Genomic DNA, 268624 nt, shown 5'->3' on the forward strand with positions numbered 1-268624 from the left:
GCAAACCCTGAGAATTATTTGCACCATAGGATTGTGGTGGTAGAGGCGAGGATTACAGCAATAAAACCCTGGAGAACTTTTTCTTCAAAAAGCAAAAATGTTCATGTTTTCTTTATTCCATGATAAAGCTAAGATTTTACAGTTTGTTCTCTTCTGCATGATAGTTAGAAAGCAGATTTTTCCAATATAACTTTCCTTATAAAATGGCAGCTACTTTTATTGATTATCCCAAGCATACCTGCTTGCTTTCTTCTCTACTTTACCTTTGAATGGTAAAAGAAATGTATTATGATATTCATGCCTCATAGGTTCCTCCTTGAGCATTCATCTGGGTGAAGATAAAGGGACAAGGTAGACATAACAAATTCCATATTTGTTGACTATTTACATTGTTTTGATGTCTTTGTAGTACTACACATTCTTTCTGTGAATCACATTTAAAACTTACAGCTCATGAGTCGTTATAAAAATATCACATATGTTTGTCATAGAAACTTTATCAAAGAGAAATTCTTAATGAAGTAGCACAGATGCTATCCATGTGTATCATGTAAGACATTTGTATATGGGGAGATTAGTTAGAAGCACTCTGACATGTGCTTGACCCATAACAGTGCTTCTATTGATTTTGGGGAGCTCTGGTTGATATTCTATATACAACTGAGTCTTATAAAGCCAAATCTTAGCATTTCAGTGTACTTTGTCCTATGCGTAGAGAGCTGTATTGTGTTTTCCTTAGAGCAAAATGTCTTCTCACAATGGTAATACAAAGCACCCACACAGGTATGTATATATTGAGAAATGTCCAATAAAAGGCATAATGTAGAACTGGAATTTTAACTCAGAAGTAAAATACAGAGAAATAAAAGCACTGAAGGTTTTGTTCTGAAGTCAAATCTAGAACAGGTGTGTCTCATCTGTAAGAGTGCTGAGGAGGAGAACATCATAAATTGGAATCAAAACATGAATTTGTGATAAAACAATATTGGAAAAACATCACATAACTGTAACACTAAAATTAAAGACAAGATGTCTATCATCTCTCTGTTCTCCCTTACTTAATATTTTTCTTTACAATGACTGTTAGAGTCCTCTCATCTTTGGACTATGTGACACATCATTTTTAAGTCAGTACTTAGAAACGTTACAGAGAACAATTAGCTACCAAGACCAGTATGTAATTTAAGGTGGCCAGTCAAGCATGTAGGAGGAGGAATACTACCAGATATTTTACATAGGTTCCATAGTGTACAATGAAAAGTTGCACCAGACCAAGTTGCTTTGGTGTGCTCTGACCTGTGCAAAAACATTGATGGAGGAATATTACCTTGCAAACTTATGCTCTCCTTCCAGTTATTTTTATCTTCTATTTTACAGATATGGTTCATTATAAGGTATTTCCACCACAGTGCAAAGCATAGTAGAGGAAGAACAAAATCAATACTTAGTTTATATCTCCAGGTTCATGATCTGCCAGGACACTTTTTAGTCTGCTTTAACAGCAATGGATGGGATATGAATGTGGGGAAAAGTTTACTGTCAAAGTATTTAAATATTCATCTTTTAGCAAAGTTGTCTGGCAGTTTGTTACTTGAATTGATCTCCTGAAAATAGAAGTCCAAAAGATGAAACAACCCATAGCTGGCTTACCATAATACCGGTGGTGACTTGAATTTCCTGTGTTGTTACTGGTCTAAGAGTACACACAAAGAATCTGTGTGTGTGTTTATGTATGTGTTTATCAATGGAAAAAATAGTGAAATTAGGCTGTTTCTCCCAGATAAATCAAATTCTTTCAACCTTCTTTATCTACTATGAGGTAGAGTTATAGGACAAAAGCCTACGTCTTTAAAAACACTTTGCATGCTTTCTTCAGGCAGGATAGCTGGCTGCTATGAATAAGATTAATGACATGAAGTTTTTGCATTAGCGGTGATACATCTTGAATACTCTATTAATGTGCTGTTCCATATTCATGGTTTTTGCAGTAATGTCTGTTGTGTTGGTTAAAAACAACAGCAAAACAATTTTTTCATCAGCATTGGGATTAATGAAGCCTAGTTTGTAATGACATTGTGTCCCAACTCACTCTAATGCAACAACCCACATCTCTCCACAATGCTTCCAGTTCTGTCCCACATTTCCCTGCTTCTCACCACATACCCAGTGTTCCTTCCCATTTCCTTGTTGTCTGTACCATAAGAGGCAGAGTGTGCTGTAAATGATGCTAAATGATATGTGCTGGTATACACATGGTGACTGGGTAACCACAAACCAAAATAAGGGGCCTAAAGTAGAGCGAAATGAGCAGAGATGGTCTTACCCCTTAGTTTCAGTTTCTCTCCTTTAGTGAGATCTTTAATTTCATGAAGGTTGTAGGAACTTACTTATTCTTGAGGCATCTTTCTGAGTGTCAAATATCATTGAAATTAGTGAAAATTGGATTAAATTGGATTGAACCAGGCTAAAATACTATGAGATCTCAAGTCTGGTAGATCTGCAGAAAGCATGGCCTCTCATTCCCAGGTTCACAGTGTATTCAAACGGTTTTTCATGGAGTGTGTGCTTGTGTTGTTATAAAGTCATGTTAAAGGCAGGTTGGTCTGATGGTGAGTTTAGTGCTCACATTTTAATTTTTGTTCTGATCTGGTGTCAAAATAGGTTCTGAGGAAAGTTTTTATTCGTTGTGGTGGGGGAAGAGGGAGAGTTAGAATTTGCCATTTCCTATGACCCAGGGTGGGACTCTGCTCAACTCTGTCATAAAGAAACAGAATGAAGGGTTGTAAACAGGGTGAAATCAAAACTATTTTCAAAGTATAATTGACTCGTGGAAATGCTATTTCACTTTCATCTTAGTTCCTTCACACATTCTTCTGAGAATCTCAGTGTGGGTTAAATATTTACAAGTAAGACCACAACAGCAAAAGAATGAATTGGAAAATAACATATTCTATGCCAAGGACTCATTGCATTGCACCACCATAACATTTAGATAGAAAAACAAGTTGAAATTCACTATTCCAGAGCAAGAAGGAAACCTAACTAAACGTGAGGCCGGTTCTGAGATCAAAGCTGCTTGAGAAGCATGGACCAAAAGCAACAAGGTCATAAATTTAAAATGGGTTGAAAAGTCTTCCACTATGCCAAGCCTGATGATACTGTGGCAGTGACCTGACTCCTTAATTTACACATTTGCTAATTAATCCTCCAAACCTTTGGCTTCCAAAGGTTCCAAAGAGAAAATCAGTATATGTTGCCCATTTTTTCTAATTTAGATGAAGATCCACTATTGCTGTTCAGACACATTTTTCTTCTTTGCAGTTTAAATTAACAGCTTCCAGGCTATTGTAAATTATTCTTCTTCTGTAATTTTTTCTTGCCTGTGAATATTTGACTTGATAAAGCCAGACACACTCCCTATTTGTGTGTTGTTCTATTGCCTGGGATATGTTACGTGCTTTATATTCTGCCCAATGGGAATATGCTCATATGCATTTACTGGAAAACATGTAAACTATTTTTTTTCTCATTTTGCCATTTAACTTAAAACCCTCTTCCTACTCCAAAGCAAAATCATCCATCGAAAAGTGTATTTTCTATGTTCATTTCCATGTGATGATTGGAGGTGATATCCCTGGGAAAACATTTTTCCCTGATGTTTCCATATGTGTGAGAATCTCAGTACCTGTGTTGTGCATACTCTAAAATCTTTTGATCATTCATCACACTGTTCCCTTTACCACTTTCATAAATATTTCTCTTCCGTTGCATTTGTAGGCAACCCTACTTAGATCAGTAATACTTATCTTTTGGTAGGATGGGATTTGTAGGTGAAAAAGTTGATTTTCATTACTTTGCTAACATGAATGGTGACAGTCAGTTTAAATACTCATTAGCTGAAGAAACAAAGTGGATTTCTGTAAGTATTTTAAAAGTACCAGCTGTGGAAAAAAAGTGGAAATAGTGTCTCGTAAGTAAAAATTTGCACATGCAATGTAATTGTTTGACTTTTGCTTTAGTTTTCCTTTGTGGTTTTGGGAGTAACAGGTGGAGGAAAGGATTCTGTGCGGATTTTTTCTACTCCTACCCTAATCCTTGGTGTCGGGGTGTCTGTGTAGTACGATTGCAAAACCAAATCTTAAATCCTGTTATCTGAACCCCCTGAAGTAAGGAGGGAGCGAGACATCATGAGGGAAATAGAGAAATTAGATCAAGTACATTGTTTTGTTTTTGACATCTCTTTTCTGTTTTGTTTTGGTTTTTAATTAAAATTTCCTTTAAATTATCAGCTCTCTGAAAGCTTGGAGACTTGGTGAGTAATCTTATGTGATGCTGGTTGTAGTTACTAGTATGGGCTTTTTATCTTAGGGTATGATTCTGTTCCTTGTCTAGGCAAGGTAAATCCTACTGATTTACAAGGGAGATAAAACTGACTTTTCACTACACAGCAGATTCTAGCACTTCCAGCTCCACTCCAGGTATCTGTGGCACTGTTCAGGGATATTTTCTCACCTTTTTTCCTTTTTAAAATCTAATCTCTGATTATCACGGTCTTTTAGTAATATCAAACCTACAAATGTGTCAAATGTTTGTTTACATGGGTCCACCTATTTTCTCTGTTGCATTACTACTCCTGCTGTAACCATTTCTTCTGGAACCCAAGCTGAAAAAAACATTTGTATTAATACATCTTTAAAGCTCCCTATAGCTCCTGCTATACGACAAGCTCTCTACCAGCCTTAGTGAGTGCAATCATCATGGGGAGCAGCGGCCTCTTGTCAAGATTTGGTTGGCTCCACTGAGGTACTGCAGGGTCTCATGTCTCTATAGCCAGAGTATGTTTAGCCCATAGAAAGATCATCCCATTTTTAAGAACGTTTGTTATGGAGAAACACTTGTGATTTTTTGGGGAGGGGCTTGGTTGGAAATCTTCAAAGACTTATATATCCTTACATTCTCCTGAAGTTTTGTTCTGCATGGCAACAGTATGGCAAGTCCACAAGGCCCTTTTGGCCATTCAGGTGATTGATAATGCTGGGAATTGAGGCACAGGGCTATGTGGCACAGCTCTCCATGTCTAATTCCACTGCCCTTCCCAGTGCAGCTCCTGCTTTAGAAGATGGGATGAAGCTGAAGACATGGGATGGAGGATTCCTTTGATAAGTACTTGGTTTACAAGGACTTATTGCATAAAAGAATGTATAGTCTGTTTTGAGTGGAGATTTTAATAATTTACCAAGATTTTGTTCACTTTGCGATATTTATTCCTTCAGTATTGCTGCATTGGTCGTCTTTTTTAGAAAGAATCATGCTTTCCAACCATGCCATGCAGGTTTATTTAACTTTCTGTAAAGCATATTTTATTTATGTTAACACATTTGTTTGTGCGAGTCAATTTTCATCCATATTTTTGTGTTAACATTTCTTCATAGCATAATCTTACTCTTATGTTGATACATACAATTTTTTTAACCATCTGAATGTGGGCTGATCATAATTTTCATCACCTGTACAAAAGTGCTAGAATCTGATGGCAAACCTTCAGAATAGGCAGCCATATATTATTACCATTTGTGCAGGCAGGGAAGCTAAGTATCATGCTTTTATAGTCACATCTTGATGGAGCAACAACCGCCATCACTAGATCCCTCTGGATCCCTCCTTTGTAATGGGCCGATCAATCAGCACACTGTTGTCATCCATTCCACCTTGAATCAGTTTATTTTCTGGTTTAAATCCAATTATTTTGGAATTATTTTGAACAGAGATCTCTAAAAAGGAAAACAGTTTACATCAATTAGTAGAAGCAAACATATGTTCTGTAGCTTTGCAAAGATCCTATTTAGAATTCTCAAGCAAAGTCAGAGCATGTACATATTTTAAAATAAAATGTAATATGTCACATATGATTGTGACAGAAGGAGAGCTGAAATGTAATAATGTTACGAATGCCACAGATGAGGCTGTGTAAAAAACCTAGAAATATTGATAAGTCACCTAGTTATTGAGAGAGAATCTGCGACAGACTTGCATGTGCTTTGCAGGACAATTTCTTTGGCATATTAACACTTAAGATGCACCCTGCATTATTTGTTTCACCTGAGGACTGACAGGCAAAACCACAACCAAATATCTGACTGACCAGGACATACACTCCTGCTGGTTGGCTGGGTGGCCAAACAGCCAAGGTGTACATCCACTCTAAAAGAACAGCTACCTAATGGGAATGATGAACTCTGAATCAGCCAGACAGACTGTACTATCTTTTGAGGTGCACTGTGTGTGCCAAAGCACATGGAGTCATCTAGTATATGATAGGTCTTTTGCTGCATTTTGGGACACTGAGCAGCAAAAGGTAATTGAAAAGAAGAGGCAGGCGAAAAGGGATTAACAGGGAGGTACTGCAAAAGAGGGAAAAGACTGAAAAGCTCAGTCTTTGCCATTGTAAAAGGGAGAGGGTAGGAGTATGAGTGAGTGGTAGGACATTTCAGGATTGGTTGGGAGTGTCTGAGGACAAGAGAAGGGGGAGACGTTGTGGGGGAGGAGGGAAGGGAGCATGGGAGAGAGTTGAAAGATGGCAGGGGTGGGAAGTTTTCTCAAAACACAGGGGAAGTAGGCAACATGAGATGCTTGACAGCAACTGCGGTATGAGTATGGAGCCAGGGTCTGTGATAGAAATTCATGGATGGAATATCACTGCTCTAAACCTTACATTGGATTAATGAAGAAAAACACCAGGGAGGTAAAAATGGCTTGCTAGATACAGCAGTCATGTACGTGTGTGTTTTTTGAGGCCTTTTGCCAGGAAGCAAGAGATTCTAAGCATGTAAAATAATTGGTATTCTTAAGAAGAAAAACAATTGTCAAACATTAGGAGGTGTCATGGGCACCACTTGCAGGGTACAATGCTTCATGGAAGATTGAGGAAGTTTCTGTAGGAATCAGTTATCCCGGTATGTTGGTACTGGTAAGCGTAAGAGGAAAGCTAGGTGTGTCTAGCATTTTTCGCTATTTGTAAGACGTGTTTGCTTTCTACTAATTAATAATTTGTTGCTTGAAGGAAGATCTCTTTCTTTTATTATCAAAATTGTTGTTGTGGAGGAAAGTACAGGTGCATATCAGACTAACTGATATAACACGGTTGATACACTGTGACCCTCAGCCTAGTGTGAGACAAGGGAAATTTCATGATTAACATATCTTCTCCTAAATGAGAGGACGTGAACCAAAGCCTAACATATGGCTGAAGAAACTTGGAGTTAGAGTTTCCTGAGTAATTATGATGGTCTTTAGCTGAGATCTGAATTAGATCATTCAGTTGTCATGAAAGCACTGTTTTCAACATCCCATAGTTCTCAACAGATGGAGGTGTATTTCAAACTGTGTATACATTTGAATGAGACAAGGCAAACATACAGATAAGTAAAAGTAGACTAGGACCCAAAGTGCATTTGCTATTTCTCTTTAAAATTGAAATACTACTTGACAACTACTGAACCTCTTGTCCTCTTTGAAGCATTTGTTTTCTCTTCCATGAAGCTAATTTGGTCATGTTTCAAAAATGTTACTATACCGTGATAGCAGTTCTTGTTTAATGCATAAATCTCACCCACAGGGTCTCTGAGTAGAGAAATTAGAGTTATGAACTATAAAGGCGTTGAAATTTTGCAACAGTGCATCCATTAAAGAGGTTTAATTATTATTTCTGTACTGTAGGCAAGAGAGGCTCATGTTGCTTTCTTACCTGGCACCAAGGAATGACAATCTGGGGATGGACATCTGAATGTTAACTGACTTTCATAAGCCTCCAGGAATATGAACACATCATGTGTTACACTTGACAGTCCTGAAACACTCAAACATTTTTCACAATTTCTTCCACTCTTCAGATAAACAAATTCTAAGGAGTGTAATAATGTAGAGTAGGTATATTTTTAAACTGACTTATCTCTAAGATAATCATAACATATATGGCTAGTGCACCACTGTTACATGCAAAATATGGATACACATAGACATGATTTTCACTTGCTGCAGCTAAAGACTATAAAGAGACTTAGTTCCTTTGTAAAGCACTTTAAAGTCTACTAGTGAATGAAAACACTGTATAAGAGCTAGGTATTATTATCTTTTATTACTTTCTTCAAAAGTCTGCCAAGGGCACCCAGGGTGTTGAATAGTGTTCTTGTATTAGAGACTAGTAAAAATGCAAATAAATAACTAAAGCACTTTTTATGAGTTTAATTACTTTTAGACATTTGAACAATATAATTCCTAATGGAAATGTTGATGAACCTCTATTTTATCACCAATTGTTACTCTATAGAGAGTCTTAAATAGTGGGGGATTTATAAATTTTTTATTAGATTTTGATAATTCATCTTGGGGTATGTGTGTATTCAGGAAATCTGAAACTTGAAAGAGCATAGCTAATCAGATAGATAATGCTCATCACTCCTCTAGCTTCAGTTGCATGTGCAGCATGCAGTTTCATGAATGTTTGATTGCAGTAATTGGTATTCAGAAGTGTTCGTGCAGTTTTTAAGTATGGCTCTTTGTATGGTTGGCCAAGTTTTTAGCTTACACTAAATAGCGTGATGTTCGCTATGTTTTTTAAAACTTGGCAAATACATGCAGAAAAGCATGATTTTAAGTTGTATGTACATGCCTCATGACTGTGGGTACAACTAAATATGGGAATGCAAATGTACCTGATTAGTTGATTGCAGTTGAATGTACAAGGTATCTGTGCACTGTTATTGAAAGTATTTGCATAACAGACATGTATATCTAGTAGTAAAATATAGTTACTAAAATTGAAACTCATCAGCTCATCGACACATACAGGTTAGGAATAAAAGAGAGAACAGTTTTGGAATTGTAGTCTTCTAAACTACATTTCTTGAATGTGCAATTTATCATTTAGAAGGGCCTTTCATCAGGAGGTTGTTTTGGCACAGAGGTAATGATGTTGTGTATTCTGAAAGGATACAAATGAATTGTTCCATAGTTGTTGTGGAAAGAGCTCTTTACTTAGCTTGAAAGCAGGGACAATACAGGCTAGAATGGTGTAAAATTGTAATGAATCCTGTCTAATATCAATCTATCTTCATGACAACAGATACAAACTTCGCAATACTTCAGCTGGCATATAATGAATATGTTATATTGCTATGCTAACAAGATGCTTCAATGTTTTTGTGGATTTCAAAACACTATTGAGGGCATGGAAGCTGTTTGTTCCTTTATATCTAACTAGGAATGAGAATAAAACTGGATATGACTGAAATCCTGTGCATTAATAAGTTCAGTTTAGATTTATATGGAGCTAGATTGCTTTTTTGAAAACTATTTCACTCTGAAACGAATGATAATTAATGACATAACTGAAAACATTAGCCAAATCAAGATTTTAATTTTAACATGAATGGCACAGTATTAACTATTTTAGAATTGAACCAACTAGGGACCACGTGTTCTTCACTCCAAATTATGATAGTTGTTTTAAAATGAGCAATGTACTTACTGTTAATGTAACAGGCCAATTTTATGCTTCATGTAACACCCAACAGAAGAAGCCTGTTGGATTTACGTCAGACCCTGATTTTAAATTGTGGGCTTTTTGTTTTGAAAAACAGTTTCATATTGCATTCTCTTTCTTGGAGACAGCTGTGTAGTTTTCAAGTGTTATACAACTTCACTAAAGCCTTGACAGCCAATGTCTGATCCCATTCCAGAGATTCATGCTTGCCAGCCTAATAAGAACATGGTCAATTATTTCCCTTTTAATCCCACTGGATTTCCCCAAGGAGCAAGGAAAAGAGTTACTTCATTGCCTGGCATGTCAGGATTTTGTAAATCCACTGCTGCTATTTCAGTTCTGGTGTTCAAATGGAGTGGGAGAGCAAGTCTTAAAGTCTTGTCTCCAGAGCTGCAGAGGGTGTATATGTCAGTGCTTAAAAAACATATTCTAACATTCAACCAAGCCTAGTAAATTAATTATATTAAAGTACAAAGAAAAGTCTAGCCAAAAATATGCTTTTTCATTAAGTTTCATTAATTTATTACATACTTTTCCTGGACTCTAATCTCTAGGTTTGAAATATGTCATCACAAGGGGAAATCTGTATATGGTACACACAACATATATCGTATATCTATATGAACTCAGCTGCTCACAAAAAAAAATATATAACTCTACAGTGTATTCATTATCTAAGACTGGCCATGATTCAGTTATATAAGAGAAGTTTTAAAAGCTTTCTGGAAAAAATAAATTCTGTGTCAGTGAAATGTTGCTCAATGGTCTTTTTATATTGAGCTTTTGAGCAAAACCATCACCACCGTTTTTTTGCACCATTATAAGTATTTTTCATGAAATTTGACTTCCAAGGTGCAGCCTACAACATCAGGTCTGGTGAAGGCTGGTGAAAATCCTCTTAGTTTGATAGCTAAATAAATAAGATTGCTGTATGTGTGGGAACAGTGTATTGTGGTTACAAACACAGGACACCCCCAGCTCTCTTAGAGTAGATTCAGATGATCCATTCCCTCTTTGGACATTCTGATAAAATAGAAATTCAAGAAAAAATGTAGAAAGAAAAAGTAACCACAGTTATCTCTCAAGAAAAACCCTCTAACCACTTCATGGTAGAGCTGTGTCAGCTTCAATACACAGTTATAACTAAGAGAAGGACCTGATATTCAACACTAATTCTAGCAACTTCTTTCATGTGTATTTTGTGTAAAGCTAGTCCCCTCTTGCTTTAGTAGGCAATGAAGACTTTGCACTAAAACTCAGAAGAGCTTGTGAAATAGTAGTGGTTTTGTCTCTAATCCTCCTGCCTCATTTTCACTAACATGAAGATCTATCTTTTGTAAGACTCAGAAAAGATGTTCTTTATTTTCGAGATGAACAGGTTGAGACCTGCAGCCACCAATACAAGGCAACTCAGATGAATACACTGTTACATTGCATTGCAGTCTTTGAACTGCATTAATATATTTCAATTTGGAATTTTGGCTGATTGCTGACACTTCGCAAGTTCTGGGTGAGGTAGGTAAGCATTATCATTATGTTACAGGTGGAGAACTGAAGCATAGAGGAAAGAAACATGTGCCCATGACAGAGGTTAAGTCTAGATCTTAGAAATACTAACTCCAGCCTCTTACTGAATTCAAAGTAAAAGAGTGTGTTGGTGAAAGTCACAGGCAGGAGTCTTTACAGTATTTTAGTACTTATACCTATGCTTCTAACAACAAAGGAAAGGATGCTCTGAGAATAAGCCCCTGTAACTATACTGCTTATGGGTGTGCGTGCTGCGTAAATCTTGCTGCTGCTGCCTCAGTTCCTGGAGAGTAGTGACTCACTGAAACTGATGGTTGTAGTTTTGAGTTTAGGGAACAACAGCTCTGTTTTCTTTTAAAAAGTGCTGAAAAGAAAGCCTTAGATCCCAAATTCTGGCATGTCTTGCCCCTATGAATTGAAATAAACATAAGATATGAGTGCTACCACACCATTTTCCTTTTTCTGCCATGCTAAAACCCTCTTTGAGCTGTTAAAAATCCAAATCCAAATATGATTATTAGAACTCAAGAAAAAAGGATGGTAGAACATAATTTACCTATGGATTAGGGAAGATTTACTGCTGACACAAATTAAACTTCAGGACCTTCAAGGGTCATAGAAACTTTTTCACTGTTGGGAGATGAGATTTGATCAGAAGATCCAAAGTCCATTTGGTCACCCATAGTAATGATGACAGGCTATGCCTGGTACTCTAGTTTGCTTAGCTGCCATGAGGAAGAATTTTTTACTTGAGGTTTTTTTCACACTACACTATAGAAAAGAAAGCTACTAATCTGTTCAACAAATAATAACAGAAACACTGGCCTGCATCTATTGTTATAGCCCCATTAAATTAAATGAAGCTATTCCCATTTACACATGCTAAATATCTTGCCCAATAATAATAAAGCAGTAAGACAGTAAAGAAATGTAAGAGCCTTAGCATATTATATATAACTAGTTGTGGATCTGTTAATGACAGACAGCAGGGAGAATGTACCTCCACTGTATCCACTCTACCAAATATTATATATAGCTTCGCTGTGTATTTCTCAGCCTAATTTTTCACTATGAAGTCTTAACAAAGCTTTTTGACTAGGTCTTGTTTCTCAGTCTCTTCTAAAATTGATTATGGTTGCAGCATGGCCAAATGTCAGCTAAGAAACAGCAGTTACAGGTAGTTGTAAACCCGTACGTATCTCATAGATTTTGCATAGAAAATGTTGGAGTCAGGAGGCCTTTTTTCATTTAGATTTATTTCAGAAATCCAAGGTTTTCTGTCCAAAACACTCCATTCTTCTACGAAGCCAGTGTTGTTTAATTAAATGAAGCCATACCTTTTAATATTCAAGAAACTTTGGAATGTGAAATAATGAGTAGACCCCAAACTAGGCTTTAAACTATTGATGATCTGCCATCTGGTGGCCTGACTTGTTTGAGCTGTTGCACTTCTAATTTACACTGATGTAATTCCACTGAAGTCAATGGCTTTAATATACTCCTTGTGGTTAATGAGCTTGGTGTGGGAATAGCATCTGGTCCACTTCTGTCCCAGACCTTATCACTGTGATTCAGGCTGGACCTATGTGATCTGCAGGTAGTCAGGCCACTTGAAAAATCAATAGGGAACTTCCTTTTGCTGAAGGAGCAAAAACTGCCCTAACCTTGTTGTGGATGAAATTTCCTTTCAGCCACCCTCATTTTTAATAAATGATGGTCAGAGATTGTGTTGCCTCTTGGGTATTACTGAGAAGGCTGATAATCCACTTCTTCCCAAAGTTGTCATGTATTATTCCTATTTATAGCTAAAAAGCATTGCAGTAAGTGCTGAATAATTGAGATTTGTTTATATTGCTCTCCTGTCCTTTTCAATTCTTCCTTATAGCCCAAAGGCATGGTGGATTTACAGACTGGTTCAGTTCTTAATTTCTGTAAGGGTTTAAGATACATTGCACAGCACCTGATCTAAAGCTATGATCATGTATTATTCCAGGTTTACATCTTATCTAAGACTGGGATCATTTAAACTGGAAGGAAGGAGATCAATATGATAGAATAGCTGTACTTTTAATTAAATATTTAGGGGGCATGGCTTGTATACCAGTGGCATAAGTGAAAGTGTGGGTCAGGTGTAAGAACCATAGCAGAACTCAAATACCATCCTTGAATATACCTTCCTTGAATATATGTATTTTAGGCAATCAACAGAAGGCAATTCATGATTTAACACTACTCACATTTAAAAGATTTTTAAAAATTCCTCTGCAGTGATTTTTGTTTGTTTGTTTCATAAGATTAAAATACAGCAAGAACAACAGAACTCAGCATCCATGCTGGATACTGTGTTCTCTCTTCAAAATTGCCTTACAAATGTAGACAAACTAATCCTCGTAACACCCTTTAAGGTAAATAAGTATTGCCATGAATAGGGTTAGATAAAAGTGGGTGGAAAATTATGTCAGCATTTCTACCTATACAACTTACTTGGCTATATGACAATCTTACACCAAAATGGGAAGATATTTTGTGATATGGAAGTGATTATTTCATTACACCTGGAATGCCATTCAGCCTTGGAAATTTGCATTGGTTTTGCTGGATGGCTCTAGAAATGGGTATGCAACCAGTATGCTATCAGCAAAGATGTATTTTTATTTCTCCACACTGGTGTTTTCTCTCCCTCAAAGAAAGAAGATTAATATGTGAACAGTTGAAAATCAATACTTCCTGCCCCTGCAACCTCCTTTAGAATTAGGACTTAGACACACAATTTTAATAATTTCACAAACTGGAACTAGAGTCTGATGAAGCTGCCTGAACTTTCTTCTCCTGGCCAGGTGGGAATTCCACTGGCAAGCAGAAATAGTAAATGAGATGAGAAGGAATGATATGGAATCAATTGCATTAATTTTATCTGTCAAAGAAGTAGAAAGAGGGAAGACATACAAATAGAACATGCTGCACTCTCACACTCTGTTGTCATAATGACTTCTTAACTTCTCCTGGAGGCTGTTATAAATATTGTTGTCCAGTCGCCATACTATTTTACATGGAGGGGGCTATAATCTGTTCCCAGCAGCAAAGGACAAAGTACACCACTCCTTGGCACATGAAGATTTTTTTGCTATATGCATTACAACCAAATGTGAGTATTGGGATCTGTCTTTCTTGATAATCTCCTTTATAATTCAGTTTTGTTTCTTTGGGAGAGATACCTATTTGGCAGTTTTCAACAAATTATTTTTTGCAAGCGTAGATAAAAATGATTAAGTAATTATTTTAGCAGAATCATCCTGTGCTCTCAATAAATGACTCAGACTGTCTCTCAAGAGTCAGTTTTTTCTTTTACTGACATCTCATTCTTTATATGCCAGGAAAATATCCTAGTAGATTTCTAAACAGCGTGTAATTATCCTTTAATTTCTACCTTAGCCTTTCCTATTATGAGTATGTCTTCATCTTCATTTTGTTGTCCTTTCAGACTTCTTGCTGTTGAATATTTTATTCCTCCCCAAAGCCTCTCTCATAAGCTTGGTTAGTCTTTGCAAATGATTGTTCATAAACGTTGACCCTTTTTTAATGTTAGTGTATTTATTGTTGGTTGTGGAATATATGAGCCTAGGGCTTATTATATAAGCCTACGGATCTCACTCAATTCCCCCCCACACCCCCCCAACTTTTCCTGCTTTGTTTAATTTAGTTATTTCCCACATAGTTGTAAAATTGACTTTTTTGGGGAAAATTGCTTTGTGACACTTGCAGTGCTTTTCCTATGGTCCTGACTTTTCTCTAGCTGAGTGTTAATTTTCAAAATGGAGTCTCCAATTAATGTGCTTAGATACATTCACTGAGATATGTCTGAAGTTATTTTGCTTAGTCCGCTGTTCCTTTGATTCAAAATGTATGATTCTCATTTACGCTAACTCCCTTTTACAAGGGGCTGGCAATATAAAGGAGATTTATTTTAACCTTCAATCTGTTCTCATCATAGACCACTGCTAAATATAAAAATTTGACCCTGGAAGTTTTGGATGGTGTCCAGACAGTCAAATATTCCTGTTTGTAGCAGTTTGTTGTTCAACTTTATGAGATTTTCAGTTAATCATCTGAGCATGGAGATTCCTCTTCTTCTGCAGTGTGTATGAAATAAATGTTATCATTCATTTGTACTCTTTGCATCCCTTCTTGGATTTTAAACTATTCACACCACTTGTATTGGTCTTTAAGGACCTTTAATGTCAGCAGTATTCTGAAATTCTGTTGTGCTTTTATTCTTTGATTATAATTCGTTATTACTACCTCTCAATCCAGCCATTGTTTCCTCCAAACTTTTGCTTGGTTTCTTTATGAACTCAATGTTCATTTTTTTTAACCTCAGAGCTATTAATCTCCAAGAGTGATCTTTGGTTGCATCTCCCTAGCACATTTATTTCTAGATGTCAGCTGTGATATAAAAGTGAGAATTCCAGAGAAAAGTCTGGTTTCCATCACTGGGTATGCGATAGTCTCTCTCTTGTGATCATAGGTGATCACTTATTTTGCCTAACTTCCTCATAATTTTTGACATAGAAGATGATTGTCACTAGCCAATCAAAATTCTGTCAATGTGACTATATATACATATCTGGCTTCTGCTTTTAGTTGATCCAGTCACATATTTCAGATTCTCTTGCTCTTATAATCACTTCTCAAAATCTCAGCTAACAAGTCTCTGTTCAATTGAATAATAGTGACAGCTTAGAGTGTCCTTCTCAGATTGTTAAATGAACAGAGATCTTATCTAGTTGCTTCACAGACCTCATAGCTAAACCTAAGAATTCACTTGACAAATGAGTATTTTCCTCTGTTTCTTATCTTTAATACTCAGCCTATTCAACAAACTTGATCCAATCACATCTACAGATGTTGTGCTCACAAAGCCATTGCCATTCATAATCTGGTTACATCCAGAGTCTTCTGCTTTGACATTGCTACAAATCAAGATTTCTTTTGAGAATTCTTTCCATCTTGCCATTTATCTTTAATTTTTGAGCCTGCTTTATTAAAGTCAAGCACCAAAGATGGGATAAAGCCCTGAGCAATCTGTTCTGACCTTATAGCTGGCTCAGGTAGGAGAAAGAGTTTGAACTAAATGAAGTCTTTCCCAACCTAAATTATCCTATGATCCTATGACCATCCAGTGGCTTTAGTAAAAGAGGTATCATGCCTTAACGCTTCTACAATAACAGCACAAGTACCTTACCATGAGGAAAGTATTCAGAATAAGCAAAAGCTATAGGCAAGTTGTTAGCAGAAGAACATGCTTTTCCATTCATGAGACACACAGCAGTTCTGGTTGAGATCAGCTTTAATAGGCAGATTTTTTTGGTATACAAAATTGTGCATTCCAGTTTTAAATTCCCAAACAATTGTGTAGACTTGGGGAACCTTATTTTGAGCTTTGTGCTTTCCTTGCCTTTCTGTGTGCCTTGATATGTTAAATGGTTAAGGATTTACAGTGCAGCACACAAGTAGCAACCTAGGGAGGCTAAAGTAGCTCTTGTTTCATTAGAGTTTTGGACTGCCACATGGTAGGAACATACAAAAATTACAGCAGGTCACCAGTGATCATTCCTAAATTATATTTGTACATAGAATTTTTCAGTGATATGCACTCTGCCTTCAAGATGTTCAAGCTCAAGCATATTTTGGTCTTACAGATTCATCCTCCACAGATACAGGTGTGGCGTCTTAGGTTCCTGCACCAGGAAGATTCTTCCTAACTTATATCTAATACTTTTAGAGCTTTTTCTTTAGTTCTAAGGAAGCGTGTACCTCACTGCACTCTCAGTCAAACACACGGCTGCCAGTTTTGAAGCTAGCTATGAAAATATGATCTTGTTACTCTTTCGTACAGATTTAAAAATATTCTTCTAAATAGCTGCTATACTTACTTGGTGCTGCATCATTTTTCCCTCTAAAGTGATTGGATTTTTTAAAAAAAGCATAACTTTAGAGTAAGTTTTTGTAAGAAATTAGTTTTAAGCCTGGTAGTCCATGTCTCTAAGGTCTGTATTTGTATTAGCATACTTCCGCCCTGAGCTCACTTCTTTTGAAATCAAGCTAAAACTACTTCTTTGTATAATGGCCACATTTTGAATTGTGGTATGTATCTATTTATAAAGACTAAATTAAAAAAATATATGCATGACAATAACTATGAACCCATGAAAGATCATTCTTTTATGCACATATTTTGAAGTTCCCAATATGTTATCTTGAGATGTTTTCCACAGTAAGTTTTAGACTGAAATAAAATCTCCTTTGCATTTGAAATGCATCTAGAGGAACAATCAATAAAACTAAAGTTCCAGCTGTGCAGCAACTTACATTATTTCCCCAGTGAAGTTAATACTTTATAGTGGTAGTAACATACAGCAATATTTTGTGATGGCCAGAGATTGTGGTTTGTGGCTTTTTTTTCTTTAGGCCACAGTGAAAATCCTTTGTTAGCACTGAAAATCTCTACTGAGATTCAGGAGATATTTCTGGAAGGCTTGTATTGCTATTTTTCAGGATTCAGCAACTTCAAATAAAAAAAAATATCATATATTTGTGAATGGAAAAACAATAATTTACTGGATTACCAACATACTGTACATTCCTATGGAACCATGAAAAAGCCTTTCCCCTTTCCTTTATTAGGAACCCATTAGGGTGTTAAGTACAATAGCCCCTTTTAGGAGAGCAGAATTTAATACTGCATTGTCCTTGATAGCCATTAGTTGCTGGCATTTGAACTTGTGGGTTGTGTGTGATAATTTAGTATTTTTTCATTTCTTTTCTACCAGATCCATGAAAGTTAGAAAACCAGTCACAAGAAGCTTAGCAGAAGTTATATTTTATTTCCTCCACTTAAAAGAACACTTGTGATCATATCCTGAGGGATGTGCCATTTGATTAAAATCTATCCTCAGAAATTCTGGAAAATTTACCCTGCCTTTGAGATGTATACATTTCATATCTAGTAAAATAGGCTGGGACTAGTCCTTTTAAAATAAGGTATAAAGACTGCAAGATGGCTTCTGAATCAAGAGGAGATGGGGAGGAGATCATGATCTAAGTTGGCTTCCTTTGCAAAATTGCATATTGTATAAAACCTGTACATTTTGTTTAGCTGCTGGGTAACAATGAAGAATAAACCTCGGAAAGCATGGATTAATATGCCTTTATTTCCTTTGAAATGCCTTTCAAATTGCAAGTCATGAAACAAATTTGCAGACATAATTGCTCTTTCAAAAAAAAAACAAACCATCTTATTCTAATTTTTGAGCAAATACCTGTAAATTCCATAGTTAGTGCAAGCCTAATTTCATTCAGTAAAATTCCATAAACTCAGTGAAACCTATACTCTTCATACCAGGTTAATTTTTTTCCACTGTTTCAGCAAAGAGAGTTAATGGGATCCAGTACTATCTCATTTGTACATCAAGTGCTAGAATCACTGAGTTTCTCTGTCCAGTGATACCCTTACCTGACATTTGTAAACGTGTCTTTCTTTAGGGTTAGCAATGCAGTTATTTATGTCACCCTTGGTTGAAGAAGAAAATATCACTGAAACAGACATGCATAGTGTGGCCATTTGCAAAGATGTTTAACATGTTGTCTATGGGCATGTTGTGGCATTTGAAAGAAAACAAATGTGAAATGAAAATTTCCCATGCCATTTTGTGGCATCAGAAACTCTGACTGTCTTTTGTTCCCTCTTTTCAAAATTAAGAACATTCCATCTATAGCAACACAAGCTGGAGTCAGTAGCTCAACTTACAAGCAAGCTGAGAGGATTTATTTAGCTGTGATGCTATCATTGTCCTCAATTAATACAAATATAAGACTGTCAGGGACCCACAGGATTCAATGTCCTGTTGTTTTTTGCAATCCTGTCATATAATCTTGTTCATTTAGCAAGATACTTCAGCACATGCTTAACTTTAAGTGTCTAATAAAACTGTATTCAAGGGTATGTATAAGAATGGGATTTTAAAAAAGAGCCAAAACCAACTTAATTTTGGAAACCAATGGAATTTTCACCAACAGTTTTAAAGCAAACTTTAAGCATTCGGTACTAGTTGTAGAGGGTCTCAGTAAATAGCAATTTGACCATACAGTTATGTTGTTTGCTGAAGTGGATTTATTCTGTTACGGTTATTGCTACTATTTATAAAAAAAGCTGTAGCAGCTCAACTGAGAGAAGGCCCCAGTGCAGATGATTCATCCAGTCTATATCTTAGTAACCAGTTGTTTGAATGTTATGAATCTTTTACTCTTTCAGAATCATTCTGCTGAAACTATATAAATGTAAATGAGAGTCATAAAGAAAGTAACCCTAATTTTTGTGCCAATAATAATAAATGCCAGTGTATTTGGATGGCTGAGGGGAAAATTTGCTAACCCTATTTTTAACCATGCACATTACGACATCTCCTGATGACAACTACATGTTCTTTTACTGGGTGTGCTGGTTTTGGCTGGGATAGAGTTAATTTTCACAGCAGCTAGTGTGGGCCTATGTTTTGGATTTGTGCTGAAAACAGTGTTGATAACACAGGGACATTTTCATTACTGTTGAGCAGGGCTTACACAGAGTCAAGGCCTTTTCTGCTTCTCTCACCACCCCACCAGTGAGGAAGCTGGGGGCGCACAAGGAGTTGGGCGGGGACCCAGCTGGGACAGCTGACCCCAACTGACCCAAGGGATATTCCAGACCATATGATGCCATGCTCAGCGTATAAAGCTGGGGAAAAAAAGAAGGAGGGGAGCGGATGTTCAGAATTATGGTCTTTGTCTTCCCAAGTAAACATTATGTATGATGGAGCCCTGCTTTCCTGGAGATGGCTGAACACTTGCCTGCTGATGGGAAGTAGTGAATAAATTCCTTGTTTTGCTTTGCTTGCATGCATGGCTTTTGCTTTACCTATTAAACTGTCTTTACTTCAATCTACGCGTTTTCTCACCTCTACCCGTCCCATTATCTCCCCCATCCCACCGGGGGGAGGAGGGGGTGGGTGTGAGCGAGCAGCCGTGTGGTGCTTAGTTGCCAGCTGGGGTTAAACCATGACAGTGGGTCAAGCAGCTTGTTCCAATTTTAGTTTTCTTCAGGTGTTGAGTGTCATATATTGGAGTACTGGAGAATGTGTCTCTGTATGATTCTTGTGTTCTTTATATCCATATGTAGCAACAATATGATAAACAATCCTGTAAGAATAGTATAAGAAATAATGATGATAAACTATATCATAATTTAAACAAAGTTGAAAATTCTTTAGCTAAATCATCTGTGCAATGAAGTAAAAAGTAAGATGTTAAGGGCTGTTACATTGTGATCTTTGGGATGCTTTTGCAATGTAAATAACATGAGGAAATAGGGAGGAAGAGCTTCTGTGATCTAGGAATCTGAAAATTCAATGTTGTTGACATAAACATTGTTGGGTTTTTGCATACCTCAGGCTGTACTCAGAATAGCATGAGGAAGGTGGGTAACTTGACATGCCAGGGAGCATGACAGATCATTGAAATTTAGGGACAGCCTATTAAAGGTAAATAACCTTGTGGAGTTCATTTACCCAGGGCGATTAACAAGAGGGTACTAACTCCTCTTATCTCAAGGAGAAAGGAGAAAATATGGAAAGTTTATAATGGGAGTGTGTGGGGGGAACAACAAGGAAAGTTTCTTTGAAATGAAAACATCAAATGCAATGTTCCAATGTTAAATGATTCTGAACGAGAAGCCTGTGGAAATTGGCATGTTCCCCTGAGACTCAGCTTTGACCAGTGCTATAATGACACTGACCTCTATTGTAAAGCAATTTGAGGTCTACTGATGAAAAGTTCTGTACAACTGGTAGGTATTGTTGAGAAATCCGAGAAAGAAATCCTAAGACTGAGATTATACGAAGAATTTCTTTACGTGAAAGAAAGGTGTATCCCCCTGCTTTTTAGCTTCCTATAGGCATAATAATTCTGTGTGTTTCATTTTGAGTCTGTCACTTCATGTGTCTCCTTTGAGCCTTGGCAAGAAAATGAGGCATTGATGAGTAATAGCACGGACTATTAGTAGGTTACTAAATGAGTCTGTTGAAGGAGATACAGTTCTTTACAAGATACTGTACCTGGGCTAGTCTGACAACACAGGAAATAAAAGGTTTACCTGTGAAGAGATGGCTGGCAACTGTAAACTCCTTATGTACTGTCCACAAAACTGCCTCAAGTCCCCCAGCATATCTGGGGAAGGCAGAAAAACAGAAAGGCTTTATAGTCTTCTGCCACCTACCAGTATAAAGTAGGGAGTTTATCTTCATTCGGATGAGTAAGATTTGGGATAGCTCTGTAGTTTGTATGAAACAGTCTAACTACTGACTTCAGCGTTATACTCCTGACAATCAAGTCCTGAATAATTCTGATTTCCAGTTTTGTGATAGCGTAACTGTGCTGCCAACTTCATTGGAGTTTCCTCTGGTTTGCTCTGGCATTCAGTGGATCATAGGTTTCATGTTTGGGAAGTAGACTTCAGTTCTGTCAATTTTGTTTCATAAGTCTAGGGCAAAATAATGTTCAGTCACTACTCGTTTTTATTATATCAGTTAAAATTCAACCCAACATAGTAGTACTGTGTGGGTTTACTGTCCCATTGCAATTTGCTATGGTCACTCTTGTGACTATGCCTGATTTTAATTCCAGATGTCAGGAATATGTACAGTCAGTATACTCTTTTTGAACTTAAAAGTAAAATAAAAACTGGGGGTTTTTTTCAAAGCAATTTCTATTAATTGTTTTGAAGGATTATAATGATAGAAAAATCATGCTTTCCTTTCTAAACATAAGCACCTTTTCTATCCCAGCAGTGGAAATATAACTGGTGTGAATAAATTCCAACATTTTTAGAATACCAATATTCAACCTGATCATCTCCCAACCACCAGATTTATCTGCCACACATATATTCTTTCTCCCCTTTTCAAGCACCAAGCTTTCTTACCCATGCATCTCTTCTACATTAACACAGAGCCAAGAGTAAGAGCATGATATATATTTAATAGATTATGTTCTCTGAGCCAAATTATTGCTGGACCTGGGTATACAGCTGAAGCAGATGCTTTGAGGAATTCTTCCAATGCTCCTAATTTAGTGAGACTTGATTGATAATTAGTATGAATGTCCAGGCTTTCCAGAATACTCTGATTTTTCCACCTGTATAAATTCATTTACTATTATGCAATTACACCAATCATATGCATAAGAGGGTATATTTTTTAGGAATCAATTATTCTGGCTAAAGGCTCAGAACCATCCATGTGTTTCCGCTTGTGAAAAGTACATATGCTCATATGTATGCATACTGCTTGGAGATTCCACGAGTACATGTACCATTGCGCTAATTTCACATATTGACATGCATTTTAATAAATGCACAATTCTGAGAATGTGAAACAAGAATATTTTTCCTAGTTCTGTGACTGAGTTTGGTCAGTCTATATCCTGCGGTTTTAGTGCGTTTTACACTTGCAGCTATTTAATTGATGATTTTTGTCATTCCATTCCAGTGTGACTATTGGGAGGAAGTGGAATCTCACAGCTTCATTATTTTGATTTTATTTACCTTTCTATCTGTTCAGGGATCTACCTCAACTACATAATTATCACCAGCTGTTTTTGCATCTCTCTATACATCAAAATTGAGCATTAAGTTCTTTCTCCTTAATAACTCTATACTACCTGACAGTCCAATTCAGGGTTTGTTTACACCATAATTCATCAAAGCTGAGAGATTCTTAAAGCTCTTGAAGAATTGCTTGGGATTTATGTAGTTTCATGGTACACACTGTGAAACACATCTTCCATTTTGTAGTGATTAGACATGTTGCTAATGTGCAGAGAAAGTTGAGAGGATGTCCAGGAGCTGGCTCACTCATGCTGTGTCACATATTAAATTATATGTTCTTTCTGAAAGAAATTTCAGTTATTTCAGTTGGTTTCTCCATCTTGTAATCTAGCTTAGCCATTATGAGAAGAAATGAAAAGTGACAAATTTATTGGCAGCTTTGCTGCTTTCTAGGAACTGGACTGAGGCCACCAACTCATTTATAGTAGGCCTCCAAAGAGCTATAAAATGAAAATGAGTTTTGGTCATTGTTGACCTGAGTCTAAATTCTACTAGTGCTCTATAGCTGAACTGAAAATTCCCTATCCTTGTCCCAACCATATGAGCAAACCATCCTGTATAAATAATTGTTGATACAGGATATTTTTTCCCTGCTACAGAAAGTTGAAAAAGCAGTTGTATATCTGGGTAATGTCACAGAAAGGCTGTAGCTTACCTTTATTATTTCTTTTTTAAGTCAAATACTCCAAAAGTAATCAGATAAATGAGACTTTCTAATGGCTGATGATTGGATGAAAGCTTCACTGATTAAAGACCAAAACTGACAGAGTATCAATCACTGCTGGTTTTGATTAAGTACCTCACTAATCTCTGTCACCGTATAATGACTATCCTGGCAAACAGAGTCTGATTGCTGCAGGCAAATCATTTACATTAATCAAACAAAGTAAGAAAGATACTGATGTACTTTGCTGTTCAAGAAAAGATTCGGCATGTCTCTTGCTGAAAGAACTGGGTGGACAACATACCTTTAGAAGGAAAACCCTAAGTGAACTAGATTTAATGCTCTGTATTCTAAAAGCTGCTATTAGGAGCAGCAACTTCTGCTCTCACTGACCCAGATCTAGGTTTCTAAGCTTGCCATAAGCAGTTCATCAACAAGTCAAAATTAGTAGGGAAGAAATTCCAAATGTAAGTACCAATTAACCTAAAATCGCTACAAATTAACAGGTATTAGACTTAATAAAAGGAAGGGACCTTTGCTCTTCTGACCAAACCAAAGAAACAGCAGATCTTGTCTCCTAGATATCTTTGTTATTTAATGATCTCTGGAGATTGCTTGTTATTTGAGGATGGGAAACGAAGAGACATTGTAGTAAGTTGTTAAAATAAAGCCATGACTCCAAACTACAAATACTGTTGCTCTTATACTTCAGTGAAGTCTCTGGATTTCCATGAAAGCATCTAGAGATCACTGTCAGGTCTGGGGAAAACACTAAAGCACTGCTGGGATCCCAAAACACATGCTTCTCTGCAGCAAAAACCTCTTGGAGCTTAGATGCAAAGTAAAGAAGCAGGGTCCTTTAAGTGCTGTCCTGGTTTCAGCTGGGATAGAGTTAACTGTCTTCCCAGTAGCTGGTACAGTGCTATGTTTTGAGTTCAGTATGAGAAGAATGTTGATAACACACTGATGTTTTCAGTTGGTGCTAAGTAGTGTTTAGTCTAAAGTCAAGGATTTTTCAGCTTCTCATGCCCAGCCAGTGAGAAAGCTGGAGGGGCACAAGAAGTTGGCACAGGACACAGCCAGGGCAGCTGACCCAAACTGGCCAACAGGGTATTCCATACCATGTGTTGTCCCATCTAGTATAGAAACTGGGGGGAGTGGGGGCGGGGGGATCGCCGCCTGGGGACTAACTGGGTGTGGATCGGCGGGTGGTGAGCAATTGCACTGTGCATCACTTGTACGTTCCAATCCTTTCATTATTACTGTTGTCATTTTATTAGTGTTATCATTATTAGTAGTAGTTTCTTCTTTTCTGTTCTATTAAACCCTTCTTATCTCAACCCACGAGTTTTGCTTCTTTTCCCTATTTTCTCCCCCATCCCATTGAGTGGCAGGGGAGTGAGTGAGCGGCTGCATGGTGCTTAGTTGCTGGCTGGGGTTAAACCACGGCACTGCTGAAACTGCCAACCTTCCTAAAGAAATAATTCACAAATAATCCCCATGCGATTTTCAAATCAGTGTTTCTTTTCCATCTGTTAGTCAATCTGATTGCTGTTTTCAGGGCTTTGTCTTGGAGCTTTGCAGAGAAAGCAGCAGAGTATAGTATTTGGTGAATGTATACCTCATCAAACTCGGGAGCCTACTATAAAGCCTACTCTTCTATGATGTGAGACACTCAACCTGATTTGTAACAGGACCTTGAATCCAAATCTCCCATATGGCAGGAGAATGCCCTGCTAGCAGGCTTTTGGGTACATTGGGAGTAAGGACATCCTTTTGAGGCTGTTTCATCTAATGGAAATAACTTAAATATAAGCAGTGGTTGCAGAGTAGAAGAGGTGCTTTTTAGCCTATTGATATTGAGGCTGAGGTCTGAAAGGGTTGACTGAGGTAATTCAGTACAAAGTGACATGAACTGAGGTCTTCCATTCCTTAAATAAGGCACCCTAAAAATTGGACTGTCCATCTTCAGGACATAGAAGAGATAAGCTGTGGTGGCTAACTGTGAAAGATAAATAAATGGGATGTGAGCACGTAATTCATTGCTGTTGTAGTGCCATTGGAATCAATGATGTTACCTAGGAATGAATTTAGCCCGATGCTAATAAAGCTATCAGCAGAGGTGGGAAAATTATGTTTTTCTTCTTGGCCGTGATTGACTGAAATCTTTCTCCTGTCATAGAATCAGTAATTGTAAGAAGCTATGTACACCAGTGGTGCAATAGAAATAATAAATAACCTCTCTACAAAGGATATATGGTCAAAGACTCAGAGAACACAGCAACTTATTTGAAATAGCAATACATTACTAGCCTTTAAATTAACAACATGGGAAAAATGAACTCCATTTATCATGTAACTTACCCATCTCACATATAATATGTATCAGGCCTTTGTATTACTCAATGAACATTATAAACAAAGCAAGGATGGTTTGTTAATGCTAACAAAAAGCAAGGCAAAAAAAGATTTTGGAGAAACTTAAATTTACAGTTCAAAGCCTTGGTTTCCATCACTTCAGAAGCCTGTCTGAATGGAATTGAGTGCCCAATATTCAAGCATAGTTGCTGTAATTTTATGTGCCTTATAGACATTTATTCATGTAAATGGATGGGCAGTGTCCAATTAGGCTGTGCAAATCAATATTCTATTTCTGTGTTCAATTACAATAAATTAATGTAACCCTACGCTTTCAAAAATATCAAAATCATTTTTAAAGGCAGAGAAAGTTTGGAAGAATGAGAAGCCAGAAATGGAGCTGTCTAGTAAGCATTCATATTTTAAGAAGCTTATCTTGACGTTTGAGTTTTGGCCTTGAGTAATCATAACAGCTTTTGCCCAGATCTCCTTGGTAGCTTAGGTAAGCCAAGGGGATAGAGTATACCAAATCTTACATGTATACAGAATAATCATTAGAAAGTCACCTACCAGGTTACATCTCTGCTGTATACAAATAGTATGAAGACATCTGCAGGGAGGACAAGATTTTGATTTCTTTCTGTGAAGAGCTTTGTGTTTTAATGATAAGGTGATGTTAAAATGAAACTAGTTGAACGTAAAAATTTGAACTAGAGGGTGAATTAAGAGATCTAATTTTGGGTAAATCTTGCATGTGCATACAAGAGAGAGACCATTCTTTAAATGACAGCTTTTTAATTATATCAACTGTAATAATCTTTGAATGAGTTACTTTGTGGCAGGCATATTCAGGTGTGAGCAAGGCACAAATTTGCTTTTCTTGAAGAATAAGGACACATCTTCACCCTCCTCCCCGCCAAGTGCTCCTTCATAATATAAACAAGCTTCAAAACAATTTGATTTCTTGAAAACTGGTTTTCCAAGGAATGTGGAAGAGACCTAATAGTGAAAGTAAACATTCAGGAAGTAGTCATGAAATGTTAAAAAATGTTATTTTGGAGTATTTTTGTAAATCTTTCTTACCTTATCTTGCCTTTCTTGAAATATATTGTTCCTGTGAAGGAATATGATAGGAAGACCTGGAAAATAATAAATGCAGCCTAAAGACTGTGCAACACACAGTAAATTTCTGTTCTGCTTTGAAAAATGTTTATCCAGCTAGCCATAGCAGGTAGAACATATGGCAAGAAATAAGTCTATATAGTCACTAAAGGATGATGACAACTCAGTGATATGATAGCCAAGCTTTAGTAGTGTATGTTCATTTTGTTCCATTTCAGTATGCCAAGGAAATCGAATGTTGTTGATGCTATTTTTCTGCACTTGTCATAATAATATGCCACAGGAGCAGGGAAATATCAGTGATTATACAGTCATGAGATAACACACTGTTATACAACTGATTCTAGCAGGAACAGAAAATGCAGCAGACATCCATTGTTCTGACAATTTCTCCATTTTAATGAAAAAGATTCAGTAAAAATAGGAAAATATATTAAAAGAATGTTGATGAGATTTTAATGTAATTTGTGTTACTGGAGGTTGCTGAAAGACTGAAGGAAAAACAGTTGGATATGTTGATATTAAAAAGAAAATCAGAAACAACAATCCAGTCCTTTAGAGACAAAATGGGCCAGAACTAGTAATTTAAGATTGTGCCTTCCTTGTGCAGTGTACAGCAAAGATATACTTTTTTAGAAGTAATAAAATATGAATGTGAAATTATGAACCTTGCAAAGCCAACAATTGTGTAACTCCACCTCTTCCAGTAATTTCCTTAACATTTTATGTGTCCCAAGTTTCTCTTTGTTGTTTTCTCTTTGACCTGTTGAATTCCTCCTAATCTCTTAAGGCTATATGAGCATGGAACACAGGAATTTCCAGGCTGGATGAAACTGGAGATATATCGAATCTAAAATATAATCTGCAGCAGTATCCAAATCCTATTAGCAAGACAAGGTTTGTGATACAAACTTTCCAAATTTCTCAAGGAGGTTTTATGACCTTACATGATTACATACAGCAGAACTGCTGTTCACCATGTACAGGTTTTTTTCTCTTTTTTTTTTTTTAGTTTTGCATTCTCCACCTGCTTTGGAAGAATATAAAGCCAATAGCAAATGTCTAGAAATGCTGGTCTTGAAAATACAGTAGATATAGCTACACCAGTAGGTCATAGCTACTCTAGAAAGGTCCACTACTTGGAAATTAATCTTGAGATGATTCTGCAACATTTTGCCAGTATATTGCCAACATTTTCCTACCTTAGTAGCAGATGAATAGCACACACTGCTAATGAAAAGCATTCTTACCACGTATGTTCCAAATTGTCTTGATTACCTGTACAGGAATATACCAAAAGTGTGATTCAAATGAGCAACAGCTCTCACTTGCTTTCGGAATAAAGCAACAACCAACAACCTATGATATCCAAGTTGGGTGCCAAAAGGTATATTTATTGTAGGTCAGAAAGACATACCTGTGATGAGGCTACTCATCGTGCAATTTAGAAATATAACGAACTTTTTTAATAAGCAAAGCTAAACAAAAGTAAGACTGCAGTGATTGAATGACTGGGGTCTACTGTCCTTACATCACTTTGCATGCAGAGATCATTCTAGTGTGGTACATGCTTTTCATCTGTCTTGAGCTTTCCAAGACCCTTTGGTAGCTCTTACTCATTTTATCATATCATCATATATGGTCCTTTCTCACTGCCTTTTTTTTTTTACATCTTCTGAGAAGTCAGAGACAACCTCTTAAATTATTCAAGAGCTCATTTATGGAAAATAAACTGAGAAAATTTTATCCAAAAAAGAATGTTCTTCTGTAGTCTCTCCATTTGTTTCAGATGCCTGTAATTTGACTTTGCAGGGGAAACAAGGCCCCTTAAATCTCATCACTAGGCATAAGAGGAAGTGGTTTGCAAAGGTTCTGTGGGAAAATGAATTTAAATCAAAACTGTAGAGAAAGGTTCTGTTATAAAAAGGACTTAAATGAATGGGACAGACTGATGGGGTGAGAAATCCTATTTCTGACTGAAATCCTGGACCTAAATTAGAAAAGCCTTCTTAAAACTATAAAGGGTTTATATTTTTTCCTGTGCCCTTAGATCCACTACAAATTCATAATGTAGCATTTAAACATTGTTACACAGAATGAAATTCATTTTATTCTGGAAGTCCTTTAAATTAATACTTTGATAGTCTTATTTTACATCCCTAACATTACTTTCTGAACACACACTAGCTACATTACCAAGGCTTTTCAACCTGCCAGCTCTGACTTGTTAAGCAAATATCCAACAGGTTATAAATAGGAATGGTATTCAGTAATGGGGACATCCAAGTTCTTCACACACTCAAGACACATTCTAGCTTTTTGCTTTTGTAAAAAGACAAAAGTCTATGAAACAGTGTCTTATATGCATATCCTTCTATACCACAGGTGTTTCTCACTGCTCATAAAAGTTCAAAAAAACCCAGAAACCCTATGAAGCTACCCATTGCTATGAACTTTTTGCCACCTACTGTCTCCAGTTATATCCCTATGCTGCTTGATAAATTAAAAGAGTTGTCAGAAGATGTCCTGTGTTACCGATGAATATTCATGCCCACCTAAAATCTAATCCTCAATTATAAAGAGGAAAGAACTAGTGCAGATTTTGTCCAAACCCTCCAACCATGAGATATGTTTCAGGGGATCTTCATTTAAGAGAGCAGGGCCAATGTAATCCAAGGAAATAATTATCTCTGGCCATGATAGCTGATTCATTCTATCCAACTTCAAGAGTCCCAAAGCAGCACTCTGCAGAGGCACTGGCAAGTGGTATATTAGACTGATTCATCTGCTTGGTGCAAAACAACACAGTACCTATATTTGTACAAAATGATGTTTGTTGTTGTGTTGTGGTTTGGTGGGGTTTTTTCCTGAATGAGAGACAGGGCTACTGAAAATAAAAAGGATAAAAATCTCCCATTCTTGAAGGTTTTCATGCCGCACAGTCCTTACATGCAATGATGGTAACTACTGTACTTTTAAAAAGCTCCAATTAGGAGAAACCCCAGAGGCAACAGGTTACAATTACTGACAAATGCACCTTTCTCCTGAGAACAAAACAGAAAAACCCCATTCATTACAGAGTTAGGAGAGCACAGATCTCCCTGGTGTTCAGCCCTTCCATGGTGTCCAGAATAGCAGCATAGCTCTCATAGATTTCCTGCTATGCATTATCTTGCTGCTGGAAGAAGGTGAAGAGCCACCTGCTAGTTACTGTAGTCCTTATGGGAAATAAATTAATTAGAAAAATTAGGTTAGCTGCAGGCTACAATACATAGATACATAAGTAAAGTTTATTTTTGGAGCTATGCAAAAGGTCATCACTGCAATAAAATTTCACTTCTTTTTTTGGATACAGGTGAATACTAATTCTAATACCTTTTTTCTTTTTTTATGAAGTACTTCAAGGAGACAGAACTTGAAAGATTCTTTATAGGAGATGCCCATAGAAGATGATGACATCAACACAGATTTATGTAGAGCTTTTGAAGCTCCAGAAGGACTTTAGAGAAAATTTTCCAGAAAACTGTGATGTTGATTTGTATGCTAATAAGCATGAAATTATTTACCCATCTTCTGCATAAGGTTAATCAGTCAGTACCTCACCCCTCTATTTCTGGATTAGTGGTAGATAAGAAAAAGGGAAGACAAATAAACACCTGCAGGGCATTAGCAAACCTCCAGTAGTTTTCCATGTGTGTGCTTATCTATCACTATTCCATACTGAATTTAGTGCAGTTTATTCTTCAAAGTACTTTGCAACTAACAAACTGAAAACTTCCGCATGGGCAATTCTTACAGAGTAATTAAAATGCTGTCAGTTTATGCCATTGATAATCTTGTGATAATGTCACTGTTCTCTTGCATCTTGTGTGTTTCCTCCCTGTCTCCCTGCTCAGGACTGTCATTTTATACAGACCCAGGGTTTTTTGCAATCTTGAATTGGGTCAAAACAAGCTGAATTTCTTATCTAGAAGAGAGTTATGGCAAGAGATTTCTCAGATGCATCATTTCAGCTTTGGACATGCATCATTTCAGCTTTGGGGATTTGTACTGTTGAATCTGAAGTAATTGTTTCTCTCACCCATTGAGATGTAATTACAATCAGCAGTAACCCATTAAAGGTGTATATATTTATGACATTAATACAATAGGTTTGAAATATTATGTAAGTTGCTTATCTCTGCAGCTTCCCCTTTCCAAGCCAAAATAACATTTACACATGTTTTGGAAGTGCATTTTTTAGCTGGATGGAACATATATTATTTCCTTTTTTAATTTCAAATTTCATTTAGTCAAATAACTGTTTTGAAATTCCCCTCAATCTATATTACTTATAATGCTGCACAGAACTCTTTGGCAGCAGACTTATTATTTCTTTTATCAGTCACACCTGTCCATAGGCATCCACAAATTATTGGCTCTTTTATCTTCACCTGTTTAACAGATTATAATCAGCAACCGTATCCTTCTTGCTCACTTAAGAGGATATTTAAGGTTTATGGCACTAATGGGAAAAGGGGGATAAACTTTTTTCTCTGTATTGGTGGGGTTTTATCATTCAGGTACATAACTCCTGAGGGATCCTAATGCTGTGACAAGAGCATACGTTGATATATTGTCAATTTAGGTTTGTGGATACTTTTGGAGTTGCAGGAGGTTCTGATGGGAGACAGAGGGAAACCAGAACTCTGCTCTGTTGCACTCACCCTGAGTGTGGTGCTTGTGGAATCTTGTGCCTTTGTTCCTCATGCACCAGGAGAAGGAAAGCAGTATTTGGGGTGAGTTTGGTTTGTTGGGTTTTGGAGTTTGGTTTGGTTTTTTTTTTTTCATTTTACTCAGTGTCACTCCTGTTTTTACAGACCTTGAGATTTGTAGTGAAATTTTTTGCAATTACATAAGTAGTCAAGAATTTTTAAATGTGTATTAGTGCTTAGGGAAATGACAATTTGCAGATTGCTGAATGGACACAAAATTCCATTCTAATACAAAATCCTAAAAAAAAATCAGGGTCTTGGGTCTAGTAATGCATAAAATTCTGTGCTTGGCTCTGGGAGTGTCTAAGTTAAGTGCTCTCAAGTTTCAGTGTGGTGGCCATAGTGAAGATAGAAAAAATGGATCTAGATGTTAAAGTTCTCAGAATTCAGTGATTTTTGGCATTGTCACTTGAACTTTCAGGACCTGATAATTAACTTCATAGGCAGATCCTGTTTTGAGGACCTGGAATCTCACTACATGTGTAGGGCTTATTCAGTTTGGCATGGGACCATTTTTAGTTCCTAGGTTGGGATTGATAGAAGTTACTGTAATACATTCTCATTGCAGTGTGAAGTTTCTTGAGGAGTCACCCAGTTCTGGAAATTCATCTCTTAATTTGTTTGCATAGGATAAACTAAGGTGTACGTTAAGTGCCTGGGGTGATTATCTGACTTCTGATATTTTTGTGAATTTCAAAGATATAAACTTCAATGACTTGGCTAAATCTCTACTAATTAGTTGAAGTTCAGTTATTATATGTATTCCTCTAGCAATTAGTAGATGTACATTGGTGCCAGTGTCAAAAACTGGATAGAAGCCAGTCCAGGGCTCATTATCTCACCAGAAATCCTTGGTCACTAATCAGCATTCGATGAAGATTAGACGGTTCCCTGCTGGCACTTGGCTATTAAATTCCATTTATACTGTTGCCCCATAAATACAATAAATTCTCTTTCATTAGTAGACTGTTCACAAAATTCTTTGAAAATAGAAGTTTCATTTGAGGATGACTGAACAAAATGGAATCTAATTAGGCTAGAAGACCCCAAACCACCATAATTTCTCACAGTGTAATAATGCCAAAGTAATGCTTTTGAAGCGGTTCTGCTACAGTATTTCCAAATAAATGTGTGTCATTAAATTAGGAGGGCTTAGCAAGCTGGGATGCATGATAGTTCTGGTCTAAAGGGCAAAGATTTATAGATGTCTATGAAAAGAGCTGGGATGTAGTAAGTTAAATTGCACCCATGGTGCATTGCTGCATTTGAAACAACCATTTTGCTTTACAGCAGTTTTAGAAGAAAATCTGTTTTCCAGCAGCAGAAGCTACTAGTAAGCTCTCACACAGAGAAACTGGAGGGACACAGTCCCTTTATATAGGATCCATAGTGTTCATTATTGTGAATTTATTGTGTATGGACTGATAAGAACACCTGATACTTCTTCTGTCCTAGTCATAGTATAAGCTTGGGAAGGATGAAAATTTTAACTCGTCCCTGGTTTTTGTACATGTAAGAATAAGCTTGCAGAAAGAGCTGCTAATGTTTCTGAAGTGGTTAGACTCTGGGATTAAATCAAACACCAAAGACTGTGTTAGCCTTTCTGAGCGTTCATCTGTAACAATATTTTGCTATAGTATTTGAAAGAATTTTTGGAGATCATACATAACTGAGCATATTTCCTTGGTATTTACAGCAGTGGCAATGCTGAATCTCATTGACACATATTTGTCATTGATAATCAGACAAGTGGTGCTGGTATCTTAAAAGCTTCTGCAGAACAAATAGATTTCTGCTAATGCCATTAATCTTTCATTTATTTTCTTCTTTTGCTTTTCTATTCTCTTCTCTGTGAAATTGCCAATCCATCCTTGGGTCCCCTTTCCACAGTTTGGCCCTCAGGAGATTTAGAATTGTTGAAAAATTATCTGATCCTTGATCTCAGTACAAACCAGTTTGAGTGCAGATGAACATTTGGCAGCCATGCCACTGATATTTAAATTTAATTTCACTGAGGGAAATATTTGTTTGTTCTTCATAAAGACATTTGTTAATGTGCTGATAAATCTTTCTGTTTGCACTCACTGGGTAATGTGTGTAATGGCAGATCTGTCTTGGGAAATTATAGATATACACTGCAGGCCATAGAGAATGAATAGCCTGGTAAGCATAAATATTGCTAACTACACCCTGCATCCAGGTGCTGCATTCCTCCACTAGTTCCTGTGCTGACCTACAGGATTGATCTTGTTCCCTCTTAATAGCAACCTTGAAACAAACAATCACTGTGCTTGCATCCATCTTCGGGAAGGCTGTGCGGTACTGCTGAAAGAAGAAAGTAATTTGGGTACAGAAACACAAGGGTATTTAGGGACAGGTTTTCTTTACTTGGATGCAGAATTCTCATTTAAATTATTTGTATTTGTACAGGAAAAATATGAGAAAAATTAAGATACAACCTAGACTCTCACATAAATATGCTATAATTTTCTATCACTTGGATATTTAGAAAGATAAAAGGACTGTTAATTTAAAAGTTAAGGGTGCAGTTGCAATGTGCAAGAAGTGATAATTATGCATTTAAACATGTTTACATAATTAGATGAGCCACTAAAGATCTGATTCACAATTGAGTTACTGTGGCTTAATGAGTTACCACATGACAATTGAATAATAGTGAAACTACATGTATTCTTTTAGCCTGTTCTAAATATGGACTCAAAAGAATTAATTTACGTCTCTTTCACCAAGGTCTACTCTAACTGATTTATCTCACATTTGTTATTGGTTAAGAGTATGCATTTGGTAATTGTAGTGTAGATGTGTATATTGTAGTATGTATTTGACACATAGTGAATACTTAAATCACAGAAAATTGATTCTGTATCTGAGTTCTGAGGAGTGTTTCATCTCCAACATTTCTAGAGTGGATCGATTCAATCAGAATGACTTTGTCTTTATGACAAGGTCTGTAAAATCCATGGGGATGCCATTCAATTTCTTCAGTAACTAAAACTGTCCCTGAAACTTTCTGAATATTTGGCTTTGTTCTGCTGTATTTAATTTTGTTCTTTAGGAAATACTGTTTTCCAATCCCTACCTGCCTGCCTTGCTCCCTTGTTTTTATATTCATTTCTACACTAGAGACCAAATGAGAATTTTTGGATTCAGAAGGCCAGCAACTATAGGAACAAGACTGAGAAAATTAAATGTTTCCATTACTCCCCATTTCACTAAGTCACATCCTTATGAGGAACCTCCTTTGTTGTGATCTCTGCATCAGCAGATGCTGCCATCTTCATTTGTAAGGAACAGGGAAGCCAAGAGAAAAGGAATTGTCCTGGTGCTTGTTTTTTTTTGTACATAATGTCTTACCACCCTTCTGAAATGAGTTCTGGGCAAGCAGTTCAACTGAAGGAGCTGTTTTGCTGGTGGCATCTTAAATGTTTTTCACACCACAAACTTTTAGCAAACCTGTTACAGGAAGAAACTGCTCATTCCCAACAACTCAAACAAATCAGAGCTGTTTAAATCTAAGCAGCCTCTTAGAACTGAGCAATGTCAGATTCCCAGCAATGCAGCTGAATCATTCAGGAGGTTCTACAAATATTGAAGGATGCTAGTCCTATATAGTTTATATAATTTAGAGATTTCCTGTAAGGCTTAGAAGTACAAAATATTGCCATAAGAATGATAAAGGCAATCCTAAGCAGCTCCTGACGACTTCATATGCATTTTCCCTTTTGGGCTGGGTTACCTGATGAGCTGATGGCTGTGCTGTTGGAATAAGGTCTGATGGGTATCCTGAATCCTTGCTGTTAAAGTGAAGTAGCAGAGGCTGCTGAGACTGTTGTTGCTTGGTCACTCTGGGACCCAACTGCAGGTATCCCAAATCCCTTCTGCCATTTCATTTCCTGCCTGTGAACTCTTATTGAAGGTCCCTCTCCTCCTTGGCCCTCTGAGCCAGTGTCTTGTGACTTTTGACAGTGAAGATCATTATATGCAGCTTATTGCATATAGAAGACTGATCACTCTGTTCTTTTGGATTGTCTTTTCTCGTTGCCCATAGATAATTCAGGCTTGATCTCAGCAGCATATTTCTAGGGTATGGTGTACTCTAGGGCACATATAAGCAGGAAACCACACTGGAATATTTCAGCAATACTTTTATAATAAATCGGTAATCATCAGAAATTATGCTGTCTCTGCCAGCAGACTAAACTTCAGTGATCAAAGGGACAAAAAAAGCTCCATTAGCAGTGGAAGATCTTAGACATCCCCTTGAACAGTGATGGACACACTTATTACTTCAGTTCTTTGTTAAAGTTGTCATGAGAGTGGCCACAAATTCTGCAAAGTGCTAGTAGGAAAGTACTGTCCCTGCTTGTTTAGAGTATGGAAACAAGGTCTTCATTTTTTAGCTATGCAGCGGTTCTTCCCACTGAAATGAAGGAGTTAATATTATTTTGTAATCTTGACATCAGCAATAAAAGACTGCGGAACCAGTCAGGCTAGGGAAAGGAACAGCAGAAGTGAAGCTGAGGGTGATCCAGATCTTGGGTAAAGGAAAATAAAGGGGTATCTGCACAGCGCAAAGCAGATACCTGAATTACCACCAGGGAGCTGTCAAGCTTGACTTGAGAAGCCCTGCTTAGCAGAGTCCTTCTTAACAAGGCTATTTAGCCCCTGTGGAGAGCTGCACTAATACGATTATGGGATGTCTGTTGTGCAGGATTTCTTGCTCAAAGGTACCTAAAATCTTTACACAGGATTAGGTCATACAGCATAGAAATACTGTTATGGAATTGCTTGACTGTATCTGAAGATATGAAGAGCAGGTCAGTGTCCCTGAGTGCTTGGTAGAGCTCAGAGGAAAGCAATGAAGCAGCAGCAAAGGAGTGTATGCAGTATAGGTATTCTGCTTTGGTTTGGATTCATCCAGTGAAATAAATATGAATTTTGACCTTTGAATTTGCTAGCGAGCACCACCAAAAAGAGAGTCTTTTGCTCTATATGTTATGGTATATACTATAAAAATAAAGCCTGTTTTCAGGTACTGGCCATAGTAACACCTTAACTACTTTCAGAACCTTCAATGCTATTCTATTTTGTAGGCTTGTGCCCACCTGGACTTGGGTTTTTTTATACCGAAGTACCTTCTACCCTTCCTTTATCAGCTTGTGTGGTTTCACAAAAAATGATTAATCATTCTGTGCTGTACAAAAACCATAATTTGTAATGATAGTGTCAGAAACAAGTGGCAGTTTGTGAATGGTAGAACACACTGAAGGAATGCCTATTCCTTGTTTACAGTGAAAGAGATGGTGGGCAGTAAAAGTGGATCATCATGTTCCTGTGCATAGTAAGTGATAATTGACATGTATAACAATCAACAGTCAGGCCTAGAAATAAGCCCATGTCTTTTCCATAATTGGACAAAGCCTGTGATACCACTCTTTTCAAATTCTGTTGTAAGTCTCTCTCTTTCATTCTGTAGGGACAGAGCCACTCTGTTTCAGTGGAATCCTTGAAAATCCAAAGTGAATTCTTTCATTAGGAACACCACAATTTTGTTGCACAGCTGAATTCCCTGCCTCTCAATGTAGAGATGTTGTTCTATATTAAGTAATGACCAGTATTCTGGTAATGACAAATAATGACTTGGAATCTGTGCAAGGGCATTAATTGTATCTCTGCTTGAGATTTCCACTACATATATGTCCAACTGACAGATTAACACAAGATAGAGTGTTAAGAATTTTCCTTTTCAATGGAATATGGATCACTTGTATTGCTGTGTATATAGCTTATAACATCAATGTAGCATATCACATGGATCTATCCAAATTTAATATAGAACTGTAACAGTATTCATCCAAGGAAAAAAAATTTGTAAAATCTGGAATAGGTCCACACACTGACAAAAATATAGACTATGTTAAATGGGCGTAAGTGTATGGATATTGACTTTGTGTGGGTATGTAAGCATCCAGACTATTCAGTATATGCAGTTTCTACAAGTGCTCAGATGTGCTGAGGTATTGTGCTTATGGTCAGGACTGAGCATCTGAAGACAATAGAATGGCAAATGAATGCTTTATTGGTCTTTTACAGCAGGTGGACTTTGTTTCTACCTATAAGAGATCTACACACAGATATTTTACGTATAATCACACGATGATCATTTTAAGTATGATCATATTTCAAAACTATGATTGATACTGTTGGTTTTCCAAAGGTTCTTGTGAGTGATTTGACAAGGAAGACATGGTACAGCCCTGTACGATCTCTGAGCTTTTTGTCTTGCCTCGTGGTAATGTCCTTCTTCTAGTTCTGCTCAGACTCATATGCTAACTTTACTTCCATTCACATCAGCAGGAGTGCTAATGGTAATAATGCGAAGAGCATAAGTAGGTCTTGACAGGATATTAGTCTATGTATGCATGGGATGAAGTGAACATAAGTCCAGGCTTTCAGCATGTTAATTTTACTTGGTGTTTGTGCAGGCTAACAAATTCTGACTTCTGTTTCCACTTCTCAGACTTGCAAGCAATTAAAATAGTGGCAGACATCACTTCACTACATGGGTAATGAGACCAAATCAGGTCATAAGTCATTTGAGACTGCACTGATATATATGATCGGTCACGTGTGAACTAATGCTTCACAAATTTATGAAGCAGTTTTGCAATAGCTAGAGGGCGGCCACATCCAGCTCATTGACTCTTGTAGAGGATCTCTGATCAGTTACAAAGTCACAGCGCTTTTATCTTATTGCTCTTTTATCCAGCAATTAAAATGAGAATACTCCAGAATTAGATTGGTACAAGGATTTAAAATCTGTACTCAACTTACAAATATAACTGGTGTCCTTAGCTGGTTTGTTGACCACATCATAAACTATTTTTTTTCTAATTTAGCAGTTGTATTTTTTAATTTTTGGAGTTATCTGGAAACAGGCAGGGGTTTTTCCTGCATGTTTTATATACGAACTTCGAATCTTGGAGGATTTTGCCAATTCTGTACGAGTAATGTGGTCCCTTCCTCCCTTCCCAAATATTCCTAAAAATAGCGTTAGTGAAAATAATTTATTGTTTTTCAAGAAAAATGTCCTTGCCTGGTTTAAATCATAATCTGTTCAGACACTGACTTTCTCACAGCCTGGGAGATGTTGATCACTTTTGCGTTGCACCATTACGATGTCATCCAAAGAGACAGCAAATATTGCAAATGAATGCTGCCAAAATTGAAGTAATTACTCTCTGAAAGTGACGGGCATGTTATTAAGGCCATATGGCATTATACATAGTTGGTGTAATAACTAATCAGAAACAGCAGTATTTCTAGCACACAAATGTTTGGCAACATATACTTGACTAAGAGTCTTAGTATTGTAAATATATGCATTTCTTGCCAGGAAACCAAGGAAACCATCTATCCTAAAGAGGGAAATCGCATCTCCTTTCTAGCAACAGAAAATATTTGTGAGCTTGAGGTAAAAGTGACATTTGCCACCTCTTTTTCTGGTCAGTTAGGACTACGAATGGTCATTATAATCCATAATGGCAGGCTAGCTAAATCTTTCTATAAGAATTTTTGGTTTGGTTGCAGTCTGAGAGTACACAGTGTATGTAAGTGATACAAAATTACCTCTTAATGACCTTCAGGAGAGACTTCCACTGACCTGGGCAACTTGGTGAGCTAGGAGGATAGGACAAGTTTCTTGTGGAATTAGGGCAGCTTTGGATGCAGTACAGTTGTCTTTCTGATCTGGCTCTTAGCACCTGGGGAATAAATGAAAGGTAACAGTAGCGAGCTTTACTTATTTCAGATGGGTCTTGTACTGCTCTAAATAGAGCGCTGGCTCTGAGAGAATTTTGTTAACACTGTAATGATATAAATGCAGTGGGACTGCAATTTCCCCGGTCTCTGCAGCCAGTCTGACCTTATAATGGTAGACAAACTGAACATAGAAAAGTAAAGCTGCGTTAACTGCTAGTGGACAGACCAGCCTCACACATGGGGGCAGACCACATATTGCTCCACGAGATGTTTCTCAAAATTAGATTTCCTCCTCTTTTGCAGATAAGACAGCAGAAAGATGGAAATTTCAGGCCTGGGGTTTTTTTCCATCCCTTGTATCTGACTGCCATGAAGGCAAGGTATCTTCTGCTTCAATCTAGATAGCTGAGAGAAAAAGAATGCCTGTGCCCATGTCAGATTGCGAACCTGAGCTGGTACTTTTCCACTTATAAAATTGGACTAATTATTTAGCCTGAGAGCTATGAGGATCATTTAATTACCATTTATAGAGTACAGAAGAGCTAGTATGAGTTAGATGCTTTATATTCACAGTATCCATGACCTTGCTAACTTATGCTCATCTTCAGCCCTAGAAATTGGTTAGACCTGTGAAAAGCAGAGGAAAAAAATATTGCTAATATTCTTTTTCACTTGTACTTGAATTCAAGTTACTAAGTGGTCACATACCTGACTATGCTTTCTCAGGGCTTCAAGATGTTTTATTGTTCCCTCAGAGATGCCACAATGAAAACCCTCTGATGCTTTTTTGTAAGTACCTCGTGCCACTGATACTTTGTGTCTTTCAATTACAGAATGTTTAATCAACACTTCTAACATGTATTCTTTTTGGCATCTTTTCAACTCATTTGTAGGCACTTAAAATGCCAAATGTTCTAATTTTTTTTAAATGCAAGAAAATGGAGACAAAATGTACTTTTCATATGAAAGAAATTACAGAAGGACAAACTTATACATGCTGTTGCTTTATAATTTGAATTTAGTTAGATCAGAAATTTAAACTTAACCCATGGTAGCTCATAAAGTAATACTAGTGAGAGCAAATATATACAGACAGCTTGGTTTGTTTTTATTGAACTAGCAGACAACGGATTATAATTTTACTCCTATTTGCATATTCTGAGAAACAAAATTGTGCTTTATCTGGGTTGTCGTATCCTGATTACATCCACTTTGAATCCAACATGGTGAGGAGTTGCTCAGAACTGAGGCAGAGAATAGCAGTTCCTCTGTTCCTGGGAGGTCAGAGAGGGGAAGGAAAGCTTCCATTGGAAGTCTCTGCTCTGGTAGGACTTTCAGTCCAATACATAATGAGTAACACTGCTGTTCCACTTGAGCAGGCTGTCGAGTTAAATATGTTTCTGGAATGATGCTTCTGGCATAGCCTGCTTAATGCATATGCAATACATGTATTCAAGTAAAATAAAAATGAAATAAAATGTGCAGCGAGTGTGAGAGCTGGAAAAACTTATGCCATTTTTATGACTAACGTTGATGAGCTTGGGTGTAAAGCTGTATTTCCCTAGAGCAGGAGGAGAGGCCTCTGGTGTTTAGAGTTCTAGCACTAGTACAGCCAGGGTTTCTGGAGATGTAAAACAGAAAAAACAAGACTACATGCCTATCCCCTTGGGAATAAAAGGCAGAGTGACAGATGGACTATAATTGTTCCACCCTAATGACAAAGGAAGGGCTTATTATGGTCTTCTTGCTAATGCAGACATATCTGTGGAAATAAATGGCAAAACTTACATTGTAAGCTGTATGACAAAAAGCCTGACTTTGAGATCCAGAAACAACTCAAGTGAAGTGAAAAAATCTCCACAGACATCTATGAGGTTTGGACCTGTCTTTTCACAGGTGTGTTGATGTTTGTTCTAGCTCTTAGCAACTGGTGACCAGAAACGGATACAGATGGTCTTTTACAACTGATATATGGGCCTCCCTCTAGTCAGGGAAATGTTACAGTTGACTTTTTAGGAGCTTACATGAGCTACAAATATGGGAAAGCTCTTCCTATGTAATGCTGTTTTGCCTTGTCTATGTTAGACGGTTTTACTGAGCACCTCCTATTGTTGAAACTGGGGCTAGTCCCTATCTGATATAAGATCCTAGATTTCTGTTTCATAGAGATAACTGCACAACCCCCTCTTCTAGTTAGACAGGTATGAAAAGTGCTTGAATGAGGCAGACCAGCTTCTGTTTACTGTTTAGCAGGTGAATGCTTTGTGTGCTGCAGGGCATGATGAGGCGGGGGGCGGGGGGGGGGGGGGGGGAACAGAAAACAAGATTGGAAGAGCAAGGACATCTGCTGCTTAAAGACAAATCTGGTGTAATTGGAGTAACTGAAATGTGGCCAGTTCAGGAAATAGGCTGTGATATTACATTACCCAGATGCAGAGTTTAAGGACAGGCAGTTCTCACTGAGAAAGGAGAAGGAGATATGACAGTATAAATGAGGAAGGACATTATGCTGAAAACAGAGTAACATTTACATGGATGGCAACTCAGAGACACCTTGAACTTGAGGCTAAAGACTGAAATGGTAAAACAATTATAATGGAAAACAATTACTGATCTCCCAGGGCTAGGTGAAAAGACAGATCAGGAAATATTTATTCAGATGGAGGACTGTACTTGGACTAGGACATTGATCATATGAAACTGCAATTACTCTGACATTGACTGGAATGAGAATTACAGAGGGACTTAGGAAGCTGAAGCTATGTTTATTGACAGATCATTTTTTTTATCCTGCAGCTTGACAACCAACAAGATTAGAGGCCACTTGGAAAAGGTTGCAATGGTTAAGTGAGGGGACACATCTGCTGATGCCAGTGCTCAGTCTGGAATGATATTAGCTGAAAGTTAGGATGGAAGGAAATTGATGTGGAGTGTGAGCATGATTCTGATTTCCAGATGTGGTGAGCTCCATGTTCTATAGTATGCTTGGAGCCATAACTTTGGGGTGAATTGAAGTGGATATCATTTTATTGGATGACATACCAAGTAGTTTTCAAGGCTGTCTGTCCTGACCTAGGTTTGAAACAGAATCACTGATCTTAATGTGGTTTTGTTTTCTTTGTCTTAAAGTTTAAAGAATATATAGTTGCTGTAAATATGATTTCTGACTAGGATCAAGGAAGTAGACAGCGAGTATCTGGCCAAAATTGCAAAGGCTTAGCTTTTGTAAAGGACAAATGAAAAAGGAGAATTATGCTTGTTAATTGGGTAATAGATTACAAAATGTTGGAAAATGACAGGCCTGGAGCACAATTTAAATCACAGTTTGTTTTGATTAGACAAAAGGAAAGAACTTGGTGTTTTTAAAAGAAAATGTGACGGCGTAGTCTAGATAAGATATTGTGAAGAAGTAGTTCCTTCAAATGATCAAATATTAGATTGAGGATAAATAAACAGGATTTACTGTCACTGTGACACATGTTACTCCAGTTACAGTAATCACATCCAACAAAAATACAACTTCTCAAGCTTACCATCAGTAATATATACCGTATATATGCAATTAGTTTGCAGTAAAACAGCAGTGGACAATGGTTTTTTAGACCCTTTTATTTTGCCTGCTATTCATATTATTTCTGACATCCTTGAGTTGTGCTGTGGCACCTGTCTTTGGAATTAACTGATTCTCTCCCTAAAAACAGTTAACTCATAATTTGTTTGGTGTATTCAAGGAAATAGCCTTGTATTTGTTTTGATTTTGTGACTATATGGGGGCAAACCCAACAAGCTGATACTGAAGAAATGAATCTTTAAGACTTCATCAGATGGTTACAATGTAAATCTAAATCAATATATAATCAATAATATAATACTATTATATAATCAATATATAATACTGATAGTGAAGCTATAAGAGGGAAGTATGCAAATAATGTAAAAAGTATTTAAAGAAACTTTCCAAAGCAAATTGTGTGAGTAAATACTGGTTGATAGGGGAAATGTCTTCGCTCTATCTTGATCAAATAGTGCGGTAATTTTTAACAGTAATTTACATATGATAATACATTATAAAGCAAATAATTACAATACAATACAAAGTCTGACATTTCTGTCTTTGTATTTTTATAAGACAGGATGATAAAAGTCTAACGGAGAGATAATGCTAACCTCCTCCATGTCGTTTTCATTCATGCCATGGCAGTGTGCTTCCATCCAGGTGATACCCACTAAGGCACCCAGTGCCAACATATATTTCAATTCATTAAGAGACTAAAGGCTGCATTTAATTTACATGTTATGGCTGAAATAGAAATTGCCACTCTCCTTAGTGACAGTTTGGAATAGCTACACAAATGCAAGTGCAATCTTTTCGAAGCCAATGGAATCATCCAAAAGTTGGTTCCTCAAAAGCCCTTTCAGTACTATTATTGTCTAACTCATTTGAAGGCATTGACGGTCTCTGCAGACAGGGCTGAACTGTGACCATCACAAAGAACTTCATTGCCCCTTAAGATAAAATCAGATCCTAAGTGGAGACTGGTTGCATCCACAACCAGGTAAAACTGGACTGGCTTTTGTAGATGCACAAGAATTATTGCTAGAAAGGCAACACCTGTCCTCCACCCTCTGGGTGATGTGAATTTACTCCACAATGCTCCAGGCTGTGTTCATGTGACTTTTCAGCTTCTTGGCTTGAAATAAAGTTTAGCCAGCTTGCTTGGAGAACACACAGAGTGTACTCACATTTACTTGCAAAATACCTTCTTGACATAGTGTGATCCAGCATAAAGCTATTGAACTTAGGGTGTACTAAATGCAGTGCTTCAGTGTAAGCCTGGAGGACACTATAACCTTGAAGGGACTGGAATTTATATGTCTTGGGGGTGGAGAATAGGGGGGTATGGAAGCAGCTAATGTCAGCCTGCAAAAAGACAACATGAGGAGTTGTTCTGTCTGGTTAGTAGAAGGAGTTTAGACTGACAAGGCAGGAATAAATACTTTTTCTATGAGATACAGATGACAGCAGAGTTACATGGCTCAGACAGACCACTGAAATCATCACACATATCTGTAGAAAGTGAAGTGACAAAGATGCAGAGAAGGTGCTATTCCGACAGTCCTTAATTACATAATCTGTCCTGCAGAAGTCTTTTAAAATCCCCAAGACATAATGTACAGAAAGACCTTTGCCTTTTCTTACATTGACATACCCTTGTTGACTAACTCGTGGTGTATGTTTGATGTAATGAATGTTTCCATGTAAAAAAATATCTCTCATGGGAGCTTCAGTGAGCTGTATGCCAGGAATGTTCATCATTACTTTTTCAAATGTTAACTCTTTTGAATGGACAAAGGGGGACTGTTATACTCCTCCACTCATTCTGCCAGATTCTCAGTTGGTAAAAATCAGCATATATCTTTTGGATTGAGATTAATGGAGCAGCATCAATTATACCACACATGGATCTGTCATGGCAATTTAATAAATTTATAACTCTTATATTTCCAGAATAAATATGATTTTGAAATGTGATTATCATTAGTACCTGCTAATAGCCACACCAAACTCACTGCGTCTTTCAGCAGTCCTGCCTGGATACTCCCTCTGTAGAATAGTTATGGAACTTGAGCAAAATGAGGGAAATAAACAGTTTCAGAAGAATTTTTTGTGCATATGCATTTTGCAGGCCAGAGAGTAAGACTTTCACACATAGGCACACAATTCCTAGTGTTTCTTTCAGAAGACAAGTTTAGGAGCAATAAGTGTAGAGTGAAAGGGTTGGCAAGACTGGGGCAGAAGAGGATTTACAGAACACAACCAGGATATGCTCTAAGGGTAGCATAATAATTACTGTGATCTATCTATGAAGTTGCAAGGGGGCAAGAGGGGTACAACATGAAGGGGCAATAGTATGGAGGAGTGCTGCTAAGCTGCATGTTTAGAGTCACAGCACTGGTACAAGAATATTGTGCATTTCACTGTGGAGGTGTCTGGGGGGAAGGTAGTGTCTTCTGCTTATTCAAGTTCTTTCCAGTGTACAAGCTTTTGAGCATATTTTCACAAATAACATTAACATACAGCTGCTGAATGCCAGCTAGGAATGTGTTGTTCTTTCTGCAATATGCAGATGTGATTAGTGCTAAAAATAATACCTAACTGAAAGCTCTGGGAGCTGTATGTCTTTCCAATAATTTGTCTTTCTTTTAGACACCAAAGAAATACTAAAAATAGTCACAGAAACAAGAAAAAGAGCTTAGCTATATTCCTTCTGTTACCTGCAATGTAATTTTATTCACTTAGGTCTAGCAGGCTGTTTTCTGAATTTCTTCTCCTCTGCCCTAAATGCCTTGTCTGCATTTCTGAGTATCCTTTTTTGAGCTTTCTTATTTAGTCAAAGGGAATTATCGCCATCTCCTGGTCAAACGACAGAGACTAATAAAATATCTCCACCCACTCGTGAGCTGTATAATCACCCCACTCCCCGGAAGCAGGGATTTTTAATGGGGATTCACATGGATTTGGTGCAGGTCATTCCAGTACGGTTATTATACCAGTTATTTATCTGACCATGCAGAGAAAAAGGGAACACTCAACTCATCATAGGTTGGCAGCCTGGTCCAATGGGTCCTGACTAGTCTGAGGTTTGTACAAGGTTCCATCATTGGTGTAACATGAGTGGAGACAAGTCAATGATCTGTTCTATAAAAGGAGGACAATTTAAACATTCTTTCATTAGACAATGCCTTAGACTTCTTCAACAATACCCCTTGCAGATCGACAATAACCCTTTGTGTTACAGATTGACATAAATTGTGTCTGTACATTTATTTTTGCTTCCTGAAGTGACCATTTCAGCACAAACCATTCAAGAGCTTAAAAATCAGTTGAGATGAATGGCTAAAGGCACAGCTGAATGTTCCCCTCAACTGGTCAATGTATTGCCAGTAAATGCCTTTTTTTTTTTTTTTTTTTTTACTGTTTAAATAATATTCCTGTGACTGCATGTGAAAGGGGACAAAACCATTGCCTTTCATATCTTGGGAATGATCATTTCTATAAGGAATTTATGTTTCCCCTAAGAATCTAATCTTTGGTATGTTTGCATCTTCTGTGATCTTTCTTCATCAGAAAATTCTGGCTTATATGTAAGTCAACTTAAATATTTATTTATCCAAATACCAGTTTGGAATGACAATCTCCTAATTTTTATCTTCCGATACCTTGCCTTCATTGTGACCTCTGAGTTCATAGGCAGAAGTAAATAAAAAAGCCACTTACATACAGCCACCTTTGGAGTGAATCTGCCAGCTAGTAAAATAAAAAGGTTGATCTTCTAAATGCTAGTATGCATTGAATATTGTGGTGCCTGGAAAAGACTAATAAGTAAGGAGGCAAATCTGGAAAGTACGATTACAGCATTTTGAGAGTTTGGCTTTTGTTTTACAAGAAAAGAATCCTTAAAGAATGAGACCAGAGGCCTGCAGCCACGCACAGCATTTGACTTAACATTTAGATTCATTGTGCTTGTTCACATCCTCCCTGTGCTCTAATTCCACAGCTCTCAATGGACTCTGCATACAAGAAAAATTTTGCCCAGAAGTTGACACTTCTTCTCAACAACAAGACTAGGAGCAACATTTAATCTTATTTTTCATTTTTTATAGTTGCCATTCATATTTACAATGAAGTGCAATAGTCTTTTATTCCCCACCTTGTAGTCTGTGGGAATTTCAGGATAAAGGACTTTGTGTTTAATGGTTTTCATGTTCTTACTTCTTAAAGAGCAGAGAGTAATTTATGGCATTCCTTCTCATACTCAGTAGGCCTCTGCTCATCCCATTAACTGTTTCTAGTAAACAAATGATCTCAGAGCATTTTGTTATGCCCTGAAGATGCACGTGTTTGTATCATATGCATTAGCCAAATGTTCCATAGTGCAGGAAAAAACAAATGCAGCAGAACAGATAATTGTAAAAAGCCTCACCAGGAAATAATTTAGAAGAAATCAAACCTGACCCCAGTAAGTTTTGGGGTTTTTTAAATTATCTTCAATAGACATACAAGATGAATGCAGATTAAGATTTTGAGTTGTCTTTGATATAAAGCCTGACAACAGCAGACAGCAAAGCAGGAATGGTAGCAGATTTAATCACGGATTTTGCCCACATTCAGCAGACCAGCAGGGCACTCATTCAGAGACTCATAAGATTATTCTTTCCCCCCTGTGAAATCCTCTTGCTGCTTTCTGGTTCACTGACAGCATCTGAAGATGTGTTCTGATCTGATGTGCTGCTGCTAACAAAGGAATTCTCTCTGGACCTCATCAGTGATAGAAATTGCAAAAGATTTCACTTCTAAACTGGTAATTGAGCTTTAAACTCACTTAAAAAAAAAACGCTTGCCAACCTTGCTGAGCTGGGAGTTGGTGAAAGATTGCACTTGTTTTCCTGTTCTCTTCTACAGCACCCTGCATTTCTGTTGGTCCAAGGGTGAAACCAGTGAAGACAGCAACGGTTTTCCTCCTTTGGGTTTACTGTCAAGACTATACTTTTCTAAATCTCTAAACAGTACAGGGCCATCCTGTATAGTAGGCTCCACAGTGTTCCTTTCTACCATAAAAGAAATCATTATTGTTACCATCTTTTCATAGGGTCCTTCACCTAGTTGAACCTCCTCATCTCCCGTTATCTCCTTTCAGCTTTCCCTCCCCTCCCCTGAGGTTTAAAACTGAAGGCCATGATCACTATGCAAAAGATGATGGATGTTACCAGACAGTTTTCACTACACCTTTGGTGAAGGCACAAGCAGAGTTGACAGGGTAGGTTAGCCATCTGCTCATTGTGCATTTTATCGCAAAGTCAGCCCAGGTTTACAAAACGGCATTCAATGGTGGGATAAAGTGAGCCCTCCAACTTTGCACTGAAGCAGATGAGTTCTGGCATGAGCTGTTTGTTCAGATGTAGGGCCCTGAGCTGCAGCAGGGAGGCAACGGTAAGCCCCTGGCAATGGTAACGTCCTTAGCTGCCAGCAGCCTTCTTCATAGTAATGATAGCGCCTATGGCTGCACCCCTCAGCGGGCCACCTGGAAAATCTTTCCTTAGGTATGCCTGTGTCCAGAGTTCCAGAAAGGTGAATACCTGATTTTACTAAAGTACCTCAGAGTGAAGTGACACAACACAGGGAATGCAGTACAACGGCTCATTTCTACTGAAAGGAGGACAGCCGGCTTCCCTCACTCCGTGCTTTCCTCCGTCACCTTGTACTGATTCATTGAACCTTGCTGTGAGCTGATTCAGCTTGCTAACTGAGCAGGAAACACACTAGTGAAAGAATGAATAGATTTCTGCTGAGTTAGCGAGTTGAATCAGCTCACAGAGAGGTCGGATGAGTGCCAAAACCGGCACGGGACGGGGCTAGACCCATGCAGCTGGACCTCTTCTTTTTGGCTGCAGCAGTGGCTCTCCATGTACGCTGTGTACCCTTGCCCTTAGGCAACCAAGCCATTTGACCTTACATTTAAGCATACGTTAACTGCTTTGCCAAGCAGCATCTAGAATCAAAGGAAGGGATTTGGGGGGAACTAAGTTAAATGAACAGAAATCTGTTGGTTTCTGTAGAAGTTTTGCCTAAGGAAAGACTAAACAAGAGCTAAGGATTTCAGTGTTGCAGGACATGTCAATTGCATGGGTGGATGCCAACCTGTCTCTTCTCACTGTTGCATGTATAAAGTGATGATGTTTAATGGTTTCCAAAGACAGTTATTTATTAAAAATCTCTTCCATATAAGATATAAGATTGTGAAGAAACTATAAATAGAAAAAGAAGAATTTATTATTTTACGATCTGGCATATTTTCATCTTTGTTCAACAGCATCCCATATTAAATCATACTGTAGCACTTACTGCAGGACTGAAACAGCTGTATACAGGGTGATCTGAATGCAGGGAACCAAATTCTTTTTCCCCTTATACTGACTATACTTTCACTACTTTCAGTGGAGACACATTTTAAAAAGAATTAGTCAAAAGCTTTTTAGATATGTTGATGGGATTCATCTGTAGGATTAGCTATTGATCCTTTAGCGGTGATTTTAATTTTAATATCAAATGATCATTCTTCCTCTGAGGAAGCTGGCTGAAATGGGGAAGAAATGCATCCTGACATGGTTTTGTGAAGCAATCATCTCTTATGGTATTTTCAATGAGGAAATGAAAGAATGTCTCAGTCTTCCCTTTGGCAGTCCCATGCTCTTCACCATTTTGTGGAAAAGGGGAAAAAATCAGGTGGCTAAAACATAGCATCCTCTTTTAACCCTGCTCTTTCTGAGACTTCTACCTTTCTGATTTTTTTTTTATTGCAAGAGCTGATGAACTATAAGTGATCAGTAAGAGAGAGCATAGATTGTGCACTTAGCCTTACCATCTGACTTAGTTAATCTTCCAAAATGCAATTTATTCTGAGTGCTAACTGTAGTGACTTTAATGGAACACAGGGTTAAACTGAGAAACTGGAAACAAATGCTCTCTATCTAAAGGCCAATCAATAACTGAATAGTTTGACAATTCCAAACCTCTGCCACTTTAATGTAATTGGAGTGTATGGAAAAGACATTACGTTTCAGCACCTACTAGCATCAACTTCCATTATTGGTGATACTACTCTGAATACACTCAAGTCATACTGTTGCAATAATATGAAAGCAGTGGGAGTAGAGGGCTGTGCTGTCTTTTAAATCTATTTTGAGGGATTTTGCAGTTTTACACAGATTGCAGTTTGCTGTTTATATTGGTTTTGGGACACATGGAACCTCTCAGCATGTTTGAAGATTTTTATGGGCTGGTCTGTCTAAAACTAGTGAGGCTGAACATGTTTGAAGCTGGTTATGGGGAGTCTCTATAGCAGTCTATCATCTGTGGTTTCTCCAGATGAGCAATGGGGAAAAAAAGTAATATTACTGGAGTGATATTATGCAACAAATCACATGAATGACATAATGTGCAAAAAGATACGAACAGTGAAATTCATTTTTAATAATCACCCTTAATAGTGATCATTCAGTTGTATCGATCAAAAATTGCTTTCCGAAAACAATTTCCTGTGACTGCTGGCATGTTTGCTTCTTAGTCATATTAAGTGGGAAAATTCATTTGGAGAGAGAGAGAATGGGGGAGATTCCTTTCATTTCCTCTGGCTTTCAGAGGTAAGAAACAATTTCACATCTGTTTGAGTGTCATTCAACTGCAGTAAAGAATATCACTGGGAGAACCAGTTTAAGGCAGTTACAACTAACTTACCTGCTTTGTCATTACAGGGTCTGTTGAATCTTTCTACATAGAAAAGCTGAATTCTATATGCACCTGTTTTGGAAAGTTCATTAGTTTACATGTGTGTGTATAGCTATATTGATTATTCTTTTGAAATATCCTACTGACAAAACCAGCCAATTTATCCCAGTGGAGCTAACTGAATATTTACTCCTTTTCTCTCTTTAGGGGATCCAACTACTCCAGGCAGCATTGCAAAATTAGCCTAGTTTTCTTAATGTATTCTTTCAGCTTTAGACAGAGACAGCATAATTGTAAAGAGATATTGGAAATTTCTTTGCTTAGCAGGTTTTTTTAGTTTTAATTCCACACCCCCTGCCACTTTTCAAAACCTGACAATGCAAATTTCAGATACACATCTAATACAGGATTAATTTGGAAGAATGCATGTGTGCTTTTATGACTTTCCTTGAACGTGAATCCAGAAGTATATTTTCAACTGTGATAAAAACTTACACAACTTTAACTGTTAGCTAGTAATTGGCTATTTTGGGAGGAGAAAAAGCCTGCACAGACTGTGTGCTGATCACCAGCAACTTTCTGGAAGCCATAAGCAAGGTGGCTTGGCCCAGCATAAAAAGTTTCAGACTGAGAAAGAGATGAATCTTATTCTCTCCTTTGCTATCTTGACGTGGTAATTTACCTTCTCTATATTTAATTTTAATTTCTCCACATGCAAAGAGGGATAAAGCTATCTATCGGCCAGTAAATGCACAGCCTCTATAGTTGCTGTGGATTGTTAATGCAGAGGCATGCTGAAACTGTAGCTTTAATTCCACTACTATTGGAAATTGGGATGTTTCCTGGAACCTTTATCAAAAAGAGACATACTAAGTGGGACTGTGGTTTGGTAAGTTGTGGCTACTTGTCATAAAGTCTTTCCCCCTGCCTGCTTTTATGTCTGAAAAAGGCTGTTGAAACCAGCAGGGTTTTTACTTACTGCTGCTAAATACAGATATTTCCATGAGATTTAATGTATTTTACAATTTTATGAGTATCCATGAATAAAACTTATCTAGTAATGAGGAAAGAAGTTAAAAATATGTGGTTTCCTATGGCTTTTTTTCATCACTTTGAGACCAGACTCGAGTCTGGTCTTAACTATCAAGTAAAGGTAGATTCTAAACAGTATTTCTGACATTTTTTTAATGGGGAAAACCCCCCAAACTAAAGGAAACAGAGGATGGAGGGAGAGGCCCAGAGCTTCTCAACAAGAAGCTTTCTGGGGTACGTACAGAGAGGAAGGGCAGGAGGAACAGTTGCTGAATTTAAAGTAAGGATGGTTCAGTGGTCAGAGAAAGCCTAGGCTTCTATGGAACACAGTTATTTCTATGTTGCAAAAGAAACTTCTTGTATGACACTGGGTGTATTGCTTGCATGCAGATTCTCAAGGTTCTTCAAAAGTGTTTGGAGGCCTAAACCATAAGAATAATTCTTGTAGTGTTTAACACTCAGAGGCACTATGGAATTAATAATGTTTCCTGCTATGGTTTCTTTTCCTTTCCTAATAATTCTATTGTTCAAGTTCTTTATGATTGTCATGGAACTCTGAACTAATGTTTCCAGGGAATGGTCCACAAAAACTCTGAAAGATTTTCCAAAGCTTAGGTATCAAAATTAAAACCTGACTTTGTACATCCAATGCCTAATTGTTTATTTCATGTGACTGATATCAGTATCTGCAGTTACTGATACTGAATTTTAGTTGCCATTTAATCACTTCAGCCACTCATTACTGCAACATTCTTCTGCAGCTGTTTTCAATTGCCTTTGGATTTTTTTATTCTAAATAACATTTTATAATTTGAAATTTTTTCACAAGACTACCCCTTTTTTCACATCATTGGTGAACAAGTCCTGGCAGATCCTAAGACAGATCTGAGGAGTGTAGTGTTGATCACACCCATCCTGTGTGAAAACTGCTGTTTGCTTCTTGTCTTTCAACAGTTTTAATGCAGTCATTTCAGTTAGAATTAAATCTCTGAGATCTTGTTCTCATTTCCCATCTGTACAGTGGGGAAATAGTGCTTCCTGCTTTATAGGGATGCTATGGACATAAATACATTTCAATATTATTGCAAGCTAGTCAGAAACTGCAGTCAGAGAAGAAGCAGATACAGCAAGTGCTTGATCTCAACCCAGAGCTGGCAATCACTCAGACTGGGAGTTGGGAGGCCGTCCTAGGTCTGGTAATACAGATAATCTCCTTAGTGAGCAAGAAAGGAAACTGTTTATTCCACTGCAGCAAAATGCCCAAGGTAGGCATAACAGCAGCATCTTTGGTAAGAGTTGTGTGGTCAAGAGGACACGTAACAGATGAAATATGAGATCACCAGTAAATATCGCTCTGTGTTGAGTAGCTGGTGGCAAAAGATTCAGCTGAGGCATTCACTAACCGCTAAAGCTAGAGGAATATGTTAGTAAATGAGGATTGTTTGTTACAAGAAGTAGGTGTGGAAACCCCAAAGATCCTGAACAGTTGGCAAACTTGTATTCTGAACTTTGTAATTATCTCCTCTTTAAAAAATAAGCGAACCACAGCCATGGTCTAGACTACATCTCAAAACCCTGGTGTGATTCTCTAATGAGAAATATTAATAAATGTGGTCCATAAAGCACTTCTGGCTAATGACATTATACTGGCTTCTCCTTTTTATCACCATCTGTTAAACTGCTTTAAAAGGCAATTAGATTGCCTTTTAAAGTTAGATTGCTTTAAAAGGTAAAAATACTTCAACTATTTTCCTAATCTTGTCTTCCTATTTAAGCAAAGTCTTTTAGATAGTTGAACTGATGATATGCTATCAGTAAGAGAATGAATAATAATTTGTAAAATAGTATATAGATAGACAAGAATTAGGGGAATGTTTGGTCCACATTTTAAAAAGCTGAAAACTTTTGTTGGGTTTGAGTATATACTCAAACCCCTTGGGTTTTGCTGGGTTTGGGTTATATACACTTTATAGCATTGTGATTCCACTGAATTTATGGAATCTACATTTGCTTTATGCCAGAGTAGGCAAAAGAAATAAGGCCCAAGATTTGTTATTTCTTGCAGCAAGACACACTATGTGTTGTACTAGCTATAAATTGCTTATTATTTCAGAAAACTTTACTAAACCCCCCTGAAAAATAAAATAGAGCTGAATTCACATGGGATCAGAGATAAATGATGCATCCTTTCCAAATCACTCTTTCCAAGCAATGCATTCATGTGATAGCTTCATTAACTTTCGTGCAATAATTTGCAGATAAATTCCATCAAAAAAGCAAGCATTCAAGCACCACTAATAATATGAATTTGATTTTTGCACATTAAAACTGTGATAAAACCATACTAATTATTTTTAATTATCTCAAGATGAAAATACGTCACTCATGTAAGTAATTATGTAAGTAATTTAAAGCTGATTAAATAATAATGATCCCTTGCTCATTGCCTTCAAAGTGCTTATAACCAAATTTAATTTTAAGCAGGATCAAGAAAATATTCACTTGATTCAAACATTAATTACTAATTTTAATCCTAATTCATTAAAAACAGACCTTTTTTTTTGCAGACTCTGCAGGGCATTAATTGACATTTTACAAAATGAGTCATTATTTTGGCATGGAGAAGTATTTTTCAAATGGTGAATCATGACTACCAGAAGGGGCTGTTAAAGAGCTCTGAGGGAGCTTTGACTTCTTAGAAAAAGCAGCCCTATTTAGTGGCAGTTCAGCTTCTCCAGTTTGACAGGAAAAGTAGCTGTAACTCTTTGCAATTCACACTAACCAGAGAGCTGCTAACTACTTTTAATTATTGGCAATAGGAGAGACAGCTGAAGGAAAAAGTATCCTAAAACAAACAGCTGTATTGAGACAAACTGGAACAGGCTAGGGAACAGTTTAGGTCAGTTTAGAAGTGTAAGAATCAGGAGGTTTATTGCTTGCTTTCCAATCAAGTTGGAAATGGCTAGAGAATCTGAGCAATTTGTTCAGGATTTGGTCCTGGAATATATAGCCTTACAGCTATAGGACTGGTTTTTTCGTTTTTTTGTCTACCTTGTCTACACTAGCTAGCCTCCTTTGTTAGGAACTGGGGAGAATACCAACACCCTCCAAAAAACTTGCCAAACTTTTGGACAGTAAATGCCTTTGGAAAAGGACTACCTTTTTGATACGTAACTATAAAGAGTTTAACCCAATGGCTAAGTGGTCCTATATGATATATTAAGAAAAATGACATTAATAGATTGGGAATTTTTCTTATAGTAGATTTTAAGCCCCAATGGGATTATTATAACTATCATGTAACTTACTGACTAGTATAACCCATGGGTTTTACCCCTTGTTCCTGCAGCTAATTCAATAGCTCGATTTTGCTCACTCAGAGTGTGTGCTTTGTAAATCCCAGGTGATCAGGACTCCACCTAAGGGATTCTACTGTCATTTTATTGACGATACTTTTAGGAACATTTCCTGTTCAGCCTACATTTTTACACTTAATCAGTTTTACCCTTCTCATCTTTTTGCTCCTCAGAGAATCCATCTTAATCACAGGCAGAACTGGACACAGCTTCCTTGATTGAAAAATCAACAGAACTACAGTTTCAACAAGGAATCATTTAAATTGTGAAGGAAAGCCAGCAAAAAGGTAATCTTTGTTCTTTTTGCTCCATAGAGAAGGTAGTATTTTGTATTGGCTCAAAATACTGTCAGCCATTCGCTAGAGCTTGGGATAAAGAGAACACAACTGAAAATAGAAACTGAGATGTTCAATATAGCAAACACATTGTCCAAACATCACCTTTCTCTGCATAAATGGAATGACCTGAAATAGGGGGGGGAGATATTTTATTGAAGCTGTGTAGATATGAATGGATAAGCCTGGAGTAACTGTTGTTTGCTGCTTAATGGCGGGAAATCATAATGTATTCCTTAAATTGTCAGTGTAAAACAGAACAACCCGTACAAGACAGACGGACATTTATCTTAATAGAAAGCTATCTATAAGACGAAAACAGTTAATCTCTGAAGAGTACTCTCAGTCTTTTAATGAGAACAGAACAATTAAAAAAAAAAAAAGAAAAAAAATTGGAAATAACACTGAAGACTAAAGCCATATGTCAGCTGTAGCAAAAAACTGCCTAGCATAATGTAGTGCCCAGGTGGAGACTGGGCAAAGAGGACAAGTACTGTGTCTTCCTCCCAAAATTTCCTCCTGTATACTTGTGCCTGCAGGAGGTGGGCAGCCCCTGTCTTGGCAGATTTAAAGTCTAGGTCTCCCTATAGGGCAAGTTTGGATGCAGGTGGTCTCTGGGGTACCCTGGTCCAGGTCTGGTTGGGCTGCAGCTGTCTCCCTGCAGATGATCGCAGCAGCTGGTGAGCTGAGAGCAGACAGCAAGCGCAGCATGCAGAATTTGTCAGCAGGTCTTAAGCATTGCCCCTTGGCACTCGCAGCAGCAGCAGCATGCCCCTGGGTGAGCCACTGTTACTGGTAGCTGTACAAGGAAAAAGAGTTGTCAAAGACCTTCTAAAAATAGTTCCTATTGCTCTGAACAGGGATTGCTTACTCTTTTGCCCTATTGTTCTAAGGCGGCAGAATTTTACTTCACATCACTTCTATGTAAGCCGTGGATGGGGTTTGTACTGGGAGTACAAGTTCTCATTTTGAAGATTCCCTGGTGCTATTTGTTCTTCGCTCAAGACAGCTTATGAGTCCAGGCTATTGAACATGCTGTGAAGACTCTAAGGCAAAGAACTGGCACCGTTACAGTCCCTGCCCCTCATCCTGCCTGAACAGCAAAATGAAAAAAAAAGCAGACATCATCTCAATTGATTTACAATAAGCAAGCAGTTAATTCCTTTTCTAGTGACTAGCTGATTGTGCAGGTGATTAGGATCAAAGGAGAAAGCAGGCTGGAAAGAAAGCCAGTCAAATTCACCAGGGAAAAGGACAGGAACTTTATAAAAAACAATGCTGATTAAGTAGGAAATGTTGGGTTGAGAAACCTTGGGCTAGGGATCTTAATGCACTCTGTAAGACTACTTCAATGGCCCCTTCGTGATCTGCATTACCCTCAGAAGGAAAGCTTACTAGTTGAGGTCTCTGTTCCTTAATTTGAATTCCTTATGCCCGTTTACCTTAATTTTCTGATTTCTTCTTCCTCTTATGTAGGAGAATTAGCCTCTGAAACAGAATAATATCTCCTAAAACTTAAGGTGTGACCACACAGCTCTGCATAACTTGTTAGTGAGAGAGGGGAGACATGCACCAACTGCCTTATTCTCTGATTTCTGTTGTTTTCTCCAGCATAACTTATTGTTTGGAGAGTAGCCTGTTATTGCTACTATCTATGAGATGTTGGCTTAGTTTGTTTCTCTTTTGGTTTCTGTCCCGGTGTCATATATTCACCTCTTTTAAGGCTGAAACAGGTCTCTTTTATTCAGGAGCTGCTGAACCAGTAGCACCTCCTTAAGTTCTTGCAAGTGAAGTGGAAATTAAACCACTGTTAAAAACTAGAGGCTTCTCCTTGCCTTATAATACTGTTCAGGCTACTAGACTTAGGGTATCTGACAGGGTGATTTTTGGCTGAGAACCAAAACCTAACATCTCAACATGCAATAATGGGACAAAAGAGAAGTTCAGTTTTCACCACATGGGAAGCCACAAACAAAACTGTTCTTGAATGTCTCCTTTGAGAGGTATCTCTCTGTTGCTATAAAGAAAAGGAAGCTCAAATCATATTATCTTGATCAGAGGCATGGATGAAGGGATTTAACTCTTATCCTGTTCTCTTCCTTCTTGGAAACCTATTGAACCCCTTCAGGTGTGCAGCTTTAATCTCTTCAGTTGATTCTTTCAGTGAATGGAAAGTCTCCCCACATATAAGCCCCTGGATAGACAGGAAAATGGAGCGTTCCCATTTCAAAGACAGCTGACAGCACTGACAAGCTGAGTGTATCATCAAAGGCAAGAGGCATTTATGAGCAGAGTAAGGTGATTAGGTAAGTCTGGCTGGCTGTCCAGAACTTCCTCATTCTTCCTGCTGGATTGTCGTGCACTTGATGCAACACATACACCATGGACATTATAAAAGTTGTAACCAGTTCTGGTATTCTGAAGAAGTGTCAGAACATACAAAGCTGAGTTTAATACTCTGAGGGAAAACTCAGGACCTGTCTCAGTTTCAGGGTCAAGGGAAATTTTAGATGCACAGTTGGGGAAATCAAAGGCAGCAACACACTTTCCTGGCTCCAGGTTTTGTCCGTCTTTCTGCAGAGGAAGGGAAAGAGAACTAATTCTTTAATTCATGCCCTATAAAGACAGAATGCAGTTTGCACACAGCAGGAAAGAGCTCTTTTGATTGTCCCTTGTCCCACAAAACAAAAAAGGATTTGACCATCGAATAGTTTTCTTTTTACTTCTCTCAATCTTCTTGAAGTTCAAAAGGTTCTTCTTAAAGAAACAGCCCAAGTATTTTTAATAACCCAACAGAAATATTTCCTGTTCAGATACCTTTCGACCTTCCAAATCCAAGAGGAGTACTCTGAATCCTGTCTGATAGAAGACACATTGTTATGACCATCTGGGCACCGTTTTCTGAATGGCTTGATGTCAGCTCTGATGGACACTGAGCATACAGCATACCAAACACACACAGATCAGTAATGCTAGAATGACAACATGGATTAGACGATACAATACAAAAAGCTGAACAAATTATATTAAGACTTTTATCGTAATGCAGGATACATGTGCTTACTTAAAAATACAGAAACATGAAGAAGAAATGTAACACTATTAGTACACTAGAATCCCTCAAACCTAACTGGAAAAACCCTCTCAAATATTCTGTACATTTTTGCTTTTTACAAAATATTTGAAAATGCCAATCCTATGAACTGATATAAAAATATCATCTCTGGAGCATTTTCCTAAAACCATGAAAAGTTCTGTTTCATGCAAAAACATACTATACAACTTGTGTCATTTCAGAATTTCCCCCCCTGCCCAGACGAGGTAGTTGATTTTAGGTGCAAAATGAGCTGTAAATGGAGTAATGCAATAGCAATCTTACTTAAGTGCCTATAGCTGATCATCAATTAACTTTTAAATCATCAATTAACTTTTAAAAGCCTCTTAAATTTGGTCTATGCTCAGATTACTGTGGCCATTCCTACCCTTTGTAAAAAGGGCAAAAATAAAGGCCTTTCAGAAGTCCTCTGTACTCTTCAATGAGTGAGTTATTTGTTCTATGGCATTGTACTAGTGCAGTGATTTTCATCTTGTGGTCTTAGCTCATCTAGAAACATCTGTGAAAGGTTAAATACAAAAAAGCAAACTTGCTTATTGTTCTAAGATAAGCAGGTCCTTTGTCTTTAATTCAGCACTGAAGCCAGTGTAGGCTTCAGGATACAAAAGCATAACCCATTCAACTGATTAGGGTCCAGGTACCAACAAATCTTTCTTCTGGTATGCTTGATTGCAACAGTGCATCAGAGCCTGATTCTCAGGGTATATATGCTGACAATTGGAAGGACCTTAAATAAACAGTATTATCCTCATGCCAAACTGAGTGATAAAAGAATTATCAATTCTTTTACTAAAAGGTGCTACTCTGAAATCCAAATTGCATATCCTCTTGCCAAGACCATATTTTTAAAATATTTAACCTAACGTTTACTTATGTTCTGAATTCTATTCTTCAAATCAAAGTAGGAACTGCTGAAGAGAAGGGAGTCTGAAGAAACTTCACACAAAAATATGAGTTTGTTCTTTTTCCCTAACAAAAAGAGTAATGTTAAATTGGATTCCTTGATGGTATTAAGGGATAGCACTTCTGAATCCTGGTATGGAGCAGAGCAAGTACATCAAAAATATACTCGGTCGTCTTTCCTTATACCGAGTGATCTCAGTTAATATATTTATGGGACTTAAAAGCAGAGATTTTTACATATGTCTTTGTGATGTTTATCCTTTTTTCTGTCTAGTTTCCTGTTTTTCAAGTCATTAGAACTATATTATTATATATGTAAAGCACTGTCAGTTTTCAAAGAAGTTTACAGTTTCTCTCCTTTGAATCTTCACAATACCAGTGATAAAAAAGTAGTTCCCTCCTCAAACTGTAGCAGGGAGGAAAACTTAATTGCTCAGTAAAGCAAAGGAAGTTGGGCATGGTGAGACTGAGTGCTCGGACTTGAGGACACTAGAATTTTTTCAGTTTATATTAAACAAAGTCTCCTTTAGCGATGCAGTGTGGTGATGCTGCAACAGTACCATGAAAACTGCTATTGCACAAAGTTAGTTAACATGAAACAGAAAGGATTTTTGCATAGGAAGGAACAGAAGGATCAGAACCCGATGGCAGCACAATGGTTTCTTGTTGCTAATCAAAGCCAGGACTCTCATTCTAAAAAGTGGGAAAAATACCTTTTGCTGTTTGAAGGCTTTTCTTCCCTGTTAAGATAAATAGCTACAGCAGACTTCTCTGAATGGCAAATTTGAACTTCATACTTGAACACTCTAGTGCTACACAAATACTAGTTTTAGATACAAATTGTACTGGGTAATTTGATTAATCAATGATACCTTATCAGTAAGTCTATGTGCTATGTGCTTTTCCGACTGAGTTGGTTTCATGAGCCGTTTGTTGTGTTAGGGGTGGGGTTTTTTCCCCTTTTACCAATGAACAATGACCAGGTGCTTAGAAGCTGTGTCAGACACTTATAATGCCAAGTGTTATGACAGATGAAATACTATATGTGCTGTTACAGAAGCAGGAGTGTTTCAAATTATTTTTACATTGAAATTCTGATTGTTAGGCCTTAGTGTTTTTTATCTTCAAATCAATTCAGAACCATGAAATAACTTGTGCTCAAAATATTCCCAAATTAGCACCATTTGCTGATAAGAAAATATGACAGAGGAAAAAGGATTTGCCAGAGTCCAGGTGGATTTTTCTTTTCAATGTTTTTTATTCTAAATGGACACAAGATGTGTATTTGTCTAAATCTGTGGTTTCTCATCTAAAAATCTCAGTATTTCAGTCTGCAAATGTCTACTGGAATACGAAAATTTCTAATGCTAACAGATAGCCAAGGCCTGGATTTGAAAAGCAGTCTACACCTTTGCAAATGCCATGGACAAGATCAGACAATGCAGGAACTGTTCACACTATCTCCTGTCAAATACAGCTTCTGCAGCCAAATGGGGCTGGACTGGGAAGGGCTGCCTTGTCCCCCTCAGAGGGAGGCTCTCCTGTAACTCTAGGCACCACTGCTTCATCTTTTACAAGTCCCTTTGTAAAAGATATTTCTTTTTTTGTCAGAGCTTGATTGGGAAAAAAAGTTTCTAGGGTCCAGAACAATTTTCAGCCAGTATTTATCCCTGACTCCTTGTACTCCTTTTTCTCCTTGTGGCTATATTTATTTTTAGGTTGAACTGTCTTTACCATTCTCTTTATTATCTTCTTATAAAGACATCAGTTGTACTTGTGTCTTAGGCTAAATAAATCAAGCTCTCCTGGCCTTATCTTACAGAATTGTATCCACTTTATTGATACCATTTTAGTATCTTTCCTCAACATCTAGCTACTGAAATTTCACTTAATTATTTGGCCTCTGCACAGTGGCTTGACTACTTCTCCATCCCAACTGGAAATTTTTCTCCTAGTGCAGGCTGAGCTTTCACAATTCTATCAAATTGCATCTGACTCATCTTGTGACAAACTCTATGACCAAGGGCCTTTTATTATCAATTAACAAGAAATATAGCAAAATACTTTGTTTAATCTTCAAGTGCATGAGCTAATATTTGTACTGTAAAACTTCATCCCATTCATTTCATCCCATTCAGTGTTCCAAGTCTTCTAGGGGTTTTTTTGTGCGTGCACCCTGCTCCTCCTCTAGATTAGTGCCTCCCAACTTAACATCAACACCAGCCTTATAGTATCTGTTTCAGTGATTAATGAAAATGCTAAGCAAATTCAGTTACAAGACTAATATATAAGAAAGTGCACTTGCATCTGCTGCCCAACCCCCAATTTCTTTTCAGTGTTGCCTTCTTTCCTTTAGCCAGGTGCTTACACACCTCATCATCATGCTGCTAGTTTCCATTTTCTCCATCTCGACTGTGTCTTCCATATTTTCCACATTTCCAGTCTATCAGATGCTCAGGATCTATGAAACCTGCACTTGCTCGGTTGCGGGAAGCCCAATTCTTACTTTGCTTTTTAGCCATGGAAATTCTGCAGACCTGATCTATTTTCTTTACTTGCAGGCTGGCTTGTGCATTGCCCTCTTATTTTCCACTTGAACCTGTTTTTTCCAGCACTGAATTTAAACCCTGCAATTTTACAGCACCAAAGCAGTTTTTCTTTTCTACTTTAATAGGAAGTCTTCAGTGAATCTACATCTGTAGCCAACACTGCACAAACAGGAAGACTTTAGCACTACACTGCCAGTTTGAGCTGATATCAAAAACAACTTTTCCCTTACAGTTTAAACTTCCAACACCTCATAGCTCCATACAAATATCAGAACTTAAACTGTTCAACAGAACTTAGAGAGCTAAGGAACTAAAGGGTATAACAGAAAAAGATCATACCTTCTTTCCTTATAATATAAACCAACTTTTAATAATAAAAACTTCTATCATGTTTTCAATGAGAATAACATATACAGTTCAATGTAAAACAGTGCACAGTGTAAATGCCCTTAGATACTCTTCTATGCATCTTTATGCAGTGACTGCGTAAGTGTGGGCCAGGATCCTCTCCAGGCTGTAAATTGCTGCAGTTCCGCTGAACACAGCTGATGTAGACAAAGCGATGATCTTGGCCTATGGGTTTTTTTTTTTATTTTTGGGTGCTCCTACAGTTCTTACAATACTAAGTACATTTTAAGTAAGTTGAGGATTCAGTAAAGAAACATCCATTTCTTCTTCAAACAGCAAATGGCAAGAATCTTCCAAAATTAACAAAAAGTGCATTGAAATAATGATCTGCTCATCTGGCTGCAGTACAAAATGGATACTCAGTAACAAACCCCTGTATCCAACAGCTGGCAAGTGATGGGTTGTCCAGGTTCCCTGCAACAGGTTGCTGTAGGTCAGAGGAAACAGTTAAAAGTAAGACAGTAAAAAACCCATGTTCCTTCCCCAAAATTACTTCAGTTTGTGAGTGAAGAAAAAAGAAATTTAAAAATTGAGACAAAATTCAGAACAATCTGCATCCCCAAACTTTGTCATAAGCCATTTTGTGTTGAAGTGTAGATTAAAAAAATTACGAGACCTTCATATCCAAATGGAAAAAGTCTTAATTTTAGTTTTTGAGTCGGTTTGGATGTTAATGAAAAAAAATTAAGCCAGCTAAAGAACAAACAACATCAGAAATAAAAACCCCAAATCTTTATTTTCTAGAATATACATCACTGCAAAGCGCTTCTGGATCTCCTAACTATGAATTGTTTTAAATGAGGCTGTGGAGAAACAGAGGAATGGTAAGTTTCCTATACACCCTTCTAGTGACACCTGCCATGACTGAAATTTGTGAGGGATGGGTGGTCATATTAAGGCACTCACTCCAAAAGAACATTATTTCTGTCCTGAGACTGCTGACATGTTTCAATTAGTTTCAGCCAGTAATGTGGAAAAAATTACTGTGCTTAGGATAATACTGACAGAATGGAGAACAATTTTTCAAACAAGAAAAAATAAAGTACATTATATACACGATTCCTTTTTTCTTTTAACTTAAAAGCATCCCTAATACATCTTAATAACTGTATTAAAGACTACTTAAATATTGAATGATTTTAAATAATGTAGATTTTTTTCAGTAAACTGGGAGTAGCTGTGTAATTGCCAGCATATTGGTCCCATTTTAAACAATATAATTTTTATTTAAATCTTGTATATATAATAACATGATCGAAAACACATATTCCACTCCACATAAATAAGTATAGTTCTTCTGACCTGTTTTAAAAACTACATCTGTTCAAATAATCAGATTATAAGACTGTATTTTTCCTTTGTAAAGTTTCCTTTAAAATCCTTCACTCCCAATCTCTCCTCTTAAATAGTACTGTATTTCCAGAGTACATAATAGGGCATTAGCAAAAAGAGTTAATCAAAAACCTGAAAGCTACAGTAAGTAAAATGAAGTAATGTTAAGAAGTATTATGGAATGTACACTCTGCAGCATAGAGAGATTGGTTCTCACTGGGCTGAAGTGGAAAATTACTCCAGAAGAAATTCTTTGTGTTCATATTTGAATAAACCATAGATTGTGCTATTCGTTGTTCAAAAGTGCAGGTCAGTTAATGAAAAAGTGGTGTTTATGAAGGTACTGCTCAAGGATGCTGACCAAAATTATGCTGGCAATTAAACGGATGCCAGATGCAGTACAGGGAGAGAGATATGTGTCATTCTGGATTTTCTTAACCAATCCATATCTTGAAGTCCACAACTTTTAGGAGGCAGCACAAACAAGTCATCAGGAAAACTGCGCTCTCTTGAAATACGGTTGTCACTTTTCCAGGCATCTAGCAAATGGCAGTAACATCCATCTTAACTCTGTGGTGGTTGTTTCAAGAATTTCTTCAAGAAGTCAAAGCAATACAGGAATCCCTGCACGTGCTGCAGGAGTTCAAAGGCAGATTCTTGGTGCCTGGGTCCAGCAGGTTCATATCCTACTAAACCAGAGCAATATCTCGTCCTCTCTTGATTCAGCACCATCAGTGTCAGTTAGAGTGGGTCCTCAGACAGGGCTGCTCATAGCTGAATGCTTTAACAATGCTGCAATGTTGGTGCCTCTCTCACTTTTATAAATCCCCATCTGTAGGTGGCTGGCACAACCTATAGAGTCTTTAAGGCAGATGAAGAGTAAGGTATTAAATATCATAAGGTTGATACATAAAGTTACCGGCACAGTATATGAGAGTCAACTTCTCCTTTATCATTCTGCAAGCTTTAGAGGTAATCCAGTATCAAGAATACCACTATTTTTAATTTTAATAATTGAAAATTTATAAGTGCCACTAGTGATTTATTAACTAAAGTATTTACATTCATCATTTAAATACTATTTGAGACTTTCCATCACTGCCTTTTAACTTTGGCCCAATTTGGGTCTTCAACAGCCCCTTCTCTCTTTCTCTTTTTCTTTTGTTCTAAATCCAGTTCAGCATTTTTCCTGAACAAGAGGGTTCACCCCTCATACAGATTGGGATACCAAACAGATAAAAGAACTTATTTGGTTGTTAGCATGGTTTAACAAACTTTAAAATTAGTAATCATGTTTTCAGAGAAATTTTTTTAATCACAAGATCAGCAAATTGAGGCCAGTGGTTAAACCTAAGCGCATCTTGACTGTCATTCATATATATGACCGTTTGTGGTAGCTTTGTTTTGGCTTTTTCTACTTTACATTTGCATAAACTCAAGTCTTTTACAACTTCTCTTTCAAGACTGCTACTACAGAGTTTGACAAACATCAATGCTAGGAAATAAAATCCTGAGATTTAACATTAATTCACCAGCTCTCTTTTTAACTTTGCTCAGTTTTATTTCACATTATGATGATGGAACCCAGTAGGAACACATGTATCTGAACTTTATTGCCCTGAAATAATCCAAGTAAACAGTCCTGGAGTTTGTCACTGTGATTTAGAGTGTACACGAAAGAAGAAAAATGCCTTAGCTTACGATTTGTTTGTAAAGCTGTTCCTTTTTGAACATAGCATGCTGTTATGGTCATAAAAACGGAACCAAAGTAACGTACAGCCATTAATAAGGCAAAACAACCATGCTGCTCAAACACTGGTGTATGACACTGGGGACATGGTACAAGGGCCAACACTGATTATTGTTTTATTCCTTTTTGAAATAGCAATTACAATCCAACAGAAGGATAAGGTTCTAAATGCAAAATATTCTTTTTAAGGTCTTTGAGAAAATAAACCAAGGCCAGACTGTTAGAGTAAGCATCGTCACAGTCTCTAAAGTTTAAAATAATTTCCCATAAAAATTTTGAGGAGCAGATAGGAAGAAAAAAAAAAAAAAGAAAAGAGTCAGGGCTTGTTTAGACTAACTCAGAAGTCTTAATAGGTGAATAAGATACCAGTGTTTTAAGGAAGTCTTCTTGACACTGAACTGATATGTTCTTTGGAGGACCCTAGCACTAGCAAATACACTCACTCTGTCTGAAAGGATGGCATAGACTTTACTGGATCTTTTCTGGTGCTGATTCCTGCATGCCAGAACTGTTTTGCCTTCATGTAAACAATGACATTAACAAGAGCAGAATCAGAAGTTTCTCTGATGTTTGTACAGACTGATTCTGTATATATTGCCATCTAAACCATGAGCATTTGTTACTACCATTGTGGGAAAATGCTGTGTGACAGTTTATTAAAGAATATTCTCTTCTCTCTGATACATGAAATTGGAGGCAATTGGCCAGAAAGAGATACTTTTCTTAAAATTAAAGGTATTCTTATCCTGCAGAGAGAGATGATGAACATCTCTAGCTCCCATTAGGTGGAGTAGGATTCACAAATGTACAGTGCTTTTCAAAGTTGTCTTCTAGACAAAAACATATATAACCCTGGGCAACTCATCTTCCTTAGCGCTGCATTACTGTATGGTTACTCTGACTTGAAGTGCTTGCTCTTAAATGTGCTCTGCCATAACTAAACAGTCAAGCTCTTCTAAGCACACAATAATATTAGCCTTTGAATTATCTTTGCATATCTGCAGTCAGATTTGCTATTCAGGAATTTTTCTTTCTAAGCATTCCACAGATGGCTGTCAATCACTAGCTTTGCCAAGTCACAGCAACTGTCCACAAAAGACCCTTCTCTCTGAGCAGTTATGTTTTATTCGGAAAGTGCAGAAACCTTTGAAGTTAATGATCTGCAAATCGTAAGCAGCAAAGCTGATTACAGTGCACTTAGTTTAGTACAGTGAGAAAGAAGAACAGGAATTTTTTCTTTTTTTCCACTACTGCTACTAAGGAGATCTTTGGTTCTAACAGGAACTCCACAACTGTTACAGAAACATAAAACCAGCACTCAGATAAAAAACATAACACATAATAACCTACCGAGGTGCACACTGTGGCATTTGGTCCATCACTTTCAGATTCTTGGCAGAGATTTCAACCCTTGGTCCCTAAGGAAACAGAGAATTTATGGTACTGACAGTATTGATAAAGCACCTGATCCTTAGGGGAAAATATTATAATGGGAGGATGGTTTCTATTTGAGAATCCATTAACTACTTTTAGAAGATTTGGAATCCATTGGATGGATACATTAGTCATCTGTGTTTACTTAAAAGATGGAATTAGTCCCAAAGCACTTTACAAGCACTGCTGTCTAGCACTAGGGAATTTCTACTATTTAACACTGTGATTGAGACTTCATTTTTTTATTTACAGAAATTGTCTTAAATATACTAGATAGTCTCTACTTTCTAACCATCAAGGCACACACTTTAAATAATGTACACTGAGGCATTTATTTTAATTGCTGTAATGGCTGTACGTGCAAAAGTTAATTTGTTCCTGTCAAATGTATGTGTAGCTATTCAGACATTGATAGAAGTTTGGCAATATGGGTTTGTAGCACACAAAATACAGTGCCACATCAAAATAAACTGGTGTTTGTACAATGATGTTGCTGGAATGAAAGTGGTGGCATGCAGCAGACATACATCCAAATACCTACTTGCTTTCGCATGATGTCTGTAGCTTGCATGATACACTTGGGCAAAAGTCCATGACTTCGAGCCAGTATGGCTGCTTGCTCTAGGGACACACTCAATGTACTTCTGAACATGGGAACAAGAGATATTAAAATCACAGATCACATCTAAAAATGTATAAATAGGTATGTACAGGATATTTACCTGTTAAATATGACTTCCGTTAGCTAGTGTTCTTATATTTACTTTTTTAGTTCTTTCACTTACGAAACTATAAAATGACCTCAGTCCTGCATTTCCAGTCTCATTACACCTAGGTACTGCAATTATTTGAGTCTCCAGCATCATTACTACAAGGCTATGTTTCACTGCTCTCCTGCAGTCTCTCCATTCATATAAAGTTCTTCTGCATTCATATAAAGTTATTCACAAATGAATCTTATCTTTACTCAATGGTTTTGAGACACTGGAAGAACAGTGCTGTGTTTGGAATCGATGCTTGCACACACCAAGATTCTAAAGCTATTTTTGAGCAACGTCCTACATTTTCAGTGTGCGTTTGAAGACAATGTTGGCTGAAAGTAACATGCAATAAGATTGCTCAGTTGCATTGGTTGATGCACTAAAACATAAAAAAGTTTGTGTGTCAATACTAATTATTAACAAAAGTATTAAAAGTCACAACCTATCCTAAAATAAAGATGGCAGTAGATTTAGGTCCTTAATACATTCCCTTACAATCTACCTTTCCATTGCTTTGAACAGAATCAAATATATTGCTCAAATCTCTAGAAAGGACAAAAATTCTCATCGCAGCAGTAAAACACAGGTTTTAAAAATCTCACCTCTGCATCCCAGTGCCACACATTGTAATCTGACAGGCTCCAAGTCGATAACAGAGCTCAGAGGATATAGGTAGCAGGCCAGCTCCTGAGGTGTTACTGCTAGAATAGCCTGACTGGGTTGGTTTTGTATTAATGAAAGACTTCATCAGCCTGCAAAGCTCATCCATTGCATTAATGGGGCGAATAAGCTAAACAAAGCAATAAAAAAATGCATCAGTGGTATACTTACACCTTCAGTTATAAAGACATTTACAGTTCTTTATCCTATGTCTAAGCACAATAATCTAAACAAGGGTGACTGCCACACAGTAACAACTATTTAGAATATATATGAACTTTAGAGTGGGAAAATACAATTACTTAGGCTTGGGGCAATTTTTTCCAATTATTACAAAACACATAAGCTGTTTACAATGTATATTACAATTGCAAAGATAGTCTCTGATTTTGTCTTCCCTGCAGTAGTATTTAATGCCTTACATGCATATATTCACGTCTGTCACCTGTCACAGTTAGACAGACTGCCTTTACATGAGATGCTGGGAAGTACTATTTTTGTGTTGTTTTCTTCTGTAACTGTGAACAAAGCGTAACTTGTAAATTGAACGATTGTTCATTTTCATGCATCTGTGGGAAAAGAAAATTAATTCATTCTGTCTAACATCAGATACCGTATTTAGCAGGGGCAGTCAGGGTGATATGGAGTCTTATTAGTGCCTAAGTTAGGGGTTTTGTGTCTACCTGGGTTCTACACATTTTCTTTGAAACAAAGGAACTGTAGCCAAGCTTCAGAGAAATTCAGATAACTTCTTTAGGGTAGGGAACATTTTTTAAATGACATTTGGGTTTGTACAGGTCTGCCATATGGGTATCCCATGACTGGGATTTTAGAGATGTAGAAATAATATTTCTATGAGATAGTTTATTGCAGAAATAAACATAATAACAATACCTGGTCAATCTTCACTGCAGTAGTATTGGAATCAGTGGGCAAGTTTGATCTCTCTAGGTAAAATGTCCTGCAAAAAGGCCAGCAAGGACTACATTAGTTGGTGTGTCACATTTCAAGCACATATATGTATACTATCTTGTCTAAAACATTTGAGAAAGCTATGCTAAAAAGCTTCAAGATCTGCTTTTTTATTGAACCATTTTGATTGCAGTAATTTACAGAGGCTGTACTAAAATATTCCAACCCTCCCTTTTTTATGTAATTTTAGCTCTGCACAAAGTTCTGAAGTCAAATTAGATGGGAATTTCATACGGTACAGTGCACTACTTCAGAACGAGCTTAACTGTGGGAAGAAAATTAACAGGTTTCCCACACAATGAGAATCTCCAAAAATCATATTTGTACAAGAAACCATCAGGAATGGAATCTCTTTTTCATTAAATTTTAAGGTCCTTAGCAAGGAACGCTCTTTTCAATGTGTTTTAAGGCAAGGAAGAAGCATGAAATACCTGAGTTTACGGTAATATTGCTGCACTTTTTCAAGTGAAATACCATTAATTTGCTGTGGAAGTTCTTCTAGAGATGAGCCAGCTGGTTGTGATTGCCCCTCCATACTCTCCAGAGCTGAAGAAGAAAACATTTTACTAAACCTATGTTATTAGTTTTCTTTTCATTCATTTATTTATCTCTATATCATCTCACTGCTCAGCAAATGACTGTTGGATCATGTCAAGGCTGATTCTGTTACTGCATAAATTTAATGCATTTCCCAGCATGGGAATATAGTGGTAGTATCATAAAGGTGAGCTTCACACAAAGCAGTTCTATCTAACAGCAATTACTCCCCACTAACACCCCCTTGAAGGAAATTTCCTGTATTGTATTTTGGTGTGAATATTTGGTTATCAAGTCAATTTCCAGCCCAGATGATTCTGTCATGGTGTATGCTTTTAAAAACACTTCTCTGTAGCCTGGGAACATCTCCTGATACCATACTAAATCAGATTGTGCATGTAGTCTAATATAATGTCTCTATGGCCTTTACAGGAAGGCATAAAAAAAGCCCCAAACAGGCATGTCTTGGCACATGACTGTGCCTTATTCTAAAATCTAGCACTTCCCAGGTCTTTCTAGAATAGAAACATCTGCTTCTTAAATATGCCTGTAGTTCTCAGCTGCACTATGTTAAGACCTTCATGGTCATTCTTTATTTTGAATCTTTCAGCATCACCAGTTAGCTTATTTTTCTCAAGAAAGCTTTTTATAGACACCTTTTGTAAAGAGCACCGTGTGCAGTTTCAAGCTTCCCCCATTCTGAAACCGAGAAGGCAGTTTGGAGAAGTAGTAGCTGTCAAGATAAAAGATAACCTTCAAGGCCTGACGACTTCCTTCGATGTGGTAGAAAACATGAGCATCTGGAGAAATAAAGATAAAACACTTGCTGCTTTACCACAGCAGGAGCAATGCGAAACCATTGCTATCTGAGTTTATTAGATAATGACATTTCACATCACCATTAGATGAATAACGGAGAGCCTTTATTGAGAGAATGCAGGCTCTGAAATATTACACTTAAGAAGATACACAGTTAGCATGACCTAGCATAATGTTTGATGATAATACAATAAATGTGGTTAATAATTAAAATCCATCTTGTTTCATGGCATCTCATAGTCCGTAAACATGGAGAGAGATCTGGCAGGGTGGGACATAGGACACAGAAGAGCTGAGGAGGGCTAGTCCTTCTACCTTAGGTAATGTGGTGAATTACAAACATCTGTCAGGAACTGCTCATCATCTGTCATATCTCCCTGTGTGCAAAATCACACAGGTAAGGTACACTGGCACAGACCATAGTTACAAATCACAGAACATGCCACCAGCATCCCATGATGTCAGTCCTGCTTTTTATGCTGCGTTTTTGCAGTGGAACCTCAGGGAATGCAACAGTGCTTCAGAAAAGCTGCTCAGCGCTCTCCAGGTCTGACATGGTCTGCTAGATTTATAATCAGGGAGGATATTAATCTGTAAAACAAACAATAAAAAAAGAGCTTCAGAGAAACAGAGAATACTCACTTGCTACAAGACTTCCATCCAGCTGCTTGAAGTAGAAGGCAACTTTGTCCAGTTCAGTCAGAGTGACCTGGATGTCTTCCAGCATGGTACGCTCCTCCTTCTGTAAAGCAAAGAAACAGATATAAATAGGTTATAATCTGCCAGAAAGAGATCAATGGCAGGAAAGTATAGCTGTTATGTGCACGCTTTGATTCAGGAGACCTAGAGCAGAATGTGGAGCTTTCCATTAACTCCAACCCAGCCAGGTAATTACTAATGGCTCTGGAACTTTGTGATACAAGATAGGTACCCTTTGCTTAGATGTTACTTGATGTGATTCATAGAGAGTAGAGAAGTTTAAGGACTGAATAAGTTTGAAGGGATTTCTTTCTCCAACCTTTACTCTATACCTACAAATGTGAAGAACAGCCATGCATTCCATGCAATGTGAATAAATAGCAGTTACATATGCATATAATTTGGATTATATTGAAAAAAAAACCCCACACAATCTACAACATTTACAAAGTCCAAAAAAATGTCGCTTCTCTATAGTGTCAGAGCTACTTGTCTTTTTTATGCTCCTTTTTTCTTAACATTTTTACAGTTATGGCAGCTGTGGCTTATCTGTTCGTTGGGTGCAGAGGAACTATGTAAGACCAACTCCTCTCCTCCTTAGACATGGTGCCTCAAATACCAGCAGCACAATAGTGAGAGAGAGAGTGCAGTCTATCTATTCCATAAAAGTGTCCATGGTATGAACAAAAGCCTACATTTTCCTGTTGTCCCAACTCTTGAAATACTCAGAACTTCTTCACCTATTGGTTGAAATGTGTGTTTTAACCAGAAGATGGCAGGCCACACACGTGTCACCAACTGAGTAGTAAAACCTCCCTAAATGCAGCAGCATTGCTCCAAATACGAAGGCAGAGAGATTCCTATGGTGTTCTAGTGTGATACTGGGTCCAATATTTGTGACGAGATTAAAATGATGGGATATGGAATATTGGCACATGGTTGTCAGCAGCAGGAATCTCCAGAGGTTGCTGTAGTAGTGAGAGTCTAACATGCTGCTAGAAAGAAGGGGTCTGGCTGTGCTGTGAGTGGCAGAGAAGCATACAGGCAAGTGTGAGCAGACCCAAGGGTGCCACAATTCTTCATCTTACCACAGCAGGGGAGAGAAGAGACTGGTAGTTTAGTAAAACACCAGTGGCTGCTATCTGTTCCAGCCATTTTCTGCTGGCATCTCTGCTGCTCTCTTCGTATTCCCCATTGTTGTTGTATCGATAGTTGAGAGCAGCCAGTAACTGCTCTGAAAAGGTGCAAATAGCAGCCACAAGAGACTGACAGAAGATGGAATCACGTCTCAGCTGTAGCTCAGTATCTGCCAAAGAAGGGGAGAGAAACACAAAGAAGTCATGAGTATATGTCCTGGTTTCAGCTGGGATAGAGTTAACTGTCTTCCTAGTAGCTGGTACAGTGCTATGTTTTGAGTTCAGTATGTGAAGAATGTTGATAACACTGATGTTTTCAGTTGTTGCTCAGTAGTGTTTAGACTATGGTCAAGGATTTTTCAGCTTCTCATGCCCAGCCAGGGCACCTGACCCAAACTGGCCAACAGTGTATTCCATACCATGGGACGTCCCATCTAGTTTAGGAACCGGGAAGGATGGGGGAGGGATTCGCCGCTCGGGGACTGGCTGGGTGTCAGTCGGCGGGTGGTGAGCAATTGCCCTGCGCATCATTTGTACATTTCAATCCTTTTATTACTACTGCTGTCATTTTATTAGTGTTATCATTATCATTATTAGTTTCTTCTTTTCTGTTCTATTAAACCGTTCTTATCTCAACCCAGGAATTTTACTTCTTTTCCTGATTTTCTCCCCCATCCCTCTGGATGGGGGGGAGTGAGTGAGCGGCTGCATGGTGCTTAGTTGCTGGCTGGGGTTAAACCACGACAGTATACTTGTCTTTAATCTCACTGCCAAAGAAGCAGTTTGCGTGTGCGTGTGTGTGCATGACATTTGGCTTCTGCTGTAGCTTTCACAGACTTAACAGATAACCTCTTCTTGCTGTGTGACCTGGGTGTATAAATAAAGACAGCATAGCTGGAGTACATGCAAGTTGGAAAATTTTCTAGTACACTTGACTGTTTATTACTTCCTCTGCCATCTGCATGCTCATTCTTCTGACTGGGAAGAGCTATAACTCCTTAGTGCCATATCTGGATTGATTCCCTTCTTTTTTATGCTTACAGAAGCAAAAGAATTCTTGAAAGAAGGTCTCTGCCATTACTTCTCTCCTGGGCTATTAAGAGATTCATCTTCCCCCATCCATCTGCATTTTGTGGGCTTCCCATATGCTTAATGCATTAACTGGGCCTGCCCATACGGTACCAATTGGTTTATGTTTCCTGGGAGAATTTCCCCTGTGTTAACTTTCCTTCCAGTCCGCCTGCCAGGCAGCCACATGCTGGTCAAATCAACCTCGTCACACTTAAGGGGATTGCAGGCCAAAGAGGCACATGAATAAGTGACAAGCTACTTCCCAGGCACCCTGGGCTCCTCCAGCAGGCACTGCAGTACAGCAGTCTCTCATTGTCAAGGCAGCGTTCCCCAGAGAAAGAAGCTGAAAACATCACCCAGAGGCTTTGAAGATCTGGATTATTTTTATAAAGCACTGAACACAATAGACCGACTAATACACTCCAGGCCCTGGGCCATATTCTCAACTTAAAGGCAACCAGTCCTTCTAGAAGCACACCTCTGTACTGCTAGACGTAAGGCAAAGAGAGCTTAGGACTGCCCTCAAGGCAAGGGAATCCCTGGTGCCATAACCAGTTCAGTGCCATCTGCTCCTTCGTTCTGTCCAGACGATGTTCATGGAAATGCTGCAGGAGATGGGGCACAGGTAGAGACTTAGGGAGTCATTATATCTACTATCATTAAAACCAGCTTTTATGGACACTAGACTGACACCACAGGCTGGTTGGCACAGACTCATGGACCAGCCCTGGCAGGAGTTGACAAGTGACTTAGAGCCATACAAATCTCTCATCTTCATTCTATGAAGACTTGAGAATCAAGCCTGGCACAGTGAAATAACAACAGCCTATTCCAATTATTTATTACCTCATTTTCAAACAAAAGTACACCAAGTAGGTGTTTCAATTACAAAATGACTGCACATTCACTCCTGGGAAAGGCCTGTCCCTTGATCCGCGAGCACAATTTTGTGCATGGTTACAAATTAATGATGTCCACAGTGTATTTAGCTGCTGCCTGCACATTTAGGTTCTTAGTCTGCTCCTGGCTGTAATTTCAGTATATTTCAATCCTAACTCCTAACATGCCTGCTCTATTTGGAAAGATGACAGAGTCCACAGTCTCACAGAAAGTTATGCAATAGGTCTCATTTTTGCTGCATGTTCTCACCACAGCAGGAAACAGTAAAGGTCATCTGGGAAGGGGGATTGTACAAAGGAAAAAATGAACACAGTAAAAAAAAAACAACAAAAAACAGAGTGCTTGTGAAACACCAGTGACTAGCCAGGTAACACAAGCAGCCTCCAGTGAATTGAAATAATGTAAACTGAAGAAGAGATGTCAGATGCATGGAAAGGTTGCCCTAGATGCAGAGCATGAGAAATGTTAGCATAAAATGCCAGGGAAAAACCTAAATGCTAAGGAAAAACATAACATCCTGGTGTATGCACAAGCATGCACATAAAACTGTGCTAGGGACTTGTGTATATATGATGTTGTTTTGCAACAAATCAAAACCCCTTACCTGTGCATTTTAACAAGGCCAAAAGCAGCTGGTTCTTCCCATCTAAAACAGTGAAGAAAAGGAATGCTGTAGTCAACATGGTATCAAGGTAGACTTGATTGCATTTGGTTAACAGTCTCCTCATTCCCTACAATCCCTGGCCCCTGTGTGGCCATTTCTATTTACTCTAGTATTCCTTACTCGTACAGACTTTTTAATGACTGAGAAAGAAACAAGGTGTAAATCAAAGAATTTTACAGACTAAATGTTCTGTTAACTACCATGAATTACTGGAAACAAATTGCACACGTAGATGAATTCCTAAGCAGGTGATTTCTGCCCAGTGCTTTGCACTGGACTGTAAACATCAGATTCAGCCCCTGTTCCAGTTCAACCAGACTGTAACCATTGAGGATGTTGTAGTATCTGATTAGCGTTCGTTTCATTTTGGAATATACCAAGCATCTCTCTCTCCATTTTCTAAAAGGGTTAAAAAAACCACAGGGAAATAGATCACTCTCATATCATTCTGTCTGAATGGGCTGATGAAATAAAATAAGGGAGAGAAAGTTCTTTGGAATTGCTGCACAGGTGAGGTTTTACCGTACAGCACTGGGACTCTACAAACAATAACTTGTTTTACCTGTTCTGTAGAGCCCAGTACAGCCGCATGACAAATTAAGATAAAATGATAAAATTAACTGCTGGACTTGATTAGATCAAGATTTTTTCTCCCTGAAGCCCATAACAAACTTTGCCTTATTTACAGACCTTCAACGTGTTTTTGTATGATTTCAACAAGGTTCTTGATGCGCAATGGAAGGTTCCATGGATCTTCTTGAATGCTGGCTTGAATATTATTCCGGCACCTAACTGTGCTTTCTTCCTTCTGTTTAAATTCTAGAAAAAATGGAGTTTGTTAGCCATTAAGGAAATGCTACATAGCTGAGTGTGGCTTATGAGTTATAATGTGTATACAGATGAAAGCAGAGATACAGTATCAATAGCAACAACCGTGAATGAAAAAGGTACTTAAATAGAACTAATACAGGAGGAAAAAAAAGACTATTCCTATAATCTCTTTATCAGCAGTCTCCCAGCATTGTTGTCAGGATTGTGGACTAAAAGTTATGCACTTGGGTGACATGCACAGTGAAGGGAGCTCTGCACTACTCACAAAGCACAGAATTCCCTTCTGTCTTCTCTGCCTTTAATAACGTGCAGGCAGCTATATCGGGTAGATCTAGACTCTCTGGCTGTGCAGAATCAGATCAACTTTTTGGCTGCAGCTGTCACATCCCATAATACTAATGAGACGTCTTTCACCTGATGGAAGCTAATTATTTAATTACGGACTAGAAGATTTATTCTCCATGACTTAGCTATGTAGCTGAGCCAAATACCCCATTGTTGGTGATAAAATGCATAAGCAGACAGAGAAACACAGAAAAACCGTGCCAAATAACTGCTCATGAACAGAAATGGGAAAGCATTCAAATTTACATCCATCACTGAAAGGTGCCTATGGTAGCGATTAAATAAGACACTCTGGTCCAGGATTCCAGCTGAATGTAAGCAGGGTTTGTCTGTCCCTTAGTGTGACAAATGTGGGATCTTCAGTTAACTTCAGTTAATTAAAAGACACTCTCAGTGTAATTAATCTAGTTTTAATAAATGAGACTCCGTTTAAGCAAAATAAAATAAAGGAAATGAACACAAGATGTCTGTTATTTCTTCAATTCATTCAAACAGCGCATGGAAAGACTAACAGATATTCTACATAAATGTGAATGTGTTTGTCGAAATGAGTTCATTTAACAGAACTCCACAGGAGTTACTTCTGGAGTCAGGAAAAAAAAGAAAAGGCAGAAAAAGCCCCCTTATAGAGTTTGCCACTGTAACTTAAAAATAGAGCTTGTCAAAGGTTACGGAGGAGGCCATGACTACAGCACCTGAAATACAGTAGGAATAGTAGGAAACATTTCAGATTTCAAGTGGGAAAGGAAATGCAGCAAATATTCAGAAAATAAAGTTCTGTGTATTTCAGTGAGAGAAGAAACCACATCCTGGGCCCCAAAACCATTAAGACCAAAGTCTCATCATGCTCCCTGAGGAAAAACAAAACACAGTATCATATGTTTGCTCTCTATGGGAATCAGTTTTCAAAATAAGTGTCATGTGAGGATGAGTTTACTCTGGCAATTTTTCTGCTTTTCTTCAGATGGGTAAGTCATTAAGCAAACTCAGGCAGAACCTTTTGGTGCCTCAGATCTACAGTAGTCAGCCCTTCATCAGCTTATCAGAGTGCTCATTTAGCTTGTATCTGGCCTATCTCTACCTCGTACCTTTTGAGCTATGTATCTGTGTTCACATCAAAGGATAGATCTGGGGACTTGTGCAAGAGCTGTGAGGATTCAGCGCATATAACAGAAAAGCGTTCTGTGCTGTTCAGAAGGAATTCATGTGAAAATGACATTTTAAGGATGCAAAATTTCAATGGTCAGACATGTACCTGCCATTAATGTATGACTGGGTAGACTGCATAGTTAAGTAACTCTTTGTGGCCATATAGCACATGTGCATTCGTGTTAAGCTCTCAATAACTAGCAAATCACTTTATTAAATACAATCAATCTTTTTCTTTACCTTGCAAACTGTGTTCCATTGGGAAGTGCTTGGTTTCTTCAAAGGCCTTAGTTATTACTGGTCCTTTTAGAAGTGCATTGATTGCATCAACCTACAATTGGAATGTTTTCAGTCAGTGTTAGTAAGATTTGCAGATGAAAATCTGAACAGAACTCTTGTGGGGAAGTGCAAAAGCCATTACACTATTTGTATTTTGGAATGATTTCTCACTGACAAATGGCATTAAGACTTTCTAACCGTGAACTGGCCTCAAGAGCCTCACACTGAATACAGCATTTTGCACAATGATGATCTACATGCTGATGAGATAAAAGATAATACAAAACAATTCTCTGGTGCTATGCATCTATAAAGACATCTGTTGGCTAAACTTGTGAGGACTCTCCTGAGATCTGTAAATGTGATCCATTTAGATCATACAAGGTATTAGAATTTTGTTCATCTTTTCCTTTTTTTTTCTCATGAAAGCTTTTTTCCCCTTAGTCTAATGCCTGAGATAAGGCAGGTCAACCTTGCCTAAATCACACAAGACAACTTAAATGTTGACAAAATTGATACCTCAAACTGTCCTATAATATACTTGCTTACACTGTACCCCAAGATAGTTTGCCAGCCCTCAAACTATGATTTCATTAAACAATTTTATACTTCCAATTTCTTAAACTGACATTGATAAGAAGAAAGCAATTCTGTGTAAGAGTAATGCTTTACATACCTGGTTAAAAAGATGTTCCAGACAGCCATGAAGTTTGTCTTGTTTGTCTAAAGGAATCCTCATATCATTGGGAAGCTCATCTCCTAAAAAAGGAAAGATGAAAAGCCTTTAACTGTCTTACAAACGTAATCTGTGATGAAGCCAGAGATGACACAAGCACACCTTCACACCGGAGTCGTGGAAAAATGATTGCTGCTTTTTCTCTAATTCATAGATCAAAATACTAATGATTTTTCATATAATGCAAATATCTGATAACTATAGAAGCTTATCCCTGCCTAATACCTCTTCCATATTCCAAATTTACTGTGGTTCATTAGAAAAAGAACAAATCTCTATCTTTATGTTCTTGTGACTAGTTTTGAAGAAACTACATTTGCAACTTAAACATGCAAGTGCTTATAATCAGCATAGTCTTATCAGCTCTACTAAGGTGTCCGGTATGAGAAATATGCATATAACCTATGCATATACTCACCTGATCCCATCTCATCACTGCCCAAGTAAGAGCTGTTACTCCGTACACTGGTGTATGACAACACTGAGTCCCGGTTACTGTTACATTCACTAGAAAGAAAAGCAAAGAAGGTGATTGAAAAAAAGCTGTCCTTACACCCAGTCTCTGATATACTATCATTCTGTTGTTATTAACACTGCAATCCCCCAAACTAATTCTGTTACACATATACAAAAGAAAAACTAATTACAGGCAGAACAACCATTAAGCAAGGCCTCTGGGGCTGGCACTGTAAGAGGATGTCTTTTTCCATTTCTAGTGACCACTCAATGCTTAATATATTGCCTGGATCCTATAAATAATGAAAATGGACTTCCCACCAGGGACCTCATCTGGGTTGCATCATTAAGCATGCTCTACGAGCGTCGAGTAGGGGAGAAATAATTAAAATCTATGAGACTGAATCTCCACTAAACTCAACATTTGTTACAAATTCTCAGGACATTACAGCATCCAACTCCAGCATATGTTGAAGCTGCAGTAGCACAGCCATTGGAGATGGGAGAGGAAATTTAAGGAATCTATACCATCAGAGAATCAGGCACTGCAGATCCTAAAAGTATCCCGGGAAGCAGAGGAGTGACTACAGTTCGCTTCACACCAATGCTGGCTCATGCACACCCGGAAAATTCTAGTTCTCCTCTGTTTAAAGTTCACTTTACACTAATCATAACTTAATAAAAGTAACCAAAAAGCATATGGATCTTAGTCTGTCCCCCTCCAATTAAGTGACACAGTGTTTTTAATAGCACAAACTCAAAACAAAGCCTACAAAATTCTCCATGTTGTCTCTTCCTTTGTTTTTATTTTAGAGTGACATGAGAGAAAAATATAAGAGCAACTGAAAGAACCCTAACTGGGGTTCTTGCCTGTCCTTTGTTAAACCTATTATCAAAGAAATCTATTTTTTCTTAAGAAGATTAATACTTGTGGCAACTACTCCACAGTCTGAAATGATGAAATTTGAATTACACCTCCAAATGATCTTGGAGAAAGAAGCATGGCTAATGCAAACAAGATATTTTCTTATCTGTAATTTACTTATTTTTGTAGTTCCTCAGTAGTTTTTCAGATCAAAAACCATCAAAACCCATTTTATTCCCCCTTGAGTAACTATTATCTGTAATATATGCTTAATTCTCTGCCTCTGTCTAATAAAGATAAGACAGAATAATCTTTCTCATCTTACATTTACGTGCAGAATTTTGGAAGCAGTGACAGACCCACAGAGACTGTTTGTGATGTCACTTTGTTATGCAGAATAGATTAGTCTCAATTACAGGAACCATTTAAACTAAACAGCGTTCATTATTGGGATTTCTCTTAACAGCGAAAGAAATACAGCACATTTCAATAAAACAGCTTCAGAGCACATGTGCAGATTTAAATCTAACACAATAAATAGATGCCATAGATCTCAACATTGTAAGTGCTGGTTCTGTTTCTTTACTGACTTCTTATCTACTGTCCTTGGAGACATTCAATACTCAACTGGAGAAGGCCCTGAGCAACCGATCTTGTTGGACCTGTTCAGAGCAAGAGATGGGACCATGTAGGCTCCAGAGACCCCTTCCAATGTGAACTGCTCTGATGCTGTCATTTCTGCAGTCCTGCATGAATGTAACATATTCCTACTTATACTAGTACAAAACCAACAGCAAGTAAAGAATCAGGCCTGTAGCTTGGAAGTTTCAAAGACACATCATTCACTCAGGTTACTGTAATCCTCCAGCCCACTGTAAAGCGTCTTTATTCCTTCTTATAGGCAAAGTCCTATGGCCTTTCTGTAAATGTAAAAAATGGCCTATTAAGGATGTAAAGTTGCAATGGTCAGACATGACTGCAATTTGTTATTCCACTTCTTCTGAAGTTGAGTTTCCAAATGTTTCCTCCCAAGAAAGACAGGCTTGGAGTGTGTGTGATTTCCTTTGGTAGCAAATATTCCCAGAGAAGCAGCAGTCAATGACATCCCAAAAACAAGATTTTGAGACACCTGAATAAACATTTGCATTTGTGGTTTCAAAGGCCCATTAAAAATAAAAAACTTGATGTCCATTTCTGTTTCTCAATGTCTTAGACTTTTGGGAAAATTGTTTGCAGAACTGAATGGAAACATCCCCTTACAATAGCAGTGATTACAAGACCAAGCAGTCTGCAAACTCTGCTGAGCTTCTGTAGTTTCCAGCTATACAATATAGAAAGGGAAAGTCACACTAGGCCTATTTATTTCATTTTATTCAATTTTCTAGAAGTGTTAGTATTTTGGCATTGTTACGAGGAAAGGTTTTTTGCTGCATATATCTCCATGGCAATAAATGTAATGAAATAACTATAGCTAGTGAATACTTTACTATGTGAATATAAATAACTGACTGACTGGAAAATAACCTGCTTGTTGAAACCATACCTCCATTAGAACTTCGAAACATTATATTAGTAAGGTAAGAGTGGCACAATCTTCAGACTGACCTGTAGGAGTCTCTGAAACTCATTGTGTCATGTCCAGAGTCTTCTTGGTCCTCCTCAGAAACTTTGAAACAGACCTTCTTGATTCCACCATGCTCAGCTTTGTCAGGATCACTCTCTTCTGTTCCCAAGGAAGGTGGAGATGTCTCCTCAGTAGACGGTGGCTCACAGGCACCACCTTCTGTAGGTTCTGTTATGGTGGACAAAAGTCTGCAAAAGTAGAACATACAGCTCTCAGGGACTGGTGGGTAGTCTCATAAATGAGGTATAACCACTAAGGCTGGAATACAGCTATGTGAAATCAAAAGCAACCTTGCCAGCATTTTACATAGATTACAGCTATGTAAAATTGCAAGCTCTGAAAGGGGTTCATTGAAATCTATGAACCTAAGTTCACAAAAGGTCCTGCTTCCATAGGTACCCTACCTCCATAAGGAATAGCTTAATCACTGTAACCATGGTGGCCTGAAAGCGCCCTGTTTTTAATTTGCCAAAGTCCTCACTTTCTCCATCCAAGGCGCTGGGTTTCCCCTCTGGGGCAGTGCCTCAGCTCGCCAGCTCTACCCAGCAGCTACCACCCTTTCTTAACTATGTTTGAGCCAAGGATGCACATGCTTTCTGGTCAGTTGAAGTTTTGGTGCACAACGGGCTGTTCTTTTTTGTTACTGGGATTCCTGGAAGTGGCTGTGAGCAGCTTAGGCCATCTTCTGGCCACACAGATCACCCCTCCAGTCCCTGCTATAAAAACCTTGCCAGTTGTGCACAATACACAGACGCACTACTCAAATCCTTCATTACTACTCCTAGGAGACCCGTGATGAGAAAGAGAAAAAGACAAAAAGAGGAAAGGAAAACATAAGTGCCATAAAGAAAGCTGCCTGAAATCACAAGTTTTGCTTAGTTTGCCTTATGACAGACAAAATTTCAAGGGTAGGGACTATGTCTATATGGAATTCCAAAACCACTGTTGGCACCAAATAGATTCTTATACTGGAATATACAGTAAGCAAAACAGAGGCTGTTGAAATCAGGTGGACTTTTAGGAGCAAAGGACAATAATATATACGTTGGTGGATCTTGCACAGGAGTACATTCGACCCAACCAGCAAGGAGCTGTAATGCAAGTGCGTGTGTGAATAGGTGAGTCTAAGAGTATGACAGTTAGGGCCAATAGGCACAATGTGTTTTGTGAGGTTAATGCCTCCATTTTATCAGGATTGCTCTCTGCCATGCATACAGGATTCTCTACTCACTTATTTATCTGAATGACATATTGCTTCATTTCCTTCACTGCAATGTCAAGTTTGTTAAAAAGGTGCAAGTATGAGTCCTGTATCTCCCGATCTTCCTGTTTCAGCAGAAAACTGAGTCCCCTTTCTTCCTGAATTGTTCCTCCATTCTGCTGGCCAAAGCTACCATCAAGATCTCCATCTTCTGGGGTCAGACATCTCCAGGATGGTGCAGCCATAGTGGTGATGCAATGTTGAGTATAGGAGACTGGATTTAAGGTACCTACTAAACATTGAAGGGTCTAGTTAGTATGGCTCTCGTGACTTTCCCCACTCCATCCCAATAATGATAGTTTACAATAGGTGGAATTTGAACAGGAAAAAAAATTTTCAAAGAATTATTTAATATAATTACATTCTATGATAAAAATGTTCTTTAAAAAAAAAAAAAAAAAAGGTTTTTCTTTCCTGGCATACCAACTAGATGTTTTGAATTTACTGCAGTCCAGAAACAAGTTAAATTATGGAATTAAAGACAGCAACTATCCACACATATACTCGTACAGACAACATTAAAAGTATCTAAAAGCATTTGCTGAAATGTTAATGAATTCAGGTTCTCAGGAGTTGGTCTGTGTTACTATTCCAGCTTTACAAACATTTACACACACACACATATATAAAAAAAACCAGGATTATGTCCTTACAGAAGATAAATAGAATTCCTTTTCATTTAAAAATGCTGACAGTTTTGGTATGGTACTTTGCTAACCACCTTAGCTCGCATTAAGAATACAATAGAATTTTAATATCTTCAAGCGAGCAGGGCTTCTTTATCTACCTCATTTTGAATAGTCAATGCCATTTTTCAGAAGATTGGTTAGTCTACACTTCCCTGTGTCTCTTCCAAACATTCCTGCACTCTGACCTTCACAAGACAATGAATCAGAAGCATATTAGGTGAGATCATGATGAAGAAATGTTGGAATTCAAATAATCTAGTTGTAGGACAAATGCTATGTAGCAGCTATTTATCAGAAAACAGATCCCCTTGAGAGAGTAGAGACTTCAAGCTCCAATGCATGGAATTTATTTAGTAATGACAAAAGAAAACAGCACTACAATCTGATTCACTCATGTTTTCCCCCTGAATGTAGGCTCTCTTCACAGCACTAGCACTACTATCAGCCTCCATTCACTTGTCTTTCAGTCAGTAAGTCACCTCTACTAGCTTTAAACAATACTCCAGGAAACTTAATTATTATGAGATGACCACACTGCTTAGCTAGTAAAAACATATTACCTGAAGCCTCTCTATGCTTAAAGGCATTACTATTTTACAACACAAGGAGGCTGTCATTTTACTCTAAAATTTTAAGGAGGAAAAATGGTACCAGCAAGACTGTGTTTCTTTGAAACTTATTTTGATCTTGCTGAGCAGTGGAAAGACACAACTTTTTATGCAGATAAAATCAGTATGATTTGAAAGTTAATTATCACCTTGTTCTGGATCAAGACCAATAATAGAGGGTTTCCGTCCAATGCGAATGCTGAACGACCTCCCCGCTGAGGTAGTGTTTTTGGGGTATGATACCTCCATGAGGTTAATATGGCAGTTGGTGGGGCAGAAATCCATGCTGTTAAGGGAATGTGGTTCCATGATGGCTTGTTTGAAGGCTGGGCTCACCTTTGTTTTCAATTCATCTGCAAACTGGGAGAAATAAAGCAAGCGTGTGCTACTTCACTTGCAAAAAAATATGATGCAATACCGACAATCCTTTTCTCTTCCTGCCTCCTATTCCAGAATCATACAATTTCTGCTGCAGCTGGAATAACATGTTAAAAAAAAAGCTCATAAAACAACATATGAAAACAATTAGCTACACCTTCTAGAACTCTCTTCAAACAGCTGAGGTAACTGCACAAAAAAAGCACACATAGTTTGTTTACACTACGATGCACTTATGCTCATCTTAAATCAGACACTGATCATTCTGTTGTCATATTTATTCAATGATATGGTGGAAAGGAACCTGCAGTAATATGTTATAACCCACAGCTCTGGCAAGCTGAATGGAGTGATTTACAGATAAGGTCTTTTTTCCTCAAAACTTGCAATTTCAGTAACTTGCAGAGCTGTTTTCATGCCTCTAGAACACCTACCTCTACAGCAGTTCAGATTCATTAATAAAGAATACTAAGACCCAGTTATCACAATGAAGTATTGTCTTGAGACTTCACCAATAACTAGTAGTGTTGTACCTCTTGGTAGTTTGTGAGCCTTCTGCTAATGCTTTCCAGCTTAGTGTCACAGATTTGCCGGAATTCATACTGGGGCATGGTGGCCACAGCACTGCTTAGGGATATAAGTCTTTTGCAATTCCTTACGAAGTGATTGTCCTCTGCAGCAAAGGCCTCTAAAATCTAAACAAAAAGACAGGATGTCAATGATAAGAGACTTGACAGTGAGGGAAAATACAGTTTTCCTCCACTGAGTAAGTGTCAAAGCCCCCATGCTGTCATGGTTGAATAAAGCAGCCTTCAGAAAAAGTTGCCTTTATTACTGCCTGAGAACGACTATCGTGTCTAATCCCCAGAGTCGTAAAACATTCCTCAAAAAATTTTAGAATAACTGAGGTGGATCACATGGGACATAACAATAATGTTACTGGGATGTGACAGAAACATTTACTGTTCACTCATTATTGTCACAGATGACCAAAATACTAAGTGCACTGCTGCTTTCCAATAGCAGCAGTTCTACTTGATTCCTTTAGTGACCCTTCCAGCCTATCAGCTGGGAAAAAGCTGCTTGATTTTCTTCCAAGGTAAAGCAAATTCTTGCCTGAAAAGATTAATCTTGAGTATCAGCAAAGAGTATGTTACCAGACAGATAAAAGCGAGAATTCCACTGCTGAGGGCTCCCCTCCCTCTACCTCAACAGCTGAAATCCTAGAAGCATTTGCTGACTTGCTCATACCAACCGAGCTATTATAACTTGGTGCACTCTAATGAAGAAAACTCCAAGCAAGGTTGAGAAGACCACGTGCAACCTAATCTGAAGAGCCAAGCCAAGCCACCAGAGAAATGCCTATATTATCGGCTTCCCTGTTCTCCTTCGGAATGAAGCTGGCCATGTATGTTTTCTGGTACCTTTGCAGTGAGATTGAAGCAACCTTTTGGTTCTACAATTTTCTCCAGGACAAAGGATTTGATTCCTGCGCTGCTGACATATTCGTACACCACCCCATGCTCCAGGTGGGTGTTATCCACAGTCAGGCTAATGAGAGGTGTTTCTTCACCAATGACCAGTGGAGAGCTGATGGTCTGTGGTGTCTGGGCTGGAACCAAAGTAAGTCATTAGAGGTGTTTGGCAGCACACATGAATACAGGCATGTATTATTAAACACAAAGACACAACCTTTGGCTCAAGGAGTCTCTGAACTACATACTGCTAGAGGCTGGGAGCATATTCTGAGGAAGACATTTGCTGCTGGCCACTACTGGAGACAGTGATAGAGGTTTAGACAATCCATGTGCTCCAATCCACATTCTGATTTTCTTCCATGTGTACATACACACATCCATGGACAGGACACTACTTCCAGTTCTGTTCAGCATTCAGACACACAGACCCCAGCGGAAGCTTTCAAAGGGAAGTGAAGTATGTTAATCTCAGAGTCTTGTTTGTAATGACCCTCTGGAAGACTGCCACTTTTCTGTCCAATTTTGGGAAATGCTCCAGATGCATTTTCTGTGCAGCTATAAGACTGAGATGGCAGGGCAGGGGTGGGGTGACAAGATAACATTTTTTACACACAGCAATGCTATTGCCACCAGACAAGAGATTTAAGTTACAGTCAGACTGAGATTTGCCAGAGAACTGCTCACATGCCTCTACCAGGGCACTGCTTCAGCTGTTCCACTGTGGAGCTGCACTGTTTGACCATTAGATTACCAGGCTCACCAGACCTTAGATGGGATCCACACAGATGTGCCTCTGTTCCTGGAGAAGTTGCCAATGGTATTCAGAGTCCATGCTCAGTCCTTTAGATTGAATCTGGCTTCAGTATTCTCCCCTAACATCCACTTTTCTGAATAAGCTCTCAACATGAAGGTAAAGCAGTGGGTTTTTTGAGTTACACTTTTCTGAGTTGGAGGAAATACACCCACACCTGTTGCTGACACAGTGGTAACATGCTCTGAAAACTTGCTCCAGATCAAAGTAATTTAAAATCTTAACCTTTAATCTTAAATCACAGAAAACATAGATTATTCTAGGTGAAGTTACTTGCAGACCTTCCCTCTCCAGCTGCTACTGCCCATAAATTCCTGGTTTGCAGGGGTTACCAAAAGATTCTGAAAATGCTGAGCCTTTTCATTCCAGAAATTGGCTGTCTTGTAAAGATCAGAGAGTCACAGGGGTATGATTTCTATGTGTATTTCAATTTTTTCTTCTCCTGAAGAAATTGCAGCATAAGACTACTTCTTCTGGCAGACCTCATTCTATTACAAAGCTTTACTAAGACAAGAGATATTCTACAATAGTAATGACACTTTACCCTAGGTTTCCTTCCCCCATGAGAATCTTTACCTGATTCCTGTTGGCTATTTTGAAGTGGATCCAATTCTGCACCTCCTTCCAGTGAAGAGTCTTCTTTGCTGGAGTCAGGATGACTGCCATTCAGATATGCAGTGGATGCTGCTTGCTGAACCCTGTCCTCTTCAGCATCTTCATGTGTTCTGTACACCCACTGGTATAATCCCTTTCAAGAGATACAGGCTTCAGCTATGACCTCAGTAACAATGCCCAATCTCTATATGTTTGGACTACAAAGGTGAATTCCCCCAGCTTAGCTCTGAAGTTCAGAGACTATAAAATCTAGATCAATATCTGGGTGAACTTCTAGTTTTAGCAATAGCTAATAGTATTTAGTACTGTATGCAGTGTATGAATTGGCATACATATTATTTGTAGATGATTTGCAACTATAGGCAACCGTAATCAGGTCCCTCAGTTATATTAGGACCTTGGCATGGGAGTAAATAAGTCAAAAGAGATACGTATATGCTGTTTTTCTGAATTTTTAGTAAGCATAAAAGCACAGAAGGGGAGGACAGAAGGAGGGCAGTAATTAATGTGCTTCCTTCGAGGTTTTGTATTCATACCAGTGCTTCCTGTTGTCTGGTCCTGTAGGCTGTAAAGTGCTCCATAACTTCCATATAATTTCCATGTGTTGCATTATTCCCATTAACTTTCAAAATACACTGCCCTGGATGAAGGCCTACAGCTGCAGCCTCAGAACCTGAAAATTCAACAGGAAAGGAGTTAGACAGTAAAGCCATCTGATTACAGAAGAGAAAATTGGAAAGTTTGCAAAGGGTTTCTGGTTAAGAAGAGTAAGAAGAGCTAGTTGAATGCTGTCATGCTTTTGCTACCAAGTATATTCTGAGAGCTTTGTTGTATATGGAAAACATCATGCACCTATCCTTCATATTTCCAGTAGTGCTGGGAAAAACAGAGATCTCCTAGATGTAAACGCATTGATGCTAGAAATTGAAATTCCTGTGGGAAATCATTCGGCTCTTCTAGCCTTATGATTACATCAGCTGAAGTCTTGCTTAAATGTAAGCAGTTACATTCGTTTCACCTTGTTGCCCTTGAAAGATACAGAACACTTGCATTTTATGCAATTTGCCATGGTCTAAGAAAAAGACTATGATGTACTTTAAAACTAGAGTTAAGTCTAGAGTGCAATAACCAGCTTCAATGGCTTTATTCCAGATTCACATGAACAAGACTCCGACCCAAATTCAGCTCGTAGAAATTTACAGTCAAGGTGATTAACTTTTTTAAGTCACCATCATTTAAAATTCATACAGTTTTATTCCAAATGCACTTTGTCTTTTGCTAGGAAAATCCTAAAAAAAGAGAATCTTTCCAGCTGGCACTTCCAATTTGCACTCTTCAGACTGTTAAAAAGTGGCTATAGGTGCTGTTATGAAAGGGTGTAATAAATGTGTCTCCCTGAGAACATTGTTGCATTTGGGTGCTGCCTGCTGTCTGTATACTAACTGCACATATCTGGATATATGTATTTGTTCTGAAGGAAGGAAGTGGTACATGTCTGAAAGGTTGTATTTTCTCCATCTCCTGAAAATAAAGGTTAGAGCTGTGCTTTATTTGTAGCTCCATTCACGTTTCAGTTATGAAAGTCATAAATATCTCTGTCAAACTGTGTTTTCCCCTTTTAAAAAGACCAAAAAAAAGCAGTTCGCCTCTATCTTATGTTGGTAATTTATAGCAGTATAAGCCACTGTAAAGGGAGAAGTAGTCTTCTAGTCTTATATCATGCTTTGTAATGTCCATTAAGAAACATGATCTGTCTACCAACCTGCTGATCCCACAGCACATTTGGAACTACAGTGATCCAAACTGTGGCTGGCCACAGGCAAAAATATTGAGGAAGCAACAGACAGCATTATACCTCAACTTTTTCTCAGCCACCTCAGTTTTAAATTTTTATTGTCTGTGGCTGTAAAGCTGTATCTTAGTAGTCTTAGAAGAAACAAGGTTAGGTTCACTAAGCATGCGCATTTCTAGCTTGCAAGAGCTGAAGTGATAATGCTTTCTCAAGAGTCTTTCCACAGTACTGTGGATTGCAGTACCACCAAATTTCTTCTACTGTAGAATTAAGTTATTCCTTGTTTTGTGTTGATGGGATTAGTGACCCAACACTCAGTTCATAATAACGATACCGTTTTCTTAGACTGTATTTAGATTATAAGCACTTTGAGGCAGGAACTATCTCGTTGTTCTATGGTTTTATATATGAGTGCAATCCTTCTCTGTGACAGGGGTTCCTAGTCATTGTGGTCATTAAAGTAAGTTGTCAGAACTTGTTTAGAACAAGTTTGACAATGAAACCTGCATCTGTCTTGATTGATTGAGAGATATACACACACACACACTTTATATACACGTATATATATTTAGCTGTATTCCAAGCTTAACTGTACCACAACCTTTCTACTTACCTCTTCCTACTGCATGAACATACGGTGGTGCTGCTCCCCGTATCTGAAAGCAAAGTGCTTCAGGACAATCTGGGATTTTAATAATCCTGCAGGTAAATCAAGGAGAAGAGAAAGCAGCTTTTAAGTAGGCTGCCAGAGCTCTGGGCAGTTCTAACAGCATCTTTCCCTGGCATTCATAACCGTGTTTTGGATTAAAGAACGCACCCACATAGTTTACAAATAAATAACAAATAAACAGATCTGAAGAAATCACCCACTCCATCTTCATTCTCCAAGGCAGATGGGAGATTCTCTTTGTTAATTAAAATTTGGCACTTCCAAATTTATTACACCTTTAAGTGAACAACACAGGACAGAAACTTTCTATGGTCTTTGTATTCACTTCCATTTCTAGGCAAACTTCAGTGCATCTGTGCTGACTTAAACTAGCTGAGGATCTTTTCCATTAAAAAAAAAAAAGACCGGACAAGACATCCTGGACTAGAATTCAGCATCAAGTGCTCATTGAGATGTTCAATTCTATGGCAAATTCTGGGATTACAGAATCTAATAATGCACAAGATATTAACAGGGCCAAGCCTCATTATAAGATACAGTAATGGACTGAAAAACTCTAAGGGCTGATATCGTTAGAGTCATCCAAAAATGAGCCAAGCTTTAATGGGGAAGAAATTGCTTTCCCTTGCACATATATTAGAGTCTGAGAAGCTTCACCTGAAGCAGAGTGACAGTCCTTGTGATTCAGTTCTGTTTGTGCACAAGGAAGCCAGAAGTTAACTGCAGTATAAAGAGAATAGATCCTAACCTGTTCTAGAAGCAAAAAGTTCATCACTAAAAATTACCTGTGACTCTTGTATCTTTCATTTATGTCATTTGTATTCCTACTGAACAGCTTCTGCATAGCAAAGTGTTTACACAGTTTTCACTACAAACTGTAGAAGAAATATTTAGTAAGTGATGTTTCTTGATAATCTCTGTTTACCCATCTTGGCACTTACTCTTTTGATTTGGTGGCTACCAGAAGCCTAAGTGGCCTTCGTGAGCAGAAGGACTGGTTTAAGATGGTTTCCACTTCTGAAAACGGGCGTAGGAATATTAAGTCCTCATTGATGGAATATATTTTTCTTCCTGTCTGCAGGCCAGCAATCTGCAAATTAAACAAACACCACAGAAAACTTTGGGTCATTGGCAGCATCTCTAAAAGTTCAGGCTCCAAGGTTCAACTGTTCTCTACTTATGGATGTTCCTAAGATTACTGTCATATGGAACACTATTTATACAGTGTTGGTTCATCAAATAATTTGTCAGTCACCCTTAAAGTTGTCTGCATTTACAGAAAACAAAGAGATATCACCAGTATCTCTATGAATATGCCACTCCACAGATATATCTTACTTTGCAAGGGATGTATCTTTGTACTCTTCTGCTACAATTTTTTTAATAGGGGACTATTAAAAACAAGACTATTAAAAAAAAAAAAAGGCAGGGGACACACACTAAAAAATAGGGGACTGTAATAGACTGGCTGCAATACCCAGTGAGATACAGAAGCGTGACTTGAAAAAAACAAAAAGTATACCTAGTCACGTAAGTAAATGTAACCTGTTTTTAAGTGGTGGTAAAAACCTGTCTCTGCTTTAATTGAAGTACTGGCTCTTCATCAGCCTAAAAAGCCACAAGATTTTCATTTTAATTCCTAGCTTTTGTGCCTAACTTTAGTTATTTGGCAGTGGTCACACAGGAAGTCAGAGACAGATCCAATGACAGAATCGAGATCCCTTATTCTGCCCACCAGACAATAACACTAAACGTAGCTCTTGATCATCTATACCAGTTAAAATGTGACATAGCAGCACTTAGACTAGGTGTTAGGATATCAAGGAAATATAAAATTCCCTTTAACACAGTACAAAGAAAAAAAAAATTACTAACCCTTCCCAGATTAGAATTATGTCCTGTCACTTCAAGGTCCAGCAGTTGGGCTTTCTTCTGAATGTGACAAACCTTTTCCTGTTCTACCTGGAATCCATTGACAAATTTCTTGACTTGGAAGAAGGAGGTCTAAACAGTACTACTGCCACATATGAAATTTGACCTGTTGCAAAAATGCATCTAGAAATGTAGGACTGGAAAACCCTGCTGACTATGTCTGTACAAGGCTTGGCTTTTCTTAAATATATTTTGTGTTCTGAAAGTCAGAGATCAGTTTACCTACAAAAAACTTTTTTTTTTTTTCTCAAATCAAAGCTATTAAAAGGAAAAACTACAAAGTGCTCTCCTTGATTTAATTATCAAGCTCTCTGTGGTTGAAAACATCCTCTTGTGTACCTGGAAATAACATTTTTCATCTTTCTTTTTTTGTAAATAATCTCTAAAATGGATAATGGGGATAAACAGCAATAGAGATTTTAACTTAAGATAGAATTTGACAAACTTTTATTTATAATTCAATGGGAATTTTTCTGCCACTTGCATTTACTTCTACTGATGAGTTTATTATAAAGTAATAATTATTAGATAAATTTCTAAAGTCATTATGTTTTAGGCCTGACTTTCCAAAAGCAGTAGCTCATGCACTTAACGTAGGTGCAATTAGCTAAACCCTTTGCATACCTGCTGTCATTCTACACGTGGATGACCTCTTTATATTCCTAACTTATTGCTTGTGCATACAGGACACCTATCTGCACACACAATCATAGCAAATCCATGAATGTATGAGGTACAAAGTTGCACATTAAACCCTACAAACTAGCAACTTTCAAATAAAAATCTGCTACTCTACTGGGATATAACTAACCAGGCTAAGGAAGATTAGACAGCATGTCTCTAAGAGTAAAGACCCTACCGAGTCATAGAGCTTCTGAATAACGGATGCTCCTTATGACAGCTCAATGCAGTTGCCTGGGTCTGGGCCACTGTTTTTTCCCAAACGCCAGCAGCTTGCTATTTGCCATTAATCTACATGGCCATTGGCCAACTGGCTGCTTGTTGAACACACTCTGTTCAAACACTGGACATCTGCTTGTCAGTTGGCTGTTCAGAGTAAGACAGCAACCACACCTCCAAAAGTATAATTTTTTTCACTGTTGCTTCCTTCTGATAGAGTATCATTCATAAACCAGCTCTGTTATTAAAATCTGTGGGAATAGGCCCAGCTCCAATTAACCTGCAAGTGAGCTGGCTTAGAAAGAACGGTAAGGTACCAACTGAGGAGGTATTGACTTCCTGAAGCCCCATGAACTTGGGATAGGTATGGAATGTGCTACAGTCCACATCAACCAACCACTACTATGGGATTTTTTGTGACCCTCCACCTAGGTGAGCTGAGCAAGTGTTAATAGTCACAGGCAGCTGCTGCCAGGAGCACGGCGGGGACAGTTCCCACAGGTGAGAGGCCCAGCCTGAGAGCTGCTCATCATTCAGGATCAGGAGAGACAGTGCAAGAGTAGTGCCCGCTACGGCACTATTTTATCTATGGGCCAAAACTGAGAAGCTGAACACTCACGTCAGGCAAAGAGTTCCCAAACAGCAGTTCAAGTACAGGAATTTGATGTTCCAGCAAATCTTTTCTTAACTTTTAAACACAGTTTGGGAACTGCTTCTGGCATAGGCAAATCTAACAGCTCACAAAACAGTTTCTAAAAAATCGAGAAGATAAAAGACACTAATAATAGAAAGAACAATGCTTGGCAACTCTGATTTTGAATAAAAACCCCAAAGACCCTTGTTGCACATGCAAGAAGTTCAACGTTGTGTGCTGCCACAACCTGTGCGTGACAATTTTGTTCCAGGTATATTAGGAAAAAGAGCATCACAATCCCAAACTCAAAAAGAATGCGTTAATCTTGAATAAATCCGTGCAAGTAATGGATATGTTCCCACTTAATTGGTGAACCCGGGATCTTATACTGGCCTGAAGTCTGACAGGCCTAATGAATACAATGCACTGTGAAGGGCACTGTGAAGCAAAGCTGCATGTCTTAATTTTTGTCCCTAAAGAGTGTGACAGCAGGCATAGGGTCTCAAATGGCCTACAGCTGCTGAGCCATGCAGAACTACATGCTGGATATCTTTCTAGTATCACAAAGCAATTAAAAAAGCCCAAGTAAGTAATGCAGTGCATTACTGTTGGACCTCAGGTCTTTCCAGAATAAGCTGACAGCTCTCTAGTTCAGAGAGATGCAGATTTAGTTCTTTTCTGGAGCAGTATTTTAAGATCAAGTTGAAAAGACGGGCTCATGGTCACAGATAGTTTGTCTTGGAAGACCAAGAAAAAGATTCCTTAGAAAATTGTGTGCTCCTGTTGTCTTAAAACACAGCAGATTTGCAGGATATTCCACAGGCATCCAGCCAAAGAAAGGGCAGAAGGATTATCTGTCAGGCAATGGTTTACAGCAGAGGTTTAGATTAATAAAATTTTTGGCCATCCTATGTTGATTTTGAGCATGAGGTAGAGCATAGGATTGGTTTCTTTGGTGACCATAAAACAAATGAGAATCGGGAATACTGAAATCATTTAGTTCTAATATTAAACTGCAGTTCAAAATTCCTTCCCTTTTGACATTCTCAACTTGCTAAAATCAGTCTGTCCACTTCAGCTGTTTGCACTGGGTGAGTCATCCAGGAGTCATCTGTAGCCTAAAGCAGTGACCAACAAATGAAAGTGGACATTAAAAAATTCTGTAATGGTTGTCCTGGACTTTTAATTAGAAGCACTGTCTGTGTTCTGCCATAATTTACTGTGAAACCCTGGACAAGTCATTTAGTCCTCTCTTATCTTCATAGGTGCTAAAAGGCACCTAAATATCTTTTAAAAAATAGACTTTTGGTCTGTCTGTGCCTTATTTCTGTAAATGGAGGATCACATTGTGTTATCAACTTAGGTGTTTTATATGGATAAACAAATGATTATGAAATACTCAGATCCTATGACATTTGGATCATCTATGTGCCTCAAAGAAACAAAGCAAATATATTCTGTAGAGCTCTTAAAAAATAACAGGAAAAGAAATGAGTGCATGCTTTTTAAGGAAAAAGTACAAATCTATAAATATAGCTTTCACTCAAATAAACCCATTTGTCATTTAACATCTTTGCTATCCCAAAACAATGTTACTTTCCCTCCCTCCTCAAATTTAAGTTGCTAATGAACCTGAGGTACGGTATCATCACACAGAGATACTGCTGTTGTCCTATCACTTAAAAAAATATTCAGGAAGTCACCTAAAGAACCCGAATCACTTAGCAATTTACAGAAACAGTTTATTATACCATAGGAATTGTAGAAGATACCTGATTTTCTATTAGCTGCCTTTAAAATGAAACAGACTTTAAAAGGATGGTTTTGTACCTTTTCAAAGCATAGAAATATTCTTAGCTACCAAAACTAAAATATTTATGAATGTCAGGTCTTACCTCTGCAGAAGACCCTCGTCGAACTGACTTCACCACAATTGCTTTGTTTTTTTCTTCTATGTCAAATCCATAGTCATCCTCTTCTGGTAAAATCTTAAAAAGAGCACAAAGTAATGCTTCATGCATTTGGAGTTAGCTGAAAAGCTGGAGGATGGAGATGAGAAATTGAACTTTTCATTGCAAGCCATGATTGATATAGACTTGTATGTCTTCAGGCTGAAAGGGACTACTACTTGGTCATTTGGTCTGATCTCCTACATAACATAAGCCATAAAATCTAATCTAGTTATTTCTGCACTAAGCCCTTACTATACTAAAGCTGACTTTCCAGAGAGTTATCCAGTTATGATCTGCAGTCTTTAAGAAGTGAAGAATCTATTCCCGCCTTTGAGAGTTTTTTGCAATGGTTAATCAACTATTCTATTAGAAACCGCATTTGATTTTAACTTCTAGCCCTTCGTTCTTCATTAGATCTTTCACTTTTAGATTATGGAATTCATCAATATTCAGTATTTTCCATTGGTGAATGTACTTACAGATCAAAGTGTAATTATTTATTTATTCTTTAAAATACATCCCACATATGCAATAATGAACAACCTATGAGTCCTCCATAGCTATCAGTTTCAGATAAATTGGGGATCTCAGGCCTATTTGTTAAAGACAGCACTACACACTACATAAATCTACATCATAACAGTCAGTCTGCTGGCTAAAATTCTGGATGACCAGTGAGAGAACAATTCTGACATCTATAGGTCCTTCCTCTAGAAAGCAGGCACACAGGCTTTGTGTTAGGGAAAAAATACAAGACTCATGTCATGCTCAGTTTCCACCTTTTATGGATGGCTGAAGACGTGGTACTTCTCGCTGCTGAGAATCTGCTCCCTCTTACTTGCACTGAGGTCACACAGACCTGCCTTATAAATATTTTTTAAAATCATATCAATCATGGCAAATATATGTTTCACCCATCCTTTTCTAGTGGTTTATTAACAATGAAAAAAAAAAAAGCTTAACAACTCACTTCCCATTAAAAAAAAATACAGCAAGCCTACCCACTGGTAAATGGACAAGTGGAAATTCTACCAGATAAAAATCTTGCATTTGAGCAAACACTACACATTTGAGAACCATCTGATAAATTAGAACTGAGTTAAAAGGAAAAATAAAGCTATCTATAATCTAGCATGCCACTGGGGAAAAAACATTACTGAGAATTATTTCCTTGATTCTGATGATTCCTGGACTGTTTTAAAATACTGTCCTTTTACTATTGAAGTCAATGCCGTCAGCTTATAAGCTTTGTCCTTTTACAGGAAATCACCTTAGAAAAAAAATTAAAGAAATAGAATCATCCTTTCCTGCAGGGGCCATAGAGCCATGTTAAAATAATGCATGACATAATCTATCTGCAGGGAAAAAATCCTCATCAGATAATGTTCAGATTAAATGATGGACAGGAAAGTAAAAAGACTGAAAGGTAAGTTTGCCATTCTTGGATATTTCTAACAAAATATTTTCAGAAGCAATGCTATTTATATTTATGCATGTTTAATAAAAGGACAGCTTAGAAAATCAGGTATATCACTGGTTAGACTTTTAGTGTTGCAAGCATAATGAGTTTCAGCCCAACACAATATGTACGTTTATCACTTCATGTTTGGGATTAAATAGAAAATTTCTAGGATAGCTCTCCCTTCCAATTCTCATTTTACATTTGAAGGGACTGTTCAGTTTCTTTTGTTGAATTTTGAAAGTGTATGTGAAAAAGATATTTAAAAATTTGGAGGCTTTGATTTGCTAAACTTAGAAGTCAGCAGCTACACAAACTGACATATCTCTTGGGTGCAGCTACCATTACTATGCATGAAGATCTTTTACATGCTATCATTTTTAATAACCTACCTTTCTCTGTTTGTTAGTACCGCAAAAATGTATTGTTTGAAAGCAAAGAACCAAAATACTTTTAAGAAACCCCAAGTGCATCAACATCAGGAACTTTATCACCAGGTTGTAAAGAAGAAATCTTACATTCTGTATACTGATGCTCCTGTACTGGGAACACTCTTTTATGAAAAGGTAGACTATGGATAATATTCAATATGCAATACTTGGAGAAGGCTATGATTCATTCTTTATTATAAAGTAGTAATACCTTGCAATTCCATAGCTGAACACCATTCATCCCCAAGGAGTCCAAAGCAATTAACTAACTTGCCATCTACAAGAATTATTTCTGTGCCTCTGAAATCCAATCAGTTTTTTGAACATAAGGCAGCAGCTGCTTAATTTTGAAAGACAACCACATTAAAAAATGAGACCATATGAGAAATAAGCATGTTTAATCAAAACCAGAGGGCAAATGTAGTCGGAACATGTTCAAACAGAATTCTGGCAGGAGGAGGTGGAGTGGGGAGATGAAAAGCTATGCAGAGAATGGTCTGTTACACCTGTACCATGCAGAAGCAGGTACTCTCAGCCTGAACTCCTGGGGACATCAGCAGCAGAAGAGGCAGCGTAGGCAGATCAACCACCATTTCCTAAACTAGGGTCCAGGATGCGCATCCTTCTCTCACAGCCTTCCCTACAGCTCTCCAGCATAAACTCTTCTCTGTTGGACACACTTGAACAGTCTGACTTGTTAAAACCTCTTAAGGAGCAGTGACTTATCAGATAATGTCAAGTCTGAATGCTTCACAAAACCGACGAGGTTGCTGTGGCCCTCAGCAGCATTCATTTGAAGAGAGCTATTTTCCTGCCACCTCATCTCCCAGGCTGTTCCAGTCTTCCCAGTCTTTCAAAATACCACAGCTCTGGGGCATTAAAACAAAATTTGACAAGACAAAATTTCTTTCCAGTGAGGAGCTCCAGAATCTAAGTCACCCCTACTGCTATTATCTTTAAAGGTATGTTTTGCCACATTAGCAAAAGCAAAATAGGCTTAATACATACAAAATGACTCAAAGTTTCTTCTAGTTTGTGAGCTTTGAAATTGAGCACTGAAATTGAACTGTTCATTCTGAACAGTGAAAGATTTACAGCCTAAAGGATGTTTTTCACTTCAGAGTTCACTGTAATTTTTAGTATCCGAATCCACTCAAAGCCCTTATCTGGCCACATACACCTGGATGATGGATGCTTCTTGTTACTGACTTACCAGCCTGTCTCCTTGGGAGACCAGAAACCCCTAGAGGATGGGCTCTATTAGTGGCTTTCTTCCCAGGGGTGTTTTAAATCAATGATTTGAATTCTCAAGCTACAATAGACTGTGGTACACTAGTGTAACCAAGAACAAAGGGAAATCTCTCTTTTGCTCTCTCTCTGCTGAAATTTTGCAGAGTTAGGTCATTTTATATTAGCACAACACACAAAAATAATTCTCCTGAAATGACTGAAGATGAAAGATTTTTATTAAGGACCAAGTATGGCTTTATTTGAGTAATACAAATTACTATTATTTATTCATGATTAGAGTAGGGGAAATGCATTCTGTACTTTTATAAGAATTTTAAGGCAAATGCTATGTTTATTGGATTAGCTGGTTTAAAATGGAAAAGGCAAACTCGAACAATAATACTATCTATTATCTAAAAACTTGATATCTGAAGTGCTGAATTATAAGGACACTTTCATTTTCAAAGCTGATTCTAGATGTAACAGCAGTAGCAAAGCCCTATAGATGCATGAGATTTAGCATCCTAACTTTCAGATGGTAAACTGAGGCATGGAGTGACTTAAGGTCTTGATCAGGCCACACAGTGAGTTCATGTGAGAAGATAAAACCCAGGTAGCCCTGACTTCTGTGCTCAAACCATTGGCTTTCATTGAATACACTACAGTACTCAGGCCCCTGCATGAGTTAAATTCCAGGACATGCCACGGCCCTGGCTGTGAACTGCCATGGGACGTGGCAACTACTCTCTCCTGCAACTACTGCAACACAATACTGAGAATAAGGAATATGGGATACCCTGGAGGAATGTAGGAGATATCACATGTCTGGAAAGTTGATGAGGTTTAGACTTACAGTCCAGATCTCCAATCCAGCATGACAGTTTTGAGAATGCTCCATCAAACGTACACAGGTATCATCTTTAGAAATCACTGGAAATGCTCTTCTGAGATCAGATAAGTGTTACACTAGAGTCTTCTGGGGACTCAAGCATTGTGTGTGCATTACACCTCTTAGGCAACTTTGATGGAGGCCCATCTCTACAGGCAAGCTCCAAGCTACTGGCTTTAATTTGTGTTGTGGTTGGCTTGGGCTAACAAGTAGAGGTTCTGATCACAAGTTAACAGCACACTGTAGTAACCAAGTCACAATGCTTGGACTCAATCCAAAATCCAAATTCTCTTCAACTATGCAAACAATGTTGTATATTTTTTCAGTTTGTCAAGATTTACGTCCTTCAACGAGAAATAATTGCACAAATAAATGAGTATTAAATTTTGTTTGAAGTGCATTTTTTCAGACTGAAAGCATTTTTTCCTTGGCATTTCTAATGATATATTTGCCAAAGTTTCTGTTTTCTGTTTTCAAGGTCAAGCTCTCCTGTGACAGAGCAAACTTAGATGAAGGGGGTAGGGGAAGCTGTCCATTAAACAGCCAGGATTTCATGGCAGTATAAAAGCATGTTTCAAAAGCCAGTGCTGAGGAAATTTCATTAAACTTCCTGTGGTGGGATTGGGGGATGGGAAGAATCAATGTCCTATCATGAGTGTGAAGAGACAAGTAGTGATGTTCCACAAACAGCAAAGCCTCAGGATTCCAGCTGCTCATAATTGCTAAACATAAAATACAATAGAAGTCAGGCACAAATTTTTTTGTGGATAAGTGTAATAATGCATTTACTGTACAGCTATTTGTGGGCTCTTCTTCATTAACAATCAGGGGACTGCTAATTTATTTGAGAAAATGAGGGCAACTCATAACTTCAGCATGACTACTACTCATTTGACAAAAACCTGTGCCCTCTAAGTAGCAGATTTCTTACTCAGTATGTGCTGTTCATTTCAGATAGTTTACTTTTTGAGATGGGACTGTATTTTGACAGAGGCTGACTGATGCACTTCAGAACTACAATAATAGTAATATTAAAATTATTCCTGTTGCAAATATTTCAGTGACTGAATTATGGAGTGACTGGAAGGACCAATTAGGGATTACCATTAATCACTAGTAAATAGTCCATGTGCAAGGTTTGCTTGTTTTTTCTGTCTTTTAGTGAATACTAATAAATGATTATTACATTAACAGAAAACAGAATCAAAGAACTTGAAATCCCTCATTTCACAGCTAACATTATCGTTGAGTATTGGCATTTTAACACGAGTACCTTGAACTGAGAGAAAAAAGTGTAAGAGACATACTAGTCCATCTGTTTCCTCAAACTGTCTTGTCTTGATAAGGTGGAAAATTAAAAATACCTGAACAATGGCAGTTCCCACCAACTTATGAGTGCTTTGCAAATCACAATTAAAAAAAAAAAAACCAAAACAAAAAACAAACCACAAAGTGTATCACCTTTTAACTGCTTCCTTTTATCCAACAACTCTCCATGAGGATAATCATATCAACCTGACACTCCAGTCTCTGGCACTGGATGCATAGAGGAATAATTTTGAGGGACCATGGTGCTTTAAATATTACTTTTGGCCATTGAGACAAACACAGACTGGTCTCCTGGGAGACAAGACAACAGTGAGACAGTGAAGTCTGTGTGAACCATAGGACAAAATTTCCCATATAATAGACCTCTGGATCTTTTCCAGCAATTCTGCTTTTGTAATTTCTGTCCCAAGTTTTTATCCTGCTCCTGCATTCTGCCAGTGTTCAAAGGGAGAAAAAGATGGGCCTGGAGCCACTGGCAGTAAACAAGGATCTCAGAACAAAGAGTTTGCACCAATCTGACTACCAAATCCAAACAGCGTTAGAGTAATCCCAGTGCAGTAAGGACTGTGATGGCATTTAGTGAGGTGGGAATGTGGAGATAAGAGTAATGTTGCAAAAGCATGAACATAAAGAACAGTATATTTTGGAAAATGGTTTCCATAAACAAAGTAAAGCTGATACTTGATCCAGTAATGCAGGGCATATTCATATCACTTAGACAATGATGTCCTGAAATATCTGTGTTTTTATCAGCCTTTTAACTTGCATCTGAATCTACCTCGCATATAAGGGTGTTTAAACTGTGTTTAAACTTGATGGCACACCTCTCCCAAGATAGTAGTGCCCATTACTTTCTCCTCCACCACACCAAAACTGTGGTGCCTGCTCAGTGAACTCGAGAAACATATGGTGCCTGCTAAGACAACATCTCCAGCTCCCAGCTCACTTCCAGACTCTCTCAAGGGCTTCATGGGAATAGAAAGGGGTTGGACTGTGAACTGCATGAAATGGTCATCTCTCTGAGTCTCCTCTTTTCTTGAGACCTATCAGAAATAGGCAGGAATTTACGTGCATTTGCACATATGTGTGTGTGTGTGTGTGAGCTGTAAATCCAAAGCTCCCATGTAGTGCAGTAGGATAGTCACATGCTAGGGAAGGGAGCGTGCAATTTACAGATTTCCCAGCTACAAAAGTGAGAGCTACAGAAGTTGGAGCTCCACAGCAAAGTAGCTCAAGAATTAGTATTTATGCAGTGAAGAAAAATCTAGCTACAGGTACAATTCCCCATTTTAATCCTACTCGATCATAATTTTCCTTCTCATACTCCTCTAGAACAAAACAATACCAGTTTCACAGAAACATCAAGGTTTACATTAACATATTTCTTACCAGAAGACTCTTTCCCAGGATGTTTTCCACGAGCTTGAAGTCATTACGTAATTGTTTGCTCTTGGAACTGGTGCCTTCCATCTCCTCATCAGCATAAAAGCGGAAATATAAGGATTCATCCTTAAATTCACTTTTCTCCAGGACTGGAAACAACATGTATGAAATACATGCATGCATTTACACAGAGAAAGAGAAACAAAAAAAGAAAGTTAAAGGAAATCCTAAATATTTCCCCAGTCTTTACAGAACAAAGACCAGATGCATCCCTATCAGTCAGCTATTCAGCTCTATATTTTTAAGCTACTACTGTATTTTAGGGGTGTACTTTTCTTCACAGTGCACAGTAGCTCATGATATGATGTTTGACCTCCCCGGCATGAAGAATGCACATAAAAAGTGAAAGATCCTCTTGGAAGAAAGAGGCTACTCAAAACCTTATGCTCCTTTCCCATGTCAAAATGAATATAGTAAAACTATAAATGAAGCAAAGAGGGGTAAAATGGCTGTTTAAAGCTAAGTGAGATGGCTAAAGAGACTAAGGCATTTCAACCTAAAAAGGAACTGAGGGGGAAATGAGATCTATAAAATTCTGGAAGGCATGACAAAGTTCTTTACCGCGTTTTCAAATACAAGACCTGAGGGCTTCAAATAAAAGCAGCAAGTGACAATTTTAAAATCTGAGGAACAACTTCTTCATTCAACTTGTACTTACGCAAAGGAACTCCTTGCCAAAGGATGCTATGAATGCCAAAAGTTTACATGGGCTCAAAACAGATCAAATTCTTTAAAGAAAAACAATTATTCTTACATTCTTATCAAGTACTATGCAAATTCTCTATTAGTTATTTACAATAATCTGCTCTCAAAAACACTACTCAAAACATGGAGAGCAAATGTTATTTATGACTAAAACTGGATGCTTCATTAGACAAATTACATTTTACTCTTAGGACTTTGTATGTGCTATTTGATACTGATACAGATGTGGTTTGTTTATTTTCCCAGTTTAGTAGCAGCATCACTGAGGATGGATGATTTCTAACTTGGCAATGTGGCACTTCAGATTTGGAAGCTTCAGAGATTCAGCACTGAAGACTGTGCTTGTTGTCCAAGTGGCAAGAACTAGACAATTTTACTTTGTACCTGACATTTCTTGGTGGTATTTCAGGACAGTACTTGGCTAGTGCATTGGTCTGATGGCTCTGAGAGAGATGCAGTGATAAAACATGCCGCTTCCAGCTTGTCTAATCACTTCAGGGCTCATCATAACTACTAGCAAGGGGACTCATTTGGGAAGGTACTAGGCTTAGACATTTTGTGTAGGCTCAAAGACTGCTTTTTAGAAGGACCTGCTGGGATGCCTGCACTTGTAAACACATCAGCATGTATGGCACAGCCCACAGAAAGGGGATTTTCAGACAGTCAGCTAATCTGACTGAAGTAAGAGCTTGTTTAATTGGCTGTGGGAAGTAATATTGATGCATTACCATGATGCATGAAGCCATTATTGCAGAGTCCAACACCCAGTGCAACAGCTTCCTCCCGAGTCTGACAGTCTCCCTAGAAACAAGAGGATAAATATTACATCTCAGACAACCTCCTAAGCTAAATTATTCCCCTTCCCCACTGCATAGCTTGTGGCTCTGAAATTAGCGCAATGCTCTTTGTAGGGAACAATAGCAAGAAATTAAAATAGCTACCCTGTTGCCCAAATCCCATTCATTCCTATATATAGCATCTCTTGTCTCCTACAGGAACTAGGAGGACAAAGACCAGGATTCTGGAAAGTAGTTGTTTAACCCACAAAGGGACATAATATCACCTCAATGCAAAGACTTTTTATTTGCAATCATAGTGTCAGACTTTAGGACCCATTAGCCACAGACAATAAAACTCATTCTTAGAGAAAGAAGTTGAGAGATCTTATCTATATTCAATCAAAGGGAGTAAACCTAGCATATGTGAACTCCAAAGGTCAGACTGGTTAAAACTGCAGTGGTATTCTTTTCTTACACAGCAGACCTACAAACAAAGGCTTCAGTTTCTTACCACCTGAAGCCTTGTGCGTAGTATTTCAACAGAGATACCAAAGGTGACTTGCAAATTCACAAATTTACCTGAAATGGCAGCATTAAGTTCTGCATCTATAATTCAGTTAAATACAAGAAATGCCTAGTTTTCTTTACGTATCTGCTAATTTGCAGTCACAAGTGAAGACTTTACAAACATGCTGGTTGTAATTTTTGGGCAGACATATAAGTTCTAAATAGTGCTGGTAAAAATCAGCAGGCACAATTGGTCTTACCCAGATGAAAAACATTGTTTAACACTGGTCACTTGATGCAAGATTACCTGCTTCCTGGTCCCCAAACAGGCACAAGAGAACCTGGGATCTGCTATCTCACTAAGAGCAGTTGGTCAGCTCATTCCAGCAGGTAGTGGACCTGCTGCTTTGGCAGAGGAGCAATTTCAGCGTATTACTTTCAGTCCTACTAAATTAGAAACTGTACCCCATACAAGTATTACACCTTCTTCTTTCCCCTCCATCTGGAGAACTAGATATCCTGAAGCTCTAGCAGCCACTGCAGAGTAGCATACTGACTTTGTTTTAAGCAAGCCAGCTTGCAGACCAAGAGCCTTCTGATCTTGTCAGCAGAACATCAGTCCTACTTCAAGTCCTACTAAGGAGAGCAGTAGCTATTTGCCAGGCAAATACTGGCAAAGAACATTGCTATGGTGTAAAGATACTATTTAAATACAGGATAAAACAGAATCAGCTCTTGCCAATCAGCAGCACTTACTGGCTCTTGTTGAAAAGACTTTCTGAGAGCAAAAAAAAGGCATGACATTTACAAATTAAGAACTAAACACTGTTGACTTGGTAGGAAAAAGACCAAGGCAATTCTGGAGGAACTGCATCATTATGCAATCACACAAGGAAAGCCAAGAAGAGGGCTTTAATAAACCTGAAGTTTAACTTTTACTATAAACTAATTCCAAGTCTTCGTAAGTCTTTCCTCATTTTCAACATCCTGTCATGCAACAATTCTCAACACTCGCTTTGTGTTACTTTATGGGATAAATGAGTAGTTTATTTTACAGAGGCTGGGACTTAAAAATCTAATTTATTCTTTCAACTGTAAATAAACTAGAGGAGAAATGCCTTCTAATATTACTCTCTTAACCCTTAGGGATCTACTTTTGTTTTAGGCAACAAAATCTTTGTGTAGGAAGGCTCTAAACCAGACTTGGCTACTTCTGATGATGATAATTGGCCTCAAAACATTCTCCTAGCAAAACAGCATTCTCTAATTATAAAATATAACTTAAAATAGATCATTTCAGCTCACCTGTAAGTACTTCTAAATGTTATGTAGCAATTTGTCCAAAGACAGTGAAAGCAGTAACAAAAGTCTTAAGAAAAAAAAAAACTGCTTACAATCAACAATCATGACAGAACGCGTCTCATAACTTTTTCATACAGAAATTGGATGTGAAACTAGGTACACTGGTTTTGACAAGATAATTTATGTTTACTCAGATACAATCACTGAATTTGAGTCAGCAGAGTAAAAGAAATAGTTTATAGTCAGTACCATAGTGAAGAAACATGTCCAGAGCACACTACTATTATTACTATTACTACTGCTACCATTACTATTATTATTGTTGTCTAGTTCTGGTAAGGATATGATGTCTAAAGCCCTAATCATGGTCCATGGCTGATTGTTTTGAGATGCATAAGCCCAGAAGTTAAGATGGTCTCTGACCTAGGTTGTTTACAACCCACATGTAGGAGAAAAGAAAGCAGATGAACACAGGTAAGTTAAGAACAGCAACCAAACTGCTTTTAAATATTTTGTTGATATCATGGAAAAGAACCGTTTAAGATTATGCAGGTCTCCTTCCAAGTGGGAAGGAAGCCTAAGTCAATGCAATGCACAGAGGTGCCATATATGTACTGCAATAAAAGGAAGGAATGGATGGATGGATGGATAGAAGGAAAGAGATAAGAGACATGCTGGAGCAAAAGACCTAAAGAATCTTACCAGCAGGTTTCTACTTTGCATTTATCCCTTTATTTCCATTCTACTTTTCATATTTCATTTAAGTTTTAGATTTAGACTGGGGATTCAACTGGTAGTATTTTATCACAGATCATTTCTGGAGGTCTGGATATAAATCTTCAGCCAGATGACCAAAGTACTGTTTTTGTGGCAGTGCAGTCTTTTAGCGCACCCTCAGTAGCACCCAAGACTCTGTGAAATACAAGACTTCTGACATTTGTGAGGTCTGTGTTTCTCTTTGTTCTCAGCCTACTGGCAGTGGGAGAAAGATTAGTTTGTAAAATGAAGTTGAGAGGGTCCAGAATCAATGAAAGAATGAACCCCTTCCCTTCAAGGATCACCTCTAAATATACGTAGAGACTATAATATAATTCACAGACACTTTCAGTCTAAATCCATTGATATGGATCAGATATTTCTCCTTTCAGGCTCTGACTGCTGAAACCATTTCTGTTACATTCAAAAGGTCACTAAAGTAATAACTACAGAGAACTCTAATACAGCATTATGTTTTCCAGGATTTTACTTTTTGCCTCTAGAAGAGGCATAAACACCTCCATCTCCAATGAGCACTTATGCTCATCTGTGATTCTCTCCACTATCATACTTAATGCTTTATTTTAGTGTTTTATGCACAGTTCGGCTAAGACATACTATGGGGATAACTGCAATAGGATCCAGCTATTGTGAAGAGCTATAAACAATAAAAAGACATCAAGCAAATTCAGCATCAAATCTCCAAGTGACTAGGAAATCCCTTGACCATCCTCCCTCTCATGCAAAAACTCCCTCATAGTGAATAATCTGTGCTAGCATATCACAGGGCACTTTATTAATAAACCTGATAGTCAGAGATGCTCAGCTCCTACAGATCCCTGGTATCTACAGAGCCACAAATGCACTGCACATCTAATAATACAGCTCTTAATGCCTATCCAGTCCCAGACTCTGAGTGCATACAATACATAGGGGATAACAACATACATCACATTTAAATACAACTGTTCAAATATACACAAGATCCTCGCTGAGGACCCAAATTATCTCTTGTTGGAAGTATAATAGCCAACAAATTCCATGTAGGAGGACCAGAGTATGAAATACAATTGACACCATTTCTTTGATTATAAAAAAAGTTCTTACTCTTTTGCTCTGTTCAGTCTTATGAATATTTGTAAAGGTCAAGGAAATGAAAAGCAGTTTTCTTATTAGGGAGGGCTCCTACTGGCATTTATAGTCTAAATTGCAAACAGAAATGAGAGAGACTGTCCTTCAAGACAGTCATCCCTATATCAATAAATCTAACAGAAACAATAGTCCTCACTTTCTTTGTGTACCACTGCTAAGCTAAAATCATCATGCAAATTGATTGTCAGAAACATAAATAAATATATCCCAGCATTTTTGTGTAACAGGTAGTTATCAGATCAGACACCATCACCAAGATTTTCAAGAAGAGATGCCTAAAGTTAAACTGAAAGATAGATATTTGAGCAGTTAATAAATGCACTACTCTGCAAAAGGTTGAGTATTCATTAGCTCCCACTAAAATATGTTGTTAGCTAATATGGCCAAAGTATGAATGGTTGCTAGAAAATAGTTCAATCTAGTATGAAAACTCCAAGCAAACCCCCATGAAAATTACTATTTGTAAGGATCTACGAGCAAAGATTAATTTAGCCACATAGAGAGAAATTAATCTAAGTCATAGACAGTGATTTAAATGTTTAACAATGTTCCCCTTTAACTGAGCACAGAAGAAATTTCCCTCATCTTTGCATCTGTATACATATACGTATGCACATATATACAAAATAAAAATTACAGAGTATTCTGTATCTCCATATCTGGCTTTAGTACATTCTACTTCAATCTTAATGTAAAGTTCAGTAAACAGGAGAACTAACAGCCACATTAACCTACCAGAATGAAGAAAAACTGGGAGAGAAATGAGCTACCTTTTCCAGACCAAGAGCTGATGCTTTACTTTGCTGAGTCTTTTTACTGCCCACAGCTCTATGATTAACTATTATATTGGCCAGATTAGCCTGATTACATCTCTCTTCTTTGGCCAAAGCAGGCTTCCCCCCGCCCCCAGCTCTCCATAAAGACGACACAGTTAAATCACATGTAACTGATATGGCAACCAGTACTAATATCCTTGCTCTCTTCTATGCACATAACAGGAAAACAATTGATTACTCCATTCTCATTCAGTTATTTGGCACAGAACAACCCTAAATCATATCAATCTTATTAATGTAGGAGGATGTCAAATGCAATTGCAGGAAACATTTCTGAAGGACAACATCCCTGGTTGTCAGAGGTCTGATTCTCATTCAAACTAGCCTCCCTTTATGTCATTTTGGCAGTACACGAGTTAGGGTGACTGTGAATCCGACCATCATTTAAGACAAAACCAGAATGTGCAGTTGACTCTATAATGATGAGCAACATGGCACACTCTCCCTCTAGATTGCTTTAGAATATCATAGCTAAATTTTTAATTTCCCAAGCCACAAGCTCTTCTCTGTAATTACAAGGCAAATGTGGGGCAACTACAATTTCTAAGGACAACCGTGCAGTTGTTGGTGTAAAACTCTAGATTCATTTTTCAATAAAACTGTACCACACCTATACTAAATGAGATCAAAATTGCTTTAAATGTCTTCCAAATATCACAAGAAATAGAAAAGATCCCCAAGAACAGCCAGTTCACCATTCTAGGGCTAACAAAGAACTTTCCTCCTCTTTATGCTGCCAAATAACAAGTTTTCACCAAATGAACAATAACAGAGAGCATAAGATTATAAATTCAAAGAATCAGAATATATTTAATTATGTTGTAATATTCTCTAGATAAATGTGGTTTATTTACTTTTAAATGGAACTGAAAAATTAAGCTCCTTGTCAATGACAGTAGTATCTTAAAATTTTCTTACCTGTGCAATAAGCCAATCCACTAGTTTACTTGCAGGGATTACTGATTTGTAGGTCTTTAGGTGGTAGTCACGGTCTCTAATTAAGAGAGAGAGTTCAGGGAAAATCAGAAAAAAAAGGTAAATGTTTCTTTTACACTGTAAACCTACATATACTATTGTGACCTATTATTTTTAAGTTGAGGAAGGAAGAATTATAAATGGGGTAAAAAATGAGACTTCCAGCCACAAATGAATAAGACAAAGAGTAAGAAACAGATATCCTTTTTTCTCTAGAAGAACTAGTTTTTAAACTTTTCTAACAACTTGAATTAGGGAGATATTTCAGATCAATACAGAGCAGTGTTATTTCAAATTTCTCTCCATGTTGTTTCAAGCCATCTTCAGTGAGCTCATATTCCTGCCAGAGGCAACCAGGACATTCTTTTCACAGATATACTGAGCTGCTGCTTTAACTCAGGTTAGAATATTGCCACCATCAGTTCTGTTGCAAATCACATCCTTCTGACTGGAAGTCATCTTCTAATTTCCATCCTAAATCCATTCATGTCCAGTTTACATTTATTGGCTCACTGCCAGCCCCATCTATAAGCTTAAATATTTCTTCTCTAGTGTTTACCCATCAATGTATTCATAGACAGTGACCCTACATATTCCCTCTGTGCCCCCCTTTCGTTAGGCTCACTGAATTAAGCACCTTTTAGCCTAGTCTGTCAAGAGAGATGTTCCCAGTACTCCACACCTGTTCAGATTTTACTTCCTTTAACAAAGTATCACAGAGTAGCCAGATACAAATAGAGTACACAGTGTTCTTTTATGGCATTAGATAATTTCAGCCATTGTAAATAAATAAAAAAAAAAAAGTAGTGTATTTAGGTCTTGTAACACAACTTGCACCATCTCACACACAGCCCTTGTAGAGAGCAGCACTGTTCCTGAAATAAGGAAAAGAAACCCTATTGTAACTTGCTGCTTTTTTTGCAGTTTTCTTCCATTCCTCTTCTCAGAGCCATGGAGATAATTGATGTTTTTAGTCTTTCATAAAATACTTCTAAAGAATTTTGATACAAATATAAGAGGACTATGTGACTCGGGACATTGGGCTCTAACACCTTTCACCTCCAGGTCACTGGATTTAATCCAGTTCATGAAAGAATGAAAAGCTCTTTCCATTTTAAGGCTGTTTACTGGCCCCTGTGAAACAAGTTCTGTGGTCTTGATCCAGTTCCTAGTTCCACATCACAAAAGCCATTACCACAATTAATTTGCATTAATTGGCTCCCTCTTGTTGAGAGTCTCAGTAGAGAGGCCAAATGCTGAAAGGGCTATAAAGAATTAATTCCTCTCACCCTTGGAGGTGGTCCTTCTATTTCAAGCTTGAGGTCCACTGGCATGACTGTGGAAGGAAACTTTCACAGCCACTGTGACTGTTTTACAGTCCGGATGTATCTACACAGCAGCTCAAGAGAAGACTTTATTCTTCAGTTCTGTCAAATCAGCCTCTTTCATTAGCACCACCCTATTTGATATTTCCTTTTTTCTAAAAATCTAACATGAAACCAGCATCTAAAATTCATCCTACTCATGTTCCTTTTACTAATCATCTACAGATACAAATATGTTGTGACTGGCTTTTGTAAATAAATGCAGCAGAAATGCCTGCGTGTTTGCAGAATGCAGGGTGTGAGAAATTAGAAAGGGAAGCAGGACTTTCAGAACTTGGAAAAAAAACCCCAGCCAAACAACAACAACAACAAAATGACAGCATTTCCAGAAATATGTGTCCTCAGAACAAAAGCTTTCCTCATAGTGCTTACACACATTTTTCGACTTGTCTTCCAGTAATGTGCTAAACCCAGCACAAAGCTGTGGGAGTTTTCTGGGTAGTTCCTGCCCCCCCCCCTTTATCTTGAGAAAATGTGCTTTTGAAATGTCAGAATAATAAAGGAAAACATAAAAATATTGAGTACTAATGAGTAGGAGTTTCCAGACTGTGAGAAGCAACTCCCAACATTTTCATATAGATGCTGACATACATAGAGCTAGAGTTTTGAATAAGCTGGCATCAGGATCTTGGTCCAAAGCCCAGTCTTTCACTGCTTGTAGTTAAATGCTTGTCAGGGTGAATATTTCAACACTAGTTCACTGACTTTTCCTCCCATTTAAATCTTGCCTGAACAGGAGTAGAGCATGAATTGTAGAATATTATCCAGAACCATGAGCTGCAGGTGAATAGTCAAATACAGATGTGGAAACCATTGAAATTTTGGCAGAAACTTGCTGCCCTAGAGAAACTACAGGAATGTAATGTTCTTCACAGGGTCTAGCCCATCTACTCACTGAAGTATTGTCCATCACATGTGCAAGTGGGAGCAAGTTCTCCCACCCTCACAACTTCCCTGAAGTAGATGAGAGACATATTCAGAACCTTCTCTACATCTAAGATTTTTCAAAATGTTTTACTTTTTACATATCAACCCCCAAAGAAGCATTCTTTGTTTCCAGTGGGGTATATCAGCTTGTCCTCCAAAGTACATCAGTGTCAGAGTTTACTTAAAGAAAATTATAAAGGCAACTCCCAGGTTTCCAGGGAAGACAACTAAGCAAAATTAGGTCCCAAGGTTTTCAATGTAATAATTGAATTTTGAGATTTATGATTCCTCCAGATCCTCTTGGCACATGCACCTGCTACTCCAAGCAGCTTTGCCAATTTTCTAGAAGGAAGGTTGCACCAGAAAAGTAGGCCTCACCAATCTTGCTAGCAAGATTGCAGGGATCAGCAATCTGAAGATGGCAGATAAAGCAGTGGTCCAAAGGCACAGCAGAAAGTAATAGGCTTTGCACAACTAACTTGGCTAAAAGCTAGCTCCTTTAGGCTAACATGAGGCTTGTCAGAGGCAAAAAGACATGATAAGAAGACATGAAAGGATGACAGCCTAGGAGATTCAGTTTTCTAACAGGGAGATAGAAGGAAGAATGAGTAGGAAAGAGAATGGCAGGAAGAAGAGCCTAAATATACTGAGAACATTAAGTCTATCCAGAAGGATCTTAAGATTTCTGAGAGTCTGCTATTTTTCACTAGTCATATACAATTTAGATTCATGCTGTCACTAACACAGATTAACCCTGATATTAGAAGATTCTCCAGCTGGGATTCTATTACAAAAATAGAACATTGATAAAACACCACAAGACAGGCCTATGGTAGTTATTTTCTCCTTGTTGATTCCCTCAAGCATAAGACCACATCCCTTTCAGTTTGTGGGTACCCTGAGGTCAGTGAAGTTTTTTGAGCTTCACTTACCATTACTCCTACTCTGCATGTGAATTGCCATCTTAAGAGGTAAAATGTGTATGTGCAAATACACACATGCATATACATAACCATTTTGCCTACCAAGGGCTGCATCATGCTTTCCTGCTCTCTCCATACCCTTTAGGCTGACTGAAATCTATACTATTGTAGAACAGCTATTCTGGGGAAAAAAACCCCCAGAGATCTAACTAAGCAAATTTATGACTGATGAACTGTAACTATCTTTGCAGCTCCTTTTAACATGCCAATAGCATCTCTCACTGAAACATCAGTTGTACAACTCAGGGACAGTTGTACAACAGATTTTAACAAGAGGTTAGTTTTGTTGAGTTTGGGACTCCAGCCATGCCCACCTGAGGTTTTTTTCTTCCTCATCAGTTTTTTTTATGTAAAAATGAAGTTCTCCTAAGTGAAAATGCCTGATTTTCAATCATAAACACCTTAACACAACACCTACATGCTTCACGGTGGTTTCCATTATAGGCCAGAAATGTTCATCTGATGTCACAGTAAGCGAACAACATCTGAAAATCATCTCCTGGGATCTGGGAAGAGAGTTAACTAGCGCCTGCAGATTATCTCTATTCTTTAGCATTTATTATTACAGAGCCAAGTTCTGAACATTCCACCCAAAATTTTCAGGGTTTTTTCAAATTACAGCTTCAGGTGTTGTTCCACTTCAGATTGGTTTTTGTTTGTTTAGGGTGCTTTGAATGAAAGAATCCTAGCATCACATTGGAATCTGTTTATATCACTTTAGTATCTGTTTACATTTTCTATAACCCAAATAATACAGCAGCTACAATCACACCACACAGTCTGCCCTGAATCAGCACTCACTTGTTAATCACACCCACTTTAACTCACAGAAAATGCCAGAGTAAACAAATAAACTTGTGTCACACTAACAGCTCACTGAACTGATAAACGAAGCAAATGTCAGGAAGACTGTAACATTAGCCTTTCAGTCTCCCAGAACCCAGTTCCAACATCCTCCAGCAGAAGTACAACTACAGATCTAAACTGTGGAGATCGAAGGGTAGTAAAAGAGCTGAGAAAATGCAGAAAATTACTGTTTTATAACAAAGCCAGATAATATATAGAAGAGGATCATGAAGGTGAACTTACTTTACCACTGGAGTATATAGGCAGTGTAGTCGGCAGTAGAGCCTTACACCCTGAAGAAGGAAAAATAAATGGTATTATCAGTTTTTTTCCTTTTCAGAGAAACACTGACTAGCTAAAGCTAGCAAAACCTGGACATTGACGTCTCTACTCAGCTGGAATTATCTATTGATTAACTGTTTTTCAGAACAGTTCCCTTATCTTCTCTGTCAAACATTTTTTCTTCTTTTCCTGCCTTCAGAAGCCAAAAAACTCCATTCTTTTATCTCTAATCACCTCCATTCCAACAATTTCTCCATTAATTCCTCCTCACAATTAACCCACTAACTGATGTCCATAAGAAGAAATCCAATTTATTAAAAGGTATACAGGCAGATATGGGATCAACAGAACTCATTTGACATACAATTACCAGGAACAGCAGTTAAATATTGATCTCTTCTATCTCCCTGAACCATAACGTCCAGATTTTCAACAGACATGCTGTATTATGGCCTACTGTTTTCTTTTAAGACCTTTCATTACTATATTAGGATTGTAATCAGCAGTCTTGGGTGCAGCCACAACTGTATTGTTATTTATTGCTAAGCTCTGCTTCCTCCTCCCTAGAGTAAATGTCTCCTATGGCATTAGGATGGATAGCTTAATACAACAAAGATAAACAGCATTACAGATCTCCTATACAACAGGTCAACGACATTCAGAGGCAGAGCAAACTCTTTTGCTGCAAATCACAAGGTTCCAACTAAGAATGATAATACAAACCTTGGACATGATGTCTTCCAACTCACTTCTTGGCTTGTACGTTCCATCATCATAGCGAAATCTGTACATCACCTGCTCATTCTTAAACTGATGCTTATCTGAAACTAAAACAACAATATGATAATTAAAATTAGTCTTTTCTCCCCTGCCATGTTCTTCATAGGCCAGTTGGTATGTCTACACCTAAGTATTTGCTGGTATCATTTTCTGAAGAGAGGACTCAGCTCTTCAAATTTCCCCTTATTGTGTATACACACGCTTATGTGCACTTCTGAATAGCTCCACCAACAAAAGCAGTTTTCTAAAATACTGCAGCTCAAATAAAATTTAAAGTTCTTCTTTTTACACCAGGTTCAATTTATGTAAGGCTTTGGAAACAGTCCTTGTGAAGGCAAATGGGACCATTTGACATTTTTCGGTAAGTTTTGAACAAGGTGCCTGCAAATTCCCACAACAGTTACCACAGCGCTAAAGTCATTCTTGCAGTTGCCCAAAGTTCCACAACTCCAAAAGCAGAAGCATGCTGGTGGAAGAAACTACAGCTGTTAGAGGTATTCTTCTACCATGGTTCTTGTATTTACTAGTGAGTTTCTTCTAAAAATTAGTATTTTTGAGAGACTGCTTTTTCACCCAGAGTAGCTATTCCACAGTAGGGCAGTTAAAATCTTATTGGGTAATACTATATACCGTTAGGCTTTAAAGGCAAGGACACAAAAGATGTTTCAGTGTCATAAGGACCCATTTCAAAAGAAGCATAGGCCAAAATCAGAAAAGAGTTGAAAACCATACCCAGTTTCAAACAGATTTATCCAATGCACCAGACTGGAAGAGGGTTGAAGTCTATATCCAATTATATGTAGGTTTATCCTGTCTCTATTCCAAGGTAACCTATTTCAATAGAACATGGAGGTAGGAAACCCTCATACTGAGGATAGTAATCTAGTAACTAGTAGAAATTATTTGTGTCACTGATTAGTAAATAAGTGGTAATTATAAATAAAAAGTGCCAATGACTATTCAAATTCAAAATAAGTAATAAAGTGTCTTCCACATTTTACAGTATGTAGTATAGAAATGCCATTGTTCACAGCTTGATTTAATGGAGACCGGTTACAACTATGTAGAGAAGGAGGAGGAAATCCAGAGAAGAGCAACCAAAGCAAACAGCAGATAAGGTGGGGTAGCTTAGTCACTGTAGTCTTTCCTGCCTTTGCCAATGTAACAAAACCAAGGCCAGACCTTTGTGCTGGAGCACCCTTGAATATTTTGGATGCAGTATTTGATAGCATAGGCACAGCATTTGATGAACTGACAGAAAACATGGATTTACACTATTTAAGATGCATCTTAGCCTGAGTTTGATTAACCTGAGAAAACTGATTGCACTGGATGACTAAAGACAATTAAACTGGGTTAGGCAGACTCAGAAGTACCAGGACTCAGTTTGAGATTTAGTCTGCCCCTTGAAGAATGGGCGGCATAATTGTTCAGAAGACAGAGACCAGAAATTCTTAAGACCTTACCTCATTACATAGGACATCCTGGTCTTTAATTACGATTCCTGCTTTTGGTGATATTTTTCCTTAATTTCACAGAATAAAACAGAATTTGCAGGATCTGGTGTATATCCTTTTATATACAGTGGAATTTCTAAGCTGCATAAGCTATTGACTTCTTTGAGTGTCTGTGTGCTCTGGATTTTGTATTTCTAAATCCAATCGAGAATCAAAACTCCAGAAAGTGTCTTTTGTGTCTGGCACACAGCAGATCAGGTTCTGATCACTTCTGCTCTCTGTGACAGGTACCAGCACTTCCACATCAGCAGTCCCAGACAAAATAGCCAGAATTAAAGTAGATACAGAAGAAAATGAGTGATAAAACACACAGAGCTCAGCATTTAGCAATCTTCTATGGCTCTGCTTCTCAGGCAGGCTGAGAGAGAGATCAGCAGTCTTCACCTGACAGTAATGTTATGCCAAGTGAAAACAAAAGATTAAAGATATTGCCTAATGTAGAATAGGGGTAAGGGTGTCATTATGGTGCTTAAGTTCTTGCTACGTCAGGAGACACATAATGGGATACTTTCATGTTTAATGATTTATAAAAATCTCAAGGGATATTTCCTTCAGTAAATGCAGCATTGCAAATACCTTCCAATGTCTAGTGATAACTGTCACTGGAGACACTAACATCAGGAACTCTAACTACAGGCAACATTAAAACCAAACTGGATGCCTCTTACTCACAGGGCATTAGAATAAGTGGAACAGTAGATGTAACAGCACAACTTTCTTTGAGCTGTAAATGTGTTTAGAGAAAAAGGACACTGCTGAAAGTGTCAAAGCATGAAGTTATGGCGAGGTAAACAGTCATCATGAAATAAAAAGTCTCAGTAGAGCTTTTTGCACCAACAGTGCAAGTGTACACATTCAGAATGTAGGCAAGTAAGGGTGTGAGCACAAAAGAGCACTCTTCATCCAAAGGGGATCCCTACACGTTGGAGCCAGAGTGTTTCAGTTCTCCAAAGCCACAGTTAGGGCCAAATACTCTAAAGCATTCAGAGCTTTTGAGCTCATGCTCGAAGCCCTTCAAAGTCTGAATGTGCCTGAAAGTACGTCTTGGTACCTGGAGGTAGAAGTTTATGTACATGAAGAATTATGGTACTGCTCATATTAGATTTCTCTATGTGTTAATTAAAGGAAGATAACAGACATCGTTTCTTAACAGTGGTGTTGTCACCTGAAAGACAAGTTTGTGGAGCTGAGTTACCAAGAGATTAAAGCAAGACTAGTCTAATTAAATGGCTCCCCTATTTAAATTGTTTTCCAATTTTGTATGGAAATGCAGACCACTGGTGACTTAAGACCTATATACCGTATTCCTGTGATGTGCATTTTGCAGCTAAACTCACCTGAATGTTGAAATTGGGGCATTTGCTGTTTAACTAGAATAGGACTACATTGCTCTGTTTGCATAACGCCATACGAAAACAATAGCAGCAGGACAAATCTGGATTTAAAGGACATCATCTGGAGAAAGACCTTATTTTAGTAGAAATGCAGATAGCAGAGAGAATTTTCAAACAAGCATCTTGTGCTACTTTGGTCATGCAGTGCTTCTGTATGCACTATCCTACTCTTCTAAAATACCCCTCATCACAACACTTCAAGGTCACCTGCTGGGTGTGATGAAGAAATATGGTGCATCACTATTTTAAAGAGAGACATTCCTGCCAAATGAGCTAGAAAGAACAAATCCCACAACAAACCCTCCATCATCTCTTTTCTTTACAACAAGCAGTCTCATTAGAAAGAATGACCCATTGTCTGGAGCCCTTCACTCTGTACCTGTGCTCCATTCTAAAAGAGCACTGCTCAACTATCCTCTGTACTGCTGATGTCTCATATGGAAAGCTGTATTTATTGATCACTACAGATTCTCAAACACACACAGTACAAAGGAATATACACCTGACATAGTCTGCAACAAAGATGTTGCAGAGAAATCAAGCAACTGCAAGCACTAACACTTTCAGGATACCCAACAAGCCCTGTTTTCATGACATAAATTTGCCCACTCATTAATCCCAAAAGTCATTAAACATTTTGAGGATTTGATGGTATGGTACAGGGAAGTATTTGAACATCATGTTAACAGCTGCAGTCAGTTTTCCACCCTTATTTCCAGGGCTTCACTGAAATCTGACATCTCTTTATGACATGGAGCACTCACCATGATGAATGATTCCATTCTCCAATAGCGCCTGTCCCAGGTTGACCCCTTCCTCTGGTTTGCTTATCTCTCCAATCTCTGTGAGCCATGACACAAACTCACTGCAAAGGGAAGCAGAATAGAAACAATTAGCTCTTTAGCTCTGAATATAAGCAGATACATGCCTCTGCAAGTCATCAGCCAACTACAGGAGACTTTCTCCTTAAAGAAAGTGTGAAAATTGTTTGATGAGACAATGCCTCTATTAGGTGGCTCAATTTCCTTCATTTCTGGAGGAAATGCTCTGCAGAAGATCCAGATCTCCTATCCACGACTTTTCCCACCATTCCTCTAGCTCATCATAATTAGCATACACAAAAAAGGAAAGAATTGGCTGGATCTTCAAAGATGCTGCAAATCCTTATTTTATTGAGCAATCCAGAAATCCAAGGGGGAAAAGCAAAGCAAGATTAACCGGCTGCCTTAAAACCAAGTTGGACAGTAGAGAAAACAGCTACATCTATCCCTCCAAGCATTGTGGTCTGACTTAGTTACATATGCTTACCTTTCTTCACTGGGTCTGGTTTCTGTGTCATCATCGTGTGTCCCGTATCCCCCCCTCACCCCCCCCCCCCCCCCCCGGCCAGTGATGTAATTGCATAGGCTTTAATGGAATCACAGTAAGACTTAAGACAGAAGATTCAGCCTAATGAATTCAAGCACACAGCAGTAAGAGAGAGCACAAGTCCCACTGACAGGTTAATTTAAGGTCATTTACTGGAGCTGGTGCCTGGCAGATACATAAGTGATGCTTCTAATTTATAGACAAAAGGTGCTAAGTCTGCCTGCTCATGCAGCACAAAACAAAATCTCTCTCTGGTGAAGGGGAGAGCTGCACATATGGGCAGAATAAAAGCCAAAAATGGATAGATATGTAGGATGTTACTCAATTAGAAACAGTAAGTACAGAAAAGCGGACATTGCAAACCTGATGAATAGAGCACTGCCAAAGCCCTAGGGAGCTGAGCTGTTTGCCAGGTTAATAAGTGATTATACTAGAAATGTGTTAAATTCATAGGGAAGAACAAAAGGAATATATGAAAGCAGAGTGACATATGGGAAACCTGAGTTCAGTAAACCACTTGGGTGCTTGCCAACATGCAGAGGTTTGCTGCTTATCAACACCAGTATCCATGCCTCCACTTGTGGGTTCAAAATGAAGTATTTTTAGTCTCTTCATGTTTATCAGAGCTGACTCATCTAAGCTGTAGGTAGTATTTGATTTTGCCTTTAGAATAACAACAATGTCAGTACTGAAAACTTCGGTTTGCTGAGGGGCTACTCTGTAACTGTCATAATGTAGAAAAAGCAGGAGAATCTATTCAAGTATGCCAGGGGAATCCCATGGAAACCAGCAGAGTTTTGTAAAACTCCTAAAGCCAGAGTACTGTAGTGATGAGTCAGACTCTCTATCTCCTAAGGAGAGCTCATTCTCAATTTCCCAGTGATTCTCAACTGTTTCTGAAAGTATTTAAAAGCTGAAACACAATATAAACTGCAGAGGGAGGAAAAGTAAGAATGATCCTCCACACTCATTACTGAGAATACAAGACACACTCTGTGGAGCGCCCCATCACAGACATGCAGGCCAATGGCTCTAATCATGTTAAGTACCCAGGGTAGATGCCCAGCTGCTATATATTTTTCCATCAAGCGCAATGGGTCTATGGCAGTTTACAGCACTTAAACAGTTGCCCAAAACTTCAGCGGAACACCGCTACCCTGTTAGCTTTCCTGCTGCTTTTATTTGGAACTGTGTCCCTGGAGTTTATTTGGATTGTAAAGGTAAGGCAGTCTTCTGAAAGTTTGAAATTGCAAGCTGAAAAAGGAAAATAACTGAACACTATTTTACAGCCCTGAAGCTTCAGAACCATGGGATGGTTTTCTTAAGAGCTACTTTAAGACTTCTGTGGCATTTGATTCATAAGCAAAATCAGTTATTGTTTGCTCTGAAGGCTTTATAAGCACTGAAAGTGCATGATCCAGAAACATTCCAAGAAGTTTTTTAGGTATATGCTGGACTGTTGTTAAAAAAGCATCAACCCAAAAAGTGGATGACAAAGCTTGATTTGTTTCCTCATCTTGTCCTAAGCAGTTCTCCAGTACAACTGTGCTGCCATGCTCAGTTCTCATCTGGCATGCAAGTCAGGACACCATTTCCCAACTATACCTCTGAAATTAAGGGACTTAGAACAGCTGGGTTTCTACTCAAGAAATACACAGGAAAATCCAACCCATCTAGGTTTGTGCAATCTGATCAGATATGTTTGGAGTCTACTGAGGTTAATAGATCCTCTCTATTACAAGTTCAATACAGTTCAAAGTTTTGCAATCAGTTCAGTGCAGCGCTGAAAAGAAGCATAGCAAGCATAACAGTTACACATACTGGCACCAACACACATCTTTCCCACTGTATCACTAGTCACATGCCTAAATGCCAGTACACCTGAGGAGTGGTTAGCAAAATGGATTTGCACTCAAGCAAGTCAGTTGCTGAAGTTAAGTTCAATAAACAGTCTTATAAATAAATGCATGTGATTTCTGAAGTTATTAGGATTAATTCATGCTCTTTTTTACCTGCAAACACATTTTAGCTCTTGAATTATTAGATGTCATCTGATATCCAAAGACCAAGAGAAAAATTATTTTTTGTGGCCTTAGTGTTACTCTTAGCTGCATGTAGCAGAAAACCACTAAGTACATGTCAGCACAGCTATTAGTGACTCCCTTAGGCCGGAATATCTGAAAAAATGAATACGTCACAGCTAATATGCATTATTCAGGGGAAGCCCCAGGAATGATACCAAAAGTCTGCAAGCCATGACCGGATTGTACTGATTGAATTGCACTCAACTGAGTTGCCCAGGACTGGACCAAAAAGTGACTGTTGAAAACTTATTTTCTATGGGGAAGGCTGGAACATTAGCAGAAATAATGCTTTTGTTAGAGATCAGGATACCTGTAGGTATCTCAGTCTGGGCTCAGTTACCCATTCGCAAAGTTAGGTCAAGTCCTCACTACTGGAGCGTCAGGTGGCTGTCAAGCAAACTAAGGGCAATGAGCAGGAAAGATTGTGGAGCATGTAAGAAAACAGACATTTTAGAAGAAAAAGGAGTAGCAGGAAATCCCAGGAAACACTTGAGACTAAGCAAAATATCAGGGAATCCACAACAGACTCATGTATATCAGCACTGGAAGAACATAAGTTTCTCATCTGGTACTTCTTGTTGCATGGAAAACAGGAAATGCCATATCATGCCTCCAAAATCAGAGCTTAAAGGTTTCAATTTGAATCCAGCAAGATAACTGGGGGGGGGGGGGTGAAGAAGAAAAAAGTAACCAAATCTTGCCAGCCTATGCTACCAGTTTGCCTTCTGTCAGGCAGAAAGACAATGCATCATTTCCACACCCTGTACGCAAGGAATGCTGCCTGCAAACTGCCGTTACAGAGACCAGGGGGAGGGAAGGGAAATGAATGGATAATCTGCCTTTCAGAACTTTTTTTCCTCCCACAGCTGATCATTTGAATCATAAACAGCTGAGGTGGAAAAGTCTTCTCAGGTCAACTAATATGTCTCCCTATATGCCATGCAGGACATTTCCCTACAACAGCCCCACTGCTACCATACCTCATCTCTGATCTGATTTGTCCAAGGGGTCTCTCTTCTACTGCTTCATACATGTCATTCTTAAGAATTATTTTGTAATATCTAGCCTGAGTGAAAGAGTTTTCTTCCAGCCAATAAAGCCCTGTACTTCTAACAAATGCATCAGGTCTCCTGATGCACAAAATTTCATTTGTGTCTGTTGACAAACAGGAAAATTCTAAATTCAATCCTGAGACCTGGACAGTTCTGCTGGATTTAAACATCACCTGGTAAGCATTTGCTTGTATACAAAAGAGGATACAGGTTAGGCCACCAACAGCCCTGAGCTTGTGGGAGTTAAGGTATTTTTTCTTATTCCTTTTGCTGATTTGAAACAGCTGTTATGAGTTACTGTACAACAGAATGAGCTGTCACTGTACAGCCTGCACATGGCATAAAATAGAAATCAATGATTAATTTTAATAAATCACAACTATAATAGGGGTTATGGCCTTTTCAATTAAGCAGCATCAAAGCACATCTGATCTGACCTTAGAATACCATCCACAGAAAATCCAGAGTCCATTCTTTTAGTTGGTATGAAAGGGCCTTTTCAATTCAAATGCCACTTACTTGCCAAGAAAGCACTTGGGAACAGTACTTAATTTTCTCCTCCTGTCTTTGATAAGGTTCACTTTCTTGCTCATCATCATTTGGTACAGCTTCTCTCCTTTCTCTGCAATCATGACATATGCATCCCTCTCCATTCCCAGTTTCAAACCTGGAATACAAAGCAGAAATTCTCTCAGATCCTTAACATCAGATAAAGTGTTTGCTGAAAGTCAAAAGCTGAGGCCAAACAGAAAAAAAATGGTAGAAACACAAAAATTAACTGACTTCTTTTCCAAAAAAGAGGGAAATTGGGTCATTTATTTATCTGAATAAAAAGCTGTCATTGGTGAGTTTAGCACCACCGAGACGCTTGCAGCTTTTCTTCTCCATTTTAAAAAGTAGCTTTAAAATTATGGTTACATCACATCCATCACACAAAGTAGAATGATTTACAGAACACAGAGAAGTTCCAAAGCAAGATAAAACATATACCTTCTGAAACTGATTTCCTGTTGTAATTTCACTTTTGACCCTGAAATAACTGCTGGCATAAGACTTGTTTGAGGCAGCTGAATGCCTGACAGAGCAGATGACTTTTTGAGTGTTCTATTACTTGAAGCCAAAAATACAAAACTGCTGAAATCAAATTCACATCCTTAACTAAATCAAAACTAGACAGGAACATTATTTTCTCACCCTTTCTTAATTAGCCTATTTACTAATACTCCGAGGCTAAAAATACAGTTTGACAATCACATTATCCAGTCAATGAAAGAAATACTGAATGATTTAAGGAATGATAGATAATTGGATATAGAGAAAAATTCACATCCACTTTGTATGAGTTTCCACATCTCTCATGTTTACTTGAAAATTGCTACAGTCAGGAGGATGATCTCTGAAAACAATATGTGTCTATGTTACAACTATCGTCATAACTGGCATTTTCTGGCACTCTTCCCTTTAGATTTGCAAATTGCTTGAGGAGGGCAGCATATGAGAAAAGCTGGTTTTGTTGCTGTAGATGTTTTGTCTCTTCTAGCCTGAACAAATCATTTTGTTTTCTGGCTATGTTATTTTCTAGAACTTGCAAATCTAGACAACTCTGCAGTTCAAAACAAAGGCACAGATTTGAGACATCTCTAGGCTTAGCTTTAAAACAGGGAGCCTGAATTGGTCCTGTACTTACATGCCTAATTTTTACAGAGATTGACATTAGGCAGAATTTAAGTGATCAGTGTTAAGGCTACAAGATGAAACCTGTATGTTCTTTGGGAAGAGCAGTTCACCCTCACTGGACATAAATCCTGTTGCTCTATGGTAAGATACTGAAATGAATTAATTGTCTTCTGTGTCATCAGAGCTGCTTTCTAGCTTTTTGTAAATGTTTAATGCATTTGTTTTAGAGGCTTGAAATGCACGTTCCAGAAATTAGTCTTGCACAACATTTTGTCTTTCAAATACAGTATTTCTTTCATGTGTCCAATATCTGGCTAAAGCTTTTGGCTCCACAAATCCCCTGGCTTATTGCCGTTATTCTTCCACCTTCTTATTTCTCCAATACTGTGATCCAATCCAATGCAAACGCTGACACGTGTAGCTGAGGCTAATTTGCAACGTGAACTTGTGATAGAAAACAGCCTGTGTAATAGTATACATGTTTCCTGCTGGTCTTACATCACTGAATTCCCCAGGCTCTGATGTAAATGGCAGGCTGGAATGCACATTCTACCCAACTCATCCTACAGAATTGGGAATCTCACCAGGCTTTCTAATCCAAACACTGATATCTCTGTGACTTTGTAAGTACTCTGATCCAAAGGAGATTTTCCAGTAAGGCCTGGAATGTCTGCCAGAATATCCATGCTTATCCCGAGTGCCTGTCATCAGCTGCCACATCATAAAACTATATGACAAAAAGATTCAGAAAAAAACCCACTCTTACTAGACAATGCTGCATGGAAAACTTTGAGAAACTTTCTATTAAGCAATAGTTCTTCTCCCTTCCTAATATTTATTTCTGTCACCTCCCCATATTCTCAAGCTCCCTGTTTATATATGGCCTGTTTTTTTAGTCCTGTCTTTTTACTTCTTATTGAACCTTCTCTCTCCTCACACATTTTACCCGATGCACAGGAAATTCCGCAAAGCACTAGCGACCTCACAAAGGGAAAACACTATGAAATCGAAACTCACTGGATCTTTGAGAGATATGATTTAGAACTCTGAGGGTAAAAGTAAGAGCCAAGAAATGTATTTTATTAAAAAAAAAAAAATCATGTGGAAGATCAGGACCCTTACAGTAAAGTGGGATGCAGAACTGACCAATGAGCAAAAATCAAAACTGATTCTCCCTCATGCCTTCAGGTAGTTCTTTTGAATTTACACCATGCCTGATCTACATTTTGAAGGCTGTATCCTTGCTGTTATCAAAAGTATTGGAGTTTATATATGATACAGTATGTTATATTCTATGGTAACAAATAACACTGCAATGTGCATTGTGTTTAGCAGATTAGATGCAAAGTATTGTAACATAAAAACTAAGGTTTGGATTTCAAAGGACATTAAAGGATTTAGATACTCTGCTTTCATTAAACTTCAGTGACAGATCTGTAACTTTCTTAAAATACTTTACAAATCTAAAGCATTATTGCATAGCAAGTACAAGTTCTGAAAACCCACTACTAAAAAAGGGTTTCGGACTGCCCTCTTTCAATATTAGCATAAATGAGCAATTACATCTTTAATGGAGTTGCATGTGCAGAGAGGGAAATGACTTCTAAAAGGCACAGAATGTTTTAAAATAAGTGTCATTTTCTCTGGCAATGATCTATTATTGTTCCCATTGAGCAAACAGGGAAGCAAGTTAACTTGTGAAAGATAGTTCCAACTTTTAAAGGAACTCAGAACTTTTATCACCTACCCTGATCCATGGCTTCGTGAGCTTGCTTCTATTGTACAATACTATTTCAAGATAAGCTTAGCTTTTATTTCATTCCACAAGAAAAGATAAAAGTGACAAGCATCTGCATACATCTGACACTGTTCTGTCTAAGTGTAATATTTCTAAAGTTCTTCTCCATGAGCTGTTCTGTTTATTTCAAGATCATGGAGGCAGAGTTTGTGAGAACGAGTTTGTGTCACTGCCTCTGGAAAAAGGTTGCAAGCTGGATTTTTTTCTTTGCTTTTACCAATAAATAAAATAAAATTTTATCTTATTTACAAATAAAAGACCAACAAATGAAATTGATTAAATGTAATTTTTTTTCCCACAGTAATTCAATGCATCAAAGAAACTGACTCTGGTCAGTTATTTATTTAATAAATATACTGACACAGGTCCATAAAAACCCCAAGGCACACATTCAGAAATATTTGTCTTCAACCACTTGATTTTCCTTGTCATTAAGGATAGATTTTAATTCTGCCCATGGAGAAAAAACTGCAACCTTTTCTTTTCTCTCGGATACTTATACATGCCTGTACATTTCTCCTTTGTACACAAGTTCATTCAGTGCATTGGAAAATACATTATCCACTTACTCTCTCTCTGCTCCCTTTCCTTGATTATAGCATCCAGCCATTTCTGTTTGTCCTCTGCAGTCTTGGCCATGCAAACAAACCATTTGTTTTTGGCTGTGTTGTGTATCTTCCAGCCATTTGTCACAGTGTAGCCGTTGCTGTGGTAATCTGCTGTAAAAACCCAAAGCACAATACACACAGTGAACAGAAGGCCTGCTACTTTAATCAAATCAGTGTGGGACACCTTAATTAAAATTTTCTCCTTTGAAGAGCTTGATTTCTGGAGATGTTCCTCATGCATCAGTCTTACTGACTGTCTGTGTGACTGTTTTCTTACTTACCACTCTGGAAGTACAAATATTAATAGAAGTATCCATGGCTAGGCTGTTCAAACTGACTGAATGTTTCAGTCCTAAGAGTGACACTTTGTAATTTTACCTCAGAAGAAGAACTAAAATATTTTAAATACAATGACATCAGTGAAAAAGTCTATGATGTTTGTTTAGGTTATTTGTTCTGAACTTTTGGAGACATGCTAACTTCTTGCACTGTAAGGATTTTTGTCCACAGGACATGGGAACTCTAAGTGTCAACTGTTTAAAGGATATAATATTAATTCCCGACTTATTACAATAGGAGCAGGGGCTGGTGTGGCCTTTGTAGATGAAATTAGAAACCCATCCTTCTTCCTGCCTGTGTCAGAACACAAAAATCGTAACACAACTGCCATTCCCATATTGCATTCACAGCCACATTCCATGCTACTGATTTGATGCTAAGACTAATATTTGGTGGTATTCTAAATGAGAAGAAGATCCAGAAGTTCTGTTATTATAGCTGTAATGGCTTAAGATGTAAGAAAATAAAGGATGGAAAGAAGATAAAATATCTTTTACTAAATTAACTTGGATTAAGAGAAAAAATAGACAAGCTTCGGGGTACACAAACTCTTCATAAGGTCATTTCAGAATGAAGGACAAGTGCCTAAAAGCCTGTCCAGTCTTTCAATTATATAAGTTCATCTAATAACAAATGCATCAGAAGTTACATAGCTTACTTAATATTTCATTAAAGGAGATGGATGAGTACTTTTGTACCAACTTCCAACATAAGACCTGGACTTGCTGTGTTGTTAAAAGACAGTATTTGGTCTCCTACCTGTTCCATCTTCTACATTCTCCACCTCCATGACTTCTGTATTTATTCGGCCCCTGAAGATATAAAGGGACCCATTGATTGACTTTGTCCGTTTAGATGGCTTTTTTCCAGTAACTCTGCAATTAGGATTTAGACTGTTAGCAACACATAAGCAAATAGTGTAACACATATATGCATAAATGAATCTGATATGACCATTAAAAAAGGATTCCAATGTAGTGTTTTGTGGTATTTGACCATGTCTCTGATTTTAAATAATTGGAATAATCAATCAGCTCACAAAGATAATCGTACAACAGTGTCAGTACGGCGATAAAGAGTTTATTTTGCAAGATTATGTGAAGATTGGGATGCCTTCAAGATTTACATTCTTGATGAGTAACTGATTGAAATGCCAGTACAACTGAACTGTGTGTGGCTTTGGGATGAAAGCTGCAGTATCACCTGACACAATGTTAGATTTGCTTCCTTTGTTTACCTAAAACTTTGATAAATTTGTTGTATGTGTACCAAGTTTCAAATATGAAATGAAACATGTAAATAGGCTAGTGTCACATGGTCTGTCATATGTGTGTTAAATGTCATTATATGTGGCACTTGTGAAAGTGCTGCTGTGGTGATTTTGCACCAAAGTTTACCTCCTTATCCGTAAGCTTTATAGTGTCTCTGTTGAAATGTCTTGTAAAACATTTCAGGAAAGCACTTTTTATTGCTAATTATGTTCTGATTTTTATGTCTAGAATAGGTTTAAAACTATCCAACTGACACCTGCTGAGCTTTAATATCTAAGAACAACCCTGCTATGTGAATGAAAACACAACCGGTCAAATGATCATCATTTCAGATGGCAGGTGTCCAAACTCTGTACAGTGAAGAGATTGCTGTGGCAACTTGCCAGGAGCTCATAAGATTCAAAGAATATTGCAATAAAAACAGCTGGGGAAAAAATTTCTGTCAAAGTAAAATAGCTATGATAAACTGAGGTGAGAGGAGAATCACCAAGTTTTTCTGAACAATGTTTTCTTTTACAGCTAGCTTTAGTGACAAATAGACATTTAGTGATGACCCTATATTTACATCCAATCAGACTGACAGGGACTGAGATCTTGGAGCTATTAGATCATTTCCTAAAGACAACTGTTGGAGTCAAAAGAAAAACTGTCCTGGCAGCCTTACTGAAACCCTTTAAATACTCAGCCCATTTCCCCACATGAAACATATTGTTCCTGACATCAGGATTTAATTTAAACAGCAGTCTATGATCCTGCTAAAAACACAAAACAATACTCAGCCCTGAAAATCTATGTCATCAGTTTGTCAGACTTCCCTAAGCTTCTGCAAAAGATGAGATTGCAGTCTTAGCTCTAAAATCACAGAACTAATTCTGATTCTAAACACATCTTAAATTGGTCTCAACAACACTACTCCTCATTTACACTATTGTGAAAAGATATGATGCCCAAATTCAAATGGCTGCATTGTTGACTACTTATCAAAGACTGAGGCCTGAATTTTGGTTGCACTTTTTGATCAAGAAAAACTCCAGTGATTTCTACAAAATAAGCATAGTGTAAGTAAGATGAGAACCAAGTCATTCAATTTCAAATTAGGAACAGACACAGGCAGGTTTTGGTGTGTTTTTTTTTTTTTTTCAAAATTTGTGTTCCACTAACATGTCAGTTGTTTGTCAAGCAGCTGGCCAAATGATCACACCAGCACAACTGGATAGACATTAATTTCCACCCTGGACTAATTATAAATAGCAGCAAGACAGAAGAAATATCCAAAATTAAAGTTGCTTAGCGATCTCTAAATATATCTTTTACATTAGGCAATTCCCAGCAGACTTAATAAAATATTCTATTTTTTAATGGAAATCAGATTCTTGACATTTCATCAGTTCAAGCTACATTATTAGACAAATACAAACTATATCGATCCTTTGGGAAAATCAAAGTGTTACAGCAGCCTTCTCCAAAATCAAGCCAAACTACAGAGTAGCTCTGTAATTATCTCCTGTACAAAAACCAGAGAGTTGCTTAAAAGGCAGTAGAACATTTTGTTTTCTAAATCTTGGTATTCCAGGAAAAATGCCTGGACAGTGTGGGAGGGGCTAGGCTAACCTGAACTACAAAAACAGGATTAGAAAACCAGTTTCCAATAGCTCTGAAGAAGTAAAAGATTAGATATCAAATTGATTTTTTTTTAAAAAAGGAATAGTTTTCTGTTAGAAGACACATAATTTCTGAACTCTGTTTTATATGGAAGTTTGGATTTTGACAAATCTGGTAAAGTGTCAAAATGAAATGTTTCATCTTTCTTGCTTAATTTCAGCACAGTCAGAATGCTTCAGTTAGATAATATTAAAAGCCATATAAGATTGAATTCTGAAAATTTTTTTAAAATTTAATTTAAAAGTTTATATCACATTCCAATAATTTCTAATGTAGACTTCACCTAATAATTTGTATTTATGTTGTATAGTTTCAGCATTATCCACACAAAAAGTCTGAACATTCCCAGCTTAATGGTTCCAAAATTCCCACTGAACAAAAATCTGGGAAATAAACCCAAATTCTGAGATACAAGAATTTTCTTCGGAGAGAACACTCTGGTTCTTGAGAATTTCTAATTGGGTTGGCCACTCTACTTGGCCATCACCAGTAAAGAAGTATAACTTGAAGATGGGGGAGGATATTACAGGAAAGAAAGGACGAGGAGAATCTGGACTGTAGAGAATGCATTTTTGTCGTGGTTTAACCCCAGCCAGCAACTAAGCACCACGCAGCCACTCACTCACTCCCCCCCCACCCAGTGGGATGGGGGAGAAAATCAGGAAAAGAAGTAAAACTCCTGGGTTGAGATAAGAACGGTTTAATAGAACAGAAAAGAAGAAACTAATAATGATAATGATAACACTAATAAAATGACAGCAGTAGTAATAAAAGGATTGAAATGTACAAATGATGCGCAGGGCAATTGCTCACCACCCGCCGACCGACACCTAGCCAGTCCCCGAGCGGCGAAAAACCCTGCCCCCCCTCCCAGTTCCTAAACCAGATGGGACGTCCCATGGTATGGAATACACCGTTGGCCAGTTTGGGTCAGGTGCCCTGGCTGGGCATGAGAAGCTGAAAAATCCTTGACTGTAGTCTAAACACTACTGAGCAACAACTGAAAACACCAGTGTTATCAGCATTCTTCACATACTGAACTCAAAACATAGCACTGTACCAGCTACTAGGAAGACAGTTCATTCTATCCCAGCTGAAACCAGGACAATTTTAAATTTAGAAGAGACCAAGACATGAGAATGAGACTGGAGCTGTGAAGTTGAAAAGCTTAAGAATTGAAATACAGTATAATTGCTGCAGAAGGAAATTGTCTTCCACACTGCCAATGCTATTTCAACAATAAGCAGCAGGTGTTAATAATGCTTAAGTTTTAAAAGGTGGAATGATGCAAAAATTGTTACCAGGATAAGGAAGACAAGGCACAGAACACAGGGGCTGCAAATGCTGAACAGCAACTTGCTAATCTTCATCTCTTCCTTACTCCTCTGTGCCCTGCATCTATTTAATGTTTTCTTAGTCTTCTACCTTCCCCTTTCTTGGCTTTATATCATTTTTCATGTCACCCTCTTCTGCTTGGAAAAACCTCACAATGAAAGTTGGCAAGGCCACCTTCTTCGCATCACTCCTGGAGACCCATCTGCTCTGGGAAGCCTTCCATCTGTAAGAACTCACTCTGTGTTTTTTCTGCACTGTATCGACTTCTGTCTTGGGACTGTGCACTTCACAGGGTGGGGACCCCATTACTGTCTGGCATATTTATCCTAACATATAGTCACTTCTTTCTCATACAGTCTAAGTAACAGCAATAGTCAAGAACAGAGGAAAGTCACATCTGTGACTCAGCTCTACAGAGAGCAACAGGGAATACAGTGAGTGATCAGTAATTGATCATACTTTCAACTTAAAAAAATTCTGAATGGTCCCATTATAAAACTGTAAAGACAGAGGGACTCACCTGGATTTCCTCTTGCAATAAACCAGTAGATTATCAAACAGAAAGAACATTCTCTCCTGGATGTTTCCTGCTGAGATTTTTAACAAAGTCCCTTGGAGCAAGAGCTGTGTGCAGATATCTGTCAGATTTGACCCCTGAAACATTGAAAAGAGATATTGTTTACTTTTAACTTCTTTTGTGTGTGAGCAATGAAGGATTTTTACTAGAACACTGCATGTTATTAAACTGTGAAATAACTGATACACTCATAAGGAGGAAGTCCTCAATTTCTTAATGTGGCTAAACACAACATGTTTTCTCTGGATTACAAATTTTTTTTTTGGAGTCCTCATACACTACAATAAATCTGCCCTTTTAAACTCCAGGAGACTTTTTCCCAAAGATATCTTTCACTCTCAAAGCAGCTGTATTGTGAGTCTCTCAAGACCATTAGTCTTCTCTTCATACTCTGAGCTATCATTGCAAGTATCACAAGTGATAGCTTTAGGAATGCTTTATAAAAGAATAATGGTATTTCCATAACATTGTAGCTCTGATACCAACATATGACGCTATTAACCATCTCTCTGCAAAATCATCTCAGTGGTGATATGTCTCTCCAACTCTTTTTGTTAGAAGTATATGCAGGTGCTCTCCTTTCCGGAGTTCTAATAAACACATGCAAGTTAGAAACATAGCCATGAAAATCAGAGGTTGGGTGCTGGACACTGTGCTAGCTACTATGTACAAGCCATTATATGCACTAGACAGCCATAGAGATAACTGAGTTTCGTGTTCAAGACACTTTAGCCTATGAGGATGCCCAGAAGCTGCAAACCACAGAAGATCACTCTAAAACATTCACTCCCCAAACCGCTACTCAGATTATGCCTAGGAAAAGTGATCATACAGTCCTTTAAATGGGGCCCTCTACGACAAAAGCAGTTGGGCTCAAGTGAAAAACAACTATAGGGCTGTCCCAGGTTGCTCTCAGGACAGGCAAACTCCAAGTGACCTCACACCCTGAATGCATACAGCTGCGAATCTGCTCCTCAACTGCTCCATTGACTAAACAAGATAGTTTGGCTAAACCTTAGGCACTAGCCTTAAATTCCTTGATCTGGTATTACTTCAAAGGTACAAGAGCATCCTATCAATAAAGGTTCCTTTTCAGAAAAACTCTCTGAGGCCTTAGAAACATTTACCACCCAGTTCTGGATCACTCATTAGTTTTTAGATTTCTCTTTGAGTTGGGAGGAAGCACATCCAAGGGTAACAGTAACTTCCTTCCACAGTCAGCATGCAGATAAGGAAGTAAATTAGATGGTATGACCCACTGCCTTGAGTCTTACTGGAAAAGAGAACTGACTTTGGATTTCAAGACATTTATTATCAACAAAACTGCTTGATTTCCAAAGGTCCCTTAACCCTATATTCACAAATAATAGAAAAATTTTGTAAAACACAATTTATCCCACTTAAACTGAAGACATCTCTGTACATAGGCATGAAATCCAGCTCCATCTATAAAGTTACCCCAGAAAGATCTGTTTGATTGTGTTTAGACATTGCACGAGTAATTTATTTTTTTTTGGGGGGGGGGGGGGGGGAGTTGAGGAAGGCACAGTCTGGTCCCATCAAGCTATTCAGGGAAAGTCACTGAATTGAAATCAGCCTTTCTAAATGCAATGCAGTCACTCTAAAGGTGTGAATGAAGCTCTGATTACATGATTTTCTAAACCGAATCTTGCCAGCTGTACTGTCCATGTCTTGCTTTTAGTTAACAAGGAAGCAGCTATTCTTTAAAGGCTGCCAAGTATGCAATACCAATTTGTGTGTTTCACATATGTGTTTCTACACATTCTGGACAGAATGATGCAGGAACTAGCTAGATGCAATAGTTTCATCTACTGTGCCAATATGTTTTTATTTTCTTAATCATTCCACAGAAAGAGTTAATACATGTCCAGAAATGAGCACTTGTTATTTTGAAAATGACCTGTTGACCATTACTATCTCCAGAAGAAATCACTGTATCTCAGAATTACGACCCCAGAGGCATACTAACAAATACACAAATAGGAATAGATACTAACTGACTGTACAACATAAAAGCATGCTCCTCATGTGGTTTGCCCATGCAAAAACCTGGGCTTCAGAGCACCTCAACATCAAGTACTTAGTTTTCTCAAAGATACCGAAAGATAGCAAAAGTAATGAACACAGTGACACCAGTAATTGGAGTCAATCTTTTACTGACACAGGAATTGCTGGGTAAAATTATCTGGCCTATTTTGTGCAGGAAGTGAAAGCAAATGATTGCAACTGTTGCTTCTCACCTTAAGAATCTAAGAATCTTTATTTTTCCATCAGACCCATCACGATGGTATCTAAACACTGTTGATGCATTTCCTGTTTGCTGTTGACCTAGCTACTTCTATACTATTTATACCCATTTGAGAGGTTTTTCAATAGTAAGAAACAGAGTAAGTAAGAATATTTATTTGATATTTTCAGAGTCAACACAGTATTTCTCACCTTTCCAAGTGGGACCAAGCTGCAGGGAAAAAAAACCCAACAAACTCAAAGAAAAAGAAAGCGTCATGGCTAGTAGAATTGCAAATTACAGCCAATTATAAAATGATTGATCTGCCTAAGCACTAACATATATCTTACAAGTCATGCTGTTTTGTGATGGGGGTTTTGCTTTTCTATGCATTTCAGACTGGGAGAATTTGAGGATATGTAGCAATTGTTCACTAAAAATAATTCACAAGGACTCGTGAGAAGGAGCTCTCCCCACAGAAAAATCAATATATAATTAACAGAAACAGCATATTAACTTGTTCTTCACTAAGCAAACAAAAAGATTGTATACAAAAGTTGGTCTTCTCATGCATCCTCTACTTTTCTTTCCCCTTTTTTAAACTAATCTTTGTTTCCCAGAAGGGTTAACCAGAATCAAATCGACTTGCCTGAGACTAATCCACAACATACATCTACAAGGATTCTGTGCATTCCAAAAGAATGAATCTGAGCAGAGTTCATTTTGATGAACAGATCTCTGATTAAGCTGCAGGCCTTCAGCAGCTTCCCAGATTTGGCCTACTTTAACACATGTCCTCATTATAATCTGTCTCAGAAAGACACTGACAGGACGATGCCAATATATGCTCAGTATATGACAGTGACAGTTGTATTAGGGAGATGCGGATTGGTGGGTGGAGATGTTGAAGAAAAAATGTTGAACTGATGAAATATCTCTAAAAAACAACTATTGCTCTTAGTGAAGTTACAGATGACTCGCAAGCACAAGCAGAAAAGACTCTGCAAAAGCAAAATGATGTTACGTTGTTCTTCACGTTGGAAATATTGAGGGTGGCACTGATGGTGATAGGATGAAGATCAGACCAGGGATGGTCCATTGGGACACCTGGAAGGAAGTGCAAAGTCATAGAAACCAGTGAAACTGCTGGTCTGGTTAAACAGAAACATTAGACAAGGTGGAGCCTGTTCCAAATTATGTGAACAAACTGATGCCAAACTTCATGCTGGGCTGCTTTTATACTCCCCCGATTCAGGCTACTTCCCTTATAATCGTAAAATACTTGGTCATAAGTAAGCTGATCTTCACTTCTTTCTGACAGTTTAGATGCCTTGGATTAAAACAGTTGGAAGCTGTAGGCCTTGTTGAATTAATATGTATGGTATATAACCATACATACAGGGCACCAGTGTTTCAGAATCCATATCCATGCTAACAGAAAAGGGAAATTTTCTATTTCATAGGAGAGACTGCCATCAGGTAAACTAAAAATAGGCATCAATTTGCCTTATAGACTTCCTCCTCCTACAGCCAGCTCTGTGGCTTATAGCACTGCATTGTTAAGCTAAAAATTTCTTTAATTCAGCAATTTCGGCTTTCCATAGAGAGAAGTTAGGAGCCCTTCTCATTAGGAATAAACTGTGAAATGCATCTGAAGGAACTAAAAACAGTTAAATAGCACGTTGCTCTAGGGTCATAATTTGTAAGACCCCTAGCACTGTGAAGATATTAAACTGTCAGTTTCAAGTTTCTTTACGTGTACAGAAGAAAAAAAAAATGCAATCATGTTGAGCATTGGCCTGTATCTGTGATGTATAAAGCTAGTTTTCCTTCTTTTAATGTGCCACTAGAATAATTTAGAGATGTTTTACAGCTTTCTGGGATGGAAAAACACTTCTTCCTTTTTGAAATTTTGAGCTGAGTGACCTATGAGACTTTGTTACAAAACAGTGTATATAAAACAATCTGAAAGGGTTTTCAGTCCCAGAATGTTGTTGTAGATAAGTTAAACCCTAATAAAAAAGGAATAAGTCTGAATACCACTTCATTTATGGCATCACGGACACTTCAATCGTCATGCTTCAGGCTCCAGAGTTCAAATCATACCTCTTGCCTAGATGACCCATGAGTTGCATTGATCTGAAATAGATTTAACTACTTCTAGAAGTCTTGCTCTATAGAACATTGTATGACTTTGTTTGCTGAGCTTGCTATCCAAAAATTACACAGCTGGATATCTGGGTTGTTCTCACGTCTTTAGCTGGATGCCAAGAACATCCTTCAGGGAAAAAATGAGCAAGGTTTAAAAGATACACGAACGATAAAAACAACCCAGAAGGGAGTCGTGGAGAGCACCCAAGAGTCCGAACATGAGCAAGTTTACATGACCTCTAACAAAATGTCTTCAGCTAAGAAATCCTCAGCTGGCAATGATCAGCCTTGACATTTCAAATGTCAGTCTCACTAAACGCCGACGCCAATCTCTCCATGAGACCATTTAACACCACTGACTTCCTATAGTGCACCTCCCAGAGGCTTCCAACTCCACTGATTCAAGGGCCTCAACTAAATTCATCACAAGATAACCTGCCAACCCTTTGCACACCATCCTGACTTCCCAGTATTTCTACTGAGTGGCTCTTTTTCCAGACTTCCTCCTCCTCCAAACTTTACGTCCTAGTTTTCTCCCTCTCTTATTTTTCTCCCTTCCGTAGTAAATGCTTCTACCTACACAGATCCACCTACTGACAAACACATCACTAGAAACAGATCCATGAGTAACTTAACTGGAGCAAACACAAATATACCACTTGCTTTCTAATCTAATCCTTGCTAATCTAACATTTATCTTTTATACAGGAAATACGTATGAAGTTAAGTGAGCTAACTTTCAAAGCTCCTGGAAAAACTAAAGGCTTGTAGGAATGTAAAGAGAAACTTTTGTCATTTAGACCAGTCCTGATTTCATCTTCTAGACCTATTGGTCTTTCAGATGAGATCTGTCCATTTGAAAATTCAGTCCATTCTAGCTGTAACACCTTCCTTCCTTTCATAATCCGTTTGTTCTGCTACAATTTAGCAGCAGCCTGCACACCCAAAATAAACACTAAATTCTAAACTTGTCAGAGTGATGCCACCCACACCTTCAAGAGCATTTACACATCACATAAGAAACGGAAATCCCTGTACACAGTATGGGTCACTAAACTTCAGCCCATTAAACTTCATAGCAAACTGCCTCCAGGGAGCTTGCTAGTCCTACATCATACCTCCCATCCTTCAATGTGGGACTGCAACTGTTCAAGGGCTTCCAGTTTCTCCATCTGTCTCTTGGTCTCGTTGATATTTGTGCAGACTGTCTTCATTGCCTGCAATGCATTCTGGACAGCTGGGTGATCAGGATGCTTAGAGGGAGTCCTCTTAGCTAATTCCTTTGAAAAAAAAAAAGAAAAGAAAACATGCAATGTGAACTTAGAAGTGGCTCATGGAAAGGCACAAGCATTAGTGCAATCCCACAGGAAAATGCCAGAACCACTGCAAAATTAAAGAGAAGTTGTGGGCATGTTACTGTAGATGCTGTTCTCTGTTCTTCATCTGTGCAAGGCTGCTGTTTTATATGAATGCTGCTATATAAATGAAGCTATCGCTCACATTAAATATGCCGAATTAAAAGAGCTCAAGCGAAGTATGTTTTGCTGTGTCACGTGTTTGCTTCTAGTGTGAACCAAGGCCAAATAAATTAAAAGATTACATAAAAAAACACACAGTCTTCTTCAAAGACATGAGATGGACTGTTGACCTAGCCATGGTCTAGATGCTATACCAGCCCCAGTGATGTGCATTCAGTATTTCAGTGATGTTGGATCAGGCCCCTTTGATCAAAGAAAAATTCTGCCTATAGCAGGTCTTATCAGGAACCACTAGAGCTATGGATATGGGGTTCTCCATGAACTATGGCCTTACAGGAATACTGCTATGCTGTATACCCCACCCACAGTACTTAAGGAAACGATCAGGTGTGGATTAATCACAAGCCACATGAAGCTTTAGGACCGAGGTTGTTTAGATCTATAACCAGCAGAGAAATGTAACCAAAGTGCAAATCAGATTTACCAAAGAGTGGAACTGCCCTCACGAGAAGCCTGTCTCTTTCCACTGACCAAAGAGGGATTCCAGTGAAATACCTCTCCTAATTCAGATACCTCAGTGTACCAGGTGTCTGTACCCTGGCACTGGCAGGGGGAGGTGCAGGGGCCCCCGTGAGGAGAGGTGAGGGGCTGCCCTGCGCCGCTTCCAGCCGGCTCCACAACAGGCCCGCAGCAGGACCCGGCTGAGCCCATCGGAGAAGCCAGCGGCACCTCTGTGAAAACGTGTTTAAGAAAGGGCAAAATGCAGCAGGGCAGAGAGGAAAAATGTGTGAGAAACAGCCCCATGAACACCAAAGCCTGAGAGGGCAGGGAAGAGGTGCTCCAGGTGCCAGAGCAGAGATTTCCCTGCAGCACCTGGAGAGACCAGGCTGGAGCAGGTATCTCCCTGTAACCCATGGAGAGGGCCATGACAGAGCAGATATCCACGCTGCAGCCCATGGAGGACCACATGCCGCAGCAGGTGTTTATTCCCTGAAGGAACTGTGGCAGGTGGATAGTCCATGCCTGAGCAGGTTCTCCCGACAAGAACTGCAGCCCATATAGGACCCATGCAGGACAAGGCTTATCCTAAAGAACAGCAGCCCATGGAGAGCTAATGCTGGAGCAGAGAAAAGCATGAGGATGAAGAAGCAACAGAGAGGAAATGTTACATACTAACTGCAATCCCCCATTCCCTGTATCTCCTGCACTGCTCAGGGCTGGGGGGAAAGTAGAGGAGTTGGGAATGCAGGAGTGAAGTTGAGTCTGGGGAAAAAAGTGGGGGCTGTGAGGAAGGCGGTTTTGTTTCTCACTACCTAAATATACTTTAAATGGCAATAAATCGAGTCAAGTCTGTTTTGCCTGTGATGGTAAATTACTCAGTCATCTCCCTGTCTTTATCTCAATTCACAAGCATTTTTTCAGCTTATTTTCTCCTTCACCCTGTCAAATAGTGAGACTGAGAGAGCAGCTGGGTGGGCAGCCAGCAGCTAGCCAAGGTCAACCCATCACAGGTGGATAAGCACCTACAGCTCTGGGCATGATGAATCTGTGTATCCAGAAATTGCTGGGAAATTCACTAACCAGAGCTCTCCCATGCTTCTATGTGTCAGGAAATATAATAATCATTTTATGAAGGAAGAAATTAATTTATAGAAGAGTAACTTGTCCAATGGCAAGTCACTTGCAGAACAAAGACTTTCTGGCACTCAGTTCAGTGTTTTAACCTCCAAGACAGGCCCATGGCAAGTGGAGAGGGCTCCCCAAGAGGCAAAGTGGGAAAAAGTGCTGAACTGGGAAAGAGAGAGGGCAAGAGAGCAGAAGGAGTTTAGCAGGGACTCTTCTGCGTATTATGGGGCACATGTTTTGACCTCAGAGATTAACACAGAGACGAACAACATCTCTGCTCTGAAGGGGTTCCTAAGAGACTCTGCTTCACTTGATTCAATGCACAACAGCCCAGTTTAACACTGCTCACTGAAAAACAGCAGTGGGAAAACTTGGGACCTGACAATATTAACCAGTTTGGCAGAAGGGGTAACCACTGTCAACTCACAATTAATCATTTTTTAGACCAATACTATTTTATAGTCAGCCACAATTGGATAAAAATACATTAAAGAAACCTTAACTAAGTCCGGTAATTTCATCTTGATACATAATATGGTGTTTGAGACCCACATTTTTAGACTGTCTGGAATATTTAACTTTCCCGCTATGTTCTGTTTTGCCTCAACATGTTATTTGGTTGTTTAAAAGTCCTGTGTCTAAATGGCAAACTGCTGCTGAATTGCATCATTTTGCATGAAACACAAGTATAGAGTTTGAATATAGTCTGAGAGCCTGCACAGCACTGTGGCTGAACACAGCTAAATTGCTTCAATCCATAGTTCCCACAGCTAAGGGCAAAGACAGCCTGTTACAGTTGTTGTTCATCCAAGATAAGTGATTACAATCCCCAAATGCCTGTCATGGGCTCCAACTAGGCTTAATCTGTGGTCTGATTTGTCTTTTGCTTTTCCACATCAACATGTTAACCTCAGCAAGTGTCTCTTCACCACACAAAATTTTGCCATATTGGCATTAATTTTAAGATTTTTGTGCCATGCTGTCTTGCTTGGCGCTGACATACTCTGATTTCAGGTATGACCCTGAGTATTACTGGGCCTTGCCTTGCCTGAGTTACTTGCACAACCTGTAATACAAGCACTGCTCCTAAACTGAATTATGTCCATACACAACCTCTAGATCAAATTAACTGGTACTTTTAGGCTCTAGTTACATGGCCTGTCAGAGAGTGGAGGGATGTGGGCTGAAGTTCAAGTTCTGCTGAAGCTTGCATTAACTTACAGGGACTATAATAGCTGCTAATCCAGCCATTTTGCTAATCCAGACACTCTGAGCTACTAAATCAAGGATCTTTCTCTGTCCTAGTGTTGATTCATAGATCTGCTCTACAAAATTCTTTAGACAGAAGTCACCTTTAGCATGTGACAGGTTTGTGCATACCTAACTGTACTTTTCTACTAGCAGGAGTAACTGTAGCATAAATAATTAGACTGTGAGGTGCTCAGATACCAGCAAAATTGGAAGGCATATTTGAAAGGAGGAAGCTAGAGTTAAAAGTAGTACAGATTCGTTTCTGCCTTTGCACAGACCCTCTCAGTGCTTCCTCTCTGCTTCCTCACGCTGGTTGGAGTGAGACTTAATTCACTAGGACTAGCAACTATCTTGAGACCCAGCATTACAGAAGTGCAAAATCTGCATCTTGAGATTAAATTAGGTGGCCACTGAGACTCCTTTAAGTAATGCAAGAGACAGGTCTCATGAGAATCAAAATATGGCAATGGGAGGTGCTCTCATTCCCACATAGACAGATCCTAGAGACAGAAAGGCCCAAATGAAGGGACGGGAATGTCAGTGTTTGTCCAATGAATTGTAACTATTCAGTTCTTTGCACAGATTTGGTATTTTGAGAATTTACTCATAGCTACAATTTCTTTTTTCAGAAAATTATAAATGGAGATTGACAATGACTCTTGTCAGATGGATGACAGAGGACAGGTAATGTGCTGACAGCTGAGAATCCCATTAAGAGAGAGGAGTTAATGATCTTAAACTCTTGGTTGATTTACAGAGTGAGTAACACATCCACAGGAAAAAGAGGTTGGCTGCTACAAATGTCAGTTGATATCACAAATGAAATTCCCTATGGAAGTTTTTACTCTACTTCTGCTGAAGATAAGGCCAGGGAAAGTAAGTGTTCAAAAAGAAAAGGCAGGAGGGAGGTGTTGCACTTTGGTGACACTAGCCTCTACTCCATGCTTCCAAAACAGAGTGCAGAATTTTTGCTACATGACTCTCATTAAAAATCAATGAAGTTCTGCAGCTCAAGTGTCACCCACACTGCTTTGGAAACAGATACATATACACTAGAGCTGTCTAAACATCCCTTTCTGAAATATCACCAAGACACAGAAAAAGAACTCTTCATTCACAGCAGACCTCTGCTGCAACAAACACAGCACCTTCCCCACTCCCGCTAGCTGTCTGCGGTTCTGCCCAAGGAGCAGGAGAGGAGGCTGGAAAAGGCAGGGAGGGTGCTGGCTGGGGCAGTCAGTTGCCTCAACAGCATAAGCAGCATAGGCAGCCAGAGAACTTGTCCTACCACTGCCTAGTCTTAAGCCACCTGAGGAAGAGCCATGCTGCTCTGACACTGCCATTCCCCAAAAGAGCATAGCCTAGCACTTCTGAAATACAGTCAGGGAGCTCTGGGCACTTATTTATTTTAGTGACAGACTTATGATGTGTAAACTCTGAGTGCATTCAATGACATTTTGAAAGGCAGCTGAGAGACAGAGCAGATGGCAAACCTTGCATATGACTGTCTTGTCCTTCATAAAGCTCATATATATTGTTGTCTGCAATTACTATCTTATGTATTGCAATTTGTGCACTAATAGGGCCAGGAAATGAGGTTGCTGCCACCTGCAGAAAACTATTCCTTGCAAAGTGTTTCTTAAAATCTACTTTCTAGCTACAGACTTGTTAATTCTTCAGACTAACCAGCAGTGGAGAACAGAAAAGCCGGTATTTTTCACAGCCTCTATCATCTTCACCATTATCCTTTGACTTTCCTCTCTCTTTTTTTTTTTTTTTTTTTTTTGGGGGGGGGGGGAGTGGGAAGGTATTCTTTATCATAAACTGGGGGGGGAGGGAGGGAATTATCTCTGTTCTTTAAAGAACTAAGACAGAAATGGGAACTGTGTCATGTCCTCTGGGCACAGAATTTTCCTTTTACTTCATGCCTCTTTCATAGCTGCAAAGATTGAGGTTGTGACACTCGTAACACCTACACACAGAACACAACTCATTTTACAAAGAGAGTAACAGAGCGCTTGAAGACATCTACATCCAGCTGTAATGTCCTCCTGAACAGCATACAGAAGGGAAGGACATCTACATCTGATCTACTCAGAAATACCAGTTTTTGATCATGCAATGTAGTAAAAGGATTTCCAACTTAAGTATTTCAATCTCAGATGCAGCTTTAAATAGCTTAAGGCTAAAAGAGTTCTAAACATGATAGAATATAAATATAAGAACAAAATCACATAAGAAGTAAGACATATCAGCTGCTTATATATGGGGTTTGTGCTTAATCCCCCAAAAACCAACCAAACAACCAAAAAACCCTACGAAGAGAGAACTTAGCAAAAGAACATTACACAGGAAGATGCAAAGAGGTGGCAGGAGGGGTGATGAGTGAACAACACAGGCAGGCAGAGGAAACTAGAGGTTTTTTAAATGTAAACACAATTTTAATATTTCCTAGAAAAAAGGATGTTATTCTGCTTAACTGATCTTTTTTAAAAAAGAAGTCTTTGTCATCTTTCCCTATGTCCTCCCTTGCCATACAAAAATGACTGTTCGTGTACTTAAAACCGACAACTGAAAACATATTTTGCAGCTGAAATTTACAAGTCTCTATATTTTAAATATTCCTTCTTCCTATCTTTACACTCCTGAGGACACTCAGGCACAGCTTAACACGGATTTTGTGCAATAAATGTTAACGCTGTGCATTGACTGGTGCAAATCATTGCTTGCCAGGTTGTCTTGCTTTGCACTACAAACCAGTGCATACATAAAATACAGTTTCAGTGATACATCCGTTGGTTACCTACTGAACATCTCAGGGTTACAGAGATAACAAAGACAGCATATTTCTTTGCTTATCAGTTCAAAAAGTTGTGTTCAGCTCCAAAATGTGCTTTTTTAAAAAATAAAAAGGACTCAAAACCCTGCCAAAACCCCACCTTTTTGTGAATATAAATGTTTCCAGGAGTTTTAGATTTGTATTTTACAGTTTTTAATATTTGCTTGTATTAAAATTTATTTTCCACTTAAACTAACCAGAAAATAAATGTTACACCAGGCTCTATCTGTGCACCTGCCAATCATAGCAGGTTTTTTTATTCTGCATATTCTTAAAATTTGTAATTTATGTTAATGTTTCTGCAGAGTAAAGACTAGACAAGCAACAGTAAATCAGTAAAACAGATTATATTCAATGTGCCATCAAATCTACAACATATGCTAAATTAAAATGCAAAAAAAAAGTTTCCAATTTTATAAATATTACCAGTTATTTGTGATTATCTATAAAAAGTGTGGAAGACAGAAGTATGATTTATAAATTGGCAGTGTTCCCAGAGTTGGATTTCAACCAGGCAATGTCATGAATCTAAGAGCAACACCACTTTTCTTGGGGGGAAAAAGGAAGGGGAAAAGAAACCCCAAAATAAAACAACAAAAAAACAAACCCCCAAAGATTAAATATATTCAATCACAGCCAATTGGAAGGTTCTATTCCTTAACCAGCTCTGACAAGAATGGAGAGGGAAAAGAGGGAAACAGTGAGTTAACCTTTCTTCATCTTGCTCTGTATCCGCATCACTGGCTTCCTATCTTTCCCTTTCAAAGTCCAGGCCCTGCATTTACTAAGGTCTGTGTGTGCCTCACTGTCAGGCTTTCCCTTTCAAGAGGATACTGAACCTGGTCACTCAGACTTTTGCATCCAGGTTTTTCTTTCCCTCCTAGGGACAATGAGTCTTCCATCACATGAAGCAATACATAATTACTGCCCTAAATCGTTCCCAGAGTTGTGTGCATTATGAGATATTTTTAAAGGATCAGAGGTGGAATGTGCATTTCTGGCTGAGTCTGAGCAATTCCTTAAGAGAATAGACATCAAACAAGAAACAACCTCTGTGACACGCACTGGGCTATCAGGAACCCGTAGGGGTGCGGCTATCATGTGCTGTACATTCCTCATGCGCTGGGAGGAAGGAGACAGAAAGGACTGCTCCTAATCCACACCCCCAATGGTGTGATTAACTCATGATCACCACTCCCCTAGGGTTTTCTTCTTGCTGACATAAGTGCTCTTTATTAAGGGAAAAAGGCTATTTTTGTTCAGAGACTGGTTTACACAACAGCTGCTTCTACTCTTAAGTAGTATGGTTCACACTAATTAATACAGAGTCATACAATTATTATCAGTGAGACACAAGCTGCAGAGCTGCCTTAATCCAAAACGTTCTGCTAGAAATATTTACTTGGCAAGCTTTCCAGTGTACCTACACACACTGGAGTTTTAAGTCACACACACAGTATATGCTCTCAAGGTCTGCACATCTGTTTGCCTTTGCTTCTTCTTACCAAATCATAATGCCCATCACAGCAAGCACAGTTTTGTTTTGTTTGAGCCTAGTCCAAGCCCCTTTCTCACTTTTAGGGAAATTTTATAATGAACCTCATTGCTAACAGATATTCAAGAACTCTTACATCCTTCCCCAAAGAGTTTTCAAATCATTTGCTTAAGTTTCACAGCAAGAAAAAGAAGTGAAAGTCACATTAGAGAGGTTTTGGACTGGGGATAAAACTAATTTACTGACCAACAAATTCCGTACTAATTTTCTTGCGTGCTGTCTGAAGCAGACAAAAACAGTATTAGGGACAAAAATATTAATATTATTACTTCTCTATTTGCATAGAGATTATGAACACCATGGCTAGGTTTGAGTCCCACCCTTCAAACCATATGTAAGGCTAGTAAATTAGACAGAAAGAAAGCAATCAAAATTTTACAACTAAAAAAAAACCAAACCAACTGATCAAACAAAACAAAACAAACAAACAAAAAAACCCCAAACCCCACCAAACCTGTTTAGAGTCAGCCACTCCAAAGCTGCAGTTTGGTTCACAAAAAATGGAAAATATAAATAAAATTGAAATCAATCAATTGTATCAATCACCACAATTTGATTCATTGTTTTGTCTCCGTCATTTGTTAGTTAAAAAAACCAAACAGCTTCATCAAAGGATAAGAAAACATAAGATCACCAATTGCAGGATGCCATACTTTATTTTGTATATTAGAAATTATTGGTACTATATGCTTAAAGTGTATCTCACTTGGAGATACTCCAGTATATTATTCATTAAGTAACCCAAATTAACCCCATGTTAGATGCTATGATTCTGAAGAATACTCACAGTATTAATAAAAAATATTTATAGTATCTTAAATATGTGCCTTACCCTAATATTTAGGTTGACTTTCAAACACAGACAAGTCTGAGTAACTTTGTTCATACTATCTTTATCAAACCTAACCACTTAGCTATACTAAGTACTTACACTATAACAAGGTCATATCAAAGTTATGAGAAAATCTGGATGTTCACTAACTCTTGCTAAAAACAAAGCAAAAGAGGAAAGTAGGATAGCTCTGGTCTACGACTTCTCTAATCAGTTGGAATACAGTAGTATCTGTTTGCCCTGGGAATTAGATAAAATAAGATCCAATCCCCATGAATACAAAACAGCTATTTCAGGAGCAATAACTGCAGTTCAGTAGCAAAGGGAGAGCAAACACTTAATTTGAGAGTTGTGTTATTTTTAAATCTACTTTTTTTTTTTTTTTTTTCCTTGCTTGGAGAGTTGCATTTTCCTGGTCAGCAGCAACAGAATCAGCCTGTATTTTCCCTTAGCTGTTCTCATGTCTGAAACATTTGTGTCCACTCTGGTAAATTTCATGCTAGCAAGTATCAAACAAGTCTTGAACGGGATACAATTTATTCACTATTGTATCCTATTGAATCCACTGCCTTTGAGAATTGGCATCTACACTTTCTAATGGTCACAGGTATTTCCTCAGCTGGACAACCCCTAGTAATGGTATTACCTCACTGACTGAGGCAGGTTAGTTGCCTAACCAAAACAAAATTCCCCTCACCTTTTTCTTAAAACTTTTTTTTCCTGTCCAGGAAATTTCAAGTACTGAACAGTGTGCAATTTATATCAGTCTGTATACAAAAAGAAATCCGTAAAAAATGGAATGCAACATCACAAGATGCCTCATCACAGCTCCTCCCATTCACTCCCTTCATGGCTATTTGTTCGACAAGTATGCATGGGTCTGGGTCAACCGCACCAGAGCCAAACACCAGAGTCCCCACCCAGAAGGTAGGCACAGTGTTGGCATCAGAGAACAAATTTATCTTTATTCTACCCCACTGTGGCTTGAAGGCAAGCAACAGTTTCAGTCTTAGCTTTGCTAGTCTTTCAAAGAAGGCAGGTTTGTGCCACCAGGCCTTTTGACATAAACAACTGCACATGCGTGAGAAAGTGGAAACCACCAGTTTATTTCCACAGGCCACTATTTGATCCCCAGACCCCAATGACTTCAGTTGCCATTGAACTTGGAAAGATTTGAATTATTGTTTAGAAACATTTATTTTGTTCTAGTCTTTTGTTTACTAGACCCTTGCAAAACAAATTCTTAAGAAAAGCAAGACAAACTGGTCCATTTGTAGCTCTTCAGATACCTGGTACAGAAGCCCATACTTTCTGAAAGACCTGCCCTAGAATGATACAGAGGAATGGGAAAATTTAAGATGAGGAGTACCAAAATGTCATTGCACTGATGATACCACTACCTTGTAAACAAAGGTGTGTGTTTCTTTTAGGTGTGTTTCCGTAGCCAGCATCCTCGTGGCATTTGAGTAAAAGCCCCAAGATTTCAGGAAAATTTGTAGTATTGGCAGGTTCTGCCATTCTAATATTTTGAAAAGCTTTTAAAACAGAATAGAGATTATAAATTGCAAGTCAAGCTTCTGTCAGTAGATAAAAAGTCTACAGATTATCCAAACTCATAGAATTCTACCACTCATAATCACCTTTTCCAAAAAGTTTAGAAATTAAGCAGGTCTAATTAGCAATGGGCGATTCAGCAACAAAGTCATACTAAAAAGAGAAAAAGAAGAGGCACTGAAGTACAGAAGAAATGTAGGGAGTTCTCTAAGACAGCCATGTGCATGGCTTAGAGCTGAGATTGCCAAACTGTGCTTGAGAGATGACTGGAGGTCCACATATTGAGTGGTCAGATCTGATACATGAAACCGCACTGACTTCACAGTTACTTCAATGACACAGAGCAAAATATAAGAAATACGGAGTACTAACAGTGATCTTTGGTCCAAAAAGTTTGGAAAATGTTGGGATAAAACTGGTTAAAGATCACTTTTAGATAAGCATAGCAAGGGTACACCAGATATTGACCACTCTGGCTGGATTAAGATGTCTCCAGCATGGAATAAACAGATGAAGGAACCTGATCTTCAGGTTCTATACTCGTTAATGACTTGATACACCTTTTAGTAACAACACAAATGCAGAGATCAGTTCAAATTTAAGAACACAGCTACTATTTCCTCTGGTTGAAGTTTCTTGGAAAATAGAAAAGGGATCTCTGTAAGGAATCAAAACAATCTCTGATTTTCAGTCTTGAACACACAGGTAGATAACAGTCACAGAACACACCACAGAGTGAAACCAAGAAAACAAACACTGTCGAAATACTTGGTCAGGAATGCACATTTTAAGGTCCCCACATCCCCTGGTCTGTTTACCACACTGGATGCCATAGAACTCCCTTTCTGTGCACACGCATGTTGCTCACATTCATCATGCAGATCCACAGACTGAACAGGCACCAAATTGTCTCCACACAAACTCCAAATAAATACAGTGGACTTAAACTGAGGCATCATTAGGTTTCCAATTACCTCTACATAACCAGTCCTCTCTGAAGATAAATCCAAGCTGGAGCCACTTACATGCTTTCCTGATCTAGGCATCCTTGCCCTGTCTTGACTGTTACTAATACTGTGGAAGAAATGTTTGTAGCAGTCTCACACATTAGCTTCTCCTGCTATGTGCCTAAATTGCATGTGCTTTTGTTTGTTCAAACTCTAAGTGGAGTTGTGGATAGATTGACTGGATTGAAAATCTGGCCATATACACATAAATCCCAGTTGCTAGGTGCATAAGGGACAGTGCATGAGTGTCTGCTGTAAGATGGGTTTGTGCACAGCTGCATAGACAACAGAATGATTCCACCTTTAGGAAAGACATATTTTGAAAATTTGGCTCTGAAAACTCCAAGTGGATGGAAAGAAAGAATTTAACCATTTATCAGATGAAACAAACAATTTTAAATGGAACAAAAGATCAGTATTGAGCTAACCAGCTTGTACCTGTGAAAACCCTTAATCATATTTGAATGCACGGACACAGCACTGCAATAGCTTTACATGACATACAGTTGATTCATGCGGTCAGCCTGTGACCAAAAGCACCAGCTCATCACAGAATTCTTACTTTCTTCCACAACTCAGGAAGGGACCTTTCTTTCGAAATATGAGGCAATTTCTTCTTACATTTTTTATTAATTAATCTTCTTTTAGTAAATGTAATGTTACTCTGATTGAGAAAGAGACTGACATCACTGAAGACTGATGACTATTAGCCACAGAGTAGCTACAAGGCCACCAGTGATGCAAGCTCTCCCAGAAACTGCTTTTTCCTTTTCCCTCTTCTTGTCCCCACTGGGTGTGTGACTCAGCCCTGACCCAGAGAAACGGCAGTCAAGTTAGCTCTTTTCAGGTCTTTAGCTCCTACAGTAAAGAATACTAGCAAGGGAGCCAATTAGTGCCAATTGCAGTAGTCATTTCTGGAATGACACTCATCCGTTGGGAACTCATCTGAGACAATCAAACAGTTTTCAAACAGGCCGCCAAAACAGCTGTCAGATGATACAGGGTTTTGATCATTACTGACCTGAACACACTCAAACTAGAGACCTTGTGATGAAAGATGTATCCCATTTAGAGTCCCCAGAGCCATCCAGTCCCTCAGAACACTGATACAATTCTATCTGAACACAGCTTTTCAGGAAGTGGCTAAAATAACACTCAAGCCTTAGGAAATATCTGACGAGAACTGAAGTCAAAAGCCATTAGTTAGTCGGTAAGTTACCCTGTCTGGTCTACCCACACCATTACAAATTTTAGCAGCCTGTCAGCATCAGCCGGCTTTTTGACTGTACCCATAAAAAGCCATTTTCTTCAGAGAGGATCCAACTTTTAAAAGTGCAAACCAGGAAGGTAGTACTGACAACAAAAGTCAGGGCTAAAGAAAATGCAGAGTCACTCCAAGAATAAAACAACCGTCTGGAGAAATACTTTCTTTGGTTTACCTTAAGCAGAAGTGGATATTTGCAAATTCTCTGAATTGGAGTCAGCAGATAACCCTCTAGTGGAATGTCTGTCGTCTTTCTGCCTCCCAAAAGCATGCAGCCCTATAATCAAAAAAGGAAACGAATGTTACCTCAAACACAAAGCTTTCAGATGCTCTTTGACATGATTTTGTATTCCTATAACACATATTACAGTCAGAAAGCTCTTTGCCACACCTAAGATACAGGAAATGGGACTTCATTCACCACTGAAATACAGCCATCAAGCCTGCAAAGTTCTTCGTGCATCAGCAAAAGAAAACAGTGCTGTGGATAACAGTGGCTATATAGAAAGGTATCTTCCCAGAGAAATATTATACAGCTGGTGACTCAAAAAAATGTTGTAACAATACGATGACACTCAGCTAACCTAGATGTACCATTATTTAAAACAATCCAGCCTACCCCCACAATTGATACAGCCATTTGTCTTCGTTCACTATGCAAAATTTGCGCTGTTGGTCCAGAAAACTCTTGAAGGCTAAAATAAAGCCTACTGACTGGTAATCATGTAACTAACTCTAGTCCAATCCTTATGTCTGAAGGAAATCAAAGTGGAATTGAAATAAATGAGTCATCTGCATCACATCCACCAATTCTCTGGCAAAACATTCTGTCTAAGCACAGCTGGACAAACAGCATGGGCGCACTGGCTGGCTAACCAGTAGACACGTAGCTCTCAACCAATCACAGCACATGTTGCTGCTTGCCCAGCAAAAAAAAGCTATGGGACATGCAGGCAAGGCTACCTTGTAGGCAGGAGGTACAAGAGGCAATGAAATTTAAGGAAATCAGGTTTCATTAATTCAGATGCTCTCTAAAAAAAAAAAAAAAAAAAAAAAAAAAAAAAAAGGTGGGGGGGCCCTCAGCATTAATTTTGTGAAGCTCTGTGACTTCCAAATAGAAAGAAGGTGAAGGGTATTTCTCTACCTAGAAAAACTACTACTCTCCCAGTATTGTTTAAACACAGTAAGGAAGGGAACAAGTATTGGACCAATACACCAAAGAAATCCAGGTCCAAATTCCAAATAGATTTTAGGTTGAGGAACAGAAGCAACAACTTATCAACACTTGCAACACTCACACAATGACTTCACACAAATTGGGGGGGGGAGGGGGGCGCATTTCAGAAGAATAATTTCACAGATAAATTTGCACACACTAGCTCAAAACAAGTGATGCTCAACTTCTCAGTAGATCATGGAAATTAATTTCTCAGGATTGACATGGAAGGGGAGTATAAGAATTGGGTATGTCATCAAAAAAAAAAAAAAATCTACAGTTCTTGACCTGTCCTTATTTTGTCACAATAATCTGTAATCTCTGTGATAAACAAATACTGACCTACTGTAAGCTTTTTATACATTTCCCTGAAGACACTGTTATTGGCTGCTGCCAGACACAGGCAGTGGACTCAGAAGGACTTCAAATCTATTTCAGATAAACTAGTCTACATTCCTATGTTTGACCATGAATCTGGACAACTTTGCTTCAAAATCGCTCCAGTTGCAAACCTGTCCTGTCAACAGAAGCTGAAGTTTAATTCAGTTCAGCCAAGATGTGCTTGCTTTGGGGCATCACTGATAACATTTTCCCCTGTGAAATGTGTTCTGTGGCTCAGACACAATGATATTTAGTGGGTTTTTGGCTGTAGTTCAACAATCCTCCTCTTAAAGGAACGTTCACAGACATCATACATAAATCTCATTAGTCCTAACTGGTATTTTTACAGACAATCATCTGTAAAATAACCCTTCCCCAGGCTATTCTAGATCTGTGGCGTTGGCTACCAGCTCACAATACTCCCTGTCCAATTTTCCAAGTCTCGAGTGATTCAGTCCTTCCCATCTCTTCTTTCAGCCCTCTCTCTAGCTCTCGGCTCAAAACTGCCCTTTAACACTTACTGATTTTTCAAACACATTCCCACATTCTATATTTCAGCAGCTGTGAGGGGGCAATCAGGCCAACTCTATCCTCACAAGCAAAGCTTTGTATTTTAATGCAGCATTCTCTGCATGGTGGCATTATAGCATTGGCTTTAGGAGGCAGTGGAGAAGAGAAGGGAGGCCTGGAAGAAATTACAGCAGCCACAACAAAGTAGATACTTCAGTGTAGCCTCTCCTCCCATATTTACTGCTATTTTAAGAGTCTCTTGGATTCAGGTGGTGTAGCAAGCCACAGCAGACAGTGTGACATCTTTTACGTGCCTTGTAATCAGTTTGCCAGCTGCTGCCGGTAACACACAGGCAGAAGGCTTTTGCCAATCCAGTGGAAGTCGAGAACACTCTGAATGGGGGGAAAGATGGTGTTTACATGCACTTTTGTCTCTCCTCTTTCTCATTAGTTTCCCTCAACAGAAGCACCCAGAGGAACTCACGAACAAGGAAAGGGTCATTTGGTGACTCAAACTAATGGTTTAACAAGGTTCATTAAAACTCAGACATGACAAAGAGATTCTGACTACCCAATAGCATGAGTGCTTGTCCCTGCTGCTCCCTCCGAGGCCTATATTTTGTGGCTAAAAGAATGTTCTGGCCCTGTTTGTGACAGTCATGCAGAAGTTTTCTTTTGCTGTACTATATTGGGAAAGAGCAGACCTTTGGCAGAAAAGAAGAGCAGAAAGAAGAGCAGAAGGAAGGGCAGGTCCTTTGCAAAAAGACAGCCTTTCTTTTACCTCATAGCATTTACTAAGGAAAAAAGCTAATGTGCTGAACTAGTCCCTCACCTACATGCCAGCCCCATTCCAAATGCCATGCATCCATGGCCAGGGAAACAAGGCATCCAAAAATCAAGAAGAATTGAGGTGAAGGCTAAGTGGAGAAACATCCAAGAAAAGAAAGAAAAACAAGGAATATTGGGCAGAAGGCACTGTCTACTGGTTGTTTCTCCTCCCGGCCCTGCCTCTATAGAGGCATTTGAAGGCTGTATGCCACCATCCCTCCCAACATGGATGCTAATACAACATGGATTGGATGGGGAGTTAGATCATTTTTGATACAAGCAGCAATGACACAGTCAAAACAGTTCATCCAGACTACATTTCTTGCCCACAACTGGACTCATGGGAAAACGGGTGTCAGAAGCGGGCCACATTTTTCTGGTGGGTCTGCAGATGGTGAATTGGTCAGAGAACTGAGCAGGGAATCAGGTCCACTGGGAACTAGTCACAGCCCTGCTGCTGACTTATTGCATTACTCCTTTCACAATCTTTGCTCAAATTTTCTGCTGCTTCTTTTGGGGAGGGAAAAAAAAAAAAAAAAAAAATCTTCCCTGTTTCCACTGAAATCACTCATACCAGAGCTGTGCTTAGTTCTGTGCCTGAACTCATCAGTGATTTCAATACCTATCCATCCTGAGTGCTGCATACCTGGAATGGGTAATGTCTGCAAAATGCCTGGCATTCCTGGGATACCATGGGTTATTATGAGTACAGTGCAAAGTCAGATCATTAAGTCAAGAGTGCTAGAGAAGGTACTTACCAGGAGGAATGTTCTCACTGTTGGGATCTTGTTCAATTCCATCAGCAGTCTGAGTGCTTTCTCGTGGTTGCTACAGTACTCCTCGTACACAAAGAATTTGTCTTTCTGCAAGGAAAAACAAAGTAACTTATTGACTCAGACAAAACTTCAGTGACTATTTCATCACAGTCTGACACCAAATTCTCTACAAAGGGGTGTGCACTCAGAGTGGCATTAGGGTTGCAGTATACATGAAGTGCATGACACACTAATGTGAATAATATAAAGAAGTGTTCCACTAATTCCTGACTTACTCTATTGCAAGTTAACATCAGCTTTCTGAGCACAGAGACTTCCAGCACTTTTCCTCTTAATGCACCGTTGAAATAATATATTCTTTGCTGAAAGAATGGATTTTGCTATTTCAGGGACACTTGCATGTGTGTCAGAATATTCCAGCAGAGTAGCCAGAAGCAGACTAAAGCCAGGAGCAAGGGGGCTGACATTTCTGAGCTGTACTGACCACTCCTGCAGGAGGAAGGAACAGAGGTGGCTGGGAAGAACCAAGGCCTGGAAGAAGCTCAGAGATCTGGAGGGGAACTGTAACACAAAGCAACCAGCTGGAAATCCCCTGCCTTTCAGGGCTGAGGGGGAACCCCAGTGAGTTGGTTGGTTCACTTTGTGTTCTGAAACAGCAGACTTCACTATTTCAACGCAACACTGAACAGTGGGTCAGCTGTCCATAAGAGTTTCCCTAAATGGAAGAATTTCATCAAATACACAAAAAATAACCAACATATTACAGAAATTAAAGGAAGGGAAAGGCAGCTTCACAACTAGATAGAGGTACTTACACTGGAACATGTCACACCCACCAGCACATGCAGTGGAATGAAATCCCCCATTAAGAAACAAGGGTCAGCCGGCAGCACCAAGTTCTGCTTTACTGACCTCCAGAACCAAAGACAGTGCAACTTCTAACTAAAATGATCAGAGATGCTGAACCCATTGCAAACATCAGATATCTGGAAACACTGAAAAGATTCACAAAAGCAGCAGTAACAACTATTTCCATGCCTGAGCAGATCAGGCAAGGAGCAAGTTGATCCTTTCAAGGCTGTTGGGAAGGGCTGAACTTCCAGCAGCTATGTTATGAGATTCCAGTATTGCACTCACTGGAATAAAAGTGGGGTTGAGAGACTGTATTAGGCTTTAGTCAGGTTAAATGATTCAGAAGCCAAAAAGACTCATCATTTTTTGGGTGCTTCTCACAACAGTAGTTTCTTTCCTGGTTCAGGTCAGCTTCTATGCCACAATGCAGTGCCATGCAGAGGTAATCTGACAAGCTACTTTGCGTATCAAAAGTAATTTAGATGCATTAGCGTGGCGCTCTGCCAGAGGTAATATGCAAGGCCTTCCAGAGCTGGCATCTCAGGGCACCATATCATGTAGACAACACTCTCCAGAGTTTGTTGTGGCATTCAAATCATTCATTTTCTGTTCAGGATCCTGGCCTGAAAACATTCTATCTGAACCTTTTAATCTCCCCAGAACTAGGAAGTTAACTTTTTTTGAGTTTTGATGGGACTCCTAGCACTCTTCAGAAATGTAGAGCTTCCTGTGTTAGCTGAAGATATCTGCAGCATCTAGCTACTTTCAAGACAGCTCATAGCGATCCAGACAAAAAATTGCTGCCAACTGAAGGAGTTAAGTAACATGAATCCATGGGAATACAGCTGCACTCACTGGGCAGTCCCTTCATTATTGTCACATGGAAAAGAAATTGTGTTAATATTAGTTTAGGAGAATTTGACATTCTGGTCAGATGCTCAATGACTAGATGTACATGCTCAGAGACTGTAAAATGCTTCTGGGTTTGGTTTATCACTAATCTGATGAATTTTTTTTTCCCCCTCCTTGTACTTCCAAAGGAAGAGTTGAAAATAAATAGATGGATGTCCAAACGCAACAATGGTACAAAGCAAATAAAACAGCCACCAAGAGTATGGTGCAAAGAGCTGGAATGCACATGTTTGAGACTTTTATCCTTCATCTACAGCTGTTCATATTAGTACTGGAGTTTAATACTGGGAAGCTGAAAAGAAACAAAGGCTTCTGACCACCAGATGCAGGAAAAGGCAGGGCTGGGTGCACAGCACAATAGAAAAGAGCCAATTGAGAGGCATGGGATTGTTTGCAACCATAAAAACTGGAGAGTTACAGAATGAGAAGACATCTCCTCCTCTCACCTCTCCTCAACTCCCTGGATGCACACAAGCAGCATGCTTGAAACTAAAAATAGTAACCATTAACACAACAGCATCCGTTACATCAATGCACACAAAATGTCATTGCTCAGGTTTCTGACTGCAGCTTTGAGTGCCTGGAGTTTTGGGAGGCTATATTTAGATCATGACAAAATCCCTTTGCTAAAGCTCAAGCCAGTACAATAATTATACACACACCAGAGTGCTTTCATCAAGTCTTTTCCAGCTGTCCCTCATGCATGAGACCCACAAATATGAGAACTATGCTTTAAATTACTCAGTGTCTGAAGTGTTTAATTTCCTCTCTGGGTGACATTCAGTCCTGGACTCTCCCATCCCCTGGTGAGGAAATTATCAGTTACATAATTACAGATGTTAGCCCAGGAATTCTGAACCTGCAGTTACTCTATATTAAAGTGCAATTATGGTCAGAGATGTGACCACATAAAAATGGCACCTTCTTACTCAGCAAATCTGCTGGATACACAGCTAGACCTTCTGATTTTGGTGACAGAAATAAGTCTATACTGTTCTTAGTTTGGTTAAAATAAATCTTTAACCAATAGTTTATTCTCCAAATATGTTATTTTGGGTCCATTACAACTGCCCACAAAGTAGTGCAAATTTGAAAATAGTTTTGACTAGAAAAAGCAAATAAGACATTTGGAAAATTGTAACAATTTTATTTTGACATATTTTTAACAAGGCATGGCATCTTCTTGTTTCAAAGCAGGCTGAAACCAATTTTGTCAACATGAAAAACCTAAACAAAACAGAAGATGTAATTCTCAACAAAACAAGATCCCTGATGACTTAGACAGTAAAACTGATCACTCATCAGTGATGAGTGAGTCCTAAAAATGAGAAGAAAACTTGTTTCCCTTGAACAAGTTTCTAGCTATTACATCACCAAACCTCTAGCAATATGGCAATATCAGAAATAAAGCATCTGTCAATTCTCTGCCCTTCTGCTCTGCAGGCAGCTGTACATTTTCATGATCTGCGCAAGAGCCTACGCTGATGAGGTGTGATTTTTCCAGGTTTGGTGTATATGCTCTCTTTGATGTTAAAGACTTGTTCTACATGCCATTTTGTTTAAGGCTGCAGATTCGATTTTGAATGCATGTTTAAGTATGTTCTTTACTGTCTGTTATGGTCATACTGAACTACAATTCAAGAACAAATTCTAGCACCTTGCCTTGGACAATGAACTTCTCATGATCATCTGATCCAATGGAGTACACTAGGGCAAAAAATGTCTGTCTGAAGTAAAACAATTTTTCACACCTGAATATCAGAGCAAGTGCATTCCATCATCTGTTAAAATACTTCAAAAATCAACATGCAATGATTGCTCTTTCGGAACCCTTGCAAAATCTGCTTGCTTGCTTCAGTTGTTACTCAAGATCTGAATCCTCCTGATCTGGAGATCCAGGGGAGAATGCCCTAGCATTATGATAAATGGATCAACTCCTACCCTAGAGGCTCATAACAACTAAAAGTGGTGCCTTGTTTCTGAAGACTGGTGAACTGTTGTTAAGTGAGGCTCTTCTAGGCCAAGGTGAACCAGGAAAAGAGTAAGGCCTACATAGATCAGAGGAAATTTAGGATACGTAGATCTCATGAACAGAACCCAAACACTGCAGTCTGGTGGATCTCCAGATGGGGAATCTGGGGATCTCTATCAAGGATATATGTTTCAAGGAAACTTAGAGAAAACATGCACCACTAAGAAATGCAGTGTCTGGAAAAATCAGTGCTTCAAGAATTCTCAAGCTATTCACCAAAATTATGAGTATTTTTAACATTGAGTTTCTGAAGAAAAGCACCTGTGCTAACATCTGGCTGCTGACAAGGACTGGGTTCATAATCAGGACTAAGAATGACCTCGCCAGGTGATCATGATAGCAGATACACTGATACATTCAAGATTCACAGGCCTTATGTCACTTCCCCCCTGCAAACTCCCCTGAGGATACGCCGTGGCTTGATGATAATGAAAAAGCAGCACTGAGGGTGTTCTTCTTAGCACTTATTCCAAGTGCATTGCAAAACCAAGAGAACCTTACCCAAAATGAAAGACTAAAGAAATATGTTTCCCATGTTTTTCCTAGGTAAACTGGCTAACAACGTGCACTCTGAAAAAAGCTCTTCAGCCATGTTGCAGGAGTGCATCACTGGAAGAGAACAGCTCACTTTTTCTCTGGGAAACCTCAAGTGTGCTGCAAGGGCTTCTTGTGGTGCCAAAATACTGTACACCATTTATAAAAACCCTGCTTTCAGCACCATGGAAACACCTTTAGGAGTACTGTTTCTGAGGCACAGGGTTTTTTATGAATGCCTCTGCTTCATCAGAATAGCCCCGATTAGGGAAATGGAGCTTGGGAAGCCTGAGCAGAAAGGAACCGAAGACTCACTCTGAACCACAGTTACCACTGGCACCTCCCTGTCACTTGATGGATACTCACTACGGAAGCCTTTACTGTGACAGAACGCAAATCACAAATTCCTTGCTCCCAAATACCCATAGTGAAGCTTGTCTTCTAAAACCTAGGCACAATCTGCATGCAGGGACAGATTATTTCCTCCTCTCTTGATAGTCTTCTGTTGACTGTTGCTTACTCAGACTTGAGGTACCACAATGCTCCTAATGGTATTCCTACATTTCCTTAAGGTAATTATGGATGAGACCAGCTTTTTCTATATATTCTGAATCGAATATATGTTTTACTTCCTTCTGCATAAGCTGCTTTTTCCCTAGGGGATCATGAAACAGTTGATGTACACATTATTTGCAATGCACTCCACAGACAGCAATGTAAGCTGATCTCTGTCAAACTGCCTCTATCAGAAGACAACTTCTCACCAGCACTCATCCCTTTGCATTATAGTTTCATAATTCCTGTATTGTTGCACACTTGATAAATAACGAACATTACATAATTATTAAATTTAACAGTAATAAAGTTACAAAATTATATGTTCATATACTAGAAAACACTACCAATGACTACATATACCAGGCTTCAATTCGGTCAAATAACAGGATGTTAACATTTCTGGTTATTCAGCGCCACTCTGAAACACAGTAGACAATTTGACAGCATCACTCAAAAGCCCTCTAATTTTGATACCCTTGCTAATGAATACTAATATATTAGTAGAGCACATCTTGTTAGTAGGCAATGATTCTAGTGGGTATTCAAGGCTTTAACTAAGTTCATCAGTATCTTTTCCAGCAGCTGACAGGCAGTCCTCACATCTGATACAATTTTGGGGCATGGTCTCAATATAACATTTAGCAACACTATTTTAATAATTGTCACAGCATAAATAAAAATTTAAAAAGGGGGGTAATTGGTAAAACTCTGAGTAATGAATGGCTGTATAATTGCTGTGCACTCAAACCTGATGAACTGTGAAAGCATGAATTTTGATTATGAAAGCATAATAGAACATTTTTGATAGGAAGTTGGCCTGTGGCTTAAGGCAGTTAATAAGAATTTGAAGAAATGGCTATTATGGACATGCTTTCTAATATTCAAACATCTCAGGAGGGCTTCTCCAACTGAAAAAAATGTGCAACTTCAAATTATTATACGTGTAAATTAGGTAACTTTGCATTTAAATTAGTCCAGCTTGTAACTAGGTGTATAGAATAACCGATCTTGCATATACAGTATGCTCTATATACATATTAGTCGAGGATGGCACACATACATGACTGAAAATCAGGCCAAGTTAAAAACAAAACAAAAATCTAGCACGAGAAGAATTTCACAGTACAAGAAACAAATTACAATGAGAGAAGCAATGGTAGGATCATAAGCTGCAATTGCGTGATCCTTAGTACGCATCTGTGCTTTCCTGGATCACCCAGCAATACCAATCTGACTGGATCAGACTGGCACGTGATCATATTATGGATGTAGTAGGAGAACAAATAATACAGCTATCAGGCATAAAGTCAGATGACACAAAAGTAACTCGTCAAAATGTTCTAAACAACTTGGAACTGGCAGAGTGAATTTGTATCATGACTACCTCGCATTTTGTATCTCTGGCATTCTTGAGCTAGCATTATGAGTCCAAAAGCCAAGTTTTATTTACTTTTGAGCTACAGAATGGAGGTACTTGTTTATTTCACAGTAAAAGGCTGCGTGTTGTAACTTGTGCTGCATTTCAGCAAGATAAGCCATCTCCCACTACCTTTCATTTACTGAAGGATAAACATATGCAGACACTAACTACTGTAAATGATGTACTGTCCTTTGTTTTAAACTTTTATCTTTGATCTTTGTGGGTAAAAATTTTTTAAGATTTTATAATACACACACAAATTATTCCTTTACTTGAAATTGTGCTGCTTTTTTGAAACATTTGGAACCAAAGCAGACAAATTCTCAGCAATAAAATGTGATCAGCTGGGTGAGAAAAAAAGGAAAAAAATATTCAATGGGAAAAGGAAGAGTTTCTAAAAATACCTTGTTGTTTAAGCTGAGTTTGATGTGGTTTCCATTGTTCTAACCTCATTCACAAGTTTTTTCCCACCCTACCTACAACTTTCATACAAGACGCACATTGTCATAGTATTGCCACAAGCCTTAGAGATTAGGGCTACCTAATGGCATGGGAGCTTACGACAGGAAGCTGCATTTTCAGATAGCATTAAGTCATTGTACTTACAAATTTTAAGAAAACATTTCCTAGTTCATGCTGAGACTGAGGTTCTGGTTGTAAACAAAATTCCAGGGCAGCCAGGAACTCCTTGTGAACACCAAGAATGTCTTCGATGTTAGAAAATAAAATCTGAAATATAAAGAGAAAAACATTGCTAGCTGTTAATATATCTGAGGGTGTTTTGTTAAAATATAAAATATTGTGGCTCTAGACTTACCCTGATAGGATCTAAAACACAGACAGAATGAATTACACTGTATTTGCCCCCTTCCTGGCCCCCTATGGAAATCTTTATTGCTACTAAAGTACCTGCTGTAAATGAAGGTTATCTTTCCAGATACCTGAGCACGATGAATGTGAGCAACCTCTTTCAAGTCCAGAGAAGATTTCCTATTAGACCAAGCAGGTGAATGGAATCACAAGGACCAAACTCAATTTGCAGGAGATAGAAGGAGGAAGTTTGCCTTTCGTTCCCATGCATTAGAAATCGCTTTCTAGAAGAAAGGGACTTGAAGCTATCACACACAAAGATGTACCTGTAAATAAGAGATCAAATCCCTGCCACATGGGATCTAGCATTTCACTGACAGGAGAACAGAATAGTGTAAAATGCTTGCAAACAACAAGAGCAGCATATTAGAATTCCCCTTCACCAAGCTCAGTGGTTCTAAAAGGCGTATGTAATGGGATAGAAGTCCCTAGTTTAGATGTGTACTAAAAGGTAATTGTGCAACCTCACAGCTAAATGATCCCTAGTGATTTGAATATACATGTGCTAAGGGGAATAAACTGCCAGGGCGACAGCTGCTATAAACACAGAAGCTTTATAAGTCTTAATCATTTTCATACAAAATATGAGAAGAAAGTGTGAATACACATATAGGAGATGGAATGCTACCTACACAGGGGTAGAAGTCCGGATCCCTGGTGACACAGCCATCAGTATTGACAGCCACTGAAGGAAAGCCTGAATGGACAGAGTAAATCCTGGAGTCTGCAGTGACATACATATTGCAGACAACATTTTCTATCACTTTGCTTTAACCATGCAACTTGCAAAGAGAAGATCTGCAGTGCAGTCAAACCAGCTTTCACATTGGAAGCAGCCTCCCAGGTCTTGCACAGTGAGTGGGAGACACTCCTCTGAACCCCAAAGCGTGCAGCCTGACAGAGCCAGCCTTCATCTTCCTGGCGTTTGGTGTGAGAAGTGATCGAGCCTAACATCTTCCAACACTTCCCAAAGCACCTTATCGTAACACTAAGCTTTTCAACTTCATGCAGTGGAATTTATTCACCAGATGAGACACTGATTCAGCCTGGTGGCTGGTGATGTCGCAGTAATTCAGAAAAACAATAATCTGTAAATTAAGTCCAATCATTAAAGATAGGAATGAAACCTGAATTCCTGGTTTAAAACCAGTTCCTCTCTGGTTTTGCAGGGGTAGACAAGATCAAGGAGCCTTCCCCTCTGCATGTACCCAGGATCAACTTTATACCTTCCGTTACTGAAGGATGGGCAGAGTATTTCTCTCAAACAGCTCCTGCAAGCTGGCTGCAATTGCAGAACAGAGCCTGTTGCATTTTCCTTGTCTTTGCTCCCTTCTCACTTCAGCAATATTGAGATACGGTGGTATGCACCATCATTAATGCATACTAGTGCCTCATAGGTCCTTTCTAGCTCTGAATAAACTAAAAGATTCCAACACACTCAATTTGCACTGATGGGCTCTGAACCAAAATAAAGGACAGGGAGCTAGGACCATTTGATTGCTTCCAGAAAACTTCCCATGCTAATTCCAGCAGAGCCTACAATGGTTCTGTCACATGGCTGAAACTGATGTGATGACACAGTAGCCTCTGTCTTTGCCAGAAGCTGTGCCAAAAGGGGATTAACAAGGAAGAGGAAAACATCTGTCAGGGATGATTTTATCTTCAGCAGCAGTCTTCGGGGGGTGTTTTTTCATCCAAGGAATATCTGTGTAATCTAATGAATTCCGTGGTGGTCAGTAGAGCTCTGCTTGCAGCAGAATTCGCAGATAAGGAGAGTCACTTGAAAATCAAGGCAGCAGAGAGACCTTAACTGCATGTGCTTCTGTATCTAATACACAGTTACCACTTATAAACCTCATGTGAGGATCTATGTCTGGCAGCTTCCGTATGCCCTCAAGTTGTACTGCCTTCAATCTACTGTATCAGTAAAATGACATCAGTGCCCTGCTGTGAATGTAGCATAGTACTAACATATCAATAGTTATTCCCACATGAGGCAGCAAATAAACTAAAAACATTTTTTTATGATGTTGCTGCAGCTGTTAGTCACTGGAGTACTTGTAAAATCTGCGCCTGGCACAGGACTCAATGTAGCCTTTCTGGAAGGGGATACAGTGGCCAAAGATTACTGAAATCTCCAGTGCTTAGCACCAGCTGTAGGAGAAACCTGTAAAAATAATACTGGGAGCAATAACCCCAATTATCCTAAAAAGCTCTTTCTCCTTTTGCTCAGAGGTGAGTGTCTGCCAGAATACCCTGTATTTTCCTCTAGATATTTCTGCTGCATGAAGAGAGGAAGAGACAGGCTTCTCCTTACATAAGCTGCCAAACCATTTATACAGTCTCTGCTACCATCTTTGCTGCTGCCAGCTACCTAAGAGCTCTCAGATGATTCAAGATACATAACAATAGCAGGCAGAGTTATCAGAAGTCCCAAAACCGCCTTGCTTGTCCTGCCTCTACCAGCAAGGAGGGAAAAAGGAGAGGGAAAGGGAGAACAAATATCTTTCCACTGCAGGAAAGACAATGACATTATTTGGGGTGGGAAAAAAGGGGTGGAGGGGGGAGGAGGGGGTGATAATATTGACTGTGATCAGGAAAACTGTGCCTTTGTGATTCTACTTTCTACTTCACCAGCAAAAGGTGTAGGCCCTTTATTACTGAAGAGAAGCTCTGTTATTGAAAGCTGGGTATTGTAATAATAAGAATAAATGAGGTCTCACAGTGGCCTCAGAAAGACCCCCCCAGGCACTTCAAAATGACATAAAAATGAAGTGGTACTTCCCCAGAGGAGTGTGATGAAACTTCAAATACAAATACATTTAAATCAGCAGAGAAAATACAGATTCTTCTGCACAGGCTTTGTGGGCACTGCATCTGATTACAGAATCATAGAACAGTTTGGGTTGGAAAGGACCTTAAAGATACCAAGTTCCAACTCCCCCGCCACAGGCAGGGACACCTTCCATGAGCCCAGGTTGCTCAAAGCCCCATCCAACCTGGCCTTGAACACTTCCAGGGAGGGGGCGCCCATACCTTCTCTGGGCAACCTGTTCCAGTGTCTCACCAGCCTCACGGTAAAGAATTTTTTCCTAACATTTAATCTAAATCTACACTCTTTCAGTTTAAAACTGTTACCCCTCATCCTATCACTACACTCACTGCCTGATAAAGAGTCCCTCCCCATCTTTCCTGTAGGCCCCCTTTAGGTACCGGAAGGCTGCTATAAGGTCTCCCTGGAGCCTTCTCTTCTCCAGGCTGAACAACCCCAACTCTCTCATAGGAGAGGTGCTCCAGCCCTCTGATCATCTTGGTGTGCCTCCTCTGGACTCACTCCAACAGGTCCTTTTTATGTTGGGGGCCCCAGAGTTGAACACAGTACAGCAGGTGGGGTCTCATGAGAGCCGAGTAGAGGTACAATCACCTTCTTCAAACCTGCTGGTTATGCTTCTTTTGATATAGCCCAGGATGCAGCTGGCTTTCTGGGCTGCTAGTGCACATTGCTGGCTCATATTCCATTTTTCATCCACTAATAAACCCAAGTTCTTCTCCTCAGGGCTGCTCTCAATCCACTCATCACCCAGCCTGTACTTGTGCTTGGGATTGCCCCGACCCATGTGCGGGACCTTGCACTTGGCCTCATTGAACTTCATGAGGTTCACACGGGCCCACCTCTCAAGCCTGTCAAGGTCCCTCTGGATGGCATCCCTTCCCTCCAGCATGTTGACCACACCACACAGCTTGGTGTCATCAGCAAACTTGCTGAGGGTGCACTCAATCCCACTGTCCATGTCGCTGACAAAGATGATAAACAGCGCCGGTCTCCATACCAACCTCTGAGGAACACCACTCGTCGCTGGTCTCCACTTGGGCATTGAGCCATTGACCGCAACTCTTTCAGTGCGGCCATCCAGCCAATTCCATAGCCACCCAGTGGTCCACCCATCAAATCCATGTCTCTCCAATTTAGAGACAAGGATGTTGTGCAGGACAGTGTCAAATGCTTTGCACAAGTCCAGGTAGATGATGTCCGTTGCTCTTCCCTTATCCACCAACATTGTAACCCCGTCGTAGAAGGCCACCAAATTTGTCAGGCACAATTTGCCCTTAGTGAAGCCATGTTGGCTGTCACCAATCACCTCCTTAGTTTACACGTGCCCTAGCACAGTTTCCAGGAGAATCCACTCCGTGATCTTGCCAGGCACAGAGGTGAGACTGACTGGCCTGTAGTTCCCTGGGTCTTCCTTTTTTCCCCTGTTTAAAAGTCTCTGCCTTTCCCTTCTGCGACTTGGGCAGTATGGCTGGAGCACTTGCTGGTGAGGACTGAGGCAAAAAAGTTGTTGAGTACCTCAGCTTTCTCCATATCCCAGGTAACCAAGTCTCCTGTTTCCTTCGAGAGGGCCCACATTTTCCCTAGTCTTCCTTTTATCACCAACATACCTACAGAAGCTTTTCTTGTTGCCCCTGACATCCCTGGCCAGATTTAATTCTATCAGGGTTTTAGCTTTCCTAACCTGATCCCTGGCTGCTTGTACAATTTCTCTGTATTCCTCCCAGGCTACCTGTACTTGCTTCCACCCTCTGTAGGCTTCCTTTCTGTGTTTGCGTTTGACCAGGAGCTCCTTGTTCATCCATGCAGGCCTCCTGGCATTTTTGCCTGACTTCCTCTTTGTTGGGATGTATTGCTCCTGAGCTTGGAGGAGGTGATCTCTGAATATTAACCAGCTTTCTTGGACTTCCTCTTCCCTCCAGGGCTGTATCCCATGGTATTCTACCAAGCAAACCCCTGAAGAGGCCAAAGTCTGCTCTCCTGAAGTCCAGAGTAGCGAGCTTGCTGTGCACCCTCCTCGCTGCTCTAAGGATCTTGAACTCCACCATTTCATGGTCACTGCAGCCAAGGCTGTCCTTGAGCTTCACATTCCCCACCAGCCCCTCCTTGTTGGTGAGATCAAGGTCCAGCATAGCACCTCTCCTCATTGGCTCCTCCATCGCTTGGAGAAGGAAGTTGTCATCAACACATTCCAGGAACGTCCTGCATTGCTTATGCCCTGCTGTGCTGTCCCTCCAACAGATATCGGAGTGGTTGAAGTCACCCATGAGGAGCCGGGCTTGTGAACATGAGGCTGCTCCTATGTGGGCCTCATCTGCTCAGTGTTCCTGGTTGGGTGGCCTGTAGCAGACCCCTACTATAATGTCACCTGTCCCTGCCCTCCCTTTAATCGTGACCCATAGGCTCTTGGCTGGCTCCTCATCCATCCCCAGGCAGAGCTCCATGCACTCCAGCTGCTCACTGACATAGAGGGTGGCACTCCGTCCTCATCTCCCCTGCCTGTCCTTCCTGAAGAGCCTGTATCCTTCCATGCCAACACTCCAGTCATAAGAGCCATCCCACCACGTCTCTGTGATGCCAATAAGACCATAGCCCTGCAAGCACGCACAAACCTCTAACTCCTCCTGTTTATTCCCCATGCTACGTGCATTTGCACAGAGGCGTTTAAGTTGGGCCCCGATGAAGCTGATTTACTGGCTGGAGTACCTTTGTGCTGCTCTTCAGGTGCTCTCCTGCTGACTTATGATCCCTCTCCAGACTCTGGGCATCTATTGCTGGCACTGGCATCAAACTGGTAGGAGTGAGATGGATTGAGGTTCCCCTCCCCCAGCCACTTTAGTTTATGTGGCAGTCATAATTAATATTCATTTTGATGATATATGAATAATGATAAAATAATTAACTTTCATCAACATCTACACCTGTTCATCAAATTGGCAAATAGTTGCATAGGTTTACTTCTCATGCAGAGCTTACTTTTTGCACACAAGATCTATTGTCACTAATCGCTTGTCTACTTTTTCTTCAGCCACACCCAAACTTACTTCAGACTCTAGATGGTGAGTTTTTGAGGAGCGGGGACTCGCAAAATTGAAGACAGCAAGAAGCTTAGCTCCACAAAGCTGCCAAGCAGTCTAGCTATCAGCCCCTTCTGATGACAGTCAGTCAAAACTACAGTATTGCTAGCCCATAGAATGAACAGCAAAAATGGCGGCTAGAGCCCTGCTAGGATCTCTACATGTTCACATACTACTAGAATGTGAAATGGAGTAACCAGCCCTGGGGAAACACATGCCAGCTGCAGTAGTGCTGGCTGGTGTGATATACCTACTATTGCTATGCCCGGCTCCCACAGGTGTAAAGGGCAAAGTTTCTGCTGATTTAGGAGCTACAGTATCAAACACAAGCCCAATAAGTAAGCCTCTAATGGCAAACAAACTGCACTGCCAAATTACTATAAAAAAATGTTGCTTGTATTTATGGAAATAATGAACAAGGTCTCCTGTGACCATAGGCACTAGAGAAGCTAGTACCTCACAGCTCTGTGTTCTATGTCCCTTATCTCTTTCCAGTGCAAAATTCATTCAGGAAACTCCTCATGCAAGGGTCTCGTGTTACTTAGTGCTCCCACAAGAACCCAAATTCCTTCCCACTAGAACATAAGGGAATATTCCTGCCTCCTTCTCATAAGCCCTATCGATTTTAGATTTGTAAAAGACAGCAGATGCAAATTGGCTAACTGAATACTGTCAAGCAAAATAGACAAGGGCTGTGCATTCCCTGCCTTTCCTCTCAAAAACACTGAAAAGGCCTCTCTATCCTCTACCCACCATTTCACAAATCTTGCCAAAAGTTATTACCTCTGACAATACTGTTGTCAAATTTTACTGAAATTAGCCGGTGGGATGAAAAATTGCTGCAAGATGACAGCTATACGAATGGGCAAACAGATTGACAGATAAACTGTCAACGTGAGCCTCTTTTCCTTAGGGAACTAGTTTAGTAATAAGCATCAATATGACATGAGGATATTTGATATTCGTATCCCTGAATCTAGCCTTTCATTACATATTTTCCCTATCAAGAAAATGAGAAAGATAGAAGAAATACCTTAACGTTCTCCTCTGTTATGTACTTCTCAGCTTTGTCCACAGCATTCTGGCGGATCCGGTGAAGAAATGCCTGCAGAGATAAAAAAAGATTATGTTCAAATGGCTTGATACAGTTTGATTTCAGTCTCTTATATCCTCTAGGTTCCCATCAACACAGTGCGGCTGATTACCTTTAAGACTGAAAGAATGTAAACATTTACCAAATCACTACCACAGTTCTTAGACTCAGGACTGCATTCAGGGCAACATAAAAGACATTTCCTACAATGTTGTTGGGCTTTGCCTGGCACTGTCTTCCCTCTGTTGAAACTTTTAGACTTAATTATCTGTTACTACCAATAGACTACAGCGAGGGTCTGTTTGTTTTTTCTTTGAAGGCTTCCCCTCTCTCTAAGATGCAGCTGTTTTGACTTCAGGAAGCAGCATGCCTGACGCACATCAAGATGTATGTCAGCAAAAAGGACTGCAAAGAATGACAAAAGGACATTCATGTTGCTGGAGCTGAGGCATGTCAGAGCTATGAGCTAGGGTTATGGACAAGTTCAACAGACTCAATACATGGGGAAGGGAAAAGGAAATTGCCAGACAGCGCCTGGGACACATTATCCTGTTCACTGTATTTCATTTGGTTAAAAACAGACAAAACAATGCTGGAACTTTTCACTTAGGCCAGGTTTCCCCTTCCCTCAGCTCTGCACAACTTTGGCTTTAACAGGCAAATCAATAAAAAGCTCCAGGCCGGATACAAATGGACAGTGATCTGAATATCAGCCTTCAAAGTATAACTCTGACTACTGGAAGTCAGGACCTACTTGCATTTGCACTGAACATACCCACAACATACTTGATTCAGTGGGAAGGGTTTAGCAAAGCACACTCTATGGAATTCCTACCTCAAGTCGTCACTGTTTTAGCAACTATTGGTTAAAGGGCATTTCTGAACCGAGAACAGGGAATTTTGCCTTCCACAGGCATCAGCAGAGAGATGCAAATACCCACAGGTGAGACTTCAGAGAAGCCAGTGAGGACAGAATCTGCTGTGATAAACTACATGACCCATGAACAGAAGGGTAGAGGGCTTTCCTCTCTGTTCTTGTTAGTGGTTTCTAACTTGCCTCCCACACAAAGGAGTGAGCCCTGGGGAGTGCTCTGAACAAGGAAGAAAGAAACTTCTTACCCACCTGAGACAGAGAGGGGAAGCAGGTCATTTCTTTGTATTTATGGTACAAAGCAGCTTTGTTACAGCTTGAAAATAAAAGGCTTTTAGAAGTTGAACTATTCCTGAGCAATGCCCATGTCAGCTGATGCACACTCAGCTTTTTCTTTTTTCCTTTTGCCTGTTGGGATTGGCAGCAGCTTACAACCTGATAAGAAGCAATGTCACTGAACCAAACTTAGAGTTTATGGAATGCCTTCACCTCTGGTATTTTGGTTGGAAGACAGTGAACATGTCCCTCTGTCTGACTTCCAGCACTAAAAGCGGCAAATCTCTGTTTCTGCTTAGCCATGGCTTTCTGTCACTTGTCAGTCATTAACACTTTACAAGACAGACACCAATAAAAAAAAAGATTGATTAATGAAGCACACAGACCCTACATTTGTTTTCAGTCCTGGATTCTCAACCTGCTTTTGAACAAATTTCAAGGACTATAACCACATTGCTTTTCTTGTATTGCTAAACAGAAAGGAGATCCTGGCTAGATTCCAGCTAGATACGGAGAGCTTGGAGCATGTTGTATGGACTGAGAATTTGAAGAACAGATTCCTGCATTAAAGGGACAGGACATGTGTGACAGTGGTAGGAAAGGCATTTTATAAGAACCAACCAGTCCACATTGCCAATCATCTGGCCAGGAACTACTCCAATGTTAATGTACTGCCCAGCACCTTGGCAACAGTCGGGGAACTGTCTCAGATGAAGTGTTCAGCATGATGACTAATGGCAGGAAGATTGACAGGAATAGCTGTTGCCCTCCCACTTCAGTGTTGGGTGTGATATCTGAGCATTAACAATCAGGCATCTGATTTATATGAGGTAGTACATCATATTAAAGTCACTCATTCTCAAAAGATAAGCCAGGCAGAGACTTTTCCTTGCTTTAATCACATCTCTGTTTGGAGACAACAAATCCACTTGGAATGATTAATTAATCTACACAATTAGCAGCTCCACTGGTGACTAATAGTTACCTGCATATTAGTCCCAGTATGGTGGGTCTAATAATAGAAAGCTGGTAAACAGAAGTGCCAATCACTTTAGCTGTTACAGGCTAGTCAATAAAAAAAGCAGTCTGTGTTAATCTAAAAAACAGCTTTTCTGTGACGCTTGTCTGAAAAGATCGTTTAATGTGAGTGTGAGAAAGGGAGAAAAGGAGAGAGAAAAATCAAACAAAAAATGAGAAAGGCATACAAGCAGGGAGAGAGTAGAAACAATGAAAGACACAAGAAGGGAAGAGGCAGTCAACTTCGTAGATAGTTTGCCGAATCTCCTACATCGCCTCTGATTTGTCTTGATGTGCATGAACAGCAGTCACTCCACTAATAATAAAACAAGACAGTTAAAAGAGATTTTGGTCCTAGAAGTTTAGTAGTCTACTTTCCAAAATGCAATCCCCCCTGCCAAAATCACAACTTAGTGGATGCAGAACTAGTTGTTCCCCAGTTGTCCATACCTTCTCATGTGCAAACAGAATCTCTTGCAACAGTCATTCAAATTGAAAAGCATGATAAACACAAGATATTAAAACAGCAGCTCATAAAGCTAATGTTGCATACCCTGTTCACATGACAACACCACTTTCCTTCCAAATCACTTCTAGCTTGGAAAAAGCAGCCCTTTTCACAGCAATGTTTGGACATTCAGGTCAGTGTTTTCCAAACTTCTCAAGTGATTTTTCTGTGCTACCGGTTTTACTAGGCTCTAAGCATATCTGTATCAACACCATCCCTCTATTCATTCACCTGGTGACACAGACTCTAAGACCCACTACACAAGCAGTATGCAACTCTCTTTAGCAAACATAGCTATAGGTAGTGGTATGATCTTTTATTAGATCTATTGATTTATCTGGAAAATCAGAGAGGTATTTGGGCCAGGACATGACAAAGGTGATGAAAAAAGAGAGAGTGTGGTGGCAGTGAATATTATAAAACTTGCCATGCCCACATTTTATTTATACTCCAAAACATATTGTTATTAAAGAGGAAGTAGTTGAAAGGGTAAAGGCTTTTCTGGCCACCTAAAAAGTTCCTGAGGCAAATGCTTAATCTGGCTGCTCCAAACTCTTCACACTCTACACAACTCATATATTAATTCAAGGGCTCCAGTCCTTGACATTTTCCATGAGGAACTTTCAGGGAACACTCAGTATAACCCTCTTCATCCACAACACTTTTGATCTCTGCAAAAATGAACTCACTATCATCCAGGGATATATGGAAGCATAGGGGTCAGCTTTCTTGGGAGCTCTTGAAAAACACTCCTAAGACTTAGGGACTCTGAAAATTATTCCTAGGACACAACAGGATGATCACAGTCACCTCTCAGCCGCAAACAAAAGTGGAACTCTCTACTGTGGTGTGCTGTTTGTTTCCTACACTTACAAACTATCAACTACTCAGGGAAGGAGAGCAGCTTATGATACACACTATACTGAAACATCAAACATCAGATCAGTGAGACACTGTTGAAGAGCTAGAAAGAGATGAACAGGCAACAAAAGTAGACTCTGCTCCCTTCTACCTGCTTGTTGTACGCTGGTCAGGACTCATATAAGGTTAAAAATTTAATGAAAAACAGAGATAAGAAAACGGCAGATAACATGACATCTTCTTATGCCCACAGATGCTGCATTTGCTCTCTTGCCATTTGTAGTGTTCTGCAGTGCTCACACTGGGACAGGTCTCTGAGCAAGCCAAGCTGTATGGTGGACTACTGCTTGCACAATAGAACTCGGGAGAAGGACTGGTAGGGCCCATAGGTCCAGAACAAAAACAGGTCACGGCACAATGTAGGGGAAAAATGGGAAACCAGGCTGATAAATTTTCATTCTCCTGATAAAGGTCTGTGAAGGTCTCATCTTCCATGCACATGCGCTAATCATTAGGAGAACAGCCCACAGAGGATTTGTTTTTGTTTAAAATTCTGCTGCTGCATCAACGTAACATTTATTTGTGCACTGTGACTTGTTGCCCTAGAGGTCTGCCACTTCCAAACTCAGCAGGCCATGTCTGATGCTCCTCATGTCATGCATAAACACAGTTTATAGTTTGTCTTACAGTACAAATGCCTTGCAGGATGCAAGCAAATCTATGACAAATTAGAATGAGCAAAGTGAAATGCCTCCTTTCTGCACCATGTCATGTTGGGTAAGTTCCTTCCAATAAATACTAACACAAACACATTAGAAATCTAGAATGTAATTTAGGTATAAAAGTTCATTTCAGTAAATAAGTACTTTTTAAAGGTGTTTTGTTCTTCAGTTCACTATCCTTACAACCTACTGTTGCAATGAAACCTTGTTGCTTTGAGTGTCTTTGCTGCACCTCTGAACCACAAAAGCACAAAGCATACTTTAAGGACAGCATCTGTTAATTGTGAGTTGTTCTCACATGAAACAGGCTGAAGAAACTGGGACTTCTCTCAAACGCTTTTCAAATGGCCCTTGTTGAACTTTGACTTGTAGCCTTAACTTCATTAGGGAAAATTAGTGTTTACCACCTTCTATGTAGCATAAGTAGCATATGGCAAATACTAGGGACGAGGCAGTGATAGTTTGCTCATGTCCCTTCTCAAAATTCATGTCTAAGGCAGATACTTCCTCAAATGTTCAGAAATAGCAAGAGATTTCTGATTAAACAGCAAGGCAGGCAAACTGTGCATAACCCTGAGGGAAACGAAAGGGAGAACAGAAACAGACAAACAATGAGGCAACTGGCTACCATATCCAGAAGGAGCAGTATCTGAAAGCACAATCCTGTGAAACCCATTTTCTGAACAGGTGACTGGAATTTCATATTGCTCTTAAGAGACAAGTGAGACAATTTTGTTAAACTCATCAGTGATCAGGACTGATTCAGAACAACATAGGGATCTAGATAAGCTTAATATTTTCAGTGTTAAAATAAATATATTTCTTTACACTTGTGCAATCAAGTTGTTTAAAGCTTCTTGCAAGTACAGACATTTTGATTCCAAGAAAATGTGCTCACAGTGAAAAAAATGAAGCGGTGGCACGGACAATGATTTTTATCATTTGACCATCACTAGCATCTTCACCTTGCAACTACAGCATACAGGCTATGCAGTAATCTGTCTCTGACAATACAGAGTGAAACTTGTCATAAAGATTTGAACAAGAACTTGCAAGTGTAATTTTTTTTTTCCAGCAGTTGAATAAGTGTTGCCACTAAATGTGGCTGTTAGATAAGCCTTTGCCTCCATTGCAGTACAAGCAAGATACCAAAAAACTCCATTGTCTTTAGCAAAGCGGCTTGAGAGTCCTGTGGGAACATGGCTCTACTGAAATAGTCTGATGATTTAAAATGAATGTTTGCTAAAGTATGGGTTTTAAGAGCAGGTGCATCCTTGCTCATGTTACTCAATTGTTAGCTTTGAAGCTTGTCATCCTGATCGTGTTCTTTTGCTTTCTATCAGATACACAGTTTATAAGCTAAAGCTTTACACAAATGACAGGAAACATAAATATCCTGCATCCTACATGTGAACTGCAGTTCTCACCTGCACTGAAGTCTGAAAGACAATGCAATAAATAATCTCAAAATAACGTAACAATGACTGCACAGGGCTATTTATACAAAATAAATCCCATCACAACATTTTTTTTTCCTCTTCATAACAACTAAGTGTGCATTTCTATGGAAAACTAAGGCTTTCAGCATTTCCCTTTAAGCATGTTGTAAATGCCTGAATGCAGATCTTTCACTGAATGCTAGCACAGCTTTGGGTTACCAACCAACTGGGAATCAAGTCACTTCAATCGGAGGTGAACCTATTTCAGTTCTGTTGTTCCCAGAGTGGCGTGCGGTACTGTGCACTGTTAACCAAGATCTACTGACTTCCATCCTAGAGACAGCTGTATTTTAAAGACAGATGAAGTCATTCTTGTGTAAATTCAGACAACTGGGTTTCAAACACTCCTACCTTTCTGGCCAAAAGCCAGCATATACATGTACAATACTGGGCCTGATTCAGGTTTTTCAGTTGTGCAATTTCAGTTAAAATATTGGAAATCAGAAGCAACTCCTTTGACATCACTAGCATTACACATGTAAAATGGAGCAAGATTGAAGCAATTCTACTATTTTTAAAGAGTATATTACTGTACCTCTTACATTGTAAACTGGCAATCCCATATTCACTCATTGCTCAATTACTAACTGCTATATTAAGACTTCTACAAAAACATATTTTAAATTATCAGTGTCTGGTAAAGGAAGAAAGAACTTAAGCATCAGATGAGAGCATTATACTGAAATTCCTGCACAGAGTATTTTACCTATGAAGAATATTTTTCTCTAGATCCTCTTAAACAATAAAGAGCCACAGCTGTGAGACAGAGCAACTCTGCACAAAGTAGCTCAGATCTACAGCCAAATTAATTCATCAGCAAACAGCTGAACAGGGACTTGCCTTGTAGGCAGAGGTGTTTAGTAAGAGGAAACAGCATCAGACATATCTTTTATTGCCCTAATTTCAGGCTTCCTGTGTATCAAATTGGCTTTAAAGCCTCACAAAGCTTATTGGTACATATTTATCTTTTTATATATCCTCTGAAGAGGAACTAAACTATTAGCTAACCAAGATGATTTGAGAAAAAAAAAAAAAAAGAAGTCATGTACATTACGGAATATCAAACACATTCTCTGCAAAGAGTTCAGGCAGTCTGAGCTGAGCTGTAAGCTTGCATCATTGCCTACTGCTAAGCAGAAGGTCAAATAGACTGTACAGTACAGTTTTTAAAATTACATGTCTTTTCCAAAGGTTACAGCCCTTGCATAATCTTAGGCTATGTTAGACATTAAATGAGGTGAATTACTTGTACTGATCACCTATGCTCTATGATACTCATTTCACTATTTTTGCAAGGAAACATGAAGATCTCTGTCTTCAGAACTATTACTCCGATATCCCTGGGGACAATGTCTTTCTTGCTTATATACCCCAACTCCACCCCCCACAACCACACTTCCTTAAGATTTTTTTTTTCATTCCAGTGTTGTCATTGAGAATAACAATCCTTTCACACACACAAAAGCATGGATGTTACAGCATGAATCATCTCTTCCCACAGAAGACTGCATGACCATTTGCAAAAAAAGTAGACTCCATCTCAGGTGAAACAGCAGAGACCATCAGAAAACAAATGCAGCTTCAGTTGCAAAATCCAGATGTATCACAGGGGAAAGATCTTTTTATCTGAAGCATGAAATCAACAGGGTTTTTTTATAATTGTATAGATATATAAGCAATAAATACATCTATACATATTACAAAACCTCCACTGATACTTACAATTTAATAATCATTAACTAAGCACTGATCATGGCAATCTGAAACCTCTTCCCTGTTTCTTAGTGTGACATATGGTGAATCCTGATAAATACCAAATGAAATACGGGGAAGCATTCAGAAACTCAGCTGTTTAAAATTATGTAAGTGTATGTATGAATAAAATGCTTGAATAAATAAATGATTATTTCTTTACACACCACCCAAGAGAAATAGCCACTGCTTATGTAAGCTATGTGCCTGAGATATTTCCAAAAATCAAACTGATTTGTCCTTAACCAATCCTGCATTTTAAGGCTCATGCAGTCATGACCACGCTTGACCGATTTATCTTACATCTGCCTTGCCATTGAGTGTTATACTGTCTATAACATCAAAGTTAATGAAAAACAGTTGCAAAATACTGCCATTGCATAGCACTGGGATTTTCAATGGTGCTGGAGAGAGTCAGACATTCCAATTGCTTTTTACTTACTTTGACTCCCTTGCCATGGGTCCACCACAAAATCGCTTCTGTCAACAAATCACTGTGGCTAGGATTCACCTCATCTAATTGCACCCACCTAAAAGTTGGAGCGTACCCTAAGTTAGTGATACAGGTTCCCTCTACAACAGAAAGCAATGGGCAGGCAACTTCAGAGGATGAGTCACTGCACTCGAGGACTGATGTTTAAGAAGAAAGGCTGAACTACCCTCTAGAAATGCCTTTCTCTTTCCATCAGGAGAGAGCCTGGGTGACAAGTTTAGATTAGACCACCCTCCCTGCCTGTACCAGTTTCACAGCTTCTGCAAATACAAAGTTCCAGGGCAGTAACTGTTACTGAATCATTTCCAAAAGTGAACCAGTGACTGTGTCTCTCAGCATGGATGCTACGAACATGGGGGCACTGCAAGTTGACACATGCAAAATAAATGTGCACAGACATTCTCAGCACGGTAGTATTCTGGGACTCATCATGAATGAATTGATCTAACAACACTTCCCAGAAAAAGTAATTAACAAAGAAAGCTCCAAAAAGATCCTGGACTATATCTGTATTTTCAGGGCTCTGATTTACTCTGGAATTCTGCAACAACAAAAAAATGTCAGACCAAATTCATTCATGCATTGACTGATGAAGGAAGGTGAAACCAAAGGGAAGTGAGAGTGAAATATTTTGCAGTGTTTCTCACTCCAAAGAGAGATCCCTTTCTTAAGGAGGGTTTGTTTTCATTTGAATTACAAAAAACTTTTTGTGAAGTCAAAGAGAGGCTGGTGCTGCAGAGGGGTCCATTGTCTCTTCTCTACCATTGCCCTGACCCCTCTGCTATCCCCTCCTCCCCTCAGTCACTAATATTTGCATCCTCAGGCAGGTCAGAAGATCCCAATTCATTTCAAGGCCCAACAAAAGCTACATTTTCCAACTTTGAAATCCTTCAGGACTCATTTCTACTAACTTCTTCGTATCTCCCATACCCTGTCTCTCTTGACTCCTCTTCCTGCTCTCCCTCCTCTCCAACGCTACCCTCAAATCACTTTAAATATTCTCATTATTGTAGATTTTTAAAAAACCCTCTTCTCTTTTGCAGACCCACAGCTTAAGCATGCCCCTCTGTGAATATCTATCCCTGTACAACTCCAGCCCATTTTTAGTATCAACAGAAAAATGTATTTGTTTGGATTTTTGAAGGAACTTAAGAAAGTTATATGCCTAATTCTCTCAAGACTTTGGAATATTCTCCCTTTTATTGGCCTCTTCATGTCTTTCTCCCTGTTCTACAATCATGAGATGATTTTGATCATCCTACTGCACTGTGGAACTCTTCAAAATGCTTTCAGGACATCGTTTGTTTGAATAGTGTGTTTTACCTCATTCCTCTTTTACGTAGAGAATAAATCCTGACAAGTCTGTGTCTGCTTAGTGTTTATGTTACTTTAACAGAAGTTTGCTTCAGGAGTAAGGGCCAAGTAAACAACATATAGATACTTCAGGATTTGACCCATATTACTTACATTCACTATGTCCATAATGGAGAGAAGCCTGCAGACCACAACCAGTTCTAGATTAAGTGATGCCTCCAATACTAAGATCCTATCAGTACCAGGTAATGTTAATCAGGTTTCAGGCTCTACACAGCTACTCCTTTTTCGAGAAGGAGGTAGAAGCATCAGACTGACTAGAAACATCAAGTGGTCCCCAAAAATAGTAAAGTCCAGATGTTGTATGTAATTGTAGCAAAAATTGGAACTTCTTCAATTAATATTTCAAGGTTCCAATCTAAGCTAAAGAACTTTGATATCAGAAAGATTAATCTCTCCCTTTTCTACTCCTTCTCTTTCCAGTGATGGTTTCTTAATACATTAAACAGTAAATAGACAAAACAGAAAAAACTTTAAAATTAAATCTAGTATCATTAAAGTCTATGGATTTTTTTTTACATTAGTTGCAACATAGGCTAGGACTTAACCAGTGTTATCCCCTCAGCAGGTAAGGAACATCGTGAATACATAAAAGCTGAATATGTGTAATGAGCTGATAATTTCACAGCCACAAAGTTAATAATTTTACTTCAAATGAATGGTCAGGCAAACAGAACTGCCAAAATGTGCAGAGGTGTAAATCCACATAACTTCACTGATTTGCATGTGCATAGACCCACCTGACAACCTGGCCCTTAGTCTTCCAACTGAGTTTATGTGATGATATTGAATAATAACAATTTTCAAGCTTAGACTGAATCTCTGAGCTAGACCAGTTTAGCTTACTGCCATCAGGTTCACTGACACTTGTTCTAAATTACGTTCTGAATCTACACTGGGCCCAAGTACCGTGATCTGGGGTAACCCACAAACTTGATCTACATTACAAACATGTAACAAAATCCCAGAATCCTTTTTCTCTAGGAACATTTTGTCTATGCCCAGCTGATATGTACTTACAGTTTCATAAGCCAGTTTAGCATCAGACTTTGGATCTAAATACTGAGATTGCTTCTATGGGTATTTTCTCAAGGAGATGTCTACCTGATCTCAATTCATGTGTATATAAGTACTTGGCTAACAAGCTGAACAAACAGTATTCCATGCACTGACTTACATATGATGGGTTTCTATCAGGTTGTGTATCAAATCATACTCTCAAATGCATGTAGAAAGTATAAATATTTGCGCTTGAGTCTTAAGTTTAAAAGGACCCAAGAGGGCAAGCTGACTGAACAGAATTGTACCTTCTCAACTGATAAAATTCAGAGCTACAAAAGAACCAATCAAAATTTCAAAACTAGACATTTCACCTTAGGTCCTCAGAAGTATTTCCATCAGATCCGTTCACCACTCACAGGTTTCCTATTGATCAGTCTTCATAGCTGAGACAAAATGGGAAGCACTGAAATCTGTAGGTGCCTCATCTAGAAAACTAGTATTGGAATTGGCAGCAGCTACTAGAAATCCAGGTGAAACTGTCCTGATTTCAGGCATATTGGCCATCAGGTTTCAGGCAGCAAGTAGTAATAACTGCATTTGAGAATCTCCATGCAGGTATACTAGACACAGGTGCAGTCATGGGTCAAGGGACTTAAAATCCAAAGTTATTTCTAGTTTAGGAGACTATCCTGGTATCTGCCTGTGCAGCAACTGCAGTCACCTCCTCTCAGGCTCCTTACAAGCAGCAGTGTCTGTATAGGCTCCCTGGCTGGGGCTGTAAATTCTTATGGAACTTTTCCTCCTTCATAACCAGCAACTGGGGCTCTGGTGCAGCACACAAGCGTTAGCATTCCTGGCCTTTGGAGCTTGAAATTTCCTGCTGGGAGAAATCTGCTTAAGTGCCTGTGGTGTGACAATGGGGAACGCAGCTTTCCGTGGAGGCAGTACAAACTCCACAAAAGGCTGTGACATTCTGGGATTCTCACCACTGGAGCCTAAGGAGAGCGGCTGTTTCTCTGTAGCCTGTGAAAGGTTTCCAAGAACTTCAAATGCATGGAAAAATACGTGATTTGGTGAAAAGAAGTAGAATCCCAGAAAGGGAAGGGGGGGGGGGGGGAAGAAAGAGGGAACTCTGACTGCCCCAAGCCTTTTCTGTTAAAGGCAGGATGGGCTGATGTTCATGGAATCAGTTCTCTCCCTGTCCTACCGGAGCACACCAGATAATGTGTGGTTTGTGCAGCTTGGACTGCTTTCAAGAAGCAAACAGCACGTCAAGCTCTCCCTGCTATGAATTCTCCTACATCATAAAACCAGCAGTTAGGTTATGTTTGTTTGTGAGCTAAAGGATTAACCTTCTACAGGTAAACGGAAAGGAAAATTAATCTCAAGAAGGATGCTGATCTGAATTTTTGTCTTCCCCATGCAAAGGCCACAAGGCGATGTGACACATCACCCACCCTAAAATCAATGAAAGCGAAGTTTAGTCTCCAATTTATTGTCTTTACATAAACTGCTGGTTAGGCCATGCTATATGTCTTCTGAGAAAAGAAAGTATCTGTTTAAAGAGATATCCATTTCTATATTTTGACTACATAGTAAATAATTGCCTGTGTTACAATTTGATAATTCACTAAAGAATAATGCTGTAAATATGAATGAAAGGTCTCTGATCAGACCAGCCTCTCTATAAGTACAGGGAATAAGTTTGCACAAACTACCCAGCACTTAATGCACCTTTTATACCCAAGCACTCAGGCTTTTTCACTCAACTTGGATTTTAAAAAAAAAAAAAAAAAAAAAAAAAGAACAGGGAGTTTTGTCTGGTTTCAGCTACACCATGATTTCACCTCAGGAGAGGTATTTCCAGGCAACATGGCAGGAAATATTTCAACATCTGACTAAATCTACCTAGTCAAAAAAGCTGTTACTTTAGAGTTGGGGTTTTTTTTGATTTTGTTTTTTTGAAAGAAACACATTGCATTTATACTTCCTGCTACAGAAAGAAAAGAACACAGCTTCAGAGCTGCCGCTTTGCATGTGCTTTTACCCTCAGTCAGTGCTTACACACAACCGCTGGTTATGCTTGCATGCAGAGAAAGATGGGTTACACACAGCTGCACCTTGCAAAGCTTGCCTTGATGTATTTGCAATTATTTACACACAAAAAAGAGGAAAAAAAGAAAGAGCATCTTTCACATGTTAGTTTCAAAGAGGAATTAGAAAAATTAACCTCACACACACATTTTTCATCGCTAGCCCTGAGCAGGAGCAAACAGTTTAGCTGATGAAGAGCTGCATGCTGAAAGTACAGTAGTTGATCTGAGCTAGTTTTCCTAACTGAGCCCAATCTAACAACGTCTGCACCATTTTAAAGTGTCACCATCTGAATGCAGCTGTTCATGGCGATGGCACACAGTGTTTTCCAGCCATCTTTCCTATAATGCAATAAAGTAGTAACCAAAGGCTGACTGGACAAACAGGCAGGAGAAAATCCTCAATTAATTATGAAATATGATGCCAAAATTTTAACCAAACCAGAAAACTCCCTGAAGGCAAACAATGTCATTTATGGGCCTTGCTTTTTTTTCATCTCTTTCCCAAATAGCACTACATCCCTAATCTCTACAGAGAGGCACAAGCCCATTACAGAGTGGTCTGGAGCTGACCTCTGTCCACAGAGCACCTCAGAAACATCCTCAGAGTCCTTATTCATGTCAGGGCTCCTGCCCAGTTTTACAGGCTTAAAATATTTGGGCTATTCAAAAAAGCACCAGTTTGGGGTGCCTAGCCAGACCTAAATTATTCACTGTGTCCAATACTCAACAGTAACCTGTCCCATTCCTTCTCAGACAAGTGGAAAATTATGCCATTTTGCCAGGTCAAAGAGCTAGACAAGAGCACAGTCTAAAAATATCGCCTGCCCTACTGCCCCAAGCCAGCCAAAGAGCTGGGTTTCATAGTTCCCCTTCATGTACATTTATTTTGTTGTGACAGACTAAAGAAAAGCTCCCTCTCATTGTGGCATTTCTTCTCTGCACACATGTTCTTGCAGAACACAATCATATCACACATAGTCTTAAACGCCAGCTTCCTCTGAATCAGAGCAAATAATTAGACCATTATATTTTAAACATAAAGGGGAAGTTGAGAGAGAGTGAAGCTTGCTAGCAGACCCTGAACTGAATGGCTCCAGCAAGCAGACTGCCCTCCCCAGCATTCCCATGGCCTCTGACTCGTTTTGAATGTTTGCAAGGACGTCCCAGTACTGCCTGGGTATGTATGAGGATGGACAAGGCTCTCTTAATTATAGGTTATATTAAAAGGTCATCTTCATTTGGAGCTATTTAGAACTGATGGGCCAAATGTTTTGTGCTGTGTTAGATGGGCTGTGTTGAAAGTGTAGCAATTGTTTCTAATTTACGTATATTCTAGAGCAAAACTAAAAATGTAGCTTTGGTATCCATTTGCTCTTTCTTTACAGAGGTGCGAATAGATGGAAAAATCTAAAAGGAATTACTAAAATTTTAATTTCACTGGAAGTGGCTTTGTGATCAAAACAGTTTGTTCAAAGTGTTCTGATGGTTTTTAAATGAAAAACAGCTAAAAATTGAGTTCCCTTCATCTGAAGTCAACCAAGTTACATTCCTGGGAGATGTGAAGCACATCTCTCCAATCCAACTTATGTTTCTGCAACCTGCCCTTTACTCAATAACACCACGGGTTTCTCCCTTGCATTGCAAAATGAATGATTAAAGCAGCTTAGGCCTCTATGACCAGGGCAGTCCCCTGAAAATTGGAACAACTATTTTTAATGCAGGTACTTCATACCTGTAGACCTGACGCTAGGCTTAGATATAGCTTTGCCCACCACCTCCTTCCAGCTGTAGGAATTGTCCCTGCTAAGAAAAGGACATTGACCAAACCGCCTACGTGCCAAGTGCACTGACTGGTGCATTTAGCAGTCCATTCATTCAGGCTGCCATTTTCTCTTCTCAAATATTTTCCCCTCAGCTGCCTTTTCATTAGAGGCTGAATAGTAGCACCTACTGTCTAGCCAAGAAATTCACACAAGGAGTTCCCTTTGGAGCTGATACTCCTGCCATTCATCCTATCTGTCAATGCAGCAGCTCCCCATCCAAGTCCATCGTCAGTCACCTCAGACACTGCTGGCACTACTTCCCCCAATGACCCATCTCTACCAGTCCGAAGAACAAACCTCTAAATATGCTGCCAAAGCCCAGGTCCATGCTGGGCCAAAGCAAATAGCTTATTTAACACTTCATCCACCACGTTTACACACTGGATTGAATTTAGCTTTTGCAAGGGTCCTAACCGCATCTGTGAACCCAGCTGATTACCAGTTACTGAGTGCTCACACATAGCAGGGCTTTTATTTGTAATAAAATATTTAGAGTGGAAAAATACCCCAGAATTTAATAAAAGCAACAGTCTCAGATTGCCAATGACTTGTGGTGCATCTATTCAGATGCTCGGAATTCCCTACATAAATAAAGCTGGACTTTCAAGTTGTGCCAATTAAATAAATGCCTGTTTTAACTCAGTTTTGTATTAAAACAGTAACCAATTTTACTTATACAAAATAAAGTGTGAGGTCCTCGATTGTAAATAGGCTCCATTTGTGGATGTATTTTCACACAGTTACTCTGCCTAAATAGCTGACTGTTCAGAGAAAAAAACGCATCCAATCTGCATACCTAAGCACAACAGCATAAGCCAACTTAAAGGCAAAACGCACATACAAAATTGCATTTAAGCGTCTGAGTTTTAAAGTGTTGGTTATTCCCATAGAAAATACAATAGATATAAAAGCTTTTTAGGAATAAGTGTTTATAAAAATTACCCTGAAAGCTTATAGAGGCAACATCTTTTCTAGAGAGTTTGTTTCAGCCTTCTTGTACAGTGAAGATCCCAAGAAAAGAATTCTGGATGCTCCATCAACAATCACCTCAATACAAGCTCCTTTATTGAAAAGTTGTGGGTTTTTTTCTAGTTTGAGTCATGTACCAAGTTAAGGAACTGTGTTTAAGTGCACTAGAGATGGTGAATAAAGCAGAGACAGGAGTAAAAGTGGGACTGCAACTCTTCCTTCTCTGCTAACAGCCCAAGCAGTGTTGCCTGCTCTTTGTACTCTGGGGAATGACTCTTCTCTGACCTGGAATGAATCCACCTTCCTGTTTCAACCTATTGACGCTGAAAGCTGTCCTGTGGTTTTCTCCAGCCTAGGTATTAAACAAGCAATACAAGATGGAAAAAAGGGTGTGATTCCACAGGCAATTACACCAACCAAAACCCCCTTTGCACCCAGTCCCTGTCTGCACATTCTTATCTTCTGCCTTGTAACAACATTGCTGCTTATACAATTAGGCAATTGCAGCCTGATTGCAGCTGGCTGAGGCAACTCAAACAGCCAAACACTAACCACACAAAAATCAAGTAATTCCCTTACAGCCACCTCAGCTTCTGAACTGCCTCATCGCCCACTCACCTGAGCATTACTGCTAATACACGTAAGCAAGTTAGACACACATTAGAGCTGTTTAAGCTACTGCACCCACAGCTCTCTTCGTGCTAGTATCTTCCACTAGAACATACTAAGCTATTCGAGTTAAACTGGGGAGACAGTGAGGATGGGGCTGCAATGCTTGGTCTAAACTGCAGTTTAGATTTACATCATGCCTTTGAAGCCTAGTATAGCCCAGTAGAGCAGGACAGTTGACCATTCTGCATGCATCAAGCCCAAAGTGACAGGAGAACTTGCTACCCTAATCTATTATTGTGTACACTTTCGGACTATAAAGTAAATAACAGAGGCTTAAGGGTTTCACTGTAACATCCTGTGGCTAACACCCTGCTGGTGTGTGCATGAGCAGAAGTGTTAATTGAGTGGCAAGTACATGTAAAGTAACAAGCATGGCTTGATATTCAGGGAGGGGGAGGGCACAAGGTTTTTCTTGAAAATTTTCAAAAGCAAAGACATGTGGTGTCAGTGTCAAGCCTTCTCCATCGATCCACTCAAGTACAGAGAGCTGCTTTCATTTCAACACTGTGGCTTTTTTCCTGTTAAAAGGGCAGCCTGCTTGTCCTTAAACAAAAACAAGTAACAGGCAGTTCAGCAGTGATGAAGCTACAAACAAAACATGGTATCTGCCTCTCAGCAATCTAAGGACCTTCCCTATATTTAATAAACTTCCCTATTTTATTTTATACAGTGCCATCTGCTTCATTTTCCCTGTTGTTTTTTTCCAACCAGCACACTAGGATTCTCGACTTTGGGACATGTCTTAGTTTGGATCTGTTAAGCTGGAGCACAAAGCAGTGGGCAGAGCATCAACAACTCCTGATGCATGCTTCCTGCTTTCCACATTTAAGCACAGGAAAGAACTGGAGACGTAAGTAACTCAGGTCTCACCTACACTGAGGGACCGGTTTTGGTCATGACCATCAGTAGTCAGATCCAAGTCATCCTTCTTGCTGTACCCTAATGTACACAGGACAAACTGCTGCAAGTTTCAGCTGGCACTGGAGCAGGCTACTCTGGTTTTGTTAGGGAAGCCAGTGCAGATAGGAACTTTTGTCACTGCAAAAGGTTTGCACTGGTGCAGCTTTGTGTTTGCCCAGCAATGGCTGTGAGCCAGGCAAAGTCATGGCCTTGGTGTGGCCAAGGCGTAACTTCTGCTGGATGTCTTGGGAGGAAAGCTCAGCCAGAGGGAAAATATTCCCCTCTAGTCTCCCAGATAGGAAGCAGGAGGGAAGCAAAATAAGAAATAACCGAAAAAAAAAATCTTCAGAGCACTTAACTGAATGTTGTAAAACCAATATACAGCTCTTACTCCAACATTCCTGACAACATAAAATCAGCCATGCCAAAGAGCAGTGGCTTGCTCTTGCTGTCAGCCACCCACTAAAGACAGAAAGTAGGTGATACAAAACACCCATGCAAAACACTGAGAAATCACACCAGGAAGTAATAAGCATAGGATATCACAAGTTGTCTTTATATTTATTTTACTTATTCTTTAATTCCTCTCCAAAAAACCTACAACCTCCTTCAGGGCAATGCACATGCCTGCATGCTCTACTGAAAAAGCCTCACAACTGAAAACACATCACCATTATAGCTAGGTGCCTGTGTACAATTTGATTCTGATGCTTGCTATCTTTTCAATTTTGATAGAAAATACGGTCTGTCATGCTATAAGCGCCTCTAGATTTGAGTGGAACCTGTAAAAAGTCAGCATTGCAATCCCTGTATATATACCTGGCAAGGTGGCTGCATTTTTTTCTTTTGACTTCCCCTTCCCCACCCAGTAACACAGTCCTCAAGGCCATGCAAGACGCCTCAATGGGAAATGGCTGCTGCCTACTCTAATGCTTTTCCAGTGACCCCCAGCTCTCTCCAGCTAGGAGTCCAAACATTTCTTGGCTTCACTTACTGCTCTGGAAAGCAACATAAGGTAAGATGTGATTACCCACAAAAGTCTAGATGCCATTTCTTGTCTCATGACTTCTAGCAACTGGAGCAGCAAACAGTAAAAGCAAAGCATTTTATTAATGCTTGCTAGATATAGAAACTTTATAGATCCTCTTTATTTATTAAAGACTACTGTAAAGCTATGCATGACCATATAGTTTCAAAGGTCAGTGCAGGTGGACTGGTTCACCGGGGAATCTTCAGCGAGTATCTATCCCACAAGTTTGTGTGAGCTACAAACAAGAAAACTGGGTGACAAGAAGAACATGCTGTTACTTCTGCGTAACTCCACCAGAATGGAAGAACTTCCTGAGAGAAAGATAAGGAGACGTCAATGTATTTGGTTTGCGTAGCAAAGTTTTGGTAGTGGGTGGGCTACAGGGGTGGCTTCTGTGAGCAGCTGATAGAAGCTTCCCCCACATCCGAGAGAGCCAATGCTAGCCAGCTCCAAGACAGACCTGCTGCTGGCCAAGGCTGAGCCCATCAGCAACAGTGGTAGTGCCTCTGGGATAATAGATTTAAGAAGGGCAAAAAAAAAAACAAACCCCGAAACAGTGGTGGAACAGCAGTGGAGACAGGAGTGAGAATATGTGAGAGAAACAACTCTGCAGACACCAAGGTCAGTGAAGAAGGAGGGGGAGGAGATGTTCTAGGCACCGGAGCACAGATTCCCCTGCAGCCCGTGGGGAAGACCATGGTGAGGCAGGCTGTCCCCCTGCAGCCCACAGAGGTCCACAGCGGAGCAGATATCTACCTGCAGCCTGTGGAGGACTCCACACCAGAGCAGGGGGATGCCCAAAGGAGGTTGTGACCCTGTGGGAAGCCCACGCTGGAGCAGTTTTTCTGGCAGGACTTGTGACCCTGCGGGGGACCCACGCTGGAGCAGTCTGTGCCTGAAGGACTGCAGCCTGTGGAAGGGACCCACGCTGGAGCAGTTAATGAAGAACTGCAGCCCATGGGAAGGACCCATGTTGGAAAGGTTCATGGAGGACCGCCTCCCATGGGAGGGACCCCACGCTGGAGCAGGGGAAGAGTGTGAGGAGTCCTGCCCCTGAGGAGGAAGGAGCAGCAGCAACTGATGGCAACCCCCACTCCCCATCCTCCCGTGCTGCTGCGGGGGAGGAAGTAGAGAAAATTGGTAGTGGAGTTAAGCCTGGGGAGAAGGGAGTGGGGGGAAGGTGTTTTTAAGATTTGGTTTTATTTCTTATTACCCTACTCTAATTTGATTGGTAGTAAGTTAAATTACTTTTCCCCAAGTCAAGTCTGTTTTGCCTGTGACAGTAATTGATGAGTGATCTCCCTGCCCTTATCTCAATCCACAAGCCTTTCATTGTATTTTTTCTCCCCTGTCCAGCTGAGGAGGGGAGTGACAGAGGGGCTTTGGTGGGCACCTGGCATCCAGCCAGGGTCAACCCACCACAGTCACCCATCATATTGATCAGAAGCGAGCACTCACTTTCAAAGAAAGAATCTACGAATTCCTCAGCATGCCAGCACTGTATCTCAGCCATGCAGCTTGAGCCCTTCAGCAGTACAAACAGATTACGAGGGCAGTGTACCACTTCCTACATGCGGATTTCTCTCCAATAACATAAAAACAAGGCTCAGCCTATGATGTACACATTAGAGAGATCCTAAGACATTCTTAAGAGGAAGAGTCTTCCAGCTTCTCTTCCCCCTCCTTCCCCTTCTGGCTTACTTTCTCTCCCTGTTCTGACAAAGGGCTTGGTGTTCTCCTGCTGCATCTGAATGCCTGTAGCATAAAAATACAAAGTCTGAAATGCCATTTTGGCATGCAAAGATGTAACCATTTGTTAGTTCAAAAAGCTGCACTGGTCAGATGGAAGGACATATTAAGGGTAATTATAAATACAGATACATAGAGTGAGACACCACAGACAACATGAATTACTCTATACTCTCTGTATTGACTCTCACTTAATTCATTGTTCTTCCTTCCTTGGCACTATGTCATAAAGGAACAATCTGTTTCAAATGCACATGCTGATTGAACAGGCATAATTCTACAGAGTTAAGAAGTGTTGACCTCAGCCTTACAGGTGACAGGTCCTTTCCTACTGATGGGATTTCTGACTCATTATCATAGTGCTAATTTACATAGCTTTCATCATATCACTCCTGATGCCTTGTCAATTACTGAATGTAGAGGCAGGCTGGTACCTCATCTTTATCTTACTCCTTGCCCTGGAGCTGCCAGCAACGCTTCTAATTACAGAAGAACTGTCACAAACCAAACTTTATCTTTAGGGCAGAACTCTTAAAGGAACGAACCATGCATGCAGGGATGCCAGAAATCTTCTGAGGTGTAACCCATGGCCCTGATCCAAGGTCCTCCTGTGCATTATAGTGCTGCTGGCACTTTATAGGGGAGGCAGGAAGCTAATGGCAATGACTGTTCAGAATCTAGACAATTAATTATAGTCCCATACTTACAAAACCTTCCCATTGTCCTAGCATTCCCTTCAAAATCCACTGCTTTTAATTAAATAACATAATTTTACTACTATAACAAATAATATTAAGCCTTTTTCCCCCAAGTAGAGCAGTTTCTAGGAAATGCCTTTCTTCCATCATAGAAGATGCTGACATTTTTTATTTTCTAAGTATTTTATTTAATAATCATTTCCATTTAATTCAAAGATTTAATTTTTGAGATCTGAATGCTGAAGCCACAAAATAACCACAGGGTTATTATAGGAAAATCTGTTTTAAGTGCTTCTTGGTTTTGTCATCTTTCCTACAAAAGCTTAATAAATCACCATTAATTTGCAAGGCAGGGATGGTGTGGTTCAAGCAAAGTCTATGCAAAATATAAGAAAATTTCAAACCCCCCTCTGTAAAACAGAACATCGATCATATTAAAATAGGTAGAAACTAAGTCTTTTCAGGTAATTATGAGAGGAACTTCGATCAGAAACTGAATAACAAAGTAAAAAAAAAAAAGTCATAGTACAGCTAGGCATGGGCAAAGACATGTTACAGATACTGAAGCCCACTGTTCTCATCAAAATAGCTTCATGATACCTATATACATGTTTCACATTGAAATCGTGATTACCCAAAAGGGCTTGTTAAAAGGAGGTACAGCACAAGTGATAATTTCCTTCCCAGAATTCAAACTTCTTTCCTTCAGCCTTTTCCAGAAACAGCAGAAGGAACAATAGAGAATATGGGTGAAGGAGAAAGGCAGACCTGTAAAGAAGTGAGGGAGGTGAACAGAAGGCCAACTTTTCCTTACAGAGTTTCATATACTGCCCTGGCATAAGACAGCACTGGAGTGCGAACTAGTCTGTGTCTCAGTGGAGTGACTTCAGAGAACCCCTGGTTAAAATTTAGAATGTGCCTAAATGTTGTCCCAGAAATTATTAATTTTGACCTAAGCCAGAATTAAATGCTGTCTTTGACATGATAAAAAAAAGTTATGGTGGCAATATGAGCACTGCCCAGGAACATACTCACATATCTTGCGAAGATTTCTTTGCTCCATTGTTTCTTATCTCACTCTTTGATAATCCAGTTATAATATGCTTGCTTTTGGGTTTACAATATGCGATAGCACGTTTTGTTCTAGTATAGTGGCAAGTGGAAAGCAAAAGCATCCCCTCTGTATCAGAAGATAGTTGGTCTCCAGATGGGACGGTCTCTTCCCAGGCCTCATGAAGACAGGGAACACAACCCATGCTGGCTCCATGTGGTCAGTTCATGGAGATCTCTTTAAAGACAGCAGACACAGTTGACTGCTCTATGTCTTTTGGTCCACATTACTCCAAGATATGCTCTTGGGTTTAAGATCTGGCAAGATCTGTTCCCTTGGTCTTGGTGCCACTGTGTTCTCTGCATTTGGATCTCCAAATTTCATGCTAAGCACTCACCACTTACCTCTTTCTCATAAAGACATTTAACATGGGAACTCCCTGTTGGTAAGACACCATGGGACATGGCTTGCTTGTCAGGCCACCAACGCAACTTACAACTGGTCAAAAAGGATTTTGATTTTATAAAACCAAAATACCTATGGCTTATACTAAGCCTTATGTTTTTTTGTATTAACAAGTACACACACACATATACATCTTCAGTTCCTCTAAACCTCTCTACACTTTCCCTCTCCTCAGTTGTCCAAGACTTTTGTTTGGGTAAAGAATTTCAGAGGAAGTATCAATATAGAGTTTTTTCTCATTTGCTTCTCTCTTGAGAGTCCAGCTTATTCTTACCCTTTGTCTTTCTTGTGTATTGTTTCTAGAGACTTCAGCTTCTTAAATCAACATGACTAGCCCAACAGAAGAGAATTGCTTCACCCCCTGCCAGAATACACAGGATTGTTTAGAGAAAAATATGTTTGCATTGATGAAAAAGTCATTGTCTTTCAGTGTGAAGGGTTAATTTTTATTGTTCTCTAGTCACAATCTATTCAGTGTTGTTAAATCTAAACACAGAACAACAAACCAGCAATGACTGAATTTAAATCCCACCAGTAAAACGTTGCCACTTATAACCTTGAATAAGCCACCTACAACCTGCAGTAAATCACTTCAACTTCTTCACTTGTATTTCCTCATTCGTAAAATGGAAACAGCATAATTTGTCTGCAACCTCACTGTGACAACATAAATATTATATAGATTGAGACAAAGCCTATCCATCCTATCTCTTACAGTGGCAAGCAGCAGTTGCTTAACAAAGTAGTATAAGAGAGCAAGTACAAACTGCTCATTCCACCAGCATACTCTCCTAGTTTCTAATAATTTCCAGAGATTACAATCACATCATAATGTTTAGTACCCACCAGGGCACCTCTTCTCCATGTACTTGACATCCAGTTTCGGGGGAGTAGATCTTTCATGTGTGAAATATAGGTAAAATCCTATCAAGTCCATGGGGCACTAGGTATGTCACTGAGATGAAAAGTTCACCCCTAAGAGAGCCTTAACTCTGACTAAGTCTCTGTTATTCTGTTTCCTTTACCCATGGCATCTATGACATGGTCCCCATTGGGATTATTACATATTTTCTTTTCTAAAGAGTAACAGATTTCCATGAACAGGTTTCCATTTAGTGCATTACCATCTTGTTTTTCCACATTTGACCCATTTTGTATATATAAATACAAAAGAACACATACTCGGATATATGCTTTTAAACTACGTCAAAGCTGTAGGAACTACACTAGATGGTAAACTGAGAGTCATTAGAGAAACAGGATATGAATAAGCTAAACCCTTCAGTGAAACCATTGTGCCGAGAAACATCCTTGTGCAGAGCTGCCCTTAAATTATGATCAACAGAGAAACACGAACAGAGCAGAAGAGACACCAGACTTATGGCAAAACTTATACTGACTTGAACACAAGCCATGGCAGTGACCACCTGTGAAAACTGTGCACTAGCTATATAGGCTAGACGATTAAAAATGGAAGCAAGCTTGTAATGAAATGTAGGCCTCTGAGAGGATTACAAAGTCAAACAAAAAACAAGCAGCAGGACTAGAATTAGAGTCCAGCCATTCCCATGACAGAGCCATTCCAGTCTCCAGTCAGTAGTTTTTGTTTTCAGTTACTTCTGTTCTTAAGGGACTGTTTTAAGATACAGATTTTGGAGTAGGTATAAATAGAAGTCCCCCTAGTTTTAATTTCTTCTGGCACCCTGGCATAAAAGAAACCCAGTAAGGGAACATGAAAAAAGGATCCAAGAAGGAAGAATAAAAAACTCACATCCTAGCAATGGATAAAGCATCAGATTTTAGTTAGGGGTGGGGCTGGATCAAAAAAATGGGTTTCCAGGATAACATAAGGGAACCAAATCAATGACAACACAGAGCTACTCTCAACTTCACGAATGGACACAAAAATATACATCTCCTATTAATGGAGCTGTCTTGCACATGAAGTACCTTCTATTCATGACAGCTGCCATCAATTTTTCATGGAGTTGCTTAAGTACTCCATATGAAAGCAGGTACTAGAAAGCTGCCTACTCACAATGTGGAAGTTAAGCTCTTCAATCAGCAAAAGATTAAAGTAATCAGCATACACCTTATGATATACCACTGAGGTATATACCACAGAAACATCTAAAGACACTGACAAATATACTTAAATCCTTTCTCCTTACCATTCCACTCACCAAGAACAATTAAGTCTAACTTGCATTATTATTTTTCCATTGTAGTATCCTCAGGCTGGAAAGCAAAGCTCATGGAGATAAAAATGATATGACTGAACTACATAGCAATAGAAGCCAATATGACTGAATTGCAAGGCAATAGAAGCTATCTGCCTAAAATGTGCAGGGCAATACTGCTTCCCTTAAGGGGAACCTTCTTTGGTGACTCTCACCTGGCATTCAAGAACTAAGAGCACAGTTTATAAAAAAAAGCCTCTCCTGTGTACCACTTCCTTTTGAGTCATCACACCAGTCACTGACACCCTTCAAATTCAGCAAAAAAGTAGCAATGGGGGAACAAGATTTTCCAACTGTTTTCCTTCAAAAATACTTCATGTTAACAGATTTTAAAAGATTCATTCACATATGCTAGTGTAGGCTAGCCTCTATCAAGTAAGCCATAGAATAAATGGTTAAAAGACATACTCTGCTGTCCAAAGGCTCATTATGGTGACCATTATCCATGGGAAGGTTTGTGCCAGGTAATACCAGCGAGTCATGCAAGGATGTTTTAAATGCTTAGACTCACCAGGCAATTTTATCATAGAACCTCTTGTCCCATCTAAGCGTGTTCAGAGACAGTTCTGTGACTGGCTGAATATCTCACAAGTTATTCTTTCCACATGCTGTATTCTATCATGTCATGTTTTTGATAGTTTTTGTAGGACATGCACTTACAGTTGGCTCTTGTAAACCATCTTTCAGGATTGACAGATTGGTTCTGAACTGGCTGCATGGACAGGGAAGTGACTTTTTTATTTTACAAAACACCCAAACCCTCTACACAATGTACACCAGAAATTATAAGCCTCTCAGAGAGATTTACAGTTTATTTGTATAAAGCAGGTGCTCTTAAAATCACTGGTTCTACAATATCCCTGGGTTCTTATTGATACCATCAACATGCTGGCTGCTAAAAACGCGAGCCAACTATATCGCTTTCTCCATGAAGCGTACCAGTGGTAGGATAATGTAGTATCAAACTCCATTCACATCTTGCCCCACTGTAATGAAGATGGAAATACCTTATCTATGATTTAGGTGGAGTACAGAAGAGATAAAAGCAGGTTGTTACTCAGAGGTAATACCAGCTGCTATAATGACTCTGTGCTTTGTATTGACACTTGGGGAAGTACTGAAATTCGATGACAATGCAATAATAATAAAAAAAAGTTCCATTTCTTTTGACTCTGTCAGAGGTACTCAAAGCATTTTATAAAAGCAGTGATAATGTTTTTACAGGCCCCAGCCCTCTACAAAGGGATTTCAAAGCACAAACACAATAATAAAACCAAAATAATAACAATGGGTACATGTTGCTCTTCCAATAAGGTACAAAAAGTTAAAATAGTTTGCCAAAATGAACCCAGTTAAGTCAGTCACAGAGATCAGCATGGAACCTATAAACCTGACAATTATAAAATGTGTAAGAGGAATAGAAGTGATATTCTTTCCATATTTGGCCCTGTGTTAAAAAAACAGTGAAACTGTTTTCTTTGTTAAGAACTCAGATCCTCTAGTCTGAATAGTTCCAAGACATTTTATTCATTGGCATATCACTGAGTTACCAGCTCTTCTGGGCTGCTACTTCTGTTATTCCACGTTCATGACTCTAGTACAGGAGTTGGGGTTTTTGCTGCAAGTGGTTCCACACTTAACTTTGTAATGGGAAAACATAGGGCCTGCTCTCCAATGGTGAAATCTATCCTTGATACAACATTCTGCAACACAATACTCTGGTATACCTAGGATCCCATGTTCATGTTAGGGGGAAGTGATTCTTCTAAAAGAGAGAGGTCTTTTGCTCCTCAATAAATTGGCAGAATCCTGATCTAGCATTTATTATAATTATTTACTATGCTAATAAATTTAGCATTTGTTATGAAGATTATGTAGATATCTGTATGAATTCTAGTCATCACCATCAGCCTCACAACTTACTAACATTTCCCTTTAAATCAACTATAGCAAAATGCTTAGTTATTTGACAAAACCAGAAAACCTCAAGGAGAGTATCAAGCATCAGAGCCATTTCCCTTCCAACAGAAAGGGAGAGAAGGGAGTGAACATGAACTTCAGCATTTCCAGAATGAAGCAGAAGTAGCTGAAATAATTTGGTGAAAATTCTGCTCAGAGGAACGCATTTCCAGCAGGAAGATCTGACAGGAAGATAAAATTTCCAATAAATCTTCTGAATAGATGTTACTTTTTGAAAAGAAAGAAGAATCAAAGATTAAAACACAATTTTGCAACTTATACAATGTATTTTCCTCCAGCAGTGAATTTTTGTAACATCTTTGTGAATAAGATTTTAAAATAATACAAATCCAGAAAAAATTACACTAATGATGCCAAAGAGGGACCAGCATGACAGTGAAGCCAGTTTTGTGAACAGCTGCACCTTCAACCAGCAGGTATAGGACAGCTTTCTCAAAAACCGAAAGCAGTGAAAGAATGACATTAAGGCCTGATGACCAAAAAAGTCACCAGACCTAATCTGGCAGATAGAGCCTGCGATCAACATTATTTTTTATTGCATGATGTTATTTTTTTCCCCTCTTTACTCCTTTAGTTCATCTATCTCTGAGCTTCAGTGCTGAAAACTAAGTACAGAAAGATGGCAACATCAAAAAAACAAATAATAATTCATGCCATTTCTAGTCAAATTTTGCAATTGAGAAAAGTGTAAAAAGGCTTTTAGATAAAAGCCACTGAACTCTCGAGTGCTTATTAAAATCCTAAACCTCCTTAGCTCATCCAGTGAATGTAAGGAATTATTTGTATGCAAGTCTGCACTGGTTTAATTAAATTAGTGAAAATCCTTCACCAAGCCAAAACTAGTGTTTCACTGCTTGGGTTGCTGAGGAAGCTAAGGCTAAAGCTTTGCAAAGGTTTAGGTGTACAGATGCACTGGTCCGACTTTGACAAATACTGGACAATTGGCAGGAAAGAACATAGTTATCACTGAGGCCAGAAATGAGGCAGTTACAATAATAAGAAGAAACCACTCAAATCTAGACTTTAAGTGACGATGGAGAAGTATCAGATTTTTCAAATGTGGAGAAATGACAGTATTTTGACCTTGTTGATCTAAAGGGATTTAATTAAGCAGGTGCAAACCTCTATGTAGACACTTTGATTGCTATTGAAGTATTTTACATCAGGTTAGTTTTAAACTGTTCCCAGTTGATCTAAGCTAAACTGCAAACAACCGCTGCACAAGAGTAGTGATTTGGTTTGAAATCACTTCTCGGGTTACATGAGCTCATCTGTTTGCGTAAACAAGAACCAAAGTGATAGTCTGCATGTAACAAGAAAGAGTGGCAGTGAGGTTAGGAGGAAACAATTCAAGGAAGAAATGAATACTTTCTCATACAAGGCTACGTGAAAATAAAAATTAAGTCACAGTCCAGCTCTATCCATCCTTTCAATGTCTGCTTCAAGTCACAATGAAAGCACCTAAAAGTATGAGCCTTTGTCAGGCTGACATTTGCATAACATTGCCAACAGTTCCTTTGATTCAAGATTCAAGGCCCAGTTTCATAGCTTGAGGTAACCTATTTGTGTGTGCTGATTGCAATGATGCTGGCTCCTGAGGAGCTCCAATTCTAAAACGCCCCATATAAAGGTTCTATTTATTGGGTGAAATCTGGAAAGGCATTTTAAATAGGATATGTGATTTTACTGCTCAGGTATCAAGTGTGACACTGATGTCACACAGCAACACAGGGATGGATCCAGCCCTCACTCTCACATAGCAACCATTATATTGACGCTAACTACAAACCCTCTCATAAAAAACACGGCTGTTTCCTCTTTATTCCAAAGCTCTTTTGTTATTCATTAAGGACCACATATTCAGATGATGAAAAAGGATGTTGTTCTATTTCTAAAATGTGAGGATTCATGAAGTTCATGAAGCTCTCACTCCTGAATCTTCAGCATTCCCAGGATTTGGGACATTTAACTAAGAAAATGAAAGCATCAGACACGCCTGATTAGCTTTGGACATTTATCTGGAAGCAGAATGTACCAAAGTTAAGGTCTCATCAGTGTGCCACTCTCCCTTCTGAGAGCTAGAGGAACAATGACACGATCAGACTGTAACTCCAGGATTCCCGAGAGCCTCCAAAGTTGTTGCCACATTAAACAGTGCTCTCTTCAGTATTCACCCACTAAGAGGAAATATGAGGAGCTGAAAGCCTCCCTCACAAAGAAAGATAGGCTCAGTTACCAAAGTGTCACATGGCAACATAAGCTGTCGCTGACCCAGAAGCATCAATTTTACATTGCAGTAACTACAATGAGGTAGTTACTGAGACTGAAGTAAGTCTCCCATTGCAAGTGATATTCCTAGTAGTATTTCTGCACACAGCAGACTTTTTCACTGATGGCTTGCACTTCTCTATATTTCTGAAGTCTTATCAACAAAAATGCATTTTTAACTTCAGTACCCACAAAAGAAGCCACAGGAAATCTGACTATTAAATGCAAGCAAAATTACCAGTGCTTGGAGTACTTAAAAAGGAGAAGTGTACATGCTATTTAAATTTTGTTATAAATAAGACAAGCAACTGATCAGCACAGATGTCCCTAGAAAAATCAATTCTACTTTCAAGAAGCAGTGTTGTAGACTGTTCTGATAATCAAACTGAGACATGCAAAACAACCCAGGGATTTTTAATCATAATGTACATCAGATGACAGAACGTTAGTCAAATGCTCACAAATCCCTTAATTATTGCAGTATAGTGAATGTAAAAGAATCCTGAAATCAATATAAAATGTTACAGGCAACCGATACAAGAATGCAGAACTGGAATGATTAAGGTCTTTGTGTTCCTAAGGAAACAAGCCGCCTCTCACCCCCTTCCTTTCATTAACATCTCCCAGAGAAATGTCAGCTCCAAGTTCTTCCCAAAGCATTCAGTAACACTTGAATCTTGGAAACATGCCTAGAAAGTTGAATCCAGTTCTGGTGTGAGGGGTCTCCTTCCCCAGAGATTTTAGATTTGCTCGTACTAAGGAATTCCAGTGCACTGTTAGTATATGGTACCAGAAGGAGAGGATTGGTGAAATTATAACACCCCTTTCCACAGTGGGCAAGAAGCAAAGCTCCTTTGACCCAGAGGGATGGTGTAATAATGAGACACTTTAGGCTTTCCCCTTAACACAACAATTCACTGTCCTGGACTGAGACCAGGCTTACATTGCATTGCTTGCTTCTCACATTCTGTTGTCCTAGTTACTACTACATAAGCTTTACAATGTACTAGTTCTGTGCATCAATTACCTGTAGCAATAACTCTGATTTTGCAAAACAAATACTATGATTAAAAAAGAAACTATAGCCTAAACAGATATGGAATCATGTTGCAAAGCCTTAAGAGCTGTAGCTCCTGGACAGCCCCAACTCGTAACCCTTCTCCACAATAAGCAACAGAAATGTTGATTCATCCTTCATGTTAGAACCCAATCTTCTCATAATTAGAGCTAGCCAATTAGTCCTGATTTGAGATGAGAGGACTTTCTGAAATATTAGAACATATAAGAGGATCTATCTGAATTGTAGGATCTGAATTTCAACCAGCTCTGCATGTAGGATACTCAGTCTGCTTCATAGCAACGCACTAGAATACATCTGAGAACTGTTGAGAGACACACAAATTTCCACAGATGTAGGATTCTCAGTTGTATCCATTCATCTTGAAAATAAGATCTGACTTGTCAAGGCACAAAACTCTACTTATTCTTCCACCTAATAGAAAAGACAAATTGGGGGGAAAAAACAATTAAAAATATACATAAGTAGCAGCCCTTAGGGTGAATGCATCCAAAGCTATATATTGCTACTGCACTTAAAAAGAAATTTGGATTAATTTATAATTGTGATCTGTGGTTCTATGAAGAGCTTTGCTTTGTATTGATGCTACTAATGACTGAGGTTCTTGTAATAAGCTAATGCAGCTGCCCTTGACAATGGACAAGTCTCTGGGGAAGAGATGAGGATTGCATAATGAAGTTAATGAGGTTAGCATAGAACGAAACTTGAATTCTGTAAAACAAGCAGTGGAGAACACAATGTTTTGTAGAGGATCTGCATGAAAGCACATACAGTCTCTCATCTCTCAGTAAATGCTACAGAATGCTTTCATAATTAAAAACATTGTCAGGCCCTAAAGTATATACATTTCACAAGATATATTTTTTTTTTAATAAATATGAAACTAGTACAGACTTTTCCATTACATTTTTTTTTTACTCTAAAAGGGTCTTCACTGGACAACAATAAGACTTCATTCTTCAATATATAGATGTATTCACTATGCACTTGAGAAATGAAAACTATTTTCAAGATGAAAACCTTGTTTTCATGATACCAAAAGTATTGAATCAGTTTTAATGATGACCTGCAAATTTTATTCTTTAATACTCAAAGTTGTACTAATAGAGAAACAAATAATAACATAGAAACAAGGGTTTAGGCCAGCAGTTTCCAAAACGGAAAACTAACTTTCACTTGTTCCAATCAACTTCAGAAATCTATCTAATTTTCCAACATCCTGAGTATGCACTTGTTCAGTGACACCAGTGATACCTGCTGGACACCAAACTGCTGTGAAACTCAGGTAGCTACTTGGATAGATCTTCGATGTTTTTCCTTTCTAATATGGAACACCTCGTGTGACTCTGCTTTCACTGAGCTGGGTTACACAATCTGTCCCCACTATCCACTGCCTCCTGAACAGCTGCGGTAGGGACACTTTTGCTGGGACGTGAGAAAACCAGTGCAAGACAATCAGCTGCCTCCACCTCCTACTGCCTTGGAAGTGAAAACGTGTTTCTGTGAAAGGGCTACGTTGGAATACACCATCCAAATAACTGGACCATGTTGTGTTTAGAAATAAATGGTGGGATCTCCACATGTGATCTACTCATGGTACCAAGGAGATGCTGCTCACAGTAAAAACTGCAGTTAATCCTTCCCTTCTTTCACACCTCAGGAAAAACGTTAACACAGTTGCCATTATCAGCAGTGTCCTCACATTTACGGCAGCACTTAGATGTGTGACATAGTCCACATCCCCAGATCTACTCTTTCAGGCTCTCTGCAGACTCAGAAGTACGTCTACACTGCATTTAGCTATACCTATGCAAACTGAACTAACTAGTGCAATCAACAGCAGTCTAGTCACAACAGCTTATAAACTACTTTTTCTGCTATTCAATGAAGTTGATCATACCACAGGCATACAGTACAGACATCTCTGAACTAGGTACTGTGATGTTCTTTTTCTTTTTAGTCATACAGAAGACAAGTTGTGGCTTATTTTTATACAGAATGGAAGCAGATGTGTCTAGGACAGGACAGAATGGTGAGGGCCGTGGTGAGATCCAGGCTCGCACAGCCAGTGCAGATTCATATGGCTCCATCCAATGCTACGTTAGTTCTCAAAAGGGCCCTGGGGTCTGACTGAGTAAAACTTCTTTCTTACTTTGCTTGACCTTTCTGTTCAGATGGCTCCACTGGCTTTGAAGTCAAGGATCTATGCATTTCTCCTGATCTACTTCAGGTTCCTTAATTCACTGATTTAAACATACATATATTGAACATCTTTTTATATTTCTGTCATTTGTAGCTGTTAATTAAATTTTGTTTTATAGAAGTGGCTTTTGAGTAACAGACCCATTGTTTCTAGCAAAGAATTGACCTCAGAATCTGTTCGTAAATATGACACCAAATCACTCTTTGAGGAAGATGGACATGCTTATGTCAATTTATCATTTTGCTTTGTTCACGTTGTGCCTGTACAAAAGTTCCCATTCAAGCAGCCCCCTGCTGTGAGCATTCTCTCTGCTGTACTAAAATCCATCTCAGCTCATGGGAAATGATGTCCAGAGGAAATCGAAGAGGCCCAAAGATCCACAAAATGGATTCATCCTCATCTTACTATGTGCCTAATCACACATTTGCAAGGGCTGCACATACAGAACTGCTCAACCCAACTTCATACTCCTAAGTACATGAGACTTCTGTTCTCTTTAGTGGGGAGAAAAAAAAAAAATAAAAAAATCAAGGTTATGAGGAAAAGGTAGGATGATGCCATGAGTTGCCTCAGTGAGGATTAGAATTCCATTAACACCATGGTCAAAATAATTTCAAGATTTTCTCATAAAACCGATGGCCTTCATACCTGAAAAGTGACATCTTTTCTCAATGCCTCTGCCATGTTCTGGTAGCCAAGACAAGCAGCTTTGTACCATAACAATCAGCTGATCACCTTGGCATTATCCAAGTACAGCAAACCTTCCATGACATTTTGTAGCATGATTTGTCCAACATTTTACTTTGATCTCCCTACTCCTTTTGGAATAGGGACTCTTCTGTAATTTGGTTATTTACCATCTCAGCAGCAAGGCAGTTGTAATTCTCACCTGGGGCAAGACACATGTGAATAGAATACACAAGCTGATACATCCTGCTGCTGTATAGCTGTTAAACCAATTACAATACAGGGGAGAGAAGACTGGATCTTCAGGGGTTTGGAGCTGGTAAAGAATATTTAAAATACATTCATCTAAATATTTTTATATGATTATATAAAAATTTGGTCATCAAGTTGAATTTAGCTCACTCTAGTCATGCCCTAATATTTTTCTCATTTGGCAACTGTGTGAAAAAAGTTCTGCGGGTCACAAATTAGTTCTTCCAAAACCACCACTGCTATAGGCACTCATCTGCAATCTTATTGGTGGTATAAACAGAAATTTAACTTGCCTTTCAAACACAGACTAGGTGTACTGCACTGAAGGTTAAAGTGTGCTGCTACCACCTGTGTTTGCCCTGCTGCAACAGAAGGCCTCAGTCTCAAAAAGTGCCAAGCCCATCAGCCTTACCAAACTGCATGGAAGTGAAAGTAGTAAGATACAATGTCTGATTGGGGATATATCTTTCAGACACATCTAAAACATTACTATTGAAAGAAGTGAGGGAGAGTTACTATCTACCTGACTTATTAAGTCCTGTACAATTCCTAATGGCATCACAATTAATGTTGTGTTTGCTTTCCAGCCTTATGCAAGCAGCCATGTGAAGCTCAAGCTTCATGATGCTGTAGAGGTTAACTTCTTGGCTTGGCTAGAATTACAGTATTTTGTGGAATTTAACACTTCAGGAGAAGATGACTCTAGTGATGCCTGTAAAAACCAAGCCAGATGTTCAGTCTGTAATGCATCACAGCCCTAAATGCATTAGCAGGAAACAGTGAGTCTAAAGGCCTCCCAAAACGAGTAACATCCACGCGCTCACTGCAACACACCTCAACTTTCTTCACTGCAGCCACAACCATTCCTCTGAACCAAGACAGACAGGGAGTATTTCAGTTCTCACATAATATTCAGAAAATCGCTAGGCCTGATTCTTTTTTATGTGACTCCATTCTGCCCATGGGGTCTTCAAGGATCCCAGAGGAGTTACACAGGAAAAAAGCATGGTCTATCCTGCCCACTGCCTGTGTATCTGCTAGCACAGACACAAACAAGTGGCAGCCATGTCAACTTCTCTTTTGCCCAAGTACAGAACAGAATAATAACCTGGATTTGCCCCAACAGAGAAAAAAATCAAATCTCTCCAAGCAAAACATTCTGAGCTAACTTCTGCTCTTGACTTCCCTGAGGATTTCTATCCAGTCAGTATAACTACTCTGGATTCTTCCGTAACACACTAGAGGAATTGATCTGGGTTCTTTAAAGTTTAGCTTCTTTTGCAAAAGGATACAGCATTGCTTGAGTCTGACTCCTTTCAAAGATACCTGAGCTGTGCAGTCAGTTGTATGTCCCAGAAGTTAGCACTGTCCTGTTCCTTTCATTCTCATAAAAGGAGATAATAGATACCTGTGATCTATAGCCCACTGATCAATGTCATCGAAATCTTCCTCTTTTCCTCCTCCCTCAAACTGCTAAATTCCACTGGAGAAAATGAAGTGCAAAGTAACACATTAACCAGTACTGTTGGGATTAAACAGGAAAGTACACGTTACGAAGTCTCTCCTTTCCCTATTCTTTCCACCCATGGGAACAGCTTCAGAACCACACCTCTAGGGTTAGCTTCTCAGGATACTCCAGCACCACAACTCTTCTATTTATACCACAGTGTATGATGTGGCATTAGATATATGCATGTAGGTCTAAAGTGCTAGCTCTCTGAGGCCAGTTCCACCCAGTCAGCTGCTTCAGCAATCAGGCACTGTGATCTCTCTCCTACAGGATAACAGAAGGAAAAGGAGGCAAAGGTACCCAGCTGTCTGATGGGCAGTCCTTGTGCGCTCCCCCCAAACACCCTGACCTACCCCACCCGCTGCCGAAGGGATGTAGAAGCCTCAATAGCAAATCTGCAATGCCAATGAAGTGATGAGTATCTACAAGGACATTTGGATCTATCAGCAGAGGTGACAGAGACAGCTAGACTGCTAGACACTGCCTAGACACCATTTCAGAGATAGCATTGCTCCCTGTATGTAGAGACTGGCCAAGCTGTTAATAATTTCAAACAGAGCTCTGTGGGAGAGATTGTAGCACTTACCTGGTAGGTGCGGGGCCCTGGATTTCAGGCCTGTTTTCACTTTAAATGAGTTACTAGTTGCAAGAAATCACAAAGAGAGACACCCCCAAGCACAGATGCAACACAAAGCAGTTAGTGAGAAATAATTTTTAACCCTTCAGGGTGAGAGGACTTAGATTTACCACAGTAATTAGTCACACAAAACAGGAGGGAAGGGTGCAGGAAACCAATTCCAAAACTGTTGTGGCAACAGAAAACCTCCAGCTGACCAGTAGCTGGGGCAGCAGTTCCTGAGGGGATTGCCTGGAAAAGCCTTGCGCTGTTTGATGCTGTAAGCCAGAAGTATTCAACCAGATGGATAGGTAGGCTGTCTATCTTCTTTCTGTGTTTGGAAGCATAGGATTTCCTTTTCAAAGCCAAACTGGAGTAGCATGCAAGAACCCATCGCTTCCTGGAAAATACTGGCTATGCTGCATGTGTATGAAAAACCTGATGCTTCTGGGTAGCCACATTTCTTGGCTTGCATGTTATGAAAGGGTAGTTCAGGAGAAAAGGCAAAAATAAGTAGGCCATGAGCAAAAGCCATGGCTGTGTATATATGTATTCCCTTCAGCTCCATTTCTTTTCTGTCACTTCCACTATTCCTAATGGCGTGTATGAAAAAAAGAGAGTGTTCCCAGGCCATTTCCCACTTGTTCACCTTCTCTATTGCTTCATTCTTGACTTGCTTCTTCCTCCTAATGCCTCAGTGTAGTTTCACTGCCTATTCCAGCTCTTTCCAAGCATGCATCTGCGCTGCAGAGGAGAATATTGAGAGTCAGTCAGTACTACAAAGCAGGCTATTTGGTTACTCATGATGTGCTGAATTTTGCCTCAAGACTGCCACATGAAGCTCCTTCTAAAGGAATTATTTGCAGTCTTCCTGGGAACTCCATCTGATCCAATGAAAGGTATACAGAAAAATAGGAAAAAATAAGCTTTTATCCAGAAATGATGAAACCCCAAGAGGTGCAAAATAATCTTTTCTGCACAGACAAGTGATTCAAACTACAGCATCTCTTCAGATGCTGTTGCTGAACTACAGAGCACATGAAGTCCAGTTTCTTCTTTTGTTGTAGTAACTACAAGATCACATCCCCTTTCCACTAATAGCTCTCTGCTAAAGATCACAGATGAGAAGGGCCTATCTTTGTCTTTCTCCCTCTCTCCTAGCTACTAGGCTGCAAAGAACATCTTACTCATCTCTAGCAGCAATGTACAGCAGTCAAAGCAAGTGCTGAACATCAACACACATGAAATCAAAGCTATCTACAAAAACAGCCTGCAGGCCACAATATGATTTAGAATTCAAAACATCTTTTTTAATTCTGCCCCTGGAAACACATGATTGATCCAGAATTATTCTAGTAAGATACATGAATGCAAGAAAAATGGATAAGGGAAGACTGAAGAAGGCTCCAAAATTTCTGTGGGCAGCATCCTATTTGTTTGATTTCATTTGACTCAGTGAAATGATGTTCACTGGAATTAATTCAATTGCAAGCAATAAAAATGTAGGATATAGGGGCTATATAATAAAGTGGCAATGATACAGGTTAGCTCTGTTTGCATATGTCAATGTTATCATTACAGTAAATATTTAGCACATACACTGTCTTAGATGCAGAACAAGGGTGCAGATATGAAACCATCCTCAAGCCCAAGTGACTACAAGAGAAAGTGGTACACCTGGGAACGTCAGTTAAAGGTGAGAGTCAGTATGTTATTATACAAAATATCCCCCTCAGTATTAATAGGTGTTAGATGAGATCTTTAGGTCACTGACTGGACTCATATGCAATATTCCTTTCATAGAAAGGGCTAATTATGAAATTACATTTAATTCAATAGTTGACAAAGCTTCTTCAGGAAGACTACTAAGCCAAAATGATCTTTTTTTTTTCCCCACCAAAACAGCTGCTGGCAAGATTGTGGTACCTCATCAAAAAAACATACGTATTAGCAAAGACAATACATAAGAAAATACTGAAACAACACATAGACACACATCCCACCTGTGATGTTTTTAGACCAGGATGTAATGTACATATCACCTTCAGACTTCCTATAGCTTTCCTTGCAATCAGTGCCAAAACTTCCTGCTGATCTCAGGCAGCAATCATGGTTAACTCGTTAGTTTTCCCTTTCTTCTCCAGACTTAGATACTTCTTTAGACTTTAGATAGATAAATCCTGTGCGCAGCCATGATTCAGTTCCAAACTCTGGGGTCTTGCTAAGTATTTTTTATTGTTTATCATTATCTTTGCGGACACAGCTTTAAACCTTGTAAATGCTGCATTAAACAACAACAAAAGGTCTTTAAGATGCAAGGAATATATGAGGATTTAAAAACTCCTCTGCATTATTCCTGAGCTCACTTTGATTTGGTGTCCGTAACAAGTAACTTATGAGAAGGAAATGCAATCATTTTGAGCAGCTCCTCTGTGCAGTGGTCTCATCTGGGAGAACTTACTATCAGCCAGAACCATCTCCTGGAGATTTGCCCTCATTTTCTTCCTGTGAACTTGTATAAAACTGTCTCCACTCCACTGCCTCTGAATAATGTACAACAACAGATGAGCGACAGTGAGTGCCAAGGGAGCTCCAGCCAACAGCAGCTAAGTAAGCCCATTGCTGTGCTTCAGCTTTCAAAAGCATTATGGGGGCATCAGAACAACACAGATTTAGTTAAGAAAGATTCCAATTGTTAAAAAATACATGTGCTGCAAGAACAAAGAACACCTGATAGTTCATCCAGGACTGAAAATTACCAAATCACATTCTGCTTGCAGTTTTCCCAGCTAAAATCCAGGTGACTCCAGATATTATGAAGTGAAAGATTTGTTTTCTTGACCCTTTATACCCCAATCTACTGCCCTCAGTTACTTCATCCTTCGAGAAAACTGTTTGGTGACAGATTTCATAAGATGTTTTAAAATTTTTTTCTTTTTTTTTTTTTGAGATGATTCAAGTGTTGATAAAAAAGCAGCTGGATTCACACTTTAGAAAATTAAATCGATCAAAAGGGGAACACCAGACTCATTGCACTTATACTTGAGATCTCAAGACTGCCTAGCCAATATGCAGTGGCCCTGAATTCTTCAGGCAGAGAGAAAGATGGATGTATCTCTTCTCCCAATAGCCTCAACTTTTTGTACAAATGCCAACAGGACTACTAGTCAGGGCCATTTTGAGGAATCACTGAAGAGGATCGCCTTTCTAGAGAGAATTGGTTTAAGGTGTTTCAGCTGGAAGATTTTATTCACACATTCTATATTGGTGAGGCTGGTCAGGTCTACATATACAAAAGGATGCAAACTCCCAGAAGAAAACAAGGGAGTCACAACAGTCATGAAACACAAAGAGTGCAGGAAAGACATAATGCACACCAGGGTGTGATATTACTAAGCTCCACTGAATCTGCACTTGAGCTATACACAGAGGCCATCATGTAACTTATTCCACCTCAGATATGTGAGTTAGGATCCAGATGTGTCCCTTACTCCATGTTCCACGAACAGACAGCATTTCCTCTTCAACACTGCCCATCCTGGCTACAGGATACTCAGCCACACTAACTTCCAGTGCTGAATCTCTCTCTTTGTATACGATGACTGTGCTTTGGCCTCTGACAGAAATAGTTCCTTCCTGAAAAGCATGGACCAGAATCATCTGTCTGCACCGAATCCAACAGAGAATTCAGCTAGTTTACAGTAGAGGACAATCTGTCTCCATTATATCACTTCACCCAACCTAACTCTGAGCTTGCCCTAGACTCTACCAAGATGTTCGCTGATACTAATCAGCTTTCCTTGCCATCTTTTCTTACTTCCCCATTTAAACATGTACATGTGTATATGTTTTTAAAATGCTGGTGGTGTTACCAGGGGCATTTTGGCTGTTGCACCTGTTTGTATTCTGCACTACATTACGCAGAGTCCTGCTAACATACAATGCAAGTTGTTCCTGCAATATTTCTTTACACTGGGCTCTTACCAGCTTTATGGTCTACAAAGAAAAAGAAACATTACCCAAACCAAGAAAAAAACTCCTGTCTCCTTATTTTGAAATCCCAGTGAAACATGAATAAGAGTGGAAAGGGGCATCTGTTTACACTGGGGCAAAAAGAGTTATGAGAGTTCAACTGAAGGTGGAGACAGCTGGAGTTTCTCTGATGCATAACTGCCTTTACAGTGCTACCATATGGCTGTTGGTGCAGGACTGCAACAAAAGAGATCTTTGACACGTCAATTCCAGCTGCTAATGTGTAATCAATCTAGCTATGAACAAAAACGTTTATTTCCTCTACCTGCCTTTGATTCCCACCTGAATCTAAAGTTTTGTACTTTTTCCCCATCATTTGTCCTGTCCTCCCATGAATCTGTTGTCCATTTCCACCAGTCTCTTTCTGCTCAAGCAAAGAATCACAGGTTACATGCTGGCCAACTGGTCACAGTAACAGAACTAGAACTAGCCACTGGAATTGAGTGTTTCAAGAAACACTCAAATGGCTGCCTGCCACAGGGCAATAATCCTTTCCAGGGATTTGGTTTAGGCAGCAAAGACAACTCATTCAGCAGCCTGAAAGACCTCATGAGATAAAACGTTCATGCCGGCAAAGCACAATGCAGCCCCCGTAGTTTGTGATTAAATCATGGAGATGACAGTGCAGAGTAAATTTATTCAACATTGTTTATTCCACATTTTTTCCATATGCTTGAAAACAGAGAGGAAAGAAATAAAAATTATAAACAGACACTTCTTCCCTAAGACAGGAATCTTTGCACAAAGGCCAAATCACCAAATTAGCCAGGAGTACTGAGAGCTGGAAATGATGGGAGAGATGAACTACTCTGAGTAAAATTCCCAGCAATGCTTTCCCTAACCACAAACAAAAGTTTGGGAGACACAAGCAGTCTAAATTTGGGGAGCTGTTTTATTTCACATTCCATCCAAGTCTGACATTGATGATTACAAGCAGTAGGCATATATTGATAAACTGTATTTAAGACACATCCTGTTCTGTGATTACCAACCCAGTTCTTCTGCTGATCTGAAATGTTCCATAGAACTTTTAGGGAGCTCCCCTAATGCAAAGAAAATGTCATAACATGCTTAATACTGCATGTCATTCCAAGACTTCCAACCATTTCATGGTTTGTGATCAAAACAGTTGCATATATTGATACAAGAGGTGAAATTTTCGATAGGTTTTCCCACTCATGCCTGGGTGCACCTTTCTTGTGTGAGAGAGCATATTACATGGATAGCAAGGTGTGTTGGGCACAGAATCAGAAATTCACACAAAGCTGGTCCCACCATACGTCTGTAATTACTAGGAATCTATATTTGATAGTGGGTAGTGCAGTTATGTTATCCAGTGCCAGTATACTTGACTGTGAGAAGTTATAAATGCAACAGAGTTAGTTAACAACTACATTTGCATTGTAGAGACAATTTGCAGACAGCTGGTATCAGGCAGCCAAATGTCTCCTTTACAACAATGCCTAATCCACACTGCACTGTAGTAACAAAAAGAACTACTAGCTTTGCATCAGCTTTCTGGATCTCTTCCCTGCCAAATGATAGCAGGAAAAACTGCTTGTTGTCCCTTCCACAACAGCACCAACACAGGTCAGCCTCTCGAATCCAAACCTGTACATGTGAAAGAAAGAAAATAACCTTCTAAACAATTCTAAACAATAAAACAGACACAATCTTAGGAAGAGAACCAAGTTAAAAGGAACTGGCAGAATGTTATGACAGTACCAGTCAGAGAGGCTACCAAAATAACCACCCCATTCAAGGGCTTCCCTCAGCCTCATTTCATATGCTGAGGCAAACTGGTGTTGGAGTTATAATGCTACAGAGGAGTCAGAATGACCTACTTTCACTCTCTACAAGCTGGGACACATCCTAGTCTCTATTAATAATATACACACTTCAGTTTAAATTGTGCTATAATCTGAATATTGCTTTAGTCCTTAGAGTAATAAAAAAACCCAAAAACCTAGTTTACAGAAACATCTTTAATACATGAGCATTTCAGATGCTTGCCACAGATTCATGAGAAGACGTTTGATCCCAAAGAATGCATTCACTTTCTTTTGAGTCCTTATTGAAGTCAAATCTCCTTTACTTCAGTGAATTTGGCAGATTATGGATTACGAACCCCCATTCTGCTCTCTCAGGTTATGAATTTTGTAGATCAAATGTTGTTAAATTCAGCAAAGCATCCTTTGTGTTGCACTACGGTCTTCATAAACATTAAGAAAACCTTTTCCCATTCCAATACTCAAAAGGTATATGACAGGGGAATAAATGTGACAGCTTTATCCTATCCTGTCAAACCACTGTCTGCCCCTGGTTCCCAGGCATCTCACACACACAGAGCATCTTTCAGCCTAAAGAATTCCAAAATGCTTTCAAAGCTTTAGCTGATGTTTCAACTACAAGAGTTTACCTTCTGGCCAGAAGCAAGAAGTAAAACGGACTTACAGGAATAAGCGGGGATTACCTCTCATCAGCCAGCAGAGGTTACTAGAAACACACAATTACGTGCAAACTGTCATTAGGAGAGTAGGTAAACTCTTACCCTGTAACCCAAAGGAAAACAAAAACACTTCAGAACCTTCTGGCCAGCCCACAGAGTTAACAGTCCTGACTCCTTTTGGGTGTCTCCATACTGTAAAATAATCCAGGAATAACTGATCAGGCACATGTAATTTTCCAAAGCAAAATAGGAACCAGTTGAGGTTATCTAGGCAAAAGATCAAGAAAAATTCAGGCAGCAAACAATGTACTTCCAAGCCAAACAACAATCGAGGTTCACAAAGCCTCTCTGCAAAGCTCTCTGAGAGCCTGGCCTGGGGAAGAAACCCTTCGCTTCGTAGAAAGAGAGGCCTGTCGACTCAGCACCATGAAATTGAATAAAACCTCTCTTTGTGGCAGCATCCAGGGGAGAAGGACAAAGGGCCTCTGCCACTGCAGCGTTTCTGAATGACGGAGGCCTCCAGCACCTCCAGCACTCCTCCCACCAGCAGCAGAATCCCAGGAAACTGAGTGCTTATTCATGACTTGGGCTCTGTCCATTTTCCGAATTTCCCCCTGCATTCTCCAATGCTGATTATTTAACAATATCTTCTTTTAACTTGCCACTTCCGCATTTAATTGCAAGTTCATGGGTATTAAGTGGCCTGCACAGCTGAACTAAGTCATCCTGATTTGAAGGCTCACTTTCCTCATAAAAGGGGAAACAGTTCTTTTTCTGTTTTTCTGTCTGTCTGTCTCCATTTCCCTTTCCTTGGCCGCTTCTCCCCTTCCCCCTCCCTCCTCTCCAATTTTTCCTCTTTCCTGTTCCCTTTCCCATCCTACATTTCTTTCTCTATCTCCCTATGAATCAAATTCACACTTCTCAGAGATGTTGATGTGTGCAGGGAAAGCAAAGCTCTCAAACACTGGCACCTGTTCTTAAAATGGCTCCCAGGCTTCCACAGGAATTTCTAGTCTGCATCAAAATCTGTGGCAGAACATAACAAAACAACCCACTGCTCGCTCTCATGCTAAATATGTGGGCACACTGCTTTGTGTCAACATACCTGAACAGCAGCTCACTGATAACTAAACCTTTGCAAAGGCGGGATATCCTTTGTGCTGTGCAGCAAGTTTCAAAGGAAAATATGTAAACCGAAGTTTTAACTTCTGCAACAGGTAACTATGGAGAAGTAGCAGGAAGGATAAACAATGCATACTGATTTCCCCATTGCGACATGAATTCTGACTGCAGTGATGTCACCTTCTGCTCTCACTTACTGGGCAACACTAGTTTATCAACACTGCCTGTAATGTTAAAAAAAAAAAAGGAAGAGGAAATAGACATGGCAACAGGTGTCAGCTTGAAAGGACCTAGAGTCCACAGTAGACTCTTTTTTGACACTTGCTTTATCAAAAAGAGGAAAATCTGGTGCCAAAACCAAGAGCCATAGTAAAACAACCATTGCCCAGTGAAACCTTAGACACAACCCCCGCGAGTTAATTTGTTAATTGTGCCATGCTAACCAAAATTTCACCTCTTTCTTCCATCTCCCCTCCTTCCAAGTTCTCCAGACACCTACAATGCCATGATTTTATGCAAAAATAGAAACATTTACTAAAGAATTCACCCAAAAATATCATAAAAGGCAAATTCATGGTGTACGTACTTTTACTATTATACTGCTCTTTTCCACTGTCATTCTGCTCATAATGATCCTTGTTCACTGCATCTCTGGCTCACAAAACTCACGACATTAATGTTAAAACTTACCCTCCTGCAGGACTTCCAAAGATATACTACAGAAAATAAGTAGGGTTCATAACCACTCTGTATAATAGTTATTATCTTGTTTTACAGAAGGCACAGAAGAGTAAACTGCCTAGCCCAATTCAACTACTGAACCACTGTGAGGGCAGGGAGAGAATCTGATCATGAATTTCATAGTCCACTAAGTCAGTGACAAAACTGCTTTTAACCTCTGTAAGATCAGGATGTGCAGCCCTCCCATCCTAGCTCTCAGCATCTGAAATGGTAAGCTCCCACCTCAGCCATTGTTGAGAGGACATTCAACTGCAGTCAGCCATTAGAAAGGGCTCCTAAATCATCACCTACCAGTGTAAGAGACAGCCACCTGACAAGAGTTATGTCACAAATTTGGGATTAAATACTTCCCCACCAAAAACACTGATCTACTGAAATTTAAAAATTCATCAGGAAAATGCTGTCTTCTACTCACAATATTCTTTCAACACAAAAAAAATAAAAAACCAAACCTTTGCTTTGAACCAGAAGCCTGAAACTAAACTAATTGTGTTGTAGGAAATTCCTGGGGTTTGGCTGAAACTGTTCATATAGAAAAAAGAAAGTTATGATCTGCAGAAAAAAACCCCAACAATAACAACAATCAGGAAACATCTTCGCTTTCAAATAAGCTATACATATGATGCTAGGATGTTTCATTTCAAATACTTTACTTGCAAGGAGCAATTGAAGAATCTACTTTATGAGCATATGGATTAATATTTGCCCAAAAGAAAATTTAAAGGGGGTGGTGGGAGAAAGGAAGCAGACAAAAATTCATCTATTGTTTCTTTCAGGACCTTCAGAAAGTTTCCAAAAATATTAATGAAATCAAGACAATTTATTCTTTCAAATCAGTTACCACAGGGCAAACCAGGTACCCCTCTCTGACCTCCTTTCTTTCACATCCTCAGAACCCCAACAACTCAGCCCTTGCCCCAGCAGCTCAATAAGAAAAGACTTGGTATGTGGAACTAGTTACAACTTCCTTGGTAATAACAACAAAAATTATAAACGCTATAAGCAAATCTGATCTGAGGACGTAACCAAAAAACCCCATTTTATTATTATATTTTATTCCAATTGGTTAAAAAGCAGTACAGAAGGGAGGAGGCCTGCTCAACAAGCGCTAGTACAATACTGAGCATTCTGGTGTGAGAAAACATAGTTGTCTATATTTTTAATGTGGCTGAGCCAATATTGACATGGAATTAGAAAACTCTCCCCAATTTTGGAGATCTATGTGGTTTAAAACAAACATTTACAAAGTTTGCTCAGCAGTACACTGCACAAGATACAAAGAAAGGACAAGTCTGTATTCTAACTAACCTGCCTCAGCACTCCACTAACATGAAGATGACTTGGAGCAGTACAGACATGTCTGCAGAGCTGTAAAGAGTAACAGGGTAACACCAGAAGACAGCCTAATCAGGTTGCTTGTTTGTTTGTGTGTTCTCTCTGCTATACACTCATCTCTTCTGACTGGGAGCGTTCATGATGTGCGTATGACTCTTCACAACACTTCCACAGGTGCACACAGAGGGGCAGTGACAAAAGCAAAGTCAAACTCCTCCAAGAAACAAATTTCAAGACTGCCCTCAGTTAACATTATTTTTTTGTCAGAAGGGTGAATTTTTAACAGTTTGTCACTGCCAAGATGGTGACTCCTGGTAAGACAGATGAGGCAGAAGTAACTCTTCTACCAGTTCTACATACCAATTCTGCCAAATAATCAAGTAGTGGTCCACAAATTTCAGTTGTTTCTGGTGTCACAACTTCTTCCAGAGACTAGTCTTATTAACATGTTGTCTGAAGTTATATGCATTGCTTCTGTGTTGGAAGGTTATGGAAACAGAAATATCAAAAAGCTGCGGTGCCAATGCAAGACAAAAGAACAACTGCCCTTCTCCTGCAGGAGAGAATTCCAGCCTCTCTTTTACCAAGCACTTAACACACTGTTGAGGTTTTATATCCATTGAAACAGAGAAGTCAAATTGCCTCAACAATTCTACACATCAAAGCATGTATCTGTTCAGTAGTTGTCAACAGCAGCTGGATGTCACCTGAAAAAGGCTTTGGGTCACTATGCTACATGTTTTGTGCAGTATGGCACTAACATGCAAGAGCAGGTTTTGCTAAGTTCCTCTGACTGAATTTGTGGAAGGTGATGGTAAAACACTTTTATTTTGCAAGTCTTTTTCACAATGCAATCACTGTGATTTGAAAGCTCAGGACAAAAGCCATTTGCATTATTTTTCCCCCCCCTCAGTCATTAGTTATTCAGTCTCCCCAAAGCCAGCTACTAATGGACTTAAATGTATGGACAAACCAGAGCTCCGTCCCATGAAGAGGCACAGTTCAGGCTTACCATGGAAGAAGACAATGCCACCCATGCTCCCTCTGCTAAACTGCCAGCATGACTTCTACCTAGAAGAACAAGCAGCTGAATGTGCAAACTGACGATTATGGACCAACAAATGAACTACATGACAAATGATACTGAGCAGAGGCCTACCAACCATAAGAGTTTAGCTGCCTTTAAAATCAAAAGGGAGTTTTGGTAGGTTTTTTTGGGGAGTGGGGGTTGGGGAGTGTGGTATTTTAATTCTTTGCCTTTCGAGTTCAGAGCCTGTCAGTGCTGGTATACTCTTATTCCACAAGCTGGTCTCAATTTGGCTGAAGCACAGACTTCACCATACTTCATTACACACCTCTGCTGTGCAACTGCGGGTCTTTTTATTCTGCTCTCCAGAAATACAACTTTGTAAAACTGAAGCTGTCAGAGACCTCCTCAAGGCCTTCTGTGATAACATGCATGCTTAGGAAAAAATACGGAGGCACACTACACTCCAAAGATTTTTTTTTTTTCCAGTTTTGAGAACAAAGGAATGTAAGCACGTAAAGAGATAACAGAGGGAAAGAAAAGAAAAAGAGGCAATACAAATTGTATGAGATTAAGTCCACAAGAGAAACCAAGGAGAACGTGCAAGCTGTGAGCGGTCTTGGGTATCTTGGCCACACCCAGTCAGCACATGTACCATTAAATGTGGCTGGCACTCTGCTACGCATTCTGAGAAACCACATCCCCTATTATAGCTAGAGCTACTGTCAAACGTCTCTTGATACAAAGCTAGTAATTATTACTAATGGTATCATTAATTGTCATTTTACTACATATCGTAAAATAATATTTTGTTCTCATTAAGCTCAAAGAGCACAAAGTCTCATGGAAACAATTATGACAAAATAACAATTAAGTCTAAGCAGCTTTTAGATGCTGCCTGTGCTGCTGTGGCAAACAAAAGGATCCAATCCCACTGACTCAAGGCATTTAAGGAAGCACCACTTTGATACAGCAAAAATCACCAGGAGTCCTGAAAGCAGATCTCCTGAAAAAAGCCGATCAGGCATATGCTCAGGCAGATCATATCTTGCAAACAGATTTCAGAAGCAGACTTTAGAAAACAGCACCATCTGGATCAAATTTGCAACTCTATCCATAAATAAGAAGGGACAGCTTATGGCATCACTGCAAGCATATTTATAAAGTGTGGGAATATCAGGCCGAGAAGCAAGAGTACTAAGGGGAAAATGCTGTCTACAGGAGTGAAAAATGCAGCTGTATCACTAAGGAAGTGGTGTGAGGAAGCCACTCACAGCAAAACGAAACTAGCCAGGACAAAGATGACTGGAAATGAGGCAGCTGGATGCCAAGAACATTCAAAAAACGTGGAACCAGCCAGGTTCTGGAGCTAAATTGTAACTTATGAACAACGGGCAAAATTCTTTCATCTGCACAGCAAACATCCATTCTACTATGGTGCTCCTCTGTACAGAGATAGCAGAGCCAGGCATGTAGAGAAAGCTAACAGGCAGCATCTACCTCCCCCAGGAGAACCTGGAAAGAGAATTTCAATGTACAATTGAAAATGGTCGAGTGATTTATACCTCTGATAATCCAGGCAATCAAAACATGCTGTTATTCTTTTGACCCAACTGACTAGCCAGAAATATGGGGGAGTTGCACACTGTCCCAATTAGGAGAAAATTCTTAATTGTTAGGTGATTTTTTTGTATCTACAAAAACACACAAAGAGGTGTAAACCAACTGTGTTCTTCATATAAGGGAGGATATTAGTATTCTGACAGTCATGTCACAAATTTATACTGTTGTGTTTTGGATGCTAAGAGAGTTTAAATCCAGCTGATTTTTTTCAGGTAAGAATGAAAAAGAAAAGGGAAGGACTTTTCTGAAACATTATGAATTTAAAGTATATAAACCAGCTCACTTAAAGAGACTGTGGCTAATTTTATACAAGGTGAGAGCTTCCAAACATGATATATGGATTGCCACAAAATCTGAACAGGTCAACCTATTTGCAGGACATATCTGAAAACAGAAAGAAAAGAAATTACCTGGCAAAAACAGAGGATCTAGGCAATAATTTTACATGATTAATCTCCCCCAAATATGAAACACCCACCCAGTATCACAGGATGTCCCCCATGGTACCCCCTCCTACCATTGGTAACAGCCTTGTAAAACTGGATTCAACACTGACTTTGGGAAAATTTGTAGCTCCAAGATTACTTTTGTTTCACTTGTTTCATTATTTTTCAAAAAAAGAATCCACACTTTTTATGTCTTTAGGGATTTGTTCTGTTTTTAAATATGCTTGGCTTTTGGAGAAGTTAGGGTAACTTGTTTAGAGTGGCTTACAAAGCTAAGTCGCATTTACTTTGCTAAGGACTGGAGTGATTTAGGACTTCACCACCCCTTCTACTTGGTTACTACTTTGCTGCTGGAAATTACTGTGCCTGCTCTCAGCCAGTTTGTGTGAGCTACTCCTTTGCTTCAGCACAGTGTCAGCCAGCTTAGTTTGAGGCACCAAAGGACTACTTCAAGCTAAATTCCCTAACTTTTCGCTCAGATATATTAAAGAGCCCTCACAAATTTCAATGAGACCAAAAGGGTAAGAGTTATGAATACATAGAGTAAGGTAAGAGGAAATAATCAGACAGGAAAGCTACCTAAAAGCAATTAAGAAAGCCTTTGACTAATTCCTCTCCACTGTTTAAAATCAAAGAATGAAGAAAATCAGGAATATAAGAGATCAGAATGCCAACCTGTACACGAATGCAGGCACATAGTATCTTTTACACTTATGTCAGCAGTCTGTCTCATTCATTCTCAACAAGAACTAGTTACAGACACTTCACAGCATTCCCTTTATCTATTCCACTGCTTCATTATCCTGTCTTTTTGAAAGCATCTCCTCATTTTCCTCAGTTGCTGCAATTTAAACCCATTACTTCTTGTCCTATCAACTATGGACACAGAGAAGAGTTTACTCGCTTCATCTCAGAAACTTTTTCAGCCTGAGCAATCCAAATTCATTCAAGTTTTGCTTTAGAACATTCCTGTTGTTGTTTTCTGGATACCAACAACTTGGGAAGCTTATATACAAAACTTGACATTGTCCTGTTAAGCAAAGAACTTCAATAATAAAATGAATAATTTAAGAATCCTTTCAATTTTAGCTGTACAGGTGTAAGAATTTATTACTTCTGCCTGGTTTTTAACAGTATCAGATTAATTCAAAAGAGCTTTCCAGAATTTAGTCATTCTGGCTTTGTAACCCATTAATCTTTTTCCCATGTCCACACTGTCTCCCATAGCCTTCCTTGTCCTTGCATATGATGATTATGTCTGTCACTAATACAGATAAACAAAAAACAGACTATGGTATTCAGCTGTTTATCCAGTAAATGCTATGATCACCATGCTCATTTTCTAAGGAGCAGAGCCAAGGCTGCATATGCCAACTAGCACAGCATCCAAGCAGTACATTCTAGGTGGCAAATCCAGACAGGGAAACACGGATTGGCTCGCTGCTCTTGTATACAAACACCCAGGGTTTGCACACAGGAAACGGCATGAAGTAGTATGTCAAACAAATGGCATTTCAGTTTCTTCTCATGCTAATGGCTCTTCGGGTGCTTTTTAAGGGAAAAGTAGATGTCAGTTTCCGAGTCTTCTGATTGGATTTTTTAGCCTTTTTCTTCTCTTTTAAAAAATCTGTTGTTTTAATTCTCTTCCAGGGGCGTACCTATGCCTCACTGTGCCTACCCTTGGGTCTGCTGTGAGCTCATCTGTTCTCCAACAAAGCAAGCTATTACCCAGAAACAAAGAGAAATGCTTTCTTGTTGCTCCCTCTTACCCAGCCCTCGAAGCAATCATGTTATTCTGTCCGAGTTATTTCTGCCTCTGAAGAACTGCTGGCCTAAGTTTCCTCCACTTATTTGTATATTCCTTTTTTTTCTCTTAAAATTCAGAGCAGCAGGGATTGAAGTTTCTACTGTTCCCACCACTGAAGTGAATCTATACCTCCCTGACATTTTATTTAATGAAAGATTTACATAATACTATTTGAAAAAATAGCACATTTGTTGTTGTTCTTTTATTTTTATTTATTTTGTTGAAGAAACAGCCCTGCAGCTGGAGAATTTGAGACCTGGAAAGCAGATAAGAGCTGTTGAAGAGCAGCAGCATCATCTAATATTTAGCACCACACTCTTTATGCATGAATACCCTCCATAACTCACTCCAGACTATGCCAAGATTTCCAGCTCATGCATGCTTTAGCAGTTGGTACCACACATCAATAGGTTATGAATTTGGAGTTATGACTGCTATGTAAACTCATAAAGACTCCACTTGAATCAGTAATAGCCAAGAATTCACTACCAAGAAACAAGAATCCCATAATTCTGCTACAGTCTAGAAAGTACATTCCATTAATAAATGCGCAAAGTATATATGTGGTGTGGGAGAAACTATCCTGGCATAAGTTTTAGAAACTAAAAACATAAACACATAGAAAGCAGGTAACTGCTCCAAACTAGCAGCAATTTACTGCCAAACAAGATGTCTAGGCTGGATGGTGCCAGTATTCTAGCCAGGCCTCATCTTTTACTCTTCCTGGGCAGCAAGCAGGGTGCAGTACCTTCCTGCTGCAGAGCGTGAAGACCCCAGGCCCTTTGCAGGCAGGGACTTGCACACACCTCTTTTTGTGCGGGTACAAACCTAACTGAATGCCTTCCCTCTTCTGTTGTGTATTCACCACTTACTGCACAGAAAACCAGTTTCAGAGGTGTTTTAGAAATATTACCACTCCTGCTTTTGTAATAGTTTGCAAAATTAAGTTTTTACATATATACAGAGACTATAAATTCAGCTGAATCTGAAATATGCAAAATACATTATTTTTCTAATCTGTTCTCTTGCCATCTTCTTACATCTTTGGGTATGTACTTCCTTTATAAGCAAAATGACTGAGAACCTTTACATAAAGGAAAAAAAAGATACTTTATTTCTCAGCAGTACACAGCTTTCTGTTTATCACCTTGAAGGTTAAAATAAGTACTAAAGTCACTTTGAAAATAGTTATTTTATATTATAATCACTATAGGGACAGCTCCAATCAGTGCTGGCAAATGAAAAGTAAGGGCAGATGAATCCAGGAAAAAGCAGGGGTTTGTGCAAGTAACACCACAAATAACAAAAAAACCTGCCCCATGGCTCTGAAGATTAAATTAACAACTTTTCAGCATTCTCCCATAATCCTGAATAAGGAGACCTTTTACAATTACTTTCCTCACATTCTGGACCCATGAAAACTTTCCTAGTTGATGGTATCTGAGATGAAAAACTTCTGTATCTTTCTGTCTCATACTAACCATCCCCTGCCCACACCCATCTCTCTGCAAGAATAGATAGAACACATGGAGAATTGGCATTGCATGATTACTCTCCATCTCTCTCCTGCAATATATTCTGCCTGACACCAATGAGAAATTCTTCATTGGATATGAAATTCTGGTATGCACAACATGCACACCTCATGTAGATCTCATTTCAGTGCTGATTAAAGAAAGATGTGGAAAGACAACTTGCTATAGGATTTCATTGCACATCAGAACTTCACATTTGAAACTAATCTGAAATTGATATACATCTTTTCTTTTCCTTCTTCCTCACTCCTACAAACAGAATTAACTCCACCAACAAGGACAAAGGGTGATAAAAGGACCGCCTCATCGGGCACAAACAAAATCTCCATTTTCAGAAGAATGCTGTTAAGGTGATCACAGAGCATCAAACCTTTTTCTTCCAGGTACTCCAAAGCAGATCACACCTTTGGAGAGGCATCACAGAATCCTGACAGCACCACAGAGCCACATATGAAGAAGTATGTGCTGGAAATAATGCTGGGTGTCCCTAATTGGAGGGACATTCCTGGTGGATGGCATTGTGTATCCTATCCAAAAGCTTCTGAAGGCAGCAGAGTTGCCCCAGAAAAACAGGAAAGTTGGTAACATGATACTCAGTTGTCAAAGACACATAACATACAAGGAGCTTTTTAACTAGTTCATGTCACTGTCTGGTATTTAGACTGCTGGAAAAGAGGGACACTTTTTTCTTTAAGAAAAGATTTATATAATGATGAGTGAAGACAGAAATTGTTCATTTAGCCAAATTCCACTTAAATGCACATTAGAACGGACAGGTAATACATCTCTAAATAAGAAGCTTCGCAATGAAAAGATCATGAGAATTCTGTCACTAGTGCCACAGCTGGTGTATCATTACTCAGAAAAAAGTACACTGAAGCCCAAATTACTCTCCACATACCAAAAAAAGCAAAAAAACCCAACCCAAACCCAACCCTAGGGAATTTGTTTTCACTTCATCCAAAAGTCTCAACCCTTCTGACCAATTCCACCAGCTCAGCTAAAACTTGCTTACACAGCAAATATAAGAAAATACCATAAGCCTAGAAAACAGAAGCAGGCTAAGACAGCACATGTTTCTCTTCCTCCTTCAAAATTGTCACTCAAATATAATCTGTATTTAACATTTCTCGATTCCAAAAAGCAAGCTCTAGTCTTATGGTGGAGGTTCCTTGCAGATGACCTCAGTGACAAGCAAAGGGTTCGAAGAGCCATCAGAGCTCAGTCTAGATGCAAGAAGTCATACAGCAAGGCCATGCCTGAGCTCTTCTACCCTCACACAGTCCAAATAAAACCAATACCCATTGCGTACTGTCAGGCAGGCCAGGTATACATCACGAACTCAGACCTCCAACACAGGAGCTCTGGCAAATACCATTTGAAAGCCCCCAGGTATCTTCCCCACCACTTTCCTAGGGTTTATTGTGTCTAAAGTATATGTGGCAAAACAGGCAAGTGCCTAATCCTCAGCCACTCCAGTTGCCATCCTACAGCTAACTATAAACTGTTAATTAACATGGCTAAAGACTGTGACTCTCATTTGCAAACTTATTTAAATGAGATGGCTGAAGCAATTATTGTCCTCTACTCTCTGTTCCTTCCTCTCCTGAAGGTTACACCTCTGTCTCAGACAAGGCTGCACAGAAGGTGCATCTGTTGCTTACGCATTGTCCTCTACAACTCAACATTTAGGCATTTAAACAAATCACTGCAGCCTTTAGTCTGCATTTATACATTAAGCTATAAACTATAGCAGCTGAGGATACAAACCACAGACATCCATTCATACCATGGGACTCCAACTTCTAGGAAATGTGGCAGGGTAAACAGGCACGGTGATAACCCCACATGGTCACCCCACTTAAACATGCTTACAAACATACATCAAAGCCCTAAGCAGTGATTCGGAGTGAAACTGGTGGGACTATCCTCTGGTTTGGTCTACTGTACTCTAAGATAATGATGTGAAATAGGGATTCCAGGATAATGGCATATCACATACACTGGCATTTCCAATTGTTTACAATGGCCAGGAAGTACTGAAATTATGATCCCAAAAGTATCCACAATATTAATGTTGTGTTCTGCTCTGCACCAACCAGTCCCAGTGGACCTTTGCATGTCCATCTCCTTTGAGCCATACAACAGTGTCACTTCCCTGCTCCAGCAGCAGGTATAAGGAAGCTGAAAACACTATGTTCTCTCCTCTCCTTCCCCTTGGACAAAGGTACCTCCAACCCCACCTCATAAACTGCTGGAGTGGAGCAGAATAGAAATGTATGTGGGGACAATCAAGAATTTATGATGTGGGAAACAAGACATGACAGGATGTTGTACTGGTGCAGGGATGCTGAACTGAGTGGAGAAAAACAGTCTAACGCCATCTTGGGCTACAGTACCCAACATACCACGTGTCTCAAACATAAGTCTTGGCTTTCTAGAAAGATTTTATCAGCTGGGGTGAGAGAAAAGGAATGTTCCTACTAGGGCATTACTCCACCTTTCTCCAAACCACTCTCCCTCAAAATCTCAGCAATCTCTTATTCAAAAGGTTCAATAATATCATGATTTGCAGAGATATGTTATGCTGTTGTTTTTATATTAGACTAACTAACTGTGTTAGTTTGCACATGGCAGTAGTGACCTCTGACAGTCAGAGCTGGTGAACAACAGTCTTTTTGTGTGAAAATAAGGAGAATTAGGACAACACCCAACAAGGGTGCTGACTGAAGATGCATCTTCAAAATTAATGAAAGGGAGGCAGCTAAAGCCTTGTGTGTGCAGAGAGGTGCAAAACATACCAAAAATAAACCCTCCTGTCCCGAAGGATGGGTTTGTGCAATGAATTTCAGGACTCAACTACTTTAATTTGCCTTCAAACTTTAAGTCTGAACCTTGGAGCTAAAAAATTACAGAGAAAGAAACTTCCTTTCTGTGGCATCTCTGAAGTTCCAGCTCCTCACCAAAAATCAAGAAGTGCAGGGAAGCCACGCAAGTGAAATGTTCTATATACTAACTTTCGTAACTAAACTTTTTCCAAATCTCTCCTTGGATTCGGTTTGGCCTTAGACTGTTTTACTTTGCTGGAACAGACAGGCTTTTCCTAGTGAACACAGGGGCAGCACCAGCAGTACATTCAAACCACCAACATTTTCACTTCACTTCTGTCTTTTACACCCTCTGTGCTCAATGTGTGCTTGATTGTGGAACGCAGGCTTGAACTTACTGCTTTAAAAAGTACTTCTGCATAGTGTTGAGAAGAGTTAGTTTCACCAGCTAACACGTAACACAAGCAGACTAGGCAAGTGTGAAACAACCAGATGTCTGAGTGTTTGCACTTGCACTTGCTGAGATTCTAGCATAAGCACAACTGTTCAGACAACTGCTACTGAGTAATTCTGAGACATAACATAGCTTCTTTATTTACATTTTTATTACTCACTGAGAGCAATGGCAAGCTGCTGACTGGCAATTCCTGAAGAGCCAAGACTTACATTCTACACTGTATGTTCACATATGACTACAGTAGGAAAATTCTCCTAGCAGTCTCTTGCATCCAGCAGAGGTACTCCCAGAGTGGAAAACTTAATGCCTTACATCCCCATCGATTCTTGGTCTGTGCACAGAGATTGTGAATACTGCTTCTGGTTATGCCTAACAGTCCCCCTGGAATTGAGCTAAGACCACCATTTCATCAAGCACTAACTGCCAAGGATGTGTCAGCTGGTTGCCAGCAGACTGAATTAAAGAATTAAAATTTTTGTTGCACTTTTTCACAAAAAAAGATGTATAGCTTGTATGACATCTTTTGCTCATTTTTTTCCTCCTAAAAGAGGTAAGGTATGAAGACAAAATATTCAATTTCAGTTGCTGGCTCTTGTTATTACTTCCCCTGCAACCTTTGGACAAGTCATTTTGCCTTTCTGTGCCTCAGTTTCTCCACCTGCTAAATACTGGTTTTCTATTTTGAGATAATATAGCCAAAAAAGTGCTGCATAAACACAGACTAGTATCTTTATTCTTAATGCACTTCAAAGCAAAATTTTCCTCTTCACTAAGTAAAATAACCAGAGACTTTTCTTCCAACTGGGTTAAGCTGTTTTTTGATGCCATGCTGCCCCAGCAGCTCACCCAGAACCACATTAAAACAGAACTTATGTCATGCAGCCTTGCCTCCAAACACACACCACCTGGACATAGCAACTGCTGCCACTGCAATTTAATTCTTGCTTGCTGATTGCAAATTTCAGTTCCTCTGATTGTGTGCTGTAAAAATTTTGATTCACACTTTACTTTCCAAATATTGTGGCTTTTCTTGTGCAACTGCTTAAGAAAGATGCATTGGCCTCTATTGTGCAAAAGGATCTCTTATGACATGCATATGTACTGCATACACAGTATAACAGAAAAAAAAAACAATCAAAAGGCTGGCTGTTCTTTCTAGCTTTATTTTACATCAAGATGCATATTAAGCTGTTTTTAAATGGGGAAGGAAACAGAGGTCAGAGTGAAATTCCCAGAGGTACCTTGCTGTTCATGATGTTGATATTCTATACACAGAAAATGCTGATACTGCAAGGTGATAGGCACCTGCTAGAACAGGCTGAGCTTTTCCACCTCCTCCTGGCTTCAGCACCCCACAGGATAAAGTCCATAGAGATAGCAGAATCCTCAAAAGGTGCTCTACCACACATAATGCAAAACAGAATATCATCCTAAGTAATCTTTCTTTTTAACTTTTCCTCTGCTACTCTGTGTAACTGCAGAAAACTTCCAGTACCCTTCACCAACAAATCCATCCATAAAGCAAAGCTTCATCAGCTTGATCTGTTCACCATGTTAAAATCAAGATGCAGCTGAGTACATTAAATATTTAAAGAAAGAGAGGCTTAATAGTCAAAAAAATAGGAAAACACACATTTCTTCAGGGAGTGTTTTGCTGACTGAGTAAAGAGTAAGAAAGCTTTGCCCCATTTGGCAAACATAAAAAATACCCAAACGCAACCAACAACAAAACCCAAAGCAAAGTAATAAAAACTGTGCACAATTCTTAATTTATAACAACAGGAACTGCCCACAGCTTTTTTTCAGAGAACCATCATAGTTGGTGAATAGTGAAAGACTATGTAATGATGTAATATGTCTGCAATCACCTGTTCTAATTCCAGAAGTACTGATCCGTCCTTTTTGACTTCTTCCATTCATCTACAACCAATACTCTTTCCAGTTGCATTTAGTTCAAAAGTCTTGACTATACCTTAAATTTATTGGTCCATTTTTGTTTCTAAATGCTTTTTGTTCTTGCTCCCTAACTTTTAAGTGCAGTTACTCTAGCAAATACTACTTGTGAGTGCTGAACAGAGAGGGAGGAATGCACTGAAGTGAAAAAAACTGTGTGCAGTAAGATTATCCATCCTTGTGCAACAGCTTTGCAATCCACTGCAAGGGAAGGCAATTGTAAACCAAGAATCTGGGTGCAATGTGAAGGCCAGAGAACTGAATGCAGCAGAATTCTAGAAATTCAGTGGTGGCAAAGCTAGTGGTCTGACTCAGTAAAAAGCCCAGCAAAACAGATACTGCAACACTAAATGCACTGGATTGTGTGCCCTGTACCATTTAATGACTAAGTTAAAAACTGAAGTGGTACTTTTGACTTGTATAAATAACTTAATTGGTAAATCTCACTTTTCAACTATACCTCCCCAAAAATCATCTTTGGTCCATATAGCCTGAAAATCACTATTTATTTACTGACAAGTTTTCAGAACATGTTCTCACATGTGAGCAAAACACTTGTGCCAGTGCAAAGAAGGAGACATGTATTTGCAACAGGGATAGTTTCCCATGTAAAGTTTTAAGAGCCAATGAAGGAGCCAAACTCTGGGAAAAGTGTCTTCCCAAAATCCATCTCTCCTTCTCCTTTTGAGGGATCATGCCTCTGACAACTGAGTACTTATAGCAAACACATTTCTGCAGCTCTCTGGAAATCTTCCCCCCTGTTCTTCCCTTATTTTGTGTCTTGTCAACACCCTCTCCTCACAAACAGCTGCTTCCCATCTGAGCCGATTTCTGAGCACAAAGTCAGTAACACAACAGAGACAGAACCACCAGCACCCAGAGGGATATGAGCTAAAAAATTATATGCAAGTGTCCAGTGATTATCATTTGAAGCCTTTGATCTTCCACAATAAAAAGGGAAGTAAATAAAACAGAAATGAGCAAGCAGCACTTCATGTGAAGGACCAAAGTGTTTTCAGCCTACAGTATCTCAACTTACAACTGCTAGTAATGACACTCAGAATTAGGTAATTAGCATCCAGTTCCTTTTCACACTGTCCTAAAGTAGTCCCCACCCATTCAAACTGTATTTCCTTTCTGTCTCCTCCATAGATCAAGAAAATAAAAGACCTCAAGTAATGACAACAACAGAGTCAGTAATGACAAAAATCTAAGGAAGGCTGACAAAACATATTTCCAACACTTCTGGCCTGGCACCTACAACTTTCACATAACAACACAGCATCAAAAATAAACCCATCCACACCAGTCACCAACACAGAAAAGCTAGCACTGGGTCTGGGTGTCAGCTCTGCCATGGGCATCACTGTTATACCAGAGTCCTATTTTAGGAAGATGTGCCACGGTCTGGGGTGGGACCTGTACTAGTAAGCTATCAGCGCCAGAACATGGGCCTATGCCTTGCAATTCTGTTAGAAAACCGTCAGAATATCTCCTGGCACCCTTTGGCCCAGGCATGCTAGCATTCTCCTAAACAATTCCCAGCCATGGTGCCAGCGTTAGGATGGGCCAAGGACCATTCCCAATAGGCAGTTTAAATGCAGCCATCCTACTTCAAGACTCAGAGAGTTCAGTGGTACAAGACAAGACCAGCTCATGCCAGTTGGCCTCTGGGCCAGAGAATAAAGCCTGGCACTGTTTTGTTTACTACATTTGTAGCCTAAGTCTCTTGCTTAATACAGGGCATTAACCACTGATCAGATCTAGCAAGACAGAAAAACTTTTGCCTCCATGCCTTCTCCTCTGTGACCTACACATTAAATAGCACACAGCCTGTTCATATATATCTACGTTAGGCTTGTCCATTGTTCCCACAACCACCCAGATTCTGTTTAAGAATCAAGTTTCAGAGTCTGAAACATTTTACCAAGTCAAAAGCTTTACAACCTTCTGTTATTGCCCCTTCAAACAAAATGAAAGGGGCTTCTTTAGCCACCTAGTGATGAGGTTAACAGCAAATGGCTCCCTGTGAGGTGATGAATTCAAAGCAGTTGTCAGATTAGACAGAAAGTCCCATGGGACCAGAGACTTTGCTGTGTAGCTAAAACCCACCCACCTATCTGAGATAAGAACTCACTAAAATGCAAATTCTTATCAGGAGTCTGTCCCCAAAGCAGGGCCCTCCACCAGTGACACAGGACACTTTGAATATCAGGGAACTCCTCTCATTGTCAGCTTCCTCAGCCTCCAAAATAATCCCCAAATGCAACCTTTTATGTTTTCCCCTCTTCCCTGACATGTATGCCCCTCATGTATCCCATGGCAGGTTGTTCCAAGTTACTCAAATCACACTAGGATGCCAGAAGCACAAGCAGGCAAAACTTTCAAAACAAAAGTGTTATCACTGAAGTGATTTACTGTAGATAAGAAAAAAATTATAAAAAGATGTAGATGTTGTTGTTAGGCTTTTTTAAATCTAAGCCATTCTATCATGTACAAAGGTAAACATCTGACAGCCATCCAGTAAAATGAGTCTCACAGGTTCAAAGCTGTTCCTTAATAAATTGCTCAAATCACAAAGACAAGCATCACTCCTTGGTGGCAACCTCAGCAGTCAGGGTCACAGTTGCAAAGGACTGTGCTAGCCTTTCTCTTTAAAAAGTGGTCCACTCAGGGAAGGGGTGAGCATCACAACCTTTCAGTGATCAATATTTGCTCATTCTGACACATTAGGGCAAGACACACTAGCAGAAAGAACATGGGTTTGGTATCACTGGTAGTGACACTGGTTCACAATTAAACCCGCAGCCCAATTTGTGCAAGTCAAACTCCTAGCCCAATCACATCAAGTTTCACACCCAAAACATACAGCCAAGCAGTTCCTAATATATGCCTGAAGAAGCCCTGAAAATGTTGGCCCTAACTCTTAGACAGTGGCAACTAAACAACTGACAAATCCACAGGGAATATATAATCAGCACCCTGCATTTTAGATTGTTTGCTCCTTTTTTTTTTAAACTGAAAGTGTATTACTGCACCAACTAAATGAGGACTACTCCGCAAAGATTTTTAATGACTACAACACAGTGCTTGTTTAAAAAAAAAAAAAAAGTGCCCTCATTTTACATAAGCTAAGTGGTTTGGGAACCAACAAATTAACCTGTTGGCACAAGCACTGACCACAAGCAAAACCAGAAGTACAAAACGAAAGTCGGAAAGTTGGGTTAAGAATGGTCACAAAATTTACTCTGTGAGTCATGAGACATCAGACAAGTTGCAGCAAAGTATTATTTGTATGGCTGATATACGTCCATAAAAATAATTATAGCAATGGCAATAGCAGTGAGATTGACCCAATATCCTTACATGAACATAAATGTTCCTTTAACTCCATTCTACAGTCCCATCATCTCAGTAATCACCCTAATCTTTAAATAATCAAGGTGTAGAAATCTATTGCCCTCTCTGAAACTCAAAGTTATAGGACATAAAATTGCAGCTGTCTCCAGAGCTGTAGGAAGTCGCACTGCCAGCCAGCTTGTGACAAGTTCTTGTGCTAATAGCACCAGGTAAAAAAGCAGATGTGCTTACATAAGCATCATGATGCCCAGAATAGTCAATACCTGTCTTTCTGTCACTAGGTTTCAAGGGGCCTATCAGAGCTCCCATTCAGCTTTGGTCAATCACTATCTCATGGCTTGACATATGGCTATCAGCTGTGTAAGCAATGAGTTATTCTTCCAAGGAGGAGGGCTCCTTAGAAAGAGCAAAGGAACTGTTTTCTTGCCACAGAGCCATTTTCTCTTACTCTGGTCTTGAGATCGACAGTTCAAAGGGAGCCAAGGCTTCTTCAGATGAGTGGCTTCTACAGATGGGTAAAGGAGGCTGTATAAGCAGGAGTCAGGCATTTTAGTGTAGATAACCACCCTGAGGTTCTCTCCCAGTATAGATCTGCAGTTCTGAATGTCCACTACAGTTTGACTCAACCATATGTGCAGAAGGCAGTGTTAAAGCTTTAATCAGGCTTGGTGAGGCAATCAGCCAGGAACCTTCATCTGCAGTAGTATTTAAATCCAAGACTTTGCTCAGGTCTTAGGCACGCTGTTAGTGCAACCCCCAGTCCAAGCCTCAGTTTGTGATCTAACAGGGAAAAGTAGTAAAAGGTAGCATTCAGTCTTTGTATGAGACGTGGCTTTGCATGAATTGCACTGCTCCACAATGAAATCTTTGTAACTGATTAAGAAATGACACTGTTGCATATTTCAAATCTTTTTCTTGCCTCTAGCTGTTAAAGGCTAAGAATGCTGCAGTCATTCCCACTGCTAAATGGGAACTCTTCAAAATAGATAAGAAACATGATAAGATAGTGATGCTTCCAGTCCACCCTTCAAAGACACAGAACTGGTTGCTTCAACGCAAGTTCAAAACAGAACGCAAAATACTGAGGCAGAAACAGAGACAAAGAGGGGGGCAGGGCAGGAATGGATTGAAGCCACCCTAACAGAGGAGTAAAGAGCAGCCATCCTATGCCACAAGTCCAACCCTACTTTTTACATCCTTAATTCAAACAGCCTTCATGCACTCTGAAATAGCATCACCTTTGATTGCAATAATCAAGGGATCATCTGTCAATTCAGAGCATTTAACGGAAATACTGCTGTGTAAATATGGATTAAGTATCCCATCACAACACAAAGACAATGGTAATAAGCAGCATTATTAGTGAACTACACATGCTTTCATGTCATCTAAAGCACAAAACAAAAGGGGCTGGCTGAAAGACGACTGCAAAGAAACCTTGCAATGTAGTCAGAGAGGAAGCCATGAGATACAACCATTCAGGACAATTTGAAAGATTTGATCCAAAACAGATTTCTGCAATCATGGCAATTGCTATTTGCAATGAAAAAAAAAAATCTGCACAAACTAGATGAGTCCACAGAATATATTTCCTAATTTCAAGAGTATCTCAAAAAAGATGAAGTGCAGGAGAGTTGAAAGCCTTCGCCACAGTAAAGGCCACAGTAAATCCCCATTTCGTGCAAGAAAACTGATGGTTGTCTCTGCAGATAATGAAGGCCAAGGGGATAAGCAGATATATGTGGGTCAGCAGTACTCTCTCTGGTGGCAACCAGTATCGACTGCCATTGCACAGTGATTTCAAGCATCACCAAAGTCAAAACATACATTACCATTTACATCCTAAAACACACTACAACAGTGCAAGGCCTTTACCAAGAAAACACCCATTGCAGGCTGAGAATCTATTTCAGGCTGGAAACAAAAACAACAGAAAAGAGATTCTACAGCTGGAAAGAAGAGGGAAATTCACACATAGTCCCTTATATTTTCTTGCAAGTGCCTGAAGGAAACAATAGGCAGGCAACAGAAATAAGTAATTTCTCAAAAGCTTCATCTATCACAGACTCATCTGGATGCCTGCAGGCAGACACTGCACTTGGGAGATCCTGCTTTTTCAAGCCTCAGATACCCTCTCAGAGTGGGATGCCTCTGGGACTGCCAGGATCTGAACATAGGAAAGCTGGCTTGAAAACACATCATTCTCTTCCCTCTTCCCTCTTAAGGAGGGTTCAGTGTTGCCCTTCCAGGGTACACCCCAGAAGTCTAAATATTACACTGCTCCCATAAATCCTCTATGCAGACACCCAGTCATGGTCACTGGTATAAGGAATGAGTTGTCCTCAAATACAGGTACAAACTCAGATAAATCTTTCATAAGGCTCCTGTGCTATGATAATACTCCTGTGTAATGTACAAAAAATGTGAAATAATCCATTCCCTCACTCGGTACTGCTAAAACCTTGGGAGTGTCTTGTGCCTGTGTTTTGGGCACTAGAGTTCAAGAAACACATAGATTAGAGAATCCAGGTAATTATCAGAGGTAAAATTAAATAGTTTTTGAGAAAAAAAGTAAAATAATTTGACAATTTAGTCTAGTCTGAAACAAAATGTGAAAACATCCATGGAATACTTGAGGGTTTGATGCAAAGAGAAAGAGATCACCTCTGTACTCACTGCAAAAAAAGATTAGACATTATGTTAGGCATTAGGAAGACATTTCTAATAAGGACATCTAAACACCAGGATAAATCATCAGAAATTACCATCCTTTCAGATCAGAACATGATGGGATGGTTTGTCAAGATCCTCTCCGAGACTATTTTTCATGATTCTATCATATGATGTAAAATTGTAGAACCACATTTCCCACTCCTGCAAAGCAGTACTCCTGCCTATGGCACAAACACTGTGTGACCTGCGAAGGGGAAAATTAGCAAAGCTTTCAAACTTTTTCGCTTCCTATAGTTAGGGACAAACAAGGTCGCGTAATGGGTATCGGTCTGCTTCCTGCAAAAAACAGCAAAAAATTGTGTAAAATCAAACATGTATTCAGCTATGTGTAGAGCAACTCACTCAATTTCTGCTGTGATGCTTGTTTCACTTTATGATCCACATGCCCTTTCCTACCAAAGCCCAGGGTCTCTGTCCCTCCCTTATACTCACTCAGCTCCCAGACTGCTATTTCAAGTGAGTTTTGTTGCAGAGGCACCACCGTGGCGCTGGGAAAGCACAGGGCAGCCAACCTTCTCCCCCCTCCCCGAGATCTTGACACATGTTCAGACAACAACTGGCATCCTTGAAGTGAGAGGGAGGGACAAATGGCAAAAGGACTGATTGATGGTATCACTGCAATTGATAGGAGGGAGAAACTAGAGCCAGAGTCAGGTCAAACACCTCATTCTGAAGGATGTAAAGAGACCAAAGTAGACCTGACATGAAGGGTAACAAGGGTCAGATGCACACCAAGCTGGAATGAGCTAAGGGAAGCAAAGAGAAAGGAGGTTTAGTTCTCACCTGTGTGGCAGTAAACTTACGAAACTACATAGGGGATTTATTGACATTTTCTCATTGTGGACATTCTGTGACAGTGCAAGAAGAACTAAACAGCTTTGTTCATACAAAAAATCTACTGTATTCCTATATATCTTTGATTTGTAAAGCCTCACTGCAAAAGGCATGGGCTGGTCACACAATTTTCCAAGTGAAAAATGAAGCTCGGACATGCATCTCGGAGCGGAAGAGAACCTGGGAATTCTGTATCCTCCATCCCTGCTCTTAGATCCCATGGGTTGTAAACTGGGCTCTGCAGACCACAGGCTCAGATGAATAAATATTTTCAGAGCTTTCCCTTTGCTTTGTTTTGCTTTTCTGTTTTTCACTTCTGCTTCACTTTCTACATCCAGACTGTTTTCTTCACATTCTCTCTTTGTATCCACAGCAAAAGAACCTTTTAATCTGTTTGCATTTCAGCCTTTAGCAGCTAATTTTGCACTACACTTAGTCTGAATAGAAAACTACTAGCAGAATTGCCAGCCCCAAAACTCAAGAGTCATAACGCAAGCCCCTGAAAAAAAAACCAACTCATGAGCATTTATGTTTTGCAATGTTACCTCTTCAAACTTTGCTTTACAAGAAGGGCTACAAACATGCCATTTAAAATGAAAGCTGCAATCTTCCTCAATTTATGTATGTCAGGAACCAGGCTTTTAAGAAAAATGTCCCACATTGTTAAGACTCAGCAGTAGAAAATCTTGATCATTCACAATTGTAACAACTGGCTCTAGTGGACTGTATGTGACCAACTGACCAAAACAACAGAATAGCTAAGCTAATTTAGATCACTTCCAAACAAATTTCCTTTTCCATCTCCTTCCTCTCCCCAATTGCTCTTTTAGCTGTCTCATAATAAAGGAGCAATATTACCCAAACCATATGGTTCACCTTCCAGAATCAGAGTTTATCTTTACCTACTGAGGATGAAACAGGCAAAGAACAGGGTAGGACAGGAAACCACACCTCACAGCCGAGACAAATGGTCTGTTTGCTACTCTGTCTGAGCACCAGAGCCCTAATCTTGGATGCAAACAAGACTGTGAAATATGAAAGAAAAAAAAAAAAAAACAACCAAAAAACACAAACGCCTGTGATGCTTATCATATTTCAAGATGGGCGGAGAGCAAAAATCCAGAGATACTAGATCAATTACAACTACAAAGCAAGCAAGAAAAGGGAGCATAACATAAATATTTTGAGTCTGTTGTAGGATGTGGGTTAATTTATCTGATGGCACGTGTCCTAACATAACTTATTTATACAATTGATAAGATGGAAAAAGACGTCTAACTTTCATATAAAAATAAAGGATGGCATAATATTAAAACCTAAAAATAGTCCTGGTACAACTACTTATCCAACTTGATACGTGTCTGATAAGGACAGTTCAACTTTCATACTATTTTCATGCCTGCACAGAACACACAGCAATTGCTCAAGCTAAAAGTACATCCTGTCATTCTGACATCAAAATTTACAAGTTGGTGGTTTGTTTGGAAAGATTAAAGAGCCGTATTTATATACAATGTGGAGAACAATTTGGCTTTATATACTTGCAATTACCTAAGCTGTGGGAGCTGCATATGCAGGTTAGAGCTAAGTGTTCAGTGAAATTAAAGGGGGGGGGGGGGGGGGGAAGGGGGAGATGTGTATGCAACAAAATACCTACCTTTGCAGTCTAGTGTATGGATATTTACTGTTACTACACTTTCACATGTAATTCATATGATTATATCTACAAACTGGTAAACCAAACCTTTAAATACTGACATCTAACTGTTGTGTACCCACTATTCAATCTATTTTTAGAATGATGGTCAATGAGTACATCTGAAATTGCTCAGGGCTCCTGTGTCTCCTTACTTGAAAGGAGTCTTACAAGACTCCTTGGTCTTTAATTACTGCAATATTAGTATCACAGATTTGACTGGGATTCTGTGGAATGACCATGCAGCATTCAAACAAACCACAACCTTTCTTTTCTCAATGAATTGTCTGTGACTTTTTCATGCAGATTGACAACACAGGCAAGAACAGATACCTAGAGAACAGGAAAGCTTAAGGGCTAAAATGTGCGGACATCGCATCTCAGCACCCAAAGACTCTCCTGTCAGCCACATAACTTGTGCAAAACTGCACACCACCAGACAGATGCTTTGACATTTATCAAAACTAAATTATCACCTGGTTTAATTTTGTCACATAGAAAATAAATATTTACAATATCACATATAAAATGTAAACATTTCTGCATACATTACAGAGAGTTAAAAGAGGCCAAAGGGAGACAGAGGATTAATTGAATCTTGAAGTCTGGAGACTGAAAATCCTTATGGTTTATGATCTCGCCAGAGACTTACAACAGAATTATCTGCCTTTATCTCTTTGAAGTTTATCTTGCTCCATCAGTAACTTTTAGTAAAGTTCCATTAGCTTCTGACAATTTTCCACTTTGCTTCATATTTGATCAGTAGTTCTTTAATGACATTGGCAGCAGTATGTTTTCATCCATTCCCTGTAGTTCTCCCTACTGTTTAAAAGGTTTGGCTGTGTAATGAGCCTTTATTAACGAAGTTAGTAACATATCTGCATAACTGCAGTATTATCTATTAATACTCCTGATTTGCACAGTATTTCTTCAAGGAGGATTCCATATCTTGCAACATCATACCTGCCTAACAAAATGGCAGCTGAGATGGGACACAATACAGCACATGCACATTCATAATCAATCTGTAACTTCATCAACTGTAAGCTAGTGTAAGAGTTTGCCCTCTCTCAGCACGGTAACTCCTCATTTTGAGGCTTAATCTAGGAAAAGTAACACTAGCAAAATCATTATATGCATATGAGTATCATATCTGTATTTATTACCATTTAATATAAAACCCAGACTCTGTTTAAAGAGAATAGCTATATCCCTTGGAATTATCATCTCATCTTGTGAGAACTAGAACAAACCACAGAGAAAAGCTACTGGGTTTCATTCTCTCCAAAGTTCTGATACATAATACTGCAACGCGACCTATCAACAGGAATACCAAAAACTAAACAGGAGCAAAAATGACTACGAATGCCTTCTTGTGTCCAAAATTCAATGGAATAAAAATGTTACAAACAACATACACAGTAAAAAATTAACTGGATGTATTAAACCTAACAGACTGAATAGCCTAATTTAGCTGTAGTGCCATGGGACATCTAAGTTAAATCTGCAGATATAACTCCATTTGTCAGAATTGCTTGAGGTATGAAATATAACAGATTCTAGAAACTAAATTTTATTTAAATAGGTAAACATCTGGAGCATTTTTATTAAATGAGTACAAAACTCACAGCAAAATGTTCTTCATGGTGACTAACACAATTTTTATTTTAAGAAAAGAGAACTCCATGTTCTGTAACTTTAACGATACCCACTTTATTAATCTATGGAAGCAAAATAAGGACCACAATCTCTTAGGCAAAGCAAATAAGGATTGAATCCTTATGTTTATAGCAAACCTACTTTCCCTGTAGCTTAGCAGTAAAAGGTTTCTAAGCATACAAAAAAGAAAAGAAAAAGGAAACCTTTCCTTTAACATGGTCACATATTAGCCGTCTAAAAAGGACCAAAATACTCTTAATAAATCAAAGTTACTTTGATTTATTTCCAAGTCCATAGTATTAAATACTTAAGAGATTCTTTTACATTACCAGGGAACACAGGAAGCTGCTGCTAGCAAGCAACCTTAGTGCTGTGAATAAACCCATAGAATTTAGTTGTTTGCTTTTTAAAACATTGTTTATTGAGAATACTTAATGAGGACTCGGGCTTCAATAGCAAATATTTAACAAAGAGCACAAATTTCCTCAACTAACCTTTTTCTAAAGCACCACTGTCCCATCCTACTTAGGGAAAACTCATTCTGATGATAGAAAGATATGAGATTTAGCCTTCGTTTATTTATCAAAGCTATTAAAGTTCCTTAAGTAAAGGAACCTGTAACCCGTATATCTCTCATCTCATGTTTGACAGGAGCAAGCTTCCGTAAGATCTGGGAACTGCAGCTGTCCTGCACAGAGGAAGTGCAGTCTTTTCTCCACTACAGCCAAAATTGCTTCTGCAACATATGGAAGTATAATAGATTTCAGTACAATTCACACTATGAAAAAAACCCCTAACCTCACACAACCACATTTGAGTGTTAACTAGGTGCATTACCCCAGAAAGTGTAGTAGTTTATGTTTATTTTGCACTGGGTAAGTGCTACTCAGACACAACATGAGATGGTAAGAAAGAGACCCATGGGGCAGAAGCAGCAGTTCTTATGCAGTAACGTCAGAGCACTCAGAAAAACAAACTCACGAGAGTAAAGTGGACTTTATTTGTGAGGCCTAAGTAGATTTGACAATACAGGGTCCCAGTGCTACAGCATTACTTTTAGTAGTGTCATAAGGCAAAACTTTTGCCCTATAACTGCCTGTAATTCCAGTGATTAAATAGATTATATATCCTTGCATGTCATGTCAGCTGCCCAATGTAGGGGCCAGGGCAGTATTCTTTCCTTTGCGTTATCTTGTTAGAAGGTATTAAGTTATGGCCATCCACCAAATTTATGCAGAAAATATTTCTCATTCCAAATTTTATTTTTAAAAATTTCATCCCACTACTGTTTTCTTTACCCTCACATACTGCTGTAGATCCTCATTCTCCTTTCCTTGGTGCTAACTCCATTCAACTATTTGAATGCAGTTGTACAGAGATTCAGCCCACAAAAACTAGGTCAATGACTGAAGAAACTGTCATTATTTAGGACAGCACATGAACATTCAACACATGCTTAAAGCTAAGCCTGTGTGTGAATGCTGTTCTAAACCAAGGTCTAGAGATAGGAAAGACCCTATCCCTCAGGGCTTTATTAAAACATAATTACCAAAACACAAACTGCATACGGGGGTAAAGCTGCACTATCAGAATCACTCTCCCAAGATAATACTACAGTCAATCTACACCTAGTAGCTAGTGAACTGTGAAGTGACTGTGAAGGGCTCTGACTGTCTGCAGTGCCATCCTGAGACCACAGCCAAGTATACTCTGTCCCTATCTTCTCCTGCCAGTACCTAAGGCATATTACCCACTACTGCTCTCATGAAAACTGCCAAGTTAATGAATATAAATAAATAAAAGACTTGGTTTGGGTTTTAGTATATGAAAATCCCATTAGTTAACACTGTGAATGCATTTAGCTGTAAGAACTAAAGCTAAAAATATATGCAGCTTGAATCTGTATTCCAGCCTGCAGCTGACAAAATCTCGAATTCAGTACTTAGGACAGAGGAGTTTTCTTAGGGTTTTTGTTTTGTTTTGTTCTGTCTGTAGGGTGGGGCACTTCTGCAACTTGCAGTTTTTTTAAGAATCTCCTCACAGTGAGACAGAATCCCAGTTCTGAAGGAAGCTAACTGGCACTTCACTCGGAAGCTTTCTGAAATTAAAGACTCTGAGTTCAACTATTTGAGAGAGAAAAGGAGGATTTAAGTAGAGACTAGTTCATAAAGCAACCACATCCTCTTCATTTATCTTTTATGTTAGACAGTTTGCCACTTGGGTGAATCTGAAAAACTCTGAAGACAAACTGATTTTAAAAAATAAACAAAGAACAACCTTGCCAGAAGGATAAGTAAAAAAGGGCCCAGGGTCTAAGCCCATTTAGATGAAATCAGGGTTTAGTACTTATCTAGCAAAACACCAGAAAGAATTTCTGCCCTGTCCAATCTTTTAGAAATCTCTGCAGAGACTTCCCTTGCTTTGATTCTTGATCTTTGTGTGATCAAATAGTTTATTCTTCTTTTTTTTTATCGTGTATCTGTTATCTAGTAACTTTTACTGCAGGCTCTTCTAGTTATTTGCAGGAATGTGGTGGTGTGCTGATGAATTTCACATCCAGAGCCTATATCAGAAAAAGGAAATAGCCAGATAGAGTTTACTTCTGAACTAATCTGTGGATAATTTCAGAGGCGGGCATAATTGTCTCCACATGCACAGACACACCCGGCCCAATCACATATTTATGCTTACCATTACAGCAAAATACATATATTTATTTATAAGTAACAGGCAGGAAGGGTAGTTTCCAAGTGGGTGTTAACAGCAACTTCTGAACGACAACAACAACAAAAGGATGAGGCATTCTGAAAAGCAGATTCATTTCTGGATCCCTCCCTGACACCCCCCAGCGAGGCAGAGACACCCGCGTGCTTCCCCCGGCCCAGCGGCCAGGGCACCGCCAGGATGCTGCGAGAGCCGGCACTTCCATCGCTCCGGCGGCAGGGTTTTCCCTCACCGGAGGAGGAGAAAACGCGGTTGCTGGCGGTCTTGCTCTACCCACGCCGGACCCTCGCACACACCACACACACACACACACACACCCCCCCCAGCCTCTCTCGCAGAAGAAACTCCCCCTCGGCGGAGCGGGCCTGGCCCCAGGCACTTCCCACAAGTTGTGCCAAAGCGCCGCCGGGACGCTCTCGCAGCCCCCGGCCCGCCCGGGGAGGAGCCGCTCCACGCCGGGCCGGGCCGGGCCTCCCGCCCAGCCCCCCCCGGTGCCCCTGAGGGGGCTTCCCCCGCCCGCGCCGCCGCTCACCGACTGTAGGAAGTGGAGGGTCCCCACGTAGTCCCGCTCGGTGCTGAGGATCTCGTTGAGGACGCAGAGGCGGAGGCGCAGCTGGCGGTCGGTGTCCTTGGGGCAACCGGTGGGCTCGGCGGCGCTGGGGGCGCCGGGCGGCGGCGGCGGCGGCGCCTCCTCCATGGTGGCGGCCGCGGGGCGAGGCGTTCCGCTTCCCCGCCGCTCTCCTCGCCCGCCTCAGGAGCCCCCCATGGCCGCGCGGTGCCCGGCGCGGCTGGGCAACGGCACCCCCTGCCGCCCCCTCGGCCCTGCCTCGCCCGCGGGTGGAGGCGCTACAGGGGCCGGTCGCTGAGGGGAGCCCGGCTGCGGGACATGCCGGGCTAGCGGCGCGGCGAGCGCTCAGCAGCGAGGCAGCGCTGAATGAAGAGAGAAGGGAAGCCCCAGCGGCGGGGCGGGGGGGAGCCAGAGGCGGGCGAGGAGGGCGGGACGGGGAGGGTGAAGGCGGCGGAGCCCGGCCCCTGGGGGCCTGGCCGGGCCAGCGGCGGGCAGCGGCCTGGCGGGGCGGCGAGGCGAGAGCGCGGGCGGGCGGGGGGGGGGGGTGTCAGGGGGCGGGGCGGTGGCGCCGCGGAGCGCGGCCTTACACCCCCCCCCGCTCACCTACACCCCCTCACACACCCGCGTTCCCTCATCTCCTCACCCCACGCACTTCTTCACACCCCCCACCTCACACACCCTCAGCTCCTCACACCACACACACCTCACACCCGCCTCACACCTGCACCCCCTCACCCCCCCACCTCACACCCCGCACTCCCTCACCCCCACACACCCCACCTCACACCTGCACCCCCCCACCTCACACCCCGCACTTCCTCACCCCCACACACCCTGCCTCACACCTGCACCCCCCCACCTCACACCCTGCACTCACACATGCCTCACACACACACCACGCACCCTGTGCTCACATAGCCCATTCCCACACACTTCACACGCCGTGCACTTGCAACCCCCCACACCACACGCTACATTCACCCAGCACACCCAGACACTGGACTCACACACCCCCCCCACACCACATTAACACAGCGCAGGGAGATAAACACACCGCGGCTACTTGCTCGTACAGAGCATTGCACCGAAATCCACAGACACCCCTCCCCTGCACAGCACTGAGGGGTGGACACACAAACACAACTCGCACACAGAAGTACATACATGAATGTACACAAGTACATACACCAGAATGTACACAAGTATGCAGAAATAAGCTACCGCAGACTTCCATGCCAACAGAGAATGTATACGACAAACGTAAGTGTTTCACTGCCGTGAATCAAAAATATGGGGTGTAAGTTGGTAGTAACTGCTTGTGCAAAGTGAGTGCAACCCATAGGGGCGGGGGTGAACAGGGCAAATTGCAAACAAAAATAGACCAAGTCCTGCAGTTCAGTGCTGCTCCCACTGACTTCCAAAAAGCTAACTTGACTCATACCAGTGGAGATTCTCTCAAACATCTTCATTACACCGTGAGAAAGTTGCCAGGCTTTTGTCAAACTACAAATATGTGTTTATTGATTTCGGATGAAGAAAAAAGTGTCCAGAGGAAATTTAAAAAATGTTAATAATGTGAACTTTTAAGTGGCATAAGGATAGAGACACTTATCAAATCTATTACCTTAAACACTAACACAAATAATGCAATAAATCATCATCTTCCTCAGGCTAAAACAAAATACCTCTTTGGGTATTTTGCCTTAATAGTGACTTTCTTCTGTCTTGACTGATCTTCTTTATTCTAGTCATCGAGTTTTCTATTCAGGAGAAAATGATGGCAGTCCAACACATACAACTGTCATCTTGAAGGCTTCATGGATATCATATTACATGAAATAAAAAAACAGCTCTTCAGTCAAGATATAGTTGCAGCAGGCTGCAGGTCTGCAATATAAAGAAAATATCTAAGATGCTTTCAGTCCTAGGTGTGGAAATTGCCTGTATCAAGTAACAATAATATATTACTTTGCCAAGTCTCCTTATGGAGTAGCCTTGGGTCAAGGTGCGAAAGGTGCACCTTCACAAAGGTGACTCTTGTGATACGTTGTAATACCACTTTCTGCAACCTCATCAACGAGAAATGTTTCCTTCACTCTAAGTCAGTCTGAAACACGATTGCTCAAATGGGAAGAAAAATGTGGGAATGCTCATCTCCTTAAATGTAAGGAGTCTGGGGGAAAAGTACTGAGGGGAAGGGAATAGCAAGGGATAATTCTGGCGTTTATGCAGATCTCAGCTCTACTGAGGAGCGCTGTGGGAGATGGAAGAGCACCACAGCACAGGCCTGAAACAAGGACAGGGAAGCAAAGTCTTCAGAAGGTCAGATTAGACTCTAAATTCACTGGGTTTCTTTCAAGTTGTTTATGTTTAACCTTTTGATTTCTTCTGAAAGTCACTACAGCATTTTCATGTATTTACACAGTGTGTCTCCAGTTGAAGTCTTTTCAAAAATCATAACACTTCTGTTTGGGGCAAGTGGCAATACTGTCTTCTAAAAGATCCTAACTGTTTAAATAACAATACACTGTTAGGAAAAATCAGCATCCCCAAAGCTACGCCCCCACCCTGTGGCTGAATGAGAAAGTTAATTTATAAACTGTTTGCCTCAAAAGTGTTACAATAATTTAATTTACATAGCAAATGCTGAGACAGGAGACCATCACAGAATCAGTAGAGTGTTATCTGAGCAATGCCTGAACTACTGTGGTGTGCATGCCTTTTTGTTGATATTGTGTATGAACTACTTTGCTTCAAAATAGTTCTCTAGCTTTATTGTCAGCATTAGAAGCATTACTATGTAAGGATTTTTAAAAGGATGTTACTCGTGACTGGGAAGATTAAAATGTTAAGAAAAAAGTTTACATTAAAATTAAAGGGAGATTTTTCACTCTTTTTAGAAATTGTTTTCTTTTAGCTGTAGGAAGATTCATTTTGGTGAAGTCCGAATTATCTCAGACATGCACATAATCCTTACTTTAGAATGGATATTTTATTAGTTGCTAGCATGTCTTTTAATTTTAAAAACAAAAATTTGTAATTAAAGGGAGATTTTTCACTCTTTTTAGAAATTGTTTTCTCTTAGCTGTAGGAAAATTCATTTTGGTGAAGTCCGAATTATCTCAGACATGCACATAATCCTTACTTTAGAATGGATATTTTATTAGTTGCTAGCATGTCTTTTAATTTTAAAAACAAAAATTTGTAATTAGCCAGTAAGCTCTTTTATTTTTAAAGGGGTATTGTATGTTAACTGAACAAAGCTTCAACTGAATATATGTTTCTTCTAGCTCATTTTCTTTTAGCTTTTTCATTTTTTAATATTTTTAAAAAGGAAGTAGTTTACAACTACTGTTCAGTTTTGAAGAGAGTTTTTACAGCCAATATTTTTTTCCAAGTGAGCACTTCAAAAGCAAACAAAAAATGCTGCTACTTTGTAAAACAGTCAGGGAGTCAATTATCAGGAGGCTGACATATCAATTACCATGAAATTCGCCATCTTTCGTGAAGATGTAATTAATTTACATGTGCTTGTAAGTTGTTTGGAGCTGCTATATTTGTACATTGTCTACCGCAGTAGCACCAAGGTAGTAAGGTCTCTACATGGTATCACAATACCAAGGAATTTAATCATCAGTTACGTATTTGTCTGCATACTGGCTGTATTCACTCTTGTAGGAGAAAACATTATTCACTATTGGCCCACTGAAGGCTCTAGAAAAGCTCCCAGAAAGTTGTGTGGGATGTGATTGGGACTCTATTTGCTGTAGAATAAGATTTAGAAATCCAGAGTGATTGCAGAATTTGTGAGCTTACACTGATATACCCTTTAGCCTCAGCAAGGAGGATCTGATAAATCACCCACCTGCCTCTTCCACACTTTTTTTTTAATTCTCCTTTAACCATTGTTATTCCCTTCTGAATGGAGTATCTATCTGTTCATCAGGCTTCCCAAAAGCATAGCGTTCTGAATTTTGCTGAAGTTAACAGATGTTCTTTCTGCTAACTTTAGGAAATCTTTAATCAAATCCCTATTTCTGGCTTATCAAAAAATTGCCACTCATGCTTAGCTTCAAAGTGACTTGATGACAAAGGCAGATGCTCAAGTGCATTACACATTCTGCATGACCCTTTGTCTGTGCACATATTGTATATATGATTTATATGAACCAATCCCATACATTTATTTATTTTTGTGGTGCTAAATAAACTCCAGCCTCACATGCTTTGATTTATGAAAATGTTTATACAGCTTTTCAGTGGAATTTAGTATACTGCAATTTCACAGTTTATTGTACCTCTCTGTGGTGAAAAGCATGTGGACATTAAAGAGTGTTGGGTATAGTGTGCATCTAAGAGACCAGGTATCTGAACATTACTTTCCTTGATCTCCACTGAGTCTATGTGTGTATGTTCTTATTGCTGTGTTAGAAGAGTCGATGAATTATAGGTTCCCGTATGTTAGTGTATAAGGTGGTTTGTCTGCTTCTCTTGGTGAATATGGGTGTCGAACAGTCCACATATGGCAAGCTAACTTTAAGAGAAGCTTAAAGCTTGGAGTGAGCTTTGTGTGGAGCTGCATATGAGCTAGCAAGTGCTGCAGAAAGGGAGGCCATCACAAAGCTATTGCTCACATGATCACAGTTACACTGTTTCCAGATCTGGTACCTGAGGTCCATGGGGCACTAAATTTACCATATCAGTTCAGCATTTACTAATGCACAGCCCATTTCACTGAGCAGCACAGAAATACCCAAGGACTCGTGGGAAATCAATAGGTTCGTTGAAATGTGGTTCCCCAAAACAGTTTTGGCACTCAAGCCCTGTGTATGACGTACCTAGCTTAAAGTAGTTTAAGGATTTCCTGAGCTAAAGGTTGTATCTGGACCATTGTTTTTAATAGTCACCAATGGGCCTATTTCCCAATGAATGCTCCTAAAGCCTTTTGCACACATTTAAACTTTTGGGTTTTCCAGGATCCTTTAGCAGTTGGTTCCACATTTAATGAGGTACTATATGAAAAAACATATTTCCTTTTGCTTCAGACCTGATAATTTCCTTGGTTGCACCTTAACTTTAGTATTGCAAGATCTAGAGATTAATCACTGTCCGTGCTTTAATCACCTTTTAAGATTTTGCAGACCTTTAGTATATTTCCCCTCAGTAGTTTCCACATCAAGTTAAAATGCCTTAATCTGTTAGACTCTCCTCATATTGAAGCCGTTTTACATGGTTGACCATCTTTATTGCCCTTCTCTGTACCTATAGCAGTTCTACTATATCCTTTTAGAGATGGCAGTAATGCATTTCTGCAACGCATTAAAGATGTATGTGTGTCAGGGATTTGTTCAGTGGTACCTTGATGTTCTGTGTGCTGTTTCCATATAGGATCTAAAATGCTGCTTGCTTTTACAGCTGCTGCTGAGCAGAGAACAAACCCCAAGTCCAGGAACTGTTTATTGAATGGCACTAGCTAATTTAAAACCCATCATTGTATCTGTAGATATGCAGAGTAATTCTAGAAACTTCAGTCAAAATAATGTAGTTGATAGAGATTTCCATCAGTGTAATTCAAATCAGATTCTGGTCTGTGTGTAGTGGACATGAATCACCTTTCACCTACCCCTATATAATTCACTGCAGCTTACTGTTTTCACTAAAGCCACTGCTGATTTATTCTAGCTAAGAATTAATCCCTTTGATTTCTAGAAATGATATATCTTCAAGCAAGATATATAGAGGTAATTTGCAGTGAGCTTTACAGAAATAATTTCTCAGGTTCTCACTCTCTAGGAATGTAGACTGCCAGTGGAGCATTTGCATTTCCTTTTTTAACATCAGCATAAAAATAATTTTAGAATAAAAACGCTCAGGTAACTTGACTACAGAGTGACTTGGAACAAATAGAGAGAGTCTTAGGGTGAGCATGGAGAACAAAGAAACAGAATTGCTAGGCAGGGTTGGGTGGAATTCGCTTTGATTAGAGGATAATATTGTACACACGTTCGGTTAAACTCTGAAAGCACTTAATTAGACTCACAGTGTGTGGCAGAAGGAGGTAAGTATTATTAAGTCCATTTGAAAATGGGGAAACTGAGATATAGACAGCTGAAGTGGCTGCCCAAGAACACAGTGTCAATATGTGCAAGACCGGAATTCAGGAATTCACAGTTCCCAGCTTTGACTTACAGAGCCCACTCAAAGGGGCCCCCACGATGTCACACAAGTTTCCAGTCAGCAGCTCAGATTTTAACCACAGTGTTGTTCAGGCCATCAGGGAGTGTGATGAGACAGCAGTGCCTGAAGCTTGTGCTTCTTCATGGCATCCCCATGTACCTACTTATTTGATAACTCTAACATCCCAGAGAAAACTAAAGGTTAACACAACTTCATGACAAAAAGAATTCAGAATTTGAGAAGAAAGAGAGAGATACTATAAACTATATCATGGGACCTGCACACAACATTTTGTAAGATGTTGTATCACAGTTTCACTTAGCAGAGGGACAGCACAGTGTGAATGGACAGTTGTTTCCACCATCAGGTCAGGTGAGATGGACAAAACTTTTTTAACATATTCCTGGTATTGAACTCCCTAATTAATTGGAAATGCAGCCTATTTCCTTTCCATAGACTTCAGCGAGCTTTGCATCAAATCCTAAATGCATATAATTGAGGAAGAAATATGTCTTATTTCATACATTCTATAATCAAGTCAAGACATCCAATTTTTGAAGACACTCTGGGAGGAGGTTGTATTTATTACTCACTTCTCTGATACCTCTTTTCTTTCCACTGCCTGATTCTCTTCTTTTATCATATTTTGCCTCTTTTGCTCTTCCTCAATCATACCCACCTACTTAAAACTAATCACGTACTAAAAAGTGCATAATTAGATTTTCACGATGCTCTTTCCTGATATAATTTTTGATTATGTAATTAAGGGTTCTCATTGGGCTCTTGAACAGAGAGAAGATTTTTTGTTTAATTAATCAAAAGGTCTTGCTCAATTCAGGGTATTTTTAAGCAGTTTTGTTTTTAAGTAATGTGCAGAAAGCATTTCTATTATTCCTGACATATAATGTTATGTGGTATCCTCTCTACCCTCTAAAGTCAACAATAGAGAACCATTGTCTTGACAGCAGGCTTAGATACTTTTACCTAAAGCACCAGAACTAGAGGTGGAGAAAAGAAGATGCACCAAACTTCACTATGCTTGAAGTAGGATTTTTTTTTTTAATTATTTTGCAAATATATTTTTTTTATTTTGCAAATTGGAAGTTTGTCAGATTTTGATGAAATAGTCAGTTAAACTGGGTTTATTCCAAGTGATTTTTTTTTTCCCATATGAAACCATTTACAAGTTTGCAATTCCTTACATTTTTTGCTGACAAATTAACATTCTTATGATATTTATTGTTTTGGGGGAGTACTAAGAGAGGCTGTTGGAAGTTTTGCAGATTGTTTTGCAAGTATTTGCCCTGAGCTAATGCAACCAAGCAAAAGGCACTTCTTAAATTTTTTTCACTATAAGTACATGAGAAAAAATAACAAGAATGATGGTGCTTGGTTTTGTTTATAAATTACTTCTTCCTGACTGCATGTGTATTATTTTCAACCATCAGTACATCTTACAGGAAAAGCCACCTACCTTTGTGTCAGCACAACCAATGTGTATAAAAAAGTAATGAAGAGGTGGAGACTAGAAGTATGTAGCCACTTCTAAACTCGTGTGGTTTTCATAACTAGAGCTGGAAAAAGCATCTCCCTCATGGAACAGAGAATAGAAGATCAGAGAAAGAATGTTTTATGAAATACATGCTATCCAGCAGGCATCCATCCATCCGCTCTTCTTTTCTCCAGTTCTATTCTCTGGTTTCTCCCATGCGCCTCAGTGGTTTTGAAGATGCAGATCTTGATTTGGGGGTCTAAGGATTGCCAATAGCTCAGCAATCTGTCATCTGCTGGCTTTCAACTACAACATGTGCTTAAGAGGTTTGATGGATCATACACATGCTTAAGTTCAGATCATGCTTAAGTGATCGACTCATTTGAGGCCTACTCGCTGTGCTGATGTAAGGGAAAGGAGCAAGACATCATATAATGTGAACATGTATCAGCTTCTTTGACATTCAGTGTTCCAAATGTATTTGAACAGAGATGTAATTTCTGGGTTTTATTGTCTGCACCTGCAATTTTGGGCAGAGAGAAAGTATCTTTTTTTTTTTAATACTGGGGGACATGAGTAACCTAATATGCATTTGTGAGATGATATGTGAACTCTTCTCCACTAAATACTAAGAGTAAGGTAGGTTTGCGTTTGATAAACTAAAGATCTTTTACTAAGGATGGGCTGAACCAGTTAGAATTCACATTAGCACAAAATAGATAGCTTTGTCATAATACATAACTTTGCCATTTACAGTCTCCCTGGGCATCTTGTATTCAGGGTAAAACTCTCTCTGTGATTATTGTAGGGCATGTATTTTATATCCATAGGGCTGAATTCATGTAATTGGGAAAAATTTAGTCCTGTGTGTAGCTTAGACTGGGGTTTTATGGTTGGACTTGAGTCAATCTAAGTGTGAGCTACCCTTTTTCCCCTTTCTACATTGCTGCATGTTTTCACCACCTCCTTTGTGACACTGCAGTGAGCAGGATCAGGAACCGATCAGCTGATTCAGCTGAAAATTAACCGGAAGGCAAACAAACAAAAGATCCTTTTTTAGTCAGATTTGCTCCCTGACTGGCGCAGTGTGCAACCCCCAAGAGCTACAGCTGGTATGAGAGGAGGAGTCTGGGAGAAGGATGGGACTGCCTCCTTTGGCAGTAACTCACGTGCAGATCAGTTTAAAGCCATTTGTGAAACTGTAGCCTTACACTACTGCATGCATCAATGCTGGATGCAGTCCGTGGAATTATAACCACTTACACAAGGTCAGTGCATGGGCTGTGAGCTTACAGTGTAGGAGTAGAAAGACATTCTGGGAAATCATCACCCAGCTCTAACAGAATACTAATTGACTACAGCAGTCCCACTAGAGAATGGGAATCAGACTTTTTTTTGCCTTATTGATATTTTCAAGGGGGAGCTTTTTTTTCTCTTGCTGATTTTGTGCAGAAACATTAAAAGTAGGTGTAGCAATAAAAATGCCGTTAAACTGACAGTATCGCTTATGAAATCACAAAACACTTTCATTTGAATTACAGTGTAAATGCTGTACAAGTCATAACAGGAAGCTAGTGATAGCAGATTAAAGTTGGGAGGAGGCCTACATGCTTTGCCACAGAAGATGGAACTTGGTGTCAACACTAATGGCCCAAAACACAGCATGCAGAAGGTCTTAGACTGAGAATGGAAGGAAACGCAGCAGATCTGGGTTTTTTGCAGCTTTTCTTAACAACTAAATTGCTTTAACAACAGCAAACATGTCAGTTATAGCCCCTTTGCTTTCAGAAGCTCAGTACTTTTAAGAAATCCTCATTTTGGCCAAAACTTTCTAGTTTAAGTGCAGAAGTAAAAAATCTGAAGTTTTGTTCAGAATGCTTGACTGGAGTAGAAGTGAAAAAATACCCTTTCCTTTTTAAAACTGAAGAAAAACATCACCATGTAGACTAAATGCTATGCTGGAACTGCTTTTCAGGAAAAAAAAAGTTCATTTGAACTGAATGTAGCTAACATGCTACTGAATGCTCTGTTTAAACAAAATGTACTTATCAAAGTCTAAGGTGTTTTGTCTTCAGCATACATGAGGTTTGGATTTTGTAGCTCATAGGTGCACCCTAGTGTTAAGTGACTATAAAGTGTAAAATGCTAATCAGGATTTTCTTTCCCTTTCTGAGGATGCTGACTTGAACTAGATTGTGGAGATGATTTTACAGCTTTACACCCATTGCTGATCTCCATGATGATTTATTACATAAATAGTCCCAAGCCTTGAAATGGACCTCCACAATTCAGACTTTTCTGGAAGTCCTTGCAGACTTCAGACAGCAGCCCTGAGCTCTGCCAGTCCCTGGGGAAGAAGACAAAATGCCTTTTACATTTGCTTTTTCCCAAGCATAAGGAGAGGGAACACCTCTTTAGAAGCAGGCGGACAAAGCCTTCTCTTTGAATGGCTGATGCTTTGGACATGGCTTGCACTAGAGCTGTATTTCCATTGTTCAAGCACCAAAATCCCTGCAGAGCCCCATCTTTCCTGTGCTTCTCTACAGGGGTATAAGTTAGTGTTTTGTATGTGAAGTTTGGTCTTTGGCTAAATTTCTGTTTGGTATGCCCCAAGTCACAGCAACAAACAAAGCTTGTGCAAAGTAATCATACAAATAGGCCAGCTGAAGTCATTGACAATACCCGTGTGCGTAAGGGTGATGGGGGGTGGGTTCAGTAAATCTGAGTCTCCACATTTCATTTGAATGACCTCTGATATGGAAATTATTTTTCCACTCTACTGGCTGAACAAATTACAGAACATTTCAGTTTCAGATTAAGCATGCTTCCTAATAACACCAAACGAGGACAGTTAACAGCTTCTTCCTTCTATGTCAGTACAACATATTGCAACTAAATTTTTGTACAGGAAGTTTCCTTAAAATGGTAGCTGGGATTTAAGTAACTAAGTACAGTGGTATAGGGAGAGACTAGAGCACTAAAATACTGGTTTTAAAAAGAAGGCCAAAAGAGCCAACATAATGATGGGATGGAGACATTCAAGAAGGTTGTGGAAAAGTTTCCAGTGACAACAGCATAGAAAAATCATTTTGCACTTTATAAATTGAACCAGTCTGGAGGGAGAGAGGAAGAATCAGTCCCATACCCCCAATTTCTACACACACACTTCAGTTTTGTTAATATGTTTCTTTTGTTCAGTAATATTGAGCCTCATAAAGTATTTGGGAATCATTGAAAGGATAAAGAAAATGAAGCTTAAATAAAATAAGGGTGACTGGAGAGCTCACTAGACCTGTTGGGTTACACATGTTAATTCTGACCCGGTAGGCAGAAGATACAAGAGGCAAAACAGAACAAAGCTCCTTTTGTCTAAATGAAGATTCCTCTAAAGAATACCTAACAGCAAATCGAGAATAAATGAATACAGTAATGAGCAGAGAGAGGAAGCCTCTCCTGCTGAGAGGAAAGGAAACAAGTCTTCTTAAATCTGAATCAAGGAGCCAAGGAACTGTCTTGAACTGGCTTTGTGAAAAACATGAAGAGTTCTGCACATGCATGAATAAAATCTGTACTGTATGGTAAAACCCAGGGACATTTCTTGATGACTCTCTGAGTTTCTTACAAGAAATGATGAGATACAGAGATCAGATGAAAGGTCAGAGAGAAGGTCATTTATCAATTTAATTCCTGGTGCTACTAAGAGCTCTCCTTGTGACTGAAGTCATCCCACTAGTAAGCACAATCAGGGCTGATGAACAGGCGTGTGTGTCAGAGGTGGAGAGCAATTGCTAAAACCCTATAAATCTGCAAACATTGTTCAACTCCTTTCAGTTTAAGAGATTCTGACAAGATTTTGTTATAAATCAGGATCTTCAGTAGCTTAGTATTCTGTTTTCTTCATTTTTATTGAATACAAGGTTTCTGTCAACAAAATCTGAATAGTTACACTATTACCTATGTGAAAAGCAAAATACAATGCAAAACAGGCTTTTCTGTGCACAAGATAGAATGTGTATCAAGTCAGTCCTGTGGCATTCAGATACATGCAACTCTAACTAGCACTTGCTTGTTGTTGCTGGCAAATAAAGTCTCATTATCGCCTCTCAGACAGGAAAAATTGGAAGTGAGTGATTATCCAGCCCTGGGTCTTCCACCTCTCAGACACTTCAGGGTGTGGGAGCTACTCAATTTCATTTGCATCTTTCCACTCAATTAGACTTCTCACTCTGCAGTCAAAAGCAGTGATCGGCAACAATATTTTTCCCATCTGCTCTCTCACTCTGGCTGCTATTTTTAAAAAATAAATACACATTTTTCTTAAAGACAAGTTGTTTCTAATGTTTCTATATATTTAGGTAATTGTAGGCTTTTCTAGCCTAGATATGGTTCTAAAGACTATAAAAGGAAAATAGTCTCAAATTTTCAATCCTGAGTATGTTAAACTTCTTAAAATGACTGGGTTTAGGGCTGCTACCCACCAGAAGCACACACTGATATCAGTCAGTGGCAGTAAAATAGTTCAGTAAAATAGGCCAAGAAGATAATAATATTTGGATATGTGAACACTTTGATTTAAAATCTCATCTTCAGATTCTATTGCATCTCTGGTTGTCTAAACACTGTTATGTTCCTAACGGATCCTATTATTGTTACATTTTATTTGTTATTATGACAGTGAACAGAAACTTCAGTTTAGGATCGAAGTGTCTTATCTGCTTCTGTACAGCACATCTGAAGGTGTGGTTTACAGCACTAAGTCATGTGAGTCTTGTATTCTACCTAACAGGTACCAGACTACTACTGATTTCAGTAAGGAGCGCCTTCTGCCAGGACTACTAAAAAAATATCTCTAATTTGTTTTTGATTGAAATGTGGGATTTTAACAAAATTATTCTGTGGGAGAAGTGTCTGCTTTCTCTGGACATGTTGCTGATCCTTTGAAATGCGAAAAATATGAAAACTGTAGATTTTGCTTTTAGCCAAAGTATTAGTTTTTCAGATTTTTTTATAAGAAAATCCAAGTTGTCTTGTGAGAGAGAGAGATGAAAATCTGATCAGTCCTGTTGGCTTTATAAGGAGAGAAGAATTTAATTTTTATTGACTTAGAATTGTGTAAATCTCACATATTCCATACATAGCTATTATCTTTTGTAAATTACTTCAAGGTAAAATATTGTGGTAAAAGGTAAAATATCATCACTGTGCAGAAATAGTAACGTTAGTTTCAGAGGCCTGACTGTGGAGGTAGAAGAGTATTGTTGCATTAGTGGAGTGCTGTATGTGGACTAATTACAGAAACAGCCGGTCTAATTTGTCTGGCACAGCACTGTGTAAATATAGCTATATTGCCCCTCCCGTCAAATGTTTTGGTTTTTTTAATATCTTGACATTGCCCGGTGCTGTTTAGATATATTGTCAGTGTCCTTTTCTCAAATTACAGAGCTTTCCTGTGTAGGAATGCAAGTTCAGTGTGAGGCTGCTGGCAGTAAGTTGGTCAGAAAGATATAGAAGGTCTGAGATCTGGATTTGAAGAAAACAGTGGCAATGAAAGGGACAGAATTGCATATAAACCTCATGATGAAATGTCTTGCTAATACCACCCAAATACTTGTATGAATAACCACTTAATAATCTGTTTTAGTAATCCTTCAGTTACCTCAATTATACTGTTAGCAATGGGAGAACTCTTTACCATCTGGATTTATTGATTTTAGGGCATGCAGTGTTGAACTGGAAAAAATTTAGAGAGCTGAGACAGTGAATCAAATGTGGAGTCCCCTGGGAAATCCACCAGTAAGTACATTACTGGACAGCAGAGAAAACAGCTAGAAGCCAAGCAGAATAAATAGAATCAGTCCCTATGGAGATGACTAAAAATGGGCAGCAGAAGGGAAAGAAGATCTACAAGGAAATTCTGCTAATGCTGGACTGGGAACTAAGTTACTGTACAGACCAGTGCTGTTTTCCCAAGAATTTTCCTGTCCATTCTGCATCTTTTTTTAGAGTGAGGTTTCCTTCCTAATGCAAAATACATAGCAATATGCCAGTGGGGGAAGTGCGATGAGGTTAGCCCTGTCAATCAGTGACGAGCACCTGGCCCCTGGGCAGAAATCCAGAGAAGCTTCTTGCCAAGGAAGTAGCTTATACAAACTGTGAACTGTGTCCACCTGTTAAGCATTGTATGCTCTTGATTTATGTCTTGCACTACAGACATATTTGCTACAACTAGCTCTTTACATCAGTTTAATAGTAATCCTTGTAATTGGCACTGAATTTACTTGCAAACATATACATGCAGATACATGTATTCTTTCTGTTTATCTGCCTTCTGTTCTATTTGAAAGGCTTCTTTCCTTGTATGCCTCCAACCATGAATGCACATCATGCAATTAAACTCTGTGTGCAGCACAGTGCTATATTCAGTAGTAATGTTGAGCTAGTCTATGTTGCTTTTGAATAAGCCAAATAACTCACATTCTCCCCTCAGAAAATCAGCTAATGTGATCTTAAAATATTTTGAGGAAAATAATCAAAAAACTTTGAAAATAGTTCTGAGAATAATATCAAACCCATTATTCTTTCACTGCAGTTAGTTGCAAAATCTCATTTCAGTGTGATGAGAGCACTGTTTGCTGAGTGTGCCTAATTTGACATCAAAACTGTGTGTCTTGGGAGATTAAGACATTATGTGGGTTGGAAGACATTAAGACATTATGCCATGTGCTGGAAAGCCCAGGTGCATTTGGTGCTCAAGTGAAAGAAACCCTCAGTGAGGCACTGTTTGAATGTAAGATAGACTAAAACTTTTTTTTATGATACATCAAGCAGGTACAGACTTATCAGGAGGTCAAAGGGGCTCCACTAATATCATGTCAAACCATCAACCAAAAGCACTCCTAAACATGTAAAGGGCAGAGCTCTTAGTCTCTTCCACTGTTATCATGTTGACGGCTATTCTTTCTTCGACAGGCCAACTTCATGGCCCCGTTTCTACATTTTTGCTTTTACTTTAGAAGACTGTAAAATAGACATACTACATTCATGTGCAAATGTATGTGTATCTACCATATTGACTGTGCTGTTTCTAGCAGTTTGATTACCTGGTTGGTAGCTACTAAGTTTGAAGTCTGTGTATTATTTCTTCCCTTTTTTGGGATCATAAATGGTTATTTGCAAAGAAGATTGATGTGTTACTTCCCTGTCCTGCTTGTTCTGAAGTTCCATAGAGGTTAACCGTGGGAATCATAATGTTGTCCTATCTGTCCTGGTCATTTAAAAAATAAATGTATTTCCTGTTTTCTCATCAAAGTACAGAGATGTTAGAAGAGTGGAGGAAAAAGAGTATGTGATCACTTTTTTATGAGGTCTCTGGATGAAATCATTCTAATTCAGTCTCCCTAGTCAGAGCTATTTTGAGTGACGTCCTGGTTAGAAACAAGCAATTTCTAGGCTTGGCTTCACATGTCCTGTCATTGAGGATATGCCACTACTGCTTTAGGAAAGTAGCCACGATTTGTGAGAGCATTTCTTTCATTTTCAAGTGGATGCATAGCTTTTGAGATTGGAGTGAAAATCTTAAAAACATGTATCCTTACAATCAGAAGGCTAACATACCATTTTTAAATTCTGTAAAATCTCATGCCTTTTAAGGCAATCTGATAGTATGGGAAGCTGTGTTCCTGCTTCACAAATGCTTGGATTTAGCACTGTAGAAAAAGCTAACCAGTGAACAAGGCTGCCAGGTTCTCACTGTAGAAAAGTACCTTCTCCAGCTACCACAGTAGTCTTACCAGAGCTTGTTGACTCGATCTCGCATTGGTACAGAAAGCAAAAGTCTGGGACATATTTAATATTTGTCTTTGTATTGTGCTAAACTTTCATACATGTTACAATGTGAGAACAGGAAACAGATTCTGATCCTATTTTCTGCTTTCTGTATCTTTAAGACATTGAGTTGCTGGAGCGTGTCCGGAGAAGGGCAACAAAGCTGGTGAAGGGCCTGGAGCACAAGTCTTATGAGGAGTGCCTGAGGGGACTGGGGTTGTTTAGCCTGGAGAAAAGGAGGCTGAGGGGAGACCTTATTGCTCTCTACAACTACCTGAAAGGAGATTGTAGTGAGGTGGGTACTGGTCTCTTCTATCAAGTAAGTAGTGATAGGACAAGAGGAAATGGCCTCAAGTTGCACCAGGAGAGGTTTAGATTGGATATTAGAAAAAATTTCTTTACTAAAAGGGTTGTCATGCATTGGAACAGGCTGTCCAGGGAAGTGGTTGAGTCACCATCCCTGGAGGTGTTCAAAAAATGCGTAGACGAGGCACTTCAGGACATGGTTTTGCGGCCATGGTGGTGTTGGGTTGACGGTTGGACTCGATGATCTTAAAGATCTTTTCCAACCTAAATGATTTGATGATTCTAAATGAACCTCAACTTGCCATCTGCCGGCAGAAGCTGGAGGTTGTTCTACACATAAATTACAGGTATGTGTTAGAGGAGAGGTCATGTAAGAGACCTGTATTTGTTCTCTGTTTCCTTCCTTAATTTGGAGTAAAATAGTTTGTAGACTGACATATCAGTGTAAGGTTGTGGCATATGGAAAACACACCCAAGCCACTAAGGGCTGAAACAGATATCTTACAGGCTGGGCATTGACATATAAGGATAAGCTATAATCAAAGTCATCCAAGCCATGTTATCAACAAATTTTGAGGTTTCAGCCAAAATATAAGCTGGATCTAAACCAGCCCTGGCCAACAAATTCTTTGGCATAAACCATTCTCCCATTCTGCCTCACTTCAAGCTCTCTCCATGGTTGAACAGAACTACAGTGTGTGCTGTATGCCAGCAGAGTCTAGAAATGGTTGTATTGGGCTGAGGCAAACTCACGTTACATAGCAGTGGGTCCTTATTAACTCACAACCAGCTGTACTGTTCGTTGTAGTTCTCTTTGGCTAACTGGATTGCTAGCAAAATGTTAGGTCTTGCAATTGGTGTAGGAGACAAAGCAGATTTGGGGGAACGCTAGTGAGATCCCCAGACTTCCGCTTTCTCAGCTTCTGAATGCATGCAACAAAATTACAGGGGATTTTGCTGCTTATGAAAGCAGTGTGCACATTATTTTCTTGTGACCGTGGATCTCTATGCTCAGACCTCACAGCTCTCTCTCTGAGTGATTAACACTGTGACCTGGCTTGTGGCCTCTTCACAGAGCAGTGGCAATGCTCCATGCTTTCTGAGCATGTGAAAATGAGGTTACTCAAGGTCTTTGCCATCTGATTGACCACACTGAAAGGCATAATGCAATGAAATTGTTTGTCTCCAAATGTGTTGGTTATGTTGTGGCCTTGTTTGAATTAGCTGGTGCAGAAAGGAAGTAATGCTTCTGTATTTTTTTTTTTAAATCTCTTACTCCTGCTTTTTTATTATTTATAGTAAAATATTACTTATCCATATGCCTGTACTACATGGATTTCTAAGTTCCCAGTGCTGCATTTTAATATGATAAGCATACAAAGCCATTGCAAGCATTTGATATATTCCGCAAAGATAACACATAAAACATCATAGATACATAGTGGTCTGAAAGACACGGGGACAAGACACCAACAAAAGTTAAGTGTCTGTCTGTTATTATGACATCAAGTATCTGTTTATCTGGGAACTATTAAAACTTTTAGAAACAGAAAGATATATTATATACTAAGAACAAGGCAGTGCTTTATCGTGCAGGAGTTTATGCATTTTACTGTAAGAAAGCAGTCATATTACACTGATAAGGGATCACAATTTTTGTTACACACATCTGTAATTGGAGGCAGAATCTGTGTTCTGTTGTATATTTCTATAGTACCTGGCATGGAGCACAGTGTAATTTGGGTACACGGTTGCAACATTTTTATTTTTTCCAAGTCTGTCTTCTCTCCCCCAAGCAAGGTACTTAATAGGCATTTGGTTCAGGTTTGGCATTCCCATGCCATTTGGTTAGCAAATGTGTTTCAAGCAGCCAGTGATGGTAAATTTTGATGATTTATATGTGCTGCCTCCATAACCATGTATGCAAATCAGATATACACTCTTCTGAAAATCTTGTCTTTTTTCATATGTGCTGACATGAGTGACAATGAAATCAGCTCAGTTGGTTTAAAATTACTGGGTAAATAAAAGTCACTGATCAATACTGGAGTTAAAAGGAATGTTGACTAGATGAACTCACAGTAGACAGGGTCCAGTATATTGCAGGTTTAAAGGAATGTAGCTGTCTCTCTGGCCTCATTTATTGCGGTGTGGTTTCTATGTCATGTAACAGGGGCAAGGTTGTGCTTCTGCTTATGTGCCCCACTGTGATCAGTATCACAGACACAGCCACTGTTGACAGTGCTGTCCTAATTTCCCTGTGTGCAGTACAGGAGGACATGTTCATTGAGTATCTCACTTTTCTCTTCCCAGGAGACCCAAGACAGTTCAGAATCTTCAGATGATTTAGCTCGTTCCCTTTCTTGCCACTTTCCCTTACAGGTTTTTTTCTTCATTGTCCATAATCACAGACATTCTGGAAATGCTTTGCTTAGTAAAAAATGCAGACAAACCTCCCACCTGTCAAAGGTCATATAAGCACATTTAGAAGGGGCCTTCATGCTTCTCAGTTTTAACCGTTTTTGTGCTCATAATCTCCTGCCAGCTTTCCATGTCCACTTCAGTGAAACCTGGGAATTCAGGTGACCACACAGAGCTCATTATTTCATAGCTAGCGGGTGGGAAACTAGCTTCTATAAGACAAATTGCTTTTCTATAGACAGTAGGACGGGCACCTCAGTAAGCCCCACAATGAAGGCGTGAGACTTACTCTTTGAGATGCTCACCTCACTGTTTGTGCTTGACTACATGGGGACTTGAGCCATCTAGTTTTTAATAGCATAGATTAATAGAAGGAGGGTCATCTGGGACATATGCCTGCCTTTAGCTCAGGAAGGGGGGCTAAAGTGCTATGATCAGTAGCAGAAGAATGTTAGCAATGAAATCAACTGAAAGGACCCACAGTTTATGGCAGCCCTTCATTCAGGCTCTGATTTTGCATGCATAATAATTAACACATCCTGTCTTGTTGAGTTGTCATTTATATAGTATTGCAAACAAAATCAAGCTACAGCTGAAAAATTCCAGGAGGACAGAGGGGTTTAAAATATCTGAACCCATGGCAGGAAGTAGTTTTCTAGCTCAAACAGACTGTAAATGTTTCAAATGAACTGCCAGATTATTCTTAAGCCGTAGTTGTATAAATAGTTACAGAACGTCATTAGAAACATTTAAACTACAACCCAGCACATCAGCATGACCGATATATTAGTCATATGTGATTTAGCTATGAAAAGTGGCTTTGCTTATGACATCAATGGAATATTGCTTTTGTTACCTCTTGAGTTTAGCTAGTACTTCACAGCTTGAGTGACAATTCAATTGTGAAGAAGTAACAGAAAGTAGATGCTCTGCTTATAGATCTTCAAAAAAAAAAAAAAAGACTACTGTGTAGATTAATGCCATAAAAAGCTTTTTGAAAAGGAGAAGCCAGAGGGAGAGAAAGATAATCTGAAAGAAGTGAACTCTTTAAGTGTGTGAGAAGACCAGATCTGCTGCTGAATTAAATATTAACTCCTGGAACTAAAACGAGCTGAACGGTAGCTATGAATTAGGACATACATGGATTGGGAGGGAAGCAGAACACATCTGATTGAGGCAAATACAAACAAAATCTTCAGATCCCTGTTTAGCTTACTGGGCTAACTCTGGCTTGTATCTATCTGCTCACCTGTGTGGAAGAGGTATTGATCACAGAGAAGCAGATAGGACAGTTCTCCTGGATGAGCTGCTACTGGTCATCTTCTGATCCAAGGCAGACAGCAGCACGTGGCCATCTGTTATGATCTGTATGACAATAGTTTCTTTCCATCTCTAGCACCCAAGATTTCATCATGTTAATATATGTAACTAAAAATAATTATTTACACTGTAGTAATCCTTCCCCCCCCCCCCTTTTTTTTTTTTTGGTCTTGTGATACTTCTGAGCAGTACTGCTTGCGAACGCAAGCAAGTTTTCCGGAGCTAGGCCTTTAGCGCCCTCAAGTGAAGAAAACTGGTTTAAACAACTGCTAAAATTGTAAAAAGCATGAACCAGCCTAAGCACACAATTCCGAAGGGGAGCAATGGTATAAACGGAAACAGTGCATCTTACTCAGCAAGGGCGTCTAGCTCTCTTGGCTTTTTCAAATTAGTAAGCCTGCTGCAGATGTGCTCCCAGCTACTAACAATACTTTGAATGCAAAAGCTAACTATTAGGATAAATTCAAATAGCATTTATGACCACCTAAACGGGCTTGATTTTCAAAGAGCCAGTTAGTTGTAACCTTACACTGACATCAGTAGGAGCTATGAGCAAAGGTTAGCAAGTAAGTCAGAGGGAATGCTTTGCTCATGGGTGGTGCCTGTTTTTTCTTCCCATAGAATACTCCCAAGTAGATGTGATTTTAGGCAGTCTTTCAAATTCTTCTATTTGTTTTCTGCAGGTTTGAGGGCTTGGTTTTCACTCCATGTATTGATTCCATAATGTGGGGTTTTTTTCTCTATGGTGCCTGAAGAAGTGGGATTTATAAGTGAAGCATGGTTTTCATGATGATACACTTGTGAGGGGAAAAAAAATATATATTCTGTCAATAGATCATTTACTATCTATCACTTTCTGTCATTGTCTCCATCTGACAATTGATGTTTGAAATTCAAGCTGATCATGTTAGCTGGTTATGTAAATGGCATGGAAATGTTTCTATTCCCTAGCTGGATGAATAGATTGCACTCAACAGAAGTGGTTTGAAAACCCATAAGGGCAGTTCAGGCATGAGTAGCAAATAAAAAAGAATGTAAAGTGTTTTAGAAAATGTGAAAGCTTTTCCTTTCTGCACTGTGCAATCCCTGCGGACCCTAGAGAATCAGGCCATGCTGTGGATTGTTGGCATGTCACAACATTGAATGGAATTTATTCTCATTTCATTTCCTTTGGTTCATTGCATTTTTGTAGCATTATTTGCAAAGGTGCAGGCAGATCCCTCCCTGTACCACTGAAGTGCCTCTGTTGAAGCATTCTAGTCAAGAAGCTGTAGGGAAACTTTCTAGCTGTGTCAAGCAATGCTTTCTCCAATAAAATGCATACTAGTCCCAGTGTGAATACTGAAAAGGAGTTCTGAGGGTTTTGTGCAAATACAACTAATTGGTTTAATCTGTGTCACCTCTGAATAGCAGCCACAAGACTGGCTGTGGCCTTCCATTTACATGGCAGTCTCACAACACCTGATCATAGATTGTTTAAGGACATATTAAACCACTCATTGTGCCTGGGTAGCTGTAACCTGCACCATACCCTCCAGATGACTTTTGGATCAGTCCTGCTGACTTGCTGCAGTTTGAACTGTTTTTTTGAAAGAAGACATGAAGCGCCCCGTAAGATACAAACTAGAAACACACATGGATTCCAGCTGGGCAAAGTAAAACTGTAAATATGTGAGCAAGAACTAGTTTCTTTAGCAATAAGTGATACTTCAAACAAGCAGGGATGAGAAGAAAGATCTGAGCCTTTTGAAAGGCCAATGTTGCATGCAGACACCATTTTTTATTCAGTAGCAGTCTGGCTGTGTGAGCTCATTGTCTTAAATTTCCAACACTCTGACAAGGTCCCACCCAGAACTGACCCATCTTTCTGCAGCTCTTGTCCTTATATTAAGTGAGCATGGAAAATGCTTTGTGGGAATTAATTGTCTCCAGTTACGTGTGCCCAGAATATTACCCAGCGAGAGAAGACATCACCTCAGGGAACACCTCAGATTAATACCCAGCCTAACCTTTTTTGCTTGTGAATAATGGAAAAAGGTCATAATCTCTCATAAAGGCTGCATTCATGGGGTTGCACTTCCTTTTGAATTACAGATTTTTAAAAGAAGTATTCTCCACCTTTTCCACATTTTCTTTCTTGAATCCTCAAGCAGTCTTTGATCTGGTGAACTCATTAGTTTGGTACAAATGATTCAAGTATCCTTGGCCTCTATATCCAATTGCATGCTAACTCCTCTTTAGCTGACTTATAAAGGAATGTGCTTGTATTTTAAAAATACTCAAATTTCTAGGTAAGAGGAAAAGAGAGAAAGAAACAAAGAGGAAGAGGGATCTATTTCAAGAAAACAGAAATGAGAGTGGTTCTGGGTCGTGGGTGGGAGTTCCTAGCATGTGATCCCCGTCACATACAGTAGCAGACCTGTGAGAGCCCAAACAAGTGAGAGACAGGTCAATAATAAAACAGGAAAGCATATAAATAACAGACCCGCTATTCTTTGTCATGGACCCCAACCTAGGCAGAATATCATCATGGGGGTGAGTGCCTTGTTATGGCATAAATACTGGTATTTCTGAGTTACTTTTATTGTGGCTGAGGAAAGCCCTCTGCTGGAGACCTATCTTGTCCCCTAGGTTTTGTAAACTATGGTATTGCTGAAAGGGTTTAATCTACCTTTGAGTACTGCTGCAGATCACATTTCAGTTCCTCAAATTTCCTATTTTATTATATTTGTGAGAATAAGCTATAGATTCTTACCAGGTGTGCTGCTTTGGTGAGTAAACAGCGCAGTAAGTTTTCTTAGGCCCTTAAAAGTAATAAGGAAGCAAACTAGTGAGAAAATGGATCAGACTGAAGAGAAGTCAAGCAGAAAGAACAGGTCCCATAAACAAACTGTATGCAACATACAGGATCCATTGTACTCTCCTGGGGCAAATCCAAAGAATTTGCTAGGGCCAAAAGAACACCTAATATTTTTTATGCCTCTTTCTAGAAAAGAAATTTGCAAATCTGTTTCAGATGCCTAAATTTTCTATATAGTGGTATTTCCAGCACATGGCATCCAGTGAGGAGTGGCATATATTATTTTTTTCAGATTATACTGCATGTGCAAAACTGTTTCCTGCAACATGTTCCATTTGGCATGGATGACTGACTGTCTCTTTTGGTTTAAAATAATGATGATGTTGGTGCCTTGCATAATAGGAATTGCTAAACAGATGTGAGTCACCAAACTAATGTTTTGCGGACTTGTGACAGTTAACAACCTAAATTTAGGACTAAACTCAACTGTCCCTTGTAAGCTCTGACTCTAATTATGTGCAAAACTTTAAGACCCTCTTCATCTTCCAGCTCATGCACTAAATGCATTTTCCTTAACATTTAAGAGATGACCTTACTGATATTTAAACTAAGCTCCATCCTCCTGTTGATAACTCTAAGCTTAATTCACTTCCCTCGATGAGCCTGAACCCTAATCCTAATTCTACCTTGACCATAATTCTAATGCTAAGAAAAGACCTATATCACTTCCAAAGATGAATGTAACTGGCAAGCCTTGGTGGTATGAGTACTACTGTGAACCCAGAGACCCATTATAAACTCTAGCCTAACCTCCCTTAAGGAGTCAGAACCCAAAGCTTAACCTGCATCCTAATCCTAAACCTATTCTCAATTTTCTTGTTAACTTGAAGAAGGCAACTGCTTTCAGCCTGACAAACATATGTCTGTAGCCACTGATGATACCAGCCCTCAATTAATGCAAATCTGTCCTTGTAAAATAGGCCTACCAAAAAAAACAGTGAGTTTCAGTCCTAACGAGAATCCTGACCAAAACTCAAGTCTTAACAAAGTTCAAAACTAAATATACTTCAGTATCTATTGACATTTCCTGCCTTAAATTTAGCCAAACAGATGCTTGGAGACCAGGTCTAACACGAGCTTTTCTCTCTTACAAGGGCCTAACCCTTTCCCTAACTCTGAACCTCAACTTATTATTAATACAAGGCACTATACTCAAGAGTGCCTTCTCCTCCAGATCTAACTTGAGCTCCACAACCCTAATCCTAATCACAGTAATGATTCTGTTGCAAATCACAAGGGGAGGTGAAAGTAGTCTGAAAACTAGAGACTCCATCTCCCAGTATGAGCACTTATTACTCAGTGAAAGTCCATAGATAACTGTTCTTTAACCTCAGTAAGTTTCAAACTCAAGTCTACCTGTAAACCAAACTTTAAATAGGAGAGCCTGCCATTCACCAACTTCATGTTCTTCACATGCCACTAACAGCCAAAGAGCTCATTGTAACTGAAGCCTAGTATTGACTCTTGTTAAGTCCAAACCATAATATCAGTTGTAACTCTACACCTAGGAATTCAGATACTACTATACGATTTGAAAGACAAGTTTTCTGTTTGATATATGAGTTAAAATATCTCTGTAAAACTGTCTGTTCAATCAATTTCCTAAAAACTAGCCTGTATCCATTTTGCTTCTCCCATGAACACTAATCCTGTTCCACAATAAAAATCCTAAAATCAGAACTGATAATTTGGCTGACAATACACGAAGAGCTTCTGCTGCTTAATTAGTTCTGCAAGCTGCTGACAGTAATTACAGCTTTTTTTGTGTCAATAACTAAGTCAGCATCCCTCAAAAAAGATTCAGGACCTTATCTGCCTTTTAGTTATGTCACTTCTGCATCACTGTAATTTCACCGATAGCAGTAGAATTACCCTTGATTTACACTAATGTAAGTGAAAGAAGAATCAGATGTATAGACAGCAATAGCAAATGCAGGAAGTTCTTGGGGGCTTGTTTTTGCAGTCACATTTCTGATTGTGAGCATATTTGAAAAATATGCATCTAAAAATACAAGCATGTGGAGGTGTAATGTGTCAGTACAATAAAACAAACACTGGATGCCTATATAGCATTAAGCAGAATCCTGTAGAAACTACTCAGCTGGCTTCAGAACTTGTCTTTCTAACAGTCAGCAACTAAATTCCAGAGGAATACACTTGCTCTTTACTGCAGATATTGGAGGTGAACGAACAAACAAATTTGTACAAGGGACACCAAACAGTATATCTAAGTTTACCTGAGCTGATGATCTGTCCCAGTTCCTTTAAAACAAAATGAAACAAAATAAAATAAAATAAAAGTAAATTCAATTAAATATACAGATGAATGAATTCTACAAAACAGTTCGAGAACTGGAGGGGAATCAACTACTTAAATCTTTTAGCAGATATGTCAATTATAAGAAAGCTCAAAATGGTTCCCCTTGGGCTAAATTTGACTCTATTTCATATTGCTGTAAACGCAAAGTCCACTGAATTCAATTTACATTTATAATTTACAATGGGTAGGTCAGTGAAGATGTTATACAGCAGTCTTATTGTTAAATAGTTCAGGTCTATGCTTAACAAGAATTGCGATGAGGTACAATCTGTGATTAATATAGCTATGCTGGCAAAATTTCTTTTTGTGGTTAACATTATAAAGACAAAACCATACTTTGCTGTTAGCTAGAATGAATTGCCAGCAAAGCAGTTCTAATGGTTCATCCTAGGAATGCTTTGCTGGTACCACATGCATGTGAATTTATCAGGGAGGGGGATAATAGATACCTCATGTCATGGAGCTGTGTCTCTAAGCTGGTTGGGCAAACTTAGCAGATTCATTGCTTCAGACCTTCACCATTAACATCACTGCTAGAATTACCCCCATATTAACCTGATATGTTTATACTGCCAAAGCGCTTTGTGTATAGACTTGGCCTTGTGCTCAGCCAAGTACCATCTGAATTCCAAAAGCTAGGAGGTAGGTTTGATAAATTCCACTCACTTAAAAAGTCTGTTTATTAACTTGTCTTAGATTTGATATTTCAGTTAAATCATTCCAGCAGAGACTAAAAGTTTGTGGCCAAAACTAACAAAAAAGAATTATAAGAAATTATATTATGTAGTTATAATGCCTTAAATGATCTTTCCAACCTATTAATTTTCTTTCCCTTGTCATGTTGCTTATTACTATTTACATCCATTTTGGTACATTTCATTGTTTTGCAATGTAATGATGTGCTGCTTGAGTTTCAAGTACTGAATGAGAAAATTTAGATTACTCCATTCTTTCCTCATCATTAGATTTTTAAAATTAGTTTAAAATTTATTTATGTATTCATTCATTAAATTAAAATAAGTTTTGAAATGTTAGAGGATCATTTCCATGCCCATTACATATGATAAAACCTAGAAAATGAAATAAGAACCCAAACCTGTACTTCACCCAAGAGTACCTCACTTCATCCCACCTATCACTAAGCACTTAATTGATATGCCTAAATGAGGAACCTATACTATTTTGAACTAGGATTTGGATTTAGGGGCTACAGTCACTAAGCTCCTGCATTTAGGTAAGATAAATCTGAACTCTGATAACAAAGGCTGCAACCACGAGCATTTTAAAGGAGATAGAATCCAAAATCAATGTCTTACTCCTATATTTCCACTGTCTGCACATAGAGAGAAAGCTTCCTTAGCAGAACTGGATTGGTTTTATTGAGACAGAAGTAGCATCTGAGTAAAACTGTGTGCGGGTGAGAGAACCTGGTCAGTTTACATCCCAGAGCACAAATTCTGGGGGTAAATGAAAAGGGAAACAAAAGTTTTTTTGAGGAGGTGTCGTGGTTTAACCCCAGCCAGCAACTAAGCACCACGCAGCCGCTCACTCACTCCCCCCCCACCCAGTGGGATGGGGGAGAAAATCAGGAAAAGAAGTAAAACTCCTGGGTTGAGATAAGAACGGTTTAATAGAACAGAAAAGAAGAAACTAATAATGATAATGATAACACTAATAAAATGACAGCAGTAGTAATAAAAGGATTGAAATGTACAAATGATGCGCAGGGCAACTGCTCACCACCCGCCGACCAACACCCAGCCAGTCCCTGAGCAGCGAAAAAATCCCTGCCCCCCCCTTCCCAGTTCCTAAACTAGATGGGACGTCCCATGGTATGGAATACACCGTTGGCCAGTTTGGGTCAGGTGCCCTGGCTGGGCATGAGAAGCTGAAAAATCCTTGACTGTAGTCTAAACACTACTGAGCAACAACTGAAAACATCAGTGTTATCAGCATTCTTCACATACTGAACACAAAACATAGCACTGTACCAGCTACTAGGAAGACAGTTAACTCTATCCCAGCTGAAACCAGGACAGGAGGTGTCCTGAGAATGATCTGGCTACTTGCACTGGCACATTTCAGAAAGGTCTCTTACCTGTTAATTCTCATATAATCTAGTCTTAGGCTACACAGCATCCAATCAATTGTTGATGGGTTAACTATTTTGCTGGAAAAATATATTAGAAATATTGCTATCACGTATGCAACACCAGTGAACAGGCAGTTCCAACATGATTAGAACTTCACATTTTGATGATAACAGCTGATTACTTCAGCCAAGAGAAACAGATCAGTGTGGTATGTTAAGCCCCACCACAGAAATCTGAACTCCAGGATATCAGTTTAATGCTGCTGGCCTGGAAATAAACTGTCCTGACATTCACTGCTTCTCATATTAACCTTTCCATCCTTACATGAAGTCTTGCCCGTCAGTGCCATTTACAGCCAATTGATAGACAAGAATTGGTATCATTGCACTTGGAGTGAGCTGAATATGCTGCAGCATCTCAAGTTATTGTGATCAAAGTGTATTTTGACCTTCTGGTAAAGTCCTTGACTAGAGGCATTAAACACAGATGCATTGAGCTGCTGGCAATTCCTCAAGCCACTGGACCAGCCTGGAAAACTGAAAACTAAAAAAGCATTAAAAGCCCTTATTTCAGTTTCTATGGACTACCATGGACATATTTTTCTCTGTCATTCTCAAGGCCCATCTGCACCTTAGCATGATTCACAGAAAACATCTTAATAGGGCTTGGGTTTTCTTGTTTTCTCTTCTCTGGGAAGGATGGGTTTGGGGGGTTTTCTTGTTTTGTTTTCTCACGGATATTACATGCTGTGTCATTTTCCAAGACTCCATTGTTTTGGGGATATCAGGATATTTCTGAGTGGGCTGCACCTACAAGAAAGAAGGATCATGATTCATTTCCAACTCCTGTCTCATGTAACAAGACAGATACCACAGGCAAGGTATTCCACTCTCTTTTTCTTCATAGATTTTGTACATTTACTGGTGTCCTTTCTGCCTGCTCACCCAAATGGAGCAGAGTATTGCTGTGTCCTGCCCCTCAACCTGTCCAAAAACTGCAGTGCATCATTACATTTCAAGGACGTACAAAGGTCTCTCACAAGCATTTAGGGAAGGAGAAGAAAGATTCTGTCTGTATCCCAGACCTCCTGGGCAGTGTGAGGTCCTCAGTGTTGGCAAGGAGACAGTTTAGCATAGATGAGAAGCTATCTGTTCACTGCATATGGATTATACATAATCATACAAAAATCAAAGGCAGGCATTAAGCCTAATCAAGGCAAAAAGTACATTTCTGCAAAAAAGGGTGAGCAATTGGAACAATCTGCCACTGTGCCTGGGACCCAGAATTGACGAGGAAGGGAGGAGGCTGTTCCTTGGACAGCTTCTTCAGAAGCTAGTACTAGTGGATCAAGGAGCAGTCTATACCCAGTTAGCTCTGACAACATATCTTGCATATATGCATTTCTCAGGCTGGACTGAATAAACTCATATGTTTGAAACAACAGTGTGGTCAATAGTGGCAACTGTGCACACTTTGGTCTGTGCACAATCAGTCTGTGTCAGGAATCTGCTTCCTTTTGCCTCATTTATCCTATAATAATAAAAGGCAGGCAAGGCAAGGCCATCCTAGATGCTAACAAAGGTCTGCAGAGACTTACCTGAACATTGCCTGTAAGAATAAAGGATGAGGTTCTTTGGGAGCTTCGGAGTATAAAAAGGACCTGCCTGTGAGAATGTAAATAATCATAATAGCCCTTAGTGTAAATGAAAATTAAAGCCCCCCCTCCCCCTTTTTTGAATAAGCATCCCTTAATGCTTGGGCTTTCTGCTCCTTTTCTTATTCTAATAACCACACATTTTATCTTGTTATGGCTGAACTCATAGCTTTTCAAGAGATAGGTCTTACTTCCTTAAGACTGCTACTTAGAATAAAAACTTAGTGGAAGTAATAACGTTCTGTCACCTTCCCAAAACAACTATTTTGCACTTATGTCTGACTAGTGGTTAACCTTTATCAACCAAATCTTCCCTTCTAACTTGGTCATCGTGTTCTCCAAGGCATATTCTTACCTATACCTAGACTGTAGATTTCAGCACTGAAATGAAATGACTCTTGAGTCCAAGCACAATCAGTTCGTCTTTTGACTTCTGAGCTCTCAATGTCAGTACTTGACTCTGTGACAGGTGATCCTGTTCTCTCTTTTCTGTGTACTCTTTCTCCATCTTTCCCTTTCTAATAGACAGGCATTATTAGAGAGACATACTAAACCTTTTCTTATGTTGGATGTGCTAAATTAAACTTGCCAGAAGAAATTTGATATTGTTCCTTTTTGTCACTTTTTTGGTCAGTAATGAGGCTCTTAAGGTTTATACTGAATTTCTTGTCCTTCAGAACAGAGCAAATTAAATTAGATGTTGCCTAGTCAGTAAGAGAGTTAGTGAGATACTCTGTGGAGAGGATTCAAGAGCCTGCGGTATAGCAGAGCTACAGTGGAGCTGGGAGTAGGAATTGAAGGAGGCAGCTGATTCATGAGATGCACAGCAAGCCACCTTCCTAATTCCCTCCCAGAGACACACTGAATCAGCATTAACCTGAAAAGCCTATTTTTCAGACTTTGCCTTTTGGGAACAAGGTTTTGAACTAGAATTAAACCCCATAAGACTATCTGTATTTTAGTCTTTAATGCAAATTAGTTTAACTACCTGGCATGTAAGCTGTCTCTCAACCGCCTGATACCTGAAGTGGTTTACTCCGAAATGGCACACTTAAGTGATCACAGGCATACAAAGATATACAAATAGGGTTTAAAACCTTAAGATATTCACAAGCCCAAAGGATATTATGAAATACCTCATGGAACTGGATATCCCCCACAAAAATACTAGACCCAACACTTTTAGATGTGTAACGTTCTTTAAAAATGAACAGCAAATATATAAAATGATTACACAGCTGATACTATTTAAAAATAGTAGCATACTGAATCCTGACAGGAAAACACCAGGAAAAAATATGGGCTACTTCAGCATTCTGAAATCAGCTGCATTTTTCTAAATATTTAATGGAGTTAGTTGCTACTAAAGAAGCATACATTACATAGTTTTACTATATTGTGCAATGAAATTAATACACAAAGTATCAGCACAAAGCTTGAGGATGAAATCTACTCTTAGTATAAAAACAGTTATGTCACTGAGGCTACAAGAAGAGTGAAGTGAGACATCTATATGTTAACAGGAATGAATGTCTTTTGTATAGAAGACTAGAAATTCAAACAAAATACAGGAAAAAACAGACTGTAAGACACTTTCAGTAGAAAACAAAAATGAAACTATAGTCACGATCTGGAAATGTCTTCATTAAAAAAGCCCCAAAACATTTAATAACCTGATTTCTACATTATTTGTCTCTATTTTTCTGATATTCCCATCACCATGATAATAGAGTCCTTCCATCTGCTAATGGACAGCAGTTAACATCCTGTCCTGGTTTCAGCTGGGATAGAGTTAATCGTCTTCCTAGTAGCTGGTAAGGTGCTATGTTTTGAGTTCAGTATGAGAAGAATATTGATAACGCTGATGTTTTCAGTTGTTGCTAAGAAGTGTTTAGTCTAAAGTCAAGGATTTTTCAGCTTCTCATGCCCAGCCAGCGAGAAAGCTGGAGGGGCACAAGAAGTTGGCACAGGACACAGCCAGGGCAGCTGACCCAAACTGGCCAACAGGGTATTCCACACCATGTGACGTCATGCCCAGTATATAAACTGGGGGGAGTGGGGGCGGGGGATCGCCGCTCGGGGACTAACTGGGTGTGGATCGGCGGGTGGTGAGCAACTGCACTGTGCATCACTTGTACGTTCCAATCCCTTCATTATTACTGTTGTCATTTTATTAGTGTTATCATTATCATTATTAGTTTCTTCTTTTCTGTTCTATTAAACCGTTCTTATCTCAACCCACCAGTTTTACTTCTTTTCCCGATTTTCTCCCCCATCCCAGTTGGGGGCGGGGGGAGGATGTGAGTGAGCGGCTGTGTGGTGCTTAGTTGCTGGCTGGGGTTAAACCACGACACATCCAGACCAGATATTAGGAAGAATTTCCTAATTGAATAGTTAGTGAAACACTGGGGGCAACTAACTGAAAAGCTGTTGAATCTCCTGTATTAGAGCTTTTCATGAAGAGGCAACATTCTGCCTTTGTGCTTGGAGATGGACTAAATGACCTATTGAAGTGCTTCCCAGCCTCATATTTCTGTGATTCTGACTTGAAATAGCGATTCATTCTGAACGTACATTATTCACTTAATGTAGAGGAAAGTTCAAGTCAGTTGCCTGATGACAGCTTCAACTGACACTCGGAAGTACTTTGAACCTTCCAACAGTCTCTCACCTTTATCATATGGTACATTTTCTGGTAGCAGAAAATGCAGAACATACTGTCAAGAGAACAGATATAACTAGCAAATTTTTGAGGCAGTTACACCCCGATAAGTTGTGATTTCATGGCGAGCCATGAAATCACACTCATATCACACCCATACTTGAACTACTGATCTCCAAGGACAACCAGTCTTCAGGTACTAACAAACCTTAAAATTTTTTTCCAGACACAGGCCCTTCCCTGCTTCTTATCCGGCCTTGTTGTAATTTCTGATTTCCCATCCTCTAACTCATATTTTTCCATTCAAGTGGAGTCTTCAGCTCTGTATGAACCAGTCCACATAAACCTCTGGGCAGTAGAGGTGATCACAAAGCACCTGTCCATTTTCCCTGTGAAATAATACTAAACTAATGCTTTGCACAGGTGTTTGGGTTTGGAGCATTTGTTAGTGGTTTCTAGGACAAAAATTGCAGCTCTTGGCAACTTGACACTAAGGATTCATTAATGACATTTTAAAGAATTAGACTCCAGCTGCTTGGAGAATAAGGAAATAAAATTACAATCTAATGTGCCCCTGTATTCTCAGTTAGATGTGGTCATCTTAATTTGATTAAGTCCATTGTGGAACAACATAGAAGAGATGGCTGCATCCCAGTGATGGTTGCCAGCTTATGGTGGGGGGTGTCAATAGAGTAAATTACCTCTACAGTTTATTTCCAAAGATTATACCGGCTTCCAAAGAGTCCAGAATTTTATTTTGGGTGTAAGGTACCCTACCGCATAGGCCAAAGGGTGAAGGGAGAAGATGCAATTGGGCATAAGGTTATTAAAGGAGACTCAATTTCTCAGACGTGAAGTTCAAGTTTTAGTGATTCTTAATGTACGACTTCGGGTCTTTTACACGTGTACTTTCTTAGTGCCTCTTTATAGGACCCGTTCCGTGAAAGTTAACGGTGATAATGCAAATGTTGAGATGCTTAAATTAGAAGCATTATAAAAATGAGTATTATATTAACGTGACTTCCCTTTTGGTAATTATAACTTAATCAATACAGATAATTGCAGCAGTAACTGACTTTCAGTTCTTACTGATTCTGAAATTCGTACCCGAGACGCAACTGACCGATTGCCACTTAAGCATTTGGCATTACAGCAAGGAATTTAGTCGGGTTTTGCCCCCAGAAAACGCAAGGACAAGAAAAGGGGCCAATTTTTTTAAGACGCCGGGAGGAGCCCAGCGCGTTTCCCGGAGAAGCTGGTGATGCAGGGCAGGCCCCGCCCGCAGACGCCCGCACACAGCAGCGTTTCCGACGCACACTGACGGCCCCTAACTAGCTCAGCAGCTCGCCAGAAGCCCGAAG

General features: G+C 39.3%; 1 protein-coding gene across 2 annotated transcripts; it reads right to left on the minus strand.

Annotated features, from left to right (window-relative positions):
• Positions 1 to 60571: 60571 nt before the first annotated feature.
• PREX1 (phosphatidylinositol-3,4,5-trisphosphate dependent Rac exchange factor 1) lies at positions 60572 to 236485 on the minus strand. Of its 2 annotated transcripts, none has more exons than XM_075018909.1 (40): positions 236099 to 236485; positions 166484 to 166555; positions 159280 to 159402; positions 152348 to 152452; positions 148830 to 148931; positions 136367 to 136528; positions 130793 to 130926; positions 126764 to 126879; positions 125627 to 125776; positions 122102 to 122249; positions 117843 to 117943; positions 114111 to 114214; positions 113349 to 113398; positions 108908 to 108983; positions 103386 to 103458; positions 101899 to 102041; positions 95115 to 95207; positions 90695 to 90843; positions 89697 to 89782; positions 87828 to 87964; positions 87253 to 87424; positions 85812 to 85999; positions 84921 to 85082; positions 84159 to 84369; positions 82683 to 82941; positions 81433 to 81639; positions 78925 to 79013; positions 78447 to 78529; positions 77732 to 77822; positions 75857 to 75985; positions 75107 to 75148; positions 72484 to 72701; positions 71339 to 71438; positions 70534 to 70677; positions 69772 to 69886; positions 69263 to 69329; positions 68311 to 68498; positions 67489 to 67591; positions 66864 to 66931; positions 60572 to 64624 (listed from the first exon to the last, which is right to left on the minus strand). In XM_075018909.1, the coding sequence occupies exons 1-40, from the start codon at positions 236261 to 236263 to the stop codon at positions 64582 to 64584; spliced, it is 4968 nt and encodes a 1655-aa protein (XP_074875010.1). In that variant the 5' UTR covers positions 236264 to 236485; the 3' UTR covers positions 60572 to 64581. The 2 variants fall into 2 exon arrangements, with proteins under 2 accessions (XP_074875010.1, XP_074875004.1); XM_075018903.1 differs by having other exon boundaries at positions 82683 to 82944.
• Between the last annotated feature and the right edge of the window lie 32139 nt (positions 236486 to 268624).

Source organism: Buteo buteo, chromosome 2 (genome assembly GCF_964188355.1).
Source record: "Buteo buteo chromosome 2, bButBut1.hap1.1, whole genome shotgun sequence".
NCBI classification, from domain to species: Eukaryota; Metazoa; Chordata; class Aves; order Accipitriformes; family Accipitridae; genus Buteo; species Buteo buteo.

Coding starts and splice junctions, on each gene's coding strand:
- PREX1 (XM_075018903.1), bottom strand. CDS start 236,263: ATGGAGGAGGCGCCGCCGCCGCCGCCGCCCGGCGCCCCCAGCGCCGCC. Junction 152,453..159,279: donor GAAATGTTTTCTTAAAATTT/GTAAGTACAATG, acceptor TTTTCCTTGCAG/AAAGACAAATTCTTTGTGTA. Junction 69,330..69,771: donor CAATATTACCGTAAACTCAG/GTATTTCATGCT, acceptor GCCTTTTTGCAG/GACATTTTACCTAGAGAGAT.